This window comes from Xyrauchen texanus, chromosome 2 (genome assembly GCF_025860055.1).
Source record: "Xyrauchen texanus isolate HMW12.3.18 chromosome 2, RBS_HiC_50CHRs, whole genome shotgun sequence".
Taxonomy (NCBI): domain Eukaryota; kingdom Metazoa; phylum Chordata; class Actinopteri; order Cypriniformes; family Catostomidae; genus Xyrauchen; species Xyrauchen texanus.
The window spans coordinates 27,296,557-27,584,106 of NC_068277.1; the positions used below are offsets into that span (position 1 = coordinate 27,296,557).

At 41.2% G+C, this 287,550-nt stretch overlaps 14 protein-coding genes, 2 long non-coding RNA genes and 1 pseudogene across 23 annotated transcripts in view; 12 read left to right on the plus strand and 5 right to left on the minus strand.

The window, feature by feature from the left end:
• Nucleotides 1-37,560: 37,560 nt before the first annotated feature.
• dnaaf1 (dynein axonemal assembly factor 1) lies at nucleotides 37,561-41,709 on the plus strand. Its single transcript, XM_052145101.1, has 10 exons — nucleotides 37,561-37,744; nucleotides 37,884-37,965; nucleotides 38,104-38,195; nucleotides 38,937-39,158; nucleotides 39,247-39,413; nucleotides 39,858-39,979; nucleotides 40,199-40,365; nucleotides 40,459-40,979; nucleotides 41,212-41,268; nucleotides 41,434-41,709. The coding sequence occupies exons 1-10, from the start codon at nucleotides 37,639-37,641 to the stop codon at nucleotides 41,695-41,697; spliced, it is 1,800 nt and encodes a 599-aa protein (XP_052001061.1). The 5' UTR covers nucleotides 37,561-37,638; the 3' UTR covers nucleotides 41,698-41,709.
• Nucleotides 41,710-43,037: 1,328 nt separating this feature from the next.
• Nucleotides 43,038-45,277, minus strand: LOC127656704 (neuritin-like protein). The gene is made up of 3 exons (XM_052145157.1): nucleotides 44,895-45,277; nucleotides 43,447-43,588; nucleotides 43,038-43,340 (listed from the first exon to the last, which is right to left on the minus strand). Exons 1-3 carry the CDS (start codon nucleotides 44,923-44,925, stop codon nucleotides 43,040-43,042), a joined length of 474 nt encoding a protein of 157 aa, XP_052001117.1. The 5' UTR covers nucleotides 44,926-45,277; the 3' UTR covers nucleotides 43,038-43,039.
• Nucleotides 45,278-49,170: 3,893 nt separating this feature from the next.
• LOC127656665 (conserved oligomeric Golgi complex subunit 4) lies at nucleotides 49,171-59,460 on the plus strand. The gene is made up of 19 exons (XM_052145088.1): nucleotides 49,171-49,226; nucleotides 49,403-49,489; nucleotides 49,643-49,757; nucleotides 49,859-50,033; nucleotides 50,944-51,137; nucleotides 51,243-51,348; nucleotides 51,448-51,605; nucleotides 51,723-51,781; nucleotides 51,865-51,998; nucleotides 54,674-54,792; nucleotides 55,034-55,200; nucleotides 55,445-55,622; nucleotides 55,754-55,816; nucleotides 56,967-57,083; nucleotides 57,179-57,271; nucleotides 57,447-57,530; nucleotides 57,593-57,694; nucleotides 58,161-58,289; nucleotides 58,417-59,460. The coding sequence occupies exons 3-19, from the start codon at nucleotides 49,689-49,691 to the stop codon at nucleotides 58,549-58,551; spliced, it is 2,082 nt and encodes a 693-aa protein (XP_052001048.1). The 5' UTR covers nucleotides 49,171-49,226; nucleotides 49,403-49,489; nucleotides 49,643-49,688; the 3' UTR covers nucleotides 58,552-59,460.
• A 50-nt stretch (nucleotides 59,461-59,510) lies between these two features.
• On the minus strand, nucleotides 59,511-61,090 carry LOC127656696 (THAP domain-containing protein 11-like). The gene has a single exon (XM_052145147.1). The coding sequence runs from the start codon at nucleotides 60,960-60,962 to the stop codon at nucleotides 60,246-60,248; it is 717 nt and encodes a 238-aa protein (XP_052001107.1). The 5' UTR covers nucleotides 60,963-61,090; the 3' UTR covers nucleotides 59,511-60,245.
• Nucleotides 61,091-74,515: 13,425 nt separating this feature from the next.
• On the plus strand, nucleotides 74,516-80,568 carry LOC127656692 (glucose-fructose oxidoreductase domain-containing protein 2-like). Its single transcript, XM_052145135.1, has 4 exons — nucleotides 74,516-75,378; nucleotides 78,656-79,037; nucleotides 79,398-79,576; nucleotides 79,885-80,568. The coding sequence occupies exons 2-4, from the start codon at nucleotides 78,782-78,784 to the stop codon at nucleotides 80,563-80,565; spliced, it is 1,116 nt and encodes a 371-aa protein (XP_052001095.1). The 5' UTR covers nucleotides 74,516-75,378; nucleotides 78,656-78,781; the 3' UTR covers nucleotides 80,566-80,568.
• An 805-nt stretch (nucleotides 80,569-81,373) lies between these two features.
• On the plus strand, nucleotides 81,374-86,411 carry LOC127656679 (uncharacterized). 2 transcript variants are annotated; one of them, XM_052145114.1, is made up of 3 exons: nucleotides 81,374-82,375; nucleotides 83,719-84,249; nucleotides 85,637-86,411. In XM_052145114.1, exons 1-3 carry the CDS (start codon nucleotides 82,153-82,155, stop codon nucleotides 86,014-86,016), a joined length of 1,134 nt encoding a protein of 377 aa, XP_052001074.1. In that variant the 5' UTR covers nucleotides 81,374-82,152; the 3' UTR covers nucleotides 86,017-86,411. The 2 variants fall into 2 exon arrangements, with proteins under 2 accessions (XP_052001074.1, XP_052001083.1); XM_052145123.1 differs by having other exon boundaries at nucleotides 82,153-82,375; nucleotides 83,725-84,249.
• Nucleotides 86,412-92,283: 5,872 nt separating this feature from the next.
• On the plus strand, nucleotides 92,284-102,558 carry LOC127652952 (inactive serine/threonine-protein kinase VRK3-like). The gene is given in 17 exon segments (XM_052139417.1): nucleotides 92,284-92,548; nucleotides 93,931-94,038; nucleotides 94,591-94,689; nucleotides 94,800-94,895; nucleotides 95,010-95,082; nucleotides 95,084-95,136; nucleotides 96,337-96,392; nucleotides 96,467-96,532; nucleotide 97,170; nucleotides 97,253-97,334; nucleotides 99,661-99,763; nucleotides 99,882-99,974; nucleotides 100,052-100,184; nucleotides 100,283-100,403; nucleotides 100,822-100,880; nucleotides 101,002-101,138; nucleotides 101,721-102,558. Coding segments are annotated over 17 exon segments (1,464 nt in total). The 5' UTR covers nucleotides 92,284-92,376; the 3' UTR covers nucleotides 101,733-102,558.
• Nucleotides 102,559-108,812: 6,254 nt separating this feature from the next.
• LOC127662766 (uncharacterized) lies at nucleotides 108,813-112,628 on the plus strand. The gene is made up of 3 exons (XR_007972915.1): nucleotides 108,813-109,475; nucleotides 111,488-111,564; nucleotides 111,954-112,628. It is a non-coding gene; the product is annotated as an uncharacterized LOC127662766 (long non-coding RNA).
• An 8,720-nt stretch (nucleotides 112,629-121,348) lies between these two features.
• Nucleotides 121,349-124,921, minus strand: LOC127656394 (F-box/LRR-repeat protein 8-like). Its single transcript, XM_052144715.1, has 2 exons — nucleotides 124,623-124,921; nucleotides 121,349-122,846 (listed from the first exon to the last, which is right to left on the minus strand). The coding sequence occupies exons 1-2, from the start codon at nucleotides 124,757-124,759 to the stop codon at nucleotides 121,880-121,882; spliced, it is 1,104 nt and encodes a 367-aa protein (XP_052000675.1). The 5' UTR covers nucleotides 124,760-124,921; the 3' UTR covers nucleotides 121,349-121,879.
• Nucleotides 124,922-125,100: 179 nt separating this feature from the next.
• On the plus strand, nucleotides 125,101-141,622 carry LOC127656412 (tumor necrosis factor receptor type 1-associated DEATH domain protein-like). Of its 2 annotated transcripts, none has more exons than XM_052144745.1 (6): nucleotides 125,101-125,203; nucleotides 125,646-125,696; nucleotides 125,795-125,948; nucleotides 126,210-126,421; nucleotides 131,924-132,050; nucleotides 141,098-141,622. In XM_052144745.1, exons 2-6 carry the CDS (start codon nucleotides 125,676-125,678, stop codon nucleotides 141,394-141,396), a joined length of 813 nt encoding a protein of 270 aa, XP_052000705.1. In that variant the 5' UTR covers nucleotides 125,101-125,203; nucleotides 125,646-125,675; the 3' UTR covers nucleotides 141,397-141,622. The 2 variants fall into 2 exon arrangements, with proteins under 2 accessions (XP_052000705.1, XP_052000698.1); XM_052144738.1 differs by having other exon boundaries at nucleotides 126,141-126,421; nucleotides 141,098-141,620.
• A 2,698-nt stretch (nucleotides 141,623-144,320) lies between these two features.
• On the plus strand, nucleotides 144,321-153,475 carry LOC127656402 (guanine nucleotide-binding protein G(o) subunit alpha-like). Its single transcript, XM_052144726.1, has 8 exons — nucleotides 144,321-144,682; nucleotides 144,880-144,922; nucleotides 146,010-146,151; nucleotides 146,551-146,711; nucleotides 146,876-147,004; nucleotides 151,532-151,661; nucleotides 151,873-152,026; nucleotides 152,121-153,475. The coding sequence occupies exons 1-8, from the start codon at nucleotides 144,565-144,567 to the stop codon at nucleotides 152,306-152,308; spliced, it is 1,065 nt and encodes a 354-aa protein (XP_052000686.1). The 5' UTR covers nucleotides 144,321-144,564; the 3' UTR covers nucleotides 152,309-153,475.
• A 19,872-nt stretch (nucleotides 153,476-173,347) lies between these two features.
• Nucleotides 173,348-174,629, plus strand: LOC127656427 (uncharacterized). Its single transcript, XR_007972161.1, has 3 exons — nucleotides 173,348-173,886; nucleotides 174,024-174,089; nucleotides 174,182-174,629. It is a non-coding gene; the product is annotated as an uncharacterized LOC127656427 (long non-coding RNA).
• Nucleotides 174,630-187,015: 12,386 nt separating this feature from the next.
• Nucleotides 187,016-191,387, plus strand: LOC127660946 (transmembrane protein with metallophosphoesterase domain-like). The gene is made up of 5 exons (XM_052151448.1): nucleotides 187,016-188,103; nucleotides 188,209-188,319; nucleotides 189,115-189,280; nucleotides 189,414-189,553; nucleotides 189,690-191,387. The coding sequence occupies exons 1-5, from the start codon at nucleotides 187,386-187,388 to the stop codon at nucleotides 189,878-189,880; spliced, it is 1,326 nt and encodes a 441-aa protein (XP_052007408.1). The 5' UTR covers nucleotides 187,016-187,385; the 3' UTR covers nucleotides 189,881-191,387.
• An 896-nt stretch (nucleotides 191,388-192,283) lies between these two features.
• On the minus strand, nucleotides 192,284-193,206 carry exosc6 (exosome component 6). The gene has a single exon (XM_052153803.1). The coding sequence runs from the start codon at nucleotides 193,152-193,154 to the stop codon at nucleotides 192,342-192,344; it is 813 nt and encodes a 270-aa protein (XP_052009763.1). The 5' UTR covers nucleotides 193,155-193,206; the 3' UTR covers nucleotides 192,284-192,341.
• A 4,089-nt stretch (nucleotides 193,207-197,295) lies between these two features.
• LOC127655188 (putative sodium-coupled neutral amino acid transporter 8) lies at nucleotides 197,296-203,695 on the plus strand (annotated as a pseudogene).
• A 646-nt stretch (nucleotides 203,696-204,341) lies between these two features.
• LOC127656257 (gamma-secretase subunit Aph-1b-like) lies at nucleotides 204,342-210,113 on the plus strand. Its single transcript, XM_052144488.1, has 6 exons — nucleotides 204,342-204,676; nucleotides 208,203-208,373; nucleotides 208,514-208,587; nucleotides 208,678-208,800; nucleotides 208,888-209,015; nucleotides 209,206-210,113. Exons 1-6 carry the CDS (start codon nucleotides 204,564-204,566, stop codon nucleotides 209,371-209,373), a joined length of 777 nt encoding a protein of 258 aa, XP_052000448.1. The 5' UTR covers nucleotides 204,342-204,563; the 3' UTR covers nucleotides 209,374-210,113.
• A 341-nt stretch (nucleotides 210,114-210,454) lies between these two features.
• The window catches only part of LOC127656224 (probable E3 ubiquitin-protein ligase HERC1), a 78,366-nt gene continuing 1,270 nt past the window's right edge, over nucleotides 210,455-287,550 (minus strand). The window contains exons 2-78 of one of the 6 annotated variants that reach the window (XM_052144474.1): nucleotides 286,079-287,037; nucleotides 285,809-285,904; nucleotides 285,054-285,248; nucleotides 284,627-284,938; nucleotides 284,422-284,518; nucleotides 283,574-283,717; nucleotides 283,246-283,373; nucleotides 282,992-283,136; nucleotides 281,677-281,848; nucleotides 280,923-281,057; nucleotides 279,824-279,989; nucleotides 279,604-279,729; nucleotides 279,231-279,443; nucleotides 278,722-278,874; nucleotides 278,489-278,621; nucleotides 278,201-278,392; nucleotides 277,478-277,693; nucleotides 277,203-277,376; nucleotides 276,669-276,783; nucleotides 276,457-276,577; nucleotides 276,191-276,365; nucleotides 274,064-274,322; nucleotides 273,464-273,584; nucleotides 273,307-273,358; nucleotides 271,757-272,028; nucleotides 271,432-271,656; nucleotides 270,262-270,382; nucleotides 269,938-270,175; nucleotides 268,865-269,034; nucleotides 267,276-267,431; nucleotides 267,088-267,194; nucleotides 266,901-267,011; nucleotides 265,804-265,974; nucleotides 265,449-265,688; nucleotides 265,248-265,331; nucleotides 264,612-265,138; nucleotides 256,675-257,456; nucleotides 255,498-255,723; nucleotides 254,955-255,115; nucleotides 252,790-252,906; nucleotides 252,479-252,683; nucleotides 251,931-252,052; nucleotides 251,626-251,855; nucleotides 250,619-250,887; nucleotides 250,467-250,519; nucleotides 250,098-250,298; nucleotides 249,360-249,534; nucleotides 247,369-247,636; nucleotides 247,001-247,214; nucleotides 246,491-246,696; nucleotides 240,390-240,517; nucleotides 240,134-240,270; nucleotides 239,818-240,018; nucleotides 231,445-231,575; nucleotides 231,065-231,276; nucleotides 230,861-230,975; nucleotides 230,582-230,728; nucleotides 230,302-230,403; nucleotides 230,016-230,189; nucleotides 224,647-224,964; nucleotides 224,448-224,513; nucleotides 224,240-224,365; nucleotides 224,002-224,140; nucleotides 223,721-223,902; nucleotides 223,179-223,334; nucleotides 222,452-222,574; nucleotides 221,427-221,529; nucleotides 221,123-221,292; nucleotides 220,839-220,977; nucleotides 220,543-220,712; nucleotides 220,256-220,425; nucleotides 219,977-220,142; nucleotides 219,754-219,830; nucleotides 214,057-214,309; nucleotides 211,641-211,793; nucleotides 211,184-211,489; nucleotides 210,455-211,095 (exon numbers count right to left, since the gene is read on the minus strand). In XM_052144474.1, coding sequence (XP_052000434.1) covers nucleotides 210,910-211,095; nucleotides 211,184-211,489; nucleotides 211,641-211,793; nucleotides 214,057-214,309; nucleotides 219,754-219,830; nucleotides 219,977-220,142; nucleotides 220,256-220,425; nucleotides 220,543-220,712; nucleotides 220,839-220,977; nucleotides 221,123-221,292; nucleotides 221,427-221,529; nucleotides 222,452-222,574; nucleotides 223,179-223,334; nucleotides 223,721-223,902; nucleotides 224,002-224,140; nucleotides 224,240-224,365; nucleotides 224,448-224,513; nucleotides 224,647-224,964; nucleotides 230,016-230,189; nucleotides 230,302-230,403; nucleotides 230,582-230,728; nucleotides 230,861-230,975; nucleotides 231,065-231,276; nucleotides 231,445-231,575; nucleotides 239,818-240,018; nucleotides 240,134-240,270; nucleotides 240,390-240,517; nucleotides 246,491-246,696; nucleotides 247,001-247,214; nucleotides 247,369-247,636; nucleotides 249,360-249,534; nucleotides 250,098-250,298; nucleotides 250,467-250,519; nucleotides 250,619-250,887; nucleotides 251,626-251,855; nucleotides 251,931-252,052; nucleotides 252,479-252,683; nucleotides 252,790-252,906; nucleotides 254,955-255,115; nucleotides 255,498-255,723; nucleotides 256,675-257,456; nucleotides 264,612-265,138; nucleotides 265,248-265,331; nucleotides 265,449-265,688; nucleotides 265,804-265,974; nucleotides 266,901-267,011; nucleotides 267,088-267,194; nucleotides 267,276-267,431; nucleotides 268,865-269,034; nucleotides 269,938-270,175; nucleotides 270,262-270,382; nucleotides 271,432-271,656; nucleotides 271,757-272,028; nucleotides 273,307-273,358; nucleotides 273,464-273,584; nucleotides 274,064-274,322; nucleotides 276,191-276,365; nucleotides 276,457-276,577; nucleotides 276,669-276,783; nucleotides 277,203-277,376; nucleotides 277,478-277,693; nucleotides 278,201-278,392; nucleotides 278,489-278,621; nucleotides 278,722-278,874; nucleotides 279,231-279,443; nucleotides 279,604-279,729; nucleotides 279,824-279,989; nucleotides 280,923-281,057; nucleotides 281,677-281,848; nucleotides 282,992-283,136; nucleotides 283,246-283,373; nucleotides 283,574-283,717; nucleotides 284,422-284,518; nucleotides 284,627-284,938; nucleotides 285,054-285,248; nucleotides 285,809-285,904; nucleotides 286,079-287,008 — 14,571 coding nt within the window. In that variant the 5' untranslated portion in view covers nucleotides 287,009-287,037 and the 3' untranslated portion in view covers nucleotides 210,455-210,909. Of the gene's footprint in view, nucleotides 211,096-211,183; nucleotides 211,490-211,640; nucleotides 211,794-214,056; nucleotides 214,310-219,753; nucleotides 219,831-219,976; nucleotides 220,143-220,255; nucleotides 220,426-220,542; nucleotides 220,713-220,838; nucleotides 220,978-221,122; nucleotides 221,293-221,426; nucleotides 221,530-222,451; nucleotides 222,575-223,178; nucleotides 223,335-223,720; nucleotides 223,903-224,001; nucleotides 224,141-224,239; nucleotides 224,366-224,447; nucleotides 224,514-224,646; nucleotides 224,965-230,015; nucleotides 230,190-230,301; nucleotides 230,404-230,581; nucleotides 230,729-230,860; nucleotides 230,976-231,064; nucleotides 231,277-231,444; nucleotides 231,576-239,817; nucleotides 240,019-240,133; nucleotides 240,271-240,389; nucleotides 240,518-246,490; nucleotides 246,697-247,000; nucleotides 247,215-247,368; nucleotides 247,637-249,359; nucleotides 249,535-250,097; nucleotides 250,299-250,466; nucleotides 250,520-250,618; nucleotides 250,888-251,625; nucleotides 251,856-251,930; nucleotides 252,053-252,478; nucleotides 252,684-252,789; nucleotides 252,907-254,954; nucleotides 255,116-255,497; nucleotides 255,724-256,674; nucleotides 257,457-264,611; nucleotides 265,139-265,247; nucleotides 265,332-265,448; nucleotides 265,689-265,803; nucleotides 265,975-266,900; nucleotides 267,012-267,087; nucleotides 267,195-267,275; nucleotides 267,432-268,864; nucleotides 269,035-269,937; nucleotides 270,176-270,261; nucleotides 270,383-271,431; nucleotides 271,657-271,756; nucleotides 272,029-273,306; nucleotides 273,359-273,463; nucleotides 273,585-274,063; nucleotides 274,347-276,190; nucleotides 276,366-276,456; nucleotides 276,578-276,668; nucleotides 276,784-277,202; nucleotides 277,377-277,477; nucleotides 277,694-278,200; nucleotides 278,393-278,488; nucleotides 278,622-278,721; nucleotides 278,875-279,230; nucleotides 279,444-279,603; nucleotides 279,730-279,823; nucleotides 279,990-280,922; nucleotides 281,058-281,676; nucleotides 281,849-282,991; nucleotides 283,137-283,245; nucleotides 283,374-283,573; nucleotides 283,718-284,421; nucleotides 284,519-284,626; nucleotides 284,939-285,053; nucleotides 285,249-285,808; nucleotides 285,905-286,078; nucleotides 287,038-287,550 lie in introns of all 6 variants that reach the window. The other 5 variants (XM_052144467.1, XM_052144450.1, XM_052144433.1 and 2 more) reach the window with 5 other exon arrangements.

Here is a 287,550-nt window from a genome sequence, read left to right on the forward strand (position 1 = left end):
AATTTTCTGTAAAAAAGCCTTAATGCTACAACTAAGTGAACCACGAAGGACCACTCACCATTTTTGTAATTCAGTTTTGTAATCCAGCATAAACCTAATTGAATTTAGGGAAATTTAACCCAATATTACTCTGATTGCACAATAATTATATTGACCAAACTGCAGAACTCATGAAAGATATATCTAGTGAAGCAACGGGAGCACTTCCCTCTCTCTCTAATGTTGTTTCTTCATCAGTTATTACCAAAAATGACAACCAACAGCAGCTCTTCTAAGCTAATGAGACCAGTAAAACCTTTCTTTCCTTTGTTCGTCCCCCCTGAAAAGTCATTTTTCATATTTTTCCTTTCCTGTTTTGTGAAATGCCACTAGATTCCTAATTGTTTCATTTTGCCTGCTCTAAAAGTATATACAAAATAATATTTCAATGAATGAGAGCACTGTTTTCAGTACTTTTCAAGCAGCAAAATATATTAAATATTATTGTCTCATAAATGTATCTAAACAATATAATTTTTGTATCCAAATAATTGTAATAATAATACCTTTAGTCTTTTTTTGAATTTGGATCCAAATTAAGTCAAAATTATTATTGCAATGTCAGAGCATTTGTGACAGGGATTTTCTGCTGCCTTGATTCCCATAGAAATGAATGCATCGATGACTTAAAATATATACAATGTATATATACTGTATATATTTCAGCTCAATAGAAGTGTCACTTTCACAAGAACTAAGAGGACAAAGTGACACTAAAGATACAAAATTAAGATGTTTTAATTCAGTTAAGCTTTCTTTCTTGTTCTTTTTTATAACAAAATTAACTTTGTATAGTAGTTTTATAATGCTTATGTGTGTTTGTGTTTATTAGTAACATGTTCTGTAACACATCAGACTTAAAGGAGATCCAAGTTTTGGTTTATAACCATTTTTTGGTTTAAGAGAAAGCAGGTAATCTAGATCAGAATCAGAAATAACAGACAAGTTCATAAACACTCACAGTAACACTGACTATTTCATGCTAAAACCAAGTTATCTACTTAACCAACCACTCATCATTACTTATTTTTGAAATCCAACATTAATGTTTTGACATTCTGTGTGCATAATCATATTTCAAGGTTGAATAGAATGTCTGGCTAATAGAATGTTAGCTAAATAACAATAATTTCATGATCAAGATATTCCTCATTATATCACCAAAATGCTGGAGTAATGAAAGTTAAATCAAGTAAAGTGATAGTGGGTAGAAATCTACACCACAGAATACTCAAAGTATGCTTCTACATGTTCTAATGCTGATGGGATAATGATAAAATCTAGCTATTGAATTGTGAAGTGATTTCATTACCCTTTATGCTTTTATGCACAAGACCTTGTGAATTACATGTTTTGAAAGGGAAATGTCATGGGTTACTTTCTAGGCTAAAATTGGCACACCACAGCTCCAGAAATAGACCATTTAATGAATAATTCCCTCCTTAGGTGACATTTGAGTCAACGGCTCTTCATCAGACAATAAAAAACATGCACAACAACCCTTAAATGCAACAATCACTCAATGGCTTCACATGACTAGCAAAGGGTTAACATCAAACATTAAAAATTATAGTATATCAATGTACAATACACAAAAACAAAAAATAAGACTAATAATAAGGACAAAAAAATGTATAGTAATACTTAAAAATCACAATGATAGTCAATCATACTTACAGCATCAATCATCATGATAATAGAATAATGCTAATAAATATAAAATATGCATGTATACAGAGATCAGCCACAACATTAAAACCACCTGCCTAATATTGTGTAGGTCCAAAACAGTTTTGACACGTCGAGGCATACACTCCAGAAGACCTCTGAATGTGTCATATGATATCTAGCACCACGACTTTAGCAGCAGATACTTTAGGCCAAGTCAACACCTTGAACTCTTTGTCATGTTCCTCAAACCATTCCTTAACAAATTTTGCAATGTGGCAGGGAACATTATCCTGCTGAATGAGGCCACTGCCATCAGTGAATACTGTTTCCATGAAGGGGTGTAAGTGGTCTGCAACAATATTTAAGTAGGAGGTACGTGTCAAAGTAACATCCACTTGAATGCCAGAACCCAAAGTATCGCAGCAGAACATTGCCCAGAGCATCACACTTCCCATAGTGTATCCTGCTGCCATCTCTTCCCCAGGTAAACGACACACCCGGCCATCCACACGATCTAAAAGAAAACGTGATTCATCAGACCAGGCCACCTTCTTCCATTCTTCCATCTAGCCATCACAATTTGGCCCTTGTCAAAGTCCCTCAGATCCTTACGCTTGCCTGTTTTTCCTACTTCCAACACATGAAATTCAAGAACTGACTATTCACTTGCTGCCTAATATATTCCAACCCTTGACAGGTGCCATTGTAACGAGATAATAAATGTTATTCAGTTCACCTGTAAGTGGTTTTAATGTTGTGGCTGATCAGTGTGTATATACACAAACACACTCACACTTACAGTGTGAATACTTCTGTGATATTTCACAACATGTGTTCATGTAAAATTTTATGACTGTGATCTGACAATTTAACACCGTATCTAATTAAAACCAATCATAAACAAATTTGCTTTCATTTCAGTTTAAATATCCAGAGCCCAAGACACAGGAAATGGTTTATCCTGAAACTCCAACCAAGATACCATCCCAAGTGGACCCAAACCACTTTGCATGGCTAATGAATGATAATTGGACATTCGTGGAGAAAGCCTTCTGTATGTCCTCAGTTGAAATGGTTGTTATCTGGATTCTTTTCTCAATTGAATTTCTTGTCATCTGTCTGGCACTCTTTGGATTGTGCTGTCTGTTCAGATCCGACCAGACTGTTCCTTTATTTGTCATAAACCTCTTCATCTCTGATATCATACAGATATGTCTCAAACCTATTCTGAATTTATGTACATTTAATATTGTAATTTTGTTTCTCTTTCATATTTATGTCATCAGCTTAATAGCTAATATTGGCTTCATGGTTTGTATCTCCATTGAAAGATACATAATGATCAAATATCCTGTTTGGTACCGATTTCATCGTACTCTTAAGCATTATGCTCTGATTTGCTTGGTAGTTTGGACATTACCATGTGGACTGATTGGGATCGATGTGATTATTGTACTCAATGGGCAAATGCAATTTGCTTTTCTTCTAAGTGTATTTATTTTTGTTATTCCTTATCCACTGGTTGTGTTCACCTTTGTGGGTTCATGGCGGGCGCTATCTCATTCAGTCTCAGTCACCCCAGATGAGCAGAAGAGGATTTTGTGGATTCTGGTTCTTGTACTTTTCAATTACACTGTGTTGTTTCTGCCTAACGCTATTCAAAGCACAATGCTCTCAATTTCCTTTGAGTATGGACACAAACATGATTTTAAACATTTAAATGCTGTGTCAGGAATCCTGTTGTATTTAAATCCACTTGCTGACTCTTTGCTCTAACATGCTTGGATATTTATGTTGTAAAAAGCCAAATGAAAACCAGGAGCAGACAGTGGAGTTCTCCTATTCTTTTTCCCAGGGGAATGAAATAGAAATCAGTGTCCAAACATAAAGAGGGATCGGTCACACTTTAATGTATCAAAAATCTGCCCACACAAATTTGACTAACTGAGCTGAATAGCTTATGTGAGCAAAGTGTGGATAAATACAGTTCACATTAATTAAAGTCAAGTCAAGTGGTTTTTATTGTCTTTCAACCATATACAGTTAGTACAGTACACAGCGAAACGAGACAACGTTCCTCCAGGGCCATGATTCCTGATTTTGTTCCTCCTCTTCCAAGTATTTTCATGTATTATCCCTATCTATAAAAGTGACAAAGACATAAACATAAAAAATAAATAAATAAAATAGAAAACTACTTATATAAACTCTTTCAGTGGAAAAGAGAACATGTGAGTAGTGCCAATAAGAAGCTTAAACAGACATAATTTGCATGTTAAAGGAATTTTAATGTAAGTAACAATTTAGCTGATAGGCCTACTTTTATCCGAAGCAACAGAACAGACTGATCTCACTGTAAAATCGGTGGGAGAATAATTTTTTCTGCTAAAATCAATCTATGCTTACCGAATCTAAAAATGCCCCCATTGGCCATAGCTGGAGCTACAGTCTTGCACATGTGCACCTCAGGTGAGGCAATGTGCAAGTGTAAAACATTAGCAAACATTATACGTATAAAACATTTGAATGGATATGACGTGAAAGACACTGTTTGTCTGCGATTTTCAGAAACCCTTGATTATAATTACAATACTCTTAATCTTAACCCAAACCTAATACCTAACCCTAACAGTACTGAGACCAATACACCACTATTTCACTTAACTCTAGTATCTCGCATGTCACGATGTGTGAGGTCCATGGTTGAGGTCTGCGCTGTACTGTTTTTTCCATCCCGCACCGAACACCTGCTGAATTTAACTCCATGTAGGCAAACACACGATCTCTGCCTGCAGTGATTTTCTTCCCGACCACTCCCGTTCCCACAACCCCGCATTTATTTCCACAAATAGAAAAAGCCATATAAATAGTGGACAACAAGTGTATACAAAGAACATTTAATTTTTTCTCTTACTGCTTGCTGTTATTAGATGATGTGTGAAAATGACGCCAATTTTAATCACCTGAAGTTGGTTTCTTAACACTAAATTGACCATTTTCTAGTTTGAGTTTCACATACTTTGATGACAGTGTGCGCTTTACTCAGCCATTCTATTAAAGCCCTGTTGACTTCCTGGCTGCCAACTCTAAATATTTAATAATTTAATATACAAGGCTAATGTCTTTTTTCCCATTAATTAAATTATAAAAATAAAAAAAGAGATCCCCTTTGGATGTTTCAGGCCATTTTCCCGTCCACCTCCGTTGTTAGTCCCATCCGCTCCTGCCTTCAACTCGCAAATGTAATCCCGCACCACAAGAAATCTAATCGGTCCAGCGGGAATGCAGACCTCTAGTCCAAGGAACAGCATGGGTGATTTCAGGATCATGAACAGTTGTCGCATAGTGGTATTTGTCTGGAAATCGACACAATGTGTCCAACGACAGGTGGAAATACATTCACAACTAGGTGTGATCATGATGAACTGACTGTACACTTTTTATTGGAACAATCAACCTTGAACACCTGAGTTTAAGTGCCCTAGTTCATAGTTTACTCTTAGTTTATGGCGTGCATGGTGTAGTGGTTAAAGCTGGTTTGATCCACACAATGACAGTTGAGATTCACTTGAGTAAAGTGTGAGCAAGGTTTGATCTCTCTTGTCTCAAACCATTTTGAAAAATGACAACACAGAAACAATTTAGCACATTTAATCATTTTAACCTTTGTACTGACTACTCACCATTACTCACTTTTGAAATCCAACAACATTTCTGTCAATTCCAGTGAGCATAATCGAATTTCAGGAAATATTAGACAAATATGATCATTGCATTTTCATTATATGACAAAATGCAGAACTCTTGTAGTATGAATCCAGTGAAGCTGTGGTGGCTTCTTCTTCTCTCTGTAATGTTGTTTCTTCATCAGTTATAAACCACTATTACCAACCAAGATCAGCAGAGTATCAGCACAACCATTCCTCCCTATTCCATGTTGCGAGGGGTCTGCGTGAACTGAATTGCTCTCGTGCCTTATCATGAGACCAATGGTCTGTCAACAGTTTCACTAAATAATAAATTAGATTTCGGTTTGTTTCACACCAAACCTTATCATATGCTTATGTAACAATCATGAGTCTCATCATTTATTCGACTTCTGAATTACAATTCTGCATTCTTTTGGAGCTTGAGGAGGTAGTCATCACATACTGCCATTGTATGACATCACTGAGCACAAATGTATTCACTATTTCTCCCTTTGGGTTAAGAAAAAGAAAGTCATATAGGGCTCAGTATCGCCTGGTATTTACTGTTTGTAGTTTTATTGTAATTTACAAAAATATAATAATTATGTATTTGTTAACTGAAGAGGCTATATTAATTGTTCATGGGTTTTTAGCAAAGACCTTCACCTAACTCGGAGAGCACTTCTGAAGTTCTGGCCATCAACATTGTAACAGTTACCCTGTCTTGTTTCACTGTTCCCTCTTGTTTGCCATTTTTGTCATTTTGTGCATTTCTTAGTTTTCACATTTGTCCCTTATGTAACGCCATAGTCTCTTTGTTAGCGTTCGTGTTCCCTTATCGAGAGGTCTCTCCTATTGCGTAAGTATCGAGAAATATTGAAGTCTTTATGTAAAACGCATTGCAGCTGCACAGCAGACAGTGATGAGCGAAGCAGCTCGGTCATTGGCTGTGCTGCGGCAACTGCTTGAACCAATGACGGGGCGATTTAGAACGCGCCACCAATGGGGCGCGCTTCGCTGCAGCTCATAGCCTGAAGAAATTAGCATATGAGGGCTATATAATGAGCATCCCGTCATTCCGGTTCTTTAGATTTAATCTCCTTCAGCGAAGACCTTCTCTTCGCTGGATCCTCCGGATTGTTGGAGTCTTTCGCCGCCGTTGACACGCTTACAGCGGGACTGCTGAGAGGACGGCGGCACCTTCAGCCGCCTTCGAAGCCTTCTGCTACGCCATCCGGCGCACATTGCATATCCTTTTTCTTCTGCAAGCATTCGCCCCACGACGCTTTTTAGAATTAAAAGAGTAATTTTCCAAGGCGTTGTTTCAAATGCCTTCAGCCTGCGCCTCGTGCAGAGGCCCTCTTCGCGACGGAGATCGGCACGTCCTCTGCACTCGCTGCCTGGGTCTGGACCATGCAGAAGCTGCACTCATTCAGGGCGGATGCGACTCCTTGGGCCTCGCCGAGCTGCGCGCTCGCTTTGCCGTTTTCACCGCAAGCGAGCCGGCTGCCCCGTGCTGCCACCTCTGTTCGAGCCGCGCAAGAATAAGCGCCGCTCACAGAGGCTGCCAGAGCACCCCGACTTCGGTGATGTCACGCCGGCTCAGTCCCCGCGTGCATCGCCGCTACCAGATGTCTCCCCGCAGCCGGTCCATTTCACGAGAGCGGACCTGCACCCCTCCAACAAAGCGGTGGGTCTCGTCTCGTTCGGCGCATCAGGGGACGACGATGGAAAGGATGACAGCCTCTCTCTTGACGCTGCATCTGACGACTGGCCGGGCTCGTTCGACCCCGCGCCATCTACAACAGCGGACACGAGCGCGGGCACCAGTATGGACTCGGAGATCGTCCGTATCCTGTCTAAGGCCGTGGAAGACCTCGGGCTCGACTGGTCTTCTCCGGAAGAACCCGCCCGCAGCCGGCTGGATGAGTGGTTCCTGCAGGGGCGCTGGCAGGCCCCCCGACAGAGACCCGCTCCTTTCTTCCCTGAGGTGCACGACGAGCTCACAAGGTCGTGGAAAGCCCCGCACTCGGCTCGCCTAAAGCCTTCTTTCTCTTCTTCGCTCTCCTCAGTGGACGGCGCGAGAAAAAGAGGCTACGAGGCAACTCCGCCCCTAGAAGAGACTGTGGCCAACCATCTATGCCCACCCTCCACCGCTGGATGGAAGGCCAGAGCTTCTCACCCATCGAAGCCGTGCAGAACCACATCAGCTCTCACTGGTCGCGCATACGCCGCCGCCGGTCAAGCTGCATCAGCGCTGCATTTGATGGCGGTTCTACAAGTGTTTCAAGCCAAACTTCTCCGCTCTATGGACGAGTCTGGACCTGAACCTGATGCTTTTAAGGACCTGCGCAGTGCTACGGACGTAGCTCTGCGAGCCACAAAGGCCACCGCCCAATCCATTGGCCGGGCCATGGCTAACTTGATCGTCCTTGAGCGCCATCTGTGGCTAACGCTAACGGAGATGAAGGACGCGGATAAAGCACCCTTCCTTGACGCACCTGTCACTCCGAGCGGCCTGTTCGGACCTACGGTGAGAGATTTCACGGAGCGCTTCACTGCGGCACGGAAAGATTCGCAAGCTATGCATCACTTCCTGCCTAAGCGCTCCAGCTCATCTCAAAAACCGCCCCAGCAGCAGCAGCGAGCCAGGGCATAGCCACCCGTCTCCCAGCCGAAGAGCCAGCCGAAGAGCTCGACGCCGCTCGCGTTCCGCTGGCCGAAGAAAGACGCAGGAGCAATGAGGCCCTCGACCCAGAATCACCCTGAATACGGAGCCTCGTAAGTCTTCCTAGCAGCAGGAAGAAAAAGAGGAAGTACGTGTCTCGCAGATGCCGGACTGCTTCCTCTCAAACATTCAAAACATTACCCAGTCCCCTTACAGGCGGCTGGAAATGTCTATACAGCAGTCAATGGGCCAGTCATAAAACTCGCTCACCTGCAATCAAACGCCGTTTTTATGGCGACACACAGAAATCACCAAAAGAGTCATTTTCTGCCTGTGTCACAAGGGGTTCACATGTCCACACTAAAGTGTGCATTCCCACATATCAATACTGTCCAAACAGTGCCAAACACCTCCCCAGCTCAGGCTGGATGTCTCAAACATGTAGATCGTGTGCCTATTGTCATGTATGCACCGCTACACACAAGCACTGTTCCCACAGTTATAAACACTTCCCCAGTGAAAACGGGAAGTGCTATAAGTGTAGCGCGTGTGCCTGCTGTATTGCACGCACCCCTACACACAGCTACCCACACAGTTTCAAACAGCTATGCCGCAAACATCACAGATGTAATGCGCGAGCTAAGAAACTCCCCGCTAAATGCGGAAAGCTTTATGAACGTGGCGCGCGTGCCCATAATGATGAATGCACCCCCACTTCAAAACACTGTTCATACAGTTTCAAGCACTCATGCTGTCAGCATTTCGGAAATAGCGCATGTGCCTGTACTCTCACATGCACCTCTGCACTCGGCATTCAATACAGCTGCTCAGCGTGCACCTGCGCCTCTGAGAGCCGTAGATTCTGTTTTAGCACAAAGCGATTTGCCGGCGGGGCCCATACGTCACTGCGACACACCCCCAGCCGGCATTCAGCCCATATCTGTGCGAGCAGAAGCCTGGGAAAAAATCCCCGACATGTCGAAATGGGTTTTGAACATAATAAAACACGGATACTCACTTCGCTCGCAGACCACCCCGCTTTTCAGCGGTGGTCGAGACGAAAGTGAGGAAAGATGTGTCACATGTTCTACGCACCGAGGTGCTCAAACTGATAGAGAAGGGCGCTATAGAAACTGTTCCTCCCTCTTTGAGCGAGGCGGGTTTCTACAGCTGCTATTTTCTCATCCCGAAAAAGGACGGTGGCCTTCGCCCCATCCTGGATCTCAAACATCTGAACAAAGCGTTAATGATCTGCTCGTTCAGAATGTTAACAACCAAACATATCCTCGCGCAACTTCGCCCCGGGGATTGGTTTCTATCAGTGGATTTGAAAGACGCTTACTTTCACATCCCGATAGCGCCTCATCACAGGCCTTTTCTGAGATTCGCTTTCGAGGGACAGTCATACCAGTACACAGTACTACCATTCGGCCTATCATTGGCCCCCTGTACATTCACGAAATGTATGGATGCAGCACTTTCCCACCTGAGACAGCGGGGAGTGCGGATACTGAATTACCTCGACGATTGGCTAATCATAGCACAATCAGAGGTTCAGTTAATGACACACAGATCTTGGACTATCAGCCATTTACAATGCCTGGGTCTGAGAATAAATTTTGCAAAGAGCGTGCTATCCCCCAGCCAGAATATTTCTTTTCTGGGAATAGTGTTAGACTCAGTGCAGATGACAGCACGCCTCTCATCAGAGCGCGCGCTCTCTATTCGATGCCTTGCAACATCGTTCAGAACGGGCGCGCACGCCCCCGTCAAACGATTTCAGAGAATGCTCGGCTTCATGGCCTCGGCATCAGCTGTACTCCAGCTAGGATTGTTGCACATGCGTCCTCTCCAGCGCTGGCTCAAGAGCCGCGTCCCCACTCACGCGTGGCGCTCAGGCCACTTTTTGATCAGAGCGAATCACGGCTGTATAAAAGCCCTGACACCCTGGAAAGCCATAAAATGGTATCAAACCGGCGTGAGTCTGGGCGTGAATACGCGGAGAAAAATGATCCAAAATAGGATGGGGGGCCCTTTACGAGGGCAGGCCTGTTTCCGGTTTTTGGTCAAACCCGGAAAAGCGCCTACACATAAACTGTCTGGAAATGAAAGCGGTCGCCTTGGCTCTCAGAGCCCTGCTTCCATACCTGAAAAACGAACACGTCCTGGTCCGAACGGACAACATGACGGTAGTTTCGTATATAAATCGCCATGGTGGACTCAGGTCGAGCTCCCTGCACTCTATGGCCAGGCAGCTCATCCTATGGTCACAACACCACCTGCGCTCGCTAAGAGCAGCGCACGAGCCAGGCGGCCTGAACCAAGGAGTGGACATGCTATCCAGAGACAAAGTTCTCCTAGGAGAATGGTCTCTCCACCCTCGGACGGTTCAGTGGTCATGGCGAACCTTTAGCGAGGCAGAGGTCGACCTCTTTGCCTCCAAGGAAAACGCGCACTGTCCTCTCTTCTTCTCAAAAAGCACGGACGTGCTCGCCCAAATCTGGCCGAGTCGCCCCTTGTATGCTTTTCCCCCGATCACGATGCTGCCTCAGGTCATCAGTCGGATCAGGGAGGTGAAATGTGCAGTGCTCCTGGTAGCCCCACTCTGGAAAAACCAGACATGGTTTCCAGAGCTGGTACAGATGATGCAATCTGCCCCATGGCCGATTCCGCTGAGGCAAGACCTCCTCGGACAGGCCAGCGGGATGATTCTTCATCCCCGCCCCGATCTGTGGGCCCTCCATGCATGGCCCCTCAACAGGTTCCCGAGAACCTCCCCAGTGGAGTTCTGAAAACCATTGCTGAGGCACGAGCCCCCTCTACGAGGCGCTTGTATGCCCAAAAGTGGAAAGTGTTCAGTGACTGGTGTGATACCAAGAGCTTGAACCCCAAAACGTGCGAGATACCGAGTGTACTCATTTTTTTGCAGGAGCTGCTGGAGGCGGGCCGCACACCCTCCACGCTCAAAGTCTATGTGGCTGCCATAGCGGCGTCACACAATCCTGATAAAGGACATTCATTAGGAAAAAACGATCTGATTGTTCGTTTCCTAAGAGGCGCTAGGAGGATGAACCCTCCTCGCCCACCTTCGGTGCCGATCTGGGTCCTGGACACGGTCCTGGACGCACTCAAAGGTGCCCCGTTCGAACCTCTCCGAACCGTGCACCTCAAGCAGCTCTCGCTCAAAACCACGCTCTTGCTGGCACTCGCTTCAGTTAAAAGAGTGGCGACCTGCACACGCTGTCATCAAGCGCTGTTTGCCTGGAATTTGGACCTAACGACCGCAGAGTTGTCCTTAGGCCAAAGCACGGGTACATTCCTAAGGTGCTCTCTACACCCTTCAGAGCACAGGTGATATCTCTGGCAGCGCTATCGTCTTCAGCAGACGAAGGCGACGCAAATTTACTCTGCCCGGTCAGGGCGCTCAGAGTATATTTGGAATGTTCTTGGAGAGTTTTTTTTGTGAATAACACTCTTCGTTAAAGAAACTTTTGCATTGACGGAAGATCAAAGTTCCCAGATAGTTTGAGAATAGACACTACGAATGACCGCAAAATATCTACATGCTCACACAAAGGGGTGTCTTTTATAAAGTTGACGGATTGAGTAAGTCATGGTATATACTTTTATGCTGCCTCCAAGTGAATTGACTTGACCATCCGAGGAACCAGGATGCCTGTTTTGTTTCTTTTTGTGTTGGTTCCGCCTAGTGGCTGGAGCTTGTTCTGTTGCTTCGGAACAGTTGTGGATGATTCTGTTTGTTCTTCGTGCTTATGCCTCCTGCTGGCTGGAGTTAGTTTTGTTGAGTATTTTTACAGGACATTGGTACGATAACGTCATCTTCTGAACTCATAACAGCTGGCTCACTGAACATTTGTTTGTCTGTCCGAGGAAACTGAACAGTTTTATATCAGCTGGAATTTGTTTTGTGGAGGATCACAAGACCTTTGAGACAGTTCTGTGAATGAATCTACTTGTTCTTTGTGTTCATTCTGCCTACTAGCTGGGGTTTAATTTACAAAGTAATTTCTGTTATATCATTTTGCCTCACAAATTTTCAAGAAACTCACCTTTCCCTGCATGAAGCTGAACATTTTGGGAAGATATGGGGTGGACATGTTTTCTTTAGTGCTGGCTCAAGTAAGAGCAGGGGAGTCAATATATTGGTAAATAAACATCTACAATTCACATGTCTCAAACAGTTTAAAGATACATTTGGGAGAGTAATTTTTTTTTTTGCTGAAATTCAGGGGAAAAGGTTGATTTTGGCAAATATTTATGCACCTAATGCTGATGATCAGGGCTTTTTTTAATGAACTGGCACCCTTCATGATATAATATTGGGAGGAGACTTTAATAATTTGATGGATTCAGTCCTTGATCATAGTGAAACAAAAGTGTGTAAGCCCCCTAGAGCACATTCACAGGATGTGTTTTGAACCCATCTGGTAGGGACTATAATTTTTTTTTCCATCAGTCCATAAGATTGTTTTTATATATAAAAATCCCTCATTTCATCTGTTGTTGATTGCTCAATTGGAAATATCTTCTCAGTCTCAGATCACACCCTGGTGAATTTAGAGGTGTTGCCACGTACAGAGAAAAATAAATCATATAGTTGCTGCTTTAATGTATCCCTTTTGCAAAATCCTGTTTTCCAACAAATTTTAAAGACTGAAATCAGTGTTTATATGGAGACCAACTGGTCCTCAGTATCCTCTGTGGGCGTGGCTTGGGAGGCACTTAAGGCAGTTCTTAGGGGTCATTCATTATAAAATCCAAAGCGCGAGAACATGTGGAGTAGGAAGGAAATATTAAAAGTGCAGATGCAGAGATGATGTGCCGTATGTTCTCTGATGGCCTCAGAGAATTGACCCGATTGAAATATAGATATGTATGAACTCCACATTCGGAGATGTAAGTGAGGAGATGGAGAGCAATGATGCAGTCAATTAAGGCTCTTTATTTCACTGCCTTTTCTCAGTTCAATCGGATCAGTGTCACACAAACTTTGTCAACAAACTTCTCTGAGACTTCAGCTTCACACGTATAAACTTCAATATAAACTCTTCAGCTTCACAATAAACATTTAATAAGACACGGCAGTCACTGGTCACTCGTGTCGTTCTCTCTCTCCTTTTCTGGCAGTGGCGTGGCCATTTATATGCCACTCTCCCCATGTTCACTGGAATAAGAGTCAGGTGTTAGACATAAGTCAGCTCATATGTAAGCGCCCTTACCACATTCTCTCTCTCCGGACGGACGCTTGACCACGCCCCCGCTGCAGAGAGAGTCTTTTTCTACCATTTTTACCTCGGCCATAGATATTAATAATGCTTTTAAATAATTAGAGACTTTGATCTCTATAGTTCCACATCTTCATCTACTGATGAAGATATTAGAAACTTTGTGGAACCATTAGAACTCCCTAAACTGACGACTGTGCAAAAAAATTATCTTGAATCTGAGATAACCTTGGAGGAGCTTGATGAGGTCATTTAGGCTCTGCCTACAGGCAAGGCTCCAGGGCCAGATGGCTTTGCCACTGAATTTTTTATATCTTATGCTACAGAACTGGCTCCACTTTTGTTAGAAGTTTATACGGAATCATTAAAGAATGGAAAGCTTCCGCAAACCATGACACAAGCCCGGATCAGTCTGATTCTTAAAAAGGACAAAGATCCAAGTGAATGTAAGAATTACCGTCCAATTATTCTGATCCAGTTAGATGTAAAAATGTTAACAGATTAAGTAAAGTTATGACATCAATTATACATATATACATCGTGTGAGGTTTATTCGAGGCTGTAGCTCTTCTGATAACATTAGGCATCTTATCAATATCATGTGGTCATTAGCGAATTATCAATCTCCGGTCGCTGCCATCTCACATGATGCCAAAAAGGCATTTGATATGGTAGAATGGGATTATCTTTTTAAGATTTTGGAAATGTATGGGTTCGGGAGTACTTTTATTGGTTGGATTAAGTTACTTTATGGACACACGGTTGTGGCGGTACTAAAAAATGGACTAATTTCAGACCATTTTACTTTGGATAGGGGCTTCCGGCAGGGTTGGAACCATTAGCAGCATAAGAAAGGAGGATGATTTTCCATGGGAATCTATGATCTATGCCTTGCTTCCACAGAATTATAAATTTATTTTCCAAGTTCTCAGGATACAAATTAAATTGGTCTAAATCTGATGCTTTGGCTTTGACAGCATACTGTTCAGTAATGGCCTTCCAGCCAGGCACCTTCCAGTGGCCCAAACAGGGCATTAAGTATTTGGGAATTTTATTCCCAGCTAACATGTCTGAGTTAATTTTGATCCCTTAATAAGAAAATGTTTTAATGATGTGGACAGGTGGGCTTCACTACATTTATAGATGATTGGGAAGGTTAATGTTATTAAAATGAATTGTATTCAAAAATTCAACTATATGTTACAATCTCTACCATGTAGTTCTTCATTTGGAACGGTTACATTTCAATAAGTTACATAGGCCGATTGACAAAGGTGGGCTAGGCCTACCCAAGATTTGTTTTATTACTATGCATTTGGTCCCAGACATTTGGCTCATTGGTCGCTTCCACCTGAGACAGCCCCTCCCTGGTTTTGTATTGAAAAGGAAGTTCTTGCCCCAATCTCGCCACTGCAAAGCTTTTTGATCAAACTAACCAGAGAGGTTATGTTGCACCCCGTTATTTCGGATTTGCACTCAGTATGGACAAAGTTGTCCAGAGTGTTTAATACTGATATTTATCTAAACGTTCCCTCAAGCTTATGGCTAAACCCTAAACTATGCATCAATTAGTCCCATTTTTGTTGGTCAGAGTGGATTGTGAGGGAGGTTAATACACTTGGTGTCCTAATGAGAGTGGTGTTCTGAGATCCTTTGAAAATTTGGTTAAATATTTTGGAATCCCCAGATCTCAGATTTTTAGGTATTTACAGCTGCACCACCTGCTCTGTACTATTTTTGGGAGTAGCATACACCATATTGATTCAAGTCTTAATAATGGTGATAGTAAACAAAGAGTTCACATCATCATAGTAAGTGTGTTATGAGATGTTAAGGGCAGTTCTTTTCACTTACACTAATGTTATCAGGTGTGTAATCCCTATCAAATTAATCTTTTCTCTTTTTTAAGAGTCTGATAATCATTAACATCTCACTCTTAGTGCAAAGTCAGATTATTCTAACTACAAGTCTACTAACACACTTAAGTCTCTGATAGTCTGTGATCCTCGTGGCTCCATTATGTTTGCATCTACACAGGATAATTTTCTGACCAAGAGATATTTAGACAATGCAAAAGCAAAGATTTACTGAAAGGTCTGCTTCAGTGTGGCTACCTTAAGAGAGGTGATGGGCTCATGGTGGATACAGGGTTTCTCATTGAGAAAGATGAGGAGGAGCTTGGCCTTAAACTAAATATTCCTCCATTTGCAAAATCAAATATTCAAATGCCAGTCCCAGATGTTGAGATAACAAAGAAAATAGCCAAACGTGCATGTAGAAAGAGCAATAGCCAAACTAAAAAAAAGTTAGGTATAGTATCTGTTAGGATCCCTAATTCCATGTTTGGAAATATAAATCAGATATGGTTTGTGGTGTGAAGGTTGTCTAATGTCCAGCGACACATCATTAAGGCATAGGCTGCTGAAGAAACCACATAGGGACATCAAAGTGCTGCAGTTAACACATATGGCCATGATTTCTCTCTGTCACACAAGTTATTAAAAGGAATTTGCATTTTGCATCACATTTTTAACCTTTCAAATTATTGTGTTATATGGTGAATGTTTTTCTTTTATACTAAGGTGTGGCTGCCCGCAAATGATAATAAATGAATCCTACTATGTATCATGTTTTAATCTGTATCACTGCTTTACCTGGTAGCGCAAACCACTTCCAAGACGATACTTTTCCTGACCTACTGCTACATCTATTGGTGGCCTATCTGCTATGTAGCTCATAGGTGTCCCTGTCAATCATCTCAATAACTCAAAATCCTCATCTGTCACTTCAGACAAGGCTCTGCGAAGAATACAAAATGAATGTGTCATAAAAGTCCAGATTACTGGTACTCCAACGCCACAGTAAATTACATGGTTTGTCATATTAGGTATTTCTATCCTTAATTATAAAGCATAAAAAACAACTCACGTCATTGCTGTAGTGACAGAAGATGGGTTTCCGTTTTCGGTTTGTCTTCGCCTTCGTCACCACAACAGCTGTTACGGGAAGCGGTGTTATTTTTCTGCCTCTTGGCTTATGCTACTGTTGTGGCAGGCTTGTGGAGGACTGGGCTGACATAGTACTTATATTTTGGGCTTTACAGAGCTCCAGGGTATAGATCAGACCAACGTTATGGGCGCAGAAACCTGTGGAGCTAACCAGACCTTATGTCGTTACAGCACACTATAGGCTACTAATGTTACGGTAGTTAGCTAACGCTAGTTAGGATGACTTACTGAATGTGACGTTATAAATGCCTACTTATACAAATGCTCCTTAATGTTGTTATCCTCAGTCTCGTTATTTTGTATACTTCATTTCGAGTCACGTTTTCATCCTGAATACATCCTTCGAATGCATATTGCGGAACTTTCTGTCTGCTTCTGTCTGAAATCAACATGTCATTTTTCCAGAAATTATTAATTATTTCACACGAATTGAAAGTGGGAGCGCCATGGCTGGTACCGAAAGCTTGTCGGGCGTAGCAACAGTAACTAAGGGGGCGGGTCTTTGCGACGGGTAATTTCTGATTCACAGTCTGCTCAGTTTTCAATCAAATAACTGTGTAATTTAACCATTTTGATTACCGGTACAAAAAAAGTCTGAAATATATGCTTTACACTGTCACTTATTTCAGCCCACATAATAATATTATCCATTCCGGTGTAAGCCCGTTTATCGTTCCAATGACGGTCTCCAATAATACGGGTGAAGGTCTCTGCGTGTTACTGTCTTTCTTGTTAAGCAACACAACAATATTAAATTAAATAAATTTTCTCTTATGTATTACCTCGTTATTTCATCTGACTCCATAAATGAAAAATGTTTTGAATGATATCTGAGTATCATTAAAAGTGAGCGAACGTTTGATTATTCTTTGAACTCCTTTAATTATATTTTACCCGTTTAGATTAAGAAACTATGTCGCTTTGAGGTCCTCGTGTGTTTTCTCTACACCGCGGGTCTCACGATCACAAGCGGCCAGTATTGGATCATCAAACAGAGGTAATTGCTATATACCTGAGATCGGTCACGTTCATGTATACACAATCAAAGATACTTCAGTATAGCCCCATGGAATTGCATACACTTGAATGTAACTTAACGTTTTCTTCAGTATAGGTCACGGCCACTATTACAGATGTAAGTTGACCAACATAACTTCTCTTGTAATAGCTTTGGATTGGCCATGCGTGGTTTCCCACGTACACTTATCTGGAGAATCATCAAATAAAAACAGAGGTAAGACACACCCGAATTTAGATTGGTCAAGCAGCGTTTGCTGTTCTAAACGGAAATTCCCTTTTTGTCTTTGCAAACCAAGTACACTTGAATCGATGCCAAATATTAGTCGTCACTAATCTGACGCAGACTTGCGGTAACATACGAATCGTTTAATCTGTTTGGGAAACACAATGTCAGAGTCAGTCAGAATAATATCAAATGTTTACAATTTATTGACCAGGTAACATAATCAATTCATCAATTCTAATAAGTCAAAGTTAGACATTTTATCAAAACATAAGAAATTCGAATTGCAATGACCTGATGTAAACTACACACAGTAAACTATGTGGGATCTTCTGACTACAGAGAACCCTAAGCAATGTGTCACACCTCCTTAAATACCCAAATCATGGACAAAGGGAATTTTGGAAGTGGTTAGATTTGGAAGTCCTGGGGACATACCTCATTAACATACAAGCAGGGATGGGGACAGACCTCCAGAATTATAAAGCATTTGGCAAAGACCTTATAACTTTGTTGTCATTAAGTTTTACAAACCTGGGAATGAGAGCACTATACCAGACACACTGAGACATTTAAAATTATACCAAACATGTTCCACCAGTTACATTATTTGTACACATCACATATTATATTTTGTTGCATGTAGATAAGGGGGGGGGGGCAGATGTTTGTGCCTAAATTGGCCTGAGGTTAGATAGAGGTCAGATGTGAGATTTGTGTTTTATTGTCCTTGCTCAGTAGGATGTGTTGACTCATGTGAAAATGTTATTCTGTGTGAGAGTTTTTATGACTTGGTTCTCGCAGAGTTCTTTGACTTTTACGACCTCTTGATGTCAGCCTTACACCGGTTATGATAATATTTAGCCAAAAATAATCGCAATCTCCCATTCATTCCTATTGGGAGCTCTGCAGAACTTGTCAGAGCGAGCAGCAGTAAGCAAGGAGGGGTGGAGCTTAGCGAAGGGTCATGATCAAGATAGTCCTCATTATATCACAAACATGTAGGAGTTATGTAGGATGAATCTAGTGAAGTGATCGTGGAACCTCCCTCTCGCTGTATGTTGTTTCTTCAACAGTTTCTACCAACCACAATCTACCAACAGCAGTTCAGTTTCAGGTAAAAATTTACTTGGAGTTCATTGTCTAAAGATGAATTTTAAATGGAATTACTTTTGTGTTGAAAAGAGGGTTTTTGTTTTTGTGAGATGTTTTGGTAGAGTATGAACAATGTATAGATAAATAAAAAAAACTGTATGATGTTCTTGATAATTGATGCAGTGAGATCCAGCAGATGGAAAATTACTTCAAAAAATCAGATGATTCATAGAAGGAATAATCAATTTTATTTGTACAGTATTAGTAAAATGAATAAAATATGAATTAATGAGAATAAATGTAATAATAAAGAAAAATTATATTTGATTATAAACTGTTAAGTAGATATATCTTAAGGATATATCCAAGGACTAAGTCCTGGAATTAATCTAACAATACTGTGTCTTGTCTTTGTCTAATTAACCAAGTAATTAAATAAAAGAAGTTAAAGCATGGATAGTAAGATGAGGCCTCAAATTTGGAAGTCAGATGCTGAGAGCCAGAGAGCTGAGCTGTTAGTCTCTCGCATGACCAAAAGTTAAGTTTAAGGTCTTTATACCCTCTTGCATGGTTTGAAGTTAACTCAAAGGTGTCAGGACATATTGTTATGACCCACTGAAGTGCAAAGGCTGCGGTGGCCTTGTATGTTGACGCACCAAGGGGAAACACAAGTGTGTCTTATCCTGTATATGCGTATGTGCAAGACTCCCGTCTGCACATTGCTTGAAACAATAACATCTATAAAGTTAGCACCAAGCTCTCTGAATTCAGCTCTGAAACCTCATCAGGTCAAAAGGGCAACAAGTTCATATTCTAAGAGTCTAAAATGTATATACTTTGTCCTTTCTTCCTATGGCAATTCTTTCCCCCTCGCAAAGCCCTATCATATTTTTCAGCTCAAGAGGTCTGTCACTTTCATTCAGTTTGATAGAACAGACAGGAATCTACACCACAGAATACTCGAGGTATGCTTCTGATTGTTTTAATTATGATTATAATAAAATCTAGCAATTGAATAGACCTTTTTCTCAGACTGTGCACCTTGTTTATCAGTGTTAATCTAGTAACAAAATGTATATTATAAATGTTTTAAATATTGAGTATTAGTTTATAAAATTATTCTGTTATATTATATTATATTATAACATATTAACCTGGAATTAGTTAAAAAAAAATTACCACAATTGCGATGGGGTTTCTATTACAGTAAAATTGTCATCTTCTCCCATTTTTCTGTCTTGATCCACCACTCTTTTTTTCCTCTTCTGGACAGTCATTCAGACGTAATAGTGGACTTCTTCTTTTGCTCTTTGAGCAAATGGGAAAGTGAAAATAATATTTGCTGTGATCTCCCATTCACTCCCATTCATCACTGTGGAAGTTTACCCTGCAAACATTTGAAAAAGGTATGTTGCCACGTGATTTCATTCCACTTTATGCTTTTAATAAGGCATTTTAATTATATATTTTAATTAAGTTATATTTCAAAATTCAAACAGACATGCTTTTTTTTTTTTCTTGAAGTCTTTATTAGTGTTTTATTATGTTTACAGTTACATTGGCCTTGTAATGCTTACAATTTATGTATGCTATGGGGGAAAAAATCACAGTAATTACTTTTTCACAGTTTTTTTCTTCAGTTTTCTTGGTACAAAATATGTGAATGCTGTGAATAATATGGTGTGGTGTGATGATATTTGCTATATTTAAGCTTGTGATTATCCATTTTTACTGATCAACTTTGAATGTAACAGGTTTGAATGGTTATTGTGAACTTCTTGTTTTGAAAGAGAAAGGTCATGGTTTACGTTCTAGGCTAGACCACATGTACCTAGGCAGGTAACTTACAAGGAACATGCTTTCATGTAAAATGTTACAAATGTGATCTTTCAATTTGAAGGGATATTTCACCCAAAAAGGAAAATTCTTTACTCACCCTCATACCATCTCAGATGTGTATGACTTACTTTCTTCTGCTGAACACAAACAAATATTTTAGAAGAATATATCATCTCTGTAGGTCCATACAATGCAAATGAATAGTGACCAAACATTTATAGCTCCAAAAATCACACAAATGAAACATAAAAGTAATCCATAAGATGCTAAATCTCCACTTTCAGATGTGAAATTGAAACTAAAAAGGCACCACATGTGGCTTTCAGATGTAAAAATGAAAGTAGAGATTTAGAGTAAAAAAGTACTTAAATGTTGATGTGTTTCTCACCCACACTTATAGCATCACTTCTGAATATATGGATTTAACCACTGGAGTCTTATGGATAACCTTTATGTTTTGCAGCTCAAAGGTCTGATCACCAACTATCCATTAATCACCAGATCTAATTAAAACCAATCATAAACAAATTTGTTTTCATTTCATTTTAAATATCCAGAGCCCAAGACACAGGAAATGGTTTATCCTGAAACTCCAACCAAGATACCATCCCAAGTGGAACCAAACCACTTTGCATGGCTAATGAATGATAATTGGACATTCGTGGAGAAAGCCTTCTGTATGTCCTCAGTTGAAATGGTTGTTATCTGGATTCTTTTCTCAATTGAATTTCTTGTCATCTGTCTGGCACTCTTTGGATTGTGCTGTCTGTTCAGATCCGACCAGACTGTTCCTTTATTTGTCATAAACCTCTTCATCTCTGATATCATACAGATATGTCTCAAACCTATTCTGAATTTATGTACATTTAATATTGTAATTTTGTTTCTCTTTCATATTTATGTCATCAGCTTAATAGCTAATATTGGCTTCATGGTTTGTATCTCCATTGAAAGATACATAATGATCAAATATCCTGTTTGGTACCGATTTCATCGTACTCTTAAGCATTATGCTCTGATTTGCTTGGTAGTTTGGACATTACCATGTGGATTGATTGGGATCGATGTGATTATTGTACTCAATGGGCAAATGCAATTTGCTTTTCTTTTAAGTGTATTTATTTTTGTTATTCCTTATCCACTGGTTGTGTTCACCTTTGTGGGTTCATGGCGGGCGCTATCTCATTCAGTCTCAGTCACCCCAGATGAGCAGAAGAGGATTTTGTGGATTCTGGTTCTTGTACTTTTCAATTACACTGTGTTGTTTCTGCCTAACACTATTCAAAGCACAATGCTCTCAATTTCCTTTGAGTATGGACACAAACATGATTTTAAACATTTAAATGCTGTGTCAGGAATCCTGTTGTATTTAAATCCACTTGCTGACTCTTTGCTGTATGTTTTCATAAGGAAGGATGCTAATAACATGCTTGGATATTTATGTTGTAAAAAGCCAAATGAAAACCAGGAGCAGACAGTGGAGTTCTCCAATTCTTTGTCCCAGAGGAATGAAACAGAAATCAGTGTCCAAACATAAAGAGGGATCGGTCACACTTTAATGTATCAAAAATCTGCCCACACAAATTTGACTAACTGAGCTGAATAGCTTATGTGAGCAAAGTGTGGATAAATACAGTTCACAATATTTCCTGCTTTGTTCCTCCTCCAAGTATTTTTCTGTATTATCTATTTAAATGTTTATATTTACAATTGTATTTATTATCTAATTTGTATTGGTATCTTACCTCCCATTGAGGTAAAGTGAAATTTTTATGTCACTGCAAAAGGGGCCGATGGAAGAAGTTGGATAGCGTAAAAAGTTTCGATTTGGTGTGATTTCTTTTGACCACTTTGTTATTTATTTTATTTTATTTATTTTTTTCATTTTGTTTGAAGTGTAATTTGAATTTAGAAATATATTTGGTTTAATTTTTTCTTGTTTCAATAAATTAATAATTTTTTTCAATATCAAAATAGACCGGTAGAAGTGAAGTGCGTTCCGATAAAATCACTGTTAATACTATCCATGATTTGTGTGTCAGTAGATGAAAATTATTAATATTACTTATATTCTCTATAATTTAAAGAAGCATACATCCAAATTCTGATGAGAACCACATTTTCTATGCATTTAAAAGAAGCTATTCACTGTCATAGACATATGCGTGCCATTGATCAAGGACACAGTTAATGCACAAAATAATGTTAGTCCATATTTCTATTCTTTTAATTAATTGGATACTCCATTTACATAAATTCTTAAGAATGTGCTGTCTTAGTTTGAATCGAGTACTACAAACTCAAAATTAACAAGTACAAAATTGCGGCTGTGTGGAATACCCATAAGCCCTTGCTCTTGAATAATTTATGTATATGTGGTCAAAACAAGTGAACTTATGTAGAAAAATAATTATTTTTTATTTTTAAATATATACTGTTAGATTTCTTATCATGATTGTTGTTGTATTGTTGTAGCTGTTTGATAATTGAGATTTTTGTGGTGTGGTAAATTTGGAGCCTGTTCATTTTAAGCCATTCTTCTTTACTCAATTGTACTTTACAAAAGTGCAGATATATGTGCACTAAGAAGTACTGAGTAGAATCCAGTGAACTGAGATTCCAGTCATAATTTTCTTTACATTGTATAAGACATGTTAAAACGGCGATACTTTAATCACAGATAAATTAAGTTAACTTGTAACCAGTCAACAGTACTTAAAAAATTACGTTTAGTTTACTTGAGCCAAAGTACATTAACTTCTAAAATCTAAAAGTACATTAAATTCTAAGTAGTTAACTAATTCGATTTTACAGTGTGTACACTTGGGTGTGGGAAGGTTTGATCTCTCTTGTCTCAAACCATTTTTTGTGGCATGGAAAAGGAAAACAGGGAAAATGTAGCACATTTAACCACTTTAACCTTTGTACTGACTACTCACCAATGGCGGCTTGTCAATAGAGGGCGCCCCCATCAAAGTTCCATAAATATACATGTATACAAAAATGATATAAAAATGAAATAAAAAAAAAAAAACAAAAAAAAAATAGTTTACTCATACGACGTGCAGGCTGGTAGTAAGAGCCTCAGCATTTAATAAAAACTGGCTTTAATCGGTTAACTATTTTCTATGTTTTTCAATATGTTTCATGCGGTTTCATGGGCGAGGGACGCTGGTGGTGTGCCGAAATTGGAATCCCTGCCACATAGGCGGAGGGTGAACCAACTCCAGGGCAAGGCTAAGATGTGCGCTTCCCCTTGATGCATTTAAATCGATTTTTGTAGGTTTTAATCAACGTGTCGCCTAGCAACAACTTAAACGTCCCAGTATAAACGCTCCCGTTAACTAATTTGTTATTAACGCGACTACGTTTACAAACTGTTAGCAAAAAAATGTTTTAGCAAAAAGCAATCAGTACTAAATAATAATCAGCCAATATAAATAAACACTGCCTTACCTAATGCAGCAAAATCCTGCGTTTAGACCTGGCATCATATGCGTTGATGATGTCCTCGTTATTTAGTTTTGTGGTTATGTCACTCTCAATATGCAGCAGACTCAAGGATGAAAGTCTCTCCTGTCCCATTGTTGAACGCATCCAATTCTTTACGCGTCGCATAGCTGAAAAAGATCTCTCGCATGTTGCGGTCCCCACCGGTAATGTTAGAGCCAACTAACCCGCGGTTTTAGGCGAGTGCGGTTATGGGTGTCATTAACATTTTTTTTTTTAAATGAATGAATTTGTATTTAAAGTGATCACAATTTAATAAAAACATTGTAATTTATGAATTATATTGCTTTCATTTATTTAAAAATTGTTTATCGAAAGAAAAAAATCCGGCATATACATGAATTATCTCTGCGCGTGCGCACCGCATGCAATTTACGCTTTCCACAGACCACAGAGCTCTGAGCCAGGTCAGGCGCGCTTATCATTTGGTTTTGGAGTGGAGGAAACTGATCCTAGACCAGCAATTATGGGCAGCTTTTCTCTATAAAAGCAACTAGTAGTAGCAGGCAGGCTGCTTTTGAGGGATACATTTTCACTCTCGAATTGTATATACTGCTAGTCTCAAGTCCGTGGCCAAGCCTTCCCCAGCCTTACACACGCTCCGCCTAAGCCCTACCAGAATCTGAGTGCCCCTCGCGTGCACGCGCATTACGTCAGTTGACCAGACAGCGTGTTTAAAACTCTTCCGTCTAAAAAGCGTTTATAATCAATCTTTTTCACACAATTAACCAAAAGGCAACGTAGTAATTTATTATTTAAATGCATGAAAGTGTGAATTAAAAAACATTATGTAAATTAATTTTGATGAAGTAACGGAAGCTGAAACTAAGCAGAGGCTTCGACAGGGCAGTCACTTATTTCCAGGGGTTTCAGTACAGCGTAAAAATGTGACGTGGTAGTGTAGGCGTTCTCCTAATTCAAAATTTGCATCAACAAAAACATTTACCGATTTCCCTATTTTGTCTTAGATTCTCCATGGCTGTTCCATCAGTTTGCTGTCGCTGTTATGAAAAGCCCGCGATGAAAATATGAAACGCCCGCGGAAAGAAGGCACTATAATGCGCATTTGTTTTATGTCATGGCCACGCCCCTTGTGCGTCGCTGTACTGAAACCCCTGTACTTTAGTGAATGCCCAAGCGGCACACCATATGTTGCTAGCGTTGCAGTTGTGAATAATCTGTTTGTGTAAAGTGCATTGATATATGTTTATTATGTGAAATGTGTACATTATGCAAAAAAGTGTAATATGTATATGATGTGTAAGAGGACTGCACATTGGTGGAACAAGCATTCAAGGAATTTCACTCCTTTCACAGATAACAATGTAAAATTGAACTACATTGACATGCTATTCATGTTGATTATGGTGTTATTCTAGTAATATTTGATGTAATATTGACTATATGAACTCTTATCATTGTACCTAAATATGAACATCATACAAATGTATAGGCCTATTAATTAATCTGCATCATTATGGTTTACACCATAATAAACATACTAAAGTACATTGATGAAATGTGTGTATATACAACAAGACCGTAAATAAGAGAATAAGTAATATATTGTTAGATAGTAAGGCACACAGACAAATCTGACAATTGAAGTGAATATATGAGGGTAAGTTAAATAAGTGAACCATTATGTTTGTGGATAGCATACTCACATTTTCACCAAAAGGGAAAGGTAGATCCCAAAATTGCTAAAGGATTTAAAGATTTTACTTTGTAATATATTTAAACGTTTATTCTCACAGTGCAAGTATTTATTTGCTCAAGTACTGCAACAAGCTAATTTCTGCTTATTTTTTTTATAAAGATTAATCTGATCTGTAATAATATCCTTTGGCTATAGCATATCAATTGTAATATCATTATCCATAACAACATGGGTTTACCTGTGGGCAGAATCATTTCGACAATCTCATCTGAACACCTGCTAAAATTATATTGCACTCCCTCAACTCAGCATTTTGAGGTCACATCACATTTATGCTGGTGACATATCTTCCTATGAAGGCTGTGTCCTCAAAAGCAGTTAGACTGTATCTTTTTAATAAAATGGGTTTACCAGGGGGGATTATAAATTTGCCAATGTTATATTACACCTGCCGAAATTGTAGTGCCCTCCCAATCAGGATTAAAATGTCACAGAGAAATCACATTTACACTGGGGACATATCTTCCTATGGAGGCTGTGTCCACAAAACCATTTGACTGTAATTTTAATAAAAAAGTTTTAACGGGGGATTATCATTTTGGCAATGTTATTATTACACCTGCCAAAATTGGAGTGCCCTCCCAATCTCAGGATTACAATGTCACAGAGACATCACATTTTGACTGGTAACATATCTTCCTATGGAGACTGTGTTCTCAAAACAATTTGACTGAGGCATTAATAAAATGGGTTTACCAGGGGGGATTATCATTTTGGCAATGTTATTTTTACACCTGCCAAAATTGGAGTGCCCTCCCAATCTCAAGATTACAATGTCACAGAGACATCACATTGTTACTGGTAACATATCTTCCTATGGAGGCTGTGTCCTCAAAACCATTTGACTCTAGCTTTAATAAAAATGGGTTTACCAGGGGAGATTATCATTTTGGCAATGTTATTATTACACCTGCCAAAATTGGAGTGCCCTCCCAATCTCAGGATTAAAAATTCACAGAGGAATCACATTTACATTGGGGACATATATTCCTATGGAGGTTGTGTCCTTGTAAAGGTTGACAATGATAAGGAGGACACGAAAGGCAAGTTGCTCCTCTCAGGTAAGGATTTTTAATGGACATACGGCAGTGCTCACAGATTCACAATAATATTTCTTCAGCTTCACAATAATAGTTTTCCAGCTTCACAAAACAAACTCTTCAGCTTCACAATATGGACTCTATAGCTTCACATTAATAACTGTTCAGGCCCCAGACTCTCTCTCTCTGCTGCTGGTGGCATGGGTGGTTTTATCCGCTCTCCCCGTGCTCACTCCACCCTCCGGCAGGTAGTACCGGAGGGTGAGGACCGCGCACTTGATGGCCAGACACTCCTTCTCCATGGTGCTGTATTTCGTTTTCCTCAGGGAGAGCTTATTTCTGATGTACAGCACCGGGCGCTCCTCCCCCTCCACCACCTGCGAGAGTACGGCCCCCAGCCCTCTATCTGTAATAGAAAAAGGAGAGAGAAATTAGGTGTATGAAAAAGCTTACCCCCACAAAGTACTGCATTAACCTGCGTGAATGCCTGTTGGCACTGCTCCGCCACTGGACCGGGTTTGGAGCCCACTTTTTAGTGAGATCAGTCAGCGGGCTGGTGACATCCGAATAATTAGGTACAAACCTCCTGCAATAGCCAGCCAGCCCCAGGAAATGTCTCACCCCCTTTTTGGTCTTGGGTCTCGGCAGGTCGCAATCTCCAGAGTCTTGTCAATTTGGGAATGCACCTGCCCATGACCCAAGTGGAACCCCAGATACTGTACCTCCACCCACCCAAACGCACACTTCTTGGGGTTTGCTGTGAGCCCCACCCACGGCAGCAATCTCAGGACAGCCCTCAGATGCTGCATTTGCCGCTGCCAATCATTGCTATAAATGACAATATCATCTAAGCAGCGTAAGCTGTATGCGGTCTGAGGATTCGGTCCATGAGACACTGAAACGTAGCAAAACAAACCGACCAGAAGTGTCACAAATTGGTGTAATCCAAATGGCATGGAGAAGACTGTTTTTTTTTTTGCGGGAAATTGGTGTAATGGGGATCTGCCAATAACCCTTTGTCAAATCCAATGTCGAATAAAATCGAGCAGTACCTAACCGATCTAGCAACTCATCAACACAGGGCATCGGGTACGCATCAAATTTAGACACCGCATTGACATTTCTATATTCCACACTGAACCGTACAGACCCATCGCTCTTCAAACTAGGACAACGGGACTTGACCAATCACTGTGGGATTCCTCTATTACCCCATATCAAGCATCACATCCAATTCTTCCCGAACCATTTTCTTTTTGTGTTCGGGTAAGCGATAGGGACAGCTATGTACCACCACTCCCGGCTCAGTCTCTATGTGGTGCTGGATGAGGTTCGCACGACCCGGTAGATGGGAGAACAAACTCTTGTTGCAACTTGGCCACTCCTGCGAGCTGATACGGTGAGAGGTGGTCTCCACAAGTGACTGGGGTGATATGAGTAGGTTATGTGTTTACCTCCGGGCTGAGCTCCGCCCTCTCCGGAACTACCATAGCCAACGTCAAGGGACTGCCTCCCTCCATAATTTCAGGAGGTTGAGGTGATATATTTGACGTGCCCCCTCTATCGGTTCGCTTTACCTCACAATCGAGTTCCCTCACTCGTCGTGTGAACTCAAAGGATCCTTGCCACTTGGCGAGTAATTTAGAGCTCGATGTGGGGAGTAATACAAGTACCTTATCTCCCGTTGCAAATTCCCGTCATCAAGTTCCCCTGTTATACAGTCGGCTCTGCCGATCTTGAGCTTGGAGCAAATTCTCCTGTGTTAGTTGCCCCAAGGTGTGGAGTTTTGCTCTAAGATCAAGAACGTACTGATGACGTCAAGCACCCGCCCGTGCACTGCCCATACATCAGCTCGAACAGGGAAAAGCAGGTAGAGGCTTGCGGTACCTCTCGTACTGCCAATAACAGGGAGTTGAACCATTTATCCCAATTTCTAGCATCCTCGTCCACGAACTTACGAATCATATTTTTGAGGGTTTTATTAAATCGTTCCACCAGGCCATCTGTCTGTGGATGGTAAACGCTGGTGCAAGTCAATGCACCTAATAGTTCATAGAGCTTGTGTAGTGTCCGTGACATAAAAGTTGTGACCTGATCGGTGAGAATTTTTTTCAGAATCCCCACCTTGGGAGATTATTTTGAAGAGATTATTTCTGCATCACTACGTGCTGATATGTTGCTCAGAGGCACTGCTTCCAGATATCGTGTTGCATAGTCCACTAGGACTAATACAAAGTGATGTTTGCATGCTGTCTGCTCTTATGGCCCGACAAGGTCCAAAACCAGCAAGTCCCAAACCAGGCAGTGATGCAGCTAATCAGGATGCTCTCAATAGTCACTCTATAGAATGTAGTGAGGATGGGGGGTGGGAGATGTGCTTTCCTCAGCCTTTCGAAGAAAGTAGAGATGCTGCTGGGCTTTCTTGGCAATAGCCACTCTGTGCTCTCCTAAAGTCAACAACCATCTCTTTTGTTTTGTCCACATTCAGAGACAGGTTGTTGGCTCTACACCAGTCCGTTAGCCGCTGCACCTCCTCTCTGTATGCTGACTCGTCGTTCTTGCTGATGAGACCCACCACGGTCGTGTCATCATCGAACTGATGTGGTTCGAGCTGTGCATTGCTGCACAGTCGTGAGTCAGCAGAGTGAACAGCAGTGGACTGAGTACACAGCCCTGGGGGGCCCCAGTGCTCAGTGTGGTGGTAATGGAGATGCTGTTCCCGATCCTGACTGACTGAGGTCTCCCAGTCAGGAAGTCCAGGATCCAGTTGCAGAGGGAGGTGTCCAGGCCCAGCAGGTTCAGATTTCCAATCAGGTGCTAAGGAATGATTGTGTTGAATGCTGAGCTGAAGTCTATGAACAGCATTCGAACATATGAGTCCTTTTTATCTAGGTGGGTGAGGGCCAGATGGAGGGTGGTGGTGATGGCGTCGTCTGTTGTACGGTTGGGACAATACACAAACTGCAGTGGGTCTAGTGAGGGGGGCAGCTGGGTCTTAATATGCCTCATGACAAGCCTCTCGAAGCACTTCATGATGATGGGTGTGAGTGCGATGGGATGGTAGTCGTTGAGACAGGACACTGAAGACTTCTTTGGCATGGGGTGATGGTGGTGGCCTTGAAGCCTGTTGGAACGATGGCACTGCTCAGAGAGATGTTGAAGATGTCGGTAAGAACTTCTGCCAGCTGCTCTGCACATCTTCTGAGCACCCTGTCAGGAATGTTCTCTGGTCCAGCAGCCTTCCGTGGGTTGACTCTACATATAGTTTTCCTCACATCAGCCGTATTAAGACAGAGCACCTGGTCGTTGGGAGGAGGGGTGGTCTTCCTTGCCACCACGTCGTTCTGTGCTTCAAACCTAGCATAGAAGTCATTCAGTGCATCTGGAAGGGAGGCATCTTTGTCACAGGCAACTGATGTTGTCCTGTAGTTGGTGATGGCCTGGATGCGCTTCCACATGCGTCGCGTGTCGCCGCTGTCCTGGAAGTGACTGTGGATTCTCTGGGTGTGTGCGCACTTTGCCTCTCTGACAGCCCGGGACAGTATGGCCCTCGCTGTTCTTAGGGCAGCCTTGTCGCCTGCTCTGAAGGCGAAGTCTCGGGTCCTCAGCAGTGCATGCACCTCCACAGTCATCCACGTATGCTGGAATTAGCATAACAGAGATGTGGTCTGAGTAGCCGAAGTGGCGGCGGGGCTCTGCCTGGTACGCGCCTGGGATGTTTGTGTAAACAAGTTCAAGCGTGTTCACCCCTCTCGTTGCAAAGTCCACATACTGATGGAATTTAGGGAGCACTGTCTTGAGATTCACATGGTTGAAATCTCTGGCCACAATATACAGTCTGTCAGTGTGAGCATTCTGCAGTTCACTAATCTCCCCATACAGTTCACCGAGTGCTTCCTTAGAGTTAGCGCTGGGGGGAATGTAAACGCCAGTTATAATAACAGTGGTGAATTCCCATGGTAAATAAAAAGGGCTGCATCTAACAGTCACAAGCTCCACCAGCGATGAGCAGTAACTAGAGACTAGCATAGAGTTATTGCACCATTTCGTGTTGATGTAAACACACAAGCAACCACCACGAGTCTTACTGTACAGAGATGCATTTCTGTCGGCACGAAACGAGGCGAGTCCATCTAGCTTAATGGCGGAGTGCCATCCCAATCTCAGGAATAAAAGTTAACAGAGACATCACACATATTCACTCTGTCGCTGAGCCACGTCTCTGTGAAATTAAGACGCAGCAGCATCTAAGCTCACGTTGTGTACTCTGCTGGAGTCGGATGTTGTCCACTTTATAGTCCAGGAAGCAAATATTTGAGAGCAGGATAGATGGGAGAGCTGGCCAGCTAAAGTTTGTTTTTAGCCTAGCATGGTGCATAGCCCCCACTCCTCTTGCTGCGCTTTCACTTCTTGCAAACTGCTTACGACGTCCCCTCCCCCGGCCACCGGCATCAGGTGACGCCGAGAACTGGAGGCCTGGTCTCTGCAGCAAGCCGAGTTTGTGTAGCTTCTCCTGCAGATCATCATGCAGCATGGTTGTTGCATGAATCTATATTTCAGCAGTGTCTGGCGATGGTAGACATGAACACCAGTTTCTCCGATGTCCATGTTCCGTAAAAGTCAGGCTAAGTGACAAAATTAGCACCATTTTGGATCCGGAGTGGCCGCTGCGTGCTACCGCGCCGCCATCTTCCTTGCATAATGTGATGTCTCTGTGAACTTTTAATCCTGAGATTGGGAGGGCAATCCAATTTCGGCAGGTGTAATAATAGCATTGCCAAAATGTTAATCCCCCCTGGTAAACCCATTTTATTAAAGCTACAGTCAAATAGTTTTGAGGACAAAGCCTCCATAGGGAGATATGTTACCAGTAAAAATATGATATCTCTGTGACATTGTAATCCTGAGATTGGGAGGGCACTCCAATTCCGGCAGGTGTAATGATAAGATTGACAAAGTGATAATCCCCCCAGGTAAATCCATTTTATTAAAGCTACAGTCAAATAGTTTTGAGGACAAAGACTCCATAGGGAGATATGTTACCAGTAAAAATGTGATGTTTCTGTGACATTGTAATCCTCGGCACAACACCTGTTAAATGGATGTCTATCTGAGTCCTTAAATTTTCGGGCAGCATGTGACCTGAAGATGGTCTCTAAATGGTTTCTTAAAGATTCTCCTCCGGGCGCAGGTCGCTGCATCCCTGGCGAATCAGAATTGGATACATGTTATTTTATCCAATCTGATTGGTTCTCGTCACCTGTCATTCAACTATACGCTCTTGGCCATTACTGCGAGTGCGCAGGCGACTCCGCCAAAACTTTGCTAGGCTGATCACTTTCGCAGAGATAATGGCAGCAGATAAACCAAACTCTGTCATTGATTTACAAAAAAAACCTTTCACAAGGTGTTCGCTGGCAGAAAAAAAAAAGGAAACTCGCTCCATTCCATTGGTGAGCAAAGCAGTGTTTCTCGGCCAACAAAGAGGCGCCGGGCGCTCAGACTAGAAGAGCGTGAAAGGATTGCAGCAGAGGTGAGTTTGTTATAGAAATTAGTTTAAATACCTGTTCGAGGACCACGCGACGGTACATCAGAGAACCGGTGAGTGAGCTTTTTCTCTCTCTCCTCTCTCTCTCCCTGTCGCACCGTGTTGGCCTTTTCCCTCGCCTATTTTGTTTTTTTTTGTTGTTGTTGTTGTCTTCCCTCCTGTCTCCTCCCAGGGCTGAGGAAGGCGGGATGACCACGCTGGACGTAAGATACACCCCGCCCCAGGGATGGGGGTGTACGTCATGCCGGTGGCACCTCGGCCTGAGATAACGCCGGGAGGAGTGTGGAGCGGAGGGGGCGGGCCGGTCGGAATATCAGCGCCCGGTCCCCAATCAGCCTGATGAGGTGGACGGCGATTGTTCGAGAGAGAGAGAATTACGGACATGTCCGTCATGTGTGTTTGTGTTGTCTTTTAAGTTTTCCATTAAACTATGATTTATATCGTCAAGCCGGTTCTCGCCTCCTCCTTGCCCATCCTTCAACAGTGTTACATTGGTGCTGAAACCCGGAAGGAGGAGGGATGCCCGTCGCAGAGTCCTCGACACTGCCGTCCACCCAGGGAGCGCCGCTGCCATCTGCCGGGGACGGAGTAGCCCGACCGCCCGGATGCGGGTACGGCCGCCGTCCGCGGGGCAAGTGGGGACTGGATACCCCGACCGCCTGGAGCGAGGGAGCCGCTGCCGGGGCGGAGGAGTGCCCTGCCGTCCCCAGAGACGCGGAGGGGTCGAGGGAAGACCGCCGTCCGCGAGGGGAGGAGGGAAGAAACTCTCCGACCGCCCGAGCGGTAGAGCCGCTGCCAGGGGCGGAGGAGTGTCCCCATTTGCCGCCAGAAAAGCGGAGGCGCGTTCTACCCGCTGGGGTCGGCGGTTTCACTCGGTTCGCCCGGTGTTGGAGCGGCTGTCGTCCGCCTGAGTGTGGAGGAGTGTTCGAGGACCACGCGACGGTACATCAGAGAACCGGTGAGTGAGCTTTTCTCTCTCTCCTCTCTCTCCCTGTCGCACCGTGTTGGCCTTTTCCTCGCCTATTTTGTTTTTTTTTGTTGTTGTTGTTGTCTTCCCTCCTGTCTCCTCCCAGGGCGAGGAAGGCGGGATGACCACGCGGACGTAAGATACACCCCGCCCCAGGGATAGGGGGTGTACGTCATGCCGGTGGCACCCGGCCTGAGATAACGCCGGGAGGAGTGTGGAGCGAGGGGGCGGGCCGGTCGGAATATCAGCTACCGGTCCCCAATCAGCCTGATGAGGCGCGCGAGGGATAAAGGCGGCCGGTGACGATTGTTCGAGAGAGAGAGAATTACGGACATGTCCGTCATGTGTGTTTGTGTTGTCTTTTAAGTTTTCCATTAAACTATGATTTATATCGTCAAGCCGGTTCTCGCCTCCTCCTTGCCCATCCTTCAACAGTGTTACAATACCATTTTACATTATTGTTGTGCTGCAGAGATGTCCTGCCTACATATCATATTCTACAGACTCAAGAAAACATTTTCTGTTTGGTATAATCCTTACAAAAATCATAATTTTAATATTATACAACAGCATCCCAAAAATAATAAATTGGCAACATAAAAATAAATGATCAAATGAAATATGAAGCCACCAAAAACTACTGTCTTGTATGGGACAAAAACTCAAATGGCTCTATTTTTATTTTGAAAGTCATTGCAACTGTGACAATTAGTGGCCTACTCCAGGTTACTACCTTACATTTACATATATATATATATATATATATATATATATATATTTAATTATCTCTATAGGTCTGTGATCCTGGGACACACTAGGGAGCGTTTCTCCTTCACAGACCACCTTGTCTGTGCCACCTTGTTGCAGGGGGACAGGTTTGATGAGTACTAGGATACCTTTCCTGAAGATGCATTGAGCAGCACCATGAAAGCGTACCCGATGCTCAGTGGAAGCAAGCTGAAGACAGAGCTCAGTCTCATCTACAGCAAGGAAGAATTTAAAGCCTGCCGTGGTGCTGTGGACCAATTCCAGCTGTTTATGGAGAATAATCTTGAAGAAGTCTTTTCCTAAACTGTGACTCTCCTAAAAGTTCTCATTACCACACCCATGACCACAGCTGAAGCTGAGAGGTGCTTCTCAACCTTGAAAAGAATAAAAACATTTTTCAAAAACACCATGACCCAGGAGAGGCTGAATGCAATGGCATTGTTCTCCATGGAAAAGAGACTTGTTACTGAGATGACTGACTTTAATCAGAGAGTCATTGAGAAATTTGCTGGTCAGAAAGAAAGGCGAGCAAAATTTATGTTCAAGTAGTCAACATGCTTTTTGGTACTGCTTTGTATTTATTTTTGCCCACAAAAAGCACCCCCAAAAAAAAATATTATCACCAGCCACCACTGCTACTCACCATTACTCAATTTTGAAATCCAACAGCATTTCTGTCAATTCCAGTGAGCATAATCGAATTTCAGGAAATATTAGACAAATATGATCATTGTATGGTCATTGTATGACAAAATGCAGAACTCTTGTAGTATGAATCCAGTGAAGCTGTGGTGGCTACTTTTATCGTGTACCCTCCAGATCAAGCCACAAGAAATTGGTTCAACTGGAACCTCAACCAATAGGAGATTTCAAATAAATGTAAGCCACTTTCCATGGGTAATGGATGAATTAAACTTGACATTCCTGGAACAAATGTTTTTGTGTTTTCAGTTGAAATTGTGAAATGCTGACTTGCTAGAAAGACTTTGCCTTTAACCAAGGAGTAAAAACTTATTCTGGACACATAATACTATGGGTATTTTGATAAATGATCATTTTGATTCACATCTGTAAATAAGGTTGTCTGTCTTCTTTTTCCCACTACAAAAGGCTTCTTGAGGTTTTTGTAATTGATAATTGTATTATTATCATTAGCGTCACTGAACTATTAAAGGAATAGTTCACCCAAAAATGAAAATTCTCTCATCATTTACATCACAGATGTGTATGACTTTCTTACTTGTGTAGAACACATTGATTGTTCATACAATGCAAGTGAATGGGTAACAACATTTTAAACACATAAAGCACATACAGTCAGCATAAAAGTTATCAATATTACTCCAGTGGTTAAATCCAGGTCTTCAGAAGCGATATGAGAGGTGGGGGCAAAACTAGGGGTAGGCCAGGTGTGGCCGTGGCCACCATGGACCGAAGCCTGGACACCCCATTGTCCACCACACTCGGAATTGCTCTCTTGGGCACAATTTAGTTTTTTAGAGGTGGAACCATCTCTGTACAACTGCAACATACTGGAGACTTAACATGTGCGCATACCATGGTTGCCACAACTCTCCGTATCCACATACCTCCTCTTTCCATAATACGAAAACGCTGCCCAAAGATTTCTGTGCCACCACAGCCTGATCACTGGCCCCTGCCCAGCCACCCCTGTGAAACATTCCTTGCCCCGCCCCTGGTGGTTGAGAAGCACAACATTTATGTCCTTTTTTACTATGAATTTCCCTTCTCGCTTTCTCTGCCAAAAACAGTATGACAATGGAGCAATATGTCCGAATCCACAGTATTCATGAAGCAGTAAGTGAGAAATACACAGATGACCTACTTTTTTCTGGTCAGATTTTGAAGTCCGGATCAACTGGACACTTAATGACGACACCTGGAGTCACAAGTTTGAATCCAGGGCGTGCGAAATGACTTCAGTCAGGCTTCTAAGCAACCAATTGGCCCGGTTGCTAGGGTGGGTCGAGTCACGTTGGGTTAAACTCTTTGTGGTCACCATAATGTGTTTCTCGCACTCAGTGGGGTGCGTGGTGGGTTGTGTGTGGATGCCATATGCGCTACGTCTCCGTAGTAATACGCTCAACAAGCCATGTGATAAGATGCGAGGATTGACTGTCTCAGATGTGAAGGCAACTGTGATTCGTTCTCCGTCACCCGGATTAAGGTGAGCCACTAAGCCACCACAAGGACTTAGAGAGCATTGGGAATTGGGCATGCCAAAATTAGGGAAAAAAGGGGAGAAAATCCAAAAACAAAAAAACAAAGCAGATAGTTTTGTGGTTGTTGTTATTACATCATATATTCGGGTCACGAGAAGATGCCCCATCCCAGAATTAAGTATGTCCAAAATCTATTTATAATACTCGCATGTACACCTAAAACAACATACTGTTTTGCTGGCAGATAAGTGTGTCCTTAATCAAATTCAATACAAACTGTGACAGTAAACGGTATTGGAAGCAGCAATGGATTTAATGACTTTTATGATGCCTTACACCGTGTCCTAACTACACGCGACGCGATAAAATTCCAGCGACAGCAAGTGTGTCTGTACACACTAGACGCGACGCGACTGTGAGATGCCACACGTCAATCAAAAATCACAGTGAAAAATTCATTCATTCATTCGCTGTAGATGAAAGTCTAAACTTAACTTACCATGTGTATTCAATGCTTCAGCTATACTTCTCCAGACGGAATCCTTTTTCCTGATGTCTTTGTGGAATTTGTGGGATTTATCGTAGAGAATTGAATGCCTTTGAACTTCGACAATCAGCTCCTCGTGGTCATGTTTGATGATTAAATATTCATGACACGCAGAACTTCCATCCAATGAGATCTCTGTGTGGGCGGATCTGTCAGCCGCGACGTCGCAGAAATAGGAACCGTTTCTAAATTAGAAACTTCGCGTGTCGCCGTCGCGTCTGGTTAGGACAAAAACTCTGATTAACATGGAAAAGATACCTTTTATCACGTGTCGCGGCGTCGCGTCGCGTGTAGTTAGGACACGGTGTTATGCTTAAAGAGTTTGGTCACCATTCACTTGCATTGTACGGACCTACAGAGCTGAAATATTCTACAAATTCTTAATTTGTGTTCTGCAGAAGAAAGAAAGTCATTCACATCTGAGATGACATGAGGGTGAGTAAATGATGAGAGAATTAAAAAATGTTGGTGAACTATACCTTTATTCTATTTTTTTATTGTACCCATATCTTTGGTCATTTTCTGCCACAGTAGCTACAATATACACCCATCTTTGAGCAACTTGAAATGGTAGGTCTGACACTATACAGTAAAAAAAACATTTTGTTCTGTTTTAATGTTTGAATAACATTTATTTGACAACTTGTTCCTTGACAACGAAAGACCCAACTGCCACTACTGGGACGCGCGCGCGCATCGTGGGCGTCGCGCTCGGTCTCTATGGCAACAAGACAAACTTAACGCACTGTTTCAAGCTAGTAGACTAACATAGACTACAGTCGGTCCGACGGTGTGCGCATTCTGATCTCTCTTCAATATCGATAATAATTAGTTTTCCAAGAAATTATATTTGTAAAATGCAGACGAAAATTCACCTACCTACAACAGTGAACGCGGAGGACGGAGCAGAAGCTGAATTTGCAGAAAAAGATGCAAGTGGAGGAGTTGTGTCTTTCACTCCAGGTAGACAGGCTCATCAAAACAAACTCTAATCTCTAAAAACTCTAATCATTTCTGAATACGGAAATGCTACTTGGTATGTTGTCTCATGTTACTTTTGCAAGCTCAAAATTATAATACTAATATAAGCTCTCTCTCCAAGGTCAAGAACCTCCGAGTGCAACTACAGTAGATATAAAGGAAACCAACGCGGAAGAGAGTGGGAAAATGTGTTCAGGTCCCAGGTGATGAGCTACACATTCATGTTATAGGCCTACCAATATGTGAGATTAATTTGGGCAAATAATCAGTTTGTCACTGAGAAAGATTAATGGCACACCTGAGAACATTTTAAACTGAATGTTTTTCTTGTATCATTTAAGAATGACCAAGGAGTATTTAAGGGACCTTTGCAAGAAAAACAAACTGTACCTGACGCCACGGTTAAATGACACAATTTATCTTCACTATAAAGGTTTGACATTTCATTTACGGAAGAGTCAATATTAAAGGAATAGATCAGCCAAAAATGAAAATTCTCTCATAATTTACTTACCCTCATGCCATACCAAATGTGTATGATTTACTTCTGCTGAACACAAAGATTTTTAGAAGAATATTTCAGCTCTGTAGATCCTCACAATGCAAACAAATGGGTACCAAAATTCTTAAGTTCCAAAAATCACATAAAGCAGCATCAAAGTAATCCATATGACTCCGGTTTTTAATATATGCCTTCTAAAGGTGTTGGTGCAAAACAGTTCAATATTTAAATAATTTTTAATTGTAATTCTCCACTTTCACATTCTTTTGTTTTTGGCGATTTGCATCATGCATAATGCCCCCTACTGGGCAGGGAGGAGAACTTATTTTAAAAAAAGAAAGAAGAAAAAGAACTTTAATATTGATCTGATCTGGATTTAACCACTGGTGTCTTATTGATTACTCTTATGCAGCCTTTATGTGCGTTTTGGACCTTCACAATTTTGGTACCCATTCACTTGCATTGAATGGACCTAAAGGACTTCTAAAAATCTTTGTTTGTGTTCAGCAGAAGAAAGAAAGTCATACACATCTAGGACGACATTAGGGTGAGTAAATGATGAGATCATTTTCATTTTGGGGTGAACTATCCATTTAACGTTGCAACTTTGTGTTCTTGTTATTTTCTTTTTGACTCTTTATACAAAGTTATACAAGTTATTCTGGATTGTAGGTTTTTCTTGTATTGAGGGTTTGGAGGAATATACTGGCCTGCGCTGCCTGTGGCTGGAGTGTAATGGTATTCGGAAGATTGAGAATCTGGAGCATCTGACAGAGCTCCGCTGCCTGTTCCTCCATCAGAACCTCATTAATACACTGGAAAACCTGGAGCCACTCAGCAAGCTTTGCACACTCAATGTCTCCCACAATTATATCAAGGTCATTGAGAACATTTGTAAGTTTTGTAAGTATTGCAAACACATTTTGGGGTGTTTTAAACATCTGAGTAACTTGTTTTCTTCAAACCTCTGCTCTTTTTTAAGCATGCTTGAGTGAGCTGTCCACATTGCAGATCTCACATAACACACTGGAGAAAGTTTGTGACATGGAGGAGCTGTCACGCTGTTCCTCCATCTGTGTTCTTGACCTGTCTCACAACCACATCAGAGATCCAGCACTCATCAGCATTCTAGCGAAGATGCCTGACTTGGTACAACAAGAGGGTCTCATTCACTAACCGGGCATACGCACATTCTTGTTTGTTAAACCTGTGTGCGATTGTGTTTCCATGCAGGCATCATGTTTCTTTAATACGTTTGCACTTAAATTTATTATAAATTTGTGATTACGCTTAGGACCAACTCATGCCACATATACACAAAAATCACAGACTCCAAAAAACATCTCTTCTTTTAAAATTCTCTGGATTCATTAACATTAGAATGAAGGTAGGAACAAATGGATTTGCTTATGCAGATATTGTGAATCCAGTAGAAATTTAGCATGAGAACTTTTCCTGCCACAGAAATGCATTTATCAGTGAATGAGACCCAGTATCTCTTGCTCTCAGACATACAGTATGATCTGTTATGCTTGCTTTTAGATGTGTACTGAAATGCCCAGAGTATAATTCATTTATGTTTGATTTTGTCAGCGGGTGCTAAATTTAATGGGTAATGAGATCATCAAAAAAATCCCAAACTACAGGAAAACTCTGATTGTGCGTCTAAAGCAGCTGACCTATCTGGATGACCGGCCTGTGTTCCCAAAGGACAGGTGATCTGCGCAGGATTTCTGTGCTAATTTGCCTCTGTTATTTTTATGCTGAGGCTTTATCTGCTTGGAGCAAAACTAGCATTGTCAGTTTGCAGACTAATAGGCTGGATGAAACTAGTTTTTTTCTAGTCCATCTAGAGGCTGCCTTTTGAATCTATTATTTTTTATTAAAGATTTGCATTAGACTCTGATTTCAGTCCAAGCGTATATTGTTCACAGAGCATGTGCAGAAGCATGGGCAACAGGTGGCTTGGAAGGTGAGCAAAAAGAGAGGGAATTGTGGCAATCTAGAGAGAGACGAAAGATTCAGGAAAGTTTGGATGCAATGACTGCGATCAAAGAGAATGCTCTGAAAAGGTGGCAAACTCGAGAGCTCCTGGAGAAAGGCAAGCACATGTTGCTTTCACTTGTATAATTATATTCTCTCTCTCCTTCTTGCTGACATTCACAGCTATTAAAAGATTATGGTTTACCCTCAGGAATCATAGAGCCTCAAAATACTGCTACTGATGATCCGAGCCCTCAAGAGGAAATTTTGAAATCTCCACCTCTGCCAGAAATTGCACCTGCAGAGAGTGACACATCAAATTCTTTGCAAGAACAAAATGATTTATCAGCGTCAGAGACAGACCACATTTTACAATCAGCATTTGATGAGGAGCAGTTTACTCAGCCCACAGTTGATCAAAATTATTCTGGCCAGTCAAAACCAGAGAAACAGACTTCCATGTCAGCTTCAGAACAGGCTCTCCAACAATCATTTGACCAGGACCAGACTGGCAAGTCTGCAACATGTGAATTTAAGACCAAAGAGGAGAGGATTCCAACTCTTTATTCAGAACAAGAGAGGAATCACAAAACAAGCTGTTCTCACACAAAATCATCACAGTCTAGTGGTTCTGTTTCAATAACTGGTCCGGGTGCTTTTGTCACTGAACTGATCACTGATGATGAAATAGAGGCTATCACCCTGTCAAATGTACCATCATTAACTACTGATGTGAGTGCTTACATCATTATAACATAAATGTTTACTTCTACACTATTTATGTAATTACTTCCATTATTAAATTTACCTCACAAGACATATAACACCACTAAATTGTAGGTTTAACTTATACAGAATTTTTTTATAGAATTTAATTATATGTATAGTGATTAATTATATGCTATAGAGTTTTGTATAGTAAAAACACCAGACAAATTGCACAAATACAAATTGCCTCTCATAGGACCTTCCAGACCTGGAGGATGTAGAAAATAGCTTGATGTTCCAAACAACTCCACAGGTAAGAGAGCATATTTACAAATAAACATAAGATTACAATGTTAAAAGCAAACAGAACAATTTAATATTTATTCATCATGTCAAAAGTTTGGCATAAGATGGATGGGTAGATAGATAGATATTTTAACTACTGTTTTTATAAGATTTTTAATGGAACATTTTTCAGAGTATGGTCCGTCCAAAGATTGAGGTCATCTCTGGTGATGATGACACAGAAGCAGTTGCAAGTTTGTATCACTGGCCTCAGACAGAGGAAGTTACCCCTGACCAATCTCAGCTGCTTTTTAGAGTCTCCACTAAGAGAACATCTGTTAAGCAGCAGAATGCTGTCTTCACCTGTCAGAGAAATGCCATGGAAACAGAAACAGGAGATGTTTTCCAAAAGACAGCAAAAAACAAAAAGACTGTTCTGATCGAGGAACTAGATTGAATCTTTATAGTTTTTACAGTGCAGAAATGTACAGTATTGTGATTCAATTTCTGCCTGTTACTGGAGGCCCCCTAACACTTGACTGTTTAAATTGAATGTTTGTTTGATATTTAATAGGATGTATACTTTGTTTTGGAGCTGACCTAAACTGTTAGCGGTGTACCTTGAAATAGCAAAATCATATTAATAATTTCATAAAATGGAAAATAAATATTTTGCTTTGTATTTTATTGTAGATATTATAAATGTATTGTATACACTTATTTTGTTAAATATTCCACACATCAAAAACAAACTCTAGGCTTCAAGGTTGCACACTCACACACTCTCTAGGTTAAAAACAGAATTCTTAAAGCAATAGTTCACCCAAAAATGATCATTCTTCTATCGTTTACTCACCCTCATGCCATACCAGATGTGTATGACTTTCTTTCTTCTGCAGAATACAAACAGATTATTAGATCCATACAATTCAAGTGAACGGTGACCAAAATTTGAAGCTCCAAAAAGCACATAAAGGCAACATAAAAGAATCCATACAACTCCAGTGTTTAAATCCATATATTCAGAAGTGATATGATAGGTGTGGGTGAGAAACAGCTCAATATTTAGGTAATTTTTTTAACAATAAATCTCCACGTTCACTTTAACATTCTTCATCTTTTGTTTTTGGAAGTTTGCATTCCTCATGCATATCGCTACCTACTGGGCAGGGAGGAGAATTTATAGTAAGAATGGATTTAAATATTTATCTGTTTCTCACCGATACCTATCATATTGCTTTTGAAGGTATGTCTTTAACCACTGGAGTCTTATGGATTACTTTTAAGCTGCCTTTATGTCCTTTTTGGAGCTTCAACGTTCTGGCCACTATTTACTTGCATTGTCAGGACCTACAGAGCTCAAATATTCATTTGTGTTCAACAGAAGAAAGTCATACACATCTGGGATGATGTGAGTAAATGATGAGAGAATTTTCAGTTTGGGCTGAACTATTCCTTTAAATGGCATACAGTATTTGTCCTGTTTTATGATCTTTTGTGTACAAAATTATTTGATTTGAGTAGAGTGGTCAGTTGCAACAAACCATATAAGTTGAGAAACCCCTTTGTTATACTACCCTTGCAACATTACTGAATTTTATAGAAAAAAAGCAAAAATATTGGCATGGTTTTAAAACTAACAAACACATTCATAATCTCTTACACAAAAGCTTACACCTTAAATCAGCTAAAATAGCATAACATGAAACATACCAGCTGCACAAAGAGTCTATGCTGATATTTGCTTGTAATGCTGTCATTGGCCAATGGCATCAGTCCTGCTATATAAAAGGGATGTTCTACCTCCGAAGTAGCAGGAGAAGAGAGATGCATGTCAGGAGCAGCTCTATGCTGACTGAGTGGCTGACAGAATGAGCAAGTCCTTTGAGGGTTTCCTGGTTGGTTTGATCAGTATTGGGAAGACCTTGAGGAGTGATAGCTGCAGTGACAGCTTCAGTACGTCCTGCACACATGTCATAGAGATTCCCAGCAAATGATGATTTCCGGGACTCCGCCCTCAAAGATTCCCATATCTCTGCTGCATCACCACGGCAACCTGACAACACATCACTCACACACACCTGGAAGGCATCCCATGACCTGCAGGTGTGAAAAGCACAATATGTAATGAGATAAAATAATATATATTTGAATTTGGCAGAGGTGTGTGTGTGTGAGTGAGAGAGAGAGAGAAAGAGTGTCTCACTTGCAAATGGAGTTGACGTCTTGTGTGTTATCAGTCTTGGAGCTCACATTGTCACCCAGAGTAACCAGACATTCGGCAAAGCCCCGGTATACGACACTACATGGAGGTGTTACTGCTGCACTCACTACAGTGGAACAGAGACCTGAGAAGGAAGTAGAAAAAGTTCATTTGAAAAGAAAAAAACATCCATTCTAATGACATGAATATGCCAGGGCTGCAAAGTTTGGCCTATGTTGACAGATAACTGGCAAGTTAACATTTAGTAAGGTAGCATTACTTGTATTTTGTCTTGTCCTTTGGATTATTTGGTTCTGCGAGTATTATTCTCTTTTCTCAAAGTTGCTTTGGATAAAATGTCCTGCTATATGAATGTAAATGGTAAGTCTACTGGAATTCGAGGGAATTAATATGACAGCATATGTCAATATGTTTTTTTATCCCTTCTTTGCAGAAAAGTCCAGTTTAGCTCTGTCAATGTTTCACTTAATTGCTTTCAGTTCAGAATGGCTGTGTATCTCAGATGCTGCAGGAGACTCGATACACAATAGACCCCAAAAGCCTTTCAGCAACATTGCAACAGGTGTTGAGTTGTTTATGTGTGTCTGTTTCTCTATACTGTTACATGTTGTTGGACGTTACATGAATTAATCTGAGGATTAGAGCCAGAGGCAAAACCACATTTTAATCTCGCTGCACAGCAACTCATGAAAACACAATTCTCCTCCATTTTTCACATTTCTCTCCTCTAACCACTTGGTTTGTATATGATACTGCAATAGAGAAAGTATAAATATTATTGAACATAAATTCAGTATGCATTCAGGGACATAACCTGGAAACTCCCAAACTTTAATAAAACTTTAAATTCATATACTTTTTAGATGCAATTATGTAATACTCTCTATGTTGCATAAAGTTTATAGCCCTATTAGTAAACATATCCTATTGTTTTCCAATAAAAATAAGGTCTGTGTGATGTCTGCAAATAGTTGTTCACTTGTCTTTCTAACATTTCACATGTGTCAGACTACTTAGGTGCAATAATCTGTTTTCCATTAGTATCAGAGAAATATTAAATCTGTTTAATGATTTTGGACATTTTTGCAAACACAGTAGTCACAGGCGGAAATCGCAGGGAGGTCGGGGGATCAGGATCAATAATATAATGATATATTCTTAAAATAATTGTTTAAGAAATAAAATGATACAAATGCAAACGGGGCAACAACAAAAAAAACCTTCAAAAATTGCTCTTGAGTATTGTTATGTTTATTGTCCCCCCCAACATTTTGATGAAATTTTTGCCCCTGACAGCAGTAGTTCAAACCAATGTCCTCACCTTGTGGTAACAGGACATAAAATATAATGAGACAAACTGTGGCATTACACAAAACGACATGCAAACACTTACAAAGACACACATGCTTGAAGATAAGACATTTACTCACTGAGGCAGAATGAAAGAAACAGCAGATACATTCCGTTGAACAGCCAAATTTGTCAAGTGAAGACCACACACACACCAGAGCAACTGAATATTTGTACTCTTTATCACACAGTTATGCACAAATCATCCAAACCTCCTTGAGGTGTCCCATCCACATTTCTGTTCCAGAAAAAAGCTGCAACTTTGGACTCCACTGTTGAATCTAATGGATGAGGGTGGTTAAAAAATCTGATTATTAAAACAATTGATTAAAGATAATTTCCAGCTACACTGTACATCATAACAGAGGAGAAGAATAAACTTCCCATGATAATGTCTCTATATGGCTTAAAATACTGGTTCTCTATCTCTCACCCACACAAACACACACATCCAAACAGATGACAGGCTTGGATTATGTCATTGCGTAAATCTAAAGGGAGAGGAGAATAAGTAAGGATTATGGTCCTCTTATATAAAGCCATTACTATCAACCCCACTCTCTCATGTTCTCCTTTACTGCACCTGTCACTCTTTCTCTCAATAAATAGTTGCATAGGAAAAAAATTACCAAAATTATGATATTATCTTTTTTGGGGGCATAATATGATAGTAGTACCATGGTATTCTGGTACATAAATACAATAATAATTTACCACCAAGGAATGTATAGAAAAGTATAGCCTACCATATTTTCTCCATGGCACCGCCATGGAGCCTTTTTTGGTAAGGTTATTAATAATAAAGTACGGGAAGTTTAACATGGTAATTTTGAACATATATTTTGACATTCTGACATATTAACCCTTTCTTTCTTTACTTAAGTGGCATTAAGTAATGTTGAAATGTTAAGTAAATAAATACATGTCATGAAATAAAGTAAATCTATATAAATGTAAATAAATGTTCATACTATTTTGAAGACATGAAACGTATCATATACCAGCAATTACGAGCAATTACGAGCAGTGTCATCCCAAGTGGCAATCAGAATTGTATTGTTGTATTAATATACAAATGTTAAAAAAAAGCAAATTTTGTATATTTTGAACAGTGTCACCATGGCGAAGCAATACATTTACGGTGAAAAATGGGAAACAGGAAGTGCTTTATATCTTCTGTGTGCATTGTGTGATTTTCATGAAAATTCAGCTCTATGTTTGGTAATGGGAGCTGATCACATTGATGCAGCTATTATTGGTCATGGTCATAGCACCACCAACTGGCAGCAGGTAGTATGGCAGAAATGGTAGAAGAGAAGAGATAGATGTGTTGGATAAATATAAAAAAGACTAATTATGTGCAATACACAATTTAGTCTTTTTATATATATATATATATACAACACATCTACCTCTTCTCTTCTGCCATTTCATTCCTCAGAGAAAAAACAATTTGCTCTGTACGTAACAGATTTGTATTTTGCACTGTACATAACAGATAACAGATTTGTAGTAGAATTGCACTATGTATGTGTTTGTGTGTATCTATGTACACTCACCTAAAGGATTATTAGGAACACCTGTTCAATTTCTCATTAATGCAATTATCTAATCAACCAATCACATGGCAGTTGCTTCAATGCATTTAGGGGTGTGGTCCTGGTCAAGACAATCTCCTGAACTCCAAACTGAATATCAGAATGGGAAAGAAAGGTGATTTAAGCAATTTTGAGCGTGGCATGGTTGTTGGTGCCAGACGGGCCGGTCTGAGTATTTCACAATCTGCACAGTTACTAGGATTTTCACGCACAACCATTTCTAGGGTTTACAAAGAATGGTGTAAAAAGGGAAAAACATCCAGTATGCGGCAGTCCTGTGGGCGAAAATGCCTTGTTGATGCTAGAGGTCAGAGGAGAATGGGCCGACTGATTCAAGCTGATTGAAGAGCAACTTTGCCTGAAATAACCACTCGTTACAACTGAGGTATGCAGCAAAGCATTTGTGAAGCCACAACACGCACACCCTTGAGGTGGATGGGCTACAACAGCAGAAGACCTCACCGGGTACCACTCATCTCCACTACAAATAGGAAAAAGAGGCTACAATTTGCAAGAGCTCACCAAAATTGGACAGTTGAAGACTGGAAAAATGTTGCCTGGTCTGATGTGTCTCGATTTCTGTTGAGACATTCAGATGGTAGAGTCAGAATTTGGCGTAAACAGAATGAGAACATGGATCCATCATGCCTTGTTACCACTGTGCAGGCTGGTGGTGGTGGTGTAATGGTGTGGGGGATGTTTCCTTGGCACACTTTAGGCCCCTTAGTGCCAATTGGGCATCGTTTAAATGCCACGGCCTACCTGAGCATTGTTTCTGACCATGTCCATCCCTTTATGGCCACCATGTACCCATCCTCTGATGGCTACTTCCAGCAGGATAATGCACCATGTCACAAAGCTCGAATCATTTCAAATTGGTTTCTTGAACATGACAATGAGTTCACTGTACTAAAATGGCCCCCACAGTCACCAGATCTCAACCCAATAGAGCATCTTTGGGATGTGGTGAACGGGAGCTTCGTGCCCTGGATGTGCATCCCACAAATCTCCATCAACTGCAAGATGCTATCCTATCAATATGGGCCAACATTTCTAAAGAATGCTTTCATCACCTTGTTGAATCAATGCCACGTAGAATTAAGGCAGTTTTGAAGGCGAAAGGGGGTCAAACACAGTATTAGTATGGTGTTCCTAATAATCCTTTAGGTGAGTGTATGTGTGTGCCTCTTTAGCACCCCCATTTTCACCTACAGTCACCCAAATTGGTACATATGTAGTTCTCATCAAGCCGGACAACTTTCAAAATTATAGTTATTAGCGCTACCCAACAGGAAGTCGGCCATTTTGGATTCTTTTGAATATTGCAGTCTCTGAACTTTTACACACTCCTCCTAGGGGATTAATGAGACTGTCACCACATTTAGATAAAAGTATGCCAAGACATTGAAGACACTAAATTGTGAACAGATTTTTGAAATATCAAACAGTGTTGCCACGGCGAAACATTAAATTAATGGAGAAAAATGGGAAATCTTTTATCTTCTGTGTACAATGTTTGATTTAGATAAAAATTTAGATGACTGTTTAGCCTCAGGGGCTAATAACATGGATTTGACTATATTGGGACATGGTCATAGTGCCACCACCTGGCAGCAGGAAGTGTGGCTCTCACAACAGACTTTAAAATAAACCTCTTATATTTGCCCAAATTTCTTCCAAATTGTTTAGAATAATGTCAAATGCCAAATGCATGTGTTCATCAGCTTGCATTGTTTTCCAAATGCCACCAGGTGGAAGTGGACCCATGGTGCTTGGGCCCATCATCGCTCCTTCAGCTATATTTTTTTTATTTTTCAGATTTAAAGATCTAATACTTCACTATTCTTATTGTATACTATTCTTTCATTAATTTATTTCAGGTTTTCGTAAGGTTGAAAGAGTTTATACATTTACGTGCACATCGACACTCCATGACAACAGTAAGGCAGTCATCATGGTGATCCTAGCAGCCATATGCCTGTGCCACATGTCCAAGGGAAGCTTACACATGCTCTGCCTATGGCAAGGACACAATACATCTGTCTGCATTTTGCTTTGCTATTTAACTGGAAAGGTGTGCAAGCTGCACAACAGCAGAGCGAGAAGTGCACGTGTCCACATTTTCGAGAGAACATCATCATCCACTATAACTCAGCTCAACAAGCACTCAATCTGACAAACTCCAGTAGGCTACTGGATCGACACTTATTATAAAACACACAAACAAAATGGAAACTCCTGCTTAAGAACTGAAGATGTTTCTGCTGCATTAGAAACTTGATGAATGTGTATTTCAAAACATGGTGGGGACAAAATTGGCAAAGGCAAAAAGTGGTAGGGACATGTCCCTCTCATCCCACCAGTCAATGACGGCACTGCCCGCAAGTCTGCGCTAATAAAATGGAAGGTTGATATTGATGGAAAAATTCGTCTTTGTGTTATTTGAGAATAAACTATATATCATTTGTCTTATGTATGTATTTATACAAACAAAAAAATCGGATAAAATATTTGTCTTTTATTTTTTACAAAATATCAGAAGGAAAAAGTAGAATCTATGTAGTAAAAAGAAGGCGAATGAAGGAAACCTTCAGGCTGGGAAGGTCTCGCGAGAGTTGTTTCAACTATTTACTTTCCCCAGCCCGATGGTGTTCCGAGCTTGTGCGGAAGTGACGCAGTTTGTGTGGCTGTGGGACTGTCATTGATGAAGTTGGTACCTCGGCGGCTCTCTCCGCCGTGCGGTCTGAAACTATAGAGGGGCTGACAGAGCTAGAGGATCTGGAGCGAGTGTACTCGCAGCTATGTGCCGAAGAGGTGACTATTTATCTGTGGATACGCTGTTAGTCAGCCCCTGGCAGTACAGCACAGGCAGTATACAAACATAAAGTTTAGATAGACTGTCAGCTAGTTTATTGTTTATACACACCATTAAAATGAGTCAGTGTGCGTTATTATTTAGCACAATTGATTTATTAATTCACCTCCAACAGGCGGAAGTGCAGGTGGATTTGGACACCCTGATGGGACAACAAAGCAATATAGAAACAAAAATGCTTGCCCTGCAAAGGATGGGGTGGGTGAGTGAGCGAGCGAGCGAGCGAGCGTGCGTGCGTGCGTGCGTGCGTGCGTGCGTGCGTGCGTGCGTGCGTGTGTGTGTGTGTTTGTTTTACACTCCCGAGGTTGACAGGCTTCCTGTCCTGTATTTCTGTGAATGTATTTGTGTTCCTCAGACCCAACTTGCAGCTGATCGAGGGGGATGCTGTGCAGCTCTCTGGCATGATCAACTTCACCTGCAGCCTTGCAGAAAACGTCAGCAGCAAAGTCAGACAGCTAGACCTCACCAAGGTAGTCAACATACATACTCACTTTCAGTCTACCAGATGTACAGCCTGCGAATGACAGCTACCAGTCTAGCTTTAAACCTTGTTCATGTGGTTGTGTTTCAGAAAAGGCTGTACCAAGCCATCCAGCGAGCAGATGACATTCTTGACCTGAAGTTCTGCACAGATGGAGTTCAGACAGCCCTGAGTAAACAGGACTATGAGCAGGCTGCCGCCCACATTCATCGCTATCTTTCTCTTGACCAATCAGTGATTGAGCTCAGTATGCAAGGCGGAGAGGGTGAGTTTGGGTGTTCTTGGAACCAGTGTACAAGTATCTACTTAGATGTTTAGGTGCTAATCATGATGCTCCCTCCACTGTATTTCACCGTTCCAATGATGTTTTCATGTTGGAGTGTTAATGTTGTCTTTGGCATACTTCAGGCAGTGTTTTAGTTGGAAAACAGCGACTTCCTTCATGGTGTCCTGCCATGGACACCAGGCCTGTTTAATGTTTTCTGTATAGTAGACTCGTGAAAGAGATGTTAACCAGTTCTAATGATTCCTTCAAGTCTTTAGCTGTCACACATAGGGTTCTTTTTTACCTCATTGAGCATTGTATGATGTGTCTTTTGCATCCACTTGGCTGGACGGTCACTTCTGGGGAGAGTAGTCACAGTACAAAATCAACCCATATAGACAATTTCTCTAACTGTGGACAGAGGAATATCTAAGCCCTTTGAGATCATTTGCAACCATTTCCAGCTTTTCTTCAGAGATGGTCCACATCAGCAGATGCTTCTTGTGAATAGCAAACTAAATATGTTTGTCAAAGTAGCTCTTATCCATAAAAATGTCATCTAATTAATTGGATTCCAGGTTTGCCAACTCCTGACTCTAATTAACTTTTGTAGATGTCATTAGCCTTATACTTTTTCCAATCTACATTGTGAATGTTTGAATGATGTATTCAATATGTACAAGAACAATAAAGTAATGTATGTGTTATTAGTTAAAACAGATTGTCTTTGTTCATTATTGTAACTTAGATCAAAATCAAAGTCACATTTATACATTTTTAAGACATATTTATACTTAAATGCAGGTATTTCCAAAGGGTTCACATATATTTTCTTGCATTGTAGTGTTCAAACTGATATACACAAGTTGTAATGTTATCTAACTTTATTTGTATATTTTACATTGTGCAGGCAGTGCAGTTGAAGCCAGCCTTGCATTGCTTCAGGAAGCGGAACACAGTCTGAAGGCACTGGTTACTAAGCGATTGGAGGAGGCGGTTGCTACAGGTGACTTGCCTCAAGTGGAGCGCTTTTTCAAAATCCTTCCTTTACTGGGACTTCATGAACAGGGACTTGCATGCTTTGCTCAATATCTTTGCGGTCAGGTGAGAGCGTATGTGTATTGCTGGTGGAATTTGTTAATAATGCATTGGTTTGGCTTTTGGGGCTCTAGTGATAAGATGACTGACTTTTGCTCACTTCCTGTTCAGTTGGCAAGTAAGGCAGAGGAAAACTTATTCCTGGCTCTTGGCTCTGATCTTGGCGACCGCAGAGCACCAGTCGTATTTGCAGACACCCTCACACTATTGCTTGAAGGTTAGAACAAACAGATCTCTAGGTGCATCACTATTTAGCAACATTCATAATGCTAAAGAGATCAATAAAGATCAACTAAATATTATCTGTATGCATCAGGTATTGCACGGATTGTTGAAACTCATCAGCCCATAGTGGAAACATACTACGGGCCAGGCAGGTTGCACACACTCCTGTCACACCTTCAAAAAGAGTGTGACACACAGGCACAGAAAATTGTAGACAAATTCATCAAACAGAGAGATTACCACAATAAGGTGTGTGTATTTTTGTCTACATGCTTTACGAGTGCATTTCTGTACATAAAATACATTAATTAAGGAAGCTTTTACATGTGTTTTTTTCTGTGCAGTAAATTAATTATTTTGCTATAGTTTCAGGTTGTCCAGAGCAGCATGATGAGGGGCATGCCAACAGAAAAGATTGAACCCAGGTAGGATCCATATTATATTCATATAACATGGATATTTCTTGAATTGTGTGTTCTTATATTTGTCATTTGATGTGTTTAACTAGAGACCTGGATCCTGTGTTATGTGAGGTTACATTAATGAACTCAAGAGCAGAGCTGTACTTTCGATTCCTGAGGCGGCGGATCGTGGCTGACTTTGAGGTTGCAGACGCAATGGCAGATGAAGCAGTAATACAAGGTAACAACTACCTGGTTTTCTGGTAGTGTGTGCAGAAGTCAGTTCCTTAAGAAATACATTTTGCAAAATTGCAGGATCGACAAATCAAAAATAATATGGAAGTGATGCTGTTCACGGATGAGGGTCCAAACACATAACTACAAGAGGTGTCAGCTGTGACAGCAATTCACTTTAGATTTTAAAAACAATGCAGGACCTGAAAAACCATAACATCACTACAGAAATGTAACAGAACTAAAAAAGATGACATCCAGTTTCCACAGACCTGCTGGACGTATGCAATAAGCTCATCTGCATGCATTATGCCGTGAGCCATTTGTTTTCGCGTGGGACACGCAGAAACACAATGTAATACCCTCTAAACCTATTTATCTACACAAAAGTTACACAAGCAGTGACGGATGCACAAAACACTTTCTGCTCTGTAAATCTGACTGAATTCAGAGAATCTGAAAAGGTTATTTTCTGCAGATTTTAATTTGTGTTCAGTTCTGTGTACATAAATTATCATTTAAATGCAAATGCGATCTCCTCCTCATGTAAATTAGATTTCATGATGATTAAGTTTGTAAATGTTCGCAATGCCATATTGCTGATGAATAGTTTATGGCCATAATCTTAGATAAAACTCAATATGGGATCCCAGAGAACGTTATTTACTGAATAAAGCAGCAGCTCTGTATGCTGTCAGTCAAATATCAACCTGAGCCGTTAAAGCCACACAGCTGCGTGTGTCTTACATCCCGCAGACACAATATAAAACTGGCTTACCGCCACGTGTTATGGAACACATGGAAACGCGTATCTCTCAATTATGTGATTACTGTTAATACTGTATTTTGTGTTGCATGCAAAGTGATAGTTAAAACATCAACAAACAAATATAATGTCTTTTTACCTCCATAAACTTATGAATATACCATGAACATACACTGCCATGAGTATACACTGCCTGGCCCAAAATAATAAGTCGCCATTTGGATTTAAATCAGCAGATACTTTAGAGCCTATGATTGGATCATTATTGCAGTGCTTAATATGTTTCAGCTGGCAACAATTAATTAACCCTAACTGATGCAGTGTGTAGCTTCTTATTTCTTAAAGGGCACCTATTAGAATCTGCGAACGGCTTGTACTGAGACACTGCTTATTATTAATAGGTATTGGATTTTTATCATTATAGGGTGGTTGTGTACACACACTGCTAACACACATTTATGTTTAAACACCATGTAAAAGTGAATTTTGCATTATAGGTCCCCTTTAAACAACCATGTTGGAATACGTTTCCCGTAGTCATGGAAAAGATGTTACTGTGTTTCAGAAGGGGTAAATTATTGGCCTGCATCAAGAAAATGAAAACAACTAAGAAGATTGCTGAAATCACTGGAATTGGGTTATGAACTGTCCAACACATTATTAAAACCTGGAAGGATAGTGGTGAACCGTCAGCTTTGCAGAAGAAATGTGGTCTGAAAGAATCTTGAATGATCGTGATCGGAGATCACTAAAACGTTTGGTCGAGAGTAGAACTCACGGCTATGTTTAATAGTGAAAGTAAGAGCATTTCCACATGCACAATGCTACGAGAACTTACAGGATTGGAAACAGTTAAACAGCTGTTATCCTAAATGGCTGCGTGGCCACAAGAAAGCTACTTGTTAGTGAAGCTAATCGGAAAAAACAATTCAGTTTGCTAGAGAGCATAAATATTGGCTTGTTATTGGTTTTTAGCAATGGAAAAAAGTAATGTGGTCTGATGAGTTCAGATTTACCCTATTCCAAAGAGTAAGAAGGAAAGTGCATGAAGAGATGCACCTGTCATCCAAGTGTTATGATCTGGGATTGCTTCAGTTGTCAGTTCTAGGCTCAGCAATAAAATGAAGCCAGCTGACTACCTGAATGTACTGAATGACCAGGTTATCCCATTGTAATGAGGAGGACTATGCATGCCCAGCCCCCAATAAAAAGGAGAGGGATAAAGGCAGCCGGTTGTGGCAGATTGGGAGAGAGAGAGCCACACGCAGCTTCTGTGTGTGTATTTGTGTTTGTGTCTTTGTTTCATTAAATATTAATTTGGCCTGACAGTGTAATTCATCCTCCATAAACAAGATTGGTAAGCAGACATTGCTTCTGAAAAGATCAAATATTTTATTTTCATGGCATGTTTTCCCATATTTGAAATATGGGAAAAGAAAAAGATCTTGCATTTGGAAAAAAAAAAAAAAAAAAAGGGCAAACCTGGAGTAGCCAATCTCTGTCAGCTTGAATTATATAACTTTTTATTTTATAGATAGTCTTTTGGCTTTAGATCTTGTTTTCACAATTGTTTTGTTGTTGTTATTCAATCTTGGGTGCATCAAAATGTAGGCTAATGAACACATTTTAGCCAAACGTGACCACCTCAACAACTTTATGCAATCGAAGTTAAATAATTTTTCAGATTACTCGATTAATTGTCAGAATAATCATTAGATTTCTTAATTACCAAAATGACCGATAGTGACAGCCCTAGTTGTCCTAATAAAAAATGTGTTAAGTAATGAATGTAACTCCTATGAAATACTAGATGTGCAAGTCTGCAGATTTCATGTTGAATATTTAGGCAAATGAAAACTTGGTATTATTGTTTGAAAAAAAAAAAAATGCTTACGTGGTTAACGTTTGTTTTACAGAGCATCAACAGAGTTTAGAGCGGTTACTAAAGGATTGCCAACTGAGTCGCACAATGCAGGAGCTAATTGGCTTTTATATTCCAATGGAGGAGTATTACATGAGAGAATCTGTCAACAAGGTGAAATGCATTTAGGTTGTGACTTTGTGCTGTTATGGTGTAGATGTACATTATACTTAAGTCAGAGATGGCAGAGCTTTTGTCAGTCATATGTACCTTTTTGTGATCTTTTTTTGTCTGTACCTCCTTTTACATTTATCTATTGTTTCTATATTATTTGTTTTTGTTTTACAATTAGTTCTTACTGCAGCAAAACTTGTTTATCAAAATGTACTGATTTTCAAATGCTGTGATCTTTCAGGCAGTTTCCATGGACTCCGCTGACGTCGGTCAGCTGAGCTCCAGCATGGTGGATGATGTGTTTTACATTGTGAAGAAATGCATCAGCCGAGCCCTCACCAGCAGTAGCTCTGACTGTGTGTGTGCTATGATCAATCATGCAACCAGCGTCCTGGAGACAGACTTCCGGTACACACACAGACAAATTTGTAATTTGAATTAGTATATGATTTAGTATATGAATTAGCATGTTAGTTTTTTATCAAACTGGGCATACTGAAAGAATTATATTAGTTGTTGTTAAAAAGAATGCAAATCAAGACCTATTAACAGCAACAAAGAATTTATTGAAACGCAAACAGCTAATTATTTGCTCAACCAAACCCCAAATCCTTTGAAATTGCATTTTTAATATTTCATTCCTTGTGTAAAGAGAGGTGTTAGTGTGTAAGCTGCGAGCTGGTTATCCAGTCAGTGCACTGCAGGACCTGCAGCGTGGAGTCAGCAGTGCTGTCAGTATGATGCAGAGCAGCTTGCAACATGGGAAGATAACAAACCTCACCCAAACTCTCGGCATAGAGAGCCAGGAGCAAGCAAAGAGTGCCTACTTGGTTTGTAACATACACACACACTGTTGAACCACCTGGTCCCATTATAAAATGCAACACCCTTTTTATCCCTTGTAGCTAGTTTTGTCACATTCTCACTCTGTTATAGTTCTCAGTTCTCTCTATATTCTCAGGTGGCTCTCAATAATGTGGAAGTCTGCAGTGAGAATATCAGCACTTTGAAAAAGAATCTGGAGGTGAGTATTCCGCAACTCTCTACACCATCAAATATGACTTTTTATTACATGCTCTGTCTTGTAGGTGACTGAAATAGTCTCCATAACAATATTACATAAGACATATTCGTGTTTGTGCAGTTGGCTGAAATATTTATTTATTATTAGTATTTATTGTACAAGCGTAGCAGTTGTCCATTCTAAGGGAGTTAGGGAAGCACTTTCCCAACATTGTGTGGTGTGCTGTTAATTGAATATAAAGAAACACTCCATATGCTTTCTTGAATTCACCTGTACAACAGGATTATGTACATAATTTTTTACTAGCTTGAGTTTTTGTAATCATGTGAGTGCATTATAATATGCAGTACAGTGCAAAGGTTTTAGGCACTTTAGGAGTAGTGGCGTAGTGGGCTAAAGCACATAACTGGTAATCAGAAGGTTGCTGGTTCGATCCCCACAGCCACCACCATTGTGTCCTTGAGCAAGTCACTTAAGTCCAGGTTGCTCCGGGGGAATTGTCCGTGTAATAAATGCACTGTAAGTCGCTTTGGATAAAAGCGTCAGCCAAATGCATAAATGTAAATGTTGGCACTTGTGAAAAATGTGCAAAGTGTGGATGTCTTCAAAAAATAATGCCATAAATTGTTTTCATTTAAAAATGAACATCATTCAAAGTCCAGTAAACATAAAGCTACATCAATATTTGGTGTGACCACCTTTGCCTTCACTACAGCACCAATTCTCCTAAGTACAGTTTATTTTGGTTGTTGGCAGATAGGATGTTTGCAACAGTTCTTCTATATATTTAGGCTTCTGTCTCTTCATGTAATCCCAGAATGACTCACTGTTTCAGTGGGGGGGGTCTGTGGTGGCCATTCTATCTAATGCAGGGCTCTTTGTTCTTATCTATTTTATTTGCTGAAGGAATGTTTGGAAGTCCAAAATGTATATTTCCTATTCACACACTAAAGCTGAGGGTACAAATAACCATCTTTAAGACAATTTTTTGTGAAATATCTTATGTACCGAAGACTTTTGCACAGTACTGTACTTTATGAAAGGCACAGACTAATAATTGGCTTTTTTGTTATACCTTAGTTTGAACCTCCCACCTCTATCTATCTTATGTTGACAATTGACCATGTCCTTCTCCTCTTCTTTATCTCAGAGTGATTGTGCTAAGTTGTTTAGCCAGGGAGCAGGCTCCGAACATGCAAAGGCTAAGATAGACAGCTGCCTATCTGATTTGGTGAATACTTCCAGCAAGTTCAAGGACCTCCTCCAGGTCAGTGAGAATCAGTTGAAATGTGTAATAATATATTTTCTCTTGGGAATATTTGTGCTGTTTTTCTGAACAGTTTTGTGGGCATGTTTGTACAGGAGGGCCTACAGGATCTTAATAACACAGCCATCAGGCCACAAGTAAAACCCTGGATCAGCAGCTTTCTGTCAGTCTCTCACAATATTGAAGAGGTTTGACATTGCATTGCTAACTACTTGGTGTTGAGCCTTTGCAGTTTAGGAAAAACAAAGTGTAATTGATTTATGATGATGATAGAAACAAATGAATGAAGAGGAAAATTGAGGAAAGACTGATGACATTGCTGAAGTTTGATAATGCTATGTGCATTACTGATTTTGTTTTTAGGAGGAGTTCAGTGAGTATGAGGCCAATGATCCTTGGGTTCAACAACTCATTGTCGAATTGGAGCAGCTCATGGCTGATTTCAAGGTATTTGAAGTTTAATCTACAATACACACATACAAATACATTGTAAATATTTCTCTCTGTAGGTGTGTCTGTCACCAGTCATCTACGATACTCTGACTAGCCTGATGACTAGCCTTATTGCCATGGAGATGGAAAAGACTGTCTTGAAATGTACCTTCAGCAGGGTGAGATGACTCCCCCCTCCCCTATTCTAACACAGCAACACCATACTTCGTTTAAATCGGATGTGTGTCTAATTTTTTTCTTTGTTAAACCTCTTTAACGCATCCTAGCTTAATTTACAGAGTCAATAAGTGAGATATTTGTAGGCTCTATCAAAACATCTGTTTGTCAAAGTGCACGTCAAATCCATCACAGCAACATTAGCTTGTCCAATGGAAGAAGAGTGGAATTTGTTTGAAAGCAAGTAGCAACTTGCAAGAATTGCAAAAATAATGACTGGTTTCAAACACACCCATCCTCCATTGCTCGAGGACCTCCTCCAGCCCCAAACTCATGGCATTAGTTGTGCCAGTTTTGTAATAGCCAGCCCAGTTAAGTTGCTCAAACAAACAGAAGTTCTGTTTGGGTCTGCAAAAATGACAACTCGCATTTAAAGTCACAGACTGTTTTGTCCATTCTTGGTTTTAGCTTGGTGGATTGCAATTTGATAAGGAGCTGCGCTCTTTGGTTGCATACCTCTCCTCTGTCACCTCATGGACCATCAGGGATAAATTTGCCCGACTTACACAGATGGCAACTATTCTCAACCTAGAGAGGGTATGTTTTGAATGAAATATCTGAAAGACAGTTGAAATTGTCATATATTTAAAATGATAAGGACAGTGTCAAAGATCATTTGAATGTTTGTTTGTTTTTGAATTTATTGATGTTGTTCCTCCTTTAGGTATCAGAGATCCTGGATTATTGGGGGCCCAACTCTGGGCCTTTGACTTGGCGTCTGACCCCTGCGGAGGTTCGACAGGTCTTGGCACTCAGGGTAGATTTCCGCAGCGAGGACATAAAGAGATTACGACTCTAATAAACTGCTTTAAACTGAGTTTTTATGCTTTAGAAATGGCTTTTGGGTAACTCAAATCAAGGCATGTTGTCTTCCAACATTTGTATACACTAAGATTAGCCCAGTGTGTTTTTTTTTTTATATGTATATAATAAATGTATTACCAGTCAAATTATGTATCAAATTGTCTGTCTTTCATCTCATCTGATGCTTGCACTCACTTGTGTAAAATCTCATTGCAATTCAAGGTCAATATTCTGTGCCCAAGAATGTATTTTTTGTTACATGCTGTAATGCTTTTTTAAAGACATATTTGACCCAAAAATGAAAATGATGTTATCATTCACACGCCCTTATATCGCACCAAACATGACATTCTCTCTTCCATGAAACACAAAAGGAGAAGTTTTTGATTGCATGCTTTTTTCATACAATTAAAGGGATGGTTCACCCCAAAAATTTACTCGCCCTCATGATGTGTATGACTTTCTTTTTTTATGCAGAACACAAATTAAAATTTTTGGAAGAATACCTCAGCTTTGTAGGTCTATACAGTGCAAGTGAATGTTACCATAAATGTAAAGCTCCAAAAAGCACAAAGGCAGCATAAAAGTAATCCATACGACTCCGGTGATTTAATCAATGTCTTCTGACGTGATCCAGTTGGATTTGGGTGAGAACAGACTAAAATATAACTCCTTTTTCACTGTACATCTTGCCATTGAAGCCTTTAGGCACGATCATGATTTCAAGCTTGATTACACTTCCTAGTGCTTGAGGCAGGTGTAGAGGACAAGGAAGTGTCATTGATCTTGAAATCGTGATCCCAAAAAGACTGCTAATGTCAAGGTTTATAGTGAAAAAGGAAGTTCACTTTGGTCTGTTCTAACCCAAAACCAATTGGATTGCTTCACAAGACATGAATTAAACCACTGGAGATTTATGGATTACTTTTATGCTGCCTTTGTGCTTTTGGGAGCTTCACATTTTTTGTCACCGTTTACTTGCACTGTATATGGACTTACAGAGTCGAGATATTCATCTAAAAAAATAAAATTGTTCTGCAGAAAAAAGTCATACTTGGCGTAGATGGCATGAGGGTGAGTAAATGATGAGATCATTTTTGTTTATTATTATCCTTTATTATCTATAAATGACCCGTGTGATAATCTTCCAAAGCAGAGATTCAGAACTTTTTCAGATTATAAATGTCATGACATTATGCGGCTCTTTTTAAAATGTTCAAAAGCGGTTTACTTCATCTTTACTGTCTGCAGTCACCTGCGTGTAAGCAATCAGTTCACTTGGACCTGAAGCTCTCGGATATTAAAAACAAAGAAAGAAAAAACAAATGATTCGCGGTTGTTCCCACACTTGTATGAAGAAGTCTCTGAGTGCGTTTAACATCATGACATGTGGCAGTGGACAGATCTTGGGCAAAACTGCTGCAGCGAGGAGAAAAGTCCCTTCATCTCAGAAATCAACACAAATGTATATCGTTACAGTCCACTGACGACTTCTCAGTCCCATGTTGTGCTGTATCGGACAGCCCGCGCCCAAACATATTGTTACAAACACATCTAGCCATCTCTGTCCTGGAGAAAGACGAGAGAGTTTAAATGAGAACTAAGAAACACAATTGTCGTCGCCGTGGTGATCTTCCACACAGACTGTGCGTTTTTAGTCCATCCTTTTCGCGTTTTCCATCAGATTTTCTAACTAATGACGGGTCCGGTGGAGATCAGGCGATCCCTTTCCCGCAGCTCATCTTGCAGATGCGCTTCGGAGACGCGTAGCTGTCGGATGGTGTTCTTCATCTCTTTCATTTTGATCTCCATCAGCGCAATTATATCCCGCTGCTCGTTCAGTTTGCGCAAAAGTTCTCCCGACGTCGTGCCTTTGGTAAGCGAGTAAGAGTGATCCGCTCCACACAGCGCGAGATCGGCCATGGAGATCGCGCTGCCCGCGGGCAGATCTCCACCCTCACCAGACACGACCGCCGTGAGGCAGGAGTGTGTGAGATCCAGGGGTGCCAGGTACTCGCCATTTTGACCTATCTGCATCACGGTCGTGTTTTCGGTGTCCCCCTGATCTTCCACTGGTGCTGCCTCGCTGGTAATGCTGGGCACAACAGCGGACACCTTCCTGGTTCTGCTCCGTCTACTCTTTCTCTCGTTCACTCCACGCAGAGGGAAAATGGTCGGGACGCGGATGGTGTAGGTTTTCCTGCCCCCTGGGAAGTGTACACTGCATACGCGGTGCCCGATGGTGGGCTGGAAAGTGCTGAAGCAGCCGCTTACTCCGGCCCGTGAAATGTTCTTTAGCCATATCCCGCGCTGAGAAGGGTCCTTGGGAAAGGTGTAGAATCGCAGCTCGCGGTCCCGGTGTGTGTTGTTGTAGCATCCAGGCACGCAACAAGTAAAGCCGGGCATGATTGTGTAGAAGACCCACAGGTATTGCCGCAATCCTTAAGAGGTTTCCCTAATTTGTGTTGTGTTCGGTTCCTTCGTCTGTTGTTATCCAGACCAGCGGCCTACAAGCGGAACTACACGTCCCACAATACTTACGACTTCCTGTTTTGGTTTCAAATGCAAGTTGATAGACTCGTGTCTGCGCAGAAATACGCATTTCATGATTGGCGTTGAAGAAAAACAATATAAAACAGACTATGCCCAATTTTTTTTACAAAGCCTGCAAATATACAATTGACAGATACGTTTATATATATATATATATATATATATATATATATATATATATATATATATATATATATATATTATTATTATTATTATATATTTTTATTATTATTTTTCTTTTGGTGATGGCCTTAATTAGGGTGACCATACGTCCTATGGTCTATATATTTCTATATTTGCGAAAATGTCCAGGATTCGGCTTTAGTTGCATTATGATGTGCATCTGGTCTAATACTTAATTGTGTGCACTTCTTTGTAAGTCCCGCCTTCTCGCACACATTTGGTCGATTATAAGACGCTTGCAGCAACTATTGTCCAAATTCCTGCCTGTCAATCTCTCCGCTAACGCGCGAAGCGAGTTGTGTTCGGCATCATACAGTTGCTTGACAGTAGCTGCAAATGAGAGCTGAGTGGAGACAATGGCCAAACTAAAGTGCAAATTTACAGAAGACTTGCACAAAATTCCCATGCTTTCGTCCAGGTCGAGATCCATAGGATGCAGAATGTATGACACGTAAAGCTGACACTTGTTATGTGTCAGTTGTTGCTAATAAAGGTGCAAGTGATTTAGAAGCACACATTAGCTCTGCGAAACATAAAGGGTCAGCAAAAGGTGAAAGTTCATCAGGTAAATTAAAGGACAAATTTTTGCGACCAGGTAAAATTGTTATCACATTATTTTCCATGGCCATTCAAAATAATAGTAATAGTAAATGTAGGGACACTCATTGCATCAAATATTTTATTTTAGTTAATGTACATTCAAAAGAATGTTGGACATTTTTATTTATTTATATACATATTTATGTTATGCTGATAGAGTGTATTTTTACTGTATTCAAGTTTGCATTCATAGTAACACTGTTTTGAACCCTATTATTCCACCCCAATCTGTTCACATATGAATACAAATTTGAATATTCTTGCACACATGAATAGACAGATTAAAGGAATATTCCAGGTTCAGTACAAGTTAAGGTCAATCAAAAGTATTTGTGGCATTAATATCGATTACCTAAAAACATTTTTTTTATCTTGAATCGTCCCTCCTTTTTATTAAAAAACAAAAAAAAATTGAGGTTAGAGAGGCACTTACAATGGAAGTGAATCGGGTCAATTTCAATTGGTTTAAAGGCAGAAATTTGAATGTTATCATTTTAAAAAAGCACTTGCATTAATTATTTTGTTAAGTTATTTAAATTGTTATTTTTATAGTAATTTTAGGATTTGTTGACATTACTTTGTCATGGCAAAGAAGTTGTAAAATTGGCTATAACTTTAGACAGAAAACGTTGTGATTTTATCGCACTAAAATCATGTTAACATGCATATTGTTTATATCTTGTGGCTATACTTTTGAAACAGTGAGTATTTTAACATTCAAAATATTATTATTTTTAACTGAGAGTATTTATGTATTTAACTTGCATTTAACACAGAACATTCCTTATATACAGTTTCATAATACTGTATGTAACATTAATGCACCTGAGGTCACAATTTTCAGTATTCTAAATCTTACCACTTTAAGGTTTGCAGTTACCCCAGAAAAGCTTTTTGCAATATCCTTCTTTCATTCTTCTCTATTCAGTTTTGTGGCACGTGTTATAAATATTATTTTTACATTTATTTAAACAGTTAATAATCTCTAATAGACAAAACTAGAATAGTTGCACAGATGTATTAAGCCTGTTTATTTAGTTAGTTAGTTAGTTAGTTTCAATTATATTATATTATATTACAATTGATTAAACTTTCTTGTCATCGTGCAGAATGCTGGTACAAAACCAATGAAATTAGTAAAAATTTGTTCATAAATAGATATGGTATAGTGCAAATTGGCAGTGAGGTATAAGTTTCAGCGCAGTGCAAGTAAGCAATGACCATTAGACATGGTATAGAACTGACAGAACAGTGAGTGTGCAAATGTCAATGTCAGGACTGGACTGGGCATTTTCCCAGGTGGGCCGACGCACTTTAGGGACGATCAGGGCAAATACAGGAAAATGGCAGATACTTAACTATATAGAGGTACTAAACACTAAGACAGACAATAATATGTAGAATAAGGATATATAAATACTAATCTTGTTTGTACAGATGTGGTGCACATTACGAGATGTGCATAAGAAGAACAGGACAGTAGTGAGTTAGTGCAAAACTGACGATTTAGTTAGTTGTCCAAAACAGGGCTTTTACTGAGATTGATTAGTAATATGATCCTAACATGGCAGCCCCCCATGGTGGGACCCTCTCTATGTATTGAAAAAGATTTTTACCAATTAAGGTTACCAATATGACTGGAGTAGGCTACTTGTGTAATGGTAGGGATTTTTATACATATACTTAAAAATTGCAATTTATTTCTTTAGAAATAAAACTTATTAAATGAGCAGACGCTCTTATCCAGCATCTGAGATTGAATGATTAAAACAGATAGTGTAACCTATTACAAAAGTGTGGAACGCTCTCGCTCTGAGAGAGGGAAAACACAGGAAAACGTCTTCAGGTAACGACTCGGTTACTAACGTAACCTCGGTTCCCTGAGAGGAGGGAACGAGTATTGCATAAGTAGCTTACGCTATGGGAAAACTCCGTTTCTCGAGAAATATTGAAGTCTTTATGTAAAACGCATTGCAGCTGCACAGCATACAGCAATGAGCGAGGCAGCTCGGTCATTGGCTGTGCTGCGGCAACTTGCTCGAACCAATGACGGGGCGACTCTGAACGCGCGACCAATGGCGCGCTGCCGCAGCTCAGAGTCCGCTAAGATGGGCGTGGCTAGGGCTATATATTAGGCGCCCGTCATGAGAGTTCTTTAGGTTCAATCGACTGAAGCGAACTGACCAAGCACAAGCACGGCAGCTTACGCAATACTCGTTCCCTCCTCTCAGGGAACCGAGGTTACGTTAGTAACCGAGTCGTTCCTCTCGAGAGGTCTCTCCTATTAGCGTAAGTAGCTTACGCTATGGGAACACCATGCAAAACGCCGTGCGTGCTGACTTCAGCTCTATAAAGCCAGAGGCAGATGCCTGAGCCTTAAAGCAAAGTGATTATTCAACGAGCTGGCCAACGGCGAGCTATATAATGGGATAATACAGAGCCTTTGCCCCAAGGTGGCCCATGGTGGGAGCTCATTGTAAAAACACAAGCACATATCTTATGTACTGATTTTTCTATTTACTGATATGCATAAAAAACCCTCTAAGTCAGTCAGAGACGGACCTTATAAGGGAGGAGATAATGCTCAGCATATACGTACTCCAGTCCATACTACAGTCAGACTGATAGAATGTTGGAATGCAATGAGGGGACCTATAGGTTATAAAACCTGATAAATGTCGAAGGCGAGGCCCAGCCTGCCGCCGCACAAATATCCTCAATGGGTATCCCACTCGACCACGCCCACGAGGAGGCCATGCTCCTCGTAGAGTGAGCTCTGACGCCTAAGGGGCATTGAAGGCCCTTGGCTTCATAAGCCAGCGCTATAGCATCTACTATCCAGCGCGATATTCTTTGCTTTGAAACTACGAGACCTTTAGTGAGGCCGCCAAAGCATACGAATACGAATAATTGTTCCGTCTGTCTGAACAAGGCAGAACGTTCCAAGTATACTCTGAGCGCCCTGACCGGGCAGAGTAAATTAGCATCGCTTTCGTCTGCTGGAGACGATAGCGCTGCCAGAGATATCACCTGTACTCTGAAGGGTGTGGAGAGCACTTTAGGAATATACCCGTGCTTTGGCCTAAGGACAACTCTGCAGTCGTTAGGTCCAAATTCCAAGCAAGCAGCGCTTGATGACAGCGTGCGAAGGTCGCCCACTCTCTTGACTGAGGCGAGTGCCAGCAAGAGCGCAGTTTTGAGCGAGAGCTGTTTAAGGTGCACGGTTCGGAGAGGTTCGAACGGGGCACTCTTGAGTGCGTCCAGGACCGTGGCCAGGTCCCAGATCGGTACCGATGGGGCGAGGAGGGTTCATCCTCCTAGCGCCTCTTAGGAAACGAATGATTAGGTCGTTTTTCCCTAATGAGCGTTCTTTATCAGGATTGTGTGACGCTGCTATGGCAGCCACATAGACTCTGAGCGTGGAAGGTGTGCGGCCCGCCTCCAGCAGCTCTTGCAAAAAGGCGAGTACACTTGGTATCTTGCACGATTTGGGGTTCAAGCTCTTGGTATCACATCAGTCACTGAACACTTTCCACTTTTGGGCATATAAGCGCCTCGTAGAGGGCGCTCGCGCCTCAGTGATGGTTCTCAACACTCCGCTGGGGAGGTTCTCTGGAACCCATTGAGGGGCCATGCATGAAGGGCCCACAGATCGGGGCGGGGATGAAGAATCATCCCGTTGGCCTGCCTGAGGAGGTCCAGCCTCAACGGAATCGGCCATGGGGCAGATTGCATCATCTGCATTAGTTCTGGAAACCACGTCTGGTTCTTCCAGAGTGGGGCTACCAGGAGCACTGCACATTTCACCTCCCTGATCCGACTGATGACCTGAGGTAGCATCGCGATCGGGGGAAAAGCATACAAGGGGCGGCTCGGCCAGACTTGGGCGAGCGCGTCCGTGCTCTTTGAGAAGAAAAGAGGGCAGTGTGCATTTTCCCTGGTGGCGAAGAGGTCGACCTCTGCCTCGCCAAAGGTTTGCCATAACCACTGAATCGTCAGGGGGTGGAGAGACCATTCTCCTGGGAGAACTTTGTCTCTGGACAGCATGTCCGCTCCCTGGTTCAGGACGCCTGGAACATGCGCTGCTCTCAGCGAGCGCAGGTTGTGCTGTGACCATAAGATGAGCTCCCTGGCCATAGAGTGCAGGGAGCTCGACCTGAGTCCACCCTGGCGATTTATATACGATACTACCGTCATGTTGTCCGTTCGGACCAGGACGTGTTCGTTTTTCAGGTACGGAAGCAGGGCTCTGAGAGCCAAGGTGACCGCTTTCATTTCCAGACAGTTTATATGTAGGCGCTTTTCCGGGTTTGACCAAAAACCGGAGACAGGCCTGCCGTCGTAAAGGGCCCCCATCCTATTTTGGAGGCATCTGTCGTGATCATTTTTCTCTGTGTGTTCACACCCAGACTCATGCCGGTTTGATACCAGTCGACGGCCTTCCAGGGTGTCAGGGCTTTTATACAGCCGTGATTCGCTCTGATTAAAAAGTGGCCCGAGTGCCACGCGTGAGTGGGGACACGGCTCTTGAGCCAGCGTTGGAGAGGACGAATGTGCAACAATCCTAGCTGGAGTACAGCTGATGCCGAGGCCATGAGACTGAGCATCCTTTGAAATCGTTTGACGGGGGCGCGCGCCCGCTCTGAATGATGTTGCAAGGCGCCGAATAGTGAGCGTGCGCTCTGATGAGAGGCGCGCCGTCATCTGCACTGAGTCTAGCACTATTCCCAGAAAAGAGATATTCTGGCTGGGGGATAGCACGCTCTTTGCAAAATTGATTCTCAGACCCAGGCATTCTAGATGGCTGATAATCCAAGATCTGTGCATCGTTAACTGACTCTCTGATTGTGCTAGGATTAGCCAATCGTCGAGGTAATTCAGTATTCGCACTCCCGCTGTCTCAGGGGAAAGTGCTGCGTCCATACATTTCGTGAATGTACGGGGGCCAATGATAGGCGAATGGTAGTACTGTGTACTGGTATGACTGTCCCTCGAGCGAATCTCAGAAATGGCCTGTGATGAGGCGCTATCGAATGTGAAAGTAAGCGTCTTTCAAATCCACTGATAGAAACCAATCCCGGTCGCGAACTTGCGCAAGGATATGTTTGGTCGTTAACATTCTGAATGAGCGAATCATTAAAGCATTGTTCAGATGTCTGAGATCTAGGATGGGGCGGAGGCCACCATCCTTTTTCGGACGAGAAAGTAGCGGCTGTAAAAACCGCCTCAGCTCATAGAGGGAGGAACAGTTTCTATAACGCCCTTCTCTATCAGTTTGAGCACCTCGGTGCGTAGAACATGTGAAACATCTTTCCTCACTTTCGTCTCGACCACCGCTGAAAAGCAGGGTGGTCTGCGAGCGAATTGAAGCGAGTAACCGTGTTTTATTATGTTCAAAACCCATTTTGGCATGTCGGGGATTTTTACATTTTTTTTTCAGGCTTTTGCTCGCACAGATATGGGCTGAATGCTGACTGGGGGCGTGTCGCAGTGACGTATGGGCCCTGCCGGCGAATTGCCTTGTGCTAACACTGAGCTTACAGCTCTCAGAGGCGTGAGGCCGCTGAGCAGCTTTGTTGAGTGCCGAGTGCAGGGGTGCGTGTGAGATTACAGGCACGCGCGCTATCTCCGTAATGCTCGCAGCATGAGCTGGAGAAATGTTTGAAACTTTATAGATAGTGTTAAAAAGGCCATTACTAGTAATATGCCTTCTGACATAAATCTTTTTCTTTTGCCGAGATTGATCGACGCACAGCATACAGCATAGCAGCCAATCAGCGTTCGCTGATCTACGTGCATGCGAACATCCCGCTCACAGTGCTCTGTGTGAAGTTGAGAGTTGATTCTGTCGGAGCACTAACGCTGTATTTTTGCCATTGTAAATAACATTTAGTTGTTAATTTCATGGGTGTTGTGCATCAATGCAAAGTAAGTGTATTATACTTGATTTCTAGCAATTATATGTGCAATCCTAGACCTGTTCAATATTTAGTTTGCCGTTATAACGAGCATTAGCTCATTGAGGTTAATTATAGGAGTTGTCACGTCTTTGGAACGATGTTGTGCTGTATATAGGATGTTATATATCTACTTAGTTGGTCATATTGATGCAATCTATGTATATTTCATCTGTGTTTGATGCATTTCAATTGTCAAAGACTGCGTTTGAGGTATTCTGAAGTTGTAAACAACTTAATGCGTGTGCGTGTAACTAGCCCAGACAGAGCACCGCTGACAAACTATGATACGCAGATCAAACTGTTTAGAGTGTAATTTAATGTATGACATACCAAGTTTGTTTTTCTTTCTTTATTAATCTCATTTCCGTATTTTGTTCATACTCATCATGTACCTGTTTTAAAACATATAATGTTATTATTATGTATGTTTACACTTGCCTATATTTTCTGTTACCATAGAAAAACCACACCTACTTATACACCTTGATTAAGGACAACTCTTTGTTATCTGAGTTGATGTGGTGACAAATAAACGGGTTATTCCCAAATATCGGACATCTACTGACCAGTCTCTTACCAGACACCCTGTGGCAGGTTTTCAACCTAACTAGCAACATAACTAAATGTGATTGAGCTGTCATCAGTCAATTCATTTCTTCATGGTCCTTCGAGCCGGATGAAACTTGCTACAGGCTTATAAGATGTCAGCACACGCAGAAGATGAGCCAACTGGGCGTGTCAGAAGGAAGACTGCCCTTCCCGCCCGATATGAAGATTATGATCTCACTGGTTTCTCCCTGCCTAAGCTCTTGTATCCCGAACCCGTGTCACCATACACTCAGATGCCCTCCTATCAGTCAGAGGGTGAAACCCAACAGGAGGGTGCAATGGCATCCGATCCAGTACAGATCCCAGGTAATGAGCCCCTTAGCTCAGAAGAATGGTCCGACACTGAACTAAGCAGGTCTGAGAATGACATTCTCAAGCGAAGAAATATTACTTCTCGCCATGCAAATAGGAACATGTTTCGCACTGTCAATCCGATCCAGCAGGAAAGGGATGCATTGCAGCAGACAAATCAGCAATATGCACAAGAGCTCTCTCAACTTAAGCGGCAGATGCAGCAGCTACAGATTCAGGTAGAACAACAACGGCCTGTGGCTCAACCGCTACCATCTGTTATTCCTGCCCGTCAGTCATACACTAGCGAGCCTATTCCTGCACCACGTCGTGTAAAGAACATGCAGTCAGCTGAGAGAAGTTTTAGGCCTGTGCCAGTACCACGCTTCAGACAACATGATATCAACTCAGATCATGAACATTCTTCCGCTCCTGTGGCTGAACTCAGAGACAACGATTACTCCCCCTATGACATGCCATGTGCCCAGCCATCCAGTTGGGAGGTTCCTTAGGATGAGGAATTTTACCAACCTGAAAGAGAATATCAACCCCCATATGAGAGAGCGTGTGCAACCTCTACACCTTATGATTCTGCCTGGCGCCAAAGAATGGCCCATAGCTCACAGAGTAAAGTGCGCCAGTTTGAGCCAGAGTCAATGTACAGAGGCCCTACTCCCACCATACCAGATTTTGTACATCCAGACCGAGAGAGTTCTCACGTTTGAAGATCGTCTTAGAGAATACACTCCCTGCTAATGCCACAGAGAGGTTTAAATTTCAGATTCTCACAGACCATCTCAAGCTAGAAGAGGCGCTACTCATCGCTGATTCTTACAGCCATTCTCAATACCCCTTCACAAGAACAATGGACGCTCTGGATCAGCAGTTTGGTCAGCCACACCAGCTTGCATTACAATGAATAGCAGAACTTATGGATGGCCCAAATATCAGCAGCAGAGACATAAAAGCCTTCAGACTGTTCGCACTTAAAGTTCGGTCACTCGTTGGCATGCTGGGGCAACTCGGAAGGAAGGGCAACTTTGAATTGCAGTGTGGTTCTCATGTCTCCAGATTATTAGGAAAATTACCTCATGATCTCACTCTAGATCAACACTTCTAGATCTTTCTGAATGGTTGGAGTACGAAATCCAAGTGCAGGATGACACATCAAGATTTGTAACCAGCCAACGTAAAGGGCCTACTGCACGGACCAGAGAGATAATCCAAGACCACAAGTTTTCTCATAAGAATACTAACATTCTGCTCAACACTGAGAAAGCTCTGCTTGACACAATGACATCAGCTACGACCTGGAAAGCTGGATCAAAGCCTTACTGCCCCTACTGCGATCATACTAAGCACTCCTTGAATAACTGTCCAAATTTCAAGCAACTCACCACCAATCAGAAGCGTAACTGGATCAAGGAGAACAATCGGTGTTGGCGCTGTGGCAGAAACCATCAAGCAATGGAATGCAGTCTGAAGATGCGCTGCAAGCAGTGTAACAGCCGACATTTGCTAGTTCTTCATGACATTACAGTGAGAAGTGCGGAGAGATCACAGACTGTGCAAAACGAAGCTGCTACCACAACTACCAATTCCTGTCTTCTGAATTCCATGAATGAGATTCTTCTCATAAGAAAACCTCCTGCCAGACGAAAAGTCCTACTGAAGATCAGTAAAGTAATCCTCAGGAATGGAAAACACAGCATGGTCAAGATGACGGGTCAGAAAGAACCATCCTTTTACACAGTGCTGCTCAGCAGCTCGGCCTCAAAGGTAACCCAGAAGACCTACCACTCCGCACAGTCAGGCAAGAGCTCCAGGTCCTTAGTGGTGCAGCGGTGTCATTCTCTATCTCCCCACTGTCGCAGCCTAAAAAGATATTCCACATTAAAGGTGCATTTACAGCCCAGCAGCTGAGCCTGGCTGAACATACGCATCCAGTCAGAGCATTAAGGGAGAAATATCAACACTTGAGGGGGCTCCCGCTGCGCAATCTAGACAATGTCCGTCCTGTGCTACTTATCGGTTCAGACTACCCTCATCTTATTACTCCAGTAGGGCCTGTCTGCTTTGGTCCACCAGGGGGTCCTGCTGCCATCAAGACACGACTTGGCTGGACATTGCAGGGTCCTGTGCAGCATCTCCAGAGGGAGACCAATGAACAACGCTGCTTTTTCATCGCAACTTCATCTTCTGAGACAGATCTTTATAAGCATGTTGAAAGACTTTGGCAGATGGATGTGTTACCTTGCCGCAGTGAAAAAAACAGTACCAGATCCAGACAAGACCATGAGGCAATAGCACTCCTGGATGAAAAAACAGTCAGGGTTGAGGTAGGTGGGGTAAAGAGATATGCCACCCCTCTTTTGTGAGTCAAAACCATGCCACAACTTAATGCTCCCAAACAGGCAGTGATTTCACAGCTGAGAGCCACTGAGAAGAGATTGGTGAAAAATTCAGAACAAGCAGCTGCTTACTCTGCAGAGATCCATAAATTGGAACAAGCAGGCTATGTGGTAAAGCTGAAACAGCATGCTGAACAGGACTCTGGTTCATCATGGTACATCCCACACCATATGGTCCATCACAATGGGAAGGACCGAGTAGTTTTTAATTGTTCATTCCGACATCAGGGCCAAAATCTCAACGAGCTGTTGCTCCCTGGACCAGTACTGGGACCGTCTTTACTTGCTGTTCTGCTCAGGTTCCGGGAACACTCCATTGCAGTCAGCAGTGATATACGTGGGATGTTCCACCAGATCAGGTTGCTCCCAGAGGACAGACCACTACTGCGTTTTCTCTGGAGAGATCTCAATGTACAGGAACAACCTAGTGTTTTTGAGTGGCAGGTCCTTCCCTTTGGGACCACTTGCAGTCCCTGTTGCGCAGTGTACGCCCTTCAATAGCATGTACTTGATCACAGCCAACCTGGAGAAGATGTCAGGTATTTAGTCTTGAAGTCCTTTTATGTCGACAATTGCCTGAAAAGCTTTACTACGACAGAAGAAGCCAAAAACTTCGTCGACAAAATCGGGAACCTACTGGTGGCAGTGGTCTAGTAATCAGCCGTCAACCATAAACCATCTGCCCTCAGAGTTGAAATCAGTCAGTACTGAGCTCTGGATTTCTCATGGCCAAACAGATACGCGGCGAAGGCGGATAAGCGAGCGCACAGCTCGGTGAGGCCCAGGGAGTCACAATCGGGGCATCCGCCTCAAGTGAGAGCAGCTTCTGCATGGTCAGGTCCCAGGCAGCGAGCGCAGAAAATGTGACGGTCCCCGTCAGGAAGAGGGCGTCTGCACGAGGCGCAGGTCGAAGGCATTTGAAACAACACCTCGAATTTGCTCTTTTACTAAATGACAAAAAAGGTCGCAGAGGCGAACACTTGCAAAGTAGCTTAGTAAAAGGATATCAAGGTGATGCGCGCCGGATGGCGTAGCAGAAGGCTTTGAAGGCGGCTGAAGGCGCCGGCGTCCTCGTAGCAGTCCTGCTGTAGGCTTGTCGACGGCGGGCGAAAAGACTCCAATAATCCAGAGGATCCAGCAAAGAGAAGGTCTTTGCTGAAGGAGATTAAATCTAAAGAACTCTCATGACGGGGCGCCTAATATATAGCCTTAGCCACGCCCATCTTGGCGGGCTCTGAGCACGCGAGCGTGAAGCGCGCTCATTGGTTGCGCGTTCAGAGTCGCCCCGTCATTGGTTCGAGCAAGTTGCCGCAGCACAGCCAATGACCGAGCTGCCTCGCTCATTGCTGTCTGCTGTGCAGCTGCAATGCGTTTTACATAAAGACTTCAATATTTCTCGAGAAACTGAGTTTTCCCATAGCGTAAGCTACTTACGCAATAGGAGAGACGTCTCGAGAGGGACCAGGGTTTTTATTCCTTTTTCAGGGTACACAATGATGTCTTCGTGGGAACACTGGGTTCCCTTGTCATTCTCTATTCCCCGAGGATCTGTCGCTGCTGCTTAATATGCCGTTCTCCCCATGCTTACGGAAATTAGACACAGGTGTTAGACATAATTTAGCTCAGGTGTAAGCGCCCTTACCGCTTTTCTCTCCCGGACGGGCGCTTGACCACGCCCCCGCTGCCACAAACACTAACTAAAATGCATGCTGCTGCTGCAGTGGCCCTCAACGACTTCCGCCCCGTTGCTCTTACTCCCATCATAGCGAAGTGTTTTGAGAAGCTGGTCCTCTCCCACCTGAAAACATGTCTGCCCCCAACACTGGACCCATATCAGTTCACCTACAAACACAACAGGTCAACTGAGGATGCTATCGCCTCAGCTCTTCACCCCGCCCTGACTCACTTGGACAAAAATAACACGTATGTCAGGATACTATTCATCGATTTCAGTTCTGCCTTCAATACTGTGATCCCATCCAAGCTGATCTCCAAGCTCACTGATCTTGGCATTAGCCCCTCCCTCTGCAATTGGACCCTGGACTTCCGCACTAACAGACCAGTCTGTTAAGATAAGCAACCACAAATCCTCCACCCTCACTTTGAACACTGGTGCACCACAGGGCTGTGTGCTGAGTCCAATCCTCTACTCCCTCTTCACCCTCGACTGTATACCTGAGCATGGCTCCAACTCCATAATCAAGTTTGCAGATGATACCACGTGGTAGGCCTGATCAGCGGCAACGATGAGACAGCCTACAGGGAAGCGGTACAGCACCTGGTAGTGTGGTGTGCCAACAGCAATCTCACACTCAACACCCAGAAGACTAAGGAATTGATTGTGGACTACCGGCGGACTAGGAAAGGACAAATCACACTCTCCCATCTACATTGATGGGGACGAAGTGCAGCGTGTGACAAGCTTCAAGTTCCTGGGTGTCCATATCTCTGAGGATCTTTCCTGGACCTACAACACCTCCACTCTGATTAAAAAGGCACAACAGTGCCTTTACTTCCTTATGAAGCTAAGGAAAGCTCACCTGTCCCCCCACATCCTGCTGAACTTTTACCGCTGCACTATTGAAAGTGTCTTAACAAACTGCATCAGTGGTATGGCAACTGCACTGTCTCAGATCAGAAGGCACTCCAGCAGGTGGTGAAAACTGCCCAATACATCACTGGTGTCCAGCTACCCTCCATCAGTGACATTCACAATAAACGCTGCCTAAGGAGGGTGAGAAGAATTATCAAAGACACCTCTCACCCCAACCATGGTCTGTTTACTCCTCTCCCATCTGGCAGACTCAGGAACAGTTTCTTTCCCTCAGCTGTCAGCCTACTGAACTCTAAACTCAAGAGCTGAACACTACATCCCACCCGAACTTCATATTTGTATTTTCCTTTTACTAATTTATATATATTTATTTAATTTTTATTTTTCGCACATTTCTTGCACATAACGTCTACCTCCTGATGCTGCTTGCACTGTTATGGCCACCGGCCATATACATATATTTACACATTTACATATTTATACCTCATTCTGTACAATGCACCTTCAGTTTATGCTTCTTCATTTGCACCTTGTACTGTATTATAGACATTTGCATTGAGCTGGTCTCTGCTCCTCTACATCATAACTTTGCACTCAAAAACCCATATTGTATATACTTACACACACACACACACACACACACACACATACACACATATATACATATATATATATAAAAAAAATACCTTGACAATGAGACTGCCATAGTGTTATGCTGAACTGAGAAAAGTATTTACTGAATTCTATATAAATTAAAACTTCCCTTTATGCATGACATTGCATAATCTCACATTGTACAGTAAATGGATACAAGTTTTAATACAATTTATTATTAGACCTTCAGCCTTATCTAAAATGATTTGTCTAATCACTCATGTTTGAATGAAGCACATGCTTACATCATAGATAAATACATAAAAAAAAAAACATTTGTCTGCTTAAAGGTCAATATAGGGGGCTTATCTTCATGATAAGCCCCAAGCACAACGTAAATATGCCTTTGTAGCTTGTATCTAAGATAAAGAGTTATTTAAATAGTTTTTAAACGTTGCTTTTACATTTAGTGTTATCAGTGTCCAAGAGTTGCATTTTATTTATTTTTTTCGCATTAATGTCTGAGAAAGGTCATTTGAAAAAGGTGGATTCAAGGGCAAGTTAACACATGTGGGTGTTTTAGGAGTTAAATTGAAGCCTTATGAAAAATTGCAAGCCTCGTATGCGCTGTCTTCCTTTTTCAAATATGGGCGCGGCAGAAAAACACAACGGAACGAGGCGGTGCGCATGCGCATGCGCACATCACATCAAGTGTTTAGTTTTGCTAGCGCTCAATTCCACATAGCAAATAGTAAGCAGTAACGCAGCAGACGGATGAATCACACACGAAACAGCTTACTTTGGTTTCAAGATAGACGAAGAATGCCCAAAACGTCGTGAGGATGGGAGGTGTGACGTGTTTGTCCTGTGTTTTCCCCTGTTTCTCGGGCTGTTGAGATGGCATGACCAGTAGTCTCGGTATGAGAGCTCAGAGCATTACCTAGTGTTGCTCAGAGAGGGAGGTGGCCATCATCATCATCATCATCATCATCATCATCATCATCATCCTCTGGCCATAATCATTCTCAACAGCACAGGCACCATCGCATCAGAAGGCTTCGTGTACAGTAAGTTACATCCTTTAACAAGTTAATAACGAGGTATTGAACTGGCACGAGCACAAATATGTAAAGAATGATTTCGTTTGTCTTTGGCTGTGTATGGCTGAGCTCAAGTCACAGTTACGCTTTCAGGGACACTGTAAATCGGTGTTTACTTTTCAGCTGTCAAGCGTGCTGGTTTCCAGTGTTTCTTATATATGTATAAAATATAACACCTCTCTATCTTTAAACTCTGAGGGTCTCTGGCGTTTCTATGCGAGGTAGGTTTAGCCAAGGAAGTGATTCTAATTATAGTGTGCCTCTTTGATGGGTCACAAAATTGTTATCGTTCAAATCAGCGACCTAATTTGACAAACTGAGCTTGAGTAGTAATATGATCCTAACATTGCAGCCCCCATGAGGGGACCCTCTCCATGTATTAAAATAGATTTTTACTAATTAAGGTTACCAATATGACTGGAGTCCTTGTGTAAGTGGGTAGGGATCCTTTCATATCGGTTCATTTGGGATGTTCACGTGGGCTTTTACCTTTACGCTCAAACGTTCAAACAAAATTTCTGTCTATTTACTATGTTTGCAAATCAGGGCATTGTTTGAGGTCTTTGAGCCTTGTCAAACTAAAAGGAACTACCTTGTGCTTCGTCAAGAGAGGAAATACAATCAAGCTTCTCATTTGCCTATGCTGGGCAGGTGCACTGCTTTTGGGAAGTAAATTAATTTGCATGCCAGTTGGTAAGTCAGCAAAGTACTGGCTTGTGTCTGACAGCAGTCACTCAAGACACTGATAACATTGGGGCGATACAGCTTCTTATCTCCATTGTGTTTTGATCATGATAGGCTGAAATGGCCCTGAGGTTAATTTTAACTTTGTGCTCAAATGTTGGCAGGTTTGCTACACTGTTCAGGCAGTTTAGATAGCTTAGCTCCATTATAGGGTTTACATTTTATTTGTCAACATATAACCTGGTTAGACAGACACCCAGTCAGGCACTCGAGTGTTTGCAGATTATTTAAAGTCCCTGTGAAGTGCCTTAACAAACACAGTTCTATATGGTGTTTTGACGTATTTCCGACTGAAAAAGGAAGTGGGGGCGGAACATGTCAAATGAGTCATTTAGAAATAGCCTATAGTTTACAGCCACTCATACTCCACCATGCTGTTTATGTTAGAGCTGCTAACTCGAGAAGCGATTCTCAATACCGGCTAGCTTCTCCAAAGTCTTGCGAACTGAACGATGATCATTAATCCATAATCAGCTAACAAACACACGCAGCACATCGTGGTCTTTGATTACGATGAGGCTGGAGCCGTTGTGAAACTCAAATGTATGAAGATGAATGAGAAGCAAGTGAGTAAAAGATAATATGTTCAAGTTATGAATCATAATATACTAAGCATAAAGAGCACTTACTCAAGCTGTACATCCCAAGAAACATCCAGCTGCACAAAAAATCTAGCAACTTTCCTTGGATGTTGGCGGGTCCCATTCAGAAGTGATCATCCAATAGAGCCGTATTCCCTATGAAGACAATTACCCTCCACTGTGAGAGCTTCGGATGATTTAAAGGTGATTTAAAAGGTGGTCAGTCAAAACTCACTTTTTAAGTGATTCTTATTGGAAATTCTGTTTGGAACCACCCTACAGCATGGATTGTGCTCGCTTCGAAGTGCCCTGCAAAGGCATGAATTACGCCAGTTTGAGCTAGGGCTGCAACAAATGATTATTTGAATAATAGATTAATCTATTATTAGTCAATTATTTTACTATTCGGCGATTATTGCAACGATTAGTCGTTAACTCTTAACTGATTATTCAGCTTGTGCCCCGACTTAAAAGGTTGTATTAAATGTGCTTACTCAGCGCTCTACGGACACAATGAAGCTTGATTCGCCATTGGCTAGTACATTTTTTTATTTTACACACCAAACTTTTTACATGGAATGCATGAACAATGGAACTGAAAACATTAAGTTTTAAACAAAACTTACTTTATTTGTGTGAACTATTCTTTATGTTTGCATATGGATTTCATCTACCATTTCTTAGCAAATGATTTTCCAGAATTTAAACCATTAACGGATAATGAAATACAACAACAAAAACCACAGCACAATGAAGAAAACCATTTCGATCTAGCGAGTCAATTAAATTCTCTTTACATGGCATGTGTAAGCCTCTCTCCTTCTCTCAGTTTGAGTGCGTGTATGTGAGAGAAAGCGACGGTGCGTAAAGCGGACTGAGCAGGCATTGAAATTATATCTGGCTTAAGTTGCCTCGAACTCAATCACAGGCGAGTGAAATCGGACAATTTACTAGCCATTGGCTAATTAAAGACCGTTTTTAGTCGCCTAGCGTGAAATTTGGTCGCATATGTGAGTGATTTACTCGCATTGTAGAGGGTTGTTAGTAACATTAAAGAGGACCAAATCATCTTTTAAAAATACCTATAAATGACATTCACTGCATTAAAGGGGAAAAAAGATTCATCCTCCGCCACCCGGATTGAGGCGAGTCACAATACCACCACGAGGACTTTCACATTCCAAATGCATCATCATTAGATTTTAATGTGATCTCATGTTACATTAAATTAGATCAAATGACTATTCAACAACGAACATTTTTGTCACCGACTAAACGTTTCAGCCCTAGTTAGAACACAGACATACATGCTGAACAGTTGTGGAGAACGGGTGCATTCTCGTTCTAAAAAGCATTTGATTGGACAAAGTTTCTCAATATCTAAGTGATGTCATGGATGTCTTTTAGCCGTCTGAAATGATATTTAGTAAAAAATGAGAAGTACATTAGCATTTTGATTACCTTAAAGCAAATAGATATGGACTAAAAGCAGCAAAACTTTCATTTTGATTTCACAGGATCTCAAATCAAATCAAATCACTTTATTGTCACACTACCATGTACACAAGTGCAACAGTAGGTGAAATTCTTGTGTGCAGTTCCGAGCAACATAGCAGTCATGACAGTGACGAGACATATACCAATTACAATAAACAACATACTTACACAAAACAATTTACAAATCAAATGTACACATACTTACACAACACAATAATTATATACAATACACACAATATACAATACAATAAGGAGTATATGAAATATATATATATATGAAGTAGTATATTGAGGAGAATATGTTGACAGTCCAGTGTGAGATATAAGATGAATAATGTGCAGTGCTAATTATTGATCGTGATCGATCAAGTGTTCATCTTTAAAAATATCAATGTGTACTTTTTATATTTCTCTTTTCACAGGTTGGGCATCTGTTCGTTTCTCACAAGATTGACATTTGCAGTGTGGAATGAGTATTTCGGGTAAGGGAGAAAGAAACCAGTTCATGTGAAAGTCGAAAGTCATCTTCATCGCTCGTGTGTGTTAGCATGATGTTGCCAGGCGTGGGTGTATTTGGAACAGGGCAGACGGTGCGTGCCCTGGTGCCATTATTCCAAAAAGAAGGCTTTCCTGTTCAGGCTGTTTGGGGTCGTACACAAGAAGAGGCAGAGTCGCTGGCTAGTGAGTTGGACATACCCTTCTCCACCAGCCAGACTGATGATGTACTGCTACATCCAGAGGTTCATCTCATTTGCATATTAACACCTCCACCACATACACGCCAGATTGCGGTAAAAGCTCTAGGTGAGACTTATTCATTCTTCAATGAATCCATTAAATTGTTCTCCTGCTCTTCTAATCATAATCATCCATGTCGACTCAGGGGACTGGGTTGGGTTGGGTTCCTTCCTGGACTCAACCAAAGTGGTCTGCTGTTTACTTTACTTTTTTGGCACAAGCTAAAGTGAAACCTTTTCCTGCACGCTGATCAAAATGTTTCCCCAATGCAATCTCAGATCACAGTAAAGTCCCAGTAGTGTAAGATTGTGATTATAAAGCAGTTGCTTCAAGTAGAATATTTCTAGACATAAGAGACATAACATTTTCAGTTTTGATCATTGTTTTATGTTTTCCTTGTATACCGATTTCTCTCTTTCTCTGTAGGTATAGGTAAAAATGTGATCAGCGATCAGGCTGCTACACTGACAGATGCCTGTAAGATGGTGACAGCGGCAAGATATTACCCACAGCTTATGAGTATCATGGGAAATTCTCTGCGTTTCTTGCCCGCCTTTGTCCATATGAAATGCCTGCTGGGGGAGGGTTATTGTGGGACTTTACAGGTATTTACATTTGAAATTTATCCCAAAACGAATCTCAGATATTATTTTCTTTTGTAGTTCGCAGAGTCAAAAATGTTTGAGCAACAATAATAGGATCAAAATGATAATAAAATAGATGTTTTAAAAAAATAGGTAATTCTTTCTAAAAACATTTGATTATTGGAAAACTTGAGTGATTGTGTCCAAGAAGAAGCTACTTCTAATTATTATGTACTTGAAGCTACTTGAGGTATTGATTACTGTGTGTCTTATCTCAGACTTGCCACAATTATAAACTCATTCACTTATTTATTTTCTTTCTTGGCAAGGTGTGTGAAGCACGTGTATATGGAGGCTCACTTCTCAGCCAATCATATGGTTGGGCATGGGAGGAGCTTATGGGGGGAGGTGGCCTGCACACAGTTGGCTCTTGTATCATTGACCTCCTGAGCCACCTCACTGGCCGTCGGGCTATGCGAGTGCATGGAATGCTCCGGACTTTTGTGCGTCAAGGTGGCCCAGCGGGAGGAATCCGTTCTGTAACTGCAGATGACTATGCTTGCTTTCAGCTGCTGATGAGTGGAGGTGTGGTCTGCAGCGTGACATTAAACTTTAATCTTCCGGGCACGGATCTGCATGAGGTCATGCTTGTGGGATCATCAGGGCGACTCATTGCTCGAGGAACGGAGCTATTTGGCCAACAGACCAGCATGCAAGTAGAGGAGCTTCTACTGAATGATGATGGTAGTGGTGTTGGAGGAGTAGGACCATCTGTCAGTGGGCTGAACGCCATGGTGACTCAGCTCCGACTTTCCTTTCAGGCACAAGAGGACAGGCGCTCTTGGGCACGGCATCCTGTTTCCATGGCATCCACTTTTGAGGACGGGCTCTATGTACAGACAGTTGTGGATGCCATCAAACGGTCAAATCGCACTGGAGAGTGGGAGTCAGTGGAAGTCAAGATTCAGGATGTAGACCCAAACCACAACCACAGAACCCTGCAAAACTAACACAACATACTGTTACATTCAACATAAACAATTCTCAATCACTAAAAAGACCCAAGACATAATTTAACATCATTCACCTGCCTTTTATTGTAACATAACAATGCTCACATTTTAAACATAATGAGTTTGAAATTTGATGCATTAGTTGCAAAACTTGCAAAACACTGGAGATGCATCACCGGATAGAAAGTGTAGTTTGAGGGGTTTTGTAGCTAATTTACTGTAACACAAAGTTTAGCTGTGAAAATACTCTTTCTATGCTTTGCCTATTTGATGTTTTGAATTTAAATTTGAGCTCTTCACGTTTTTATCTGTGTTATCAGTACTGAATATAATAAGCCTGTGGTCTGCTGGTTTCTTCACGTATATAAACCTTATTCACAGTAGCGCCATCTTTAATTTTTGACGTGAATGAAAACGAGGCTGTGAGGGATACATTTACAATCTTTTCAATGCGCTGTATAAAACTGTATTAAGCTCCAAGATCACATCTAATTTTCCAGAACTGAAATTTTTTGGAGAAAAAAATTCTCATTCGTCAGCGGAACAACAGTCATTGAAGAGACTACGTCTATCCTTCTTTTTGTCATTTCCGTCAAAAATGAAAGATGGCGCTACCGAGAATAAGGGTAATACAGTATGTGTGTGTGTGTGTGTGCGAGAGAGAGAGAGCTACATTTAAAGGAAGTAATTTACTCACCCCCATGAAATCCCAAATGTGTATGACTTTTATTTTTCTTTGGAACACACACACACGCAAAAAGATTTTTATAAGAATATCTCAGCCCTGTAGGTCCATATAATGCAAGTAAATGGTGGCCAGAACTTTGAAGGTCCAAAAAGCACATATCAAGATATGATAGGTGTGGGTGAGAAACAGACCAATATTTAAGTCCTTTTTCTATAAATCTCCACTTTCACAGTCAGCCACCTACTGGTTTGAGCTGGTCAAAGGTGGAGATTTTTAGTTTAAAAAAAAAAAAAGGACTTGAATATTCGTTTGTTTCTCCCCCACACCTATCACGGCACTTCAGAAAACCTGGATTTAACCACTGGTGTCATATGGGATTACTTATATGGTGCCTTTATGTGCTTTTTGGACCTTCAAAGTTCTGGCCACCATTCACTTGCGTTGTATGAACCTACAGAGCTGAAATATTCTTCTAAAAATCGTTGCGTTCATCAGAAAAAAGACAGTCACGCATCTGGGATAGCATGAGTAAAGGATGAGACAATTTTCATTTTTGGGTTAACTATCCTTTTAAGGCACTGATTTACCTCCTATGCTGGACATTAGATGTCAATTATTGTAATATACCTGTTACGACTTACAGCATTTAATTTTGATAAGCTGCACCGTTTTTTATGTATATATATTTTTTTTTTTTTTTTTTATTGCAGAGTTGGTCTGTGCACTGTTTAAGAGTGGGTTGTGGAAAGTGTATTTTTCACTATGTTTAACATAAATATTTACATAATTTAATGATTTTGAGTCTGTGAAAAATTACTAGTGATTAAATTGCATCCTCAATGGGGCGGTCATATAGGACCATCAGTCTTTCAGCATTCAAAGCCTTGTAGTCGAAAATGGCGGCACGAAAACGAAGTATAGTCTGGTCGTTTTTCCAAGCTGAGGATGACAGGAGAGTATTATGTCTTCTCTGTATGAAGACGGTTTTGTATTTTGGTCACACGACGAACATGCTTCGCCATTTACGAACAAAACACCCATCCGATTTTTCTTCGTTGGACAAAAGGAAACCCGCGACAGATGCGGCATCCAAGCGAAACGACAGCGGCTGTGTGGAAGGTATGACGGGTTAAATCATGTTCTAGTGTTGAGCATCGTGCACACTACTGTAAAAGACTCGTATGTTTATTGGAAGTCAGTTGGGGAACTTTGAATAGATGCCCTTGTTTAACTGCTGAGGCTTTGCTTAGTTTCCGTATTTTGACCTACTTTGCACGTGTTTTTTTTTCTTACGAGATGTGAGTCTATTCGTAAATAAAATTATACGTTTTCCTTCATTACAGTGGCTGTTGTGATTTGTGCGAGCCAGTGTCGACTCTTCAGAAAGAGACGATTCATTTTACAGAGCCTTTTCGAATCGTGATAACAATATGTCCTTTGCCTGTTGTTTAGATTGATGTCGCAAAGCCGCCATGTTGTTTTCAAATTACAACGCCCACTGTTTGCACCCTGTTTTACACATATTTGAGGGGAGAACTATTCACTATTTGGCTATTTTCACCGACTCGAGTCAATTCGATTCGACTGGAATTGTTCAGTCAAATGACCGAATCTTTTGAATCGTGTCTCTGATTTGGATCAGTAATACACGGTGCTCTGTGCCCCCTCCCAATCGAGTATAAACTGCCTGGATAACCCTCCAAAGCGGACGAAACTGTCCGTTATATAGTATTAAATTAGGTCCATTTATACAGTAAGTAAGTTATACGCAGTGCAACGCATGTACTTTTATAAAATTTGAAGTGTATTTTATTTGAGGCGAATATGTCATGTGATGAACGATCTGCCACTTTCCCGTGTAGGCGCGATTTCTTAATATGAAGTCATTTTTATTTGTCACGCATCGTTTCAAAGCAGCTTTACAGAAATCATGCATTAACAGAAAACGAAACTGTAATATCTATAAAGTCTTAGTCATTATTTTGTAGTTTGATTAAATATGATGGGCTAAATTAAATAATTACATTATAATTGTATTTATAACCCCAGTGAGCAAGCTGAAGGCGACTGTGTCAAGGAACACAAAGCTCCATAAGATGTTAGTTAACGCGAGAAAAACAACCCTGGGAGAAACCAGGATCATTGTGGGAGCCAGTTCCCCTGTGGCTAAACAACATGAATATAGTGCCAATATTAGTTAATTATGTTCAGTGCAGGTCATGGGTTAAAATTATTAAACTAAGTAAGTGTTAAGGGTCCGTGTTTAAACAAAGATTTTGTATGAACTGTAAGATTAATAACTAATGGTCAATCGAACAGGTCTACGAACAAGTGGCAATAGAGTGAGCAAATAATTACAGAATGTTTACATTTTGGGTGAACTATTCCTTTAAGTGATTTGAAAATGTAAAAACAATACCTCTGTTAAGAGGGTCTCATCTATTTGTTTTCTCTGTGCCAAGTTACAGTATTGATGGATGAGCAGCAGGTAGAGGTGGGGTCTGTTGGAGAAGATGGTGACATGGATGGTGCCATCAGAGGGATCCTCCGTGCTGCAGCAGGGGAGGGAACTACTGAAGGGGAGGGCCCTGAAGATGAAGGAGAGGGTCCTGTTGATGAAGGGAACAGGAAAGACGCCCAAGAGGATGATTCCTCACGACTTGCATCTGGCGTTCGCAAGTGGAGCTCAGTGTGGGTGCACTATCGGAAGCTTGACCAAGAGTCGAAAGCAATGTGCTTGCTGTGCACGGAGAAGATCCAGCACCAGAGCAGTACAAGTAACCTAATCAGACATCTACAGAATAGGCATCCCACTGAGTTTGCACAACTTGAGGTTCACCCACAGAAGCGGCCTAGCAAACGTAAATCTGCAGATCCAGTCCACCACCCCCCTTCTCCCACATTAATTAGCGAGTCCCCAGCCAGGTCTTACTTTGTGCCACCAAAGCGTGATGTCCATACACCCAGCAGTATCTTCCAAGACAAATATCCAGGTATACAATGCTTTAATGTAAATGTTTACATTTTGTGTCAAAATTATGTTTCTTTGAGCGTAGACTCCATATGTAATTACTTGCTTCACTGCTCAAATATATCATGTGTTTGAATACATTTTGTTTTGTTCCCTCCTTCACGATATATATATATATATATATCACACACACACACACACACACACACACACACAATCCAATTACGTCTGCGGGATCAATGAGTATTCTTGCTTCAGTGATTTTTGCATTGAAAATTAAATTAATTTATTTAAAAAATGAAAAACTAAATTCAAATTGTACTCCAAACTAAACGAAAAAGCAATAAAATAATGAAGTGATCAAAAACAATAATACATTTATACAACTTTCCATTTACTGTCAGGCAAGTCTCCGTCTAAACATGCAGGTGGACAATTACTTACACAAACGAAGACATAAAAACAATTATAAGTGTAAAAATAATAATTATAATGATGATGATAATAATCACTGAAATATAAATCATGGTTCGAGATGAATGTGTTTTTAAGCTGAGATGTCTGGGGTCATTTACAGCATTGTAGATGACCCTGTTCTTGCTACAAAATAAATCAGAAGACCGGAACAAAGAGTGAGAACCTTTTACATGCGCGTGTTCCACGAGACTGCAGGCCTCACAGCACGTGATACATTCGCATAGACGCTTTTCTGTCATCCGTTCTTAATAATATAATACATTGTTTCTTCAAGCGCGTGTCTACCGGCAAATTATTTGTAATATTAATTTCATAATAATAATAATAGCCTAATTATAATAATAATCATCATTTAATAAATGGGAAAATGAACCAAATATCATCTTGACATTGTCAAAGGCATCAGCTATTGGCGATCACTCTGACCATTGTCAATCCCCGAGATCATCGTGTGTTGGCATAACCCTAATGTGCATTTCTCTCCATAAATTAACACCATGTTCAGACGGTTTCCTTGCTGGTTTTTCCAACACATTCAGGATCATTAGGCCTACAGCTTTTGCCAATGTCACTGTGGCTCGCTTCCTGTGTGCCCTTGTAAAATTTATATTACAGTTGAGTATTTCTCTGTAATGTAGAACAGTGTTACTTATAACATTCTTTCTCAGCCCTGGAACTCAAACTATTTTCTGATGCCCCCCAAAAATACATATTTAAGTAATTAAATTAATATAATGGCTTAAACTAACGATTATTAGTCGACTAGGAAAATCTTTGGTCGGGGCAGTCCTATTTTTCAGCCTTTCCGTGACTTCTTCCGTCTGTATGGTACATCAGCGAGTTATACTCTGCTTCTGTTTCTTTGCCTATATTTCAAGGTTTAATAAAGTCTTTCAGTTCATTTTACAATTTAAACAATACTTCTCCTTTAGGTACTAAGTGGTCTGAAGGGTTGCGTTTATTGGAACGAGAACGGGAGCTGACAGAGGCGTTAAGGCGTGTCCAGCAGGAGGAGGGGCGGAGCATACAGCTGCAGCGGGAGTTACTGCAGCAGTTCCGTGAAATGGATACAGAGCGTCGAGTACTTCAAAATCAGAAAAGTGAACAAGAGCTTGAACATGCAATACTACAGAAGGAAAGGGAAGCACTTGCGGAGGAGAAGAATGAACTCCAGAGGGAAAGAGAGGAAATACAGAAAGAGAGGGAGGAGTTTCAGAGGGAGAAGGAGGAGCTGGAGAGGCAGAAACAGGAACTGGATTCCTGGAAAAATTCCCATGGACAAGGACAGACCTCTGGATTTTACAGTTGTTGAGACACCACAGTATACTGTGTCTCAAGGAAACAAGAATCCCTTTTTTAAGGAAACTGTTCTTTCCTTAGCTTTTTGTTTTAAGCTGATTGATTTAGATTGGGGTAGTGGGGGACATGGAAGGGAAGTTGTATTTTGTTTAGCTGAATGAAAGTGTACCTTAACCCTCCTTGCAGCACATACATGCATGCAAATAATAGATTACCTGCAGGTAAATTATAGGTTTGCCATGAGAAGGCCTTTTATGTCAAAACTAGAAAACGGTCTTACAATTTACCCACATATTGTATATATGAGTGTTAACCCAAACAAGGTTCATTGTTATGAAATGGACTAGTGTGTGAATGTATTAATGTGTTTTTGTACATTTCTGCTCTGGGAATAAAAAAAAAGTAACATTCAGCAAGTCATCGTCCTTTGGGCTATAAACATTTACATTTATTCATTTGGCAGATGCTTTTATCCAAAGGGACTTACAAAAGAGGAAAACATAAGTGAATAAACTCACATATTCCTGCCTCAAAGAAATATTCCAAGTTCAATTTAAGTTAGGCTCAGTCTACAGTATTTGTGGCATAATATTGATTACCTCAAATACATTTTGACTTGCCCCTCCTTTTTCTTATATATATATATATATATATATATATATATATATAAAAAAAAGTCTGGATTGCAGTGAGACACTTACAATGGAAGTGAATGTGGCCAATTCGTAAATGTTAAAATACTGTTTCAAAAATTAGACCCAATACATAAACAATATGCATGTTAACGTGATTTTAGTGTGATAAAATCGCTTGCTAACATTTTCTGTGTAACATAGCAATGACGACTGTAAAAATTACTATATAAACAACTTTACAGTTTAAATAACACATCAGGGTTTCCGCGGGGCATTAAAAAGCATTCAATGTTATTCCTACAGGCATTAAACATTTTAGATCTTTTTGAAAAAAGTTATATTACCAATTTATTTTGAATATAGCCTTCACAATTAATAACTTTGATTTGCTGTCGCAAAATATGTACATTGGTTGGTGTGATAAACACTTGGATCCAGTTTGGTAATTGCCTCCGGCCGGTGCGAAATTAACGTAACGTAAATTTAGTAAAGTTGCAAAGAAACGGGACAGTGCAAATTCCAGCAAAAGTGTCTAGAAGACAAAGAATTTAGGACATGGTTGCTTGTCAACATGGAGCCGTTAAATCTCATATGCAGTCCGATTGCCACAAATCATCTGTAAAAGGCAGACAGCAATTAACTATCTCAAGTTACTTCGCGTTCTAACGTTTAGAGTAACAGAAGTGCTCTGAGTTCGGTTCCGTTAACTTACATGCGCTAAACGCTTTATTTACACTAAACTGGCGCGTCCTGCGTGAAGCGGTTTTTATAATTGTCTGCGGTAGCAGCATCTCAGTCTCCGCAAGGTACAGGTATCATCATAATAATAACGCAGATTATAATTCAAACATCTTTATTAAATGATTACTGAGCAAACAGCATTAACAGAAACATCTCTTCATTCTCCTGTCATTTGTTTACCTCACAAGAGAGCGTGTCCCACTTATTACACTCCCCGCGGAAACAAGTGAAAGCGGAACTAATATTTCCAACATCCAACAAAATGAAAAGGAAGGAACATACATATAATAAATCTATATCAAATATTTAGTTACTATAATATAATGCATTGCTAAATTTAGTATAATAAAATAATTACATTAAATAGTGACAAACTATCCAAAATGTTCACTTTAAATTGAATTACACCAATGGGTCATCAGTTCAACTTCAGTTTGACATTAAGCCTCATTATTTAGGACTATCTTATATACAGTAAAGAATAGTTTGCATAAGCCTACTAGTTTTTAAGACCTAGAATTAGGAATAAAATTTATATATTAAAATGATATGTTGTGTAGACTGAATTATTTAATCAACCAACATTATTTTTGACAGCAAAAACTAGGCCACAACTATGGTTTTACCAACATGGAAATGTAGTTAACAGTGACATTGAGCAGAAAGCTTACATATAATGAGTTTTGACAGCTGCTGATAAAAAGTTAAATGATCAGCATCGATTGATGAGAAGAAATTAGCATCCCTAATATTCAAGTTGACTGTGTTTCAAAAACTAATGATGATGATTAGTGGGCTGAGATCCTGTCACAAAATGGACAAAAACACGTACATGGTGGATGGTAACATTTGTATATGAAGAAGACTTTGTTTCACTGTTTATATATTTATTTGTTTGTGGTTGAACTGAAAAAATGTCTCAGTTTGGTTCTTTTTAAGAGGGCTCAAATGTGAAAACCCCAGTAGCCTTTTTGCAGTTGGACGTGTGGAAAACATTACCATCATAATCGCAGTTCAAATCTCAATCGCAATATGACCTTTTGTCCAAATCGTGCAACCCTAGAATATGTGTGTGTGTGTGTGTGTGTGTGTGTGTGTGTATATATATATATATATACATACATAAACATGTGGTTAGTCATGGGTCATGTATGGCATTAAAAATGGTAAAAATGGCATTTAAAAAGGCATTGAAAAGCATTAAATTAGATTTGATGATACCTGCAGAAACCCTGCACATGAGTTTTACAGAAGAATTCATCTAAGTGCTTTTATAAAATCAGAAGCTTCACATTTCTGTCTTTAAACCCTCCAAAAATTGTCCCCATTCACTTCCATTGTAAGAGTCTCACTGTAACCCGTTTTTTTTTCTCTCTCTGTTTAAAAAACGGACGGATGAGTCTTATATATTTGTGTGTGGTAATCAACATTTCAACACAAATGCTTTCGTTTGAGCTTAACTTGTATTAAACCTGGAATATTCCTTTACTATAACATACAAATTATACAAACAAGGGAAAGAATGTAATCTCAGTGATTTTGATCGTGGCATGATTGTTGGTGCCAGACAGGCTGGTTTGAGTATTTCTGTAACTGCTGATCTCCTGGGATTTTCATGTATAACAGTCTCTAGAACTTACATCGAATGGTGCCAAAAACAAAAAACATCCAGTGAGCGGCAGTTGCTAAGAGAGTTCAATGGAGAATGTCAAGACTGGTTCAAGTTGACAGAAAGGTTACAGTAAGATAACCACTCTGTACAATTGTAGAGATCAGAATAGCATCTCAGAATGCACAACACATCAACGTTTAAAGCGGATGGGCTACAACAGCAGAGGACCACATTGGCAACTTTATTAGGATGATTATCGTGTTCCTAAAAAGGTGCTCCAGTGAATGTATTTTTTTTTTTGTGTTGAAAACTTTTATAAATCTTAGCTGACATGTGTATTTATAGATTGACAGCTTTCAAACCAGGTCTGTGCATTTGACAGATTTAAGAGAAAAATGCAAACCTACAAAAGTGTAGGTTGCAGGGTTGGGTGTAATATGATTTCTAAGTAATTAATTTAATTACTAGGCCAACACTGAGTGCTGTGCATTATATTTTAAATTCTAGTTATCAGATTTGTTACTGACTTTCAATTAAGATAATTAATTGCAAGTACATTATTTGGGTTACACATTTCTAAAATAGTATTTTGTAGATTTTGAAACATTATGTACAGTAATGTACAGTATGTTTCTGCCTTTCTGTGACAGCTGAAGGCCATATGCCCCCTAATAGGTCATTGTAAGGGAGAAAGGTGTGTTGCTCAGACGGTGTTTGACTTGTGTGTGACAATGAGCGAGGAAATAGACATTTAGAATTCGTTGAGCAAAACCTTTACCTTTTTTTTTTGGTGAAGTGTTTGAGAAATTGCTTATGTAATTAACACAGTATGGTTACAATTTATGGAATTAGTATTTTTAGTGGATTACTTTGAGTAACTTACCCAACACTGGTAGTTTGTGAAAACCATAACTAAATCCACTCTTCAAAGTGTGATCAAAAACCACTACATTTGCTTACAAGTGCTTGCAAGGTAACAAAGACCAATCATAATTCATTATGCCAGTGTGTGTCAGAGACAAAAGATTGATCACAATGCAGTATGCTAATATTACGATGACATCACTCTCGGATCAATAAAGTTGAATACAGTTACTCCTAAAACATTTGCTACAGTTAGGGGAGCTATTCCATCTGGTGGGTGTTCGCTTTGAGTAAAAGCCACTCTTTAATGTCTACAGCTTCCTTTCCGGGATCAGCTGATCACCCATTTGGTAACATCTTTTTTCTAAAACAAAAAAGGGAGAAACCATAAATGGGATTATTTTTTGAGAACATTATTTCTGCCCCAAATACCTTTTTTATTGGAATACCCTTTTTAAACATTTAAATTGTAAAAAAAAAATACAACGACAATTTTCCTCAGTAATAAAGGAAAGGAAAATATCCTCTTGATCCTCAAGTTTTATAACAGTTGTTAGAGAAATTCAAATCTGCCATACTGAAACACAATGCTCCTTTTACCAGATTTAGTAAAGAATCTGTTCTTAATTTTTGATCATTATGCTAAATTATGAAGAGACATTGGTATGTTTCTTACAAGTAATATAATTTTCAATGCATTAAGAATATTTTCTTTGGGATTTTGAGTAAGATCCCCAAAAGGATGTTCATGCCTTTAAAAAAAAAAAAAAAACCCACACATGCACATTTTATACAAATAATATTCATATATTGTGCATTCAGGCAGCTTTATTTTTCACATTTTGTAATTTTGCAGCCTCATCCTAAAATGCTAATTACATTTCACATCGGTCTACACTCCAAACCCCATAATGACAAAGCAAAAAAATGATTTTTGATAACTTTGCAAATGTATTAAAATGGAAACTGAAATATCACACTGACATCAGTATTAAGGAGTTTAGGGTGAAAATTTAATTCACCCTAAACTCCGGAATTATTTGAAGCACCTTTGGCAGCGACTACAGCCTCAAGTATTTTTGGTTATGATGCGACAAGCCTTGTAAACCTGGAGTTTGGGATTTTCTGCCATTCTTCTCTGCAGATCCTCTCAAGCTCCATCAGGTTGGATGGGGACCGTCGTTGTACAGACATTTTCAGATCTCTCCAGAGATGTTTGATTGGGTTAAAGTCTGGGCTCTGGCTGGGCCACTCACGGATATTCACAGAGCTGTCCCTAATACACTCTTGCGTTGTCTTGGTTGTGTGCTTGGGGTCATTGTCCTGTTGGAAGATGAACCGCCAGCCCAGTCTTAGGTTCTGAGCACTCTGGACCTGGTTTTCATTAAAGGATATCGCTGTAGTTTGCTGCGTTCAGCTTTCCTTAAACCCCGACCAGTCCCCCAGTCCCTGCTGAAAAACACCCCCAGAGCCTGATGCTACCACAGCCATGCTTCACCGTTGGGATGGTATTGCATAGATGACGAGCAGATTCCTTCCAAGCGGGCATTCATGTGTCTTGCGAGGAAGAGTGGCTACCATCTGGCCACTCTGCCATAAAGCCCAGATCAGTGATGTGTTGCAGTGATGGTTGTCCTTCTGCAACTTCCCATCTCCACAAATGATCTCTGGAGCTCAACCAGAGTGACCATTGGGCCTCCTTGTCCTTCTCCCATAGTTTTGGCCAGGCAGTCAGGTTGTTCCAAACTTCCATTCAAGAATTATGGAGGCCACTTTGCTCTTGGGAACCTTTAAAGCAGCCAAAATATTTTTTTTCTTTCTTTTTTTTGTAACCTTCCCTGCTTCTGTGCCTTAACACAATCCTGTCTCTCAGCTCTGCAGGCAGTTCCTTTGACCTAATGGCTTGGTTTTTGCTCTGATATGCATTTTCATCTGTGAGACCTTATATAGACATGTGTGTGCCTTTTCAAATCATGTCCAAACAATTGAATTTGCAACAGGTGTACTCAAAGTGTCTCAAATCTAAAAGATAATCCAGGGAAATAGGATGCACCTGAGCTAAATTTCAAGCGTCATAGCAAAGGGTCTGAATATTTGACAATGTAGTATTTCAGTTTTTTTCTTTTTAATAAATTAGCAAAGTAATCAAAAAAAATTGTTTTTCTTTTTTTGCTTTGTCATTATGGGGTATTGAGTGTAGATTGATGTGAAAAAAATTATAATTCAAAGTATTTTAGCATAAGGCTGCAACATAACAAAATGTGAAAAAAATGAACGGGTCTCAATACTCTATTGTATGTACGTGTTTGAAGAAGTAATAAAGTGCCTTGCTGAAAATAGAAGTTTTCTTTTTTTCCTTTGCGTGTCGTATCACGTAAAACTCTAGAGATCACGTGATTTGATTCGGTTATAAGAGGTTTTTCCTGCAGTCATCAGACTTCTACGTTAGAGTTTTCCTTTGTCACTGACTGACATTTTACGTGGATAAACCTACGTCCACGAGGTCTAATTCGCCGTCAGAATGGTGAATTTCTGTCCACGGTGTGGTACAAAGTTGCATCCTGGTTTTAAATTTTGTCCGTCTTGTGGCGATAAACTCCCAACAGAAGAGCCAGCAGAACCTGAAACTTCACAACCATCAGATCCGTTTTCAGACTCTGTGCTTCATCCTGCGGGCGTTAAAGAAGGTAAATGTAGGTTCCTGTTTAACATTACTTATCCAGAACGTCCCATATATATATTAGCACACACACACACACACACACACACACACACACACACACACACACACACACACACACACACACAATTGGTTTTCAATGAAAGAGCTGGCCAAAGAAATATTAAATTACTGAAGATTATGCACGTGTAAACAACACATATTACTGTCAAACTCTTGATTTTGACTTAAAGTAACACCTTGAATATCTTAAATTAAGTCATGCCTGCATTGTTTAAATGTTGGAGTGTATTACATAATAACAATTTAACAAACCAGGTGTTTTGCTGGTTTTGTTACTACAGTGATAACTATATTGCTGTAGGGGTTTTAGGACAATTCAGGTTAAAGATGACTTCGAGGTAAGGTGCAGGGTGATCCAGCTGATGGAATGATTTCACTGAACTCGGATGATTTATAGAAGGAAAACCAACTTTAATTTGTAGAATTAATAAATGATATAAAGATGAATAGTGAATAAATTAAACTTAATCAATGCATATAAATAAAACACACGTAGACTAAGACTGGTGATACACTGATTTATATAAATCTAAGAGTACATCATCTTGTCTGCGTGTAAATTAGTAAGTCAAAGTATGAGGTGAGAAGAGTAGAGTTGAGGTCTCAGAATTGAAGGCAGTTGCAGAGAGCGGAAGAGCAGAGAAAATTGCAAAAGTTCTATATGATTAAGCAATGACTCAAGGTGTCAGGTCAGGATGTTATAACCTATTTAGGTGCAAAAAATGTGGTTGGGGTGAGGGGTAGCACACAGGCCCCTTTGCATATTGTGTTTAGGAAAAACTGTCGTAAACCTCAGCAAGATATTCAAAAGTGGTCGAGACTTCCTGTTTCATGTGCATCGACAGTACATTGTTTAGATCATAGCATAGGAAAACCCATACAAGGTCTCAAACTCAAAGGCCTCCTACGGTCAGAAAAACTCACACAAACTCGTATACAAGCGTATGTAAAGAAAATTATGTAATTTTCTAGCATACATCTTGAGCACAAAGGACTACATGGATCATATGAATGTATATATGAATGAGTACATAAATGTGGCTTCAGAGCTGATTATAATGGATTACAGGTATAATATTGCATAAGCAAAATATAAAAGTAAATAAAAATATAAATGAAAGTAAATCTTCAGGCCACATACATCAAAGTAAAGGAAAGCTTATTTATTTTTATAGCCTATTTAAAGTAAATCCCATGTTTTTACATATGTCCTCTGATCTAAGTAATACAACTGCATAAAACAAACACAGAACTACGAGACTACACAGAACTAAAAGACCTACATTCAATTCAAAAGACAACAATATATATATCTTTTTTTTTTTCTCCAAGTTTTAAGTCCTGCTGAGGACTCCCACATTGCACTGATTCACCCATATTTGCGTTCACCACGACGAAAGGCCTTGAGTGGCACACCCACAGAAACTGTAGAATGTGCAGGTGGGTCTGATGGCATTGTGTGGTTTCATAGTAGAGACAATGGTTTTGAACTTGTGTGAAAGACATTTTTTATTTCAGATAAGAAGTTTTTAACATCTTCTCAAAAGCTAGTCAGAGAAAACTGTCAGAGAAAACAACTTCAGTTATAACTCAAACTCCAGGTTAGACACACTGCTTTGCAAGACAAGACATTATCTTTACATTTACAGTAGCATGTTTTATTATAGCCATATGCAATAGCTTATTTTCTAGCTTTTTCACACAAGAAATGTTCTAAAAGGTCAGGTCATTTTTATTTGTATAGCGCTGTTCACAACATGCATCGTTTCAAAGCAGCTTTACAGAAAATTATGCTATAACAGAAATTGAAGTTGCAGTGTCTGTAATGTATTAAAGTCATAATTGTACAGGTTAATGAAAAACATGATTATAGATTATGCCTTTAAAAGTTTTTATATATTATTTGTCTTTAGACCTCCAGTTAGCAAGCCAATGGTGACTTTATTACAAAAATGTATTCTTCTAATTCAAAAATCAAATGTTTTATTGCAGATAAGGTGTCTTTGTCATCTCCTAAAATAGGGAAAGGATCCCCTCAGGTTAAAGAACAAGAGGGATATCAGACTTCTTCAGTCACACTTCCAAGTCCAGGTTCACGTAGTAAATTTCAAAAATAACCTCATTATTACAAATCTGCTAAATTTTAAATCAATAGTTTTATGGGTGCACATTGGGATATGTTGCATACTTCTTTATTATAGGTAAGTATTTTACGTCACCTCGAAAACATAAGACTTCCCCCCAGATTAAGGACGAGGAGGCAAAGCAAACCTCTTCTGTTATATTGCAAAGCCCAGGTAAGATGCACTGTATAGAGGAAAACTGCTCTTGAAAATCTTAAAGTGATTAGGTCAGGTTTCTTTCTTGTATTTTGTACTAAATGTTACTATGTTATTGTGTATGGTTTTTAGTTAAATGCAAATCCAGGAAGCAGGTGTGTGCTGTTGAGCCTATTCTGGAAGGCACAGTGGTTTGTGACCAAAACGTGGAAGCTGGTAGAACTGTTGTGGCAAACAGATTTAGACATTACTTATGCAGGTAATCCTTTTTAATATCTAATTAATGGATGGGGATGTGGGTTAATGCAACCATGATGTTTTTTTCTGGGAAAGCCATGTCAAATGCTTTAAGGATTCCTCCTGGGATTGTGAAAACAAAAGATAACAATAATGTAATGCACTGCCTGGCCAAAAAAAAAAAGTTGCATATCCTAATATTCTGTTGAACTGCCTTTAGCTTTGATTACGGCTTGTATTCATTGTGGCGTTGTTTCAACGAAATGTATTTCTATCCAGAGTTGCATAAATTCGAACCACTCCGTAAAGTATTTTCCACCACATCCCAAAGACTTTCAAGGGGTTAAGGTCAGGACATGTGTGAGAATGATTCCTCATGCTCCCTAAACCACTCTTTCACAATTTGAGTCTGATAAATCTTGGCATTGTTGCTCTGGAATATGCCTGTACCATCAGGGAAGACAAAATCCATTGATTGGGTAACCTGGTCATTCAGAACCTTCAGGTAGTCGCTGAAACTTGACTTGACTAATTGAAGCAAACTTGGATCATAAGATCACAGTGGGCACTATGCATGATAGGTGCATCTTTTCATGCGCTTCCTTTCTTACCCTGACGTGCCCATCGCTTTGGAATATTGTAAATCTGGACTCATCAGACCACATGACCTTTTTCCATCGCTCCACAGTTCAATCTTTATGCTCCCTAGCATACTGAAGTAGTTTTTTTGATTAGCCTCACTAACAAGTGTCTTTCTTGTGGCCACACAGCTGTTTAGTCCTAATCCTGTAAGATTTCATCACATGGTGCATGTGGAAGTGCACTTTCCCTATTAAACATAACCACGAGTTCTACTGTGGATTTTTTTTACAATGTGACTTAAAGCGTTTTAGTGATCTCTAATCACGATCATTCAAGATTTGTTTCCGACCACATTTCTTCCATGAAGCGGACGGTTCACCACATTCCTTCCAGGTTTTAATAATGCCAATTCTAGTGATTTCAGCAATCTCCTTCATTGTTTTCTTTGCTTGATGCATGCAAATAATTTGCCCCTTCTGGATCACAGTAACATCTTTTCCATGACCACGGTATACGTCAGGCTTTTAAGTATCTGCTTATTAAATCCAATTGGCAACTTTATTTTTGGCCAGGCATTGTATATTAACTCCCAGTGCCTTATGATTCCATACATTTGTTTTGTCTCAAAATTCTAACTTAGTGTGCCCGGCTAATCAGCACTTGGACTCAAATGGATGCAAACACATCTTGAGACTGGTATGTATCGTTTTCACATAATGTAGTGTGTTTAAGCATGCATATTTCTGATGTTTATGGCTCTTCTTCCTCAGGGTGCTAAAGAAGGACACCTGTTCAATGAGCAGAATTTTCATCTGAGAGCAGCCAAACCTGATGCAGTAATGTAACTTTTTACAGTGAATATATAATAGACCCAGTTAAGCACAGTTTGGATTTGTGCTCATTATCAGAGTTTTCTCTTAGTTTGCTCCCAGTCAGACAGATTGCGGGTGCAGATTGCAGACTCAAAAATGTGTGGAGACAAAAAGATTTCTTGAATGATAGTTTGATGAATGGATAGTGTTTCAGCTGCAGTCCTCTGTTACAGTACATTGATTTTCAGTAAGGACCTGAAGCTGTGAGAATACAGCATGGAAATTAATCATTTGAAGATAAGACATGAAATCGTACTGGAATAGTGCAGAGATTTCGAGTTCATAAACAACAAATGGAAATTCAAAACATACAGAAGCCAATAGTGGCTATGTATTAATGTTTCTGTCTTGTTTTTTTGAGAACATACTAAAAAAAATTATAGTAAAGTATAAAATGATAAACTATATATAATGTACTTAAAAAAAAAACAGAACTCCCTAAAAGAGAAGGCTTTACCATAATTTAGTAAATGGCCTAATATAGAAACAAATTGTTTTGCTTTAGGTAGTTTTTCATTTTTGTAGAATTTATTTGTAAAGAATGGGACTGTGACCACTGCACAGGTTGGCACATGGGTTGATTCTTCTCAGGTGACTGAAGGGTCCAAAACATATTTTCCTCAGCAAGAACAAAAAAAAGAAATATAGCTCATTACCAAAATGCATGTTTTTCTGTGTCAAAAGTGGATAAATGGTTGAAATTGCACAAAATGGACTTCCTTGGGATCCCATCCTGTGAGGGATTTGGCCTTTACGAATCATACAGGTTTGTGGATTTGTATCATTTCTTCCCAAATGTTTCGATGGAAACAATATTATCCATAGTTACCTACAGTGCATTTATTACAAAGTAGGGCTGCACCTAACTATTTTTTTTTAATCTATTAATTTAACGATTATTTTTTTTGATTAGTCGATTAATCTAACAACTAATTTGCTGATTTTTCTAAAAAAAAAAAAATGTTTTATTATTTCTTGATTAATATAAAAATTAATTTGAATAACCCAAAATAAATATAAAAAACTTGTCTCATTAATATTTTAATAAATGATCTTCTCTTAAATGTATAAGAAACAAAGTGCACTGCAGGGCATTTTACAGTCCAACATGAATTTTATTTTGGAGAGATTTTATGTTGGACTGCTAAACTCGAGGTTGCACAATGTTTTGATATTCCTCCTGAAAGTGACTTGAATTTTACATTTGTTTCATTTATTTTGTTGTTGGGTGTAACGCTGATAGAACAAAGACGACAGGAAGCAAGACTTCAAGGCAAGGTGCGTCTTTTAATTCCCCTTTTTTTTAGTGCCCACAATATTCACACAATCTTTTTAGTATCCACAATTTCCATCTAGTCGAACGCTGAGTTTGTTGTCAGTTTCTCTCCCCTCCTCTGTGGCTGCTGGCATTTTTAACCGCTCTCCTCACTCTACTGCAATTAGAGACAGGTGTTAGACATAATTTGGCCCAGGTGTGAGCGCCCTTACCGCTTCTCTCTCCCGGACGGGCGCTTGACCACGCCCCCGCTGCCACATTGGGTTTGCTAAATGTAGATTACTTTAATTATATTTTGGAGTGATTTTAAGTAAGAACTTGTTCAATTCGAGTAAAAGAAAAGTGCAATCTACATTTAGCAAATCAACAACAAAATAAATTAAACAAAATTAAAAATTCAAGTCACTTTCAGGAGGAATATCAAAACATTGTGCAACCTCGAGTTTAGCAGTCCAACATAAAATTATTTTCAGTATAATTAGTACAATTTCAGTAACACTTAAATGTTTTTCTAACAGGAATAACTCAAACTTGTGCATTCTTAATCAACACTCAGTAAAAGAAACATTTGTAACAAAACATTTCACAAGGTAGGAACCTAATAATGAAAATTATGGGTCACGATTGTGAAAGTTGGCTGAAAATTAATTGTCAAACAAATAATTATGATTATGACTATGATTACTGTTTTAGGACTATGATGATTAATTGTTTGTTTTAGGTGTTTCATGAATATGATTATTAATTACCATACAAACTCACTGTGTGTGCTTCATGCACACAACAAAGTCATTTATACAAATTTAGCTTGGGTCAAATAATAAAATAAGGGTATTTGATTTCCTTTTCAGGCTTCAAAAACGTATGAATGACAGTCAAATAAAATTATAAAATAATTTCTTCAGGGAATCCATGCTTAAACCGGGCGCTGCCATTTCAATTGTTCCATTGTGACGCATGTAATGCAAATCAACGTATTTATGTAATCGATTACGTCGATGAATCGTCCCAGCCCTATTACAAAGACATTAACCTTGGTGCAGTGCTTAAGAGCTCAGTGTTTTTTAGGTTCATGTCATTCACAACTATTTGCTGACATAGAACATTTTGTTCACTTTGAATCATATGATACACATACATTTTCATGCTAAATAAATTTGTTGAAAAAACAAAACACATTATACTTTTATGCATGGATTGATCCTCTTGATACACAAACAGTATTGAAAGTATCAATACTTAGACACCATCCATCCCTACTCAAGAATTAACCATGGGCAAAAATGTGAAAACTTAAAGGTGCTGCAAGTGATTTTTGCCATTCTGGAACTTTCACGAGACTGAGCTATTGAATTGGATATTATTGAGACTAACACGCAAGACCTTCTATACCGAGAGTACAACTGCCATGCTTTAACCATAGGAGAGAGTGTAACCATCCATTGCTGCCATGTTGGCAGGGGGTCAGGACCCATTTGGGGGTCTCAGCATACTTAAAATTATTTAAAATATGATAATTATTATAATCCAACTTACTGAAAATGCTAAAAATTTAAAAACTCACTTCAACAAATTGCCTTTTTAATGAAGAATATACAGTACTAAGACATTTCTGGAATCACAAGTTTTAAGGAAATATCTTATAAATATAAAATAGCCTACCTGGGGGGGCCTTTGAATATTCTCTCCAACAATGGGGGTCCTTTGAGTCCAAACGGTTAAGAACCACTGGTTTACAGCACCTTTAAGATTGGTATCTAAAAGAAGATCAGGTCCTCATTGTACATTGAGTCTGACAATTTACACTTCCATATAGGTTTTTAGTTTTCCCAAGCATGGACCAAACTCTACAGTCGGTCATTGATGAAGGGACTGGTTCTCTATCTGAGAAAACTGCTCTCCAGCTGGCACTACGACTAGTGAGTTTGTAATTTAAAAACTTTACTCTTAGATGTGCTGCAATTTCCCTAAAGATACCTTTCTCAGTGAGAAGGCTGTATATTGTGCTTCTTGTTTAAGTGTGTGTATGTGTTGTAGTTGGATTCACTTGAATTTATCCACGAGAAGGAGTATGCTCATGCAGACATCCATGCAGGAAATATTTACATCAACACTGACAGTCACACAGAGGTCAGTAAGCATGCCCCTTACGAACTGAACGCAAGGCTGTTCAACTATTAGGATTCAATTGTGTGTTTGTCTTTCAGGTTTTCTTATCTGGCTTTGGGCATGCATTTAGGTTTTGCCCTGGTGGAAAGCATGTGGAATACCGGCAGGGTAGCCGCATCGCTGACCAGGGTAACCTCAACTTCATCAGCCTGGATTCTCACAAGGGGGTTGGTAAGAGTCCCTTACAAATCTCTGTCAATGCATTATTTACATTATTTAAGAGAGCAAGTTTAATTTGTGTTTATGTGCATGCATATATTATTTTGAAGGTCCCTCTTGTCGCAGTGACCTTCAGTCTTTAGGTTACTGCATGTTGTCTTGGATGACGGGCACATTACCCTGGAGTCCCCTCACTCACACAAGCTCCACTATTGCTACAGAAAAGGAGAGGTAACAAAAACCTCAAACACCATTATTCAGGCTTCTATTTGCTTGGGATGAATTGGTGTAGTGGTTAAATCTCCGAGCTGGTAACATGAAAGTTTCTGATTCGATTCCCTTAAAGAATGAGGCATAAGCTATCAACATTATGCCATAGGGTAAAGCCTTCAACCTCAGGTTTCTCCCGGTGGACTGTCCTTGTAATAAGTGCACTGTAGGATGCTTTGGATAAAAGCATTTGCTAAAGGCCTACTTAACATAATATACTCTACATGCCTTTATGATCCTAAAGAAATACAACTTCTGAATTTAGAATCTTTAATGGATGAAAACACTGCACAGAGACATTAAATGTGTGTTTGTAAGTTTTCAAAGAATTAACAAACAGGAAAGACTGCATTTGTCTTTTGAAAGTGTTGTTCTACAGGTATATTTCTGATTTCACTGGACTTGTGAGTGTCTGTTACAAAAAGAAGAAAGTTTCCAGTGAGCATTCATATTTTTATGCTGCATATAGTTACAATGATTTACACCTGGACTAAATGTACATTTATGTATTTATTATTGATGGTGTGTATGTGAGACATTGGTATTTTGTGCAATTTAGGTGCATTACTAGAATACTTGTCCAATGTGATGACCCTGCAGTACACGGAGAAGCCAGACTACTCACTTCTGAAAGCTAGGCTTCGTGAGGGCTTGCAGAAGATGGGTGGGAGTCTAAAGGAACCGCTGGATCTGCAGGTAACACTTATTCCAATATACGTAAAAGCATACCTGTCAAAAAAATGTGCATATAGAAAATAAAACCTATTTTTAGGGCCAGTAAGATTTTTTTCACATTGTGACATTATTTTCATGAGTGATATACATCTTACCCCCCCAATTCTCATAAGCAGCGTGGGGAAATTATTATTATTTTTTTAATTGTTATGTATTTACACCTCATAGTTGCACTCTCTTGGTACTGCCTTTTTAATTTTTTGCTGATTTTAATTTGAAAAATAATTAGAAAAAAACATCCTTTTTAAAAAACATTTTTTTATTGTAAAACAAAATAATAAAATGTCCGGATGTGTTGTGATAGTGAGAATATGGGGGGTAAAATGTGCGTGAAGGTCTTGGAAATAATGTCATAATGGAAAAAATATAAATGTAGGCTTTTTTTTTCTTGATGTAAAAAATAATTTCACTTTTTTGTATTGATATTGGGTTAAATATGTCCAGGTCTCATGACCGGTTTCATGACAATTACCCACAAATACAGTACTCCTATAAATTGTCTGCATATTAACCTCTGTCTGGCTTGGTTTGTTTCATTCACAGGTGAAACCATAATGAGAACAGTAAACAGACATGAAATTTGAATGTAATTGTTTTTATGGGATGTTTAAGAGAGCTTTATGTTTTTAAAAGCAACTTTTTTTTTTTCTTTTTTTTATTGCTGTTTTTACAATATTTTAACACCAATTTTGTCTTTTTTGTCGTTTTCTTTCACTCAGTGGTGTGTAATTGCTGTGATAAAGCTATTTTAAGCTGCAAATGTGAATATTGCTATTTTGCCATTTTATCCGGGTTTTTTTTTATCTTGTTTTACACTCACATTTCACTTTATTAGCCCATCTGCCTCCAGGTTTGGCATTCTGAGATGCTATTCTGCTCCTTACAATTGTGCAGAGTGGTTATCTGAGTTACCGTAGCCTTTGTCAGCTTGAACCAGTCTGGGCATCTTTCATCAACAAGGCATTTCCGTCCACAGAACTGCCGCTCACTGGATGTTTCTTGTTTTTGGTACCATTCTGAGTAAACTCTAGAGACTGTTGTGTGTGAAAATATCAGGAGATCAGCAGTTAAAGAAATACTCAAACCAGCCCATCTGGCACGAACAATCATAGCACGATCAAATCACTGAGATCACATTTGTTTCCCCATTCTGATGATTGATATTAATATTAACTGAAGCTCCTGACCCCATACCTGCACGATTTTATGCATTTCACTGCTGATACATTATTGGCTGATTAGGTAATCGCATGAATATGTAGGTGTACAGGTGTATCTAATAAAGTGCTCATTGAGTGTATATTTTACACTTTTTCTTTTTTTTTTTTTTTTTTTTGCATGTTTGGGAAAGAAAATGTTATGAATATCCTTTCTCATGTATCCATAAAATGCATTGTACCTGTCTAATAAACAGCTACACCCAAATCTGATCTTATGTCATTACGTACAACTACCACAAGCCGGCACAAACGTGACGTTGATTTGAATGAAAATGAATTCCAGCTGAACTGAAAACACCTGGTTCTTTTTCCACACTGAACGAAAATATTGCATCCATTTTCAAAAAGAGAGGCGCGAAGAGTAATGCAGGTTGATTAACTCGCTTATGCTAAATAATATTATCATATGTATACATATATATATATATATATATATATATATATATATATATATTATTAGTGTATTATCAAGAAGTCCACCAAAGATGAAACGCCGCCGAATGGCAGAGCTGGAGCCGTGAATCGAGAGACTCATCCAGAACTACGGCCAAAGTCAGAGTGAAACGATTATAAAGGCTCATGTTATCGGCGTAAGTCGTTTTTTTTTTTTCTTTAAGTCGTTTTCAGGATAAAAGGTGTCGATTCAGTACTAAAGTGTAGGTGAGTTGTGTCGTAGGTGTGTGATTTACAGGACTCGCAGCAGACGGACCACACCGATGCCTGTATGATGTTTCTGTCCGACGGAAGTGCTGTCATTCCCGCTGCGCTGAGTGGTGCTGCAGGAGTGAGGGACCTATTAAACCTCTGTTAAGACCCCACTCACTACACACCTGAGCTCATGTTTTTTTTTATCTTACTCATCTGGATAATCAGGTCTGGAACAATGAAAGTCATGCAGAAATAAGCGTAATCTAGCTGTTTAAAGCATTAATTTGGGGGTCCTCTGCCTTTTAACAATGTAACACTGTATCTGTTGACTTGGATTTTATAGTAATATGGGTCAAGAACCGTTAAAAGCATCTGGCATTAGTTCCAGTGCAGTGAAAGTAATTAAAGCAAGTCATCTGCTTCACTCAGTTATGACCGAGCTCTGTTCTCTCTCTAGTTTGGAGGAAAGAGAGTCCTTCTCAGGCCTGGTCAATGCCATTGTGTATGTAAGCAACTTCAAACTGGATTTCCACACGAACTCTGTCTGACCTGGTATGTTTTTTTTGTCCACTTTTGATTTTCGTCCTTTAAAAAAAGTGATTAGTTATCATTGATCACTTTTTCATTTGTCTGAGGTTACAAAGATAAAATATGGTTTGTATGTTGTTGTCTTCAGGTAGATTAGTTATAAAATGTAATCAGCTACTGATTACACGTTACACAACTAAAATTATAACCAGTAACGTAATTATTTAATTCGACTTTTTAAGGTAATCTATTATGATTACTTTTAAATGCATTTGTACATTTCTTGTTGCATGTTTGATAAATAGAATTTTAAGTGTGTTTAAAAAATCTAGTGAAGTAACTATTTACACTGATCATTAAACATGGGTAAGTATTAAATCGCATTAAAAAATTTAACTAATCTAATTATTCACTCCTAATCTAATAACAAGACCTTGGGTTTTGTAATCCGATTATGCACTTCTAATCTAATTACAGGTACTTGGGATTTGGAATCAGATTACTTATTCTATATTACATGCAGTCTATTACTACCTTATGCTGGTTGCCCAAATGAAATGATCAAATATGCTTTTGTTTATATACTTAAGACGGACATACACGGTGTGAGGTCATGAGCCCCTGCACACGTTACGAGTCAGTTTATCTGATAATCGTATAGATGCAGTGGTACACAACGACCTGGCGAATTCCATTGAATTCTGAAATAATTATTATATTATTATAAGACATAAAGCCAGAGGAGGACATTACTTTCGTTCCTTGTAGCTTACAATTTAGAAATAAAAAAAGGAAACCATTGGCCAGGTGCTGCATTAGCGGAGAACTCAATAGCCGGTTTTATATATATATATATATATATATTATACACTCACCTAAAGGATTATTAGGAACACCTGTTCAATTTCTCATTAATGCAATTATCTAATCAACCAATCACATGGCAGTTGCTTCAATGCATTTAGGGGTGTGGTCCTGGTCAAGACAATTTCCTGAACTCCAAACTGAATGTCAGAATGGGAAAGAAAGGTGATTTAAGCAATTTTGAGCGTGGCATGGTTGTTGGTGCCAGACGGGCCGGTCTGAGTATTTCACAATCTGCTCAGTTACTGGGATTTTCATGCACAACCATTTCTAGGGTTTACAAAGAATGGTGTGAAAAGGAAAAACATCCAGTATGCGGCAGTCCTGTGGGCGAAAATGCCTTGTTGATGCTAGAGGTCAGAGGAGAATGGGCCGACTGATTCAAGCTGATAGAAGAGCAACTTTGCCTGAAATAATCACTCGTTACAACCGAGGTATGCAGCAAAGCATTTGTGAAGCCACAACACACACAACCTTGAGGCGGATGGGCTACAACAGCAGGAGACCCCACCGGGTACCACTCATCTCCACTACAAATAGGAAAAAGAGGCTACAATTTGCAAGAGCTCACCAAAATTGGACAGTTAAAGACTGGAAAAATGTTGCCTGGTCTGATGTGTCTCGATTTCTGTTGTGACATTCAGATGGTAGAGTCAGAATTTGGTGTAAACAGAATGAGAACATGGATCCATCATGCCTTGTTACCACTGTGCAGGCTGGTGGTGGTGGTGTAATGGTGTGGGGGATGTTTTCATGGCACACTTTAGGCCCCTTAGTGCCAATTGGGCATCGTTTAAATGCCACGGCCTACCTGAGCATTGTTTCTGACCATGTCCATCCCTTTATGGCCACCATGTACCCATCCTCTGATGGCTACTTCCAGCAGGATAATGCACCATGTCACAAAGCTCGAATCATTTCAAATTGGTTTCTTGAACATGACAATGAGTTCACTGTACTAAAATGGCCCCCACAGTTACCAGATCTCAACCCAATAGAGCATCTTTGGGATGTGGTGGAACGGGAGCTTCGTGCCCTGGATGTGCATCCCACAAATCTCCATAAACTGCAAGATGCTATCCTATCAATATGGGCCAACATTTCTAAAGAATGCTTTCAGCACCTTGTTGAATCAATGCCACGTAGAATTAAGGCAGTTCTGAAGGCGAAAGGGGGTCAAACACAGTATTAGTATGGTGTTCCTAATAATCCTTTAGGTGAGTGTGTGTGTGTGTGTGTGTGTGTGTGTGTGTGTGTGTGTGTATGTATGTGTGTGTGTATATATATATATATATATATATATTTGCACACACACAGGTGGACAGATGTTTGGAATAATGTACAGATTTTGCCTTTTCGGAAGCAAATTGGTACTTTAATTCACCAAAGTGGCATTCAACTGATCACAAAGTATAGTCAGGACATTACTGATGTAAAAAAACAGCACAATCACTTTTTGAACACATGATTTATTTTTTATCAAATCTAGACAGGCCCCATTTCTTGCAGCTATCACTCCAACACCTTATCCTTGAGGAATAATGATAAATTGCTAATTTGGTTCTAGAAAATCACATTATATCAAACCCAGTTGAAAAATATTTTGTACATTAAGTGAAGTTTAACATTGTCTTTGTATTTGTTTTTGAGTTGCCATAGTATGCAATAGACTGGGATGTCTTAAGTTCAATATTAGGTAAAAAATGGCAAAAAAGAAATGGCTTTCTCTAGAAACTCATCAGTCAATCATTGTTTTGAGGAAGCAAAAAAAAACGATTTCATACATACAACGATGTACACTACAGTCTTCAAAGTCAAAGGACAACTGGCTCTAACAAGTACAGAAAGAGATGTGGAAGGCCAGATGTACAACTAAACAAGAGGATACGTACATCAGAGTCTCTAATTTGAGAAAAAGATGCCCCACATGTCCTTTCATGTACAACAGAAAAGAGAGGACTCATGGGTGCAGGCCTTATGGGAAGAATTGCAAAGAAAAAGACACTTTTGAAACAGAAAAACAAAAAGAAAATGTTAGAGTGGGCAAAGAAACACAGACATTGGACAATAGATAATTGGAAAAGAGTGTTATGGATCTTAACCCCATTGAGCTTTTGTGGGATCAGCTAGACTAAGGTGCGTGAGAAGCGCCGGACAAGACAGCCACATCTATGGCAAGTGCTACAGGAAGTGTGGGGTGAAATGTCACCTAAGTATCTGGACAAACTGACAGCTAGAATGTCAAGGATCTGCAAAGCTGTCATTGCTGTATATGGAGGATCGCTGAACTCTCTAATGTAGTTTAAGAAGTTATGATTTTTTTTTTTTTTCAAATTGAAATAGTAATTTTTCACATTATTAATGTCCTGACTATACTTTGTGATCAGTTAAATGCCACTTTGGTGAATAAGAGTACCAATTGTATTTGTAATCTTTCCATAAGAGCAAAATCTGTCCATTATTCCAAACTTCTGGCCGTGTGTGTGTGTGTTTGTATGTTGTCCTACATTTGACAGATTCAGATTTCAAAGGGAGGCTGTGTCATTTCATGACTGCATACATCAATCATAACAACAGTGTGTTGCTGTCAGTACTGCATGATAATAAAGTGCACAAAATGAACAAGATTAAAAGGAAAGTGTGCAAAAGACGCGCACTGTTTCTGCCGGTTATAGGCTACTTGGATTTAATTTAAACGCAAACATGATGTTTAGTGCAGAATTGGTAAATTAGTGGATAGGCTACCTGTATTATTCAGCTTTTAAATGTAGGCTACGACCTTCTCATCTGTGTCACACTGTCACTGCCTGCATGTTGATAGCAGACATGCTGATGAAGTCTTGTCCATGTAAATGCGCTTTAAAGCTGTACATAGCAAAGTTTAAAAGTTCAAACTTGTTTTAGTGCTGCGGTTGATTGACAGGTAGAACTTTCATCCTTGGTTTCACCACACTCGCACTATTGAAAAATATCTCTCACAGTCACATATCCATGATCGTGTATATACAATTAATACCTGCTATACCCCCCTAAATGTTGCCCTATAACTATTTTAGGAAGTTTTACAACTTTTTTCCATCAGAGTGATAAAAATTGTTTTCTAGCACAACTCTTATTGCAAATAATTTTTTTGAAGAGCAGAGAACAGCATGGCATTTCTGTAGAATCCTTCCCAGTGATGTGGTCGTGAATAATATTTGAAAAACACAGTTTTAACACAACCATTTTCTCCAAAGGTGTAAAAATGTCATGAACACTCAGTTTTCATTGATCTCTTGAGTTGTAACATCTACTGATTGGTCAACTTCAGGTAGATCGCCAAATCTACTTGTTCAACCACACACACCTCACGAATTCAAGCCGACAGCACCCACATTTTTTAAACCGTTTTAAAATGATCGGGAGGTCGTGAGTTGATCGTAAACTGCTCAGCTCCACACGAGCATCAGCGATTTCCACGTGATCTCTTCCGACTGGAACAAATCGGTCGGGAGCTCGCACGGCAGCTGAAAATCACAGCATGTATGCCTGCCTTTAAAGGAATATTCCAGGTTAAGCTCAATCGACAGCATTTGTAGCATAATGTTGATTTACCACAAAAAATTTAGACTGGTTCCTACTTAAAAAATATATATTTAAAAAAATGAAGATGCAGTGAGGCATTTACAATGGAAGTGAATGGGGCAAATTTTGGGAGGGCTTAAAGGAGGGGCAAGTCAAAATATTTTTTTTGTTGTAATCAATATTTTGCCACAAAGGATGTCGATTTAGCTTAACATGTAACCTGGAATATTTCTTTTTTTATTACTTTTTTTGTTCTTTTATTTCAGGCCTCTTGCCAGTTTTACTTGAAAGTCAATCAATTAAGCACCGTATGCATCGTCTCCAACCACGACCATCCACCCAGCTGGCAAGACATTGTTCTCTATACACATGCACAAAGATGTATCCTAATCACACTGAATCTTTCTTAATCAAAAAAATTCCCTCGTTATATTTCAGCACAACACTCCCATCAGTCAGAGAACAAATAGTAAAGTCATGGAGGTGTGTGGTTATTGACTATTTATAGTATGTTCAAACTGAACACTTACCAACAGCTCACACAGAACTTTAAGACAGATAGTGGTAATTATATTATTTTCTGTCAGATCCCTCAAGGAGAGTTCAGTCAACTCCGTGAGTTCAGTGTCTGGTATGTGTGGCTTCTATTATATATACACACACACACACACACACACACACACACACACACACTTTCTCTTTCTTGCTTGCTCAGAATAACTCACATATACACACAAACCTTCTTGCACTGCTCTGTAAATACCCTTTTGTTGGGTTCTAATTGTTTTAAGTGAGCTATACTATGAATATACATGCTGCTTCACAGAAATTATAAAGCCATGCATCATGTACCTAATTTCCCAGGGGTCTCTCTCTCTTCTCTGTTGGGGGCATGGCACAGGGACATTATAATAAATATTCTAAATGATGCAATGGAGAAAATAACAATGTGTGCAACATATTGTCCGAGTGTGGCAACACCTACTCACTGGCACCGAGAGAGGGTTCACTGGAGGGTAATGCTGCTTCCTTGACAACATAATGGCACCAGCTGCTGACCAGATAAAGTGTATGAATGTGTGTTGTTTTTTTTTTGTTTGTTTTTTTTTGTTTTTCCAGGGACAGGAGCAGTTCATTGTCTCTATGCCTTTCCTTTTCATCCCAGAGGAGCAGAGGGAGCTGATCCCAGTACTGTCTGCTGTCTAATTAATTGCTTTTTTCATGCCAATCCTTTGGTAATTTGGCCAGATTATACTGTGCATGTGGCACACTGTGTTTATGCGTTTCATCTCTTGTATGTGGATGTGTGCAGGTGCAGATTGTGAGAGAGAAACTCCAAATGGCTTGGCTCCGCCCCACAAAGATTCATATCCCACCAGCACATCAAGACAAAACCAAACAGTGGCTGCTCAGAACAGAAATATTGGCTCATGTCCGGTTGAAGGACAGCCTACCCTGGAACACACAAGACAAGGTGATTTTCCAAAGGAAAGAGTCAATGCTACACTAGGATGGTCATTTGTTATTTAGCCCATCCCCCTTGCATCCCAGAGATTTTGTGTGGAACAGGAGAGTTGTCAGGGGATGTAGAAAGCCCATGGGATATGTTCATTCCAGCACCAGATCTATTAGGGACACATTCCACTTCTGACTCAAGTGGTAATTTCCTTTTTTGCACAAATGTTTAATGCACTTAAACCATTGACTTTCAGTCAATTCTTTGCCCTGATACAGGCCAAGAGCCCTGTTCTCAGACGGAAAGCCAATCACTTTTAAAAGAAGTTCACCCGTTGTCTATAGCAGCAAGCACCCAAGAAGTGGTGTTGGTGGATGGCATTACACTTGGTCAGAGAATGCAGCCTTCCCAGATCAGTCCATCCCACTTGAGTGGCAAGTCCAGTAGAGAGAGTAGTCAAGAGGAAGACAAAGAATATATTTTAAGTCCTACCTCTTGGATCATCCAGAATACAGCCCCACCCTCTAAACAGAGGTCCCTAGTGTCTCCACCCACCAAGCCAAACTCCTCAGTGTCTCCACACACCAAAGCCAGCAAAGTGAGTGTGAATGGTGTATATTTTGCAGTGTCCTAGCGGGGCAGTGACACTGCTCTCACAATATTTTAGGTGACCTGCTCCATAATTGAGTCACGTTGTCCCAGAAACACCTTTAGAGTTGCACTTAAATTTAAAGGAAAGCAATTTAAATAGATTATATAGCCAACAATTAAATGATCTTTTCCACGTCTGAATTTGCGTAGTTGTATATACCTGTAGTATGCCAAAGGCGCCAAATGAGTAGTATCTTTGAATCCTCACAATCACTCTCATAATGCCATGGGAGCTGAGGAGACGTAGGACTGCAAGTTGGGCGGCTTGTTTCAACTGTAATTACTATGAATGCATTAATTTTATAATAAATTATTTTAGCTGTAGTTGTTATTCCGTCATATGTTTGGGTCAGGGGACAATGCCAACGTCTTGGAATGTATTCATACTACTCACCAGCACTGCAATAGAACAGACTTTTTATATGGCAGAGAATTGCGTTCTTCATCAAATTCAGTATTTACTTTGATAATATGCAAATTCAAGCACAGCTTCTACCTCTGCAATGGTTTGAGTAGAAACATAATTATATCATAAGAAAGCTGAAACTTTCCTTTTTACTTTAGCGCACACACTCAAAAATGAAGTCATTACCCTTATTTGATTAAATTTTAGTTTTTACAAGCAATTTAATCAGTTTAATTGAGCCAACAGTTGTGTCAAATCAATGTACTATAGTAGTTTTAACTTAAATGTTTAACTCGACATTTAAATTATGTTGGTCCAACTTCATTTATGTTAGTAATCATTAGTATATGCCAGGTGAGCAAGTGTAAGGACAGTGAAATGTATGCACTGTCAATTTAATTGCAACTGCTAATAGAGCGAAGCAGCACTCAAATCAATTATTACTTAAAAGTGAAAGTCCATCCTCAACCATAGCTCAACTATAGCACAATCTTCACCACAATGGGAACCCCAAAAACTCATCATAACAGACTCTCTTTATGAATACCAATATAACAGAACATTAACAAATCTCTTAATATGCTCATCTTGCTCAAATGCATAAAATAACTTTAAATTTCAAATGTCGCGTGTTCAAAATGGAGTGTGTAATTTTACCAATGTTACAATACTTCCTTTCCTAGCTAAATATTAACTAAATATAATATTCAAAAGCCAGTTGTTGATTGATTTCCTCAAAGTGTGGTGCTATCAAAACCTTGTTGTGTTTGTTTGAGCGTCCAGACCATTCCGACACAGCAACAAATGGCAGCCTGGGGGATTTCTCAGGAAACCTTTTTAAAAACAGTTATTTTTGCAATGAAATTACACATCGCCTTTGGATATTCTTTGTGATAAAATCAATTTCAAAGCATCATATTCTACTGCTGTATTTTATTAAAATATGCCTAATATCCCAACTTCCCTCTTCCAGGTGCATTCAGATGGAAAGTCTTTTTCCTATTTGTATCATCATGACCCTCAGTTTGCTGTAGCCCTCAGCCAATTCCAGTGAGTGTAATCTGTTCCCTATAGAGACATGCTAAATATAATACACTATAAAGTGATGGACTGATCTCTCAGCATTCAGCCTGTAGTTTACAAAGCGTAATTCAAATAGTAAAATATATTTCTTCAAGATCAGTTTTTTAAGAACCTAAGGGATTGCTGTAAAATTATTAGTCCTATAGTACCTTTTAATAAAGAACTTTTGTTTTTCTTTTGGACAGTTTGTACATGTTCAGTGTGCTCAGATACAGTGTCCATAACCAAAATATAAATACAGGCACATAATCTGTATTTTGTGTTTGAAATATTAGAAGTAGACTGCCACACCCTTACATTGTGTGTGTGTGTGTGTGTGTGTGTGTGTGTGTGTGTGTGTGTGTGTGGAATCCCAGAGCAGCTTGCACAGTGGGCGGTGCAATATCTGGGGACCTCTGACTGTGCAGATGTCAACGCTGGAGCTGGTTCTTGAGGTGTTACCTCAAATGACATGATGTTAGTTTTTTTTTTTTTTGGTACAAACCTCTTTGTTTTTTGTATTTAAAACTTAAAGTAATTGTAAAATTGTTAAACATACGTTATTGTTAGTGGATGCTGTTGTTTTAACTAACTGTAAGCAAATTCAGAGGTGGGTCAATTGTAATTAATGTTAATATTTTAAATACTATGACCTGTGTCACAATTTGTAATATTTAATCACAATATGACTTATGTTTGCACGTTTACCTCTTTTAAGCCATAGTCTTAATGGTTTGTACAAAGCAAAAAAACCTGCGCTAATGTTAGAAGTCACATAATGGTGAAACTGTCATAATCAGGTCAGTGAAGTGACAATCATTTCTTTGTTCTGACCTATTAATTTAAGCATTCAAAATGCATTTCATACATACATTGACTTAAATACACATCATCTATGCTGGACATGTTTTCCATTTCTGAAGTAAAAGTGAATTGTTGATAATTTTGTGGTAAAAAAAAATGGGTGTAACCATTCTTAGCTTGAAATGAAGAGAACAGCTCATTAAAAGGTTGAAATTGTTGGGGGGGTGAAACCTAATTAAGCAGTTTGGCATAACTTTGTTTATGGTTGTTTTAAAACAATATTTGAAGAAAAAAAAAAACATTACATGTCACATATCTGTGAAAATCAATATTATAATAAAAATCTTTCACTGAACATTCACAGTCTGCTATGCATCAAACTGAATAAGTGTAACTGAACATTCGAACATATGTCGCTTCCTCTGTGATTGTTTTAATGACATGTTTGTGCTTTTCCATACCTTGAAGACTTCTGAATCAAAAATAGAATCAAGTGTCTATGACTAAAGTAATATTTTCTACTATAATTGCCATGGCACATAAAGCAATAATTACTTAATATTTATCACTTATTATATTATTATGAATATTAAACATTAATAATAATTGTAATAATAGGGGATAAAAATAGGTTTGGAATTTATGGGGTTTTCTTTTTTAAACCCACCACTGATTTTAATAATGTGACTGATAAGAGGAAACGGAGTTTGAATTAGATCACTATTTTCTAATATTTGACTAAATCAGTAAACTGTAGAATGATATTTAAATTTTATCAGCCAACAAATTTATTTCGCAACTATTATTTAGCAGAGACCGGCAACTTCTATTAAAATGAATAGGAGAAACTGCAACGGATGTAGAAAAGGAAGTCCCGCCTTACAGGTAAAAGAGCCAATCACCGTTAGATCCACTGTTTTTTTTAATTTATTTATTTATTATGAGTTACAAAAATTAGTCAGATACATACAAACACAAACAGAATTCAAAAAATTAACCCATTTCTCATATCACAAACATAAGTATAAAAAAAAAATATATAAAGTATATATATATCTATATATATATAGATATATATATACACACACATTAGCATACATATACAGTACAATTATTCAAGATAGATGAAATAAAAAAATGAATAGCTAGCCACGGAATACATGAATAGTAAATTCATCTTACATAAACAATACATAGAGGGTAAATTAATCACTATAATATCAGGGAAAATGACCAAGTATATTTTTATAACACTCTATAAGTCTATTATTTTTCTTATTGTCTATCAGGGTAAGAGAATTAAAGAGTAGTTTAAATTCCACTAAAAATAATGGGAATGAGGGTTGAGACCTTAAGAATATCTGTTTATGAATGAAAAATTTCCCCAGTAAAATAAAAAAATTAACCACATGAGTTAGAGACTGATCCTTACTATTATCATAGTAACATATTACATCCTTGAGAGAAAAGTTATAAATTATCATGGGACCGTTAGATACACTGTCCTGCAGGAGCAGCGATGCTTTTGACGTCACCCAAGAAAAGGAGAATGAAAATGGGTAAAATAAGAAAGAGAATTGGAGTGAACTCGCCGTGATTAATTCGGATCTGAGGGATGAATCAATACAGAATAACATGAGAGGAATGGCAGAGGAAAGAGAGTTATTCTAACAGTGTATATTAGAATGTGCGAACATAACGTGGACAGTCTTTTATACAGTAATTGTGAACAAGAGAACAGAGAAGGGTATGGTCCAGTTGCTAGTAAGAGAAGCAGCAAGCTGGTTTTAAGGGGAGCATTTGTTGCCTTGTCTGTGAACCTCTCCTTTCTCCTCTCTTTGTTCAGGCAATGTCCAGCTGGACTGCGAGCCCTTTCTTCACTGTCAGATCACAGTGAGGGAAGCAGAGTGAGAGCTTTGTGGAGAGCCTACAAGCTGAAATATTTCAGTTTAATTTCAACAGCAAGTCAAATGACTTGTACAAGTTTCAACAGGTATCAGTCAGGGATTGGATGCTGAGTTAAAGGAGTCCTGAATACTGTTTCTTCTGCAGTCGGATGATCTGAGAGAAAGAAGAGAACACCATACATCAAGGGGTGTTTTTTATTGATTCCTTTCACAAATTAAATAAACATAGTTATAGAATCAAATTATAGAAATTAAACCCTACCCATGAACAATCCCCTATATTAATGACCACCCCATCGCCTAAAATACAGAGTCTGGGGTAAAATGAAAATTGAGTGTCCAATACGTCACACATAAAACTCTGAACCCTCAACCAAAATTCTCAGATCTTAACACACCACCAAAAAACATGGGTTGTGTCCCCATCTTCAGATTGGCATCGCCAGCAGGCGTGTGTCTTTAAGACCAGGCCTATACAATCTAGAGGGGGTCCAATAGAATCTATGTAAAATCTTGAATTGCATAAGTGCACCCTTGCATCTCTACATGTAGACTTGACGTTTTTTAGAATCCTAGCCCACACTCCCTCCTCCAATACCAAGTTAAAATCTTTCTCCCATAATCTCTTGAGAGAAGTTAAAGCTCTGTCTCCTAGACTCTGAATTAGCAGGGACCAATATACTGATGACTCATGGCCTTTCCAAAAGCAGTAATCACCACTCCCAGAGGATCTGCCGCTTTAGGGTGGTGTATGCTACTCCCAAAAGAATAGTACAGAGCAGGTACTCAACACTCCACTCTGACCAGCAGAAAGGGAGAATTATGAATATTAATACATCATTTTGGGTTCAGCCATGTGCTCGAGGCAACAGTTAAATAAATGTTCGAATTAATTTATTACACTTTTGTCCATACCGATTGTAAATGCGAGATAACCTGGTATATCTTCACTTCTCCGGTTAGTTTCATAGAAAGGCTTTGCAATGTCAAAATAGGGGCAAGAAATTCCTCTTCAATACAAAATCAGGGAGGGGCTCTCTCAGGTGGAAGCAACCAATGAGCCAAATGTCTGAGACCAAATCCATAATAATAAAACAAAATGCCTAGCATTTTAGGCAAAGGCCTAGCCCACCTTTGTCAAGTGGCCTATGTAATGTTTACCATTCCAAATGAAGGACTTCGCTATGCTATCAAATTGCTTGAAATAAGAGAGGGGGGACATCTATAGGGAGAGATTGTAGCAGGTAATTGAATTATGGAATACAATTCATTTTAATAACATTAACCTTCCCGATGATCGTAAAATATAATGAAGCCCACCTGCCCAAATCGCCTGAAAACCTTTTTATTAAAGGATCAAAATGAACTAATATCCAAATACTTGATGCCCTCTTTGGGCCACTGGAAGGCGCCTGGCTAAAAAGCCGTTATTGGGCAGTACGCTGTCAGAGCCAAAGCTTCGGATTTAGACCAATTGTCTCTGTATCCAGTGAACTTGAAAAGGAATTAATAATTCTGTGGAGGAAAGACATAGATCAAGTAGGGTCAGAAACAAATAATAAAGTATAATCTGCATAAAGCAGATGCTTATACACTCACCTAAAGGATTATAAGGAACACCATACTAATACTGTGTTTGACCCCCTTTCGCCTTCAGAACTGCCTTAATTCTACGTGGCATTGATTCAACAAGGTGCTGAAAGCATTCTTTAGAAATGTTGGCCCATATTGTTAGGATAGCATCTTGCAGTTGATGGAGATTTGTGGGATGCACATCCAGGGCATGAAGCTCCCGTTCCACCACATCCCAAAGATGCTCTATTGGGTTGAGATCTGGTGACTGTGGGGGCCATTTTAGTACAGTGAACTCATTGTCATGTTCAAGAAACCAATTTGAAATGATTCGAGCTTTGTGACATGGTGCATTATCCTGCTGGAAGTAGCCATCATAGGATGGGTACATGGTGGCCATAAAGGGATGGACATGGTCAGAAACAATGCTCAGGTAGGCCGTGGCATTTAAACGATGCCCAATTGGCACTAAGGGGCCTAAAGTGTGCCAAGAAAACATCCCCCACACCATTACACCACCACCACCAGCCTGCACAGTGGTAACAAGGCACGATGGATCCATGTTCTCATTCTGTTTACCATCTGAAGGTCTCAACAGAAATCGAGACTCATCAGACCAGGCAACATTTTTCCAGTCTTCAACTGTCCAATTTTGGTGAGCTCTTGCAAATTGTAGCCTCTTTTTCCTATTTGTAGTGGAGATGAGTGGTACCCGGTGGGGTCTTCTGCTGTTGTAGCCCATCCGCCTCAAGGTTGTGTGTGTTGTGGCTTCACAAATGCTTTGCTGCATACCTCGGTTGTAACGAGTGGTTATTTCAGGCAAAGTGGCTCTTCTATCAGCTTGAATCAGTCGGCCCATTCTCCTCTGACCTCTAGCATCAACAAGGCATTTTCGCCCACAGGACTGCCGCATACTGGATGTTTTTCCCTTTTCACACCATTCTTTGTAAACCCTAGAAATGGTTGTGCGTGAAAATCCCAGTAACTGAGCAGATTGTGAAATACTCAGACCGGCCCGTCTGGCACCAACAACCATGCCACGCTCAAAATTGCTTAAATCACCTTTCTTTCCCATTCTGACATTCAGTTTGGAGTTCAGGAGATTGTCTTGACCAGGACCACACCCCTAAATGAATTGAAGCAACTGCCATATGATTGGTTGATTAGATAATTGCATTAATGAGAAATTGAACAGGTGTTCCTAATAATCCTTTAGGTGAGTGTATGCCACACCTCCCGCCACCACCCCTGAAAATCATCCTCCTTTCTTATTGTGGCTGCTAATGGTTCCAGGGCAAGACATAATGGGGAAAGAGGGCAACCCAGCAAGGTGCTCCTATCCAGAGTAAAATAATCTGAAATTAATCCATTCCTTTGAACCGCCACTACCCGGTATCTATAAAGTAACTTAATCCTTCCAATAAATGTATTCCCGAACCTGTACATTTCCAAAATCTTAAAAATATAATCCTATTCTACCATATCAAATGCTTTTTCGGCATCAAGTGAGATGGCAGTGACCGGAGTCTGATCGTTCACCACTGACCACATGATGTTGATGAAACGCCTAATGTTATCAGAAGAGTTACGGCCCCAAATAAACCGCACCTGATCTATATGTATAAGTAGTGTCATAATTTAATCAGTTAGCCAGAATTTGTGACAATATTTTAACATCTAGCTGGATCAGGGAAATTTAACAATAACTCGTTTGGATCTTTGTCATTTTCAAGAATCAGACTGATCTGGGCTTGTGTCATGGTTGGTGGAAGCTTTCCATTCTTTAATTATTCTGTATAAATGTCTAGCAAAAGTGGAGCCAGTTCTGTAGCATAAGATGTAAAAAACTCAGCGGCAAAAACCATCTGGCCCCATAGCCTTACTTGTAGGCAAGGCCTTAATTACCTCATCAAGCTCCTCCAAGTTTATCTCAGAATCAAGAGAATTTCTTTGCTCATTCGTCAGTTTAGAGAGTTCTAATGGTTCCACAAAGTTTCTAATATCTTCATCAGTACTATAACTATAACAGAACTATAGAGATCAAGATAGAATTCTTTAATAGCATTATTAATACAAATGGCTAAGGTAAACATTTCACTACCAGGAGCTTTCACTGAGAGTATGGTAGAAAAAGACTCCCGGTTTTATACAGTACTGTGCAAAAGTCACTGCTGGAGTCTTATGGATTACTTTTATGCTGTATTTATGTGCTTTATGGACCTTCAAAGTTCTGGTCACCATTCACTTTGAATTGAATTGACCTATAGAAATATTCTTCTGAATATCTTTGTTTGAGTTCAGCAGAAGAAAGTAATACACATCTGGGTGAACTATCCCTTTAATGATGGTTAATGTTATAATGGAAATTTAAAAGGTTATGGTAATAATGGAAAATGATGATACATTTAAAAAAAAGTTTCTATTGGGATACGTCTGCTCTCTTGGGTAAACTCGACCTCCAGCCATGAGGTTGATGATGATGTCCTGCTCTAAATGTCATGGGTGCCAGGCTACAATCGTCTTTAATATCGCTTTTAAGTTTGGCTCCTTTTTGGTATGGAACACCAATATATAAACAATCAATTCCTAAAGGATACAGGCAAGTGGTGCCCTATATTTTGTTCTCGATCAATATCCATTTGAAAATGTGTTACATTATGGATATAAAATGGGTTGCGCAAACCATTTCATGTTGACTTTTCGGTAATTCTGTGAGCATTGTAATATCTCTTTTTCCTCGCTGGAACTCTCTGGTGTTTTTGCAGTGTCCCTGTTTGCAGTCTCCTTCCATCAAGAACTAGTGACAAGCATAGATTGTCCTTCCATTAATGATTTATGCTGGTTTTCATCAACTGAACTGTAAGCCTGCCTCTTTTATGTGGCAGAGGTTTTTACTGAGTAGTGGAAGTGCCGTTTATCTCTTGAGTGGGTGGTTTCAGGGCCACTCACTGCCAAGACCCCCACACTACACTGAACCCCCGGTTCCCTGTCACAACACATCCCCAGAGATAGAAGTCATCTTCAGTGTGTGTTTAGGGTGTAACATGACCAACTGACAATCTTCATCGTGATAGTTCTTTCTGAAGCATAGTGTGTATTTGTAGGTGGGTGGGTTTGTTACAGGAGAGTATGATATTTGAGTGGGTGAACGAGATGTATCTGGATCGCAGGAATTCGAAGACAGTTCAGAGATCTGCTTGCCTAGTTTCTTACATGTGAGTCATCGGCTTTAGCATTATTATTACTACACTAAAGGTGTTCTCTTATAATTAATCCAATATACATACACAAATGTGTACACTAATATATGGTTTTGTCCTATATAAGCATGTAAGGTAAGTACTTGTTCAGGAGTCGTAGTATTGTAAATATATATTGTTAAATAAACCCTGCCTGAAGAGGTATTTATAAGGACCTCTTTGTCGGTTCTGTTGTGGAGGCTCATATATTATTGATCTAAAAGAGAAATTTTAGTGGCATGTCCCATGCCCACACTAGAGGCATGTAGCCAGAGTAAGTTTTAAATAATTAAGTATTCAAGTGATTTATTTTTCATTTTTTATTTTTCAGTCTCTGCATGCAAGAATATATGCTTCTGTTGTGCCAAATCTACAATAAAAAATAGAGCCAGTTTACCTCATTTAAAATAAATATGGCAAAACAATTTTGTTCATTAGATTAGACAACACACTAGTATCAATGAATGTCTGCCATTATCAGAAACTATAAATCTGATATGCTGAATTCTGCCCTTTTGACCTCGATCAGGAAGAAAATTGTTGGTAGGTGCGTATTGCTCTGCAGTCTTCCGAAATCCAGTGGGAGAGAAGGGGTCCACACAATAACAGGTGAGAACCAATCACCTGTCTCTGATGATGATATAGGACCTATCAATCCATTCCTGTCCCTAAACATGTCAAACACAGACTAGAATTTGCTGAAGTGTGCTTGTTTTGTTGTTATTCTTCTTCATAGTGTGAGTGTCAAGTGATTGTTGATGTGGTGCTCATGAATATCACTGTTTAACACGCATGTATAGATGTTTTAGCTATGCAGAAAGTCCCATCTTGTTTAAAGGAGTGCTGGGAGCTCGTTTCCTCTGAGACATTCTTCATTCTCTTGGACAGAACACACAAGAAGAAGGCTCCAGTAGTACTGCTGGCGCTTCATCAGCTGAGAAGCAAAAGGTGATCATTGTGTGTTGGGATGGAAATTGTAAGGAACTTAACAAGTCTGGTTTCGATTCATCTTAATAATTATTGTCCCTTAACGATCCCATTAACAATTCTTTTAGTACTTTTAAGGAAGTATTATCTGGAAATAAGAAATGCCATTCTTATTGCATTTAATGCCCTCATTCAATAATTTAATGATGAGAGAATTTTGTATTATTTAGAGTGTTTGCTCATCTTATATGTGTATAAGATGCTTCCTCGCAGATGTCAAAAGGATTCTTAGCAGTTATGATTAAGTTGTTTATTATTTAGAATAACTATATTTAAATCTGCTCTTTTTATGTTTGTCAGATGTTTTTACAAACAATTTTGAATGTGATGCTTTCCAGATGAAACGCACTTATAGGAATAGTTCAACCCCAAAATGAAAATAATTTACTCACCCTCATGCCATCCCAAATGTGTGTGACATTCTTTCTTCTGCAGAACACAAACAAAGATGTTCAGAAGAATATTTAATCACTGTAGATCCTTACAATGGAAGTGAATGGTGACCAAAATTCTGAAGCTTCAAAAAACACAAAGTCAGCATAATATTAATCCATATGACTCCAGCGTATTAATCAATGTCTTCTGAAGTGATCCAATCAGTTTTGGGTGAGAACAAACAGAAATATAACTCCTTTTACACAAAAAAATCTTGACATTAGCCACCTTTTCGATCATGATGTCGAGCTCGATAACACTTCCTAGTACCATCTAGCACTCTGCACATGTGTCAAGCACTAGGAAGTGTAATCGAGCTTGAAATCATAATCTTGCCTAGAGACTGCAATGTTAAGATGTACAGTGAAAAAGAAATTTGATTTTGGTCTGTTCTTTAAATGGAACTGGTCCTGAAGAAGAACCAGTTATCGTTCCCAACCCTTAACGTGTGCATGTGTAGTTTTGGAAAGATTGCTTTGTACATTGATTTGTACAATATATTGTGAATTGCATGTGTATATGTTTTGCAGGACCTCTTACTTGTGTAGAAGGACTGTCATTGGGTTCATGGAGACTACATTATTACATGACATGACTGTGAAACAACGTGCAGGTTTGTGCCCTCTGCAATATCCAGTGTGAAATTTCCATTCATTCAAAATGCCTTTACTATTAGTTGAGGAGTGTGTTCAGTATGACCCAAATGTGATTGAGCAGATAAGAATTGTATAAAATAAATAAATAAAAAAATCATGCAAAAAAAATATTGAACTAGTTTGGGGGATTTACATCCTACATTGGAAATGAAGACAAGGTGGTAAGTGATGTCACAAATTGCCAGTTTGGTTTTATTTTATTCTATTATTATTATACATGCAAAAACAGCAGACTAGTGCACATGTTGTGTGTCATTTGTGTTCTGTAGCTCTTGACAGTGTATCCAGAGGATAACTCCCTTGCTTTGGTCAACATAGACACACTGAAGTTCATCAAACTTGTCAATAACAGCACCTCTGCCCATCTTTCTGTCCCAAATATCACAGCATTCTACAACTTCTGTTGATTGTTGAACAGAAAAATTGATTGATTGTGAAATTCAAGAGGCATTTTCACTTTTGGATTGAAGAATGTGCTAAATTTGATGCTTTACATAATTGGATTGTAAATCACAATAAGAGCGAGCATTTTTTTGCTCTATTTTCAGTAAATGTAATGTATAAATTTGTATATATTATAATTTGTTTTCATACCATTCCAACCACAGAAATGTACCAAGCCTTTAAAAATAGTGCAAATATGCAAGACTGTATTATTATTCAAGCATGCACAAACTGTGCTTGAGAGCTTGTATCCCAAGGGTTACTTTAGTTTTATGCAGGCCCAAGGGTGAGGTTCTTTATGTATTTTGAGTGTGTATTTGCAGAGATTTGGACAGTGCATGATGAACGCGGTTATCACTTCTTGTGAAACCACACAATAACAATGAACTTCCCGAAGTTTGACACATTGCTTAGCTAAGGATATCAGAGCAGAGTTTAGTTCAGAAGAGGCGGGTGTCTGCAGTTCCAGAAGCTCTAGTGTGTTTGCATAACTCTGCCCTACTAGATGAACCTCATCCAACAGCAATGTCCAAGTAAGCAAGTGTAGACATCGGACTGGGATGCTGGGTTGAAGAACCCCTGGAACATGCAACTCGGGTAGGGTGTGGTCCAGCTCGAGCTCCACCCAAAGATGTGGGTGTCTCAGTTTTAACTCTGACCATATTTGGTCACAGAGAGGCGGTGTGTATTTGAGTGAGCGTTCACAACGAAGCTTTAGTGCCTTTAGCGCTGGTCGCTCAGGCAACAGAAGATCTTTCAGAACATCATGTGATAGACTGGCCTGAAAAACTCCAAGAACATTGAGTGACCGGCAATACTTCAGCACTTGCCTAAGTGTCTCGCCATTGACGCCACACACCAAAGAATGATTGTTGATGTAAAGACTTCGCAGAGCAGGACAAAGCATGGCTACACTCCTGACGAAGGAGTCACTGAGGGTAAAGGGAACACCCTTTAAATCAAGCACAGTAAGTGACGACCCATTCGTCAGTATGTCCACTAAGCCTTGTTGCAGGTCCTGGCCGGCATAAAAGAGGGGTGTATTCCCCACGCAGCAGATTGAAAGTCCCTCCAGCCGCCCATCACCCTTGGCAACTGCCTGCCGCAGCACCCACAGTCCTGATATACGATTGGCTGGATCAGTCAGACTCATACTCAGCTTCAAATTTCTGACCAGTGGCAGAAGAGCAGAAAATCTTTCAGGGACACTCGTCCCTGACTCACACCTAAAATAGATATAACATGTGAGAAACAAAGCAATAATTATTTCAATGCAGTTTATTCTGATTTGAGTCATGTGAAATTTTATGATAAAAAAAAGTGGACATTGACTTTTGACATTGAATTTATTGGTTTTATCAATAAACTATGAGCTACACTCCTCTGCAATAAAAGGGCCAAGCCCAAAATGGCAAAACATTAAGCTTTTAATGATCTTAACTATAAATCATTGATCAGGAAATTAGCAAGAATTTAACAAATAGATAAAGTAACTTAGTATGGGATAGTTTTTCCCTTTTGATTATTTTTAAAATGTTTAAGCCTTGTGGGTAAACTTCCAGACAACGTTTTTACAGAAAGAGGCGTCAATGTTGTTCCATTCAGTGTTGATGGCTTCAAACAGTGGAGCAGTTGAAAAACTTTTCCAATTCAAATCTGGACTCCGACCAAGCCTGAGCCTGATGGACTTGTTCTCAAGCCACTTCTTGGTGGTCTTTGCAGTGTTGGCAAGATCATTGTTTTGATGAAAAATAACATCTGATAATTACTCTTTGAACACACCTCTCAGACTTCAGAGAGGAAAACAACTTTTCAATTGTGGAAAGGAAGCCATTCTGTAATGTTCTGCTGTACTCCAAAGCATTAATTGACTTTTCACAGTGAAGGAGCTCAAAGGCTGAAAAGGCTCCCTGCACCATGACACCTCTTCCTCCATGCTTTATTCTGGCAGAAATGCATTCACTATTGTATGTCTCAACAGATCTTTGAAGAGACCTCTCTGGAGCATCACCATGCAACTCAAATCGTGACTCATCACTCCACACAACTCTTCTGAATCAAACTTTCCAACTTCATGCTGTCTTTGATGTTTTTCTTGAGACAGCAATGGCTTTTTAACTCATCTTCTATAAACACAACCTGCATTAGATAATCTTCTGGTTATTGTTCTTCTCGAAAGTGTCTTGTTTTCTGAGGAATTTTTTCCTGTCTTTAAGAACTGTAAATAGGTGGTCATCCCTGCATGAAGAGGCATTGGGCCTTCCAGATCCTTTCTTTCTGGCAACATCACCTGTTGTCTCAAAACACTGCCCTACTTTCTTAATAGCTGATAGAGAAAGAGGGGTATCTGCCTTTAGGGTCTTGTAAACTTCAGAATACCTACAGTTGTCCTGGCGCAGACAAGCTCTGTGGTTTCTGACAGCAACTCCTGCATAATATTTAGCTTTTTTTGGAGCAGTTTTTTTTTATTTATTTTTTTATTTACAACACTGCATATTGTAGATCTCTCCCTACTCTATTACACCTGGTTCCATTTATGAACTTGTTATCATGCATTTATTGGGCTGAATCAGGTGTGGCAGATCACCAACTAATGACTAATCTTTTAAGAAAAAGAAAAAACCATCACAGAAGATATTTTTGAAATATTTTGTACACCCAGACATGTGTTCTTTTAATCATTATCATGATTTTACCTTTGCATATAAGAAGACTATATCAGTGAACTTCCCTGTTTCCAACAGTTCACTGCTGCAAAAGTTAATGAGCAAATGGTGGCACAGAAGTGCACCAAGAGTGCATTTTGAAAACTCTTGCTAATTTTCTGACCAATGATTTGTGGTTAAGACCACTAAATGCTTAATGTTTTGCCATTTTAAGATTGGCCCTGTTTTCTTTTCTTTTCTGCCCAGTTGTATATGAACAGAACATTTTATTAAGTTTGAGACCATGGAAAATATTTTATAATCATCTCATTGACCAAATAACCACACAGTTCTTACCTGACTTCTGTGTCTTTCCATGAGCTTGGATGTGAACAGATATAAGACCACGCCTTACAAACAGTAAATGCATTGCATTTATCCTGTAGAGGCAGGAAAGAAAAAATATGTGCAAGGATCTCCTCTGGCAGATCCATCTTACATTCCAAAACAATCGTTTATATATCCTGGCAGCCGCAGTCACAAAATATATCTAAACGCTTTAAAACAGATCGGATATGCATTTGATAACCAAAAACCTTTTAATCCAATACATGGGCTTTCTTTCGTGAGTACTGTCCTTTTTGACTGTTCCCCTCTCAGACTTCATAGAGGAAATATGCTCTCTGGAACTTTGCAGTTCTTTACTTCCTCTTGCGTCAATAGTTCCGTTGTTAAACGAATCGATTACAGAAAACGCAGAGTCTTCGACCAATCGCCATAATATGCGCCGTCGTTTAAGCCAATCAGAACAATCGTTGAGCATTGTTGTGGGTGTGTCTTAATAGCGGACTCTGCATCGACACAAGTTTTATTGTCATTACATTTTCAGGGCTGTTAAGTCTTCTGTGTCATTCAGACAAAGTCCATCAAATCGCTGTGTAAGTAGGTCAATATATCAGTCAAAAGTCAGGTTTTATGTTCGCTATCAAATTAACTGTAATATTGTGAAACTTTAAGACGGGAAATCTGTCTATTGTTCAAGTAAAATATATGAAAACACAAACAAAAGAGTCTTGTGTGAACTTTTGTTGATGTTTGATCCATCAGACCATTTACTCAAATGCGTTGAATCAAAACTTTAACGTTTTTGTCATGGGACTCATGCGTGTTCAGTCTTCTTGCACTACCTGTAAACATGTGCGTCGCAAATCTGTAACAATCTCTTGTGCGACATCTGACCTAATTATATATGCGGACAGAACAGCCAACAGTATTGATTACCATACATGCTGGAAAGAACAAGACAAAATAAAGAATGTTTTGGTTCTTTGTCTGTGTGTGTGTTTTTGAATGAAGTAATTTTGTTATTCACACTCACAGAACTTGAGACAGTTCGAGTTTGAACAGAAGATGGACAGTGTAGACACAAAGGTACTACACGTTTGCCTTGTGTTTACATATGTGTCTGTTATGGTGTATGTGGGTTAACATTATTTGTGTGTGATTTTTCTTCTTCATCTGTGTTCCAGAGATTAAATGAAACCAACTCCAGTGATGGTGCTTGGTCAGGGTGTTTTGTGCTCTTCTTGGGGTGTAACAGTCCAGCACACAACCTTCTGTCAGTTTACAAAGACGAGCAAGGGAAATTCAGTGTGTTCAAGGTTATTAAACTCACCCTTACAGGTAAGTGTTGTCACCACTAAATGCTTATTGATTTATTGGAATTACAAAACATTGAGAATAGAATAACATGTGATGTGTTTTGAGAGAGATTTTGGGTTGAGTTGTTTCCTCATACTGTAGGATAGGTTAAGTCAGTTCTTTGGTTGTTCCAAAGACGTCCTTTGATATGCTTTGAATTGACCTTTGAATCAGATTCAGCTGGCGGACTGGAAGGGTATGAAATCCTAAAACTGCACGATTCTGATCCCTTTCTTGGGGTAGAACTGAAATTCATGGCCATGCCTCCCTGTCTGCGATTCCTGGAGAGCTATGCCTGTGGTTCACTTGCACAGTTTCTGTCCCATCATGCCTCGCGTATTCTTGCAATTCCCGATGAGGTTGTCATGATAACACAGCTGAAAGCAGGAATGCACACACTGGACCAAAGCTTATCAGACCTAGAAATGTGCCTAAAGCATATACACCAATCACAGGTATGTGTGTCTGTTTATGCATGCACATGTGGGTTTTTTGTTTAGTGCAAATTGAATGTTTTGTCCACTCAAAATCAAGTGAAAAGCTTTTTATATATTATGATCTAATTCTGGGCCTTATGCAATCCACTTATTTATAGTATGTTTGCTGTAATTATAATATGGTTATTTCCATCAGTTTTTAAATATGTACTTATAGACATGATGTCTGAGGTAAAGGGGCTAGACTTGGGCTACAGTCACACCGCAGTTGTGGCCCAAATCAGATTTTTTTACACAAATACGATAAAGATCTGTTAAATGGACGACCATGTGGATGGCCACAAGCCACTTTTTTTATGTGAAAATAAATAGGATAAGTATCAGTTTTTTTCCAATGTGACAATGTACAGCCAGGTCAGATTTAATGTGATTTTTACATCAAACTATCTCAACATTTGCTCACTTGATTTCCGACATATATAGACATGTTTTTGTTTAAATCTTTTAATTGCGAGTCATATCTTTTCTAGTTAATGCATTCAGTTAAGTAAACAATACTATAGGCTCAGCAGTTGGTTTCAGCTATTTGTTTGGACTACACTAGGGGTTGGTAAAAATATGGATTTCCTGATGCATCGCCATCTTAATTTAAACAATCTCGATATAGATTCTTCAATCCCAAGATATTCATAGTTTAACATCGTGTGACCCCCGTGTACACATGATCTCAGTTCAGGAGTCGGTATAGTGTTAAACATTCAACACAGAGTCATGTGAAAACAACCTAGTGCTGATCACAGCAGATTTTGCTAAAAAGACTACATCTGGTAAGAAACCTAATTAAGTTTTTACATTGAAATCTGTTCCGATATGACATTTTAATTTTTTTCATTATTTATGCTAATTTCTGATTGGTAAAATGCTTCACTTGGCTATCACTTGTTTGTTTGACAGTGCAAAGAGAGAACATTGAGAATTTGTTGCCAAAGTAGAAGAAAACATTATATACTCAAATCAAGTTAAATAATTTTTATTTGTATAGTTTTTTTTGTGTGTGCTTTTCACAATACACGTGTTCCAAAGCAGCTTTACAAAATAATCTACTGTAATGTTTTTAATGTCTCAAAAACACGAATAAACAACACTCCTGGAAACATAATAAACAATTTTATCTTTCTATAAGCTGGTATTATTTAAAAATTTACAATTTAGTCCTGCTGTCAACATACTGTATGTTGCCATCAATTTATAGGGAAACTATTTGCTCTATACATAATTGTTTTTACACATTTATTATGTGTTACTAGTTACAAATCAAAAAGGGAAAATGCACACAGCAGTCATGCGGGACTCATTCACATGGCAGATTTTGTTATACACTTGCTCAGGGAGTTTTGTACACATGCCTGTCAGTTTAGGAGATTTGGCTGTTCAGACCAGTATCTGAAATGGGCTGCATTTAAAATGTCATGTGAAAATCAGATTTGGGTCACATACAGCTGCGGTGTGAATGTATCCTAGGTCTAGGCCAGTGTTTCCCAATCACTGTGCTGCAGCACATTAGTGTGCCGTGAAAGATTATCAAATTCCACATAATAAATAAATGCATGAAAAAAATAAAAATAATTTCAGGATAAAAACTCCTCACCTTTCGGAGAAATTTGAGTGATTATTTATACGCGTTAAGGGTCTTTCACATGACTCACATCAGCGCTGCAAAATACACTGAAGTCTATGAAGTGACTTAACACCAAAGTACAGACTCTTTACATCTGCTATGTGCTCGTTCATGATTAAAAATGAAAATGTGAATGAAAATAAAAGCTATTCAATTTATTATCATTAAAATATGAAAATTAAAATGATGGGTAATAATATATTGTGACAGAATTTTTACGACCCTATCCGTCTAAATGACGGAAAGTCTAACGCAAGCATTGGTGTTTTTTTTTTTTTTTTTGCTTAGCCAAATTTCAAACATTACAAGTAAACATGCTACTAAGACGGACAGAAAACATGGACGAGTTCTTGAAAAGGAAAAATATTGACGATGGTTAGCCAATGTGGAATATGGCTATGTGGTTTTGTGCCGTAGAATTTTTTTAGTTGTAAAAAGTGTGCTGTGGCAGAATTTCTTTTGGGAAACACTGGTCTAGGTGATGTTGTGTGTGTGTGTGTGTGTGTGTGTGTGTGTGTGTGTGTATATATATATATATATATATATATATATATATATATATATATGACTGCCATTAAAGCTAATTGCACACTCAAAAGTTTTGAGCAGCAAAATGCACAAAACAATAAATATTCAGAAATAAATGTCATTTTACTGCTGCTAAAAAAAAAACTTTACTCTTTTTAAGAAAGCAGGCATACTTTTAGCATTTTTACACATGACTCCTTCATATGGCACCCTTGTAAGTTATGTGTTTAGATCAGACAGATTTAGGTCAAAAGGTCATAAAAGTGCTGTATGTGTGCCCCTGATATTGATGAAAAATCAAAGCTTAACTAAGGATAAAGGTAAAAATCACCATGTTCGTCATGTTTAATAATTTCACTCCCATTCTTAAATGCTAGATCAAATCACCTTCTGTTTTTATTAATAACTCAAGTTGTGTGGTGGATTAGATGTGCTTTCTGCAGCTTCTAAAAATTACATATTTTTCACCTTAAATTCAGCTATTAAAAATGGTACATTACTACAGTTCACAATTGTAGTATACGGTCTTGATAATGGTGAAAACATAAGAAAATAATTTTTGTGTTTGAATTTTCAGAGTTGTGGATATTCATCAGTGTGTAATTTTTAGGTATTGAACTAATTCAGGTTTGTTTGTTTTTTTTGTATCCTCTGGACCCATCCTCTTATAGCCATTACAGCTTTACATCTCTGACATCTTTATCTTCAATGAACTCCTGAAAACACATCTTTTCCTCTATTACTCCCCTACATTTGGTCCATGATATTTTTTCCTTACTTGTTGTGGTCTGTTGTATTGTTGAGATAGACTGCGATTAATTTCTTGTTGTGATTGATTCTGCACAGCGACCTGTGGCTTTGGAAAGTCACTATATAAATAAAACAGATTATTATCTTTTGGAGCTGAATTAAATCTTTCCAATTAACTTTTTTTTTATTGATTAATATAGATGACAAAGTGAAACAAAACATATATACAATGAAACAACATTCAACTCCCACTACCACTCCTCCCCTATCACCAACCCCACCCGACCCCCAACAAACATCCCCGTGGTCACACTTAAGTACACACACACACACCAAAATATATATATATATATATATATATATATATATATATATATATATAAAATAATCATACATATCTAAAACTACGCCTCTCTCTCCACAGACCCTCCTTGAGAGTCCCCCAAAAACGCCAAATTACTGCCCTATTTCCCATCAAATTAATCCCAGATCCCCAGCCTTCTACATGACACCTCCTCGAAAGCTGCCACCCTCCCCATCTCCGTGCACCACTTCCAAAATGAGGGCGCTCCAGCCGACTGCCATCCTCTTAAAACAATCTGTCTGCCTTTCATAACACTGGTCAGGACCCAATTTTTGGTGTGTTTATCCCCTATATCGATTATCGCCCCATTGCCCAAAACATAGAGTCTGGTGCGAAACGACACCCGAGTGCCCAACACGTCACATACAATACCTTCAACCTGAATTCCTGGATCTCAACACACCACCAAAAAACATGGGCCGTTTCTCAATCCTCCGATTGGCATCGCTAGCAGGTGGGTGTGTCTTTAAGACAAAGCCCATACAATCTAGAGGGGGTCCAATTGACATACAATCTTGAATTGCATAAGGCGCACCCTTGCATCTCTAGATGCAGACTTGATGTTTTTTTTTAGAATCCTAGCCCAATCGCCATCCTCCAATACAAAGTTTAAATCTTTCTCCCATAATCTCTTGAGAGAAGTTGAAGCTCCATCCCCCAGACTCTGACTTAGCAGGGAGCAATATACTGATGCCTCATGACCTTTTCCAAAAGCAGTAATCACCTCTCCCAGAGTATCTGCAGCTTTAGGGGGGTGTATGCTACTCCCAAAAATAGTACAGAGCAAGTGGCACAGCTGTAACAGGGCTCCAGACTGTGACTAAAATGGTTGCAAATGCAACCAAAAATAATTGATTGCGACAATAATTTAAAATGTAGTCGCCACTGGCGACAGCCGGGTTGTGTGCGTTAATATGCGGTTTAGTCAGATATCATCTTGCGATTTATTGAATACAGTTTTAGAACGTGCACAACCAGTGTTTCTCGTGCCACTTTTCACCTGTTTCTGACGAGCTTACTGCACCACACACAACAAAAAACCTAGCGTTTTGAACCAGGTCTTTTTCATGAATCACATGACAAGAACTGAGGGTTTGCATTTAGGAGCTCATATTAGCAGTTTGAATCAGATTTACTTTCTCTCACAACTGGGAGTGCAGACATTTAAAAAAAAAAGTCCCATGTGTTTTTGAGGCTTCTTCATAATTAAAAGTCACGTATTGTATACTAGTTTTTTTCTTCTGGTAATTATTGATTGGGATTGGAGTAGCACAATAAACTGCATCTGGAATTTCATTTAATTTGCACTCTTGTAGTCTGTGTCTGGGCCATCTAGTCACAGTAAAGAAGGACTAAGGCTATACTGTAAAACAAATGCAAGGGAATGCAAACTTATCTTCTTAACTATATTTATTGTTTATTAAACCCCCGATTAATGGGTTATCGCTGTCTTCCTTTTATTTGGCTTTCTATCTTTCCTTTTTTTTCTCCCGAATTTGTCATGCCCATTTCCCAATGCACTCTAAGTCGTCGTGGTGGCGTAGTGACTTGCCTTAATCCCAGTGACGGAGGAAGAATCTCAGTTGCCTCTGCATCTGAGACCATCAACCCGCGCATCTTGACACATGGCTCGTTGTGCACGTTACCGCAAAGACCTAGCGCATGTGGAGGCTCACGTTATTCTCCGCGGCATCCACACACAACTCTCCACGTGACCCACGAGAGCGAGAACAACATTATAGCGACCACGAGGAGGTTAACCCAACGTGAGTCTACCCACCCTAGCAACCAGGCCAATTGGTGCTTAGGAAGCCTGACTGAAGTCACTCAGCACACCCTGGATTTGAACTTGCGACTCCAGGTGTGATAGTCCGTGTCTTTACCTGGTGAGCTACACAGGCACCATTTATATCTGGTTTCTGAAGAGCAATCTAAATCGAGCAATTCTGCGATTTGGTGACTAAAAACTCCTTAATGTTTCAGTCTTTTTTTGTTGTTGTCTGGAGCCCTGTTTAAATTCCTAAAGAACTGAGATCTGGGAGGAATTAAATCTTTAAAATATGTTTTCTTTGAACAAAACCTCAGCTCTGGGCAAGCCTTACCTTCTATGAATGTATAAATATGGTTATAATATAATTTGAATATACAGGTGTTTTTAACATGGTGCTGTTTGTTAAATTGAGGTATGGCTGTTTTGTAGCCTGAGCGTTTGCGAGATGACGAGGTCACAAGGTTGGAGCAGCAGCTGCAGAACAGCTATGGTACTCTCAGTCAGCCACCACAGGAACTGCCTAGGAACTGCTTCTTGTTTCAGAAAAGAGTGTTTGGTGAGTCTCAAAACACACACAACGTCTTATAAATAAAATAATTCTGATTAACACTTTTTATTGATTCAGACACACGAAATAGAAAAGCAAACATATATATATATATATATATATATATATATATATATATATATATATATACACCAAATCAACTTTTAACCCCCATTATTCCATTTTGCCCTCCCAATCCCCAACCCCACCCTGACCTTCAAAAAATATCCCTGTGGTCCAACTTGAGATTAAAATATATATACATATACACAGTGCACCCGGAAAGTATTCACAGCGCTTCACTTTTTCCACCTTCCTTCGCAAATTTATAAAAAAATAAAAATAAATCACATGTACATAAGTATTCACAGCCTTTGCCATGACACTCAAAATTGAGCTCATGTGCATCCTGTTTCCACTGATCATCCTTGAGATGTTTCTACAACTGGATTGGACATGATTTGGAAAGGCACATAACTGTCTATATAAGGTCCCACAGTTGGCAGTGCATGTCAGAGCACAAACCAAGCCATGAAGTACAAGAAATTTTCTGTAGACCTCAGAGACAGGATTGTATCAAGGCACAGATCTGGGGAAGGGTACAGAAACATTTCTGCAGCATTGAAGGTCCCAATGAGCACAGTTGCCTCCATCATCCATAAATGGAAGAAGTTTGGAACCACCAGGACTCTTCCTAGAGCTGGCTGCCCGGCCATACTGAGCAATTGGGGGAGAAGGGCCTTAGTCAGGGAGGTGAACAAGAACCCGATGGTCACTCTGATTGAGCTCCAGTGTTTCTCTGTGGAGAGAGGAGAAACTTCCAGAAGAACAACCATCTCTGCAGCACTCCACCAATCAGGCCTGTATGGTAAAGAGGCCAGACGGAAGACACTCCTCAGTAAAAGGCACATGACAGCCCGCCTGGAGTTTGCCAAAAGGCACCTGAAGGACTCTCAGACCATGAGAAACAAAATTTTCTTGAACTCTTTGGCCTGAATGGCAAGCAACATGTCTGGAGGAAACCAGGCACCGCTCATCACCTGGCCAGTACCATCCCTACAGTGAAGCATGTTGTTGGCGGCATCATGCTGTGGGGATGTTTTTCAGCGGCAGGAACTGGGAGACTAGTCAGGATCGTACAGATGTACAGAGACATCCTTGATGAAAACCTGCTCCAGAGCGCTCTGGACATCAGACTGGGGCGAAGGTTCATCTTCCAACAGGACAACAACCCTAAGCACACAGCCAAGATAACAAAGGAGTGGCTACGGGACAACTCTGTGAATGTCCTTGAGTGGCCCAGCCAGAGCCCAGACATGAACCCGATTGAACATCTCTGGAGAGATCTGAAAATGGCTGGGCCCCGACGCTCCCCAGCCAACCTGATGGAGCTTGAGAGACCCTGCAAAGAAGAATGGGAGAAACTGCCCAGAATAGGTGTGCCAAGCGTGTAGCATCATACACAAAAGAGTTGAGGCTGTAATTGGTGCCAAAGGTGCTTCAACAATGTATTGAGCAAAGGCTGTGAATACTTGTGATTTGTTTTTTTTGTTTTTTGTTTTTTCTGTTTTAATTTTTAATAAATTTGCAAAGATTTCAAACAAACTTCTTTCATGTTGTCATTATGGGGTATTGTTTGTAGAATTTTGAGGAAAATAATGAATTTAATCCATTTTGGAATAAGGCTGTAACATAACAAACTTGACCTTTTCAAAAAGCAGTAATCACCACTTCCAGAGTATCTGCCACTTTAGATGGGTGTATGCTACTCCCAAAAATAGTACAAAGCAGGTGGCGCAGCTGTAAATACCTACAAAATGGAGTCCTCGGAATCCCAAAATGTTGAACCATATTTTCAAAGGATCTCAACACTCCACTCTCTATAAGTCCCCTAGCATATTAACCTCCCTCACAATTCACTCTGACCAGCAGAAAGGGGACTTATTAATGCATAATTTTAGGTTCAGCCATATGCTCGAAGCAACATTTAAATACATTTCTGAATTAAACACACTGGACACTTTTGTCCATACCATGTACAAATGCGAGATAACGGAGTGTAACTTCACTTCTCCGGTTAGTTTGATAGAAAGCCTTTGCAATGGCGAAATAGGGGCAAGAACTTCCTGTTCAATACAAAATCAGGGAGGGCTCTCTTAGGTTGAAGCAACCAATGAGCTAAATATCTGAGACCAAATGCATAATAATAAAACAAAATCTTGGATAGGCCTAGCTCACTTTTGTGAATCAGCCTATGCATTTTACTGAAATGTAATCTGGAACATTTACCATTCCAAATGAAGGACTTCACTATGCTTTCAGATGGCTTGAAATAAGAGAGAGGAACATCTTCAGGGAAGGATTGTAGCAAGTAGTTGAATTTTGGAATACAATTAATTTTAATAACATTAACCTTCCCAATCATAGAAAAATGTAATGAAGCCCACCTGCCACATCGCTTGAAAACCTTTTTTTATTAAAGGGTCAAAAGTAACTCTAACTAAATCACACAAAATTGCTGGACATAAAATGCCCAAATACATAATTTCCTGTTTGGGCCACTGGAATGCGCCTGGCTGAAAAGCTGTTACTGGGCAGTACGCTGTCAGAGCCAAAGCTTCAGATGTAGACCAATTGACTCGAGAATTTAGAAAAGGAATTAATAATTCTGTGGAGGCAAGGCATAGATCTAGTAGGGTTGGAGAGGAATAATGAAATATCATCTGTGTAAAGCCAAAGCTAATGCGCCATACCTCCTGCCATCACCCCTGGAAAATCATCCTCCTTTCTTATTGTGGCTGATAATGGTTCCAGGGTAAGACAGAACAACTAGATAGGTACATTTCCTGAAGAAAATGTGAGTGTTGCTTGCCGTGGCAAAACTCGTCAAACAGCATGTTATAACTTGAAAAGAGCAAACATTATGGTCGTAAATAAATCAACCCAGAAGTCTGTACGATTTTCTGGTGCAGAAATATGTGATTTGTTACTCGGTTGCTAGGGTAAGCCCATGTGGTTGCTATGCAGTTACCAAGGTAATACAATACATGGCTCCTTTCCATCCTGAGTGAAATAAGTCAACCCGGAAGTCTGTAGTGTTTTCTGGTGCAGAGATATGTGATTTGTTGCTCGGTTGCTAGGGTAACCCCATCTGGTTGCTAGGCAGTCACCATAGCGATACTAATGAAGTCTCCTTGCCATCCTGGTTGAAAGAAATCAACCCAGAAGTCTGTACGATTTTCTGGTGCAGAAATACGTGATTTGTTACTCGGTTGCTAGGGTACTCTGTTTAATTGCTAGGGAGTGGCTTGGCAGCTGCCAATCATGAATCTCCAAAGGCTGCTTGTCAGTATGAATGATATAAACCAACTCCCATGCCTCTGTGACATTCAGAATGGAAGATATCCCTCTATGGATTTTGATTGCTAAGGTGCTTGACAATGGTTGCTAGGGAGGGGCTAGGAAGTGTTGAGGTGATTCATGATTGGCTGTTTGCTGCCCCGAGTCAAACGAGACCACCCTTGTGTTTCTATGACACTTCTATCCGGAGATATCCCTTTGATGTCTTTCATTAGAAGTCTAAGGGACTTGTTGCTAAGGTGCTTTAAATTGTTGCTAGGGCGTGTCTTGATAGCTTCACATTGATCCTGTGAGACTGATTGGTCATCTGAGTAAAATGAGCCTGGCCGCTTGTCTCTATGACACTGTGATCCAGAGCTATGTTCAATACAAAATCCCTATGCAATTTCATTTCATGGGCCGTCCTACACCATTGTAAGTCAATGGGGGCAACTTTGGGTGGCTCCTGCCCCCCAGGGGTGCAACATTTACCCCATATTGAGGTATGCTCTTACAGAGCCTGCCAGCCTCTTCAAATGTGGCGAATCACACGTTTCTGCGAAATCCTCGCTCGGAGCTGTGACGTGTCAAAGTTTGACGCAATGTTAAGTCTATGGGATTTTTCGGCTGCTTTTTTGCCCCTGGGGTAAACACCGTACCCCCGATCGCTTATAAAAGTCATAGCACACGTGTCCTCAATAGGCCGTTCGATTTGACACCTCATTCGTGGGTCTACGCCAAACGGTGCGGGACGAGTTAGGTGCCGAAGTTTTGTACGGAGATATAATAAAAATAAAAATAAAAACTAGATGGGTACATTTCCTGAAGAAAATGTGAGTGGTGCTTGCCGTGGCAAAACTCGTCAAACAGCATGCTGTAACTCGAAAAGAACAAAAATCACGGTCGTAAATAAATCAACCCGCAAGTCTGTACGATTTTCTGGTGCAGAAATATGTGATTTGTTACTCGGTTGCTAGGGTAAGCCCGTGTGGTTGCTATGCAGTTACCAAGGTAATACAATACATGGCTCCTTTCCATCCCGAGCGAAATAAGTCAACCCGGAAGTCTGTACGTTTTTCTGATGCAGAGATATGTGATTTGTTGCTCGGTTGCTAGGGTAAGCCCATCTGGTTGCTAGGCAGTTACCATAGTGATACTAATGAAGTCTCCTTGCCATCCTGGTTGAAATAAATCAACCCAGAAGTCTGTACGATTTTCTGGTGCAGAAATATGTGATTTGTTACTCGGTTGCTAGGGTACTCTGTTTAGTTGCTAGGGCGTGGCTTGGCAGCTGCCAATCCTGAATCTCCAAAGGCTGCTTGTCAGTATGAATGATATAAACCAACTCCCATGCCTCTGTGACATTCAGAATGGAAGATATGCCTCTATGGATTTTGGTTGCTAAGGTGCTCTTATATAATAATAAGAAGAAAAATAAGTATGTGAGATTACAATAGTGATGCTTTGCAAGCACCACTAATAAGTATGTGAGATTACAATAGTGATGCTTTGCAAGCACCACTAATAATGGGAAAAGAGGGCAACCCTGCCGGGTGCCCCTATCCAGAGTAAAATAATCTGAAATGAATCTATTTGTTTGTACTGCCGCTACCGGGTGTCTATAAAGTAACTTAATCAATCCAATAGGGCTGGGACAACGACGTCGACGCAAAAAATACATCGACGCAAAATATGCGCGTCGATTCGTCAGACCCAAAACAAATATGGCGGCGCCCGAGAGTAGTAGCAACACGAGTGGCTCCTCAGACTATCGGAAGTGCAAGGCACTCGTTCCTCTAAAGTATGGAAATTCTTTTAAATTAAAGGAAACAATTCCGTGATATGTCGTCTTTGCAAAATGGAGATGGCCTTCCGTTCTAGCACAACGGCAATGCACCAGCACCTGAAGAGGTGCCGCACGCACACACACACACGCACACACACACACACACACACACACAGTATCGGAAAGTGTCAGAGTGTAAGTTGTTATTTGCATGTGAATGAAGATGCTTTTTTTCAGTATGTTCAACATAAATGTTGAATTCTGAATGTTTATTTTCATTATATATTTTTTGTTGTAAAAGCACTTTCTGTATTAGCTTAAAGCCCCCAAGTTTACAATAGTTACTGTATTCTTTCAATAGCTCTAAGAAAGGGTGGCTGGGTGACCTTTTTATTTTTTTATTGAATGCTAGACATCAGAATGCATTATTTTGCTCTTGTACACTTTTACTTGAATTTTATTTTTGAATTTTGAGTTTAAGAAAAAGGTGAGTGGCAGAGTATATGTTGTTGTTATTTTTATGTGAATGAAGAACTAAAAGATGCACTTTTTTCAGTAAGCTAGGACTATGTGTTTTCAACATAAATGTTCAATTCTGTTGGTTCAGGAAGGACGCCATGACAGGCTGCTGGCTCCCACTGTCGCTGTTAATTTTTATTTATTTTTTGTTGGAAAAGCACTTCTGTATTAGGTTAAAGCCCTCAAGTTTACATTGGTTACTGTATTCTTTCAATTGCTCTAAACAAGTATTTTGGGTGAACTTTTTTTTATTGAATGCTAGACATCAAGTTGTTGTTATTTTATTCTGAAAGAAGAATTACAAGATGCATTTTTTTTCAGTAAGCTAGGCCTATGTGTTTTCAAGGCTTCAAGGTTTTATTGAATGCTACCTCTGACTAAGAATGCATTACTTTGCACTTGTATAGTCTTTTATATTGAAATTTTAAGAACAATAAACATATATTGCAATGTTAAGGAATTATTTTTTTTTTCATTCAGATATGTAAATCTATATGTATAAATTGCTATTAGTCAATTAATGGGGAGATAATCGAATCGAAATCGAATCGGACTGGAAAAATGAGTCGTTAGATTAATCGATGCATCGAAAAAATAATCGCTAGATTAATCGTTTAAAAAATAATAATTTATCCCAGCCCTACAATCCAATATAAGTATTCCCGAACCCATATTTTTCGTAATATAAGTCTTAAAATTTTAATCCCATTCTACCATATCAAACGCCTTTTTTGCATCAAGTGAGATGGTCTGTGGAAATGAGTCTGATCATTTGCCTCTGACCACATGATATTGATGAAACGCCTAATGTTATCAGAAGAGCTAGGCCCTGAAAAAACCCCACCGGATCTATATGTATAAAAGATGTCATAACTTAATTGGTTAGCCAAAATTTTTGACAATATTTTAATGTCTAGCCGGATCAGGGAAATTGGACGATAGCTATTACACTCACTTGGATCTTCATCCTTTTTTAGAATCAGACTGATCTGGGCTTGAAACATGGTTAGCGGAAGCTTTCCATTCTTTAATGATTCTGTATAAAATTCTAGCAAATGTAGAGCCAGTTCTGCAGCATAAGATCTAAAGAAATCAACTTGCCTGTAGGCAAGGCCTTAATTACCTTGCCAATCTCCTCCAAGGTTCATTCAGAATCAAGAGAATTATTTTGCTCAGTAGTCAGTTTAGGCAGTTCTAATGGTTCTGTAAAGTTTCTAATATCTTCAATAGTAGACATAGACATGGAACTATAGAGATCAAGATAGAATTCTTTAAAAGCATTATTAATATCAATGGCCAAAGTAAATATTTCACCACCAGCAGATTTCACTGAGGAAATGTTAGAGAAAGACTCTCTGTTTCATGTATCTATCCAAAAGTTTCCCTGCCTTGTCCACCGATTCAAAGTATGACAGTCGTGCCGTGAATAGCCAAAACTCCACCTTCTGCTACAAAATAGCATTATATCTGTATTTCAATTGTGTCAATTCTCTGAGGCCATCAGACAACATTCAGCACTTTTAATATTTCTTTGCAATTCCATGAGTTCTTGTGCTTTGGATTTTTTGGTGAATGAGGCATACTGTATGATCCGGCCCCTAAGAACTGCCTTAAGTGCCTCCCAAGCCACACCCACAGAGGATACTGAGGATCACTTGGCCTCCATATAGACATTGATTTCAGCCTTTTGCATTTGTTGGAATTCATTATTTTGCAAAAGGATACATTAATGTGCTATATGATTATTACTATATGACTATACTATTTGATTATTACTATTACTATATTACAACTATATGATTTCATTTTCTCCGTATGAAGCAATGCCTCTAAACACACCAGGGCATGATCTGAGACAATATTTTTACCAATTGGTCAATAAACAACAGATGAAATGAGGGACTTCGATAAAAAAAAAAAAATCTATTCTAGAATAAATCTTATGGACTGGAGAAACTTTTTTATAGTCCCTACCAGATGGGTTTAAAAGTCTCCAAATATCTGTAAGACCAAGATATTTACACATCCTGTGAAGTGTCACTGTTGCTCTAGGGGGCTTGCACACTTTTGCTTCACTACTGAGTCCATCAAAAGATTAAAGTCTCCTCCCAATATTATATCATGAGGGGAGTCAGCGGCTTGCAACATCCCTTCAAGATCTATAAAAAGCCCTGATCATCAACATTAGGTGCATAAATATTCACCAAAGTCTTTGTCCCTGAATTTCAGCTAAAACAATAAACTCTTCCTAATTTATCTTTACTCTGTTTAAGGCATTTGAATTGTAGATGTTTACTTGTCAGTGTAATGACTCCCCTGCTCTTACTCGAGCCAGCACAAAAAAAAATTTCCCACCCCATATCTTTCCAAATTTTTCAGCTTCCTGCGGGGAAAGGTGCATTCTTGAAGAAACACAATATCATATTTCTTACACTTAAGAGAAATAACATTCATTCTTTTTATTGGGTTCTTCAGCCCATTCATATTCCATGTGGAGAGAGGCAATCCACTCATATTAACATTTGACATTTTGACATATAAGAAAAAATAGATTGTGTCTCAAAAACAGGATTATAAAGACCACATTCCAATATTAGTGCAACGGTCAAACCCTGAACATTCCCCAGAACCAAACAAACAGAAAAAAGAAACGTTTGCATTAAACCCATGCACGTCAACGCCAACTGGCATCCATCCCTCAAAAACTCAAACAGTTCATGCATGCCTACAAGCACCTCCACTACAACTTTTCCATTAGATTACTCCGGTGTTTCTATGCAATTTTTGTTAGAATTACACAGGAAATGATAATCTATAAAACAAATTCCAGCCAATAGGCAGAATAAACACAAAGAGCATATAGCTTCATCCATAAAACTGTCCTAATGGTGTGTTATTCTACAAGATAATCTCAAACCGTTAGGCGGAACCAGCACAAAAAGAGTGCGCAGATTCTTCAGACAGTCAAATAATGTTCAGTCCATTCGGCTGCAACATGAGTGCAAGCGAATTACTTACTCCATTGACTTTATGAATCGCTTGTTGTAGGCATACTAATGTTTTACACATCATCCTTGGCATCTATTCTCAATTTGTCCGGGAATATCAGTGCAAAAGCAAACTTCCATTGATGTAAATGTTTCTTGCATTCCTTGAATCGATCATGTTTCTCTCATCGAGTTTGCAAAGCCTGGGAACAAGAAAAAGCTGTGACCAAATCGACTCACGGGTCCGCGGCCTGTTTTTTTTTTTTAAATGGAGTTGATTTTAATTGCGATTAATCGTATAATTTTTTGTAGTTAATCTCAATAAAAAAAAATTATCGACTGACAGCACTAGTTTTAACATGTATTTGCATTATCAACAAACTGACTTTTGAAAATATTTCTTCTTTCTTATGCAATGCTCCTAGACGATAGACCATTGACATCTGCAGACCAGCAACGATTTGCTGCTCATGTGGGACGGGATTGGAAACGAGTGGGAAGGGTCTTACAGAAGAACTGCCGTGCCCTGAAAGGCCCTGCTATCGACAATCTTGCTTATGAGTATGAAAGAGAAGGGCTTTATGAACAGGCCTATCAACTGCTTGGCCGTTTCATCCAATCAGAGGGCAGGAGTGCCAAGCTGGGCTGTCTTATCAGTGCACTGGAGGAGACTAAACTGACCAGCATGGCAGAGATCATGTTGGGCATTCAGCCAAGGGATTGAGACATTTATGGAATGAATGATATGTTTCTACTTTTGTGTGTGTATGTGTGAGTGACTGTTACCAAGATATACAGACAAATTTAAATTGTGTGAACTCTCATTTTTGTGATATCTTTGTTTACATCATGACCTTATTATTTCTATCTCTGTCATCACTTTGAAATTGTTTTGCAACCACCAGTCATAGCCCAAAATTAAATACATTTTAAATGATCATGTTTTTCCTTACATATTTTGTAGAACTTCAGATTCTATGTTGCTGCATGCATCTTATCCCAGATGGGAAAGATGCCCGGGATAGTTACAGTGTATCTGATCAGTATGGTTATAAAAGCACTTCACTTGCACTTTTAGAACTTATGAGAATTAGTTTTTGAACATTAAATTACCATCAACATTTATGAGAGCAGTGTTATTGCAAGAAGGCATTTAGTGTAGCAGGACTACTGCTGCAGCATACTACAACTAATGTGAATTTACTTTTAATAGGCCATGAATTCACTCATTAAAGACAACTGGAAATAGAGTGCTTGATACCATTTCAAAACTTAAATTGTTAAGAGCAAATTTCTCTAATGCATATTAAGGATACTACTAAACTATAGATTACTTTCAAAATATCTCGAGATAAGCTGCTTTCCAGACCAAAACCATGCTTGATATGATTATTCTGAGTATAGGTCACCTATATTGATACATTTTTAAAGATAAAATGACATGCGGCATTATTAAAGAACCCTCCTGGAATAAATAATGCTTTAGGAAAAACATAGAACTTTGATCCTAAATCAGTATTTTGTATATAACGTATAACGTTATACGTTATATACAAAATATAACGTTTTTTGAGGTTTAATAAATAAACACACATGTTACAGTAGGACATTAAATTGTTCCACATTTAGATTAAAAAAATTCAGTTTTTGAGAAAAGGGTGTAGGTGTTTATAAAGTTGAGTCAGTAGTCAAATAATCAGTGTGGAGTGGGGTGGGTGAAAAAAGTCCACATCTGGATCTGATTGTGTTCTAATATGGTATGAGACGCCATTCTTAGAAATTAAATTTAGCTTAATGGTATCGATTAATGATATGAATGAGGCCTTTGTCCATTAAAGAATTACGCAGACCTGCCATTAAATTATTAAATGATTAAGAGATCACATTCATTTTAGTTATGAGGATTTGTAAGCTGCTAGTTGTTTTCTAGAATGAAATCTAACATTTTAATTTATGAAAAACCTGGTGATTAAAATACCAGAGAAAATGTTACTCGACAGTTCCGTTACCACCTGTCAAGAGAAATACTTACATAATTTCTTAAATTATATCATAAATATTGATGTTTCCTCATAGTTAATTCAATATATACATTATATGCTACTTGCATATTATTATTATGTAATGATATTTCAACATGCTTGAGACGTTGCAGCTTATGGAGGTGAGTCCATGATATTTCACCACCCTGGTAATAAAGATAAAAGCATGTTAAGCAGACTATGTGGTGTGATATTGCTCTTATCTTAGGGAAGAAATCCATCAGAGTGACCTGTGTGTGTGTCACTGGTGTGTTTGGAAAGAGAAGAGTTCTTTGTAGTGAGGGCCAGGCATGGCATGAAATCAAAACTTAAGTTATTTATTATTTTCTCCCCTCCCCCTGGTCACATTTCAGTCAGATATTAATTTTCATATAGAGGCCGCATCTTTCTGTTTGTATATGTGAATTTTAACTTTTGTGCACACTGTTAAAATGCACAATGATTTATTGAAGTATATTCTCCTTGGTAAGCTCAACAAACAGAACAGTTTCTAAGAGCCTTTTTAAATGAGTGTGAAATGATGCATGTGTATGAATTAATTGTAAGGCATTAGAATGAATGAGGATATCCCAAGATCAGCATTTTCACAGATTTGCACCAGCAGACTTGCACTGAGCTCTGAGTTGTTGCTAAAGCACAAACATTTAATATGTTTATTATTATACTGTATGTTGGTATCTAAAATGCAGCAGCAGAACATCTGGCTCATATGCCAGGGGTTAAGCATTAGAGAAATCCACAGGAATCTTTGAGCTGTAAGATTGTGTGTGTGGAGTGGGAAGGGGAGGGGAGATTTGTATCTGTTGTATACTGTAGATACATTGAGAAATGATTTGTATTACATATTAGTGTATTTGTGCTCCCTCATGTGAATGCATAATTTCTTTAATTGAATATTCCGGGTTCAAAACAAGTTAAATTCAATCGACAGAATTTGTGGCATAATATTGATTACCACAAATAATAATAATAATTTCGACTCGTCTGTCCTTTTCTTGAGAATTTTTAAATATTGAGGTTACAGTTAGACTCTTACAATGGAAGTGGATGGGGATCATTTTTGGAGGGTTTAAAGGTGGAAATGAGAAGCTTATTATTTTCTATAAGCACTTGCATGAATTCTTCCGTTAAAACGCATATGTTATTTGAGCTGTATAGTTGTTTAAATAAATGTTTAATTCTTGCAGTCGTTTAGGGTTTGTTGGCATCGTCATGGCAACGAGGTTGTAAAATTGGATATCACTTTACACAGAAACGGTTAGTAAGTGATTTTATCACACTAAAATCATGTTAATACGCATATTGTTTACGTGTTGTGGCTATACTTTGGAAAATTATTTTAGTAGCCTACAGTATTTAACGTTAACGGTTTGTTATAATTAATAAATTTTTACAAATAATTGTTCGTGGTAATCAATATTATGCCACAATTTCTGTGGATTTAGCTTAACTCGTATTAAAGCAAATTATTGATCCAAATAATTTTTTCGTTATAGACAGAAACATAACAAAAATCAGTACCGAACAGATGTTCTCGTAGCGCTGTTCTGTATGTGACGTCAGCGCGATGAGAGGGGTTTGCCCCTCGCGCATTAAGTGGGAACTACAGCCTGAGATGAGAGCTCGTGCTGGCTGTCACTGCCGCCGCCCAAAAGACACCCGCGATCCGCAGCGCGAGCAGGACGACCTCCTCCCAGTCAAGAGGCCGAAGTGCGAGCCTGTCCCTGACCTCAATTCGGCTCGGATGCTTTAGCGACTGTCGTCAGGCTGTGTGAGAAAGAGAGGAGAGTGTGGGACAGCGACGGATATTTGGGAAATAGCTCTCGCGTGTCCCGACTCTCGGTCTTGCAATGGGATGCACGTTAAGTGCAGATGAGCGCGCGGCTCTGGACCGGAGCAGAGCGATCGAGAAAAACCTCAAAGAAGACGGATTAAGCGCAGCCAGAGAAGTCAAATTACTGCTGCTCGGTAGGTCACGCAGAAAAAGTCTTAAAATATGATCCATAAGAGAATAGATTGTGCAGGTGTGCGTGCGCGTGAGTGCTTGTAAAGGGCCAGTTGTGTGTGTGTGTGTGTGTGTGTGTGTATGTGTGTGTGTGTGTGTGAGAGAGAGAGAGAGAGAGAGAGAGAGAGAGAGACCGCACTGACAGCCTCTGTCTTCACAGGCGGAGGGGAGTCAGGGAAGAGCACCATTGTCAAACAGATGAAGTAAGTGCGTTTTCAAGTATTCGTTGAGTCTGTGTGCCGTTATCCGGGGTCGTTTCATGTCGGATCCGCCATGTTCCACTGGACGGGCAGTAAACGCTGCAGAGAAGTGTTTAGCATGTGCTGTTCAAAGTGTGGTATTGCTGAACAAGCTATCCCAAGAGACGGCGCTTACGTTTGTCTTTCCTTCTGTGAATAACTGTATGTTAGTCTTAAACGTGTGCGTCTACCTTGTCGTTGTTTCTGCTGGACTATTTTTCAAGGTTCCTTAATGTTTCACGTTTTGCATGCGCATTTCATAGCTACTGTTATGTCTTGTTCTGCACGATGGTGTGTGTGTGTGTGTGCATTAGAATCTTTCTCAGTATTAATCTTAATGGGTGGCTTTTAGTGCCTGATCCCCACAGTCTTGTTCAGCTTTAAGCGCCCATTAAAGGGATTTACAGGGACTATGTCACCCAATCTTACATTTCCACAACTACGGAAACACGCATAACTACACGAAATCCCCAAAAGACAATGTTACACTGCAGTTTTAACAATTCGGTTTACTATTAAATACTCGATTAATATTTGTAAAGGATCACACACAACAACTAAGATACATTCTTTTGTAAACATTTTATTTCAATTATAGAGTTATTACACGGTTACTGTTTAATTTAACACTTAAAATAGTACACATGACCAACATCTTGAGCTATGCAACCTAAACCTTATCCCCAGTGTTAACACTTTACAATAACATTGTATTTGTTATCTTTTGTTGACTGCATTCGTTAATATGAACTAACAAGCATGGATTAAGCTTGGTTAATGTTAATTCCAGCATATACTAATACATTTAAAAATGAAAAGTTGCATAAATTAACATTTACTAACGATAAACCATTTTAATTTAATAAATTAACCCTACCCAAGATTAATAAATGCTGTTCATTGTTAGCTCATGATACCTAATGCATTTACTAATGTTAATAAATAGAACCTTATTGTGAAGTGTTACCTCCCTAATTATACTACTGTGTGTGTGTGTGTGTGTGTGTGTGCACGTGTGCATAATGGCTGTTATATGTTGTCTCCGCGTCAGGATTATCCATGAAGATGGGTTCTCTGGAGATGATGTAAAGCAGTTTAAACCTGTGGTCTATAGCAACACCATTCAGAGCCTTGCTACCATCTTGCGAGCCATGGAGACTCTTGGTATAGACTACGCAGACAAGAACAGAGCTGTATGTATACACAAATGCACACACTGTATGCATGCATGCAATGATTATCAATCAAGAGAACTGAAAATACTGAAGTCAAAAAGCAATCCACGACAAAGAGTTAGTCAAGTGTAAGTGGTGAGAGATGCTCACATTAGATTATCTCACATTATTATTCACATTGTATTTTTCTGATGATTTTACCATACCTTGCATAACCTAAGCCTAATCAAGAGACTTCTTAAGAGGATGCATAGAGCTAGAGTGACATCTAGTGAATGAAATTGTACAACATTGTATTTTCAGTGAAATATACTTCGGTGGCCCCTCCTTTGCATATCCTACAGTTTGCATTGAAAAAGATACACGTTTATAACCTTATATATAATGTATATTCATAAAATGTGCTCATGTTTATAGGCAGACGGTAAATTGATATTTGATGTGGTCACTCGTATGGAGGACACTGAGCCATTCTCAACAGAACTGTTGGCTGCCATGATGCGTGTGTGGTCTGATGCTGGAACTCAAGTTTGCTTCAGCCGCTCAAGAGAGTACCAGCTCAACGACTCTGCCCAATAGTGAGTTTCTCTGTTATGCCCACCCGAATGCAATGAGATGATGCAATGAGCATGTTACAGTCAGGTCATGTGCTGGAGAACACAAATCTCATGCTCTCGCTCATGCACAAATGGTGTTATACTTATGAACCTTTAAAAATTTGTTTGTGCTTTCTATGTTTCAGTTACCTAGACTGTTTGCAGCGCATTGGATCTCCAGATTACCTTCCCACTGAACAGGATATCCTCAGAACCCGAGTCAAAACTACTGGCATTGTTGAAACAAATTTTTGCTTCAAGAACCTCAACTTTAGGTATAGACTTTTTTTCCCCACTCATGTGAGTTGAATTTCAAAATAAAATCCAAATAAGGATTTTTCTTTGCCTCCTAAAGGCATGTTTAAGCACATGATCAAACTTTACCTGATTATCTGATCTTTAAAAAAAAAAGGGAAATCTCAGAGCTTCATACTAGCTGGAGTTATAAAAGCCAGAAAAAAATTAGGTTGTATGTGAAGTTTAAGATGTTTTTGATACCTGTGCAACTGTTTTAAGTTCGATCTTTACTTGTAGCATATTGCAGGGATCTATTGTTTAAGGATAGTTCAAAAATGAAAATTCTCTCTGTCACGTTCTCCTGTTGTCTGCCCTGTGTTCTGTGTCACTAGTCTATTGTCTAAACTACACTTCCCAGGATCCCCGGCCCTAATCACTGCCAGCCCTGTGTCATTGTGCTCACCTGATTGTAGTTTGTCTTCATCATGTCTCCAGTGTATTTAAACCCTGTTTGTTCTCCATTCCCCTGTCGATCGTTGAATGATGTTTGATGTTTGTGGATGCCTGTCTCCGTGCTATTCCTGGTCTATGTTCCCTGCCCGAGTTCTTTGTTCATGTTATTTTCCCCATTGAGGGTTTTCCTTTGTTTATTCCTGGTCTATGTTCCCTGCCCGAGTTCTTTGTTCATGTTATTTTCCCCATTGAGGGTTTTCCTTTGTTTATTTGTTTAAGTTAATAAAAGTAAACTGCATTTGGATCCGCACCTTCTCTTCTGCCTTTCACTACCTTCATTCGTAACAGAACGATCGACCAACAAAATGGATCCAGCGGTTCTAAAGGCGAGCTGTCAGCTGCTCAGCCTAATGCAGGGAAACCGTCCGGTGGAAGACTATACCCGCGATTTTCTCGTGATTGCGGGTGCCACCAACTTCCCTGACTCCTCCCTGGTGGTTTTTTTCCGTGGCAACCTGAACAGTGCGCTCAAGGAGCGGTTGCCATCGGCAACGCGCGGCTGGACGCTCCGCGCGTTCGTGGAGGAGACCCTACTGGCCTGCGGTTCCCCTTTAACCATGGACATCGTCGAGGAGAACCCCGTAGCTCCTCCCACAATGGTAACCCTCCATTCGCCCGTGGTTCGTCCTTTCACGCCTGCCAACGAGCCAAACTTGCTGCCAGCTTCGTCCGCCCGGAAGAGGAGGAGAAGAAAGACTTCTGCTCCCCAGTTCACGCCTTCTACGGTCTGCGAGCCAGAGCCCACGCTTTTCACTGTGAGCGAGCCAGAGCCCACGCATGCCACGGTGAGCGAGCCTGAGCCATCGACCGTCCCCGAGCCAGCGCCTGTAGCCTCCGACGTCAGCGAGCCAGCGCCTGTAGCCTCCGACGTCAGCGAGCCAGCGCCTGTAGCCTCCGACGTCAGCGAGCCAGCGCCTGTAGCCTCCGACGTCAGCGAGCCAGCGCCTGTAGCCTCCGACGTCAGCGAGCCAGCGCCTGTAGCCTCCGACGTCAGCGAGCCAGCGCCTGTAGCCTCGACTGTCCCTGAGCCAGCGCCTGTAGCCTCGACCGTCCCTGAGCCAGCACCTGTGGTCTTGTCCGTCCCAGAGCCAGTAGCCATGACTGTCCAAGAGCCAGCGCCAGTAGCCATGACTGTCCAAGAGCCAGCACCAGTAGCCAGGACCGTCCAAGAGCCAGCACCCCTCGAGCCTCCCAGGGCTCCTCCTTCCGAGCTTTCCAGAGCTCTGCCTTCTGAGCTTCCTGAGCTTTCCAGAGCTCCGCCCTCCAAGCTTTACAGAGCTCCACCTTCCGAGCTTCCTAGAGCTCCGCCTTTCGAGCCTCCCGAGCTTGCCAGAGCTCCGCCTTCCGAGCTTCCTAGAGCTCCACCTTCCGAGCCTCCCGAGCTTTCCAGAGCTCCGCCTCCCGAGCTTTCCAGAGCTCCGCCTCCCGAGCTTTCCAGAGCTCCACCTCCCGAGCTTTCCAGAGCTCCGCCTTCCGAGCCTCCCGAGCTTTCCAGAGCTTCACCTCTCAAGCCTCCCAGGGCTCCGCCTCTCAAGCCTCCCAGGGCTCCGCCTCTCAAGCCTCTCGAGCCTCCCAGGACTCCGCCTCCAGAGCCTCTCGAGTCTTCCACGGCCCTTCTCACCGAGCCTCCTATGGCTCCACCTCCAGAGCCTCCTACGGCTCCGCCTCCCGAGCCTCCTACGGCTCTGCTCCCAGAGACTCCAGAGCTTCCTATGGCTCCTCCTCCCAAGCCTCCTAGGGCTCCGCCTCCCAGGGCTCCATCTCTCAAGTCTCTCGAGTCTGCCAGGGCTCCTCCTCTCGAGCCTCCCAGGGCTCCGCCTCTCGAGCCTCCCTCTGCTCTGCCTCCTGTGCCTCCCACGGCTCTGCCCCCTGAGCCTCCCGAGCTTTCCATGGTTCCTCCTCCCTCGGCTCTGCCTCCTGAGCCTCCTACGGCTCCGCCCCCTGAGGCCTCTGAGCCTCCAGAGCCTCCCTCAGCTCCGCCTCCAGAGCCTCCCTCAGTTCCGCCTCCAGAGCCTCCCTCAGCTGAGCCTCCCGAGCTTTCCATGGTTCCACCTCCCTCGGCTCCACCTCCTGAGCCTTCCAGGGCTCTGCCTCTAGAGCCTCCTACGGCGCCACCTCCCTCGCTCCACCTCTAGAGCCTCCTACGGTGCCACCTCCCTCGGCTCCACCTCTAGAGCTTCCTACGGTTCCACCTCCATCGGCTCCGCTTCCAGAGCCTTCCAGGCCTCCGCCTCTAGAGCCTCCTACAGTGCCACCTCCAACGGCTCCACCTCCTGAGCCTTCCAGGCCTCCGCCTCTAGAGCCTCCTACGGCGCCACCTCCCTCGGCTCCACCTCCCTCGACTCCACCTCCTGAGCCTTCCAGGGCTCCGCCTCTAGAGCCTCCTACGGCGCCACCTCCCTCGGCTCCGCCTCCGGAGCCTCCCAGGCCTCCTGAACCTGTCCTTACCCTGTGGCCAGCTCCCAGGCCTCCTGAACCTGTCCCTGCCCCTTGGACTGCCTGCCTACCCTCTGTGCCTCCCTGGACTGCCTGTCTGCCCCTGTGCCTCCTTGGACTGCCTGTCTGCCCTTTGTGCCCCTTGGTCTATCAGTTTGCCCCTGTGCTCCCTTGGTCTGTCTGTTTGCCCCCTGTGCTCCCTTGGTCTGTCTGTTTGCCCCCTGTGCTCCCTTGGTCTGTCTGTTTGCCCCTTGTGCTCCCTGGGTCTGTCTGTTTGGCCCCCCTCCCCTTGGATGATTTTTTGTTTTTTGGAGTATTCCCTTTTTTCTTTTTTCTTAGGAGCGTCTGGAAGCCGCTCCTTTGAGGGGGGGGCTATGTCGCGTTCTCCTGTTGTCTGCCCTGTGTTCTGTGTCACTAGTCTATTGTCTAAACTACACTTCCCAGGATCCCCGGCCCTAATCACTGCCAGCCCTGTGTCATTGTGCTCACCTGATTGTAGTTTGTCTTCATCATGTCTCCAGTGTATTTAAACCCTGTTTGTTCTCCATTCCCCTGTCGATCGTTGAATGATGTTTGATGTTTGTGGATGCCTGTCTCCGTGCTATTCCTGGTCTATGTTCCCTGCCCGAGTTCTTTGTTCATGTTATTTTCCCCATTGAGGGTTTTCCTTTGTTTATTTGTTTAAGTTAATAAAAGTAAACTGCATTTGGATCCGCACCTTCTCGTCTGCCTTTCACTGCCTTCATTCGTAACACTCTCATCATTTACTCACCCTCATGACTTTCTTTATTCTGCAGAATACAAACAAAGATATTTAGAAGAATAATTCAGCTCTGTAGGTCCATACAATATAAGTGAATGGTGGCCAGAATTTTGTAGGTCCAAAAAGCACATAATGGCATCAGAAAAGTAATCAATAAGACTCCAGAGGTTAAATCCATATCATCAGAAGCGATATGATAGGTTTGGTGAGAAATAATCAATATTTTAGTCCTTTTTACTGTAAATCCCCACTTTCACTTCCACATTATTATTTTTTTGTACATTTCGACACCTACTGGGCAGGAAGGAGAATTTATAGTAAAAAAGTACACAACTCTCATATCGCTTTTGAAGACATGGATTACCATATGGGTTAGTTTTGTGCTGCCGTTATGCCCTTTTATGAGCTTCAAAATTTTGGTACATATCACTTGCATTGTATGGACCTACAGAGCTGAGATATTTTTCTAAAAATCCAAATTTGTGTTCAGCAGAAGAAAGTCATAAACAACTGTGATGGCATGAGGGTAAATGTTGAATTTTCATTTTTGAGTGAACTATCCTTTTAAATAAATAAAAAGGGAGGTTCCTGCTATGAAATAGCAGGAATCAACAGAAATCTGTCAAAAGTTCCTCTATATGTTTGTCTTTAAATAGCATAAGGAGTAGGAAAACATTTATTTCCTTGAGTGTTTTAGACTCTAAATGCTGAAAAATGCTGATGCTTTGGACAACCTATTTTGTCTCTCAGTGTACATTGTGAGTTTGACTTGTATGATCTGATCAAGTGTCTTGTGTGTGTATGCACACATGGCTTTATATGCATTTTAAAAGTGTGTGATGTGTTGCCCCAGGCTTTTTGATGTGGGGGGGCAGAGATCAGAGAGAAAAAAATGGATTCACTGCTTTGAGGATGTGACAGCCATTATCTTCTGTGTGGCGATGAGTGGATATGACCAAATGCTCCATGAAGATGAGACCACGGTGAACTACTTCTCTCAGACAACTTGTATTCTCACACTATAGTCTCATATATAAACTAGATAGAGTGGTAAATGAATAACTTTAAGGTACATCTGAAATTTCTATCACCGGTTACAGAAGAATACTACATTATTCACCCACTACAAGCTTCTCATTAGTGAACTTAAAAGTGCATCCAATATTCATTATATTATCTCTTTCTCCTCTGCAGAACCGTATGCACGAGTCGCTTATGCTTTTCGACTCTATATGTAATAACAAGTTCTTTGTCGACACTTCAATCATCCTTTTCCTCAACAAGAAGGACCTTTTTGGAGAAAAGATCACAAAATCTCCACTGTCTATCTGCTTCCCAGAATATACAGGTACAAAATCCATGCACAAATGTATAAAATAAATTTACAGATATGAAAAAATACAGCCAAACAACAGTGTTTGACACCCAAATCTTTCCCACAGGCCCAAATACATTTGACGCCGCAGCTGCATATATCCAGGGTCAGTTTGAGAGTAAGAATCGCTCTCCTAATAAAGAGATCTACTGTCATCTCACCTGTGCTACCGACACAGGAAACATCCAAGTAGTCTTTGATGCTGTCACTGACATCATCATTGCCAATAACCTGCGTGGGTGTGGCCTCTACTGAGCTCAAAATCCACTTGTTGCTCCTCAATATGGTAACAAGTGACCGAACTGACACCCCTATGACTTTGGCCAAGGCACTCCCTTATTTAATTTCAGTCTGTCAATTTTGTCTTTTGTTCAGAATATTTATCCCTTGAATTTCTTTTGTAGTTCATCAGATCATTCCTGGAGCTAATAATGTACGGGCGTGCATGTATAGTGTAAAATGTGTGTGGCCGGACATAGATGCTTTAAGCATGAGTGCATGTGTGTGAGTGTTAGTCACAATGAGTGAGAGTGTTTGTCAGGTGATAACACACAAGTCCGCATGGCAGAGACTTTGAAGTGCTGACACGATCCTGAAGTAAAATTATCTGAAAAACCCAGAAGGATCAGTGTCTCTAGCAGGCTTTTTTCATCGAGTAATATGTGTGAAATATTAAATGACTGAGAATCATTGTCATTGGTTGACTAATCATTTGGTAGAGCTGAATGTCATTGCAGAAACTGAATGTTGTCCAGGGGCAGCTCTAAAGCCAAAGTTGTTTGTGAACTGAGCATCACTCATTGGGTTTCTGCCCACTGGCTTCAGGCTGTGACATAAAATGCCTTTCAGCTAATGAAGCCTCTTACAAAGTGTAATGTTGACAACATTCTCACGCTACATGAGCACAAGTAGATCAAAATCTGTTAATTTCTGTACAAATGATACTGTAGTGTATTTATTTATATAATTATAAGCGCATGTATTTACAAATTTTGTATTGCCCCACACTTTGTGCACCCTATCAATGTCGGGCTATGTATACAAACAAACTAGCTAACAGACTTTGGATGTAGAACAGCATTAATATAAAAAAAAGTCATTCGGATTCATATATAACTGAATTACTGAATGAATGAGCTGTCATTTATTTTTATCTCACTCTCTTTATCTGATGATATAATGCGTGGGAGTGTGTACAGATGTGTGCGTGTGTGATGCATGCACACTTTCTATTCATCCATGGCCTGTTACTTAACCCAGATTTATTTTCCCATCCCTCTCTTCTTTTTCTCCGCTCTGGATGGATTTTTTGTTTGGTGCACTGAATGTTCTCTTTCCTCCCTTGGGGTATACTGCACTGTACTGCTGGTTTTAGTTTTATGATGATCAATGAAATGTTTACATTAAAAAGGAAACACTTTAGCACCAACTACTGTTTGTGTACTGCTTTATGCCTACATTTAACATGGTTAATAGTGTATTAAATAATGTATAATACAATTAGCTTGGGTAAAAATTATAATTATATGACATGTTATGAATATGAATAGTGAAAAAATACGTTTAATGAATAGATACAATTGTTAGTGAGAAAGATGAAGGCAATATTATGCTTTAATATTATGCTTTCTCATGCGTGTTATCTCTGGGAGACCTAAGTTCATGGCTGTGTCAAGAAGGTAACCCTCTTGCAGCTAAAGTCTCGCGAAAGTCTCATTGGCTGTTACTAAGTTTAGTTTAAGGGTTAGATTTAGTGGTATGGTTAAGGTTAGGGGTATGGGTATGTTTAGGTTTTCTGTGGGAATCCAAATAAACAATCAGTCTTTGACAGATGACGTCAAACTTGCGTTAACTGAAGTGCATTATGGGTGTTACCGCCATTTTGGAGGTATTCTGTGGTTGGAGTGTTGTCTTTTCTTTCGCTTTCTTTCATTGCTGAAATGGTATGCTCACATTGTGTAAAAAATATGCACTAATAAGTCACACGATAGAAAAAGGTAAAAAACTTGAAAACAAGGCAAGATTTTTTTTAGGTTTCCATCCTGGATTAAGGGCTATGGACAGCAGGTAGCGGAGATAACAAAGAGACGTCGGATTGCCTGAGTTGCAGCAGTGAGATGCAAAAACATCACTTTCGCCAAGATATCTCTATTTACCTATGTTTGCTCTCTACATTTTTATAAAGGTAAGTAAAATATTTTTTTGTTTAAGTAATGTTTACAGATGTGCTTGATTTCTATTTTCTAAAGTACCTAACGTTATATCCACGTGTAGTTTTGGATTATCAATCCTTTTAAACAACAGACAACCAGGGAGCAGGAGAGCAGAAATGGGTTAATCTAGTCTTGTTAATACTGTAAAATGTAATGCAATCATCTTATGCAGGGGTGTAAATAAACTCATCAAAAAAGAAACATCCCTTTTTCAGGACACTGTATTTTAAAGATTATTTTGTAAAAATCCAAATAACTTTAAAGATCTTTATTGTAAAGGGTTTAAACAATGTTTTCCATGCTCGTTCAATGAACCATAAACAATTAATGAACATGCACCATACTCTGGAGCGGGATCGATTTGGAGGTGGAGGGTCCGTCATCACGGGACTGAGTTTGTTGTCATTGCAGGCAATCTCAACACTGTGCATTACAGGGTACCCTTCCTGCAGGCTCATCCTAACATGACCCTCCAGCATGACAATGCCACCAGCTATACTGCTCGTTCTGATTTCCTGCCATATAGGAATGTCAGTGTTCTGCCATGGCCAGCGAAGAGCCCGGATCTCAATCCCATTGAGCACATCTGGGACTTGTTGGATTGGAGGGCGTAGGGCAATTCCCCCAGAAATGTTCGGGAACTTGCAAGTGTCTTGGTGGAAGTGTGGGGTAACATCTCAAAGCAAGAACTGGCAAATCTGGTGCAATTCACAAGGAGGAGATGCACTGAAGTACTTAATGTAGCTGTTGGCCATCCCAGATACTGACTATTACTTTTGATTTTACACCTCTGGTCCTATGTTATGTAGCTAGCTACAAAAAAACTTTTCATGTCATTGCAGGTCAACCTGCATACGAGATGGAGACTGACCCAGACTAGGCAACATCCCTACATCTGGGCCACACAGATATTACACACAGACACTGCATCCTCTGCAAGACGAAGCGGGAAAAATTAAGGAAACACACACTACAGCCAGCTGATACAATGGCCCACCAGGGGAAGGAGAACAGGAGGCTGGAGGAGATGGTCAGCTACACACTGAGGAGGGAGAACAGGAGGCTGTAGGAGATGGTCAGCTACACACTGAGGAGGGAGAACAGGAAGCTGTAGGAGATGGTCAGCTACACACTGAGGAGGGAGAACAGGAAGCTGTAGGAGATGGTCAGCTACACACTGAGGAGGGAGAACAGGAGATTGGAGGATATGGTCAGCTACACACTGAGGAGGGAGAACAGAAGGCTGGAGGAGATGGTCAGCTACACACTGAGGAGGGGGAACAGGAGGCTGGAGGAGATGGTCAGCTACACACTGAGGAGGGAGAACAGGAGAATGGAGGAGATGGTCAGCTACACACTGAGGAGGGAGAACAGGAGATTGGAGGATATGGTCAGCTACACACTGAGGAGGGAGAACAGAAGGCTGGAGGAGATGGTCAGCTACACACTGAGGAGGGGGAACAGGAGGCTGGAGGAGATGGTCAGCTACACACTGAGGAGGAAGAACAGGAGAATGGAGGAGATGGTCAGCTACACACTGAGGAGGGAGAACAGGAAGCTGTAGGAGATGGTCAGCTACACACTGAGGAGGGAGAACAGGAGGCTGTAGGAGATGGTCAGCTACACACTGAGGAGGGAGAACAGGAGGCTGGAAGAGATGGTCAGCTACACACTGAGGAGGGAGAACAGGAGGCTGGAGGAGATGGTCAGCTACACACTGAGGAGGGAGAACAGGAGGCTGTAGGAGATGGTCAGCTACACACTGAGGAGGTAGAACAGGAGGCTGTAGGAGATGGTCAGCTACACACTGAGGAGGGAGAACAGGAGGCTGTAGGAGATGGCCAGCTACACACTGAGGAGGGAGAACAGGAAGCTGTAGGAGATGGTCAGCTACACACTGAGGAGGGGGAACAGGAGGCTGGAGGAGATAGTCAGCTACACACTGAGGAGGGAGAACAGGAGAATGGAGGAGAGGGTCAGCTACACACTGAGAAGGGAGAACAGGAAGCTGTAGGAGATGGTCAGCTACACACTGAGGAGGGAGAACAGGAAGCTGTAGGAGATGGTCAGCTACACACTGAGGAGGGAGAACAGGAGGCTGGAGGATATGGTCAGCTACACACTGAGGAGGGAGAACAGAAGGCTGGAGGAGATGGTCAGCTACACACTGAGGAGGGAGAACAGGAGGCTGGAGGATATGGTCAGCTACACACTGAGGAGGGAGAACAGGAAGCTACACACTGAGGAGGGAGAACAGGAAGCTGTAGGAGATGGTCAGCTACACACTGAGGAGGGAGAACAGGAAGCTGTAGGAGATGGTCAGCTACACACTGAGGAGGGAGAACAGGAAGCTGTAGGAGATGGTCAGCGACACACTGACGAGGGAGAACAGGAGGCTGTAGGAGATGGTCAGCTACACATTGAGGAGGGAGAACAGGAGGCTGGAGGATATAGTCAGCTACACACTGAGGAGGGAGAACAGGAGGCTGTAGGAGATGGTCAGCTACACACTGAGGAGGGAGAACAGGAGGATGGAGGAGATGGTCAGCTACACACTGAGGAGGGAGAAAAGGAGGCTGGAGGAGATGGTCAGCTACACACTGAGGAGGGAGAACAGGAGGCTGGAGGAGATGGTCAGCTACACACTGAGGAAGGAGACAGGAAGCTGTAGGAGATGGTCAGCTACACACTGAGGAGGGAGAACAGGAAGCTGTAGGAGATGGTCAGCTACACACTGAGGAGGGAGAACAGGAAGCTACACACTGAGGAGGGAGAACAGGAGGCTGTAGGAGATGTCAGCTACACACTGAGGAGGGAGAACAGGAGGCTGGAGGAGATGGTCAGCTACACACTGAGGAGGGAGAACAGGAGGCTGGAGGAGATGGTCAGCTACACACTGAGGAGGGAGAACAGGAGGCTTTAGGAGATGGTCAGCTACACACTGAGGAGGGAGAACAGGAGGCTGGAGGAGATAGTCAGCTACACACTGAGGAGGGAGAACAGGAAGCTGTAGGAGATAGTGAGCTACACACTGAGGAGGGGGAACAGGAGGCTGTAGGATATGGTCAGCTACACACTGAGGAGGGAGAACAGGAGGCTGTAGGATATGGTCAGCTACACACTGAGGAGGGAGAACAGGAGGCTGTAGGAGATGGTCAGCAACACACTGAGGAGGAGAACAGGAGGCTGGAGGAGATGGTCAGCTACACACTGAGGAGGGAGAACAGGAGGCTGTAGGAGATGGTCAGCTACACACTGAGGAGGGAGAACAGGAGGCTGGAGGAGATGGTCAGCTACACACTGAGGAGGGAGAACAGGAGGCTGGAGGAGATGGTCAGCTACACACTGAGGAAAGAGAACAGGAGGCTGGAGGAGATGGTCAGCTACACACTGAGGAGGGAGAACAGGAGGCTTTAGGAGATGGTCAGCTACACACTGAGGAGGGAGAACAGGAGGCTGGAGGAGATGGTCAGCTACACACTGAGGAGGGAGAACAGGAGGCTGTAGTAGATGGTCAGATACACACTGAGGAGGGAGAACAGGAGGCTGTAGGATATGGTCAGCTACACACTGAGGGAGAACATTAAGCTGTAGGAGATGGTCAGCTACACACTGAGGAGGGAGAACAGGAGGCTGGAGGAGATGGTCAGCTACACACTGAGGAGGGAGAACAGGAGGCTTTAGGAGATGGTCAGCTACACACTGAGGAGGGAGAACAGGAGGCTGGAGGAGATGGTCAGCTACACACTGAGGAGGGAGAACAGGAGGCTGTAGGATATGGTCAGCTACACACTGAGGAGGGAGAACAGGAGGCTGTAGGATATGGTCAGCTACACACTGAGGAGGGAGAACAGGAGGCTGTAGGAGATGGTCAGCAACACACTGAGGAGGAGAACAGGAGGCTGGAGGAGATGGTCAGCTACACACTGAGGAGGGAGAACAGGAGGCTGTAGGAGATGGTCAGCTACACACTGAGGAGGGAGAACAGGAGGCTGGAGGAGATGGTCAGCTACACACTGAGGAGGGAGAACAGGAGGCTGGAGGAGATGGTCAGCTACACACTGAGGAAAGAGAACAGGAGGCTGGAGGAGATGGTCAGCTACACACTGAGGAGGGAGAACAGGAGGCTTTAGGAGATGGTCAGCTACACACTGAGGAGGGAGAACAGGAGGCTGGAGGAGATGGTCAGCTACACACTGAGGAGGGAGAACAGGAGGCTGTAGTAGATGGTCAGCTACACACTGAGGAGGGAGAACAGGAGGCTGTAGGATATGGTCAGCTACACACTGAGGGAGAACATTAAGCTGTAGGAGATGGTCAGCTACACACTGAGGAGGGAGAACAGGAGGCTGGAGGAGATGGTCAGCTACACACTGAGGAGGGAGAACAGGAGGCTTTAGGAGATGGTCAGCTACACACTGAGGAGGGAGAACAGGAGGCTGGAGGAGATGGTCAGCTACACACTGAGGAGGGAGAACAGGAGGCTGGAGGAGATGGTCAGCTACACACTGAGGAGGGAGAACAGGAAGCTGTAGGACATGGTCAGCTACACACTGAGGAGGGAGAACAGGAAGCTTTAGGCGATTGTCAGCTACACACTGAGGAGGGAGAACAGGAGGCTGGAGGATATGGTCAGCTACACACTGAGGAGGAGAACAGGAGGCTGGAGGAGATGGTCAGCTACACACTGAGGAGGGAGAACAGGAGGCTGTAGGAGATGGTCAGCTACAAACTGAGGAGGGAGAACAGGAAGCTGTAGGAGATGGTCAGCTACACACTGAGGAGGGAGAACAGGAAGCTGTAGGAGATGGTCAGCTACACACTGAGGAGGGAGAACAGGAGATTGGAGGATATGGTCAGCTACACACTGAGGAGGGAGAACAGAAGGCTGGAGGAGATGGTCAGCTACACACTGAGGAGGGGAACAGGAGGCTGGAGGAGATGGTCAGCTACACACTGAGGAGGGAGAACAGGAGAATGGAGGAGATGGTCAGCTACACACTGAGGAGGGAGAACAGGAGACTGGAGGATATGGTCAGCTACACACTGAGGAGGGAGAACAGAAGGCTGGAGGAGATGGTCAGCTACACACTGAGGAGGGGGAACAGGAGGCTGGAGGAGATGGTCAGCTACACACTGAGGAGGAAGAACAGGAGAATGGAGGAGATGGTCAGCTACACACTGAGGAGGGAGAACAGGAAGCTGTAGGAGATGGTCAGCTACACACTGAGGAGGGAGAACAGGAGGCTGTAGGAGATGGTCAGCTACACACTGAGGAGGGAGAACAGGAGGCTGGAAGAGATGGTCAGCTACACACTGAGGAGGGAGAACAGGAGGCTGGAGGAGATGGTCAGCTACACACTGAGGAGGGAGAACAGGAGGCTGTAGGAGATGGTCAGCTACACACTGAGGAGGTAGAACAGGAGGCTGTAGGAGATGGTCAGCTACACACTGAGGAGGGAGAACAGGAGGCTGTAGGAGATGGCCAGCTACACACTGAGGAGGGAGAACAGGAAGCTGTAGGAGATGGTCAGCTACACACTGAGGAGGGGGAACAGGAGGCTGGAGGAGATAGTCAGCTACACACTGAGGAGGGAGAACAGGAGAATGGAGGAGATGGTCAGCTACACACTGAGAAGGCAGAACAGGAAGCTGTAGGAGATGGTCAGCTACACACTGAGGAGGTAGAACAGGAGGCTGTAGGAGATGGTCAGCTACACACTGAGGAGGGAGAACAGGAAGCTGTAGGAGATGGTCAGCTACACACTGAGGAGGGACAACAGGAAGCTGTAGGAGATGGTCAGCTACACACTGAGGAGGGAGAACAGGAGGCTGGAGGAGATGGTCAGCTACACACTGAGGAAGGAGACAGGAAGCTGTAGGAGATGGTCAGCTACACACTGAGGAGGGAGAACAGGAAGCTGTAGGAGATGGTCAGCTACACATTGAGGAGGGAGAACAGGAAGCTACACACTGAGGAGGGAGAACAGGAGGCTGTAGGAGATGTCAGCTACACACTGAGGAGGGAGAACAGGAGGCTGGAGGAGATGGTCAGCTACACACTGAGGAGGGAGAACAGGAGGCTGGAGGAGATGGTCAGCTACACACTGAGGAGGGAGAACAGGAGGCTTTAGGAGATGGTCAGCTACACACTGAGGAGGGAGAACAGGAGGCTGGAGGAGATGGTCAGCTACACACTGAGGAGGGAGAACAGGAAGCTGTAGGAGATAGTGAGCTACACACTGAGGAGGGGGAACAGGAGGCTGTAGGATATGGTCAGCTACACACTGAGGAGGGAGAACAGGAGGCTGTAGGATATGGTCAGCTACACACTGAGGAGGGAGAACAGGAGGCTGTAGGAGATGGTCAGCAACACACTGAGGAGGGAGAACAGGAGGCTGGAGGAGATGGTCAGCTACACACTGAGGAGGGAGAACAGGAGGCTGGAGGAGATGGTCAGCTACACACTGAGGAGGGAGAACAGGAGGCTGTAGGAGATGGTCAGCTACACACTGAGGAGGTAGAACAGGAGGCTGTAGGAGATGGTCAGCTACACACTGAGGAGGGAGAACAGGAGGCTGTAGGAGATGGCCAGCTACACACTGAGGAGGGAGAACAGGAAGCTGTAGGAGATGGTCAGCTACACACTGAGGAGGGGGAACAGGAGGCTGGAGGAGATAGTCAGCTACACACTGAGGAGGGAGAACAGGAGAATGGAGGAGAGGGTCAGCTACACACTGAGAAGGGAGAACAGGAAGCTGTAGGAGATGGTCAGCTACACACTGAGGAGGTAGAACAGGAGGCTGTAGGAGATGGTCAGCTACACACTGAGGAGGGAGAACAGGAAGCTGTAGGAGATGGTCAGCTACACACTGAGGAGGGAGAACAGGAGGCTGGAGGATATGGTCAGCTACACACTGAGGAGGGAGAACAGAAGGCTGGAGGAGATGGTCAGCTACACACTGAGGAGGGAGAACAGGAGGCTGGAGGATATGGTCAGCTACACACTGAGGAGGGAGAACAGGAAGCTACACACTGAGGAGGGAGAACAGGAAGCTGTAGGAGATGGTCAGCTACACACTGAGGAGGGAGAACAGGAAGCTGTAGGAGATGGTCAGCTACACACTGAGGAGGGAGAACAGGAAGCTGTAGGAGATGGTCAGCGACACACTGACGAGGGAGAACAGGAGGCTGTAGGAGATGGTCAGCTACACATTGAGGAGGGAGAACAGGAGGCTGGAGGATATGGTCAGCTACACACTGAGGAGGGAGAACAGGAGGCTGTAGGAGATGGTCAGCTACACACTGAGGAGGGAGAACAGGAGGATGGAGGAGATGGTCAGCTACACACTGAGGAGGGAGAAAAGGAGGCTGGAGGAGATGGTCAGCTACACACTGAGGAGGGAGAACAGGAGGCTGGAGGAGATGGTCAGCTACACACTGAGGAAGGAGACAGGAAGCTGTAGGAGATGGTCAGCTACACACTGAGGAGGGAGAACAGGAAGCTGTAGGAGATGGTCAGCTACACACTGAGGAGGGAGAACAGGAAGCTACACACTGAGGAGGGAGAACAGGAGGCTGTAGGAGATGTCAGCTACACACTGAGGAGGGAGAACAGGAGGCTGGAGGAGATGGTCAGCTACACACTGAGGAGGGAGAACAGGAGGCTGGAGGAGATGGTCAGCTACACACTGAGGAGGGAGAACAGGAGGCTTTAGGAGATGGTCAGCTACACACTGAGGAGGGAGAACAGGAGGCTGGAGGAGATAGTCAGCTACACACTGAGGAGGGAGAACAGGAAGCTGTAGGAGATAGTGAGCTACACACTGAGGAGGGGGAACAGGAGGCTGTAGGATATGGTCAGCTACACACTGAGGAGGGAGAACAGGAGGCTGTAGGATATGGTCAGCTACACACTGAGGAGGGAGAACAGGAGGCTGTAGGAGATGGTCAGCAACACACTGAGGAGGAGAACAGGAGGCTGGAGGAGATGGTCAGCTACACACTGAGGAGGGAGAACAGGAGGCTGTAGGAGATGGTCAGCTACACACTGAGGAGGGAGAACAGGAGGCTGGAGGAGATGGTCAGCTACACACTGAGGAGGGAGAACAGGAGGCTGGAGGAGATGGTCAGCTACACACTGAGGAAAGAGAACAGGAGGCTGGAGGAGATGGTCAGCTACACACTGAGGAGGGAGAACAGGAGGCTTTAGGAGATGGTCAGCTACACACTGAGGAGGGAGAACAGGAGGCTGGAGGAGATGGTCAGCTACACACTGAGGAGGGAGAACAGGAGGCTGTAGTAGATGGTCAGATACACACTGAGGAGGGAGAACAGGAGGCTGTAGGATATGGTCAGCTACACACTGAGGGAGAACATTAAGCTGTAGGAGATGGTCAGCTACACACTGAGGAGGGAGAACAGGAGGCTGGAGGAGATGGTCAGCTACACACTGAGGAGGGAGAACAGGAGGCTTTAGGAGATGGTCAGCTACACACTGAGGAGGGAGAACAGGAGGCTGGAGGAGATGGTCAGCTACACACTGAGGAGGGAGAACAGGAGGCTGTAGGATATGGTCAGCTACACACTGAGGAGGGAGAACAGGAGGCTGTAGGATATGGTCAGCTACACACTGAGGAGGGAGAACAGGAGGCTGTAGGAGATGGTCAGCAACACACTGAGGAGGAGAACAGGAGGCTGGAGGAGATGGTCAGCTACACACTGAGGAGGGAGAACAGGAGGCTGTAGGAGATGGTCAGCTACACACTGAGGAGGGAGAACAGGAGGCTGGAGGAGATGGTCAGCTACACACTGAGGAGGGAGAACAGGAGGCTGGAGGAGATGGTCAGCTACACACTGAGGAAAGAGAACAGGAGGCTGGAGGAGATGGTCAGCTACACACTGAGGAGGGAGAACAGGAGGCTTTAGGAGATGGTCAGCTACACACTGAGGAGGGAGAACAGGAGGCTGGAGGAGATGGTCAGCTACACACTGAGGAGGGAGAACAGGAGGCTGTAGTAGATGGTCAGCTACACACTGAGGAGGGAGAACAGGAGGCTGTAGGATATGGTCAGCTACACACTGAGGGAGAACATTAAGCTGTAGGAGATGGTCAGCTACACACTGAGGAGGGAGAACAGGAGGCTGGAGGAGATGGTCAGCTACACACTGAGGAGGGAGAACAGGAGGCTTTAGGAGATGGTCAGCTACACACTGAGGAGGGAGAACAGGAGGCTGGAGGAGATGGTCAGCTACACACTGAGGAGGGAGAACAGGAGGCTGGAGGAGATGGTCAGCTACACACTGAGGAGGGAGAACAGGAAGCTGTAGGACATGGTCAGCTACACACTGAGGAGGGAGAACAGGAAGCTTTAGGCGATTGTCAGCTACACACTGAGGAGGGAGAACAGGAGGCTGGAGGATATGGTCAGCTACACACTGAGGAGGAGAACAGGAGGCTGGAGGAGATGATCAGCTACACACTGAGGAGGGAGAACAGGAGGCTGTAGGAGATGGTCAGCTACAAACTGAGGAGGGAGAACAGGAAGCTGTAGGAGATGGTCAGCTACACACTGAGGAGGGAGAACAGGAGATTGGAGGATATGGTCAGCTACACACTGAGGAGGGAGAACAGCAGGCTGGAGGAGATGGTCAGCTACACACTGAGGAGGGGGAACAGGAGGCTGGAGGAGATGGTCAGCTACACACTGAGGAGGGAGAACAGGAGAATGGAGGAGATGGTCAGCTACACACTGAGGAGGGAGAACAGGAGATTGGAGGATATGGTCAGCTACACACTGAGGAGGGAGAACAGAAGGCTGGAGGAGATGGTCAGCTACACACTGAGGAGGGGGAACAGGAGGCTGGAGGAGATGGTCAGCTACACACTGAGGAGGAAGAACAGGAGAATGGAGGAGATGGTCAGCTACACACTGAGGAGGGAGAACAGGAAGCTGTAGGAGATGGTCAGCTACACACTGAGGAGGGAGAACAGGAGGCTGTAGGAGATGGTCAGCTACACACTGAGGAGGGAGAACAGGAGGCTGGAAGAGATGGTCAGCTACACACTGAGGAGGGAGAACAGGAGGCTGGAGGAGATGGTCAGCTACACACTGAGGAGGGAGAACAGGAGGCTGTAGGAGATGGTCAGCTACACACTGAGGAGGTAGAACAGGAGGCTGTAGGAGATGGTCAGCTACACACTGAGGAGGGAGAACAGGAGGCTGTAGGAGATGGCCAGCTACACACTGAGGAGGGAGAACAGGAGGCTGTAGGAGATGGTCAGCTACACACTGAGGAGGGGGAACAGGAGGCTGGAGGAGATAGTCAGCTACACACTGAGGAGGGAGAACAGGAGAATGGAGGAGATGGTCAGCTACACACTGAGAAGGCAGAACAGGAAGCTGTAGGAGATGGTCAGCTACACACTGAGGAGGGACAACAGGAAGCTGTAGGAGATGGTCAGCTACACACTGAGGAGGGACAACAGGAAGCTGTAGGAGATGGTCAGCTACACACTGAGGAGGGAGAACAGGAGGCTGGAGGAGATGGTCAGCTACACACTGAGGAAGGAGACAGGAAGCTGTAGGAGATGGTCAGCTACACACTGAGGAGGGAGAACAGGAAGCTGTAGGAGATGGTCAGCTACACACTGAGGAGGGAGAACAGGAAGCTACACACTGAGGAGGGAGAACAGGAGGCTGTAGGAGATGTCAGCTACACACTGAGGAGGGAGAACAGGAGGCTGGAGGAGATGGTCAGCTACACACTGAGGAGGGAGAACAGGAGGCTGGAGGAGATGGTCAGCTACACACTGAGGAGGGAGAACAGGAGGCTGTAGGATATGGTTAGCTACACACTGAGGAGGGAGAACAGGAGGCTGTAGGAGATGGTCAGCAACACACTGAGGAGGGAGAACAGGAGGCTGGAGGAGATGGTCAGCTACACACTGAGGAGGGAGAACAGGAGGCTGGAGGAGATGGTCAGCTACACACTGAGGAAAGAGAACAGGAGGCTGGAGGAGATGGTCAGCTACACACTGAGGAGGGAGAACAGGAGGCTTTAGGAGATGGTCAGCTACACACTGAGGAGGGAGAACAGGAGGCTGGAGGAGATGGTCAGCTACACACTGAGGAGGGAGAACAGGAGGCTGTAGTAGATGGTCAGCTACACACTGAGGAGGGAGAACAGGAGGCTGTAGGATATGGTCAGCTACACACTGAGGAGGGGGAACAGGAGGCTGTAGGAGATGGTCAGCTACACACTGAGGAGGGAGAACAGGAGGCTGGAGGAGATGGTCAGCTACACACTGAGGAGGGAGAACAGGAGGCTTTAGGAGATGGTCAGCTACACACTGAGGAGGGAGAACAGGAGGCTGGAGGAGATGGTCAGCTACACACTGAGGAGGGAGAACAGGAGGCTGGAGGAGATGGTCAGCTACACACTGAGGAGGGAGAACAGGAAGCTGTAGGACATGGTCAGCTACACACTGAGGAGGGAGAACAGGAAGCTTTAGGCGATTGTCAGCTACACACTGAGGAGGGAGAACAGGAGGCTGGAGGATATGGTCAGCTACACACTGAGGAGGGAGAACAGGAAGCTGTAGGAGATGGTCAGCTACACACTGAGGAGGGGGAACAGGAGGCTGTAGGATATGGTCAGCTACACACTGAGGAGGGAGAACAGGAAGCTGTAGGAGATGGTCAGCTACACACTGAGGAGGGAGAACAGGAGGCTGGAGGAGATGGTCAGCTAAACACTGAGGAGGGAGAACAGGAGGCTGGAGGATATGGTCAGCTACACACTGTGGAGGGAGAACAGGAGGCTGTAGGATATGGTCAGCAACACACTGAGGAGGAGAACAGGAGGCTGGAGGAGATGGTCAGCTACACACTGAGGAGGGAGAACAGGAGGCTGGAGGAGATGGTCAGCTACACACTGAGGAGGGAGAACAGGAGGCTGTAGTAGATGGTCAGCTACACACTGAGGAGGGAGAACAGGAGGCTGTAGGATATGGTCAACTACACACTGAGGGAGAACATTAAGCTGTAGGAGATGGTCAGCTACACACTGAGGAGGGAGAACAGGAGGCTGTAGGAGATGGTCAGCTACACACTGAGGAGGTAGAACAGGAGGCTGTAGGAGATGGTCAGCTACACACTGAGGAGGGAGAACAGGAGGCTGTAGGAGATGGCCAGCTACACACTGAGGAGGGAGAACAGGAAGCTGTAGGAGATGGTCAGCTACACACTGAGGAGGGGGAACAGGAGGCTGGAGGAGATAGTCAGCTACACACTGAGGAGGGAGAACAGGAGAATGGAGGAGATGGTCAGCTACACACTGAGAAGGCAGAACAGGAAGCTGTAGGAGATGGTCAGCTACACACTGAGGAGGTAGAACAGGAGGCTGTAGGAGATGGTCAGCTACACACTGAGGAGGGAGAACAGGAAGCTGTAGGAGATGGTCAGCTACACACTGAGGAGGGAGAACAGGAGGCTGGAGGATATGGTCAGCTACACACTGAGGAGGGAGAACAGGAAGCTACACAGTGAGGAGGGAGAACAGGAAGCTGTAGGAGATGGTCAGCTACACACTGAGGAGGGAGAACAGGAAGCTGTAGGAGATGATCAGCTACACACTGAGGAGGGAGAACAGGAAGCTGTAGGAGATGGTCAGCGACACACTGAGGAGGGAGAACAGAAAGCTGTAGGAGATGGTCAGCTACACACTGAGGAGGGAGAACAGGAGGCTGTAGGAGATGGTCAGCTACACACTGAGGAGGGAGAACAGGAAGCTGTAGGAGATGGTCAGCTACACACTGAGGAGGGAGAACAGGAGGCTGGAGGATATGGTCAGCTACACACTGAGGAGGGAGAACAGGAAGCTGTAGGAGATGGTCAGCTACACACTGAGGATGGAGAACAGGAGGCTGGAGGAGATGGTCAGCTACACACTGAGGGAGAACAGGAGGCTGTAGGAGATGGTCAGCTACACACTGAGGAGGGAGAACAGGAGGCTGGAGGAGATGGTCAGCTACACACTGAGGAGGGAGAACAGGAGGCTGGAGGAGATGGTCAGCTACACACTGAGGAAAGAGAACAGGAGGCTGGAGGAGATGGTCAGCTACACACTGAGGAGGGAGAACAGGAGGCTTTAGGAGATGGTCAGCTACACACTGAGGAGGGAGAACAGGAGGCTGTAGGATATGGTCAGCAACACACTGAGGAGGAGAACAGGAGGCTGGAGGAGATGGTCAGCTACACACTGAGGAGGGAGAACAGGAGGCTGGAGGAGATGGTCAGCTACACACTGAGGAGGGAGAACAGGAGGCTGTAGTAGATGGTCAGCTACACACTGAGGAGGGAGAACAGGAGGCTGTAGGATATGGTCAACTACACACTGAGGGAGAACATTAAGCTGTAGGAGATGGTCAGCTACACACTGAGGAGGGAGAACAGGAGGCTGGAGGAGATGGTCAGCTACACACTGAGGAGGGAGAACAGGAGGCTTTAGGAGATGGTCAGCTACACACTGAGGAGGGAGAACAGGAGGCTGGAGGAGATGGTCAGCTACACACTGAGGAGGGAGAACAGGAGGCTGGAGGAGATCGTCAGCTACACACTGAGGAGGGAGAACAGGAAGCTGTAGGACATGGTCAGCTACACACTGAGGAGGGAGAACAGGAAGCTTTAGGCGATTGTCAGCTACACACTGAGGAGGGAGAACAGGAGGCTGGAGGATATGGTCAGCTACACACTGAGGAGGGAGAACAGGAAGCTGTAGGAGATGGTCAGCTACACACTGAGGAGGGAGAACAGGAGGCTGTAGGATATGGTCAGCTACACACTGAGGAGGGAGAACAGGAAGCTGTAGGAGATGGTCAGCTACACACTGAGGAGGGAGAACAGGAGGCTGGAGGAGATGGTCAGCTACACACTGAGGAGGGAGAACAGGAGACTGGAGGATATGGTCAGCTACACACTGTGGAGGGAGAACAGGAGGCTGTAGGAGATGGTCAGCAACACACTGAGGAGGAGAACAGGAGGCTGGAGGAGATGGTCAGCTACACACTGAGGAGGGAGAACAGGAGGCTGTAGGAGATGGTCAGCTACACACTGAGGAGGGGGAACAGGAGGCTGTAGGATATGGTCAGCTACACACTGAGGAGGGAGAACAGGAAGCTGTAGGAGATGGTCAGCTACACACTGAGGAGGGAGAACAGGAGGCTGGAGGAGATGGTCAGCTACACACTGAGGAGGGAGAACAGGAGGCTGGAGGATATGGTCAGCTACACACTGTGGAGGGAGAACAGGAGGCTGTAGGAGATGGTCAGCAACACACTGAGGAGGAGAACAGGAGGCTGGAGGAGATGGTCAGCTACACACTGAGGAGGGAGAACAGGAGGCTGTAGGAGATGGTCAGCTACACACTGAGGAGGGAGAACAGGAGGCTGGAGGAGATGGTCAGCTACACACTGAGGAGGGAGAACAGGAGGCTGGAGGAGATGGTCAGCTACACACTGAGGAGGGAGAACAGGAGGCTGGAGGTGATGGTCAGCTACACACTGAGGAGGGAGAACAGGAGGCTTTAGGAGATGGTCAGCTACACACTGAGGAGGGAGAACAGGAGGCTGGAGGAGATGGTCAGCTTTACACTGAGGAAGGAGACAGGAAGCTACACACTGTGGAGGGAGAACAGGAAGCTGTAGGAGATGGTCAGCTACACACTGAGGAGGGAGAACAGGAGGCTGGAGGAGATGGTTAGCTACACACTGAGGAGGGAGAACAGGAGGCTGGAGGAGATGGTCAGCTACACACTGAGGAGGGAGAACAGGAAGCTGTAAGCTGGAGGAGATGGTCAGCTACACACTGAGGAGGGAGAACAGGAGGCTGGAGGATATGGTCAGCTACACACTGAGGAGGGAGAACAGGAAGCTGTAGGAGATGGTCAGCTACACACTGAGGAGGGGGAACAGGAGGCTGTAGGATATGGTCAGCTACACACTGAGTAGGGAGAACAGGAAGCTGTAGGAGATGGTCAGCAACACACTGAGGAGGGAGAACAGGAGGCTGGAGGAGATGGTCAGCTACACACTGAGGAGGGAGAACAGGAGGCTGGAGGAGATGGTCAGCTACACACTGAGGAGGGAGAACAGGAGGCTGTAGGAGATGGTCAGCTACACACTGAGGAGGGAGAACAGGAAGCTACACACTGAGGAGGGAGAACAGGAAGCTGTAGGAGATGGTCAGCTACACACTGAGGAGGGGAACAGGAGGCTGTAGCAGATGGTCAGCTACACACTGAGGAGGGAGAACAGGAGGCTGGATGATATGGTCAGCTACACACTGAGGAGGGAGAACAGGAGGCTGTAGTAGATGGTCAGCTACACACTGAGGAGGGAGAACAGGAGGCTGGAGGATATGGTCAGCTACACACTGAGGAGGGAGAACAGGAGGCTGTAGGAGATGGTCAGCTACACACTGAGGAGGGAGAACAGGAAGCTGTAGGCTGGAGGAGATGGTCAGCTACACACTGAGGAGGGAGAACAGGAGGCTGGAGGATATGGTCAGCTACACACTGAGGAGGGAGAACAGGAAGCTGTAGGAGTTGGTCAGCTACACACTGAGGAGGGGGAACAGGAGGCTGTAGGATATGGTCAGCTACACACTGAGTAGGGAGAACAGGAAGCTGTAGGAGATGGTCAGCAACACACTGAGGAGGGAGAACAGGAGGCTGGAGGAGATGGTCAGCTACACACTGAGGAGGGAGAACAGGAGGCTGGAGGAGATGGTCAGCTACACACTGAGGAGGGAGAACAGGAGGCTGGAGGAGATGGTCAGCTACACACTGAGGAGGGAGAACAGGAAGCTACACACTGAGGAGGGAGAACAGGAAGCTGTAGGAGATGGTCAGCTACACACTGAGGAGGGGAACAGGAGGCTGTAGCAGATGGTCAGCTACACACTGAGGAGGGAGAACAGGAGGCTGGAGGATATGGTCAGCTACACACTGAGGAGGGAGAACAGGAGGCTGTAGTAGATGGTCAGCTAAACACTGAGGAGGGAGAACAGGAGGCTGGAGGATATGGTCAGCTACACACTGAGGGAGAACATTAAGCTGTAGGAGATGGTCAGCTACACACTGAGGAGGGAGAACAGGAGGCTGGAGGATATGGTCAGCTACACACTGAGGCGGGAGAACAGGAGGCTGTAGGAGATGGTCAGCTACACACTGAGGAGGGAGAACAGGAGGCTGGAGGAGATGGTCAGCTACACACTGAGGAGGGAGAACAGGAGGCTGGAGGAGATGGTCAGCTACACACTGAAGAGGGAGAACAGGAGGCTGTAGGAGATGGTCAGCTACACACTGAGGAGGGAGAACAGGAGGCTGGAGGAGATGGTCAGCTACACACTGAGGAGGGAGAACAGGAAGCTGTAGGAGATGGTCAGCTACACACTGAGGAGGGAGAACAGGAGGCTGTAGGAGATGGTCAGCTACACACTGAGGAGGGAGAACAGGAGGCTGTATGATATGGTCAGCTACACACTGAGGAGGGGACACACAATACCACTCAGGAGGTGGCAGTGGCACAGACTGAATGTAACATGTGTGCACGCAGATGTGCAGAAGTAAACCGCCTGTTGGAAGAAAACTGACAGCTGTGCCATGAACTTGATGAGTACAGGATGTCTGATGTTTTTTTGGGAGATAATAAAGTAATATACGGGTCTGCCAAACCTGGGAACCTTTATGGCCTTATTACATTTTTTGGTGCCTCTCATGTCAGACCAAAATACAATTCTCACTCCATTTCAAATGCTACTGTTAACTTTTATGCACCTCAGATTGGATCTGTCTGCACAACACCTGGCCCATCTCTTTCATGTTTCCTCAAAGACAGTGTACAGAACTTTCAATGAAATAGTGTCATTTTTATATGCAAACCTGAGGCACTTTGTCCACAGAGACACTTTGCACAAAAGTATGCCTCACCAGTTTGTGGAGTCCTTTGGACACAGAGATATCAGTGATTTTAGATTGTTTTGAGATTTTCACAGAGAAAGCATCCAATCTTAAAGCACATGCCAAAATGCTTTCCAGCTACAAGCACAATCACACTATGAAGTATTTGATAGGTATTACACCCAAGGCATCTGTTTGTTTCATATCAAGGGTGGGGTGACTGTACAAGTGACAAACATATAACATAGAACAGTTGTTTTTTTTTTTCACAATTTGTGGCCAGGGGACATTGTCTTGGTTGATTTTGACATACAGGAAAGTGTTGGCAAATTATGTGCAGAGGTCAAACTCCCAGCCTTTGAAAAAGGCAGGTGTCAGCTAGCTGCAAAAGATGTAGAGGAGACTAGAAAAATAGCACATCTAAGAATCCACATTGAAAGGGTCATCGAAAATGTTTGTCAGAAGTATAAATTCTTAACAGGAACCATACCCATCAACATGATACTTCCACGTGAAGGTGAGGATGTCACATTTTTTGATAAGATTGTCACTGTCTGTTGTACACTAACAAACCAATGTCCAACTGTAGTGTAGAAATGCATTCTGTGCTGATGTATTCTGATCAATCTAATAATGTTTGTTTCTTTGTTGTCAACTTTGTTTCTACTACTTCCACTGTGTCCAACTACAGTTTAAGAATACATTTTGTGCTGATGCTTTATCCTGCTTGCCACATCTCCTGTTATGCATTTTAAAACTGCTTTTTCACCCTGTCTTACATGCACAATATGGCATTTTTCAAAAATGTGTTCTTTATTGTCTCCTTGTTATCAACACTTTGACAGCCAAATGAAGCATGGAAACCAAATGTTATACACACAGTACCCTGGTTTAATGCTAGAGGCATAGAAGTCACATGTTGACAACTACTTACAATAGTCGTAACAATAATAAATGTAATAATAATAATCAGTGCATAAAACAGAACATGTAATCAAGTACTAAAGTAAATGTAAGTTAAGTAGTTGTACATGTAAGTAAACACTGACAAAGAACTAAGTAGAGGCAATAACATCACATCCCTTTGTAACATCCCATGATTTAGAACAAACATGCTTTTGAAATGTGCAACTTGGGCAAAAGTAAACATTACAAATGTACAACTTGGACAAAAGTAAACAATGTGCAATTCTTACCCTCAGGCTGTGTAGGCACATAAGGCCATGAGATAAGCGGATACATGTTTGTGTAACATGAGCACCATCAACAAGTAAAAATAACAGATTTTACTATAATTTAACATGCTAGGCAGCTGCTTGGGCTTAGGTGGAACAACGAGAACAGATCCAACTGTCTTCTCTGGCAGGTGCATGCAATCTCTTTTCTTCACTTCTCTGCAGAGCCAATACCTTCAAAATGGCACTTCTGTGACGTCATACATAATAAACACACTAGACAGACAAAGACCGATTAACAGCGTGTAAATATTGCATCGACTTTCGCAAGACTACATTTACATTTATGCATTTGGCAGATGCTTTTATCCAAAGCGACTCACAGTGCACTTACTACAGGGACAATCCCCCCGGAGCAACCTGGATTAAGTGTCTTGCTCAAGGACACAATGGTGGTGGCTGTGGGGATCGAACCAGCGACCTTCTTTTACCAGTTATGTGCTTTAGTCCACTACGCCACCACCACTCCATACTTCAGACTAGGCAAACAAAGTGTTACTAGCAGAGCTCTTCTATAAATTTAGCATATGTCCTGTCCTTGAAATAGCATAAGGTGGCGTTCTCTTAGCTGTTTCCATGCTGTTTTTTAATCGACAAAGTTAAAATGAGAAAAAATACGATTCGAGGTAAAGAGGGTTAGATTTAAAAGATTTAACATTTTCAAAATCTGGTTTTCTGAAAGTGAACTCATTGGACAAATAGTTCTGGTAGTTTATTGTCTTGAAAAAAGTGCAAAACATTCTGAGAATGTCATTCAGCCGACTATTTTAAGGGATAATTTGCATTTCCATCAGCTTTATTTGTATGCGCTAAAACATTTTTCGTAAAAAAAAACCTTGGCGGAAACGTAGTTATAGCATTCTATGGGCGGTACCCTGGAGAGGAGACAAGAGGCCGTATTTTTAATGGATGAGGAAATGCTTCAGTACGCTGAATAAACTGCTTTTGTGAGGAACAGCTCATTACTTAATTAATTGACTGTCGGTCTGCTAATCTTCAACATATTTTACACTAAACAATTATTTTGTAATGAACTATGTGTGGAGTTTACAACGATAAAATTGTTGCTTTATAAGAGAAAACGTAGACAATTTTACGACAGATAGGTGTCCGTTTACGGCTCTCACGATTCGTTTAAATGGTATCCACAAACGGTGACTTTACTGTCGTAACACACTACTTGGCTATTACGTTCTCTATATTAAAAAACGAGGAGGTTGTTATAGACTATGTGTAGAAGATCTCTGGTTACCATTTTATCCATCAGCTCACACAGTTCATAAGACGTTTGCACGTGATTGTAGAGTGTGACGCACGTACGAGCGATTCCATTTATTTCCACAGACCAGATTTATTCACGAAAGCATAATAAACTCGTTGGAATTGAGGTGGGAAATAATGGAGAAGTGTGACTGTTCTAAATGTATGTATATTATCTAAATTTAAAACCAGGTGTAGTAGAAGTTATTCTAGCATAGAAATGCAGCAGTTTATCAAGAAAATTCGATGACACTGATACGCATATCTGGTAGATGTGAGACGTCTCTGTCTGTGTTGCAGCTGGATCTTGTAACTGCGGGCAAAACTGCAAATGCACGAATTGCACAAGCTCACAATGCAAGAAAAGTGAGTCACATAACTAACGTGTCGGGTTGTTAAACATCACCTCACTCAAGGTTCTGCAAAATTGCATACATTTCCCTTTTTCGTTCCGGTAGGTTGCTGTGGCACGGCATCCGGGTGCAGTAAGGACACCAAGGGCTGTGAGAGCGCGTGCAAGGACAAGGACAAGGACAAATCGTGCCAAACTCGCTGCAAATGAAAATGTGTGATGTGGCGCTGTGAAACCTTCAATAAAAGCAAATTATAACACATACTTTGCTATTTTTACTGATTCGTGATACATATTTGCCAACCCTATTTGCATTTAATTGTAGGCCTACGTGTAAATGTAACGGGATAAATGGGAGAGAGGAAAACAACTTCCAATTTATTTAGTAGGTTATGAAAACCGGGTATACCCACTGATCTATATATATATACCACAAGAATCAAAATATAAGCAAGTGTGCCTTAAAGAATCTGTAGAATTCTGACAAAGTTACAGGACTAGATGAGATGAGATTTATCAGGGAAACAGAAGACAATAAAAGTGCCTTTAAATCTGTAATCCAAAATAATTAACTCCTTCTTTGGTGATGAAATTGTCTGAAATATAAACCATAATCAGTGCTGGGCAGTAACGGATTACATGTAATTTTGCGTTACATAATACGATTACAAAATTAAAGTACTTGTAATTGGAAAAAAAATTACATTTTACAATTACATATTAACAAATCAACAGCAGTAAGTTGTTAATCATTTTCATATCTATATAATCATATTCTTAACCCGAAGCACAATAGTCTCACAGATGAACATTTTGAGCATGTGCTCCTTTTACATTACAACTGTAAAATATGCAGTTACTGTCATTTTAATTTCACAAATAAAAGCAATAAAAAGGGAGCAGTTGCCCTTCTGATTACTACCTAATCCTCAGTTTAGGATTAGGTAGTGAGTGTTCATAGTAATGTGAAGCAATATGGAACAAAGCGCATTGCTCTACTGTTGCTGCTAATGCAGTGCAGTCCACTGCACAAAACTTGACACGACTGTTCATTGTGCGACTCAGTGGAACTCTGCCGTTTTAAAATATTCTGCTCTTTTAGAATATTCTTGATGTTTAAAAGATAATATATTGCACCGCTGCTATGGAATAGGTGATGGACTGTCAGTAAGCACTAAGAATTAAAATTGTATCAGTGTTTTTAGATGAAAGCTTTGATCTAGGCAAAGTTGCTATTGATTTCATGGCATAACATTTCATTCATTTTATGTTGATTTTGTAGTCATTAATGTTGGTAATGCTGCTATTGTTATATGCCCTTAAAATAAACTTGATGTCTCAAGTTTTTTTTATTATAAACTTAGTAATATATATATATACTGTATTAGTCCCCTTTTCTCCCAATTTAGAATGCCCAATTCCCACTACTTAGTAGGTCCTCGTGGTGGCACAGTTACTCACCTCAATCCGGGTGGAAGAGGACAAGTCATAGTTGCCTCCGCTTCTGAGACTGTCAATCCGTGCATTTTATCACGTGACTCATTGTGCATGACACCGCAGAGACTCACAGGATTTGGAGGTTCATGCTTCTCTCTGTGATCCATGCACAACTTACCATGCATCCCATTGAGAGCGACCACGAGGAGGTTACCCCGTGTGACTCTACCCTCCCTAGCAACCGGGCCAATTTGGTTGCTTACGAGACCTGGCTGGAGTCACTCAGCATGCCCAGGATTCGAACTTGCTACTCAAGGGGTGGTAGTGAGCATCAATACTCGCTGAGCTACTCAGGCCCCCCATTTTATTTTTATATTTAATGTTCATTTAATTCATGTAATGTGTAATGCACTTTTTAAAACTGTCATAAGCTTTTTTTGTGAGGCTCCTTTTGTTAGTAATAAAGAATGGAATACATTTTCTTTCTCTATGTAATTTTATGTTAAAATTATTATCCTACTCAAAAGCATGTGACAAAATAAAATAGAATTAGGTTGAAAGTAATCCCAAATGAATCCAAATGTAATCGAATTAGATTACCCCAACAATGTAATCTATGAGATTACATTACTGATTTAATTTTTTTTCAAGCAATTTGTAATCAGTACCTGATTACAATTCACAAGTAATCCACACAGCACTGACAATAATTAGCACAAACTACTAAGAAAAGAATGATTTAATGTTCATTCAAATCAGTTGCCCAATCTGCCTCTTAAATAATTTAATAATTATGATTAATTCAATGACATGAAGATAACTAAAAAAGGGAGGTGCTATTGTTTAGTTATTAAGACTACTTTGCTTAATTTTGAGCAATGTCATTGTCATTCTCAGAGCAGTGAGTTATTTACACCCACCCTTACTTAAATTTACCATGCTAACCATAGTTTCAGGCAAAATACCATAAGATAGTTACTAGAATTATTGTTGCTACTGTAAAACCATCATACATTTATATTGGATCTATCCAAAACTTTCAGAATGTTTCTGTTGTTTGGTTTGTTTATATGATTTTTATGGTACTGTCTAATCAATGCTGGGTTGATTAGTTCACATTTATGCATTTCACAGACACTTTTAACCAAAGCATCTTACAGTGCACTTTTAACAGGGACAATCCCCCTGGAGCAACCTGGAGTTAAGTGTCTTGGCTCAAGGATATTATGGCAGTGGCTGTGGGGATTGAACCAGCAACCTTCTGCTTACCAGTTCTGTGCTTTATCCCACTATGCCTGATATTTTGTTTGATGTGATATGCATTTGAGTAGGATAAACTGGTACCATGACAGAACGTTGCTTGCATGCATTAAAGAAAACGACTCGGTTACTAACGTAACCTCGGTTCCCTGAGAGGAGGGAACGACTATTGCGTAAGTAGCTTACGCTATGGGAAAACTCCGTTTCTCGAGAAATATTGAAGTCTTTATGTAAAACGCATTGCAGCTGCACAGCAGACAGTGATGAGCGAGGCAGCTCGGTCATTGGCTGTGCTGCGGCAACTGCTCGAACCAGTGACGGGGCGACTTAGAACGCGCGACCAATGAGGGCGCGTCCCGCATTTGCGCGCTCAGAGCCTGCTGAAATTAGCATATGAGGGCTATATAATGAGCGTCCCGTCATGCCAGTTCTTTTAGGTTCAATCGACTGAAGCGAACTGACCAAACACAGACACGGCAGCTTACGCAATAGTCGTTCCCTCCTCTCAGGGAATCCAGGTTACGTTAGTAACCGAGTCGTTCCCTATCGAGAGGTCTCTCCTATTGCGTAAGTAGCTTACGCTATGGGAACACCATGTAAAACGCCGTGCGTGCTGACTTCGCTCTATAAAGCCAGAGGCAGGTGCCTGAGCCTTAAAGCAAAGTGATATTCCACGAGCCGGCCAGAGCTATATAGTGGGGTATGACAGGGCGCCCTTGCCTTCAAGGTGGGGCGCTCCTTGTACAAATACAAGCACATATCTCATGTACTGAGCTTTTGTGTACTGGTACGCATAATAAACCCTCTAAGTCGGTCAGAGACGGACCTTATAAGGGAGGAGATGATGCCCAGCATATACATACTCCAGTTCATTCCACAGTCAGACTGATAGAATGTTGGAATGCAGTGAGGGGACCTGTAGGTTATAAAACCTGATAAATGTCGAAGGCGAGGCCCAGCCTGCCGCCGCACAAATATCTTCAATGGGTATCCCACTCGACCATGCCCACGAGGAGGCCATGCTCCTCGTAGAGTGAGCTCTGACGCCTAAGGGGCATTGAAGGCCCTTGGCTCCATAAGCTAGCGCTCTAGCATCCACTATCCAGCGCGATATTCGTTGCTTTGAGACAGCGAGACCCTTAGTTCGGCCGCCAAAGCATACAAATAATTGTTCCGTCTGTCTGAACAGGGCAGAACGTTCCAAATATACTCTGAGCACCCTGACCGGGCAGAGTAAATTTGCATCACCTTCGTCTGCTGAGGACGATAGCGCTGCCAGAGATATCACCTGTGCTCTGAAGGGTGTAGAGAGCACCTTAGGAATATACCCGTGCTTTGGCCTAAGGAAAACTCTGCAGTCGTTAGGTCCAAATTCCAGGCAAGCAGCACTTGATGACAGCGCGTGCAGGTCGCCCACTCTTTTAACTGAAGCGAGTGCCAGCAAGAGCGTGGTTTTGAGCGAGAGCTGCTTGAGGTGCACGGTTCGGAGAGGTTCGAACGGGGCACCTTTGAGTGCGTCCAGGACCGTGGCCAGGTCCCAGATCGGCACTGAAGGTAGGCGAGGAGGGTTCATCCTCCTAGCGCCTCTTAGGAAACGAACGATCAGATCGTTTTTTCCTAATGAATGTCCTTTATCAGGATTGTGTGACGCCGCTATGGCAGCCACATAGACTTTGAGCGTGGAGGGTGTGCGGCCCGCCTCCAGCAGCTCCTGCAAAAAGGCGAGTACACTTGGTATCTCGCACGTTTTGGGGTTCAAGCTCTTGGTATCACACCAGTCACTGAACACTTTCCACTTTTGGGCATACAAGCGCCTCGTAGAGGGGGCTCGCGCCTCAGTAATGGTTTTCAGAACTCCACTGGGGAGGTTCTCGGGAACCCGTTGAGGGGCCATGCATGGAGGGCCCACAGATCGGGCGGGGATGAAGAATCATCCCGCTGGCCTGTCCGAGGAGGTCTTGCCTCAGCGGAATCGGCCATGGGGCAGATTGCATCATCTGTACCAGCTCTGGAAACCACGTCTGGTTTTTCCAGAGTGGGGCTACCAGGAGCACTGCACATTTCACCTCCCTGATCCGACTGATGACCTGAGGCAGCATCGTGATCGGGGGAAAAGCATACAAGGGGCGGCTCGGCCAAACTTGGGCGGCAGCGTCCGTGCTTTGAGAAGAAGAGAGGGCAGTCGGCGTTTTCCTTGGAGGCGAAGAGGTCGACCTCTGCCTCGCCATAGGTTCGCCATAACCACTGAACCGTCAGAGGGTGGAGAGACCATTCTCCTGGGAGAACTTTGTCTCTGGATAGCATGTCCGCTCCTTGGTTCAGGGCGCCTGGCACGTCGCGCTGCCCTTAGCGAGCGCAGGTGGTGTTGTGACCATAGGATGAGCTCCTGGCCCTAGAGTGCAGGGAGCTCGACCTGAGTCCACCTTGGCGATTTATATATGAAACTACCGTCATGTTGTCCGTTCGGACCAGGACGTGTTCGTTTTGCAGGTACGGAAGCAGGGCTCTGAGAGCCAAGGCGACCGCTTTCATTTCCAGACAGTTTATGTGTAGGCGCTTTTCCGGGTTTGACCAAAAGCCGGAAACAGGCCTGCCCTCGTAAAGGGCCCCCCATCCTATTTTGGAGGCATCTGTCGTGATAATTTTCCTCCGCGTATTCACGCCCAGACTCACGCCAGTTTGATACCAGTTTATGGCTTTCCAGGGCATCAGGGCTTTTATACAGCTGTGATTCGCTCTGATAAAAAAGTGGCCCGAGCGCCACGCGTGAGTGGGGACACGGCTCTTGAGCCAGCGCTGGAGAGGACGCATGTGCAACAATCCTAGCTGGAGTACAGCTGATGCCGAGGCCATGAGACCGAGCATTCTCTGAAATCGTTTGACGGGGGCGTGCGCGCCTTTCTGAACGATGTTGCAAGGCGTCGAATAGAGAGCGCGCTCTGATAAGAGGCGCTGTCATCTGCACTGAGTCTAGCACTATTCCCAGAAAAGAAATATTCTGGCTGGGGGATAGCACGCTCTTTGCAAAATTTATTCTCAGACCCAGGCATTGTAAATGGCTGATAGTCCAAGATCTGTGTGTCATTAACTGAACCTCTGATTGTGCTATGATTAGCCAATCGTCGAGGTAATTCAGTATCCGCACTCCCGCTGTCTCGGGGAAAGTGCCGCGTCCATACATTTACGTGAATGTACGGGGGCCAATGATAGGCCGAATGGTAGTACTGTGTACTGGTATGACTGTCCCTCGAAGCGAATCTCAGAAAGGGCCTGTGGTGAGCGCTATCGGGATGTGAAAGTAAGCGTCTTTCAAATCCACTGATAGAAACCAATCCCGGGCGAACTTGCGCGAGGATATGTTTGGTTGTTAACATTCTGAACGAGCGAATCATTAGCGCTTTGTTCAGATGTCTGAGATCCACGATAGGGCGAAGGCCACCGTCCTTTTCGGGACGAGAAAAATAACGGCTGTAAAACCCGCCTACGCTCAAAGAGGGAGGAACAGTTTCTATAGCGCCCTTCTCTATCAGTTTGAGCACCTCGGTGCGTAGAACATGTGACACATCTTTCCTCACTTTCGTCTCGACCACCGCTGAAAAGCGGGATGGTCTCTGAGCGAATTGAAGTGAGTATCCGTGTTTTATTATGTTCAAAACCCATTTCGGCATGGCGGGATTTTTCCCAGGCTTCTGCTCGCACAGATATGGGCTGAATGCCGGCTGGGGCGTGTCGCAGTGACTGGGCCCGCCCGTCAAATCGCTTTGTGCTAACACAGAATCTACGGCTCTCAGAGGCGCAGGTGCGCGCTGAGCAGCCGTATTGAGTGCCGAGTGCAGAGGTGCGTGTGAGAGTACAGGCACATGCGCTATTTCGAAATGCTCACAGCATGAGTCGGAGAGGTGCTTGAAACTGTATGAACAGTGTTTTGAAGTGGGGGTGCATTCATCATTATGGGCACGCACGCCACATTCATAAAGCTTTCCGCATTTAGTGGGGAGTTTCTTAGCTCGCGCATTGCATCTGTGATGTTTGCGGCATAGCTGTTTGAAACTGTGTGGGTAGCTGTGTGTAGGGGTGCGTGCAATACGGCAGGCACACGCGCTACACTTATAGCACTTCCCGTTTTTACTGGGGAAGTGTTTATAACTGTGGGAACAGTGCTTGTGTGTAGTGGTGCATACATGACAATAGGCACACAAACTACGTTTTTGAGACATCCAGCCTGAGCTGGGGAGGTGTTTGGCACTGTTTGGACAGTATTGATATGTGTGAATGCGCACTTTAATGTGGACATGTGAACCCTTAGTGACACAGGCAGAAAATGACTCTTTTGGTGATTTCTGTGTGTCGCCGTGAAAACGGCGTTTGATTGCAGGTGACCGAGTTTTATGACTGGCCCATTGACTGCTGTATAGACATTTCCAGCCGCCTGTAAGGGGACTGGGTAATGTTTTAAATGTTTGCGAGGGAGCGGTCCGGCATTTGCGAGACGCGTACTCCCTCTCTTTCTTCCTGCTGCTTGGAAGACTTACGAGGCTCTGTGTTCAGGGTGATTCTGGGTCGAGGGCCTCGTTACTCCTGCGGGTTTCTTCGGCCAGTGGAACGCGAGCGGCGTCGAGCGTCCTTTTTAGGTCTGCTCTTCGGCAGGGAGACGGGCGGCTCTGCCCTGGCTCACTGCTGCGGCGGTTTTTGAGATGAGCTGGAGTGCTTAGGCAGGAAGTGATGCATAGCTTGCGAATCCTTCCGTGCTTCAGTGAAGCGCTCCGTGAAATCTCTCACCGTAGGTCTAAACAGGCCGCTCGGAGTGACAGGCGCGTCAAGGAAGGGTGCCTTATCCGCGTCCTTCATCTCCGTTAGCGTTAGCCACAGATGGCGCTCAAGGACGATCAAATTAGCCATGGCCCGGCCAATGGATTGGGCGGTGGCCTTTGTGGCTCGCAGAGCTACGTCCGTAGCACTGCGCAGGTCCTTAAAAGCGTCGGGTTCAGGTCCAGACTCGTCCATAGAGCGGAGAAGTTTGGCCTGAAACACTTGTAGAACCGCCATCGAATGCAGCGCTGACGCAGCTTGACCGGCGGCGGCGTATGCGCGACCGGTGAGAGCTGATGTGGTTCTGCACGGCTTCGATGGGTGAGAAGCTCTGGCCTTCCATCCAGCGGTTGGGCATAGATGGTTGGCCACAGTCCCCTCTAGGGGCGGAGTTGCCTCGTAGCCTCTTTCTCTCGCGCCGTCCACTGAGGAGAGCGAAGAAGAGAAAGAAGGCTTTAGGCGAGCAGTCGTGAGGGCTTTCCACGACTTCGTGAGCTCGTCGTGCACCTCAGGGAAGAAAGGAGAGGGTCTCTGTCGGGGGGCCTGCCGGCGCCCCTGCAGGAACCACTCATCCAGCCAGCTGCGGGCGGGATCTTCCGGAGAAGACCAGTCGAGCCCGAGGTCTTCCACGGCCTTAGACAGGATATGGACGATCTCCGAGTCCATGCTGGTGCCCGCGCTCGTGTCCGCTGATGCCGATGGCGCGGGGTCGAACGAGCCCGGCCAGTCGTCGGATGCAGCGTCAAGAGAGAGGCTGTCATCCTTTCCGTCGTCGTCCCCTGATGTGCCGAACGAGACGAGACCCACCACTTTGTTGGAGGGGTGCAGGTCCGTTCTCGCGAAATGGACCGGCGGTGGGGAGACATCTGGTAGCGGTGATGCCCGCGGGGACTGAGCCGGCGTGACATCACCGGAGTCGGGGTGCTCTGGCAGCCTCTGTGAGCGGCGCTTTTTCTTGCGCGGCTCGAACAGAGGTGGCAGCACGGGGGCAGCCGGCTCGCTTGCGGTGAAAACGGCAAAGCGAGTGCGCAGCTCGGCGAGGCCCAAGGAGTCGCATTCAGGGCACCCGCCCTGAATGAGTGCAGCTTCTGCGTGGTCCAGACCCAGGCAGCGAGTGCAGATGATGTGCCGATCTCCGTCAGAAAGAGGGCCTCTGCACGAGGCGCAGGCTGAAGGCATTTGAAACAACGCCTGGAAAATAACTCTTTTACTTTCTTAAAAAGCGTCGCGGGGACGAACGCTTGCTCAGTAAAAGGATATGCAATGCGCGCCGGATGGCGTAGCAGAAGGCTTCGAAGGCGGCTGAAGATGCCGGCGTCCTCTCAGCAGTCCCGCTGTAAGCTTGTCCACGGCGGTGAAAGACTCCAAAAATCCGGAGGATCCAGCGAAGAGAAGGTCTTCGCTGAAGGAGATTAAATCTAAAAGAACTGGCATGACGGGACGCTCATTATATAGCCCTCATATGCTAATTTCAGCAGGCTCTGAGCGCGCGAATGCGGGACGCGCCCTCATTGGTCGCGCGTTCTAAGTCGCTCCGTCACTGGTTCGAGCAGTTGCCGCAGCACAGCCAATGACCGAGCTGCCTCGCTCATCACTGTCTGCTGTGCAGCTGCAATGCGTTTTACATAAAGACTTCAATATTTCTCGAGATACTGAGTTTTCCCATAGCGTAAGCTACTTACGCAATAGGAGAGACCTCTCGATAGGGAACTTGCTTAATGGATCAAAATATGACAATTGATACGATTTGTTGTAACAAAGAAAAAGCACATTCATGTACATTTGCCAAGTGCATGGTAACTTGCTAAACTAAAACTTTATGCTCCATCTTCAGTGTAATTATGGCTGGTGGTTATTAAAATGTATTTCAAAATAAAAAGAATGAAAGGGATCAATAAATTATGAACAATTATACTTTGTAATAATATTTGAGTATTTGTCTGATTAATATGTAATCAAGTAATCAATAAATTAGTAACTGTAATCTGATTGTGTATTTTAAAATGTAATTTAATCTAATATCAAGTACTTGATTTTTGTAATCTGATCTCGTAATTAGTTACTTTCTAGCAATGTGCCTTTGGGAAGTAACAGAATACATGTAACAGGATTACGTGTTCAAAATACAAGTAACTGTTTTCCATAACAATTACAATTGAATTTGTTGGTAATCAGAAGTTATATTCAATGAGGTCTTTCATTACTGAAGAGATTACTTTTCATTTTATTGTCATTTTTTCATTTAATATTTTGTCTGTTTAGTTGGAAAACATTTATCTGTATAAATGATGCAATGTGATCATTAATGAGGAACTTTCCCTTTGGGAGCTTAATAGAGAGAATCCACAAACGATCAGAAAAAGATGTGGTTGTGTACGCTCTGAGAGGTTTTGAAGTAAGTTTGAAGCAGCAGAAATAGTTGTGTAAATTGTCATGCGAACATTTAACGTTATGCTAAGCCAAAATGCTCTTTTACATGCACCTGTTACAAGCCATGAGTATATTTTTTCCTTCAAGAAAATCCACGTTATAGATCAAATGATTATTTTCTTTAGTAAGATCTTTGATAAGGCTAGGATGTACAGCAAAAGTCTTATTTATAGAAATGTTTTCCAGTTAAAAAAAAATTTAAATCCTCAAAACAAGATACATCTATAATTTATATTGTTTTAGAAAGCAATACTGCATAATATATTACGTTTATTTCCAGATAATGTATTTTTTAAATGAATGTATTTTGTCTTACTGTATTGGCAGATTTTTCCCCCAACTTGTTATTAACTTGTTTATAGTCAAAACAAGTGAAAAAAATCCAAAATAGCAAACGCATGTCTCTGAGAGGCCTTTCATCTGGAAAGTATCACATTCTAATTAACATCTGCTAAACATCTTAAAAAGATCCGATTTACAAACATTCAAAATCACCAATGTTTCAAAGACACCTGAAAGTGTTATTGACGTCCGAGAGGAAACATCCTATAGACCAATGGCAGATTAAATACATCTTCCAGATGTAAACAAACACATCAAATAGATGTCTGAGTGATGTGGGTGTGCTATCAGGGAATCTTCCTGTGCTAAATGAACTAACCCAAAGTATTTATACTACGTTACTGACCTCGAGTAATCTAACGAAATTCGTTACAAATTACATTTTACAGCGTGTATTCTGTAATCTGTAGTGAAATCATTTTAAAAGTAACCCTGTCAACCCTAACTGTGCCTAATACAAAGTTACCACAGTTTTATTGAAGGCTAGTAACAATAGTTGTAATATGATTTTGAATATGCAGGGAACGTTTTGCAGAGAGTTTAACAATCCAGTATGTGCTTCGACATTCATACCGGCATACAGTTATGTTAATATTGTACTCTATATTAAACAGTCATTTGATGCGTGGTTATCGAAATCATTCGCAAGTTGCGCAACTCTCTATATGTACACTCACCTAAAGGATTATTAGGAACACCATACTAATACTGTGTTTGACCCCCTTTCGCCTTCAGAACTGCCTTAATTCTACGTGGCATTGATTCAACAAGGTGCTGAAAGCATTCTTTAGAAATGTTGGCCCATATTGATAGGATAGCATCTTGCAGTTGATGGAGATTTGTGGGATGCACATCCAGGGCACGAAGCTCCCGTTCCACCACATCCCAAAGATGCTCTATTGGGTTGAGATCTGGTGACTGTGGGGGCCATTTTAGTACAGTGAACTCATTGTCATGTTAAAGAAACCAATTTGAAATGATTCGAGCTTTGTGACATGGTGCATTATCCTGCTGGAAGTAGCCATCAGAGGATGGGTACATGGTGGCCATAAAGGGATGGGCATGGTCAGAAACAATGCTCAGGTAGGCCGTGGCATTTAAACGATGCCCAATTGGCACTAAGGGGCCTAAAGTGTGCCAAGAAAACATCCCCCACACCATTAAACCACCACCACCAGCCTGCACAGTGGTAACAAGGCATGATGGATCCATGTTCTCATTCTGTTTACGCCAAATTCTGACTCTACCATCTGAATGTCTCAACAGAAATTGAGACTCATCAGACCAGGCAACATTTTTCCAGTCTTCAACTGTCCAATTTTGGTGAGCTCTTGCAAATTGTAGCCTCTTTTTCCTATTTGTAGTGGAGATGAGTGGTACCCGGTGAGGTCTTCTGCTGTTGTAGCCCATCCGCCTCAAGGTTGTGCGTGTTGTGGCTTCACAAATGCTTTGCTGCATACCTCGGTTGTAACAAGTGGTTATTTCAGGCAAAGTTGCTCTTCTATCAGCTTGACTCAGTCGGCCCATTCTCCTCTGACCTCTAGCATCAACAAGGCATTTTCGCCCACAGGACTGCCGCATACTGGATGTTTTTCCCTTTTCACACCATTCTTTGTAAACCCTAGAAATGGTTGTGCGTGAAAATCCCAGTAACTGAGCAGATTGTGAAATACTCAGACCAGCCTGTCTGGCACCAACAACCATGCCACGCTCAAAATTGCTTAAATCACCTTACTTTCCCATTCTGACATTCAGTTTGGAGTTCAGGAGATTGTATGTGAAGCGTCAGCTATAGATTTTTTTATTTTTTTATTACAGAACTTATATATATATATATACATACATACATACATACATACATAAACAATCAGGGAAATGAAGCATGGTTGTATCTTTTACAATGAACAATCATAACAACAGAAATCAATAGTATGGATTTGCAGACATCAAAATATGAAGTTATATACACAGAAAAAGAAAAGAAAAGCATAAGGTTAAATCATATAATTTATGAAACTTGCTCATTTCGTGGATTTGTTGAAGAGACTGCTCCTCATTTATTTTGTGATTTTAGTATAACCAATAAATCTTTGATTGACTTAAGCTCTTATGTTTTTAGCCCCACAAATAGCTATAGTTTACATGATATATGACCTAACTCAAATCAAAACAAGTCAAGAGTAATCCAGCACACGCTTCAATCTACAATAAGCCAATGGTAAACAGGACCCGCCCACATCATTATCATACAAGAGACACAAATGTAAGAATAAAAATACAAAAATAAATACATGTGGGAATATTTAAATATAGAAATAAATACACGTGGGAATAAATAAATATAAAAATAAATGAATGAATAAATAAATAATAATAATAAAAAACTAATGAAAGAATAAAAAAAATTTTAAAGAATAAAAATAAAAAGAGAAAATAATAAATAAAGGAAAAAAATTCATACAAAAATAAATTCAGGAATAACTTTCATTAAAAACTAATTATATTTGTTTTATCAAGACATTTATTCCTTTATTTATTTTCTTATTATTACATTTATTTATTATTTTTGCATGTTTTGTCCTCCATACTAACCATCCGCATGAAGAACATCACATTAGCCCCGCCTCTTTAACGTAATGAACCAATGATATAACTGCACACACTTGTCTGCCGACCAGCTAGACGTGACTGGCAAATGGCTGTAGAGGAGATACACTTTTATTTATTAAAGAACAATAATTATTTCATTGCTTGGATTCTGTTTTTTGCCATAACGGGAACCGTGAAGGTACTCATGTTGTCCGCATAGGCTACAATCGAGTCTTTGTGTACGGAAGTATTTCTACTGTATGTTGTACTTTATGCACCACTTGACTCAGTTAAGAGATGACGTATATTTGCTAGGACGTATCTAAATGTAACACGAATGGAGATGTATGACAGACTCTTATAATTCTTAAAAGGTATAGCGTGCTGTCATAAGAATGAACAGATATTTACTTTAGACCGTGCCGGGGTCATTGACCGAACACATGCCGGTCAGTATGTTTGGGTTCGGTCGCATCTCCGCCGAGGGGAAAGTCGGAATCGCCTCGGGGGTAGTTTTTTTCTCAATACTCATTTCTAGAACAGTAATCTCGGAGCGGGTTGACAAAGACACACGTGCACTGTTATTTCGTATTCAGTTTCTCCTGTTGCTCAACACCTTGCTGCTCCTCGGCTCTCTCTTTATCTGGAAACGCGTGGTGAGGCGTCTGTTGGGGACCAGAGGTGCACTTACTTCCCCGCAGAAATGCTGGCGGCTCGTTGTTCTGCTGTTTCTCACTCTCGCTCATGGCAGCTACCTAAGCATGTTCTTCCTCGTGGACACAGAACCACACTGGTTGTCAATGCTGAGCTTCTCTTGTTTGGGTATTTATGTAATCCTGTTGTTCTTCCTGATGGTTTTTGGCTGCTTAAACCGCCTTCGCAGGCTTATCTCCCCCAGCCGAAGTGATGAGGATGCGGTTGCAAGTGGATCAGCCAGCCAGCCAGTGCTAGCATTGATAGTAACAGCAATATTGGCAGTGTATGGTTTAATAAATGCTGCACAGCCTCCGCAGGTAATAGAGGTGGAGATCCCACTGGAGAAGCTCCCAGAGTCTTTGAATGGGCTCAAGTTGGTGCTTCTGTCTGACATACATCTGGGACCCACAATAGGCCGCACCAAACTGCAGAGCATTGTTACTATGGTGAATGAGCTGGACCCAGGTGACTACATCTCAGCATTGTGAGGTATCAGTAGTGTTATGTTTTTGAGTGCTAATATGTACCCAACAAATCTTGACCATCAGTGTTTCTGTTTGTGAGCTGTAGATGTGGTGGTGATTGTCGGTGATTTGACCGACTCTCAGGTGACTCGGTTGAGGAGTGCTGCAGAACCACTTGGACAGATGAGGGCTCGACTGGGCTCATATTTTGCTACAGGTCAGATTTAGTACAACATACTATTTAAATAGTGTAGTGTAAATAGCAACATAAAACATATTTGCACTAAATGCAAATAGTGGCAGATACTGTTTGCACTCCTAATTAAATACTAACATACAGTATCATCACAGTGTTTATTGTGTTTACTTAGACTCCCACAGACACCATACACCAACCACTACCCCTAAACCTAACCCTTACCTTACCATATTTAGCCATGGTTTTACTACAGTAATCATAGTATCACCATGATATTTTGTAGTGAAATCTTAGTAACCACAACATTAAACATAGTTACTATATAAAAACAGTATTACTGTAGGAACAACATGGTTAATTGGATTAAAACTATAGCTTTCCCAAAAAACATGGTTACTACAATATTACTACTGTAAAACCATTGTTAATTTCAACTCCCCGACTGTCACCATGCTCAAATCACTGAGAGGCAATCAACCTTTATAGTTATTGTTATTTATTTTTATAAGTAATAATAAAGGAAATATTAAGAGTGGAAAGGATGGGGAAAAGTGGGACAAAAGGGAATTGAACCCAGGTTGTCTGCACGAAGAAAGCACATCCAGACCAACTTTACACACTACGCCATTGCAGCAAAACTAGTGGGTGAAGTTTGTCTTTTATTTCTGTTTTTCCACTAAACTATTAGAGTGCAAAAAGTGTGATGTGTGGCAGGTGCTATTTACACCTACTGCAAACAGTCACTCCATATAAAAATAGGGATAAAAATATGTAATATTTCTGTATCCATATCATGTTTTGGGGTGTTTTCAGGCAATCATGACTACTACACTGCTGATGTTGAAGGCTGGTTTGAACTATTGCGCTCAATGGGGATCGAGCCACTTCACAACAGCCATGCAAAAGTGTTCCGCCCTGAACAAACTCAAGACTGGATTTGCCTGGCAGGCATTGATGACTTAGAGGCCCGCATGCTACGGTTAGTCCGCAGTGAGGTTATCCCCTCATCTAAGCAACTCCTCTCCAAGAGGCTCCTTTGAATATATACAAATTTAGTGCTTATCATATGTGTTACCTTTGAGCTCACGTCGGTGGTGTTGCTTTGGTTAAAGGTACCCCGGCCATGGCATGGATGTTGAGAAAGCTCTTAGTGGTTGCAGTGCACAGAGGCCCATAATTCTTCTTGCACATCAACCCCATGCTGCCAAACAGGCCCTCCAGCAAAGGCCAGACATCAACCTGGTGCTCTCAGGTATTGTGGAAAGGCTTGATGTCAATTTGATTTTTTTAGTAGTGGTGTTTCTGAGTGTAGCGTTGGTAACATAATTTGGTTTCATTCAAACAAGTTATACCTGTACATAATTAAATGCATTTCTGTGTTTGTGTAGGTCATACACATGCTGGTCAGCTGTTCCCCCTCACCATCCTGGCATACCTGGCCAATCCATTTTTCTGTGGACTCTACCGTGTCTCTGAACACACTATGGTCTATGTTACCCCTGGAACTGGTTATTATGGCATCCCAATGAGAATTGCAAGCCGTTCAGAAATCACAAAAATTATACTTACACGTGCCTGAGTGAACACACATTTTCCTCCATACACATTCATTACCTACCTTACTACCTTGCATGCTGTCACAATCAGTTACATTGTAATTATTTTGTAATGTATGCATTATTATGTTATCCCTTATCACATCTATATTAGGCAATCTTTTCAAAATGGAAAGTGTTTACAATATTAATTAGTATAATATCTGCACAATCTTGATGAGCATAATGGCTCATGTGCAGCATCTTGATCAGAGACACACATTCATTCAGAAGCTTTTTTTTATCAGTGTTGTGATGTTCTGCTATTTGTTTGCCAACAATTATCACATTTTAATCTGATAATAATTTTCCAAAAGCTGATTTGAATGCTTTTGGACTGTTATACCCAGGACTCTTAATTATAATTGCAGATTGTGACTGCTTGAATCAAACTTGAATTCAGTGCACTCTTTTCCTTTTCACAGCTGTAAGTCAATCAGGGATTTCTAAATAATCTGCTGTGATCATTAAAAAGCTTTGCTTATTAAAGGTTGTTACAGCAGCAATGCATCAGTCTTAAAATGCCTTTATTAAAGGGATAGTTCACCCAAAAATGAAAATTCTCTCATAATTTCCTCACCCACATGCCATCCCAGGTGTTCTTTATTCTCTTGAACACAAACTGAAATTTTTAGAAGAATATCTCAGCTCTGTAGGTCCTGAAAGCAAGTGAATGGAAGCCAGAAAGCATATAAAGGCAGCATAAAAGTAACCCATAAGACTTACAGAAGCGGTGATTGGTGGAGGTGAGACGCATTAATAGTTTAGTCCTTTTTTTCCCTATAAATTCTCCTCCCTGTCCAGTAGGTGGCCATATGTAGGATGAATGTGAATCGCCAAAAACAAAAGTGGATATTTATAGTAAAAATTACTTTATTTTTATATTAAAATATTTAGCTTTTTATTACCAACACCTATCATATTGCTTCTGAAGATATGGAATTAATAACTGGAGTCATATAGATTATTTTCTGCTGCCATTTATGTGCTTTTTGGACCTTCAAAGTCCTGACCACCATTCACTTGCTTTGTATTGACCAACAGAGCTGAAATATTCTTCCAATCTTTGTCCAGCAGAAGAAAGTCATACACATCTAGGATGACATTAAAATGAGTAAATGATTAAGAAATGTTTATTTTTGAGTGAACTATCCATAATTCAACAGGAATAGATCTGAGTATTCTAAACAGAATATTCTTATTCTTATATAGGGGAGACTAGGCCTGCTTGTCACACAGGGAAGCCATCAGAAAGGCTATACAGTATGTCAACTATAAGATTTTTTGTCAAAATTTTAATTTCACAAATGCTAGCTTTTTTTAGCAGTAGTTTTGTTTGTTGGTGTTAAACACCCAAATTGTTGTCTTTAGTTAGAGTAGGTTTTGTGAATTCTATCATCCAAACAAAAATTCCAGCATGATCATATTTTTAAAAGCTGTTGTCACAAAATGACTATGTGTTAAAAAATATTTTTTATCGAGGGAAATGGCAAAAATATTAAATAACCCTTTTGTTGCCAAAACGCAAATGCCTTACTTTCTTCCGTGGAACACAAACAAATATATTTTAATAGCGATCTGATGTCTGTTTGTCCATTCAATGCAAGTGAATGGTGACCAAACTTTCAAGATAAAAAAAAAAAAAAAAGACAAAGCCAGCGTATCCATAAGCCTCCAGTGGTTTAATCCATGTCTTATGAAGCGATCAGTTCAGCTGAGAACAGACCAAAATATAACTTCTTTTTTACTATAAATGTTGACATCTGCAGTCTCCTTGGTGATCATGATTTCAAGCTTGACTGCACTTTTTTTTAGCACCATCTAGATCTCTGCGTGTCAAGAACTAGGAAGTGTAATCAAGCTCAAAATCTTGATTGGCCAAGAGACTTGCTGCCTTTATGTCCTTTTTGAAGCTTCAAATTTTTGTGTCACCATACACTTGCATTGTATGAACCTACTTTTGCTTTTGGCGATTCACATTCATCACGCTTATCAGGACCTACTGGACAGGGAGATATTATAGGGAAAAAAACGACTTAAATATTGATGCGTCTCAGCCCCACCAATCACCACTTCTGTAAATATGGTATAAGCACTGAAGTCTTATGTGTTACTTTTAGGCTGCCTTTATATGATTTTGGACCTTTAAAGTTCTGGCCACAATTCACTTGCCTTGTGAGGACCTGCTGAGATATTCTTCTAAAAATATTTGTTTGTTTAGCAGAAGAAAGTAAGTTATACACATCTGGGATGGCATGAGGGTGAGTAAATGATTTTCATTTTTGAGCGAACTATCCTTTTGAGCTTGCTACAGACTGAAAGTGCGGAGTTTGATGAGAAATTCACTGCATTGCATGACGATAAGAATCTATTAACTTTTTATTTTTGTTTACACAAACAAATGAAACAGAAATAGTACAAAAAACGAGCCATGACAAGCATAGTCTATTTCTCAGGTGGTGGAGCTTTTCTCTTCACAGCTCGTATCAGAGCTTGCTGTACTACCGGGTAGAGTTTGTGGCAACCGTCCATGCATGTTCTCACAGCACCTGCAAGTGTGTCTCCCCGCATCTCTCCGTCCGCATTCAGACCAGACACTTGATTCAGATTTGGAAGAAGAGCCACGGTGACACATCCCTGATTCTCCCCGTATCCCTCCTGCCAGTTCCCACACTCTTCTGTGTATGATGGGTCAACGAGACAACAGTCTCCATTCTGCCGTAGCGCACTACCCAACACCACATCGTACATTTCAATACCAGCATCCGCCAGCGCCATAGAGGCGCATGTGACTGAATGTGCGAGAATCGAGCCGTCATTCTCCAAAACCATGATGTTAACTTCGATCTGAGAGCGTGGGTATCTGTGCAGACAGACACCTGGCTGTAAGCTCTCGAGCAGAGTGGCGGACAGGTCTCTCTCCTCGCTGCCCTGAATCCAGGCGCCCCGTTTAATGCAGGAAAACGGCGCAAGCCTGAAGTCGCAAATAAGGCGACCGGTTTTCATGTCTGTTTCGTCTTTGCGTTCAATTTCTCGTGGGCCGTACACCGAACATATGATCTTAGTGTTGCCAGCCTCGAGGTAAGCTGAGCCCTTCGCCTGACTGATGAGCCCACAGCGCACAAACACTGGCCGGACATCGCCATTCCCTCGGGAGCCCTGCCTGCTGCCTGCTTCGGGGATTTTGTTTGGAGAAAGAAAGAGCAGCGGGGATTGCGATTCCTCTGGTCCACGGATACGTTTGGTGTCAACCGGCATTTTCAATAAACCCACGTGTTTATGAGAAGATGACTTTTCAGGGGCGATCTTGTTCGAGGAAGAAACGGTGACAGGAGATTGCTAGTTATGCACTACCGCCATCTATCGGATAGGCGTGAAAAGACGCAAAGCTCGACACGAAGATGTCCTAATGGATTGCGAGGGAACCTTTTTTGTGATTAAGACCGTTGATGTGACGGGTAACCTTATAGTTTATTTATAGTAAAGGATAAGTAAATGATAATCCAGGGATAGGTGTGCATTAAACGATTTTAAATGCACGACGTAGAGGCGATCCTTGGGGCTCTGGGGAAAAAAGCGGGCCCTTCTGATATTTACGTCTATTAAATTCATACGATAATATATATATTTTTAAAAGTTCTCGTTGTAATAATAATAATATAAATATATTAAAACATTCAAAGTGCACTCAGAACTCATGTTTCACTACACACAGCATCACTTGACACTTAGTATGGGTCATCTGTTATTAAAAAAGATCTGACTGCCTTCTGTTGTTGTGGTGATGCCGCTATGGTGGTGGCCTCTTTCTCTTTATGAGGTGTTGATGTGATTGATGGAAGTACCTGCTGACGGCACTGCTGGATGTGTGAAGACTCTTCATCATGAGCAGAGCAAGAGGCTGCAATGGAAGTCAATGGAACTGCTAAACAATTAAAGTAATAATTATATAAATTCAGATATCAGTAAATAATTAAATATACATTCAGATAGCAGATACATTTAGCTTCAATATTCTTATTCAGCATGAATATTCTCATTGTAACACACATAATCAGGTAAATACATTTCTGAGAGAAGGCCATATCAATATCAATAATACCACGTGATACATGGAATTCACATTCAATATGTGCTTGTCTGGGGTGTTGTAATGACTAGTAATGCTCTTAGAGAGAGAACAGAAAGCACGGAGCATTTAACTACAATCTTTCACTAACAAGCATTCATTTTTTTAACAGTATAGGTTCATACGTGATAAGCTGTGTGGATTGACGGTCTCAGAAGCGGAGGCAACTGGGACTTGTCCTCCGCCACACGGATGAGGTGAGTAACCGCACCACCACGAGGACCTACTAAGTAGTGGGAATTGGGCATTCCAAATTAGGAGAAAAGGGGATAAAAAAAAAATCCCAAAACACCTGCCTATTGTGTGGGTCCCCCTCGTGTCGCCAAAACCGTTACAACCCGCATCGCAGAATAGCATTCTGAAATGATATACAGTCAGGTCCATAAATATTGGGACATTGACACAATTCTAATATTTTTGGCTCTATACACCACCACAATGGATTTTAAATTAAACGAACGAGATGTGCTTTAACTGCAGACTTTCAGCTTTAATTTGTGGGTATTTACATCCAAATCAGGTGAACGGTGTAGGAATTACAACAGTTTGTATATGTGCCTCCCACTTTTTAAGGGACCAAAAGTAATGGGACAATTGGCTGCTCAGCTGTTCCATGGCCAGGTGTGTGTTATTCCCTCATTGTCCCATTTACAAGGAGCAGATAAAAGGTCCAGATTTCATTTCAAGTGTGCTATTTGCATTTGGAATCTGTTGCTGTCAACTCTCAATATGAGATCCAAAGAGCTGTCACTATCAGTGAAGCAAGCCATCATTAGGCTGAAAAATCAAAACAAACCCATCAGAGAGATAGCAAAAACATTAGGTGTGGCCAAATCAACTGTTTGGAACATTCTTAAAAAGAAAGAATGCACCGGTGAGCGCAGCAACACCAAAAGACCCGGAAGACCACGGAAAACAACTGTGGTGGATGACTGAAGAATTCTTTCCCTGGTGAAGAAAACACCCTTCACAACAGTTGGTCAGATCAAGAACACTCTCCAGGAGGTAGATGTATGTGTGTCAAAGTCAACAATCAAGAGAAGACTTCACCAGAGTGAATACAGAGGGTTCACCACAAGATGTAAACCATTGGTGAGCCTCAAAAACAGGAAGGCCAGATTAGAGTTTGCCAAACAACATCTAAAAAAGCCTTCACAGTTCTGGAACAACATCCTATGGACAGATGATACAAAGATCAACTTGATGGGAAGAGAAGAGTATGGAGAAGGAAAGGAACTGCTCATGATCCAAAGCATGCCACCTCATCAGTGAAGCATGGTGTTGGTAGTGTCATGGCGTGGGCATGTATGGCTGCCAATGGAACTGGTTCTCTTATATTTATTGATGATGTGACTGCCGACAAAAGCAGCAGGATGAATTCTGAAGTGTTTCGGGCAATATTATCTGCTCATATTCAGCCAAATGCTTCAGAACTCATTGGACGGCGCTTCACAGTACAGATGGACAATGACCCGAAGCATACTGCGAAAGCAACCAAAGAGTTTTTTAAGGGAAAGAAGTGGAATGTTATGCAATGGCCAAGTCAATCACCTGACCTGAATCCAATTGAGCATGCATTTCACTTGCTGAAGACAAAACTGAAGGGAAAATGCCCCAAGAACAAGCAGGAACTGAAGACAGTTGCAGTAGAGGCCTGGCAGAGCATCACCAGGGATGAAACCCAGCGTCTGGTGATGTCTATGCGTTCCAGACTTCAGGCTGTAATTAACTGAAAAGGATTTGCAATAAAGTATTAAAAATTGAAAGTTTGATTTATGATTGTTAATCTGTCCCATTACTTTTGGTCCCTTAAAAAGTGGGAGGCACATATACAAACTGTTGTAATTCCTACACCGTTCACCTGATTTGGATGTAAATACCCTCAAATTAAAGCTGAAAGTCTGCAGTTAAAACACATCTTGTTCGTTTCATTTCAAATCCATTGTGGTGGTGTATAGAGCCAAAAAGATTAGAATTGTGTCAATGCCCCAATATTTATGGACCTGACTGTACTTCTCAGCACAATTTTACAGAGTGGTTATCTGAGATACCGTAGTCTTTGTCAGTTCAAACGAGTCTGGCCATTCTCTGTTGAACTCTCTCATCAACAAGGCGTTTCCATCCACAGAACTGCAACTCACTGGATGTTTTTTGTTTTGAACCATTCTGAGTAAACTCTCGAGACTGTTGTGCATGAAAATCCCAGGAGATCAGCAGTTACAGAAATACTCAAACCAGCCCGTCTAGCACCAACAATCATCCATGCGATTATCTGCTATAATCGCCAATCACCCAATTGTGTGGCAGCAGTGCATAAACTCAAGCAGATGTGGGCCAGGAGCTTCAGTTAATGTTCACGTCAACCATCAGAATGGATCTGAGGGTTGTCCCCCCCTAAAATATCATTAAAATATGTGTATTGTAAATAATATAATGATATATTCTTAAAATAATTGTTTAAGAAATAAAATAATACAATGTAAACGGGGCAACAACAAAAAAAACCTTCAAAAATTGCTCTTGAGACTTGTTATGTTTATTGTCCCCCCCCCCCCAAGGTTATTAGATTTGATAAAAAAAAATAAAAAATTGTAGCCTGCTGGTGTATCGTCATTATATTGATATATGTTGGAAACATAAGCAATATATCAAATTATCTTACTAACCATTTCCCACTTCAAGCACTGAACGTTATAACATTTCAAATAAATATAAGTATATCAAATCTTCACATATAAAATATAATATGCAATCAAAGCAAAGCACACACCGTATTTCCGTTTTAAGAGACACGTGCCTCAAGTGAATGTTTACTCAAGGAGTTCGAACGGGGTCGCAAGACGAGAGATAATTACATTTACAGCCTTTCATGTGTTGAAAATAAGACCGTGCCAACGCGAATCCCCACTGTTCTCGGGAAAGCGAGGGTCTCGTTTGAGCAGGCAGGTGCAGTGCCTAAATAGTCGTTCTTTTGAGAAATCTACAGCAAATTCCTCCTAACATGCATCTTCCGAGAAGTAATAATTTAGGCTTGGAACCCACTATTACAAACTTGAGCAAGTCTTTACAATATTTACTTGAGGCAGCTGCTTCACTCGCAAAACTAAATTGAACCGCGAGTTTAGACCAGTCGAGTCCGGGCGCATTGGAAACACGCTCTATTTTAAATAGAAAGTAGCTTTTTGTTACATTGTTTCTATCTTAGAATAGAACATAATTTCATTGATACACCCTCGTGCCACTTGAGGAGGTCCGGTGCACGCACTGACCATGGAGGAGCTGGCCAGGGAGAGCATCCTCAGCATCACTCTCCTTTCCAAACCTGCGCGGGCTTCAGACGTCCCAAGTCTCGGCTCATTTGGAGCTATTTTCATTATGCTTAAATCCGCCCTCGGCGCGGGTCTGCTTAACTTACCATGGGCTTCTGAGAAGGCAGGAGGGGTGAAGACGGCCATCAGTGTGGAGCTGGTGTGTTGCATTTCAAACTAATGTCGATAAGTCTTCTTTTTTTCCACACTAGAGCTTTTACACAGAAGTAACAGTGAGTTAATTGAGTGTTTAAGTAACAGTGAGTTAATTGAGTGTTTAAGTAACAGTGAGTTAATTGAGTGTTTAAGTAACAGTGAGTTAATTGAGTGTTTGCCCTCCTTTACTCAATATTCAGCTTAATTTCGAAAAGATTACATCATAATATCCTTGAAGATATCCTGCCCTTCATATGTTTCTGGTATGGATCTGGTCTACACACATTTGCTTATGTGAAATACCTTCAATCATTTATTAAAGTAATAAGAAAGTTTAAGAAAAGGAGGGGCAAGTCCAAATTATTATTTGAGGTAATCAATATTATGCCACATATGCCTTTTTAAGGTTGTTTATATTATTGTTTACTGTGTTCAAATGAAAGGTCATAGGTGTTTTAGAGGCGGGTGGGATGTCCTTTTGCCAATTTTGTCCCAAACCACTTTTTGAAAAAGTTTTTGTAAGCTAAGTGTCTGTCAGCTAAGTGTCTCCATTTCTTGAGCAGGAGTTTCCATTTCATCCGTGCATGTTATAATAAGTGGCGATCTGGTACTGGAGTTTGTTATTTTTAATGTTGCAATGAGTGTTCATTGTGGTGGTTTTCAGTGGCGATGAGTGACAGCGGGAGGTGATGTTCTCTTGTACATGCAGACGTGCACTTCGCTTTCCAGATAAAATGCATAGCAAATTGCAAATAGATGTTCCTGCTCATGATATACATCAACTGACATATAGATGGAATATTTGTTTATTCAATGAAAAAGTTATATTAGGGCGGATTAGAACCCTGACCTCCGTGAGTCATTCTGGCTAAAGCTTACTGACCTAACAGTCATTTTTTTACACTAGAGCTAACCACTGACCAACAAAATCCCTTTACTGTCAGTGTTAGATGTATGGATCACGTTATCAAATACATTTTGTGAATTTTTTGGAGCGCTTCATTTGGTCATCAAAAATGAATATTTAACAAAACAGTAAAAGATTACTTTATATTTTCTGACCATAACCTAATTTGTTTTTCCACTTCGTGATGTCCCCCCCACACATTACTAGATATAATACATCTGCAGTGTGTAGATGGCAATATCACGAGTGTCTCTTAAGAGGCTCTTTGGGTTGTAAAAACGTCAAGAAAGCATTCTAACTCCCAGACTCGCTGGCGCTACCTGGTGATTTAGATGGGGAGTAACAGTGTGTGGGGGTTTTAGGACCCTTCGCAAAAATGTGTGCATTGCATTCAGAATTAATGAGTTCATGATTTTCCGTTCATACTCTACATGTGTGTTTAATATATTTGCTGAATTATTTTTCATTTAGTGCCAAGTTGTGTAGTTGTGAAGAATAACTAATTCTATCATCATTTTAGAGCCTGGTGAGAAGTACTGCAGTACAGTGCTTAGTTCCTTTTCCACTCCTCTGTACTTGCTTTATCAGCTACTATCTCTGATCACTCAAAGTTTCTGTATGTTTAATATTGATAGTGTGCTGGGAACTCTGGCTGCTACATACCTGTGCATGGCTGTAATTGTGAAGTATATTACCTGAAAGATGAGCATACACCAGACCTTACACCAGAGCACAGTAAAGGGTGAGTTTAAAATGGGTATGTAATTTAAAATGTAATATGAAATGAGCTGACAAGGCCAAAATAACTAACAAAACCCCCAAACTTATCCATCCCGTAACCTCAATTAAAACAAAAAAGGAAAACAAAAATACAGAGCTGTTTCCCCTAACTCCCTAACATCAGAAATTCAATGACAAACAATTACACAAAGAAAATGGCGCCAGACTTCATACTCCCCACCCAATTCGTGTGAATGAATATTTACAAAGTATTTACAGTCAATTTACACAAACTCTGGTCAAGCAAATCAAAATCCAAAATTGCAAACACTTTTAGCAGAAAGGGTCAACCACACAAACAGCAATTTTCACTGTAGATCACAACAGATAACAATGCACAAATCAAGACAATTGTCTGGTACAAATTAGATTGGCGCATCTTTTAAAGCCAGCTGATCTTGGCTGCTCCAATCATGCGAGGGCACCTTTCTGAATTGGTGTCTCCAATGTTGTCCTCCAGGACACGCCCACCTGCAAAGAGACACACAAACACATAAGAAACAGACACCGAACAGATTTGCAAATTTACAAGCCAAGGAGGGGCAAACCACAAATTGGGAACAGGATGTCCTGGCGACAGGGTGACAGGGCAACGAAGGCTATCCAGTCTGGTCTGAATCGACAGCAGGTCTACTGTGGCACAAGTCACAGAAATGTTTAATTAGGGTTAACAGAGGAATGTGGCACAATGTGGCATCGCACCCTGCTGCGTGTGGGGCTGCGTTGCTGCAGAACGGTCAGAGTACCCATAAGGACCCCTGTCACCGTTGAAAGCGCCTACAATGGGCACGTGAACATCAGAACTGGACCTTGGAGCAGTTCAAGAAGGTTGTCTGGTACAATGAGTCCTGTTTTCTTTTATATCACGTGGATGGCCATGTACATGTGCACCGTTTACCTGTTGAAGTGATGGCACCAGGATGCACTGTGGGAAGATGACAAGCTGGTGGAGGGAGTGTGATGCTCTGGGCAATGCTCTGGTGGGAAACCCCAGTCCAGCCATTCATGTGGACATCAATTTGACACGTGCCACCTACCTAAATATCGTTGCAGACCAGGTGCACCAACACCAGATCCTGACGTTGAAAAAATTTTTTTGCAGACATGGCAATGGGATTACCTGATGGTAGTGGCCTCTTTCAGCAGGATAATGCACCCTACCACACTGCACACATTATTCAGGAATGGTTTGAGGAACATAATGAAGAGTTCAAGGATCCCAGATCCCAATCCGATTGAGCATCTGTGGGATGTGCTGGACCAGCAAGGCCGATCCACGATGGCTCCACCTCACAACTTACAGGTCGAGGAGGATATGCTGCTAATGTCTTGGTGCCAGATACCACAGGACACCTTCAGTGGTTTTGTAGAGTCCATGCCATGGCAGGTGGGTGCTGTTTTGGCAGCACACGGAGGAACAACAACATATTAGACAGGTGGTCATAATTGTTTTGTATATAAAGTACCAGTCAAAAGTTTTGAAACACTTGAATGAAATGTTTCTCATGGTCATTTGATCTGAAGGCGTATGCTTAAATGTTTGAAATTAGTTTTGTAGACAAAAATATAATTTAGCCACCATATTAATTTATTTTAATATGGTTTTTGAAATTGTCGACTTGGACCAAATAATAAAGAAAAGCAGCCAATAAGTGCCCAATATAGATAGGAACTCCTTCAATATTGTTTAAAAATCATCCCAGGGTGATTCCTCAAGAAGTTAGTTGAGAAAATGTCAAGAATACACGTCTGCAAATTCTAGGCAAAGGGTGACTACTTTGAAGATGTTAAAATATAACACAGTTTTGATTTTGTTTAGTCCCAACATAATTCCCATAGTTCCATTTATGTTATTCCATAGTTTTGATGACTTTACTAGTATTCTAAAATGTGAAAAAAAAAATTTGAATAAAGAATGAGTGAGGACCATAATGTTCCTAATAAAGTTATCTGTGAGTTTATAAGTACTGTATATATGAAAACTTATGTAGATCAATTACATTATTGTGGCAGACAATTACAGCATTGATTATACTTTAATCATTAGACAATACAAAAAGTGTCTTTATCCTCATGCGACCCAGCTGCCTCATGCATGTTTCATGTTTGATGCTGACAAACATGAAGTGCTCAGATGAGTACTCTAGAGCGGTTTTCTGACAGAAATTCCAAATACATGTTCGTTATTTTGAATAATTTTTCACAGTAACATATCTGTCGGACATTTAGTTTAAGTTTAATAAAAAAAAATATATATTTTTGTTTGTTAACAGTACAATAAGGCGCTATTCGTTAACATTAGTAAATGCATTCCTATATAATTACTATGCATTCCTGGACACATACTAAACTATTTGATGAACAAAATCGGACTTTCTATAGCTTGGTATTTCTTTTTTTTCTCCCCTTTATCTCTCCAATTTGGAATGCCCAATTCCCAATGCACTTTATGTCCTTGTGGTGGTGAAGTGACTCGCCTCAATCTGGGTGGTGGAGGATGAATCTCAGTTCGTCAATTCATGCATCTTATCACGTGTCTTGAGCGTGTTACCGTGGAGACATAGCACGTGTGGAGGCTTCATGCTATTTTCTGCAGCATCCACGCGCCCCACCCAGAGCGAACCGCATTATAGTGACCATGAGGAGGTTAACCCATGTGACTTTACCCTCCCTATCAACCGGGCCAATTTGGTTGCTTAGGAGACCTGGCTGGAGTCCAACTCGTTTTTTAGGAAAACTATTTGCTCTAGAAAAAAAAATATTATTGGTTTTTTGCTTGTTTGTTAGGTGCTACTAGTTACAAATCAAAAAATTAAATAGAAAATGCACACAAAATTCACGTAGCGGGCTCAGGAGGTTAAAGTCAATATATTATTTGGTTTATTTTCATATAATTTAACATAAGACTATAGCAGGCCAACAGTCAACAGCATAGAGGTATACTTGGGCTTGTGTTTCGTCTGTACATGCACCAGACGGATAATTTTGGAGATTCTCATTGTTGCACTAGCCATTATCATTTTATTGACATAAGTTAAATGTAGTTTGAAATGTAAAAATTGCATCTCTGTCGAGACACCTGCACTCTGTTCTGTCCAGCTGTCTGTGAACAGCTGTCCGTTTGTTTCCTGTACAGCTGGAGTTGCATTTACAGTGAATCGTATGTGAGTGCATATCAAGTTTTATTTATATTTTGTGTTTGTAACAGGTTGGAGTCGTTGGCCTCCTTGTTCAGTGTGGTTCCTACTATCTGTTTTGGTTTCCAGGTCAGATTGTAAAAAAAAGTTTTTCTAGATCACTAGAGCATTTTTGCATGTGCGGATACAAAAACTTTTAATTTTACAGTGTCATGAAGCATCTATTGCAATATACAGCAGCATGGAGAACAAAAAGATTACACACTGGGTCTTCATCTCAGTTACTTCTATGGTTTTCTGCCTGATTATTTATACTCTCACAGGTGAGTCAAATGACTATCCTCTAATAATAAGCTCTATAAATATGGGCATATAACACTGTACTATGTGCAAATTAAGATATTGTGTAGACACTTTTTCTTACACTGAAAGACTGACATAATGTTGCAATACTGCAGGTATGTTTGGCTTTCTTACTTTTGGACGAGCAGTAGCATCAGATATCCTGGTGTCATATCCTGGAAATGATATAGTGATGATTATTGCTAGGCTACTGTTTGGGATTTCGATCATCACCATCTATCCTATAATATTGCTGTTGGGCAGGTACTGTAAACCATAAATAAAATAATTTGAATAGCTCACTATGTTCACTGCACACATGTACAGACTGCACACACACACACTTATGTGCCAATGGTTGTCTTATTTACAGGTGTGTGATTGTAACACAAACACTGCGCTTCTGGGAAAAACAGGCTTTATTTTCATCTGTGTTTGAGAGTCGGTGCCGTTTGATTCTAACAATTCTCTGGATCGCTGTGACACTCCTCATTGCCATCTGTGTACCAGACATGAGTGAAGTCATCAGCGTGATTGGAGGAATTAGTGCCTTCTTTATCTTCATCTTTCCTGGTAAGACACTAAATAATAAAAAACAATCTCATCCCACTTAATGGCCAGCACACAAATATCCACACACACTCACTCACATAGACAATTATATATTACATTCCAAGCTTATTCTTTGTAGGGTTGTGCCTCATTTTCTCAATGCAGACAGAACCTATAGGTCCCAGGAAGAAGTGAGTAATGCGTGCGTTGTCTTAATCATGTTTATTTTAGAAGATGAAGTGACATTTTTTTCATTTCATATCTCTGCTTCCCCTTTTCTATAATTTACTACTGTACATTTTACTTATCATTTACATTTATTGTGCTTTAAAAAGATTGTTTTTAATTATTCTCTCTCTTACATCATTTTGTCACTCTTTTTCAGAATTCTCTTGACATGCTGGGGTGTCGTTACTGTCATTACTGGAGCTTTTATCTTTGGCCAGAGCACCACTACAGCTGTTATAGAGTTGTTGCACAAATTGTAATGATCATAATTTTCAATAGCATTGGCTCAGTAGAGTGTTAAGAAAAATAAGATTTATACATTTATTTTGTTGATGACATATTTGTTATTATTAAAAGTTGGTACATTTAAATTTCGAGATGGTATAATGTAATTGAACAGAAATCTTATTAAAAGAAAATGACAACACAGTGCCTTGTGTTTGTATTACTGTTCAGTTTTGTCTCTTTTTGCCTTTGCTAAGGAAATAGGTAGAGGGGGTTTGTTGTCTTTCAATGTAATATAGAACCAATTAAATTATATTGTTGTGTTTAGACAAGAATATGAGGATTAAACAAATGTGTTGAATGGTATGTATTTGGGTGGTATGAGAGAATATGTATATGAATATATGGCTTTGTTTTACATTTTGTTGCAATAACTTATTAAACTCAGTTAACATTTTGTCTAAATGTGAGTTTGAAATCTCAATTAAGCTTTGTCCATAGGGAAAAATATAAGATAAAAGCATATTTTACATTTAATGACAACAACTAAATGTTACAAGAGGACACAAATAAAACCAATGTATTATTTACTGTTAAATTAATTAACTAAATTACCTGGTAAGAAGGAAAAATGTATAATAATGTTTTGGAAACGTGGTCACGTGACTAGAAACCGGAAGTAAGACTAGCCGTTGTGTTGCAAAGCTTCAAGCGCATCGCAGAATCCACTCAACCTATTTCGAAGAAAAAAGGCACAAACGCCTCGATAACTCTGTATTCATGTTGCTAATACGAACCGACTGACAACCGCATGGACTCTTTCTCATGGGTGAATAGTGTTGATTGCCTATCTGAGTGAAGTGGCCGGAATACAGCGAATTAGCAGATTAGCCGAGCTCAATCATGACAGTGGCGGTGTTTTTCGGCTGTACATTCATCGCTTTTGGCCCGGCCATCGCTTTGTTCCTCTTTACAATCGCCCGGGATCCGCTTCGTGTGATCTTTCTCATTGCAGGGTATGTATCAGGACAGATGTGTTACCTTTCTCTTTCGTGTGTGGTATTGAAGTCCCGTGATACAGCAGTTAATCTAGGCTGAGAACTGCTGTTTAAATTGGGTACTTAGGTTACATTTGGGTCTTTAAATATGATTAGATTTCATAACAGGGCAAACTTTATCACACGACTGTCAGTGAAACTGTAGAGAAGTTTTGAGATTGGAAGAATCAAATAAGCAAAGGAATGCTGAAACACCTTCAGTAGGATATCAAAGAGGAAGCAAGTGTCACGTAGGGGCGGATTATGACTAACAAATGCCCCGGGGCAAATTTTCATTTATTTTCACCAAAGGGGATTGATTTTTCTTTTTGTTACTACTGTAATATTGACGTTTACGCCATAGCTAAATTCTCAGATGTCTTTTAACATCTAGATAACAAAGGGATAGTTCACCCAAACATGAAAATTATCTCATCATTAACTCACCCTCATGTCATCCCAGATGAGTATGACTTTCATTCTTCTGCAGAACACAAATTTGTCCATGCAATACAAGTGAATGGTGACCAAAACTTTGAAGCTCCAAAAAGCACATAAAGGCAGCATAAATGGTTTAGTGCTCCAGTGGTTTAAAGCTCCAGTGGTTTAATCCATGTCTTCTGAAGCAATCCAAACAGGTTTTGGTGAGAACAGACCAAAATGTAACTCCTATTTCACTTTAAGTCTTGACATCAGCAGTCTCTTTGGCAATCATGATTTTAAGCTTGATAACACTTCCTTGCGCCATCTAGCACTCTGCACATGTGTCAAGCACTAGGAAGTGTAATCGAGCTTGAAATCATGATTGTGCCCAGAGACTATAATGGCAAGATGTACAGTGAAAATTTAGTTTTATTTTGGTCTGTTCTCCCGCACAACCAATTAGATCGCTTAAGAGTCTTATGAATTACTTTCATGCTGCCTTTAGAGCTTTTTGGAGCTTCAGAGTTATGGTCACCATTCACTTCCATTATATGGACCTACAAAGCTGAGATATTCTTCCAAAAATCGTCATTTGTGTTCTGCAGAAGAAAGTCATACACGTTTGGGATGGCGTTAGGGTGAGTAAATGATGAGAATGTTTTTTTTTTTGTTTGAACTTCACCTTTAAATGTGAAAAGTGATTGATATGGTGAGAATAAAGATGGACCTGATTTTAATTAACTTTTTCTCAAAATGAACCTTAGTGCATTTTAGGCTAGGTAATGAATTATGTGACAGTTTCCAGTAAACAAACATATAAACCAGTGTTTTTTGTGTCATTGACAAATACAGGTCCTTCTCAAAAAATTAGCATATTGTGATAAAGTTCATTATTTTCCATAATGTAATGATAAAAATTAAACTTTCATATATTTTAGATTCATTGCACACCAACTGAAATATTTCAGGTCTTTTATTGTTTTAATACTGATGATTTTGGCATACAGCTCATGAAAACCCAAAATTCCTATCTCAAAAAATTAGCATATCATGAAAAGGGTCTCTAAACGAGCTATTAACCTAATCATCTGAATCAACTAATTAACTCTAAACACCTGCAAAAGATTCCTGAGGCTTTTAAAAACTCCCAGCCTGTTTCATTACTCAAAACCGCAATCATGGGTAAGACTGCCGACCTGACTGCTGTCCAGAAGGCCATCATTGACACCCTCAAGCAAGAGGGTAAGACACAGAAAGAAATTTCTGAACAAATAGGCTGTTCCCAGAGTGCTGTATCAAGGCACCTCAGTGGGAAGTGTGTGGGAAGGAAAAAGTGTGGCAAAAACGCTGCACAACGAGAAGAGGTGACCGGACCCTGAGGAAGATTGTGGAGAAGGACCGATTCCAGACCTTGGGGACCTCGCGGAAGCAGTGGACTGAGTCTGGAGTAGAAACATCCAGAGCCACCATGCACAGGCACCAGAAACAGCGGCAGAAGCACCTGACCTGGGCTACAGAGAAGCAGCACTGGACTGTTGCTCAGTGGTCCAAAGTACTTTTTCGGATGAAAGCAAATTTTGCATGTCATTCGAAATCAAGGTGCCAGAGTCTGGAGGAAGACTGGGGAGAAGGAAATGCCAAAATGCCTGAAGTCCAGTGTCAAGTACCCACAGTCAGTGATGGTCTGGGGTGCCATGTCAGCTGCTGGTGTTGGTCCACTGTGTTTTATCAAGGGCAGGGTCAATGCAGCTAGCTATCAGGAGATTTTGGAGCACTTCATGCTTCCATCTGCTGAAAAGCTTTATGGAGATGAAGATTTCATTTTTCAGCACGAACTGGCACCTGCTCACAGTGCCAAAACCACTGGTAAATGGTTTACTGACCATGGTATTACTGTGCTCAATTGGCCTGCCAACTCTCCTGACCTGAACCCCATAGAGAATCTGTGGGATATTGTGAAGAGAAAGTTGAGAGACGCAAGACCCAACACTCTGGATGAGATTAAGGCCGCTATCGAAACATCCTGGGCCTCCATAACACCTCAGCAGTGCCACAGGCTGATTGCCTCCATGCCACGCCGCATTGAAGCAGTCATTTCTGCAAAAGGATTCCCGACCAAGTATTGAGTGCATAACTGAACATAATTATTTGAAGGTTGACTTTTTTTTTTGTATTAAAAACACTTCTTTTATTGGTCGGATGAAATATGCTAATTTTTTGAGATAGGAATTTTGGGTTTTCATGAGCTGTATGCCAAAATCATCAGTATTAAAACAATAAAAGACCTGAAATATTTCAGTTGGTGTGCAATGAATCTAAAATATATGAAAGTTTAATTTTTATCATTACATTATGGAAAATAATGAACTTTATCACAATATGCTAATTTTTTGAGAAGGACCTGTAATATTGTTTGTGATTTATTTATTTATTTTTTTTTTAAACTAGATTAATGTGGTTACATGTCAAGTTGATAGAAACGTAATCTTTGTGTGCATGTCAGATATATAAATGAACAAAAAAAGAAAAATATTCTGACTTGGAAAAATGTCAAGTGAAAGCTATTAAAATACTTTACTTGGACCTTAAATTTAGTAAAATTATTTTCCGGGTAAAAAAAAATCTACAAATAGTGTGAAATTTTGAATTACGAATATGGTTGGTCCATTTGATCTGAACAAAAAGTTCAAATATATATTTTTAAACTTAAGTCATGATTGTCTAAAATGGTACATATATTTATATATATATATATATATATATATGGACAAAAATCTTTCAGATATTATTGTATATTAAAATAACATTTTCAATTTTACAAACTACTTATACCAACCTTTTTTCTCAGCTGTTACGAGTTTAAAAATTTTTTTTTTTACTGTCTCTGGTAAATTAAACCTCTTAAACACTTAAGACTAAGCTCCAGAAACAATTATTAAAATCATAGTAGAGGTGTATTCAACACATTTTTTGAATGTAACAATAGATCCAGACCAAATAATAAAATAAAATAAATGAGCTTTATGTCATTTATCTATTTGCAATATGTAAAATATGTGTAACATGATTGGGTTTGTTCTAGGGCATTTTTCTGGCTGGTGTCTGTGCTGCTGTCCTCTCTTGTGTGGTTCATCACAGTTCAGATCAGCAACAAGAACAGTGCAACTCAGCAGAGAGGACTGCTTATTTTTGGAGTGGTGCTTTCTGTGTTGCTTCAAGAGGTTTTCAGATTTGGTTACTACAAGTTGCTTAAGTAAGAATGAACATTCTATAACTTAAAAGGCCAGAATTGTGCTTTTAACTTGATTGCGTTCACATTCATATTTTTAATGAAAGGTTTCTGCAGTGTCACACAGAAGGTTGTTTAATTCTGTTATTGCATCTCTCTCACAGGAAAGCAAATGATGGCCTATTGACACTCAGTCAAGAGGACACCATGCCCATCTCCATGCGGCAGCTAGCCTACGGTATACATCATGCTTTGTCTGGGTAATTAATGTGAACAACTAATGTTAGTTTGACTGTATATAAGGCCTCAATTTGTGACTTATTTGCAGTGTCTGGTCTGGGCTTTGGGTTTATGAGTGGAGCATTCTCTGTGGTCAACATACTGTCTGACTCTCTGGGCCCAGGAACTATTGGCATCCATGGCGACCCTCAACATTATTTTATATCCTCAGGTAATTAGATGGAAATTTCTGTTTAAACCCAGATGATCAAATTCAGTTTGGCTCCAAAGTTTTACATTTTGCTCTGTATCTCCACAGCATTTATGACACTGGCCATTATTTTGCTGCACATGTTTTGGGGTGTTGTTTTCTTTGAGGCATGTGAGAAACAGAGATGGTGGGCTCTTGGAGCAGTGGTCATCAGTCATCTACTAGTATCATGCCTGGTAAGCAAAAACATTATGCAGTTATGTTTTACTCAAAAGTGTAGAGACAGACTATCATTAGACACTAGAATCTGACTAACACTGTGATCATGCACTCAATACACTGCATTCAGCTTTACACTTATTGATTCAGTTGACTGCAAGCACTTATTTCCTTTGATCTGATGGCTCTTTTTATTGTATGTTTTAGACATTTGTGAACCCAAATTATCAGGGGAGTCTGATTCCAACCTACATCATACTGTCTGTCATGGCAGTCTGGGCATACTTGTGTGCTGGAGGATCTTTGAGGAACCTCAAACTCTGTCTCACCTGTAACGATAGAGACTTCCTGCTGGCCAATCACAGGCCTAGATAACCCATCAGCTCCAAAAACAGGCTCACAGAGCCAATGGTTCAACATGGCCAGCAGTCCTGGACTCTTTATCTGGCTTATTGCCTGGGAAGTTTGCATAAGAATTGTTGCCCAATAGCAGAAGTTTTTACATCTGCAGATCTGGCACTTTCTGTAATTACCTCCTCTTATATTTTTTGTTCTGTGTGTGAGATGCGGAAAGCATCCAAGTGTGTGAGTTTTATATGGAAGGATTCTGTAAACATGTCAAGAGCTGCATTCTTGTGATTCTCACTACTGTAGCAGGGTTTGAAAGAGGCCTTATATAGGGCTCACTTTGAAATGTTTTTTTTTTTTTCCTCTTGTGCCTCCAGTCATGTTTTCTTTATTACGTTTTAATTGTCAAATGAGACTCAAAATGAATTTTTCTGTCCTCTCATCAGTCTTACAATGCATTATTCAGCTTTAATTCTCAAACCCTGGAGTGCAGCATTGTATATTATCCAGTCAATGTGTTTGTAATTTTGTCTCCTTTTTTGCACACCTCTTCCTAGGGCAGCAGTCTTATTTTGCCATATATTTTTAACCACTTGGGTGAAGTTGAAACTAATTTGTACAGGAACCTCTTAATGATATTAATTACATAGGTGGGTCAGTGGTATCTCTTCAGATGTCACTTTCATTGGACTGTCATATGCTATTAGTTACCATTGGCTGTAAACTTTATGAAATTTCCATTTTTATTAAAGTAGATTGAGATCAAATCCTCATAGTCTTTCTTGCATGAACACATGCATTCCTGTTCTGTATATAGAGGAGGAACTTATGGTTTATTTTCCTTTCTCCACAGGAACTGTTTGTGAAGCAGCAAGAAAATCATTCCTTGTGTGCATTAAATCATGAAGAATTAACCCTTTCCCACAAGGCTTATTTTCCAAAAATAGGTTCAACTTGGGTGCTTAACAAAAATTTGTAATATCTAAAATATATAAATATACACAAGCTAAAATCAGCATGTAAATGTAAAAACATCTAAAGGTGACTCAGTCACTCATTGACCCCCACCCCAGAACTTTATATTTGTTATATATTATTTAGCAGGAAGTTTGAGTGAATCATTTATTGCATGTCTGCCATAAGAAACCTGGTGTCTGCAGTTGAAAAAATTAAAATAAATACAGATACTCATGTAAAACAATTTCTCAGTGAAGCATTATACACAATGTACAAAATAGTTTTTTTTATCATTATTCTATAATGTTTTTTTTTTTTAATTAAACAATCTTTCATGCAGAATATCCTGAAAAAAAATGCAGAGCCAAAGATGAATAGTGGAGAAAGACTGAGCTTCAGAGAATACAGAAGGAATATACATCAAGCACGTGTGTGTGTGCAGATCGTGTAGCACACCCAAGTTTATCTTAACTGCTATCAAACAAAAAGTGAAAATAAAAACTGGATTAAGATGTATATTAATCATAAAAGCCTGTAATGAATCATAAACAGTCCAACACAGCGCATACACTTTGTGTGTTTACATGTGCATGTGGGAGGGAAGGGTCAGTAATCTGTATCTGACCCCTCTGCATTGTCCACATTGCGAGACAGCATATAGTTGTCCATATCAATAGAACGGCAGTTATAAATAGCATAACGCAGCCGCTCTGCCATTACCAATTGATTAGAGTAAGGTGGGAGGCGGAGCTGGAAGAAGCACGTCTGAGAGGTGGGAAGACTGTCATATGGCTGTGAGAGACAAGCAGGTGACACATTAGTACATAAACACAAGAATACATGTCCATATTTACAAATACCCACACACACGCTTGCTTACCCGGTCCACCTTCATGATCTGGAACCGTTGAGAAATGTCTGCAGTGTTGGCCGGCAGACGAGAGCGTCCAGAGACGAAGCGCATGAAGAGCACTCTCTCCTCATTGGAGAACTCCTCTAGCGTTTGCCAGAACCACTGCACCAGCTGCTGCTGCTCGTCCACCTCCCTGTAACGAACCACTTTCTTTAAAACCTCCACGCTGATCTCCGGCAGCCCGCACACCATCTGCTCCAGCTGTCGAGCTGTTAATAAGGAGAGCAACGGAACAGATACGATCCAGGACATGCCCTCTCGCACTGCCGCCACCTAACATGCACATTCGGAGGACATCATAATGGAAGAAATGTGTCACAAATGGATCAGATGACAAGTAGTTACAATAGTAGGTGTGGGAAAAGTGGGGGTGAGGATACACTCACACAAGAAACAAATTGTGAAACTACTGGCTCAAACAAACCTGCCGATCCATTTCATGGAGGCGATACTCAATGGCACGCTCTACATACTCCCTCCTATTGGAAAAGGTCAGCGGTATGCTGTTTCCTCCTGGGATGATGGGAACCATTTTTCCATCAGCACTTTGACCGACAAATGAATCCAGAGGAATCATCTATTAAAAAAGAATGTCTTTGTCCAATGAACATAGTAAAACAAACCGACCAATTGGGAAAAATTTCCATAAACACTTTAAACTGCCTATGTCCACTGCATCTCGGGGACACTAGATAGTAGACTAAATTTATTTGATTGAAAAAAAAAAAAAAAAAAAAATGCTGATTAAGTCTATTCTCTAGAATAGAAATCCAAAATTGTAATCAATCAATCTGACTGTGAAATTATATTGGCTTGACGAAGCCAACATACTGTTACTCTACAAACTTTGTTTAGGCTTTTTTTTTTTTTTTTTCAAAATTCCTAAACCAAAACCTCTAACACTAACACCACCTAGAGCTTTCAAGTTTCATCCACCAAAACTTGGCAGAGACCTTCAGACTGTTCTGGAATAGTGTGCTACATCCTTTCTAACTGAGTGGACTTGCGGTTTTCAAACAAAAAGACAATAACAAAAATAAATAAAACACACATATACTAACAATGACAAAATGTTTTAATGTGCAAACATAAAGCTTGATATTTCAAACACTAACTGTCAAAAATTTGAATGTAAACAAACCCACAAAAGTTAACGTTAAACTCAAATCGACAGCATTTGTGACTATATTGATTACCACAAAAACTTATTTAGACTTGTCTGTCCTTTTCTAAAAAAACAAAGTTACACAGTGGACACTTACAATGGATGTGAATGGGGCCAATTTTTGGAGGGTTTAAAAGGTGGAAATGTGAAGCTTATAATTTTATAAAAGCACTTGCATTCATTCTTCTGTTAAAACTCGGGTATTATTTGAGCTGTAAAGTGGTTTAAATCATAATTTTTTACAATTGTTTTAGGTTTTGTTGACATTACATCATCATGGCAACAATGTTGAAAAATTGTCTATGACTTTACACAGAAAAGGTTTGTAAGTGATTTTATCAGACTAAAATGGTGTTAACACACATATTGTTTTACATCTTGTGGTTATACTTTTGAAACAGTGAGTATTTTAACATTTATGGATTGGCCCCATTCACTGCCATTGGAAGTGTCTCACTGTAACCCAGATTTTAGAATTTTCTTTTTTAAGAAAAGGGGGAGGAGGGGCAAGAAAAATTAATTTTTGAAGTAATAAATATTATGCCACAAATGCTGTCGATTGATCTGAATTTATATTGAATCCAGATTATTCCTTTAATCTCTCTCTCTCTCTCTCTCTCTCTCTCTATATATATATACACACACACACATACATACAGTATAGCTGTGTCTCGTTTCGAAGGCTGTGTGCTAGGTGGGACACATCCTTTGAAGGCTGAAGTATACTTTTAAAGAAGTCTTCGTAGTACAAACTGAAACAAAGTAACATGGTTGCTATGACAACATGGCACTCTTTAACAAGCGCCAGCGCTTTGAGTGGGAAGGGAACAAAGTCCCTCTGAAAGGGAATGTATGAGGTACATTTTAGGAGAGTTATAATGATGTAAAGAGAAAAGAAAATAGATTTTACAGGAGCACTTTTAGTCTAATACTTATTTTAATGATATATTAATATAATTATACATATTATATACTCTGCACCCATCTACTGAGGTACTTCAACTTGACATTTAACATTCCTTGCGTTTGAAGATCATATTTACAGGCAAACTGGCATCATCCTTTTTTATACATTTCTAATGAAGCACAGAATTGTGGGTTGTGAGTGCCCATGAAGGATAAACCTCATGCATCCTCCGAATTCCCGAGAAAGAAGGTCACATTCGAAGTGTCCTACTCGCTTTTTCTGAAACGAGACAGCCTCGATTATGTATGCTGCTGCCATTGGTGTATGAATGTGTGTGTGTGAATGGGTGATTGGGACACAGTGTAAAGCGCTTTGGTAACCTCTGAGGTTAGAAAAAAGCGCTATATAAGTGCAGACCATTTACCATTTACCATGTATGCGGCTGACAAATGCGAACTCTGGAGGACGCAGCCTTCCAAACGAGACAGCCTATTTCTGTCTATCTGTTTATCTGACTATCTGTGACAGACTGACTATCTATCTAGCTAGCTGGCTGTTTGTCTTACTGTAATGTCTGTATAATCATCAACCTTAAAACTAGTTAAAAAATTCAGACAAGCCTTTGTCAAGCCAAAATCTAAGTATATCTTGACAAACCTATCTAGTTAATTATGGTGTCCTATTAGAGTAAAACATCCATTTAGATACTTTGATTAACTTTTGTTCAACACAGTGTATTGTGAGTATTTTGTGGGTGTCTTTCTGCACCTCATGGAAGTTCTGCTCAGTGATGCCACTGTCCTCCAGGTGCAGGATGCTGTTGAGGGTCTGCACATAGAGCAGGTCCACTTCCTCCAGGTCCTCAAGGATTAGAGGAATACAGCACAGCTGCTTCCACACCACTGAAGCCAGGTGCAAATCTAGAGGCTTCTTAGTGCGGATGGCCACTCCCATCAGAATACCCAAAAACTTAAACTGCAGCAAGTGCTCTTCCAGACAGGCTGAGGGGTTCAGTAAGAACCTGAGGACCCACATACAGATCATACAGATCATATCCAATTGTTTGAAGACATTGGTTTGTGTGGAATAAAATATACTTATTCAAAGTTTCCATGCTTTCTAAATGCTTGTGTTTACTGGATACCTATTTAAAAAACTTTTTTTGATTCAAAACTGTTTGGTGATGAATTGTGATTTGAGAACAATTTGAAACACATATTTATGTATGATTTTTTTTGGTTAAAAATTAACAAACTGATATTATTAATTGAGTACATAAACAGTCTGTTTTCAAAACAATGTCCTTCCCTTACCCCGATTCACATACGTAAGCGTACAAAAATTATTTTTAGTTTGAGCAGTCGGGTTGGATTTGGTGCAAAATTGCTGGATTATGTCATTCATCCTTGCATGTCCGTAAACACACTTTCAGTTCAATCCGTCAGTCACACAGTTCAGGACAGCATCGCAGCAGCCTGGATGGATGTTTATCTGTTTCCCAATGTTGTTAACCTGCTATAATGCTTGAATATGTTTTCTGGTTGGGTTGTTGAAGCTAATATTGGTTGTCATGCTTGTATGTATTGAACATTACTCACGTGTTAACTTTTTCCCCCCAGCGTGAGTTCTTTAATGTGCACTGTAATAAAACAAATCTTACCTAACATTTCACAGCAAATGCACTGGAGGACAGATTATATCACAGTGGGTGCACTGAAGGTCAGGTTATATAATATCAAGCATTTAATGTGGTTTTTAGATGTTTATATTGATTGATTATGATAGATAAGAAGCAATCGTGAATGCGCTTGCTGGTTATTAGCGCTGCCATTTTGTTTACAGACAATGCAACATGGGATTTTGAGTTTGTAACAGAAGCATAGAAGGTTCTAAAAAAAACATGTCCTTCCCCTTTTCCCAGCACCGGAAGTGGTTAGAATTAGAGACAGATGGAATGGGAGAAAGCTAGGATGGATTGACTAGTTATATATTCTTTGTTTTATGTCAGAAAACATGGCCGTATTGCTGCATCAATACAGTGTGGTCCAACTGTAACGGCTTTAAAGTTTTATTTAGTGATTGTTTGAATGTTAGTAACATAAAAAAAAAAAAAAGATAATGTGATGTTGAAAAGGCTATTTGAGCAGCTGGTTCATTTTGACAACCGCTTCAGTCCCTCTTTTGCAGCACAAATGCAGTTTCTGACACAGACTTCTTGTTACTGTTATACTGCATATTTAAGCATATCATTTCTGTTACATAAACTTTATTAAAACTTTATTGTTTAGTAAAGTAGAATTTAACCCCATCATTATTGAATACTTGTTTTATTATGTTATGAACACATCTGCCACTTCTGGTTGAAAGGGAACGCTGGCGCGTTTGGCTGCCGCTCCTCTCTTCCATTTTTCGTTGTTTTTTAAATGTTTATCGATTTATTTTGAGTGGTTGTGGGATTTTGGATCTTTGATGTCCCCTCTTGTTACTTACTATATTGCAATGTGGAATCACGTTTTATCCTTTGGACTATTTTTTATATCTTTGAGTGTTATCTGCGGGAATCAAACCTCCTGTCGCCATGCCTAGGACTTACACTACCCCATGGTTGCTGTTGGCATGGATTCCCTCTCCATGGCTTTAAATGTACACCGTTTGAAAATTGCTGAACCTAAATAGGGACTATTATTTGGCGAATGACGCCTATGAACTTTGCTGAAATGTTGGAATACTGCGACCTAAGCGCTATATACACATCGCTCTTCAAGGCGCAGTTCTATACACTCATCATCTGATGCCATCCTTGTTCCTAAATTTCAGCATGAAGCTCATAGACTGCTGTGAACTGGTGTTGATTTTAACAACCTGTCTGCATTTAAACATGCTGAGTTTTCTCCGTTATCCTCGGTGACCTCGCTTCTGGTGAAATCTGTGCTTTTTAATGCACACTTTGTGACCAACAAGGCTGTGATTTCATTGGATATTATCACAGAAGAAAAACTTGACCTTGTGTGCTTATCTGAATCTGGGCACAAACAGTCTGATGGACTTTTGTTTAATGAACAGACTCCAAGTTGACATAAAAGGACTTTTTGTCCTTACTGGAGTGTTTTGATATGAACCAGCTTGTGTACTGTGCTACACATAATAAAGGTCACACATTAGACCTTGTGATTACAAATGGATCATTTGTCTCTCAATTTTTCACCACTGATTTAGGGCTGTCTGACCATTTGGCTATATTTTTATTATGGAACTCCCACACTTTAACAGTTCCTCTTCTCGCTCTGTAAATGATCTCAAATGGAAATCCATTGATCTCTCCGATTTCACTGACTTTACTGACTCTTCTTTAAGTTGTTTTTCCTTCATCTGACCCTCGAGGACAAAATGTCTATGTTAAATAAGGCAAAATTGTATCTGCCAGTTCACGTTATTTTTCTCAGATAATTGTCAATAATCAAAGAAATCACAGACAACTCTTTCATACCATTAACAAATTGCTCACATGTAACAGTTCCTCTAATTGTGCCTACTTCAACTCACCTTTATAATAGATTTCTTGACGTAAATTCATTAATAATTCTACGGTCTCATCTGCTTCTCCTCTTAGTATTTCTTATTTATCTGGTACCGCTTTCTCAAATTTCTCCTCACTTGACCTGGTTTCTCTTGGTAATGAGGTATCACAACTGAAAGCAGCCACTTCCATAGTTGATTGTATTCCAACTTGTTTGTTTAAATCATGTTGTTTCACATCTTTGTGTCCTGTTGTCTTGAGTATAATAAATGACTCCCTGTGCACTGGTGTTCTGCCTGCAGCATTTAAAACAGCTGCTGTAACCCCTGTACCTAAAAAGACTTGGACTTGGACAATCTTAACAACTTTCGTCCCATTTCTAATCTTCCCTTCCTTGCAAAAATTCTAGAATTAATTGTGGCTTCTCAATTATACTCATCTCAATGTAAACAATCTTTTTGTGCCCCTTTAATCTGGCTTGCGAAAACTCCACAGCACTGAAATGGCACTAGTTAAGGGCACAAATGACTTGTTAATAGCTTCGGACTCTGACTATCTTTCAATTCTAATCCTTCTTGATCTCAGTGCCACTTTTGACACTGTAGATCATTCTCTTTTACTCACTCATCTTGAAAAAGTCTTTTATGTTACTGATACTGCATTAAACTGGTTCAAATCTTATCTCTCAGATCATCGTTTCCTTGGGTGGATGTAGATCCAAAGTTTGTTGGGTTAAATGTGGTGTTCCTCAGGGATTGATTTTGGGCCCCTTACTTTTTTAGCATTAACAAGTTTCCCCTTGGTCAGCTCTAAAGATCTCTTGGTCTTAATTATAATTTTTAAGCAGATGAACCCCAGATTTACAACCATTCAAAACCTGGTGATTGTGTGGCAGTCGCCTTTTTTACACAATGTATTACCGAGATTAAAAAAATGTATGTCTCTAAATGTTCTTTGTCTCAACAGTGACAATACTGAGGTTATGCTCATTGTTCACCCCACCAGCTTCATAAAGCTGGTTCTTTAGACTTAAATATGGATGCCCTGCTCTGGAGTTTCAAACAAAATTGAAAAATTTGGGGGTGATATTCGATGCAAATTTAACATTTGATCCTCATGTCAAGAAAACTGTTAAAACATCATTCTTCCATGTCAGAGACATTGAAAGACTGCACCCCATCTTATCTTTCTCGGTGGCTGAAAAACTGATCAATACTTTTGTATTTTCTTGTATTGATTATTGCAATGCTTTACTTGTTGGGGTCTCTAAATCTACCTTTAATAAGTTGCAGTATGTGCAAAACTCTGCTGCTAGAATCTTGACTAGGACCAGGACAAGTGATCACATCACTTCTATCTTGGAGTCCTTGCACTGGCTCCCTGTCAAGTTTCGTGTAGACTAATTCTCATGCTTACCTACAAGGCTTTACATGGTTTGGCCACCTCGATACTTGTCTGCACTTTTAAACCCCTACACTCCAATGCGTGATCACCGCTCCTCCTAATCTGATTTTTTAACTGTTCCTCCTACTTGTCTAAATTCTAAATATTAAGTCCTCCATTGAACTCATCTAAGTCATACACAAGTTTCATCTCTTAAATTGATAAGTGTAGTACAATACAGTATAGAAAACAATTGAGTTATCATATTAAAATATACTGGTAAAAGATGTTGATTGAGACCCATGTTCTCTATGTAAAAGCACTTTGTGTAGTGTCAGAAAAGAATTATGTAAAATAAATGTATTCGACATATGTAAATAAGAGTGTTTGTATCTTCATCAAAGCAAGTAATACTTTAGTTTTCAAAAGTTTAATTGTATAACATGATATCAACATGAAAATAGCACGTCATGACTCCGGGTCTGAATATCTCCCAATGTACTGCTGGTAAAATCAAATTATGAGATTCATCTGCTAGAAGAGCAGTGCCGAAACACAACTGACATAACGTGTTCTTCCACAAATTGCTTGTAATTTTTACTTTTAACCACAGATGTCGCTAGAGAGCACAAAGTTACGTAGTACAGCTTTAAATAAAAATAACGATTAACTGACAAATCAGACATCACTATGGCTTGCGAGCAAGTTTTACTCTGCACTAGGGCTGAGTATTGATACATATTTCCTGATTGGATTTGATCCCGATTCACAAGCTATTGATTCGATTCAGATTTCGATATCGATTCATATGGGGGGCCCTATTTTAAGCGTGCAAGCGCTAAGTGCAGCGCAATACCTTAACACATAAGCCCAAAGTAGTGTAGTGGTCTAAGCACATTACTGGTAATCTGGTAATCAGAAGGATGCTGATTCGAGCCCCACAGCCACCACCATTGTGTCCTTAATCAAGGCACTTAACTCCAAGTTGCTCCAGGGGGATTGTCCCTGTAATAAGGGCTCTGTAAGTCGCTTTGGATAAAAGCATCTGCCAAATGCATAAATGTAAATGTAAATTTTTTGATTCAACAAACATTTCAACAGTGATTGTCAAGGACATTATTTGATGTTCTGTACTTTCCTGTGCTGGTGAAATCTCCAAACTGCAAATGCAGGAATTTTGACTTTTCGCTAATACAATACACACAATACAATACACCCAGTTTGCGCACCTACACTCACAATAGTGCAAACACTCCCATCCATGCCCATTTGTGCTTTGCACTGGCACGAAAATTGTGCTTAGAATTAGTGCTCACACGAAAATTGGAAAAGTTGTTGCGTGCGGTCGTAGCGCATTGCGCACTCATGAGCCTGGAATATCTATTATATAATGTCCCTTTTGCTTAAATAGGAAAGAAATTGTCTTCCAGCTAATGTTGTCAATTACAATTGACAATTAAAAAAAACTTATATTTCCAGGTTTTCCATGACAGTGTGAACCCTGTTGTATATAAACACCAATATATAGCAATAAAAAGAGCAGACAAGCTTCATCAAGCTCTCACCTGTCTCTGTTGTAGCCCACCTCTGCAGCAGCATTGGGAGAAGGGATAAGAAGATCCACCACTCCTGTCTCCAGCTCCTACAGACAGTGACATGTCTCAATCAGACACTTCAGTTCAAGAACATTTCTCTCAAATACCCTCCTCATTCTCCATGAGTTCCATGACTAGCATGTAATTTTGCACTGAGAACGGATTAAATGCATCGCTGTTAGGATTATCCTACCTGGCACATCTCTGTGATTGTGTCATCAAACACCCCTCCTGCATCGTCTGCTCCCTCTCCGACAAGCTTGACTTTCCAGGCTCGCGATGGCAGCCTCAAGTCAGATGCATTCAATTTTACAACCTGCCTGGCGATCTGCACAAAGATGGGCTTACACTTTCTCCCTCTAGATGAAAAGGAGGTAAATCAAGGATTACCAACACTGAAGGTGTTCTTATAGTATATGCTACCTGTAATGTTATAAAAAAAATAACATTCTGGTTCTATTTAATGACTGACCGTGTGGAGATTCTTTTGACTGTGATCTGTGGGCCGTAGTTCTTCCCTTGCACCATAGTTTTACCGATGGAGCGCACCATGGGCAGTGTGTAAACTCTAGGGGCCAGCAGGGGCCTCAGCTGACCTTGGACTATACCCCACGTTCCAGCATTATACCGCGAAGTGCAGCTCTGAAACAGAAGATACATCATAATTGTACTATACATTTTTTTTTTTCATGGAACTGTAGGATATGTGTAAAACAGACATCAGCTAAACTGATGCAAACCTAAAATGTTTGTGTATACCTGGTTGTTGGGGCTGAGGTTGAGCAGTCTCCATGAAGAGTACATGAGGTCAGAGAAGTGGTAGAGCAGGCGTAGTCTGGCTCTCAGTGCCTCCATACTGATCTCTCTCAGGCCACTGTACTGAGGAGGCACACACATGGGCAAGCCCAGCTGCAGAGGCACTGACGAACCTGAGGACATAAACACATCCAGTCTCAATGACACTAATGACTGGAATCAGGCTTACAGCTTGTGTGATCAGTGAGGCCAGGGTCGTAAAAATGAGCATAAGCAGGCATGTGTGTAGTTGTTTGGACCTGGAGCACGTGGCGGTACAGGCGGTGCAGTCCATGCTGCACTGTGGCAGCGACCTGCAGAGATCTGCTGGATGTTTTTGCCTTGTAAAGTGCTAATAAGGGTTGGCTCTCTGACATGGTTGGTGTGGCCCAAGCCAAGCTACAAACACAAACACAAACACACAAATTGTTTAATACAAATGGTAATGCTTATATAATCTATAAAAAACCATGAAAGACGGGAAACATATTTGGCTTGTTGTCTACAAAACTAACTTGAACATAAGCTAAAATTCCACACAGACCTGACCCTCCGAGTTGCTCCCCCAGGCGTAAACATCTCCAGATGAAGAGACTGCAAGCGTATGCTCTGCCCCAACAACCACATCATCTATGAACATGCCCATCAGAGCAGGGACCTGCTGAGGCTGGTTATGATTTCGTGCTCGGCCCTCCGGCAGACCAATCAAACGATCTATCCCATCATTGCAGAAATCAGCAAAATTATTTATTTTTCTAACAATTTTAAGAAATATTGGACTAGTTTTCACATTCTATAAGCAAATTGTTTCTAAAGTGTAAATGTGTCCATTTGTGTGCATGGTTTACCCTGGCCAAACGTGAAGACATTTCCATCTTTGGTTAAAGCAATGGAGAACTGGGTCCCACACGCCACCTTCTTTATTCCAATTCCACAAAGAACATCCACTTTCTGTAAAACAGAAAGAGTGTGTGATAGATGTACTAAATTCCAGATCAATTTAAAATTGGACTTTAGTGGCTTGTGTGTATGCAGGTGTTCTCCTAAACATTGACACAATAAACTTGTAGCAGATATACAGCACTGTGCAAACATTTTAGGCAGCAAGGAAGAAATGTGTAAAATGAGGATATTTAAAAAAAAATTATGTCCTGAATAATTTTTATTTGTCAATTCAGTTCATACAAAGTGCAGAAAACAGTAAACAATAAAACTAAATACATATTTGATATTGCAGCAAGTTGTTGGCAGATAGGATGTTCCTATTTGCCACAGTTCTTCTATCTATTTAGGCTGTCTCATTTGCATCAGTCTCTTCATGTATTCTCAGACTGACACAATGTTCAGTGGGGGGCTCTGTGGGGTCATGCCATCAGTTACAGGGCTCCATGTTCTACTTCTATTCTTTTCAATTTGTAAAAGGAATGTTTGAGAATCTAAAATGTATTTTACCAATTAACACTCAAGCAGAATATATAAAATAACCATCTTAAGACAAATTAGTTTTAAAAATATATTATGTGTCTAAGGCTTTTGCACAGTACTGTACATGTTAAAATTAACAGTCTTTCTCTTCCTGGACAACAAAACAAAATTACTGATGACTCATACTGCACTCATGAGAATGTCCCTCTCCTGCCTATGCACCTGCCTATGACTAGCAATAGCAAGTAATAAATCATGTTCATGAATGTAACATGAACTAAAGGCTAATGGTTATTTAAGGGACAAGTTATGTCCCACCAATATCCTATTTTAATAGGAAAAACATCAGAAAAGAAAACTGTGCTTATGAATCTATTAAATGTGGTCTTCAAACATTATGAATCTTGTGTATGAGTGTGTCCTCACAGAGGTGTGTTGGTTGTTGTACCTGTGGAGATGATTTGGCTGTAGAGTTTCCCAGTCCCAGTTTGCCATAGTCTCCATCTCCAAATGCCCAAACTGTCATTCCATCAGAAGATACTGCCAGAGTGTGATTCAGCCCACATGCAACCTACAAACATACATGCATAGACATGTTTAACTGAAAATAAACATTGGATACATGTACAGTACTATGCAAAAATCTTAAGATGCACATACGATGTTTCACAAAAGCATTTGTCTTAAGATGGTTATTTATATCTTCAGCTTTATTATGTCAGTATGAAATATAAATGTTAGATTCCCAAACATTACTTTTGCAAACAGAAAAGATTAGAATAGAAGAACAGGGAGCCCTGCAACTGATGGCATGTCCCCCACAAAGCTCCCCATTGAACATCAGTCATTCTGGGATTACATGAAGAGACAGAAGCAATTGAGACTAAATAAAAGAAATGTGGTGAATTCTCCAAGAAGTTTGGAACATCTTATCTGCCTAAAACTGTGTCCATGTGTACCTAGGAGAATTGTTGCTGTTTTGAAGGCAAAGGTGGTAACACCAATTTCGCTTTTTATGTTTACTGGAATCTGTATGACGTTAACTGATAAATTAAAACTATTTATGGCATTATTTTTGAAGACATCCTCACTATGCAACATTTTTCACAAGTTGAAAAAGACTTTTGCACAGTTCTGTATATATATTTGTGAAGTGTGACCGTATTCAGATGTACCTGGCCGACCAGGTGACCCTCAAGAGCAATGACTCTCTCTGGCAGCTTTTTGTTAGAGGTGTTTCCAAGCCCAAGTCTTCCATAGTCTCCATTGCCAAAGGAGAAGAGCTTTCCATCTGCAGTGACCACCGCCGAGTGCTTAAAGCCACACGACATCTGCACACAATAATACACTTTAAGACAAACTCATTTCGACGCTTAAATGATAAAACTACAACTACAAGGTCCCAGATTATAAATTGGACAATCAAGTGAAAATTATTGAAATTACCACCAGCTGTATGTATTTTCATCAAAACACACGGAACAAACACTTGACTAACTATTGTATTAGTAGTATTAGTCATATGTGACAAATCAATTGAGTTTGATCAGACACACTTTCAACAAAAGATGGTGATATATGGTTAAATCGATTTGTCCACAGCCATACTCACAGACCCGTAACCCATTTTTGGGTGTGCACATGTAAGTGTGAGTAAATAAGAAGTGGAAGAATAACAATAATATGAAATGCAGTATGTTAATGGTGTGTTTCTGACCTGCACCACCTCCTCCCCCTGCAGCGCCTCTATCTGCCGTGGTCTGCGTTGCCTGTCACTATTGCCGTGGCCCAGTTTTCCATAATCTCCATCTCCCCAGCTGAACACCTCTCCACTTTCAGTCAGTGCCATCGAATGGCCATCAGACCCACATGATGTTACCAGTTGGGTCACTACAAATCCTAAAAAAAAACATTTGGTTTACACTGCTGTAAATAAAGCAGTGTATAATGAAAATCTTTTTTAATTTTTAAGTAATTTATAGTTTAAGTGTTGCTTGCCTTGCAGAGCTGATATGACAGTGAGGACATGCAGATCGTCTGAATTTCCTTGTCCAAGGCGGCCGTAACTGCCCTCTCCACATGCAGACACCGTTCCATTCGCCTGGATCACAAAGGTGCAGTTCTGCCCACAAACAACCTGACAATAAAAAAAAAATACAAAAAATAAACCACATGAAATGCAAAAGCGTGGAATAATAGTCAGAGTATTGGTATGTGTGTTTTTGTAGATGTATACTTGTTGGGCCTGAGAAAATGAGGAAGCAAGAGTTGGCACCAGAATGTTGCGTCCGGCCTCTGAAAGCTGCCCGTGCCTGCCAGCACCCCATAAAAATACATCACACTTCCCTCCTAGGTGCCAGTCCTTTAAGACACAAAGACAATTGTATTTTGAATAGTGAACATGTATTTGTATGTTTTTTCTAGTGTTAATTCATTTCTCTCACCTCTGGTCTGGACGTGGCCCACGACATGATTTGTTCATCCATCCCAGACATCCACTTGCTGTTATCCTGTGTTTACCACAAAAATAAAGAGGACACTCTGTGACATAAGCATCAGATATACACTGAAATGTTTAAAAATAAAGTGACCAACATTAAAAACGCAGTTTGTCCCTAATAAATCTAAATGGTTCTCTCTCACCATAAGTAGTGCCAGTTTGTCCTTGGCCACAGGCTCTAGGTCCGGGACTATGAAAGACTCTGGGAAGGTGTGTCCTCGTGCGAGAGCCTCAGCTGTTTTGACGGTGGTGGAGAAGCAGTGCAGCCAAGCCCACTCACTGCTGGCCCAGGAGCCATTGGAGGGGGAAGAGGAGGAGCCAGGCTCAGGTGGGCAGTGGGCCAGGTGAGGTGGGACAGGAGGGTGACAGAGCAGAGCATCCAGCTGTAGACCCACTGCCAGAGATGCCAGACACTGCATGTATGGACTGTGGACGAGCTGCTCTCCGCAAACCACATGAGGCTGAAACACACACAAAATAAATGTTTTAAGAGAGATTGGAAATGACCTCAATAAGCAAACTCGCTCAACATGCTGCTTTTATATTATCATGAGCACTATTTACTAAACTGATATCATAGCATTAATAAAGGTTGGATTACACTACACGACTTAACCACCGATTATATCAACGCATTCTAATCAGGCCGACTTTGTGCTCCACTCTTCAGATTCTGAGCCAGTTGGAGCTGACAGAATACACAGAATACTGTGTATTATACAGTTAGTTCCAGCCCTTGAATCTAATTAGACGAGAGGCGTTCCAAGAGCGCTGATAGCTCGGAAGATCAGCACTGGGACGCTTTATTGTTTGTATCACTCCGCTTGTGTCTGTGGCATTCCAAATGTGTAATAGATGTGTGAATTTTCATTCATCCCAGTGAAATTAAAGATATGAGCCAGCAGGTGGCAATAAAACGCTTGTGTGTCTTGTGTGTGTTATGAACGAGTTGAGCTGATGTTGACGAACTGTGTTGTCAGTCAGTGTGAGTTTCTTTGATGTCATCTGGAATGGTCTCTCACTCCATAATCACTCAGATTACTACTACACAACAACTGAGAAATAGGTAAACTAACAGTTTAAGCATTACTGCCGATCACAGCTGAGAGTTCCGTCAGATGGAGTAATCAAACATGCTCAGGGTGCGTTCCTGATAACAAAGATTCCGAGTTAGGAAAAGACTTTCAACATGGTGGGGAAGAAAATGCTTTATGTCAATGTCAAAATAAGAGTTCACCAAGAAATGTAAAAGAATGAAACTGGTGTCCTCCATGTTTTTTCTCCACAAAAAAACAATGAATGTGAGTGAAATGCTCGTAGGAGAGGCAGAGAGACTGGCACCTGTGGGAAATCACCTATAACAGCTGCTTTGTGTTTGCACTTTTAAATCCCTTTCCGCTCTCACTGCAATCCAGACCACTGGAGGGGAGAGGGAAAGTCGAGCTTGAACTGCGCGTGTTTGCTAAAAAGCAAATATTTGAGATGGTGCTTATAGCTGAAAAGCAATCTTTTCTATTAATAAAAGTTTGAAGATGACATGTTCACCCGGGTCCCTTTTCCTCTTTACATGACTGAACGAACCTGCTACACTGGTGCCTAAACTCGGAAAGAGGAGGGATGCTCTACCATGACATCCTCGCCACTGGAAGAAGTCTTTAAGTCCCACACCAGCATCTTCCATGCTCAACACCAGGCCCTCATGGAGCTGCGGAAGGAGCAGGAGAAGAGTTTTTATGCACTCCTCCAGGCCCAAGCGGATGACCGGTGGGTGTTGTGGAGCTTGCTGCCCCAGGAGGGGGCATTAGCCACAACCCCAGCAGCAGCAGGACCCCATGTGATGCTCGCTAAGATGGCACCACAGGACCTTCCTGGAGCTTTCTGAGCACACGGCCAGAGCCCTGACGTGGCTACACTCACAGTGGGTGGTCCAACTGCTACCGCTGCTGTCGGGGGAAGCCCAACTCACGGCAAAAAACTCACGGTTGCCAACCTCCTGGATAATTCTGATTTAAAAAAAGCCATCCTGCAACGTTTGTTTTCACACAACAGCTCTGCGATGCCTGCCAGTGGTGGTTGCTGGCTGAGGAGGAGGGTGACACAGACTACGTTATCAACATCATGGCGTTGGAGAAGTTAGACTCCCGGCTGCCAAAGGTGATGGCAAAGTGGGTCCAGTGCCAGTGTCCGGCATTGCTGGAGGAGACGATCCAGTTGTCTGAGGACCATTTAGCAGCGTTACCTGGGGGCGGCGAGAAATGGGGAACTCCTTTACCAAAACCCATTCCTCAGTCCCGTGGGCCATTTAACCCGCTGGCTTTCCCTAACCCTCTCCACCACAGGCTGGTGAATCCACAGCCGCGTGTGTGAAGTCTGGGCATTTCCAGGCCCGATGCCCCTCGATCGAGGTGGACAACTGGTCCGGGTCCCCCACACACCACAGGCTGCCCCTGATCGAGCAGGAGCGTACTGGATACCTGCATGTATAAAGGGGGGTACATATCAAGACTTGGTGGATTCAGGTTGTAATCAAACCTCCATCCACTTGGTTCAATCTAAGGCTTTGGATACAAGTTGGCAGGTGAAGATAAGGTGTGTGCATGGGGATATTCACGATTACCTGTTAGAGGTGGTCATCATTCACTTTCAGGGACAAAAGCATAGTGTTGAAGCTGCGGTCAGTCCCTGCCTCACAAATCCACTAATTTTGGGTACAAATTGCAACATGATTGAGGGGAATTTACAACATGATTGAGGGGAATATTTGTGGATGTGTCCTATAACAAAGTGTCTCGGTGTGTGGTTTGCGATTCACTGGCTGGGAAGGCGGAGCCGGGGCCGGCTACTTCAGATCCACGTCAAGATGATGTATGGGAGGGGGAAGTCTCAGTTTCCCCAGCCCTTAGAGGATTACCTGCAGGGGATTACCTTCTGGAGCAGATCCAAGATGAGACCCTTAGGGAGCCTTTGATCAGCTGAAAGTGATTGATGGTCAATGGCTCCAGCCAAACCTTGCACTCACATATCTGTATTTTTCAGTTATCAAGGATCATTGTATTGAGTGACACAGGGTGCTTAGACAAAGGAAGATACAACTCAATTATTAATCCCAAAGAGCCGTTGAGAAATGCTATTCCAGACTGTTCATCATAATCTGATGGCGGCCCATTTAGGCCAAGAACTGACACTGAACAACCTGTTTCTATTGGCCGGGCATTCACCGGGATATTCATAGATGGTGTGTGGCATGCCGTGAATGTCAGCTGGTGAATCCGCCGGCCACCCCAAGTGCGCCATTGTGCCTTCGAACGAATTGGTATGGACCTCGTCGGGCCATTAGAACGGACAGCACGTGGGCATAGTTTTGCGTTCTGGTGGACTACGCAACGTCATATCTGGAAGCAGTGCCTCTGTGCAACATCCCAGCACGTAGTGTTGCGGAGGTACTCTTCCGAATAATCTACTGAGGTGGGATTCTGAAACCCTCCACGGGGTTCTCCCTATTTGGATTATTATACAGGCATAAACCATGCGCCGTGCTCGGCGTTCTACGTGAAAATTGAGAGGAGGTACCTTCAAACAGCACAAACTAAATTCTAAATGTTCTTGATCGATTATGAGGTTAAACGCACGGATAGAGGTGGAGCACGTCAGATTTACCACCTCAATCTACTATAACCATGGAGAGAGGCAGTCTCCGTGTCTTTGGCGATGGTGGTTCCGGAAAGGGAGAAGCTCTGACCGGAGGTGAACATAAAGTCACCGATCGAGTCACTTGCGGAGACCACCTCTCACCATCATAAGACACAGAGGTTGCCAGGATGCAAGGAGGATTCTACTAATTGTTCTTGCCTCTTTCCAGTCATATGAACGTCATAGAGCACCATATCAAAACAACCCCAGGGGTAGTGGTACGCGGTCGTCCCTACCGATTACCCGAACACAAAAAAGTGTTTCGGGAAGAATTAAAGCCCATGCTGGATATGGGGGTAATAGAAGAATCCCAGAGTGACTGGGCCAGACCAGTAGTGTTGGATCTGAAGAGGAACGCTTGGTCCGGTTCTGTGTGGATTATAGAAAAGTCAATGTGGTGTCCAAGTTTGATGCATACCCGATGCCTCGGAGTGATGAACTGCTTGATCAGTTAGGTTTGGCTCGCTTTTATTCTACACTGGATTTGACAAAGGGATATTGGTAGATCCCCTTAACTCCCATATCCCATGAAAAAACTGAATTTTCCACCAATTTCTTACACCAATGTCACCCTTCCTTTTGGTTTGTTCAGGGCCCTGGCTACGTTTCAGCGGCTCGTGGACAGAATCCGCACGCTGCTACCTCTGGATGACATCATTATTTACAGTCATAATTGGTAACGACACCTGCCGCATATGAGGGCTGTCCTGAAGTCGTTGAGATGGGCAGGACTTACGGCAAACCCTACGAAGTTTGCAATTGGATGGGTGGAACTACGGTATCTGGGCTTTCACTTGGGTCATAGATAGGCATGACACCAGCAGCGATTGCAGCCTGCCCGAGACCAAAAAGGAGGTGAGACAGTTCCTGGGGCTGGCTGGCTATTATCGTAGGTTTGTGCCCAATTATTCGACCGTCACCAGCCTGCTGACTGATGTTCCTAAAAGGGGGGCACCGGATCCGGTTCAGTGGACAGAGCAGTGTTAGTAGTAAGTTAAAGCTGCACTTTGCTGTGGGCCATTATTGCACTCTCCTGACTTCTCTCTCCCTTTTATCTTGCAGACAGATGCATTGGACATTGGTACTGTCCCAGATGGTGGAGGGGGAGGAACGCCCTGTGCTATACATTAGTCGCAAGATCTCGATGAGAGAGACAGCACAATCTATAAGGAGTGTTTGGCCATCAAGTGGGTGGCCCTCACCCTCTGATAATATATGTTGGGACGTGCTTTTGCTCTCTGATTGGACCAGGGCCCGCTCCATTGGATCCATCGCATGAAGGATGCCAACGCGTGGATCACCTGTTGGTATCTAGCTCTCCAGCCGTTTAAGTTCGAGATGGTCCACAGGCCGGGGTCACAGATGGCTGTTGCAGATTTACTCTTCAGGAAGTGGGGAGTAAGTGACAGGCCAAATGGCTCCCTGGCCTGAGTCGGGTGATGGGGTAAATGGAGACAGGTGTGACCGAGCGACATCTGTGGAGAGTGAGAATGGTAAGGATTGACACCTCTGGGAAATCACTGTTTTGTAGTGAGAACAGAGGGATTTAAAGGGCAATCCAGACCACCAGAGGGGACAGAGAGTGACAAATTTGAAGCTGTGCATGTGTGCTGAAAAGCAAATATTTGAGTGGGTGCTTATAGCTGAAAAGCAATCTTTTCTGTTAAAAGAAGTTGGAATGTTGGAATGTTCACCCTGCACCCTTTTCCTCTTTACATGCCCGAACGAACCTGTTACAAATACCTAGTATTTATCTAATCTTTTAGATTTTAAAAGTGAAATAGTGTATCCAGCCTTAAGAGTTGTGTGAGTACACGTGTACCTTCTCATATGCGTACTGCTCCTGAAGCATGATGGGAAGTCTCTCCAGGAAAGCCCTCATGCATGGAGCCATATTCAGTCCCATAACACCCTGTTTCTTCAGCGCTGTGCGGCAGGTTGCAAGCACATGACTGGTTGCCATGAACTCTGCTGAGCAATTAACAACCAGTACATCCTACAGAAAAAATTCAGACTTCAGCAAGCAACATCTCCTAGATATTTACAAAAATTCCTCATCAAAATGAATGGCAAATCAACTAAAATTTAAACATTCAGGATTATTTTACCTTTGAGCGGTTGGAGCAGACAGCCACACCTATGTCAGGAATCCAAACAGTGTTGTGAATAGCTCCTGATCCAGCAACTACTGTTTGTAGCACTGAACCATCCTACATGCATAAACAAAAACAAAATTCATTTATTGTCATGAAAACACAGTTGATTCTTCACAGTTGGCTGGATTGTGAGCCTGTATGTTTATAAAGTTTGTGTGTGTGTGTGTGTGTGTGTGTGTGTGTGTGTGTGTGTGTGTGTGTGTGTGTGTGTGTGTCTGTGACGGACACTGACCCGTAATGACCAGATGTTCAAAAGTCCACCAACCCCCCCAGACACCAGAGCCAACCCATCTGGACTGAAAGCTACTGTCCGAACAGGAGTCATATGACCCCGCAGCTGGAGCACACACTTTGCTCCTTCACACCGCTGTGGGTCCAGCTGGAGAGAGACCAGGGAAGACTCATAACAAACATATTAGCCCCAATAGTCTTAAAATGGCTAAGGAGCACAGATAACCTGGGATAATTAAGAATTCAGAGGTATTTAAATGTTGAGACATTGGTGTTTTACCATAAGTTTGGACTTGGATTCCCAGCATGCATCAGGGCAGGCAGTGCTGGACTGGGAGTATGATGAAGGGTCCTGTGGTACAGTCCACACAGATACCAGACCATTCTGACAACATCTGCAAGTCAAAAATATTTAGACAAAAAAAGCCTAATTGTATCACTGTATTTCCCCATGTGTAATTGCGTGCACTATGTTTGAACATACGTGGCAAACATTTTGAGAGGTTTGGGTCCTTCACCAGACAGGTTGCACCAGGCAACAGCATTGACAACAGCAGGGTGGGTGATACTCTGCAGACATGTCCAACTTTGTCCCAAATCCGTCCCCGATCCTGTCCATAGACGCACAATCTCCTCTTTGGCACAGCTCATCAACACTTGCCCATCTGGAGCCCAGCGCAATGAAGTGATGCTTTCCTACAGAAAAAACAAAGCAAAGAATTGACATTCAGTGGATCAATGAAAGCATGCTAAAGTAGTTTTTCACATGGATTATGTGCCTTAATGTGTGAAACCATAGTTATGTGTCTGTTTATATGTGTTCATGTGTGTCAGTCTATATAAATATTAATCATGATGACTAACCTTGTGGGCATCAATAACTACCACAGATCCTTTCTCTAAAGGGTCTTTAGAGCCAATCAGAAGCCTCCCATCAGCATATCCAACAGCAAAGGGGCGGTCCTCACTGTACCATGCAATTTGCATCACAGCCACTGTAGAGAACAGTAACAGACAACGATGACAAAGTGAAAGTATCTTAAAGTAGCCTTAGACCCAGTTTATACCTATATTAGAGATTATTTCACTAAAAAATTTAAATTCTCATAATTTGCCATCCTAGATGTATATGACAAATGCATATATTTAAAGGAATATTTCAGCTCTGGTGGTCCTCACAATGCAAGTGAATGGGTACCAAAATTCTGAAGTTTCAAAAGCACATAAATGCACCATAAAAATTATTCATATAGATCCAGTAGTGACATCCATATCTTCAGAAGCAATATAATAAGTGTGGGTGAGAAAAAGATAAACAAATAGATTTTTTCATTCCAATTTGGAATGCCCAAATTCCAAAGGACACGAACCTTTCGGACTTGAAATATCAATAATGTATGTACACTTTAAAAAGTGCTTTCCCCAACTCTGCAAATTATTAAATAAACACATGTTTTATCAGACTCAAGCTTAACTACGCAAAGTCATTTCTAACTGAAAATGTTGACTATATCGAGACAAAATCAAATTTACTACATATCAGGGTCATTTAAACTAATATGACGGATGAGATAGACAATGATGGAAATTGTACAACTCAGTCTGTCACATATTTGTAGCGCAAACTCTGTGTGTCACCTGGAGACCTGGCACTTCAATGCCATTTAAATTTGAGTTTCAATGGCAAAAAAGTCAGAAAATACAACAAAGAACACAAGTGAGAGAAGAAGTCTCTATTCACCTAATATCCATATTAAATATAATGTGAAAAGAATGAAACGTCAGCCCAAGGCGAGTTTGACAACATTTTTATCTTGACTCTAGGGCATTAGGCGACACCTGGACACAGCAGGAGGACTGAAAAGTGTGAAGTGTACTAATATTTTTATTTTATGTTGTTGTATTTAATTTAATGGACGTTATTAAATGTTATAATATTACAATTTATTAAACATGTATACACATTAAATGTATATAATTAGATTAAATGTATTTCATCCATGATTTTAGATGAAACAAAACTAAATTGAATGGAAAAATTTAAAATGAAGTAGTAATAAAAACTAAATAAAAATGTGAAATAATAACAATGGTTGTAATGACTAACGCAGCTTTCACTTTCTTTAGTCAATGTTTGAGTGGAGGGGAAAGCAACAAATAACTGAAATGTCAACAGAACACAATAAGAAGTGTGTTGAAGGACAGCTTTATCTTCATACACCTAAAGCATGCTTTCATTCTGAAACTACTTTGAAATTTGTTCAGTAATGTACTAATCATTTGTTTTTTTCATTTATATTGAAAAATACTTTTTCTTAGTTGTGATGGTTAAAATAAGCTTAAAATATTGATGTTGAGTTTACAGGTACATTTTAATTCAGATTCTTGAACAGATTAATTTGGACTCAGACTTGGCCCCTTTAGGACTCAGACTCGACTTCATTGTTTAAAGACTCGGACTCGACTAAGGTGGACTCGAACCCAACACTAGTTCATATCAACACCTACTGGGCAAGGAGGAGAATTTATATTGAAAAAGGACTTATACAAAGTATATATATATATATATATATATAAAAATACAAATCCCCCAGACTTATATAAATTCTGAAGATATAGATTTAACAACCAAAGTCTTATGGATTTTACGGTGACTTCATGTGCTTGTTCTGGGAGGACCTACAGAGCTGATATTTTCCTCTAAAAATATATATATATATTTTTCAAAATCATTTGTTTCCAGGAAAAGAAAGAAAGTCATACCCATCTGGAATGGCAAGAGGGTGAGTAAATGATGAGACTTTTGGGTGAACTATCCCTTTAAGATGCATCTAGGGATTTTTGGGTGAACTATCCCTTCTAGGGTGATCCGCTCAAATGTGGTCAGGAGAGACACCGCTGTTTAAACCTAGTCGATCAAATGTGTTTCCTGTAACCACTTGTTCGGATTTCAATGGGAGGGTCCCTGATTTCATGAATCACTATGTCAATGTGTTGCTGCATTATAATAAAACCGCTTAAAAGTCATAAACGACAGAGAACGCGTGATCAAAATGGTGCACTGTTTCTCCCACATGTGGCTGTAATTTTATCAAAGAACGAAACATTGAGCAGAATTTGCATTATTTTTAATGTGGTCCTGTATTAACTGAGCTTCAGATGTGTGTTCTTGACATCTGTGACCCTGCATGTTGATATCAGACACACTGAAGAAGTGTTGTGAAGTTCTCTTGCAGGTATGCTCTCCCCCCCCCCACATTTTCGATCGGAGGGTTATTTCCTTTTAAAGCCAGTTGTAACTTGCAAAGTCTAAACTTTTGTTTTAGCCAGTGGTTGATTGACAGGTGAGGGGTGGTGCTTCGCTGCTGTCCAGGATGCATCAGGACAAATTACAAGTTACACCTCAAATGCAATGTGGTTACGTGCGTTTTTGACGCCCTCCGTAAGTGTTCTGTTTCATTCCTACTGACCGCCAGAGGCAGTATTAAACACTACTGGATTATCGCAGCGCCAGCCAGATAGGTTGAGAGAATATACCAACAAAGTCACATAGTGACGTATGCTGAGCCCTGGGGGTTATAAACCACAGCCGCTCAGCTCTCTGCCTCTTTCGCTTTCTCGCCTGGTTGAGATAGGTCGTTTTTACATAAGTGATAGATTGCGCTGTCAAGTGCAGCTTACAAGAGCAGCGAGATATCGTCCTCACAAGCTGTGTCAGCGCGCATCTACGCCACTTCAACGGATTTGAAGTGTTTTTAGCCGCATTTTGGTGAGTTTTCATTCTTTTTCGTCGGTAACACTCTGTGCCTCTCGGTGCTATCCGGTGGCTGGTGTTTTCCGCGCTATAAGTTAACGGTCTCCCGTTGACATTTTCATTATTCACAGTTGTTCTGAACTTTTTTCCTCAAACTTACGTGATACTCTGCGCCCCTTGGTTCAATCCATCGGCCATTTTAGACATTTATTTATTTTTTCGTGAGATATTCTGGACATTACCTGTCTGTTCACCCGCAGGAATTATATAATAATTTTTTTTCCTGTATTCTGCTTCGTTACGATCATTCTGCTTGAATAAACCTTACGGTTCTATCCGAAGGTGTTATTAGCGAGTAACTATGGCTCACAGCTCGATTGCCACTGGTTTCCCACTGACTTGTAAGCTGTGCCCTAATAATCTCCTCCCGGACGACGGTCATGACATCTGCCCGTCGTGTTTGGGTGTTCAACATCTGAGAGAGGCTCTCATGGACCCGTGTCTGCACTGCAGTCTTTTACCTATGTCGGAACGGCGGCTCCGTCTTGCTGAGTTAGACCCCAATTCAACGGTGAAACTCGGGCAGTTGGATGTAGCCCCTTCTCGCACTCAGAAGCGTAGGGCGTCTGCGGCAGCCGGCGCTCCCCTCCCATGTAAGAGGAGGGCCACATCGCGAAGTGATGAACATTCGCGTGTCGAGGAAAATTCACTCTCTAAGACGGTTTCTGTACTTTCTTCAGAGATGGCGGAGCTGAAACGCCTGCTGCACTCGCTTCAGCCTGTAACATCTGCTACACCTGTGAAGATGACACAGGAGGATGAGAATGTTCTGAATCGTGGAACCGGGGAAGAGTCGCTTGATTCCCCTCGTTTTTCACATCATTCTGACTTGAATGTGCTTTCTACGATTGCTTCTGACTCTTTTTTTCATGATCATGGGAATGCTGTGAATGTTGCGGCACAACCATCACCTCAGGATGTTTTTCGCTGGTTTTCCAGCAACGGAGGGGTCGAGTGGGGGGTCAGTCCAGTCATCTGGACAGGCCGAAGCCCTCTTCTGATGATACTTTGGCTGTGCTTCGAATGGCTCTTGCTCGTCTAGGACTTGATGAGTCACCTGTCCAATCTGCCCAAACCAATGTCTTTTTCAGGCAGGCCACAGCTGCGACTTCTTTTGCCATGCCACCATGTAAAGATTTTGTGGCAGAGTTTTCAAATGCCCTCACTGGTTCTGGTCTGCCTAACGGTGCTCAAAGATTGCTCGGACGATAGCATCTATGGCTGAAGCAGATTCCATCGGGGTGAGTCGTGCTCCAGAAATAGAGCAGCCTGTTGCAGCTTTGGTGGTGTCTCCTGACGAGGCTCTACGAGGGAATGTGTGATGTCCCAGTGCGCAATGTGGTCGCACAGATTCATTACTGAAAAAGGCATACGAGTCTGTTGCTTACATAACTCGTGCAGAAAACACAATCTGTCAGTTACTACTTGCTGCTACCAGTACGCTAGAACCAGCAAATGTTGATCCCTCAATTTCACAGTTTCTGCAAACGGCTCTTTTGGCAACGGGCCACGTAACCCGCGAGCTGGGAAGTCTTGCAGCCACGCTTCTGGCAGCCCGCCGCCAAGTGTGGCTTGCCCAAGCACGGCTACCTGAGGACTGCAAGAAAACCTTGAGAGATCTTCCATTCATTCCCGGGCATCTTTTTGGTCCTAATGTTCCGGAACTTTTGGAAAAGAGGGTAAAGCTGTCTGAGGCCACTCGTCAACTGACGCAGGTACAGCGCAACCCTACCTTTAAGATGCCAGCAGGTCAGACCCGACATCGCTATGCCACACCGGAGCCATATTTCCGCCAGCACGCTATACCTCAGTCAAAGCCCCCTCAAAGGCCTCGGGCTACTGAGAATGCTAGAGTTTTTCGGCCACCTCATCGGCATTTGCCAGGAGGACCCCGTCAGCGCCCCCCCACGACCACTAAAAGTCGCACACATAAAGCCTGAGACACACAGGCTGGCGGTCGATCGTTTTTCAGTAGAACAGATAGAGTACTGGAGGAACAACACCGCAGACCCTTGGATTTTGACGACTCTGAGCAGGGGATATACTCTACAGTTCCGACGCCGGCCTCCCAGATTTTCAAGAATCGTTCCTACGGTTGTCAAAAATGCAGTTTGTTCAATGGCCCTCTCTCTGGAAATTCGTTCACTGTTACAGAAGGGAGCCATAGAAAAAGTTCATCCCCTAGTTCAGGAAGAGGGGTTTTATTCAACATATTTTCTTGTTCCGAAGAAGGACTGTGGTTTCCGCCCAATTCTCGATTTGAGGCATCTGAATATGTTCCTGAAGGTCCTTCCTTTTCGAATGCTGCGCACAGCCGATGTTCTTAGGTCTGTGGCAGCAGACGATTGGTTTGTAAGTGTCGACCTGAAAGATGCATACTTTCACATCCCAATTGCTGTTCATCACAGAAAGTTTCTGCGTTTCAGTTTCCTGAATCAAGCCTACCAGTTCAAGGTTCTACCTTTCGGTCTTTCCCTTGCTCCTCGTGTCTTCACAAGGTGTGTGAGCGCAGCTCTGTCTCCTCTTTGGATGAGAGGTATGCGTATTATGCCTTATCTGGACGACTGGCTTCTTTGTGCCCCCACAAAACAGCAGACTGTGCAAGACTCCAGACTGCTTTTGAGACGTGCAGAAGTTGGGGTTTTCTGTGAACGAGAAAAAGAGCTGTCTGAATCCAACACAGACCACTACGTTCATAGGAATAACCCTGAATTCTCGCCTAATGTCTGCCTCCCTGTCTCAAGAACGTGTGACGAACATTCTACAACTCTTGGCTCGCTTTCGCCCGGGTGTCTCTTTACAGTACCAGGTAGTCCTACGACTAATAGGGATGTTAACTGCTGCTACAGTGGTGATTCCCCTAGGTTTACTCCACCTCAGACCACTTCAGTTGTGGAACAACAGTTTGCAACTAGATCCCACCATACATCGCCATCGACTGATTGTAATTTCTCACCGTTGCTTATGGGCGTTGAGGTGGTGGAGGCAGGTGGAGTTGTTGAAGATAGGAGTGCCCCTGGGTGTGGTTCCCTCTCGACGGGAGTTGGTCACGACCGATGCTTCCCTCACAGGGTGGGGGGCAACATGGAACCAGAGGGGTATTTGCGGGCGCTGAACACCGACCCAGACAACAGAACATATCAACCTTCTGGAACTACGTGCAGTGTTCATGGCATTAAAGTATTTCATGCCAGTCCTGGCAGGCCGCCATGTTCTCGTTCGGTCCGACAATACCTCAACAGTGTTCCATATAAACCACCAGGGCGGCACGAAATCCTGCAGGTCTCTACAGCTTACGCACGAGATCCTGACATGGTGCCAGCCGCGACTCGCTTCACTGAGGGCAGCTCATATTTCAGGAGCATGCAACCAGACAGCGGATGCTCTTTCCAGGGATCTGGTACATCCAGGAAAATGGAGACTTCATCCAGATGTTGTGCAGGGGATCTGGCTTCGATTTGGAAGAGCAGAGGTAGATCTTTTTGCTTCGGAGATGACCACTCACTGTAGTCTATGGTTCGCAAGGACAGAAGTGTCCAGCCCCTTGGGCCAGGATGCACTGGCTCACGAATGGCCGAACTGCCTACTATATGTGTTCCCACCTATCCCTCTGTTATGGGGGGTGTTACACAGGATCTTCCTGTGCAAGCACAGAGTACTATTCGTGGCACCACGATGGCCAGCCAGACCATGGTTTCCTTTGTTGCTAAGACTTCTGTCAGGCAATCCATGGAAGCTTCCCCCCAGGAAGGACCTCCTCTCCCAACTGGAGGCCAGCGTCTGGCACCCAGATCCAGCTCGCCTGCAGCTTTGGGTCTGGCCATTGGGTTAAATCCTTCTCTGGAGGATTGTAATCCTGCGGTTATTCACACAATCTCCAATGCTAGGGCTTTTCCACACGACAGATCTATGCTGGCCGTTGCAGGCTTTTTTCTGCATGGTGTGAGAAGCAAGGGCTCGATCCTGCAACGTGTGACATTCCGAGGATTTTAAGTTTTCTTCAACATTTATTGCAGGAGGGAAAAGCGGCTTCCACGTTGAAAGTGTATGTCGCTGCCATTTCTGCATATCATGTTCGAATTGGTGGATCTTCTCTTGGATCTCACAGTCTTGTCTGCAGTTTTCTGAAGGGTGCACGCCGTCTTAAGCCTGCTCGGAATCCTCACTTTCCTGTGTGGGATTTGCCACTCGTGCTTGCATTCCTTTGCTCATCCCAGTTTGAGCCCTTGCAAAGCATTGACGTGAAATGTTTAACCTTGAAGACTGCCTTTTTGTTGGCTATTGCTTCTGCAAAACGAGTCAGTGAGTTGCACGCACTGTCTGTTAGCATATTGTGCTTGCGTTGGTTGCCGGATGACTCCGGGGTGGTCCTACGACCCAATCCTTCTTTTCTTCCAAAAGTCCTTCTTCCTCAGTTCATTAACCAGCACATTGAACTGGCCTCTTTTCAGACTTCTTCAGGGTCTGATTCAAGTGCTCAACTTTTGTGTCCTGTTCGCGCCTTGAAGCGTTATGTAGACACTACTGCTCAATTTAGACAGTCAGACCAGTTATTTGTCTGCTATGGTGGTGTGAAGAAAGGTGCTCTAGTGTCGAAGCAGAGGTTGTCAAACTGGATAGTGGAAACTATTATACTGGCTTACAAGGCAGCAAGGCAACCATTGCCCCGGGGGCTAACTTGCCATTCCACTAGGGCCATCTCATCTTCATGGGCTGTTTTTAGAGGAGTTTCGTTAGTGGACATCTGCACTGCCGCTACCTGGGCTTCCCAATGCACGTTTGCCAGGTTTTATAAGGTCAACGTTGCTGCTCATCATGCTGTGAGTTCTGCAGTTCTTCAGGAGCGGCCTTAATTTTTCAACAGGTCAGTGGCATTCCTCATGACTATGTTGGTATGGGTCATCCAGTAGTGTTTAATACTGCCTCTGGCAGTCAGTAGGAATGAAACAGAACGTTAGTTACACATGTAACTGTGGTTCTGTGAATTCCGGATGACCGCCAGAGTTCTTGGTCACTCGGAATGCGCGAGAAAGGCGTACCGAGGCAGAGTGCTGAGCGGCTGTGGTTTATAACCCCCAGGGCTCAGCATACGTCACTATGTGACTTTGTTGGTATATTCTCTCGACCTATCTGGCTGGCGCTGCGATAATCCAGTAGTGTTTAATACTGCCTCTGGTGGTCATCCGGAATTCACAGAACCACAGTTACATGTGTAACTAACGTTTTTTGTTATCCAATCACAAAACATTTTAGACCCTGTTTACACCAGTTATTAAGCTTTGACCACTTGTGATCGGATCACCTGGCCATGTGTAAAGGTGGTCTCATTCACAGATCAAACTTGAGAAATAACATTTCATAAGTGTTTATACTACTCTCAACCCATTAGCATGTATTTGAGTGGAAGTTTCAAATGTCTGTACCATCTTTCCTGTAGCAGTGTTGGAGTTCAGTTCTCTGTATGTCAGAATCATCCAGAACCTCAAGAAGGCCCAGTGTTCCATCCATGCGACCCACCAATAGCAGCTCTCGATGCTCCCCACCCCACAGAGACCCAGCCTCCTCTTCCGGGCAAGCTAACGATGACACCCAATGAGGTTGCAGGTCCATCGAAGCCTTCCCACCTTGTGCACAAACACACAAGGTATATTTTCTAAGCATGCCTCATGATTCCATCATAAATATGTACAATGACTCAATCATTAAATAATGTTATTAGCATATATCCTGGTGACCCACCATTGACTTGCCAGATGTTCACTATTTTCTCCATGGCTGCAGCCAGGTACTTCCCACTGACACTCCAGGCCACTGGAGCCAGGCTTGAATCACCTGGTGAGCCCAGATTATTCATACACTCCTCTGAGGTGTCATCTCTGACAACACATAAGAAACATGACCTTTCAGGAAGCAGTTTTAGCAGGAAAAGAACAGGGCAAATGTAATGTAATGTAAGGCTGTAATTAATCAAAGCAGGAGAAAGAAAATAACTCACGCTTTGTTTAAGACGCATGTCTGCTGCAGAGAGTACTGGTTTTTGGTCACGTTCCAAACACGGACTGTTCCATCGTTTCCGCTGGTGGCCAGGAGACCTTTTTTACTACACCACACACATGTGATCACCTAGAAGAGACTAAATGATTTAGCATCAAAGCTAGAGCTTTACTGATTTAGTTTTTTTGTTTATATTTCCAAATACCATGATAATCACTGAATTAATTACTAACAACTGAATGTGAACAGCCTGCTTTATGAGACTAATAATGCGCATAGGCAACAAATACATTTTATTCTCTTTCTAACATTCGTTTGGTATCTCACTATGGTATCTTTTAACTGACAGACCAAATCACAGCAGTGATAAGGGAGTCCCACCTGCCTATATAAGACACCGCCACATGTCTCTTCTTCATTCTCGTTCTCTTCCCTGTGAAGATTATTGTAAGCTATCTAAGTAGGACTCGCAAAGATTGGTCGCTAAACAGTTCGTTAGACAATAAGTTAAGGTACATCGCAGAGCGCTGCTTATTTATTTAGCGAATATATTCATTGTCAAAGTGAATATACTTTTCTGCTGTGTTGATATGGTTTCTCTGGGTGTAAACCAGCACGTCAAGGCAGGTTAACATATTTTAAAAGTTAATTTTAAGTTAAAAGTGGTTATAGCTTTTACCCTCTCCTGCAAGTCCAGGTGGTGTGGCAGATCGGCTGGTCTTATCACATTAAGGAGAGATCCGGGGATTAACACAATCGAGTGACACATTGTGGTGAATCTGCCCGATTCCAGCCTTGCTGAAGCACCCTGAGATCATCACCGATCCTCCACCAAATTTCACAGTTGGTGCGAGACACTGTGGCTTGTAGGCCTCTCCAGGTCTCCGTCTAACCATTAGACGACCAGGTGGAGGATCGGTGATGATCTGGTGGCGCTTCAGCAAGGCTGGAATCGGGCAGATTCATCTTTGTATACAGTTGAAGTCAAGAAGTTTACATACCCTTAGGTTGAAGTCACTAAAACTAATTATTTAACCACTTCACAGATTTCTGTGCAAACTATTAGCAAACTATAGTTTCAGCGATTCATTTAAGACATTTACTTTGTGCATGACATGAGTAATTTTCCCAATAATTCTTTACAGGCAGATTGTTTCACTTTGAATTGACTATATCACAATTCCAGTGGGTCAGAAATTTACATTCACTAAGTTAACTAACTGTGCCTTTAAGCAGCTTGGAAATTCCAGAAAATTATGTCATGCATTTAGGCAATTAGACAATTAGCTTCTGATAGGCTAATTGGCCAATTGGAGGTGTATATAGGGATGTATTTTAAGGCCTACTTTCAAACTCAGTGCCTCTTTGCTTGACATCATTGGAAAATCAAAAGAAATCAGCCAAGACCTCAGAAAACAAACTGAGGACCTCCACTAGTCTGGTTCATCCTTGAGAGCAATTTCCAAACACCTGAAGGTACCAAGTTCATCTGTACAAACAATAGTATGCAAGTGTAAACACCATAGTACGACACAGCCTAGGAAAGAGCATAGGACACTGCTCAGGAAGGAGATGCATTCTGTCTCCTAGAGATGAACATAGTTTGGTGCAAAAAGTGCAAATCAATCCCAGAACAACAGCAAAGAACCTTGTGAAGATGCTGGAGGAAACAGATGGACAAGTATCTATATCCACAGTAAAACAAGTCCAATATCAACATAACCTGAAAGGCTGCTCTGCAAGGAAGAAGCCAAAGCTCCAAAACCGCCATAAAAAAAGCCAAACAACAGTTTGCAAGTGCACATGGGGATAAAGAACTTACATTTTGGAGAAATTTCCTCATGAATTGAACTTTCTGGCCATAATGAACATCGTTATGTTTGGAGGAAAAAGGGTGAGGCTTGCAAGCAGAAGAACACCATCCCAACCGTGATGCATGGGGGTGGCAGCATCATGTTGTGGAGGTGCGTTGCTGCAGGAGACACTGGTGCACTTCACAAAATAGATGGAATCATGAGGACTGAAAATTATGTGGATATATTGAAGCAACATCTCAAGAAGTTAAAGGAAGTTAAAGCTTGGTCGCAAATGGGCCTTCTAAATGGACAATGACGCCCCAAGCATACCTCCAAAGTTGTGGCAAAATGGCTTGAGGACAACAAAGTCAAGGTACTGGAGTGGCCATCACAAATCCCTGACCTCAATCTGATAGAAAATATGTGGGCAGAACTGAAAAAAGTGTGTGCGAGCAAGGAGGCCTACAAACCTGACTCAGTTACAACAGTTCTGTCTGGAGGAATGGGCCAAAATTCCAGCAACTTATTGCGAGAAGTTTGTGGAAGGCTATCCAAAACATTTGACCCAAGTTAAACTATTTAAAGGCAATGCTACCAAATTGTATGTAGTCTTCTCCCACTGGGAATGTGATGGAAGAATAAAAGGTGAAATAAATAATTCTCTCAATTATTCTGAAATTTCACATTCTTAAAATAAAGTAGTGATCCTAACTGACCTAAGACAGGGAATGTTTTCTACTATTAAATGTCAGAAATTGTGAAAAACTGAGTTTAAATGTATTTGGCTAAGGTGTTTGTACAACAATAACATAGTGAAACACAAGTGTGTTATTTTGTTTCTCCCCAATCCATTCTTTGTAAATTGATTAGGTGGGTGTACACTGGACACTACAAATCAGTTGATGGTCTGCTTCAGCCAGCATATCTGCAATACAGGAGTTGGCTATATCCCATAGTGAGATACAAAGCGAATGTTAGAAAGAAACATTTAGGTTACTCACGTAACCCCGGTTCTCTGATAACAGGAGTGAGGTATCTCACTACACTTCTCTCCTTACAGTTGCACAGTAAAGAGATATCAGGAGAATGAAGAAGAAACCTGTGGCGGTGTCTTATATAGGGAGGTGGGGCTCCTTATCACTGATGTGACTGGTCTGTCAGCTGACAGATGTGGTGTCATTGCTTCCAGTGTCGGATACACCTGAGGTGAATTCCCATAGTGAGATACCACACTCCTGTTATCAGAGAACCATGGTTACGTGAGTACCTAAAGTTACTCGTAAACACTGTTGTTTCCAGTTGAACCCTCTATTTATCAAAAAAAACCTTATGTAAAAGACCCAATTAACCAATTACCAATTAAGTGGGAAAAAGAGAATATCGGTGTACATTATTGGCCAAACCAATTGTCAGTCTATCTTCTAATCAAAGCAACTAATTAAATTAAAGGGGTCATGAAATGGAAAATCAAATTTTTCTATATATTTAGACATACAGTGAGGAAAATAAGTATTTGAACACCCTGCTATTTTGCAAGTTCTCCCACTTAGAAATCATGGAGGGGTCTGAAATTGTCATCGTAGGTGCATGTCCACTGTGAGACACATAATCTAAAAAAAAAATCCAGAAATCACAATGTATGATTTTTTAACTATTTATTTGTATGATACAGCTGCAAATAAGTATTTGAACACCTGAGAAAATCAATGTTAATATTTGGTACAGTAGCCTTTGTTTGCAATTACAGAGGTCAAACGTTTCCTGTAGTTTTTCACCAGGTTTGCACACACTGCAGGAGGGATTTTGGCCCACTCCTCCACACAGATCTTCTCTAGATCAGTCAGGTTTCTGGGCTGTCACTGAGAAACACGGAGTTTGAGCTCCCTCCAAAGATTCTCTATTGGGTTTAGGTCTGGAGACTGGCTAGGCCACGCCAGAACCTTGATATGCTTCTTACAGAGCCACTCCTTGGTTATCCTGGCTGTGTGCTTGGTCATTGTCATGTTGGAAGACCCAGCCTCGACCCATCTTCAATGCTCTAACTGAGGGAAGGAGGTTGTTCCCCAAAATCTCGCAATACATGGCCCCGGTCATCCTCTCCTTAATACAGTGCAGTCGCCCTGTCACATGTGCAGAAAAACACCGCCAAAGCATGATGCTACCACCCCCATGCTTCACATTAGGGATGGTGTTCTTGGGATGGTACTCATCATTCTTCTTCCTCCAAACACGGTTAGTGGAATTATGACCAAAAAGTTCTATTTTGGTCTCATCTGACCACATGACTTTCTCCCATGACTCCTCTGGATCATCCAAATGGTCAATGGCAAACTTAAGACGGGCCTTGACATGTGCTGGTTTAAGCAGGGGAACCTTCCGTGCCATGCATGATTTCAAACCATGACGTCTTAGTGTATTACCAACAGTAACCTTGGAAGCGGTGGTCCCAGCTCTTTTCAGGTCATTGACCAGCTCCTCCCCTGTAGTTCTGGGCTGATTTCTCACCTTTCTTAGGATCATTGAGACCCCACGAGGTGAGATCTTGCATGGAGCCCCAGTCCGAGGGAGATTGACAGTCATGTTTAGCTTCTTCCATTTTCTAATGATTGCTCCAACAGTGGACCTTTTTTCACCAAGCTGCTTGGCAATTTCCCGTAGCCCTTTCCAGCCTTGTGGAGGTGTACAATTTTGTCTCTAGTGTCTTTGGACAGCTCTTTGGTCTTGGTCATGTTAGTAGTTGGATTCTTACTGATTGTATGGGGTGGACCGGTGTCTTTATGCACCTAATGACCTCAAATAGGTGCATCTAATTTAGGATAATAAATGGAGTGGAGGTGGACATTTTAAAGGCAGACTAACAGGTCTTTGAGGGTCAGAATTCTAGCTGATAGACAGGTGTTCATATACTTATTTGCAGCTGTATCATACAAATAAATAGTTAAAAAATCATACATTGTGATTTCTGGATTTTTTTTTTTAGATTATGTCTCTCACAGTGGACATGCACCTACGATGACAATTTTAGACCCCTCCATGTTTTCTAAGTGGGAGAACTTGCAAAATAGCAGGGTGTTCAAATACTTATTTTCCTCACTGTATAAGATGTAACTGTACTACAAAAACATATTGTAAATTTCAGAACTTAAAAATTCCTCCAAAGTCTAAAAAGTACATATATAGTTGTCAACCAGCTGAAATGTCTTGTTTTGAATTCTGTCTATGACGACATGACACATTGCTCATTTGTATTTACACATCACACAAACATGCTTCATCGCACCCTAGGCCCCACCACTGGCATTCAAGACAAGATGGCAGGCCTTGTGTGGTTAACTATTATTAACATAACACCAAAGGGGACCCATTTTGACTATTTTTAATTATTTTGTATATGAATATGAACACAGACTCTTTGATCGTTGTCATGTATCTCGCCATTTTAAAATAAACTCTGAAAGGGAGAAGCAATTATCTTTCCTTCAGCTGCTGCCTGTGTTGCTTTGACATTTGTCATGGATGTGTTTTTTTGCCCTTCTGCTCTACTTTTAATTGTTGGTTTATGTAAACATTGGATGTCTGTGATGATGGACATCTTTGACTGTTTCGTTGCATTTCTGGCGATGTGCACCTGAGTGCGCCTTCAGTATGGGTGTGCGTAAATTCACTGTGCTTTGGACTATGATGAGTTTGTTTTTTCGGCTCATGTCAGTGTCGATTGTTTGTGAACCACCATAAAACGATTCAAGCTTTCCAAAAGAACTGTTATTGAATGATGGGACAGTTAAAAACACTTCAAATATGTAAGTAAACCAATTCATTCATGAATATTTCAAATGTCATGACTGTTTGATAGTTTATGGTGCTGAGGGATACAGTTGTGCTGGAGATGAACAGTTTAATATACAACACTCAGATACAATGTGTTAGATGTGCATTGTGTACATTTTTATTTTATATAATGTTGAGGGGCTTGTATATTCTCTTTCGGTTGAGTTTGCTGAATTCGAAGGGCTGCATGATGTTAGCCAATAATAACATTGGGTTAATTATTGAAGTTTTAAAGAGGCGCAGAGCATTTCAGACAAAGGGCCAAAAGCAGGGTGGAAAATTATTATATATTACTAAATTGTGACCATTTGGTGCAAAAAACTTTTATAACATTATTCATTGAACCTCAGGAAAGATAATAAAATTATTAAAGAAAAAAAGCACTTCATGACACCTTTAAAACCATTCAGAACTGTTACAGCAAAACACAGAAAACACATAGAATGACTATTGATTCAGAAAGCTGGAGGAATCATACCCGGCTCTGATGAGCCTCTAGTCTGAAAGTGGACCACTTCCGCAGGTCTCCTGCCACATCTGCAAAGTTTTGGGGCCGGCTCTGGTTGTCTCGGTCATGAGCGGCCAGTGTGCGCACCAGCTGCTGTGCGGCCCATTGGCGGTGCTGCGATGAGAGTCGAGATGAGAGGCAGCATGCCGCCAGCGCATTTGCCAGCTCCAATGGGCCTAGAGCAAGGGGTGGGTACAGAGAGGCAATATTAACCCTGCATCAATCGAGCAGAGCAAAGCCAGGCCGTGAATGAGACATAAATATACATACACACGTTCACAGACAAATACACATGCATGCAAAACATGAGAAATTAAAATGCAGGTGATAAGCAAAGGGGTGAGGTTTTGGAGAGCAACAACTCTGCCAACCACTCTGCTGCAAAAACAATTAAAAAAAAAAACTATAACAAAAAAAGCTGGAAAAAAAAGTTAATAATATGGCAGGCATTCTCAAGTGGTTTGCTAGATGTTGACTGACCTCTCTTTTCCAGTTCGGCCTTGTCGTAGCCATGTCGAAGCCTGGAACCTTTATCGGCAAGCAGGGCCACCAGTGCCTGGGTCACCACAAAATTGGGTGACGTCACCAGCTTGTTCTCTTCTGCCACACCCCTCAGGAAACTGGGCAGGAATTTCCTCTGGATGGGATCATCCACTGTGGTGAGATTCATCCCAGTGGCAGCTGATATCAGATTCTACACAGAGGGAAAGAAAGTGGGGAAGAGAATGACAAGATGAGTGAGACAAAAGAAATTGTAAATATCTAGATATCCATGTAAAGAGTAGTTACAGTCATTGTCTGTTTATGTAAAATGTATAAACTAGATACTAATGAGGGTATTTGGCTACCTGAGTACACAGTTGAACCAATAGTTTGGCAGCACTGGGGCTGTTCGATGCCAGGCAGCCCACAGCAGTGCTGAGGTACGCCAAACAGGAGATGGGTTTGGTGGGCTTGTTGGCCCCTCGTGGGCGTTCAGAGGATCCAGGGCCTAATGCAAGACCGGTAGATAATCCAGCTCTACCTGCCGCAGCCAAACACATCAGACGCACCAGAGTCCTGATGTCTGTTAAGCCTAGAGACTCCAATCCTGCTGCCAGACTGCAACTCGAACCGCTGAAGAGCAGACACAAATGACCATATATTGTAGGGCTACACGATAATAGTTCAAATGATAATCACAAATATTTTGCTCAAAATAGTAATCATGATCATTCTGTCATTATATATATATATATATATATATATATATATATATATATATATATATATATATATATATATATATATATATATATATATATATATACAGTGAGGGAAAAATGTATTTGATCCCCTGCTGATATTGTACATTTGCCCACTGACAAACAAATGACCAGTCTATAATTTTAATGGACAGAATAACAAAAAAAAAAATCCAGAAAAACGCATGTCAAAAATGTTATAAATTTAATTGCATTTTGTGGTAGGGTGGAGGGCGGGGCCGGGTTGTGATTATACACACCCGGTCCCTTTTCAGGCTAATTAAGCCTCTGAGAGGGATAAAGGCCGATGGCAGACAGTGGTGCGACGAGAGAAGAGATATTTTACAGACATATCAGTCATGTATGTTTGTCTTTTGTTTAAGTTTATAATTAAAATATTATATATATTATCAAGCCGGTTCTCGCCTCCTCCTTTCCATTGAACTGATTACACTGGTGTCGAAACCCGGGGGCGGAGTAGGACCTTCTTGAGCCACTCCTTGGGCCGTGTGTTTTGTGTCATTGTCATGCTGGAATACATATGTAAAAAAAAACATTATGAAGAGTAGTGGGCTGAGTATAACACACAAGCTATCCCTGCGGGTCTTACCGGACAGAGTTTTGTCTCTGTCTGCTCGGGAGCAGGTTAGTCCGTACAGCTGAATGGCCATGTCTGTGTGCTGTTGTTCAGCCACGTTTCAGTGGAAACAAACACACAGCAATCTCTCATCTCTTTCCGTGTGTTTCGTCTGAGACTAATAAGGTCCAGTTTATTTAGATTTGTTACAAACTTTTAACGGCCAAATATATGTGGAATTATGCAAATGTGCAACTGAAGTATATCTGGAGCACTTTAAATACAATGCAGTTTTGCACACAAACTGAACTCAGAGCACTGCTGTTCTGTATGTAACACACATAATCAAAGCACGAGATGGATTTCACCAAGCACCGAACTGCTCTGACACAGCTAAAACACTGCATTATGATGCTGAGCCTCATGTGTTAAACACTACAGATCAGAGTGGTGCACATACAAGACACCTCACCTGCAGCTATATGTTTCAGAGATTGTTCGAAAGTGAAACAGTGATTGGTCAGTTGCGAACTTCTAAAGAGAGTGTGACAGGTCAGCGGAGGTGAAAATTGACTTCGAAAGAGCTTGTCATCCATACACACAGCCCATTATGAAAATTAAAAACAATTTTATTTACCTTATAATTTCTGCTTTTTATTTCACTAATATGGTAGACGGTTATACTTATATATTTACAACACAGCTCTATAGAGAAGTTGATTACAAATATTTTGTATAATTAGCAAGTAATTTCCACCACAGCTGTGCTAGTTTCATGTTGAGTATCACTCTGCTGTCTATTCCATCGCACATAATGAAATAATTTCAACTCAAACTAAAGTTTCCATTAATATATTTACTTATAATTATTTGGTAAGCAGTTGTGTAATAAAAGTCAGCTAGTCATAAACCCCTTAAGTTTAATAAAAGACCCCTTCACGTTAGACTCCTGATTACCCTGTTGTGCTTTACTTTGAGATGCTTATTGCTTGCTTAAAACATAAATAAACACACTAACCTAACTGAGAGCAGGGACAGCGCTCTCATGACCATCGTTCTGGCCAGCAGGACTTGTGCAGCTGCTGTGACTCTTTTCAGAGCCACCAGGCGATCAGCAGATGTCTGCAGACCTGCCGCCTGCTCCCCCAGAGACAATCGCCCTGATGTGCTCTTATCCACTGAACTCTGGCAACCTATGGACAAAGCATGCATTACACTGAGATCCAAAGGGAGAAAAATACTTAACTCTCACTAGACAATGGATCCTTTTCGTAAAACATGAGCAAAATATAATAAATTGTTCATCAAACCATTCTTAAGTAAATTGCCCAACTTATTTTTTTTTTTTTACAATATTTTTTTTTCTGTTCTTGTTTAATGGATAAGGCCTGACATTAAAAACAGATAAAAAAAAACAGTAAAAATCACCTTCATTTTAATCGTAAACATTTATAAGGTACACACTCCCTAATACTGTATTACAGTTGCAGGTCAGTGAACAGAAATCAACATTCACCCTTTTTTCCTATTTCTTAAAAAACGTGTTATTGTGCATGATTAATCAGAACACATTGTTCTGAAGAAAACATTTTATAGTAATTACATTTCTTAATCCAAATATGATGAAATCAAGTCCTGCTCAACATTATTTTTTGCTGAATATTCTGTTTTACTCTGAAATAAATTGTATTAAATTGCAATGTATTGTTGTGAATGCAATCAATCACATAATCTCAGCAGTAGGGTGTCATCATACCTATCTGCAATAGAGTTTCCTCCATGCTGTTGGTAGCAGTGACCATGGCAACAGAAGCACCGAGGGGGTCGGTGTCTGGAAAATGGACGGCCTCCGGGACAGGCCTGCGGTCACTGAGACCCAGCGGAGCAGAGAGCATCACAAACTCTTCCTCACCGGTCAGACGCTCTGCATCATCTACATCCAACATGTCCCAGTCCTCTGCAGAACAAAAGAGCATGCGTTTAGAAACACTGACCCAGACACAAACAGATTTCCCACTAATTTTTACCATAAATGTGGGAAGTCTGCGAGTGCTTGTTCTTGCATGAAGTTTTTGTTGTTGTTGTTGTTGTGTGTTTATTGTGCATGATCTTCTGCTTTAAATACCTTCATAAACACTGTCTTGCTTTCCCAACAGGTCTGGAGCTTGACCTTTATACCTGAACAACAGAGACCAGTAAAAAACAATATACGTTTATCACAGACTCGTGACTTGTATTGTAAGACACGCATGTGATTGCTCTCTCTCAACAGCTCACCTCTCTGGCAGTGGACCTTTGATTTTGCTCTTCATGTTGAGGTATTTCTGTCTGCAACTGCCACAGAGCAGGTAATAGGGATTCCCACTTCCACACTCCCCTCCAAACCAGCCGTCCACATAGGATCCATTACTGCGGTAACCCTGGCGATTGGCACTGCGACCGCAGCCTGGGTGACTCTTCTTCATGTGCTGGTTAAAGCTGGACACGCTCAACCTGCAGAGCTCACATACAACCACCTCATCACGGTCATCTGACTCACACACATGCTAACACACATGCAGGCAGACAAGACAAGGCCAAACAACTGAGATTAGATGGTATAGTAAGTTTTGATTGGTCTCACAATGGCACACGGAGCACACAAAAATATTGATTACCGGCTTTTGTGCAACACACATTTTAAGGTTAATTAAAGCCAGTGGAACTTAGATCAGTGCTGAAGAATCCCAGTATTAACATATGCAGCTTTCCTGCTGTGGCAGCATGCATCAATGTTAGTGTGTGAGTGAACTGCTGTGCTTTGTGCAGAAGTTTGTGTTAATTGAGTGCTGGTTACATGAGAACATGAGTGAGTGTACTGTATATGTGTGTGTATATATATATATGTGTGTGTATATATATATATATGTGTGTGTGTGTGTGTGTGTGTAGATATTTAGCTATAGTTTCAATCTAAAAATTGTCCCCAAAATTGACCTAATTCTGACAAAACCTCCCTTTGAAAACATTCAGGGATGTCCTAAATTGAAAATCAATTACAACAAAGCAAATACAGTTTTCTTTTAGGGGTAGGGTTAATGTTAGTATATACAAGTTGTAATCAGCTTAAATGAAAACAATACAAGTCTATGTTATATCCCCATTTAGATCACAAATTAAGCTTGTGTTATTTGGAGTGCGTCTCTGATAAAGTGTGTAAGCATATTTTTGCGTGTATAGCCATGCAGTTGGGGTTAAAAGTGAGTAGTAAAGCAGTGGCAGCTCCAGGCTACTGTCACACACACCCATGTTGGCCATTCCAGTACCTCTGGGATCCACATTCCCAGAATGTTGGAGTCGGATGCCAGCTCCTGGGTGAACATGGCCTCCATGGCCTCCTGATCCAGCTCCAGTTCCAGCTCTTCATCTAGATTGAAGTCGTATAGTGCCCCCAGAGGCCCAGACTCCTGCTGCAGCCCAGAGCCTTCTTGACGGGCTTGTGTTCGATGTGCCTGTACTGAGCGGTACAGACCAGCTACATGACAAAATACAATTTTAGTAATGTGCTTGTGAAGACTTTTGAGAGCTTGGGGTGCATGACTGCATGTACCTGCACGAGCTAGTAAAGTGCGTGCAGCAAGGTCAAAGCGGTGCTTCCTGCTGGCTGCAGAGCGTCCTCTAGGAGTTGGACCCGGCGAGACAGAGGCTGAATCTTGATCAAGTCCTGAAGGACTATGGAGAGATTGAAGTAATTGTATGCAATTAATTTGATTACCACATAAAAATGTACCTACTACGTGACAGATATAATTGAAATAATGTTTAAATGTGACCAATCACACCTGTCTCTGTGGGAAGCAGCATGCAATTTTTTAAGCAAAAATTTCATTTGAAAACTAGCAAATCAGAAAGGCTCTCTGTCTGTTAATCATTCGATTAATTATGTTAGATTGGCTGGACAGTCTTTAGAGTCTGGGTTTTAGAGAAAGGCTGTGTATTTTGTTGATGCAAGCTAAATGGTCGATGTCTTAAATCGCTTATAGCCCCTTTAAAGTACCATAAATTGACCAAACTAAAGAATGAACTAAGTTTGCAGAGTCAGATGACCATTGTTATACTATGAATCATGTCACACATTGTATAGGTGTCACATTATACCCGTCACTGAATCCCTCCTCCATTTCTACAGCATCAGCATTGGGGATGTCTTCCGGGGAGCGCAGGTAGCTCCTCTCTATGCTCTTGCCCCCTCCTGCAGCCCCAGAGCAGGGGTCTGAAGACTCAGAGTCTGCCGTCCCCGGGTGGTCGATCATCCACATCGCAAGTACAGTGATGTTCTGAGCATCTGCTTCCCCACGAGCACCTACAGACAAACACAGAAAAGCTCTGAACATCTAATGATTGTAAACAGTAAAATAAGAGATCCTGACTCTGAAACTATCTCTCTGTGAGAGAGAGTGTCTCTGTACCTGTTGCTTCCAAAGCTTTCATGATCTGTCTGAGTGAGAAACCCATTTCCAACAGTGGAACGGCAATAGCTGGAGGAGGTGGAGATGTAGAGAGTCTGCTGCTGGGGTCTGATAATGCTTGAGAGCAGATTTGTACAGGATTGAGCAATTGAGTACGTGTATACAGAAATGACTGCAGTTTTAAGTTTTACATAAAAAAAATATTATGTCCTTTATATTAAGTCAATATTTCTTTGTCATATTCATTTATTTTGCTAAATTTTAGTCAAGGAAAATAGCATTCTAGTTGACAATAATGTGCAAAATGACAAAAAGCAATCCGTAACATATCAAACATTACATATAACATTTTTAAAAAACATTTATAAATAGAAACACGTAAAAACAGAAAAACTAGAGCTGTAAGAATTAACAAGTTACAGCATACGATTAATTAAAAAAGTTAAACAAGTAAATTTTTCTCAACTGTGATTGATGGATTTACTGTTAATATAACTTGTTGAAGGTCGGAACCTTTGTAATGTGTTTGCCTTGAGTCATTAAACTGAAGCAGACTTCACAACACACACACACCAGTGCCCTTCTACAAAGGTGAGCCTACAAGCTTATCATAAAATAGCTAAATGCGGCAGTCCCATAGACATTCTATATGCGGTACTGTTGTAAAACGCTAGTTGACCATTATGCTCTCTCTTATGATATGTATAATATCACAATTATACATTTTAATTGACTGACAGCACTAATAAAAACAAACAAAATACAACACTCCTACTTTATCACTGTATTCTGAATTATTTATACTTTAATTTGAAGTTTTTTAGACAGTGTTGCGCATTATTACGGAAACAGCAACGCAAGTTACACATTCTGACTAGCACATAACTTAGTTCAAGTTAATCTGTGTTTTCGCTTCATTGGCTATGCAGATGTCAGTTGTAATTAGGGATGTCGCGATTACTCGATTTCACAATTAACCGTGATTAAATTGGTCATGGTTATTAAACCATAAGAATTTGGGAGCTATGGCTAAAAAAAACTGAAAAAACAACCATGTTGTCTATTTTAAATGTTTTTTTTTACTGAAAATTAGTCTTTCAGTGTGGGTTTAACTACTTGTGCCACGCGTGTGTCCTGCCTCTGCCTGGCTGGTCTGTGAGGCTGTTACTACGGTAACAGAGTTCACAAGGTGATTGTCTAGTTTGTCTAGATTGTCTTGCATGCAGAACGTGAACTTTCAGTGCACGTGAAACTCTCAAAATGAAAACATGGCAGAACAACGCGATCGCCCGGAGTTGTATCCATCGTACAAGCGAATTCAATTAGCTATTTAGGAGCATTTTGTCTATCTAAAAATGACACTGGAGTTGATGAAGACAGGTATCCAGTATGCAAATGTAAAGACGAAAAGTGCCAGCAAAAGCGGTGAAAACATTTAATATGTTCCCAGCACCTCAGGGATCACCATCCAGAGATTCATGCCCAGATGAAGGTTATAATTTTACAAACACAGTAAATATTATATGTAGTGCACTACTTACCTTTTGGTAAAGTCAAACACTGAATTGAAACTGTGTAAATCTGAAGATTTGTTTATTTTAGGGGTTCAGCTTTAATTTGTGAATGCGATGCCTCCAAATAGTGTGAGCGTAAATGTGCTGTGATTACCCGGCCGATCGTTAGATTACTGAATAAAGAAACAAGGCTCTCCTAGTCTGGCACCGTTTTATTTTTTAACATATGGTTTATGTTATAGTTTATTTTTTGTGTTTGGTTATTTGTTTTTTATTTATATTTTATTTTTATTTATTGAAATATACATACTTTTTTGTTGAAAAGGTACAGTACGTTTTGGTGTCAGAGGGCAGATAGAGAAAATTGCAAAAACTTAAATACAAGTACTTTACCAACTTTTTTTTCAGTTAAAAGTAGGAATATATGTTAACTGCATGTCCTAACAAATGCTGCAATACAACTTAAGTTGCGATATGTTTGTGGAGGATTTTATTGTTGCATAATAGATACATTTGCAGATAACTGTAAAAATCATGAAATCGTGATTTTGTATCAGACAATAATCGTACCATCAAAAATTCACATTTTGACATCCCTAGTTATAATATTATGTTGTGGATGTTGGGGATTCTTTTTGTGTGCGTTTGTACCTGTCCTGCTGGTGGTCCTGGCAGGCTGGGACTCAGGTGATGTGAGGCTCTGTCTACGGCCATGCTCATCTGATGGCGAGGTGGGCAACGAGGAGACTGGAGGGGTCTGAGCTCTACGTGCCGGCAGCAAAGTGGTGGTTGGGTAGCCAGAGAACATCTGCCTGTTCAAACATACAGTATACATGCACACCAATTAATAATGACAATTGTTTTGAAAAAGGAAATTCTAGAGACTTCACCCAAAAGTGAAAATGATTTATCATCATTTATACGCATGTTGTTCCAAACCTGTATAACTTTCTTTCCTCTGTGGGATACGAAAGAAGATGTTAGGCAGAATGAACAAGATGCAATGAAAGTGAATGGTGGCTAACATCCTACCTTAAAAAAATATTTATTGTTCCATGGAAGAAAGTCAAACAGCATTGGGGTGAGGAATTGATGGCAGAATTTTCATTTTTTGTTAAACTATCCATTTGAAGATTCAATGTAAAAAGATAAAATGTTAACATCCTCAGACAAACTATGTGTATGTGCACTTACTGTATATACCTGAGCAGGCTGAGCGGCATTACTCCAGGTGACTCAGAAGCAGGTGCAGTCTCAGCGTCAGTGACTGGGGTGGTTGCAGTGGTAACGGGTGTGGTTGCTGTGGTTGTGTCCTCCAGCGAGGAGCTCATGAAGGAGGTGCTGCTGGAGGCTGAGGGCGAAGTGGTAACTGGAGTCTGAAACGGTTTATCTCCCTCCAACTCCTCACACTCTGTATCCACTAAATAAGCACATACAAAGACATAGTTTATGATAAAAAAGAGATCGAGAATGTGATCAGTAAAAACTGTAAAAAGTTACTTAAATATCTATCTGTTTATCAACCACACTTATTTCACTTCTAATGATATGGATTTTTCCTTATGGAGTCTTATGGATTAGTTTATGCTGCGTTATGTGCATATTGGAGCTTCAAAATGTTGGTCACCATTCACTTGCATTGCAAGGACCTACAGAGCTGAGATATTCTTCTAAAAAGCTTTGTTTCTGCAGAAGAAAGAAAATCATACACATCCGTGATGTCATGAGGGTGAGTAAATGATGAGAATTTAAATTTTTGCATGAATTTTTAAACATGAAGAATTCAGAATACAGCAGGCTAACTTCTAAAAAGTAGCTAATACTTCAGTATATTCAGTTTATTCTATTCTTTCAAGAGCTCAGGTTTTCACATATAGGACCATTGTACAGTATTTTATGGAGCTTATCTTTTATTGATACACGTTTAAATAAAAAACAAATATATAAATTAGATGTAAATGTTTGAATGGCTAATTAAAGTTTGGTCTGTTACGATCTGACATGTTTTAGTCATTTTAAACATTATCAACTTAAAGATTTTTTTGCGTTGACTCAAATTATATGCAATTTTAGTCATATGATATGATGAAAACATTGACTAATTTAAAGGACATTACTATAATTTAAAGGACAAAATTGTGAAAAAAATAAAACTGACTGCCATTTAATCTTTTTTCCATACAATGAAATTGAATGGTGACTGAAGCTAAAATACTGCCTAACATTACTTTGAGTACCATGGAAGTCATGTGGGTTTGGAACAACATGAGGGTGAGAAAATGATGAGAGAATTTTTATTTTGGGGTGAACTATCCCTTTGAAACTGTGCATGTGGGTTTACATGTATCAGATTTTTATGTTTTTGATGTACCTGGTTTGGCCCTCTGGCCTTCCTGTTCTTCAAGTAGGCTATTGACCACCAGTTTATAGATCATAGCTTGTGCCCGCTCAAGGTCTGCCAGCCCAAGTGCCCTTTTTATGGGTGACCTCATCACTGCCCGCTTCACCATGTGTCGCATAAGAAACTGCAGAGCCGATCGCAGGTCTGCCTCTTCCTGACAGACACTCAACCCAGGACTGGCACAATCTGCATTATGGTCACTGTCGGGCATCACTTTAGGGATCAGTAGCAGTTCAGCATATTTACTACAGCTCAGCAGGACGCTCAAAGTCTTCATCGCTCCCAGATACAGATACGTCAGCTGCACCGCATGCACCTCTAACTGCGCGTCTGTCTCCTGTGAGCTTTCACGTGACACCACAATCTCCTGCAGAATTCTGCCTCCTTCTGCTGGCGTCTGCTGCATAGTTTCCTGCGTGTAGGTGGCAAGCTCATTCTCGGAGTGCGAATTGGGAGGTGCGCGAGCTCTAACCTCATCTAAACTGTGAGATACACGCAGGTCTCCAGTTCCCTCCTTTAGCTTGATGCGTGATTCACTCTCACGTTCTTCCTGGGGTTCGTGCCGGTGTCTGCGCTCATGCCGGCAGGTGGAGGCAGGTTTGGAGCAGTCATCCTGCAGACTGGCGAGGGCGGTGAGATCCAACAGCAGAGCCGCAGTGAGCCCGAGGAAACGAGATACGTCAAAGGGCAGGGGCTCAATCGGCTCCAGGTTATAAAGCGGCGTGTCACTGGGCGACCAAAAAGTGGGGAAGCTTTAATGAAAAAGAGTGACAAACCAAACACAGAGATAAAGAGAGAGAGAGAGAGAGAGAGAGAGAGAGAGAGAGAGAGAGAGAGAGAAAGTGAGGGAGCAGGGAGGAAGGCCAGGGACATGCAATGTCACTGAGCTAATGCAAGACCAAATGCAAGACCAAATGAAATGATTAGGGAGGAAGAAAATTGTACGTTGTGACCAAGGAGAGCAGCAGATGGAAAGAAACAGAGTGGGAGACCCTTGTGGAGTAGAAGCGAGGTAAAAGAATTGCCTGAAAAAAAGGCCTTAGGCCCCATTCATACTGCCAGCGACAAAGTGACCTGAGCTTATTCATTTACAACCAATGTTTATATTCTTTTTTAGTCAAATTAAGAATATTTTTTACTATGCACACAACCCGTCATGTAAGAAGAAGAAATACTAGTAAGATATTACTTTTACTCACATAGAGAAAATAAACGTATCAACAAATTATATTACTGCGAAGTTTAACCCATAACCCACACCTAACCATGATTTTACTAGGAAAATCACTGTTGTATTATACAATAGAATGAAAAACATATTGGATTTGAAAAAACGTTCTTTTTATTTTTCCTTAGTTTAACCCCTAACCCAAACTCCAAACCTAACCATAAGCTATAACCCCTTACCCTAAACCTAACCATGATTTTAATAAGAAAATAAGTTTAGTGTACCAGGGAAGACAGAAAACATCAGGGTTTGGAACGAGATGATTGAAGCATGTTCGGTTTATTAATCAGCAATTTGTATTGCATAAATAAATAAGTAACCAAATGTGTTAACAGATACAAATTTAATTTAATTTTCTTAAATTAAAGTGTTGGAAATGTAGCTAGTTCAAATTTAATGCCTGTATTGTATCGACTTGAAATTCGGTTTGGTTGATTGGTCTTTATGGGAATAAAAGTCATACATTTTTGTACAGGCCAAGTTGCACAATATCTTATGATTATGTCATCTCATACAAATTATTGCGAGTTGTCTTGAGACTATGTCAGACTGGCAGATTGAGTGATGAAATCATATGCACTCATGTGACCCATACAAGAAAACAAAATATAAATAATTGTATTCTCTGGCCTCTTGAGTTCCTCAAGAGCAGATTAGGATCAGCCAGAATTTAAGTTTGTTTAAATACTGTCCAATGAGTCAAACACAGAGAGATCATCATCATTGTGAGAGCCCTTAAACAGACAATTACTAGCCATAACCACAATTATTTGTTTGACAATTAATCGTCAGCCAAATTTTATAAATGTGACAGCCCTCGTCTACACGATTTGTCTGTAACCACATACACTAGTATATGGATGAAAGTTTGTGGACACCTGAACTCCAACATTCATATGTGCTTTCTGAACAAGTAATTTCAAAACCTTAGGGAATGGTTCCACTCTTTGCTGCTATAATATCTTCCATTCTTCTGGAATGGCTTTCCACTTAATATTGAAATATTGCGGCATGGATTTACTCCCATTCAGACACAAGAGCATCAGTGAGGTCAGACATTGATATTGGGTGATGGACCGGCTCTTAGTCTGCATCCAATTCATCCTAAAGGTTTTTTTGCGCAAAGGCCAGTCAAGTTCTTTCACACCAGACTCAGTACATTATTTCTTTATAGACCTCGCTTTGTGCACAGGAGAATTTGTCAAGCTGGAACAGAAAAGGGCTCTCCCAAATCTTTTACCAAAAAGTTGTGGCATTCTAAAGAATTCTAAATCTTTAGAATGCCACAGTAAACTGTAGCATTAAGTCTTCACTGGAATTAACAGAATAACTAAACATGTTAATTAAAAGGGGGTGTCCACAAACTTTTGTCCATATAGTGTACATGTATATAATTTAACCCTTTAATGCATACCTTGGGTCTTTAGTGACAAGGGACCTCATTCCACCCCCTGTACCTCATCCATTTTTTTAAATTATGCCAACAACTCTTTAGTACCATCTGTCAAGAAGCCTTGATGTCATGACATGCCCCACCAGAGACAGAAATACACTGGATCATTGCTACACAGCTATAAAGGATGCATATCACTCTGTCCCTAGAGCAGCTTTGGGACTCTATGATCACTGTCTGTGACATCTTCCAACCTACAGGCAGAAACTAAAATCAGCTAAACCTGTTGTAAAGACTGTACAGAGATGGACCAATGAAGCAGAGCTGGAACTACAACCTGCTTTGACTGCACTAATTGGAGTGTATTTGAGGCTGCAAACAACAATCTGGATGAGCTCACAGATACAGTGACATCATATATCAGTTTCTGTGTTATGTGCATTCTTACTAGGGCTTATTTAACATACAACAATGACAAACCATGGTTTACAGCTAAACTCAGGCAGCTTCATCAGGATGCTTACAGAAGTGAGGATAAAATATTGTACAATCAGGCCAGGAACACATTGAATAAGGAAATCAGAGTGGCTAAAATAAGTTACTCTGATAATCTGAAAAACACATTTTCAGCTAACGAACCTGCATCAGTGTGGAGAGGCCCAAAAGTCTTTACTAACTTCCCCCAACACTGTAGGGAACCAACAACTGGCAGACGACTTGAAAGTGTTTTACTGTAGATTTGACAAGCACAGGGTCCAGATGGTGTTTCACCTACTTATCTAAAATCCTGTGCTGACCAGCTGACCCCCATCTTTACACAGATCTTCAATAGATCACTGGAGCAGTGTGAAGTTCCCTGCTGCTTCAAACGCTCCACCATCATTCCTGTCCCAAAGAAACCCAAAATCACAGGAATTAATGACTACAGAACCGTCGCTCTGACGTCTGTGGTCACGAAGTCATATGAGAGACTGGTGTTGGCCCACCTGAAGGACATCACTGGACCCTCTCTAGATCCCCTTCAATTTGCTTAAGAGCAAACAGGTCTGTGGATGATGCAGTCAACATGGAATTGCATCATATCCTGCAACATCTGGACAGACCAGGGACATATGCAAGGATCCTTTTTGTGAACTTCAGTTCGGCTTTCAACACCATCATCCCAGCTATTCTCTGGACTAAATTACACCAACACTCTGTTCCCACGTCTATCTGTCAGTGGATCACCAGCTTTCTGACGGACAGGCAGCAGCTAGTGAAACAGGGGAAATTCACTTCCATCACATACACTCACCTAAAGGATTATTAGGAACACCTGTTCAATTTCTCATTAATGCAATTATCTAATCAACCAATCACATGGCAGTTGCTTCAATGCATTTAGGGGTGTGGTCCAGGTCAGGACAATCTCCTGAACTCCAAACTGAATGTCAGAATGGGAAAGAAAGGTGATTTAAGCAATTTTGAGTGTGGCATGGTTGTTGGTGCCAGACGGGCCGGTCTGAGTATTTCACAATCTGCTCAGTTACTGGGATTTTCACGCACAACCATTTCTAGGGTTTACAAAGAATGGTGTGAAAAGGGAAAAACATCCAGTATGCGGCAGTCCTGTGGGCAAAAACGCCTTGTTGATGCTAGAGGTCAGAGGAGAATGGGCCGACTGATTCAAGCTGATAGAAGAGCAACTTTGACTGAAATAACCACTCGTTACAACCGAGGTATGCAGCAAAGCATTTGTGAAGCCACAACACGCACAACCTTGAGGCGGATGGGCTACAACAGCAGAAGACCCCACCGGGTACCACTCATCTCCACTACAAATAGGAAAAAGAGGCTACAATTTGCAAGAGCTCACCAAAATTGGACAGTTGAAGACTGGAAAAATGTTGCCTGGTCTGATGAGTCTCGATTTCTGTTGTGACATTCAGATGGTAGAGTCAGAATTTGGCGTAAACAGAATGAGAACATGGATCCATCATGCCTTGTTACCACTGTGCAGGCTGGTGGTGGTGGTGTAATGGTGTGGGGGATGTTTTCTTGGCACACTTTAGGCCCCTTAGTGCAAATTGGGCATCGTTTAAATGCCATGGCCTACCTGAGCATTGTTTCTGACCATGTCCATCCCTTTATGGCCACCATGTACCCATCCTCTGACGGCTACTTCCAGCAGGATAATGCACCATGTCACAAAGCTCGAATCATTTCAAATTGGTTTCTTGAACATGACAATGAGTTCACTGTACTAAAATGGCCCCCACAGTCACCAGATCTCAACCCAATAGAGCATCTTTGGGATGTGGTGGAACGGGAGCTTCGTGCCCTGGATGTGCATCCCACAAATCTCCATCAACTGCAAGATGCTATCCTATCAATATGGGCCAACATTTCTAAAGAATGCTTTCAGCACCTTGTTGAATCAATGCCACGTAGAATTAAGGCAGTTCTGAAGGCGAAAGGGGGTCAAACACAGTATTAGTATGGTGTTTCTAATAATCCTTTAGGTGAGTGTATATGATCAGCACTGGTGCCCCCCAGGGATGTGTGCTCTCCCCACTAATCTTACCAATGACTGCACCGCCAAGAACCCCTCTGTCAAGCTTCCGAAGTGTTTGCAGACCACACCACTGTCATCGGTCTCATCCAAGATAACGATGAGTCTGTATATAGAAGGGAGACTGAACAGCTGGCACACTGGTGCAGTCAAAACAACCTGGAACTGAACACGCTCAAAACAGTGGAGATTGATAGTGGACTTTAGGAGGAACACCCCAACATTGACCACACCCATTCTAAACAGCACTGTGGCAGCAGTGGAGTCATTCAGGTTCCTGGGCACTACAATCTCACAGGACCTAAAGTGGAATACCCACATTGACATTGAGAAAAATGCCCAGCAGAGGATGTACTTTGTTTGCCAGCTGAGTACAGTTCTACTCAGCAGTCATTGTGTCTGTCCTCTGCACTTCAATAACTGTCTGGTTTGGTTCAGCTATGAAATCAGACATCAGAAGACTATAAAGGACAGTTCGATGATTGGTTGCCCCTGCCCTCCCTTCAAGACCCGTACACTTCCAGAATGAGAAAAAGGGCTGGAAAAAAATCACTCTGGACCCCACTCACCCGGCCCAATACCTCATGAACAGTTAAACTGCCCCACTGAGCAATAATTTTGTGCAACACACAGCTTAGTCTATTTATATTTATTCAACATACCCTACCTCTTCTGCCATACATTCCTTTACATCTGTATATAACGGATTTGTATTTGTACATACGAACACTACCGGTCAAAAGTTTTGAAACATTTGACTGAAATGTTTCTCATGATCTTCAAAATCTTTTGATCTGACAGCTTAAATGCTTAAATGTTTGAAATTCGTTTTGTAGACAAAAACATAATTGTGCCACCATATTAATTTATTTCATTATAAAACTAAAATTGAATTTCCAAATTGATGATTTGGACCAAATAATAAAGTAAAGCAGCCAATAAGTGCCCAACATAGAAAGGCATTAAAAAGCATTCCAGGGTGATACCTCAAGAAATTGGTTGAGAAAATGTCAAGAGTACAAATTCTAGGCAAAGGGTGACTACTCTGAAGATACAAAAATATAACAGTTTTGATTTATTTTGTATTTTGTTTAGTCACAACATAATTCCCATAGTTCCAATTATGTTATTCCATAATTTTTATGACTATAATAATCTATTATTCTAAAATGTGGAAAAAAAAAAAAAAGAAAAGAAAATTATAATAAAGAATAAGTGTTTCAAAACGTTTGACCGGTAGTGTGTGAATATATATTTTTTCAAGTTGTTTTTTCCAATTAGTCCAATTGTGTGTGGAAATGCTCTTTCACTATTAAATATAGTCGTGAGTTCTACTGATGATTTTTTACGATGCGAATTCAAGCGTTTTAGAGATCTCCGTTCAAGATCATTCAAGATTTTTTTCCATCCACATTTCTTCTGCTAAGCTGATGGTTCACCACTATCCTTCTATGTTTTAATAATGCACTGGACAGTTCATAGCCCAATTCCAGTGATTTCAGTAATCTCCTTAGTTGTTTTATTTGCTTGATGCAGGCATTGGCCCCTTCTGAAACACAGTAACATCTTTTCCATGACCATGGGATATGTCTTCTGACATGGATGTTTAAGAAATGAGAAGCTACACACTGCATCAGAAAGAGTTAAAATATTTGTTTCCAGCTGAATAATATTAATCACTGCAATAATGATCCAATCATAGGCTATTAAGCATCCGCTTATTTAAATCCAAATGCCGACTTTTTGGCTAGTCAGTGTATTTCTGTACATTACAAGAGAAACGAGTACTGTATTCATACAAATGACTACTATATCACATTGATTCACATAATGGTGAATTATCAGTATTCCTTATGCATGTACACATACATATTATGCATGCTATTTCTAACTCAAGGTGGCACTGATGTGTCAGTGATTGACTTAATTTACATTTGACCAAGCAATTTGATGAAGAAGCAACATCAAAGTAAACTATACCAAGTGCAATACATGAACAGTATGATATGGCTATTGTCATTTGGGTATTCTACTGAAATGATGTAACTTGTGCATCTAATTAGTGTGTAGTTTATGTTATTATGTGTAGCTCACAATGCGTTTGAAAGACAGTTTCGTCTTATGAAATTTCAGTGTGGAAGTAAAGAATCCTGTTCTATATTTGTTGCATCATCTCTTTGATATATATATAAAATAAAACATTAAAATATATTGTATTTTATTATTTTGAAATTGTCTTAAAATGTGACACTATGCATTTTGTAGATCCATTTGTGACAGATATGTGATGGGTCTCTAAAAGACCCAAGTATGTAATAATGTTTGGTGAAATACCCATACATTCTAGGGTTAAAATTATACAATTGTGTCAGAAATTGTCTATATTCTGAGTGAGCTTGATTCAAACATTGATAGATAATTCATCTTGTGCTTTGAGCACTTTCACTTCCAGAATGATAATTTTTGGTGGCAAGAAATCAGATTCCTTATCAATTTAAAATATCTTTATCTACAATACATCTCATTGTAACAAGATTTTCAAAAGCGATGGCTAATTAGAGTTAGAGCTATGGCAACAACGTCCAGCAGTAGAAATGCCCACTAGCAACCTACCGTACAGCCACTAGAGACCTCCAGCAATAAAATCCCTGGCAGTTGGAATGGGACTCTAGCGTGATAGAGAGCTCTCATTTTCAGAGTAAAATAAAACATCCAGACAAATACCTATCTCTCACCTGATTGTGATCTCCGCATCATCCCATTGCACCTTGGCTGATGTGCTCCCCTCCTTCACCACACCCAGCAGAGTGGCATGTCTTCCAGCCTGCTTGTGCACACACTGTCCCCCCATCCTTAACCCACCATCTACTCCCCCTATCACAGCTAACACCGGCCACACCTGGTGGCACAGCATTCGCAAGTGCACCTCCGACAGCTCTGCCGAAGCATGGCGTCCGCTTCGTCCTCTCTCCTCTCTCTCTCCCTCTTTCTCATCCTGCTCCTCTCGGCTCTGTGCAGAGCGGCTCTTGGGCAATCTGGTGGCCCCTACTGGAGAAGCACCTTCCCGCAGGCAACCTCTGATCTGCTGGAGGCGCTGGAGAATGCTGCGGTTGATGGTTTGCGTCCAATGCTCCGAGCGGTGCAAGATCCGCACTAGCTGGGTGGTGGCTTCAGCGAGGACTGTGGCGACAGGGCTGCAGATTGGGTCGCCAGGTAACAGGTCACGGGGTGTGCCCCTCATCTGCATGTCACAGATTTTTACCTGCAGGGGGAATAGTTTTGAATCCTCTATTTTATATAAATAGTGAAGATGGTGAGTACCACAGAGGTTATATAAACATTATCTATTTCCCTTATTCTCCTTGTCTCACCTTCTCTCCTGGGTTGCTGCTGTAGAACATGACACAAGGGTAGAGCTCCGTGGCATCAACATCCTCAAAGGCCAGTTTGGGTTCCTGCCACATAAAGCAACATGGCTTAGCACATATACATTATAGGAGGTCTATGAGAGGAAGTAGCGAGTTGTGAAAGTGGTTGACAATGTGTGTGTTTGTGAGTGGGCTGCAATGCACCTCTCCATTCTTGCCAAAGGACACAGTTCTAGCCTCCATGTCCAGCACACAGGTGATGTAGTCTCCCTGTGTGTAGCTGGACAGAGTGAGGGTCTGCTCTCCGTTATGGTAGAGGTTGCCACTGTATGCGCGGTAGAGCCACATGTCTGCTGTTGTGCGGTGGTTGAAGTCATGCATGGGCCAGCGCGACACACCCACACATGTGCCCTCATTGCCACGATTCTCCTTCACAATATAGAACTAAATATAGAATAAAGAATATAGAATAAAGCACATAATATGCTCTTTCACTCACATAGACAGAGAAAGAAATTTATTTAGATATAGATTGTGTGTGCATAGAAGCATGTAGAACCTTCCACTGGTAACAGCCAGATGATATGCCAGTTGAAGCCAGACCGTAGCCTTTGCCCCCACTGCCATGCGTCAGTCCCTGTCCACTTTCCACCACGCAACACTGAGCCTTCTCAGGGTCAAAGGTCACCTCCTGGATAGGTACATTTTCCTCTTCCTCCTCTGTCTCACCCTAAGACAGATCCACAAACAGTAAAGTGTAGTGAATGTTGGATTTGGGTACATTAGAATCAGAATTAAACTATTTATCTCTTTAAGCACTAATGGTGTTTTTAAAGATTTCCTGTTTCAGTGGCATGCCTAAAATCAAAGGCTTTTTTAATTATTTTAGATAATGATAGATTCTAAAACTCTAAAAAACCTGCTGCTTTTCTGATTTGACATTATATATGTCTGTAAATGAGTAATATTATGTTGATACGACAAAGCAATCAAAAGTTATAGAATTACAAATATAATTTATCCTAGTGTCCAAAAGCCTCTCCAAACAAATAAAACATAATAATTGTACATAGGAACTAATTACACATGTAAATACAACAATGACTAAAGTTGCTCTCTCTCTCCAAAGCATGCAGGGATGAGTAACGAGATCTCATTCAGTTCCATTCTGTGTCATTTGAACCATCATTGAGTCTGTTATGTACTTGGCACCATTTCCTGGAGGCCATATGTATTTAGATTGAAAGATCTTCTCTGCCCATATTTAAATGCCTACATGCATTGTAGAGTACAGATTATAAGCTTTTAAACAATACTTATAGATATTTGTATAATTTTTTTTCTTGCAATCCAATCTTAACGAGTTAAGGGTGAGTTTCCTTAAAAATTAAAATTCTGTAATTTATTCACTCTCATGTTTCTCCAAACCAGAATTACTTTTTCATCCATGGAAAACAAAAAGAAATAAGAATGCTGATGCTGATGCTGATCTTTTTACATACAAGGAAAGTGAGTGGGGACTGAGGCTGTCAATCCATAACATTCTGCCTAAACCTCTCTTTTTGTTTTCCACTGAAGAAAGAAAGTCATCTGAGTCTGGAACAACATAAGGGTGAGGTTAAATCTCATACACTTAACCACCTGTGTCTCTCTCACCTGTAGTTTGAGCTCCTGCTCTCTCTCTTTCAGCTGCATGGTGTGTTTGGCTTGAGCAACAGGAGCCTCCCACATACAGTCAGACAGCAGGGCAAACAACTGATCCACCACCTGCACCACATTGACAAATCAATTTAGAACTGAGACACACTGTCCATTAAAAACATATGGGTGTATGTAGTCAGACCTGGGTCATCTGATGGTCCTCCAAACTGCTCTCACAGGCAGGAAGAACAGCTTCCAGAACATGCAGGGCTAACAGCCGAGTCCTCAAATTACCAATCAATGGAACGCCTGAAAAAAAAAAATAATTAACTAATCCTAAAATATATAGCACTAAGACAGTTACAGGTTGATGGGTTGGTGAGCTGTTACCTGAGCAGCATTTCTGAGCAGCAATGTTGAGAAGAACTTCAGTCCATTTAGGAGTGGCCATCTTGGACTGGATGGGTTTGGAAGAAACGACACGACGCAGAAAAACCAAGAAGTCTCCTAGGTGCAGTTCTGCAGTGTGTCTCTTTCGTAACAAAGCTGCATCACCAAATACAATAAAACAAATATATATAAAGCAATATCACACAACCAAGTTTGTTGTGTGCTGTATGCCCCTGTTTCAGCATGGCTGTGATTCGGCCGCAGGGACGAATATATTGTATTTACACTCACCTAAAGGATTATTAGGAACACCTGTTCAATTTCTCATTAATGCAATTATCTAATCAACCAATCACATGGCAGTTGCTTCAATGCATTTAGGGGTGTGGTCCTGGCCAAGACAATCTCCTGAACTCCAAACTGAATGTCAGAATGGGAAAGAAAGGTGATTTAAGCAATTTTGAGCGTGGCATGGTTGTTGGTGCCAGGCGGGCGGTCTAAGTATTTCACAATCTGCTCAGTTACTGGGATTTTCACGCTACAACCATTTCTAGGGTTTACAAAGAATGGTGTGAAAAGGAAAAACATCCAGTATCGCGGCAGTCCTGTGGGCTGAAAATGCCTTGTTGATGCTAGAGGTCAGAGGAGAATGGGCTGACTGATTCAAGCTGATAGAAGAGCAACTTTGACTGAAATAACCACTGCGTTACAACCGAGGTATGCAGCAAAGCATTTGTGAAGCCACAACACACACAACCTTGAGGCGGATGGGCTACAACAGCAGAAGACCCCACCGGGTACCACTCATCTCCACTACAAATAGGAAAAAGAGGCTACAATTTGCAAGAGCTCACCAAAATTGGACAGTTGAAGACTGGAAAAATGTTGCCTGGTCTGATGAGTCTCGATTTCTGTTGAGACATTCAGATGGTAGAGTCAGAATTTGGCGTAAACAGAATGAGAACATGGATCCATCATGCCTTGTTACCACTGTGCAGGCTGGTGGTGGTGGTGTAATGGTGTGGGGGATGTTTTCTTGGCACACTTTAGGCCCCTTAGTGCCAATTGGGCATCGTTTAAATGCCACGGCCTACCTGAGCATTGTTTCTGACCATGTCCATCCCTTTATGGCCACCATGTACCCATCCTCTGATGGCTACTTCCAGCAGGATAATGCACCATGTCACAAAGCTCGAATCATTTCAAATTGGTTTCTTGAACATGACAATGAGTTCACTGTACTAAAATGGCCCCCACAGTCACCAGATCTCAACCCAATAGAGCATCTTTGGGATGTGGTGGAACGGGAGCTTCGTGCCCTGCAAGATGCTATCCTATCAATATACATTTCTAAAGAATGCTTTCAGCACCTTGTTGAATCAATGCCACATAGAATTAAGGCAGTTCTGAAGGCGAAACGGGGTCAAACACAGTATTAGTATGGTGTTCCTAATAATCCTTTAGGTGAGTGCATATTATACAGTGTATTGTTGTATAAACAATATATAAAACCACACAACAGAATAACATGTGTGACTTTTGTAACTGGTGATTTAATGCACATGCATGGTTGCTGTTGAGTGTCCTACCTCGAAAATCTTTTTTCTGGGCATCTGCGCAGTCATCACTCTTCTCCAGCAGTTCTGAACCTGCACTGAGCGTACTCCCAATAGCTTGAGACAGCAGTGTCTTCAGCTGACTACACAGAAGATCCAACAGAGACTGGACCACCTTTGGACTCAACCTGTCTGCATATGTTCTGACAGTGGACAGAGCAACAGTAAGTGAACTCTAAAGACCAAGAACTATTGTGTTTGTAAAGTCTTAAAGGAATATTCTGGGTTCAATACAAGTTAAGCTCAATCAACAGCATTTGTGTTATAATGTTGATTACCACAACAATGTATTTTGACTCATCTCTCCTATTCTTAAAAAAAAAAAAAAAAGCAAAAATCTGGTTTACAGTGAGGCAGTTAAAATGGAAGTGAATGGGGCTAATCCGTAAACATTAAAAAACTCACTGTTTCAAAAGTATAGGCACAAGACATAAACAATATGCATGATAACATGATTTTAGTGTAATAAAATCACTTACTAACCATTTCTGTGTAAAGTTACAGACAATTTTACAATTTTGCATCGTTGTGACGATGTGATGTATACAAACACTAAAACAACTGTAAACATTTTTTAAACAACTTTACAGCTCAAATAATACACAAGTTTTAAGAATGAATGTAAGTGCTTTTATAATATTTTTATAAAAGTTTCACATTTCTGCCTTTAAACCCTCTAAAAATTGGTCCCATTCACTTCCATTGTAAGAGTCTCATTGTAACCTCGATTTTTGCTTTTTTTTAAAGAATGAGTTATAATAATTTATTGAGGTAATGAACATTATGCCACAAATACTGTCAATTGAGCTTAACTTGTGTAGAATACAGAATATTAATATAAAAGAGGGATGCCAAACAAACCTAATTTACATGACAAAAAAACTAGGGAACGTGACAGATTTAAACAAAGTGCCATAATTTTACAGTTGGTCTAAATTTACCTTACAGAATTAACATGATTTAGCATCTCAATATAAAACAAAGCATCTGAGGTTTCGATCTTAATCAACTATGTAAAGTCAGACTGTCAGTGAAGTAATGTGTACCCAGTGCTGATGGCTAGTATCTGCAGCAATCTGGTGCTGGCCACTTTGAGCGCAGTGCTGAGTTGAGATCCAGCAGGCTTGTGAAGTAGTTGCAGGGTCTGTCCAATGAGAGTTTCTGTCCCACAAAGCTGAGAGAGAACATCCAAGAGGCCATTGGAGACAGCCAATGATACATCCACAGGCTGGTAACGCACACTTAAAGCAAAGACTGTCACCAAGAGCAGCCTTTGCTGGGCCTCTGGAGATACACACAACATTATGAATACATGTTGAACAGGTAAAAAGTACAATCACTGTATGAGTATGTGTGTCCAGACACATTACCTATGTGGTGCTTGTTAGCTTGCAGGGCTCTCTCTAATGTGACTGAAAGCTGCTGGTATATCTTATGCACAGCAGTCTGAATTTCCATCTGTAAACTTTTCTTGGCTGCTCTGACTCCATCCTATAAGGAAAGTCAAAGCTGGTAACATTATGATAACATTCAAAAACTTCAAAAAGTATATTCCTATGGGACATAATTTACCTGGCCATATCAAATAATTGAAATAATTTCATTTTTAGGAAGACTGAATTGAGTGTATAGTATGTAGACTGAATCCTGTAAAGTACAGACAGAAAGAATTCTGCTCAAGCCAGTCTGATCAATTTTATAAGCCTTAAATGTTCTCCCACATTTAAAAAACAGGACTGTCAATCTATTGCAATTTTTTACAATCAAATTAATTACAAGATGTGCGGATTAATTAATCCAATTAATCACAATTAATTTCATGTGATTAAATATTTGCTGAGAAAGGTCTCCAAATAACAATAAATAAGTATTTAATGATTTAATAATAATTATATTTAAATAATTCACTTTGGTTGCTTTGCGTTTCAAACACAGCATTTAAGGTCGCTGTAGAGTTAAACGTAGTTTGAAATGCAGAAAAACACATCTTAAGACCCCTTTTTGAATGCAAGACCATGTTCTCATCTTGTGCTGTCGCTGGAGTCAAGAAAGCCTGAGAGGGTTCGTTATCTGTATAGCTACACACTGCATACTGCCCCCTTCTAAATACAGGTGGTACTTCAAGCTTGAATTGCTCCGATGGCAGGAACAATCTATATTATGGTTCGGGGTCATGATTAATTGCATAATTCTTTTTTAACACATTTTTAATATTATTCAATCAATCATGCTTAATTCATGTGTTAAACTGACAGCCCTACTAAAACTATTGCATATCTTTTTGTCAAGCAGAAGCACTGCTAAATGCACTCATATAGAGAGAGTATAATCTGCACAAAAAAGGCCATTTAAAGCTCAACTCAGCTTAACACTAAACCAATAATGATGGCCAATGTGCAATACTATATTTGTATTGTATTATACAGCATACAGACATTGGTGTGGCATAACATTAAGATTGTAATCAATATTATGCCACCCATTCTGCAGTGCCATTCTTACACATCTCTAACTGAATTGAACTTATTCAGATTAATAACCTGGTAGTGGTGTAGTTGGACGCTCTCCCCCTTGAGCCCCCCATTGCTGAAAGCACCCAGACCAAAACACCCAGACAGGAACTGTAGTCTGACTGAAGTTAGCAGAGAGGCAGAGTGAAAACTAAGGCCTGTTCGTCCAGCTGCACCTCCAGTGCCAGCCTGACTGCTCTTCTCCTCCATCCCAGAAATTAACACCACAATCTGTTGAAGGGCCTCCAGACGCAACTACAGAAACAGATATAATGGGATCTTTAATCATTAAACACACAAATAAAAATGTCAGAGTGCATGGAGATATACTGTACTTGAGTGTGAGGGCACATACCTCTGCTCTGCTCTGCTGCTGTTCCATGGCTATAATCATGGCTTGTGGGCTGCTGGAAACACTCTCTTCTGGTTCTTTAAAAGCAGGGGCATTCCCAACATCTCCACTGATGAAGTTCACCATGTTCTCGATAAGTGCATAGAGCTTGAGTGAGTGGCTCAGATCACGGTCTGACTCTTCATAGGACCGTGGATAGCTGTATAAGCATTCACTCAAAGCCAATCGTCCCCCAAACCAGTCAGCAGAAGAGTCTGGAGAACTGTAAAAAAAGCCTAAAAGACAAAAGACACAAAGAAATTGATCATTCAGTGAAGCTAATTGTAAGCAGAGTGAAGTCCTATGCCAACTGTACCCAATCCTGCTCCTGGAAATCTACCCAGTACTTCCTGCAGAGTTTTATTTCAGTTATGCTCTAACACACCATCCTGTAATGTTCAAGTGCACCCAAAGACCTTAATCAGCTGTTTCAGGTGGATTTTATTAAGAGTTGGAACTAACTTTGCAGTAAAGGGGCTCTCTAGGAGCAGGATTGTGCGCCCCTGTCCTATAGACTATTTCTTTTTTTAAATAAACAATTATGTCTGAATATGATGGGAGTTTAAAATTTATTTGAATCCTGTAGAAATCTGCAGAATTCTAAGCCCACACATTCTGTTGTGGACATGAGTAATAAACTTTGCTTTAGAGTGGTGGAGATTAGGGGTAGGTAAAAATATAGACTTTCCAATGCATTGATTATTGACATTGATTGTGTAGTAGAGTGGGAGTATTCAGTGAGATATTTCACTGCATGCTGACAGTAAAAGGTGTTCCGTCTAATGTGTATCCAAAGACAAGTTCTACCTGACCCCTTTTCATGCCATTGAATACTTTCTCTTTTAATACCCTTTCTGTCATTTACAGTGAGTTGTTGAGCTATATATATATATAAAATAAACAATGTAATAGTAATTATGCATGGCACAGATGAGATAAAGTAATTTGAGTCCTCTCCCGTTAAAATGTGCTCATTTTCAGATGCTCTTTACAGAAATGCCAGTTTTTGTTAAAGAGAGAGTACCGTTGTTTAACACAGGTTCAACAAATCAATGTAAATACTACAAATTATTCAATTAAACAATAAACATGTAACAAAAATAATTATGAGATATAATATCTGATTTATTGATTGAATACATGGATTTGGTCAAAAAGTGACCAAAATAATAATAATAAAAAATATATATATATATATAATTAGTCAAATTAATATTTTCGTAATGTACCTAGTAAGAATGTCCCCTGTATAATTAACAGCATTAGCTGTGAGATAATATCTTTCATATCTAAGCAAAAGGTACATTATAACTGAAATATACCCATATGAATCGATATTGAATCGGAATCAGATCGAGAGCTTGTGAATCAGAATAGAATTGGAAAATCTGTATCATTACCCACCCCAAGTTGGGATAAAAACTGTATTACAGAATTTTGCTATGGCAATTTTTTCTCCACAATGTAGCATGAAGTATGAGAAGTTCTGAAAGTGTTGGGGAAGGGGCTTTTACCTCTTTTTTTAGAAGTGAAAGCTAAATCCAGATCCACATTTCTCCTTGCATTCTGAAACAGGTCACACCAACAGGTTACATAACCACAATTTATACAGTCATACAAAGAGTACCTCAGATAAGATGGAGGGAAGCGTGTGGTGGTGGTGGTGCTCACCAGTGAATATCCTTCTTCATCAGACTCTGGCTGAGAGAGATCAGACTCACTCCTGGATTTTGTAAGTCTGTAACTGGGACTGCTCTGGATAGACCGACTCTCAGCTGAAAGGCTCTCGCTCCTACAAAACACACACAACACAAAATGAAAATGAGAAAACAATTATAGTTCTTATGAGCTCACATTACACATTATCAAGTCATTAAGAAATATGACCCAAATATAAATTTATATCACTAATGAATGACTAATTCAGTAATGTTCATTTAATGAAATGAAGTATCAGATTAACCACTAAACTAATTGAATTTGGTTCAGCCTCAAAAAAGTCCTTCCGAATTAGGTCACACACAAGGTATTTGGCATCTGGATAATGTAATTCTGAAAAGTAGGTCAGGCATTCCTAAGGAGGCTGTAGAAGAGTGCAGCAAGAACGAGTTCAGCAAGAATTTTAGGCTTCAATGATAAGGGTTACAATTGTAATAGATACAGTTCAACATGTTAATTAATGTTAACAGGGCTCAATGTGCATCAGGTTAAAGGTTCAAGGTATGTTTGCACTTGTTTTAACAGCTCACTGTACATGATGATGCCACGCACCTCGTCATAAACCCGCCTCCGTCTTGGTTGATCCCGCCCATCAGTGGCGGCTGATTGATGTGTTGTGTGAGTGGTGTGCTGACGGCCAGCAGGAGCATGGCGCAGCGGTGGATGACGACATTGCATGCAGCGGTGTAAAGATCCGTTCCTTCCTGAGAGGCGGTGCTGCTCCTGCGCTCCAGGGCGGGCTGAGCTGGCTCCTCCTGTACGCTCATGCTGCCAGCACGATCCATGTCTCTCCCTCGGGTTGCTTCCCGTGCTGATAGAAAACATTGAAAGATTTCTGTGTCCACCAAGACATAGGACACAGAGCGGCCAGGTTAGGAAAGCAGCCAAGAAGCATGCTGTTATAAAGTGTCTAAGGCTGGCAATTACACAAAGCAATTATGTCACTGTATATTTTATTCCATAAAGATGTAGTGAGGTTACTGTGCTTTCTATAGGGTTCCTGTAGCTCAACTGGTAGAGCATGGCACTAGCAATGGCAATATGTCACCGAGACAAATTCCTTGTATGTGTAAGCATACTTGGCAATAAAGCTGATTCTGATTCAATATCATAGGTTCGATTCCAGGGAACACACAAACTGATAAAAATATATATACCCTGAATGCACTGCAAGTCGCTTTGGATAAAAGCATCAGCTAAATGTAAATACAAATGTTTCTTAAAGGAAAAGTTCTAAATTAAAATTCTTTCATTATTTACTCACCATCATGTTGTTCTAAACCCGTTTGTGCAACAAAGAAATATTTGAAGAATCTTAAAGGAAAAGTTTACCCAAAAATGAAAATTTGCAGATAATTTACTCACCCTCAGGCCATCCGAAATGTATGCAAGTTTCTTTCTAAATCAAAACATAATTTAAGATTTTTAGGATTTCATTTCAGGCTTCCTCCTTTATACAATGCATCTTGTATAGGCAATCAATGAATAGTTCATATTTTTCCTGGCATGCATTTTCTTTGGGGTCTCTGAAGGTTGAAGCATTCAGGATACACATGCCAAATGACCATTTTGAACAGCGCTGCTCCTCTTGTAAACAATGACGTGCTTCCTGCCTCCTCCACATGATGTGTGTGACCTTATCAACGAGCTTACGTCATCCCTCTCATAAGCGCGCAATACAGAGATGTACAGAAGTGAACATTTGTATTTAAAAAGTATATAAGTATTGTTTTGTTTCTAAAAATAATCAATCATTTAGGTTGAGAAGAAATGTATTTGTTGATTGGAGTCGTGTGGGTTATTTTGATGCACCCTAAATACAGTGAATACGAGTACATTCACTTGCATTGTTTAAAGGAGGAGGGCTGAAATTAACCCTCTGGGGTCTGAGGGTGATTTGGGCCCTGGAGAATTTTGACATGCCTTGACATTTTTTCAGTTGCTTAAAAATATATTAATGGCTAATGTCTGATAACACTGTATTCAGCACAAACTGGGCTACAATAATATGTGAGCAACATGTGTACATGTTTGTATTTTTGAGAAAATAACGTTTATGCGTGGTTTTTGTAAAACAAATTTCATTGAAATTTCATTGAAGTCACTGAAACAAGTCTCTAATGATGTCTTACACTTATCTGTATGCCCCAAAATGACTGAGAATTTTATGTTGTTTCCGCTGTAATGACAGGCCAGCGTTTCCGTCGACCCCAGAGGGTTAAATCCTAAAAAAGAATTATTCTGTTTTGTTGAAGAAAGAAACTCAGAAATAATTTGCATTTTTGGGTCAACCATTCCTTTAACTCATTCCTTAAAACTTCGTAGTGATGACATTGTTTTGAAAAGAGATGCATAAAAATTCTCCAAAAACTAATGTAAACAAAATAAAATAAAACAAGATAAACAAGCAGTATACCGGTTTTGAATGACATAAGGGTGATTTCAATTTCTGGTGAACCATTCCCATTTTGTTTATTATGTATTGTAATGCAGCACAGTGCATTTGCCCTCTGTAATGTTCAATCAATAACATTTATACAATAAAAAATCTATACGATCTCTGATCTGGGATGGGAAACTTTCAAGGTATAACACGTATATGTGTGTGTGACAACTCCACCCAATGCCACCCAAAGCATCAGCCAATCTCAGCACACACACACATGCGTCATAACTCACTTCCAGCAGTCATGACCTCATGCTCTCTCTCCTCCTCCTCATCTTCCTGCTCCTGGTGTTCTTCCTCTCTTTCTCTCTCTCTCCCTCTTTCTTCCATTTCAGCCTCCTCGTCTATGGTTCGGGTGAATGAGTGCTCCTGAGGGTCCATCTCCACTGAGTCCACATTATCAGAAATCTGAAGGTTGCAAACATCAATGAGAAAAGACATTACACTCATGTGATGATGTGTGAGGAGAGCATCAGTGTGTCTGTTAGTGAAGTCGTACCCAGCAATATCGGGATGACAAACGGGTCTGGATGAGCTCCATATTCTTGCAAGCCAGGAGGCGATTCCGCACCTTAGAAACACTGCGATACACCTCTGCCAACAGTTTACATGGCTGATATCTGCAGGGAGAGAGAAAATGTGTGATAAATGTTTCAGTAGTGTCCACAGCTTGTACCACTTTCTATAGTGATGTTGGTTTCAAGGTCATACCTTCCCTCTCCACATGCCTGTCCCAGCAGCCCTGTGTGTTTCAGCAGTACAGCAAGTACGAAACGTGACACTGTGTCTAACAGAGCCTCGTTAGGCAGCGACGCACTGTCCCAATCTGTCCCAAAGGCACACACACAACAAAAATTCAAAACTGTTGGCTTGATCAATTCCTAACAAATGCAAGTTGAGATAAGAGTCAACTGCCATTAATTGTGCTGTAACCTCAAGGTTGTAAATGTAGAAAAATGTTGTGCCCTATTGCAGGGATCAGAGTTCAAATATGGTGTATGATCAATGCTGTAGTAGGTTCAGGACAAATATAATAAGAAACACATCTAAACTTCTTAAACAGCAATAGCAACTGAAATTATTATTTTATTCTTTAGGACAGTGTTTCCCAACCTTTTTTCCCTCAAGTACCTTCACAGCACCATCAGAAGGCTCAAGTGCCCCTTCATCAGCATAAAAAAATGCATACTAAAGGCTAAGAATCACTGCTTTAGGAGATAAAAAGCAAGTATGAGTGTGTCATACCCTTACTGATGGCATAGTCCTGCATGTTTGTCCACAGGCTGTGTGTGGGCTCTTTAGTTGATCCAAGGGCCAAATCCACAAGCACACTCATGTCAGCATGCAACTGACAGTCAAAGGGTCTTTGCTCCTCGTTCCCACACAGAGCCACTTCCAGCAAAGAGCTGATACAAGTATCTGAAACATGAACATAATACTTTCTGCTTTAATATTTGAACAAAGACCAGCTAACCCTGTGATATAGGAGCTTTGCAGGCATAAAAAGTATGTGTACATACCAAGGTGGGGTATGTCAGTCTCTAAGCCATTACTGAAGAGTGGTGTTTTGAGCCAGTGAGCAGTGTGCTGTTCTTCAGGTGAGGGTGGGGCTCCCTGCAGCATTCCCCCGAGACAGCGTCCCACCAGCAGGGCTACGGTACGCTCCAGATCCACCAACCACACCCAGCACTGTGCTAGTCCTGACACACACATTGGATCAACCAGATCTGGGGTGCCTATGGGAAGACAGGGCAAGAAGAAAGGTTCTTAATATATTATGTGAGTGAAATCAAAATAATACTAATTCATGTCAATTTCAGTCATTAAACCTACAAATATTCAGGCAGAAAATACATGCATAGAATCAAGTAATTAGGTAGTCATTTAGCCTCCGTTTATTTACAGTTATTTACAGTGCAAATGTGTTTCTAAAGGACACAATGATGAAATTGGTGGATTGACCCTTCGAAAATCTAATATTTTGAGAATTTAATTAGTATTCAAATAAGAAGTAATTCGTCAAGGGGCACAGTGGCCCTACTGGTCAACTCGCATTGTATGTGCCAAGGGCCTGGTACAGTCTTGGTTTACGCTCCTTGAGGCTTTGGAAGCCCCATGGCAGTCCAAGGTTCCCCAGTTCCTAATCCTGCTCTGACTGCAGCACAAATTCTTGTACATTTCAAAACAGAGGTAAAACTGATATGAAAATCAAACAGAAACTTTTTATGTGAATAAAGTCTGACCATGTAGAGGCCACTGTAATTCCTGTTCTTCTAGAGGTGCAGCAGCAGGCAGGAGTCTGTTGAGACGGTCCAGAGGGGGCAGCAGGTCTAACAGGTAACTGAGCAGTGGCCGTGCCACCCATACAGGCAACAAAAGCAGGGATGTCACAATCTGAAACAACATACTGCCTGCTGCAGACATGTAGATCACATCTACCACATCCACGAACAGAGTCATAGAGAGAATGTTAGAGATATATTTTACATTAATTCCAAATGAGTTCAAGTACTGTGTACATATTCTTATACCTTGTAGCTTCTCACGCACACTGCCATTTCTGGAGCTTTCTCTCAGAAGAGTTGCAGAGCGATTATAGATATCTGTGGCATAAGGCAGCAATAACTGCAAGTGCTTATGAAGAAGAGCCACACTACTGGAGCCCTGACAAACACAGACACACACATACAGAAGAAAATAATTCTGGCAGAACATTTCAAGACAGTGCATCTGATTTGTGTACAGATATGCATGTTGTATGTACCTCTGTAATGCAGTTGATATGGCAATAGGCCAGTAGTTGCTTCTGTAAAGAGCAAAGCAGTTCATGAAGGTGAGCTGGCTGGCTGCTATCAGACGATGATGTTCCCTGAAAGATCTTATCACTGTTCTTCTCTAGCTCTCCAAATGCCTGGTCCTGTGAGGTTCACAAAAACATATGCACATGAAAACAGGCTATTGTTTAAGACTGTAGGAAAGCGTAGTTGGAACCCTGTGGAGTCAACCAGTAGTATATATATATATATATATCAAAGGCGTCGGCTGATATGTACTGTATTGTAAACATCAGAGTTTTCAATGTTTAGATGTAGGTAAAATGACCAGATTAAAAGCCTACAAATCCAAATCAGAACCACATTTGAAAGTAGAGTTTTTAACCCATGAAACAAGATCTGATCCAGATTTCAGTATAAAAAAAAAAAAAAAAAAAAACACAGGAGTTGGTTGACAGTGTAAATGCAGCCTCAAGATCTTGATCTGCCGAAGACTGACCGTGTAAAAGCCTAGGTTCCTTAGCAGAGTTTTCATGAGGATCTCTGCCAAATGTGTGTCAGGATGTGAATCAGGGTGTGTGACAGGAACGTGCGAGGAGTCAGATAGTTGACTGGGAGTTTCAGAGGCATCTGAAGGAGAGCTGTATCCTAACAGAGATGCCACATGGGTGTGATCCTGCAGGCTGGTGAGAATTATGTCCAACTGCATCCTCTGTGACAGAAAACACACACACATTCACATGAGCATGACTGACAGATGCTTATGCAAGTTACTTTGACCATCTGTTCCTCACAAACAGGCACACGCACACACACACACACACACACACACACACACACACACACACACACACACACACACACACACTCACCTGTCCTTTGGAGAGGCTCTCCCAGCGGTCTGGTCCTTGAGGAAGGAGCGTATGCAGTAGTTCCATTCTCTCTCTTAAAGGAGGCAGCAGCATTGTCGCTCCCACTGACAGAGTCTCAATAACGGCCTACAGAACAGATATAACTTTATTAATTAAAGAAAATGCGGGTCATCAAATGCATCACACAAACATATGAAAGCACGCTACCACAAACACAGACCTCCTGGATTTCATCCGGCACTGACGCATCCATTAGTCTGAAGAGCAAATTGCGGAGTGGCCGTGCTTGACGTCCCAAGATACTGGTGGCCACGCCCCCTGCCATTGCTAGAGCCAGATGATTGGACAAGAGCCTCAGGCACAGTTTCAAGAAGTTATGATGCTCCCTGTTAAACCAAAACCAAATTTACAATATGAACTTCAGGATGCAAGAAGACACATTCAATATTCACACTTAATATCTTCTCTATGTTATCTTAAGATGTAGAGTAACAGAATATTGCGGGGTTAGTAAAAGTTAAGCTCAGTCGACTGCATTTGTGGCATTATATTGATTACCTCAAAAAAAAAAATTGAGGTAAAAAATGGGGCCAATCTGTAAATGTTAAAATACTCCCGGTTTCAGAAGTATTGCTACAAGACGTAAACAACATGCATGTTAACATGATTTTAGTGAGATTAACCACTAAACTTTTCGGTGCAATGTTATAGCTAATTTTAAAACTTTGTTGCCATGACAGTATAATGTCAATAAAACCTAAAATGACCGTAAAAATTACAACTTTACAGTGTGAGTTTTAACATGTCATAAAATTATAAGCTTCACATTTGTGACTTTAAACCCTCCAAAAATTGGCCCCATTCACTTCCATTGTAAGTGCCTCACTGTAACCCAGATTTTTTCTTTTCTTTTTTTTTTTAAAGAAAGACTTTTTTTGTGGTAATCAACATTATGCCACAAATGCTGTCAATTGAGCTTAACTTGTATTGAACCTGGATAATTCTAATAAATTCAAATAAAATGCCCCTGAACCACATGCCTCTGATATGTTCATGGTTGTGATGTAAACTAAAGGCTATTGGCTATTTAAAAATAAAAAAAGAGACAAACTCTTCAGTATGTCCCATCCTAACTACCTGTTGTAGGAAAAACATCAACATAGGAGAAACTGTGCTTGTCAAGACAATTCATGGGGACCAGTTGGACTCAACGAAATCTCATTAGCAGCAGGGATTCTTCAATGATATTCTATCCAAAATAAGGGTCTAAACATAAGTGACCAAACTCCACTAGTCTATGGTGGTAGGAGAATACACACTTGGAGGATGGAAAAGGCAGTGGTGGGATTTCGTTGTTGATGCCGTCACAATATTGTTCCAGAAATGAGCGGAGGTGAGAGAAAGTGCTTTCTTCTAGGTCCACACAGTACGGCCTGTGCCATGCCACCACCTGCCTAAACACACACACACACACACACACACACACACATGTTTGTTTCCATGTTTTATGGGGACTTTCCATAGACATAATGGTTTTTATACTGTACAAACTTTATATTCTATCCCCTAAACCCAACCCTACCCCTAAACCTAACCCTCACAGAAAACTTTCTGCATTTTACATTTTCAAAAAACATAATTTAGTATGATTTATAAGCTGTTTTCCTCATGGGGACCGACAAAATGTCCCCACAAGGTCAAAAATTTCGGGTTTTACTATCCTTATGGGGACATTTGGTCCCCACAAAGTGATAAATACACGCTCACACACACACACACACACACACACACACACACACACACACACACACACGCTTAGATCTATAGAAATCAGACATTTTGAAAATAAAGTAACTAAAAGGTCAAAGAAGGAAATCACAAAGAACAGAAACTTCTTGCCATAAGAATGCACAAACTAAAAGTAACTTGAAGAGCAATACATACACAAATAGAATTGAAATGGGATTTATTTTGGTACTGAATGAATGATTGGACAAAATAAACATTTTCATTTCAAAAGAAAGACTTTTGGCAGCAATTCCACTCATAATGTGGTTCAAAGGTTTTGCTAACCTGTCTCTAGGGAGAGCAGTCCATGCCAGGCTGTGAGAGGTGCCAGCAGAGATCTGTTGTATGGCCACTCCATCTAAACTAATCACCTTCTTGGGTTTAGTGATGGGGCCGGTGGAATTCCCTTGACCGCACTGGCCCATGGAGTTATTGCCCCAGGAATACACTTCATTGTCTTCAACAAAAACATCCACATGAAAAAAACACTCTGATCAAATCCACAGCACATCAAGAGTTTTAAACAGTTTTACAAAAAGGCAAATTATTTCAGGCTTATGCATTTTGTAGTGCAGATGTGTGAAGCAGTCAGGCCTGAGCTGACACAGCAATCTGACCCCTGCATTTTTGTAACACATGTGAAATGCACATGTTCGGTTTAAGCAAAAAGCATCAAATGGTCTGACATAACATGTGAGGCACCCTTGCTTCACCTTATCTGATTCTCTATGAGTCAGTACATACCCTGCTGCTATTAATCCTCTTCCCATCTATCTCTCAACCCTTTTATCTCTCTTCACTATCTCAAACTACAGTAAAAACAACCCTTACAGTACAGCCCAAGAAGTAAATTCAATAACCCAACAACAGCAACCTATAACTAGCCATTGATCATTCAATTTACAATAGAAATTAATGTATATTTCTTTATGGAATAGACTGAAAGTGAAAACTGGATAACGATCCAAGGAATATTTGAGGAGGAACACAAATGTAACTATATACTTTTATCGTACTGTATTTATTATTTGTTATAACAAGAAATACAATAAAGTATTTGCAGGTATTATTTGATGCGAGATCATTTACCATCTCATGTTGTTTCAAACCCATATGGCTATCTTTTTCCGTGTTACACAAAATTAGTAGTTAGGCGAAGGATTTCTGCTACGTACACATTTATCTGGATATATTTGAAAACGGTGTTTTCACTTTCGAAACACTCTGCCGTTTTCAAGCGTTTTCCACAAGTTGCTCGTCCACACTGAAACGTATGAAAACTCTTAAATTCTCTTACTGCGCATGTGAAAACAAAAATAAAAAATATTGCCATTCCATGTAGGGTCTGAAAAGCAATTGTCCATATGTTTCTTCGCCAGACAACAATTCAAAGTAAACCTCCAATGACCTTTGAAAAAATGCAATGTGAAAGTTGTACAAAGTAACATTTATCTTTTACAAAGCAGTCAAAGTGGGTAGCACGCACAACAACGGCGCTACAACATGGGCAGCCATTTTGATTGTTTTGGATTGGATGGATCACATGACTGATACATAGAGTTCTATCTGTCAATTCAAGAAATTTTTGGTACCATCTTACCATGTGATAAAGCAAGGCAGTGGCTGTCTCCTATGGAGATGTCCACTACTCTGGTTGTAGCGAGCTCCTCGATCAGTTTTGGCCTTAGAGCCGTGGCCTCTGATGAACCACATCCAAGACATGCACCACAGCCCCAAGCATATACCTACACAATAAATACATAAACCAGGAATTAAATACATTGAACTATGACATCAAACTGCAAAGTGAGATTATGTACGAGGTATATTTCAACAATCAGTTTCATGACATACCTGACCAGTAGAGGTGAGGGCCAGAGATGACTGGCTGCCAGCACATACTTTGCGAATAAACATTCCCTGAAACGCTTCCACCACCTTAGGTTTATACACACGATTAGTGTCTCCATGACCCAGTTTACCTGGAAAGAAGCATCAACAAAGGATGATGAATGGTTTGCCTAAACATAGGACTTCCATCACCCCATACATAAGCAACTCTATACACAATATACAATATATGTGGATAAAACAGAGTAGAAAATATTAGCACACCTAGTGACACAACAAACAGCACATCAGCCCCATTCAAATGTTTCCTCTAACAATAGTATCAACTCACCATTGTCTCCACCTCCAAAAGACCAGACAGTACGTCCATCTTTAGACAGGGCAATGGTGTGGGAGCTTCCACAGGACACCTCACCCACATTACTAATGTCTTTAACAAGTGTGGGAATATTCCTACTATTACTGTCACCATGACCTACATAAAGTGTAGAAAACATAAGCACTGACCCACAAACACACATATCTGTAAACACAATACAAATATATATATATATATATATATATATATAAAATCATTTTGCTTGCAGATACAGCATTACTACACATTTTCACAGATCCATTTCTATTACATGACTTACCCAGTTGCTCATGATCACTGGTTAAGGATTTTTAAAATAATTTTCCAGAAATTGCACCCACAAAGATCAATTTTTTTATTTTTACCATGCATGTAGGAACCCTCTAGATATGTAGTGTATATAGGGCTGGGCATTGATACAGATTTCCTGATTCGATTCTGATTCACAAGCTCTCTTATTATTATGTTATAATGTCCCTTTTGATATATGAAAGAAATTATCTCCTAGCTAATGCTGGTAATTATATTCTCATAATTTTGATCACATTTTAGCTTTTTAAAAATTAACAAATTCATGTATTCTATCAATAAATATGATATTATATTGCATCTGTCCTACACATGATTAGATACATTGTAGTAGAGGGTTATGTATAGAGTAAAAGATCGATCTTGGTATGAAAAAAAAATCGATATTGAGATCTTTAAAACGAAGATCACGATGCATTGGAAAATCTATGTTTACCCACACCTTGTGTGTACGTGATAATATAATTAGTACAATATAATGTACAGCAGACATATAAACAGTTAGAATATACCTAATCTTCCAAAGTCCCCCTCTCCCCATGTATAGAGCACTCCATCTTCACTGACTGCAGCACTGTGTCTATAGCCCGCTGACACACAAACCACCACCTCACACACACACACACAAGCAATCCAAAATATTAATCATTTAAACTCACAGATATGTTTTGAGTGCCTGAAATTTTCAAGTGATGCATAACTATATAGACCAAGTACCTTTCCTTGCAGAGGGCCCTGTATTAGTTTGGGGTACTTCTGGGTTGAGCTGTTGCCGTGACCCAATTTGCCGTAGTCTCCATCACCCCAGCTGAACACCTCACCCTCACTGGTGAAGGCCAACGTGTGGCCATCTGAACCTTTGGATGATGAAACTTTCTTAATGGCACGGTGAGGTTCAAATGTCAGCTTCTTAAGAGTGGACTGGTTATTGGAGTCACCCAGTCCTAGGCGGCCATAGCTACCCTTCCCACACGCTCGGACTGAACCATCAGAGGAGATGACAAAAGTGCAGTACTGGCCAGCTTCAATCTGAAAAATCAAAGTTTTGCTCAGTAAAACATACCTGCTAGAAGAGAAAAATTTTGGGCACAGAGGAGAATATTAACAACACTGTATGAATGGTTAATATGAGGATGCTTTGTACCGTTTGTGCATCACTGAAGCTGGGAGCTAGTTTAGGCTGTAGGATTTTCTCTTGAGTGCCCTCTACAAGCTGGTGGCTGCTGTTGCTGCCCCACACGTACACCTCACAGGTCTCAGATACCATAGCCGCCTCTCCTGCCTGGATGCTGTCTGGACTCGCACAGGTTCTTGAGTAGTCTGAAGCCATGCGACACACCTATAACATTACGAAATCAATACTTCGGTATATGAGAAAAGGCATGTTAATTGTAAAGCTTTTGGCACTTTAACACGATGCAACTATTTGACAATAAAAGACAATAAAATACTATTTTGGATAAACTGATACAGTAGATTTCAACACTTTGTGATGGTAACATATTTAGGTCAAAAAAGCTGTTGCCAGAAAATTGTGGGGGGAAAAAAGTTTATCTTGATGAATTACATCACCAAACATTGCAACCATTAAGATGTCATACCAGTTTAGGTCATAAACAACTGGACACTTGAGAACTAGAATTATGATTAACGGCTGAATGTGTAAGGTCCTTTTCAAAGACGTTTTACATCTCCAACTGAATACAGGGAATATAACACTTAAATAGATTTGTTTCCTTAACAGACAATATCTCACTCAATAAAAAATGTAATTATAAACCATATTTCATTGAGTGATTAATGTGAAAGACATATTTCAAAGTATCTGTCCTCCTTTTGTCTACATTGAATTACATAAATACATTTTCACAATAGCTTAGACCATAGTTTTTGTGTTACCTCCTCAAACAGACAAAGCGCAGCCTCATATAGGGAACAAAGACCATCAAGTGTGCGGGTCAGCTCTCTCAACTGGCTCCGATCAACAGATGAACCCTACAACACCAGACATCCAAAACACAAGATAACACAACTCTTGCTAGAAACAATATCTCCACTCAAACTTTTTTTTTTTTTATGTAGTATGTAACCAGGGTGAGAATGGAATGTAACTAGGGTTAATTAACATTGGTGTCATGACAAGAGTGTTGTATTTTAGTGATTAGGTACCAGTGAACGTCTCATCTGCATTAGAATGTTCATGAAGCAGTCATATCCCATCAGTCCCTCATGGTTTTGTGTATCCTGGCTGGGCTCAAGGCTGCTGACAACAGCTGACGCAGCCAGTGCCATTTCCACCCATTCCAGCAGATAGCGAAGTGATCCCCTTTGTGCTGCCAACCCCAGAAGCAACTCACATGCCAGCCTTCTCCCCACCACATCTGCCCCTGAATTCCACATGGTCACTCCTTTCAAAAATGTGGTCACTTGGGCCAAGCAGTCCAAGCCCATTGGTGGAATCTTGCTCTCATTGGCCAATGATAGTGGTGGAAGGGAGCCCACCACTTCGATGGCTGTAGTGATGACATCGTTGCAGAGGTTGATTCCTGGCCCTGCCGGAGGAAGAGTCCAGCTCTGCCTGAGCAGAGCGAACAGCAAGCTAAGACCTGTCCGTACGCCCATCTCAATAAGAGCATCTGTACTAGAGCGAGGTCGCTCACTAACTGCTTGCAAGTCAGCAGAACCCAGAGTGTTCTCAGTTGACTGCTGCTGCTGCTTGACCTTGCCCTTATCATGGTATTTGTTGGAAAGTGCATAAAAAACACGCTGCAGGACCAAAAGGCGTTTACGCAAGGCAGATGCAAAGGGTGAGTCCGAGCAGACCGTCTTGGCCAAAGCCAGCTGAGTGGCCAGCAACGTGTCCAGATAATGCTCCTGTTCATCGCTGGACAGACAATCCCGCTCAAAATCCGGCAGCTGAGGGCCCTTCAGACAGAGCACCTGCTGAGGTAGAAGAACCACCTCCTTGTTGGCCAGCAGCTTGCCATACAGCAGAGTGACTCCTTTGCGCGTTGAGATGGACTCGCTGTCCTCAGCAATCCAGGAGCTGTTGAGGTGCTCCAGCCATTTTAGTTTTACTGGTGGTATCATCACTGCCATGGTGCCAACTTACATCCACAATGTCACATCTGAGAGATAAACAGGTACAGTTTATCAACTGAGCCATTAACTGTCTCACACACATTACCAGAGAAACCCATTTTCCTTACTCAGTAAATAATGCAAAAACCATTGCATATGTTTAAAGTAGGCATTCAAATTTAAAGAATACTACTAGTCTAGACATTTTGGTACAATCATAAACTAAGATTTGCTATCCAAATTGGTGAGTAAACATGCATTAAATGAAAACAGCAGCTGTCAAATCAGCACTGACCTAGCTAGAGAGTTCTCTAGTCCTCTAGCTAGTCTAGAAGAGCCTACGATGACACATACTTGTCAACTTGCCACAGTAACAATCAAAACTACAGGCTTTGGGTATTTAGCACGAGGGTATACATCTAGGTCTTGAATCATCCCATTGATTGATAACTTATTTATTGATTCAGCAAACTTTCATAAGTAGGTTGACTTTAGAATTTTGTAGGTCTGATTTTGCTCATCATATACCATTGTTTGTTTAATCATATAAGAGACTTGGC

Coding starts and splice junctions, on each gene's coding strand:
- dnaaf1 (XM_052145101.1), top strand. CDS start 37,639: ATGCAGACGAAAATTCACCTACCTACAACAGTGAACGCGGAGGACGGA. Junction 38,196..38,936: donor AATTTATCTTCACTATAAAG/GTTTGACATTTC, acceptor TCTGGATTGTAG/GTTTTTCTTGTATTGAGGGT. Junction 40,980..41,211: donor TACCATCATTAACTACTGAT/GTGAGTGCTTAC, acceptor TGCCTCTCATAG/GACCTTCCAGACCTGGAGGA.
- LOC127656704 (XM_052145157.1), bottom strand. CDS start 44,925: ATGTATCTGCTGTTTCTTTCATTCTGCCTCA. Junction 43,589..44,894: donor GTTTCTTTCATTCTGCCTCA/GTGAGTAAATGT, acceptor CTTCCTTCTCAG/GTCTCTGTTCCACTGTAGTG. Junction 43,341..43,446: donor GACGTCAACTCCATTTGCAA/GTGAGACACTCT, acceptor TCACACCTGCAG/GTCATGGGATGCCTTCCAGG.
- LOC127656665 (XM_052145088.1), top strand. CDS start 49,689: ATGATCAACTTCACCTGCAGCCTTGCAGAAAACGTCAGCAGCAAAGTC. Junction 51,606..51,722: donor AGAGAGATTACCACAATAAG/GTGTGTGTATTT, acceptor ATTTTGCTATAG/TTTCAGGTTGTCCAGAGCAG. Junction 55,201..55,444: donor GTCCTGGAGACAGACTTCCG/GTACACACACAG, acceptor CCTTGTGTAAAG/AGAGGTGTTAGTGTGTAAGC.
- LOC127656696 (XM_052145147.1), bottom strand. CDS start 60,962: ATGCCCGGCTTTACTTGTTGCGTGCCTGGATGCTACAACAACACACAC.
- LOC127656692 (XM_052145135.1), top strand. CDS start 78,782: ATGATGTTGCCAGGCGTGGGTGTATTTGGAACAGGGCAGACGGTGCGT. Junction 79,038..79,397: donor GATTGCGGTAAAAGCTCTAG/GTGAGACTTATT, acceptor CTTTCTCTGTAG/GTATAGGTAAAAATGTGATC. Junction 79,577..79,884: donor GTTATTGTGGGACTTTACAG/GTATTTACATTT, acceptor TTTCTTGGCAAG/GTGTGTGAAGCACGTGTATA.
- LOC127656679 (XM_052145114.1), top strand. CDS start 82,153: ATGGCGGCACGAAAACGAAGTATAGTCTGGTCGTTTTTCCAAGCTGAG. Junction 82,376..83,718: donor CGACAGCGGCTGTGTGGAAG/GTATGACGGGTT, acceptor CTCTGTGCCAAG/TTACAGTATTGATGGATGAG. Junction 84,250..85,636: donor CTTCCAAGACAAATATCCAG/GTATACAATGCT, acceptor CTTCTCCTTTAG/GTACTAAGTGGTCTGAAGGG.
- LOC127656394 (XM_052144715.1), bottom strand. CDS start 124,759: ATGGATCTGCCAGAGGAGATCCTTGCACATATTTTTTCTTTCCTGCCT. Junction 122,847..124,622: donor TGGAAAGACACAGAAGTCAG/GTAAGAACTGTG, acceptor TATCTATTTTAG/GTGTGAGTCAGGGACGAGTG.
- LOC127656412 (XM_052144738.1), top strand. CDS start 125,676: ATGGACAGTGTAGACACAAAG. Junction 125,949..126,140: donor TATTAAACTCACCCTTACAG/GTAAGTGTTGTC, acceptor CCTTTGAATCAG/ATTCAGCTGGCGGACTGGAA. Junction 132,051..141,097: donor GTTTCAGAAAAGAGTGTTTG/GTGAGTCTCAAA, acceptor CAATGCTCCTAG/ACGATAGACCATTGACATCT.
- LOC127656402 (XM_052144726.1), top strand. CDS start 144,565: ATGGGATGCACGTTAAGTGCAGATGAGCGCGCGGCTCTGGACCGGAGC. Junction 146,152..146,550: donor ACGCAGACAAGAACAGAGCT/GTATGTATACAC, acceptor TCATGTTTATAG/GCAGACGGTAAATTGATATT. Junction 152,027..152,120: donor CTGCTTCCCAGAATATACAG/GTACAAAATCCA, acceptor TCTTTCCCACAG/GCCCAAATACATTTGACGCC.
- LOC127660946 (XM_052151448.1), top strand. CDS start 187,386: ATGCCGGTCAGTATGTTTGGGTTCGGTCGCATCTCCGCCGAGGGGAAA. Junction 188,104..188,208: donor GGTGAATGAGCTGGACCCAG/GTGACTACATCT, acceptor TGTGAGCTGTAG/ATGTGGTGGTGATTGTCGGT. Junction 188,320..189,114: donor GGGCTCATATTTTGCTACAG/GTCAGATTTAGT, acceptor GGGTGTTTTCAG/GCAATCATGACTACTACACT.
- exosc6 (XM_052153803.1), bottom strand. CDS start 193,154: ATGCCGGTTGACACCAAACGTATCCGTGGACCAGAGGAATCGCAATCC.
- LOC127656257 (XM_052144488.1), top strand. CDS start 204,564: ATGACAGTGGCGGTGTTTTTCGGCTGTACATTCATCGCTTTTGGCCCG. Junction 204,677..208,202: donor GTGATCTTTCTCATTGCAGG/GTATGTATCAGG, acceptor GGTTTGTTCTAG/GGCATTTTTCTGGCTGGTGT. Junction 208,588..208,677: donor CATGCGGCAGCTAGCCTACG/GTATACATCATG, acceptor ACTTATTTGCAG/TGTCTGGTCTGGGCTTTGGG.